The 248,772-nt window shown below is 38.0% G+C and overlaps 4 protein-coding genes and 1 long non-coding RNA gene across 10 annotated transcripts; 2 read left to right on the top strand and 3 right to left on the bottom strand.

Annotated features, from left to right (window-relative positions):
• Nucleotides 1–7,348: 7,348 nt before the first annotated feature.
• PRIMA1 (proline rich membrane anchor 1) lies at nt 7,349–88,993 on the bottom strand. Of its 2 annotated transcripts, none has more exons than XM_088145211.1 (5): nt 85,491–88,993; nt 84,781–84,918; nt 66,315–66,462; nt 48,316–48,442; nt 7,349–8,391 (listed from the first exon to the last, which is right to left on the bottom strand). In XM_088145211.1, exons 2-5 carry the CDS (start codon nt 84,874–84,876, stop codon nt 8,382–8,384), a joined length of 381 nt encoding a protein of 126 aa, XP_088001337.1. In that variant the 5' UTR covers nt 84,877–84,918; nt 85,491–88,993; the 3' UTR covers nt 7,349–8,381. The 2 variants fall into 2 exon arrangements, with proteins under 2 accessions (XP_088001337.1, XP_007428947.1); XM_007428885.4 differs by lacking the exon at nt 7,349–8,391 and adding an exon at nt 25,452–34,969 and having other exon boundaries at nt 85,491–88,992.
• On the top strand, nt 86,003–169,436 carry FAM181A (family with sequence similarity 181 member A). Its single transcript, XM_088145210.1, has 2 exons — nt 86,003–86,113; nt 167,616–169,436. Exon 2 carries the CDS (start codon nt 167,915–167,917, stop codon nt 168,836–168,838), a length of 924 nt encoding a protein of 307 aa, XP_088001336.1. The 5' UTR covers nt 86,003–86,113; nt 167,616–167,914; the 3' UTR covers nt 168,839–169,436.
• Nucleotides 169,437–171,198: 1,762 nt separating this feature from the next.
• On the bottom strand, nt 171,199–214,545 carry ASB2 (ankyrin repeat and SOCS box containing 2). 2 transcript variants are annotated; one of them, XM_088145205.1, is made up of 10 exons: nt 214,527–214,545; nt 195,808–196,068; nt 191,635–191,727; nt 188,381–188,547; nt 186,361–186,516; nt 185,602–185,847; nt 183,920–184,091; nt 178,088–178,649; nt 175,027–175,180; nt 171,199–174,484 (listed from the first exon to the last, which is right to left on the bottom strand). In XM_088145205.1, the coding sequence occupies exons 2-10, from the start codon at nt 196,023–196,025 to the stop codon at nt 174,348–174,350; spliced, it is 1,905 nt and encodes a 634-aa protein (XP_088001331.1). In that variant the 5' UTR covers nt 196,026–196,068; nt 214,527–214,545; the 3' UTR covers nt 171,199–174,347. The 2 variants fall into 2 exon arrangements, with proteins under 2 accessions (XP_088001331.1, XP_007437078.1); XM_007437016.3 differs by lacking the exon at nt 214,527–214,545 and adding an exon at nt 204,829–204,975.
• CCDC197 (coiled-coil domain containing 197) lies at nt 204,983–244,987 on the top strand. 4 transcript variants are annotated; one of them, XM_088145207.1, is made up of 8 exons: nt 204,983–205,027; nt 229,398–229,574; nt 231,776–231,933; nt 234,841–234,923; nt 235,837–236,009; nt 237,457–237,567; nt 240,537–240,653; nt 242,516–244,987. In XM_088145207.1, exons 2-8 carry the CDS (start codon nt 229,503–229,505, stop codon nt 242,630–242,632), a joined length of 831 nt encoding a protein of 276 aa, XP_088001333.1. In that variant the 5' UTR covers nt 204,983–205,027; nt 229,398–229,502; the 3' UTR covers nt 242,633–244,987. The 4 variants fall into 4 exon arrangements, with proteins under 4 accessions (XP_088001333.1, XP_088001332.1, XP_025028172.1 ...); XM_088145206.1 differs by lacking the exon at nt 204,983–205,027 and adding an exon at nt 222,897–225,458; XM_025172404.2 differs by lacking the exon at nt 204,983–205,027 and adding an exon at nt 222,897–227,462.
• Nucleotides 221,301–234,594, bottom strand: LOC148214897 (uncharacterized). Its single transcript, XR_015796928.1, has 3 exons — nt 233,957–234,594; nt 228,290–228,449; nt 221,301–222,890 (listed from the first exon to the last, which is right to left on the bottom strand). It is a non-coding gene; the product is annotated as an uncharacterized LOC148214897 (long non-coding RNA).
• Nucleotides 244,988–248,772: the final 3,785 nt, after the last annotated feature.

Raw genomic sequence — 248,772 nt, 5'->3', positions numbered from 1 at the left:
CCCAATTACAAGAGAGTGAGGACAGATAATCGTGAAGTAAGTCTACCTATGTGGTTGCTGAGAATTGACACTGACTTGATGACACTTAATCAGTGATTAGTGGATTACCTGAGTAAGAAAAATGTCAAGAAAGGCATGGAAAAATACTGGAAGATTACAGATGAAAGATGGACACACAAACCCAAATTTGATGAATAAGACAGTGATTGTACAATATACTTATGCAGCACAGCAGAGCATTTGGAGGAATGATAAAATTGTGCAAGGCACACCATCTAACCCTCTCCTTCTATGCTCTGCAAGATACTCAATTTTAAATTCTCAAGTATTATGCAGGGGAATATAAAAAGTATAGCCAAAATATCCTAACAACTAATCTGCATGCTAGTGGGAAAGGAAAACAGGGCACTCAATTCTGAAACAATATGCCAGCTATATGGGGAGTTCTCTACTTACACCAGGAAGAAGCATCTGATACCAACCTTATACAACATTTCCCTGTGCTCTGGAGTTTTCCTGTTCTTCCCTAACCCAATGTTCCCCAGATCTAACTGGAAACTCCTATTATCTCAAAAGCCATGTTAGTAAGAACTGAACATCTTTAGGAAGGCACCAGGTTATTTCTCCTATTTACTTTTATTATTTTTATAAAATAATTTCTAACATTCATACAACATCTTAATGTCTAAAAATATTAAACGAAACAACTCTAGTCAGTATAGAACAATAATTTCTCAGGAGCAAAAAATAGTTGTGAGCTGCCCAGACTCATTGAGAGTTGGGCAGCATACACACACAACTAATAAATAAATAAATAAAGCAGCAAAATATTGATTAAAAATTGTTTGCATCATAACAGTTACAATATTCAAACAGGGTAGTGATTTCTTCATCAGAACTCAATAATGTGAAATCCCCTATATATAATTATGTTTTGTAAATTGAAATGAAGTTACTACCCATTTACTCCCAGCAGTCATCTAAACTAAGCTTAAAGCTTAATATACAGCAATTCATAAGAGATTTACGCACAAAAAAGATCTGGAATTCAACATAAAATGTTGAATTTGTAGGCAATTTATACATAAGTATGTAGAAATGTATGTTTTAAAAAGATCTGGATGCAGAGATCAACTAACTTCTTCTGAATATATACAACCCTTTAGTTTATTCATTGGCCATGGCTTATAGAATCTCTTTATTACTCTGAAGTTTGAAAAGATTGAAAATAGAAGAAGCAAAGGATCCAAATGCCCACTATTTTAATATAAAATTATTTATAGCACAAAGCCCCACACATGTACTCACAACTAAGCCCAATAAGTAAAGACTTACTCTCAGATAAGTATGTCAAGAGCCTTACATTTATTATGTTCAGGATGAAATCCTAGTTTATTGCTTACATGGCTGCATGGTTTAACTTGCAAGTATAGTTTGCATAAGGTAAGCCAATTTGTGGTGAGGCCTACTGTGTGTCTGAAATAGAGCCACAATTTTAAACCAGGTTTTGTAAAAGAGTTACTTATCTTAATTTTAGGTCCCTTTGTTAATGTTTCCTTCCATTCTGACATGAAAACGGGACAGAGAGTGGCAAAGATTTCATACTAGAACCATGGTGTTTCTTCTGCTCCTGTTCCCTCCAGCAGGATTGCAGGTTTAAAACAGGGCAACAAAGGAAGTGGGGTGGAGGCTTTGCCTTAGAGCAGGCTACCATTTTATTTGTTTATGTGGGGGAACACTGTTTAAAAAAAAGTGTCACCCAGCCAGATACCATGAAGGAGACTGGGACAGCAGCCAAAATGGTTGTGTCATCAGCTGCCAGACTCATGGTGAGCATACTCATAGTGTTGTGTAAACACACTTTGCAATTTTCATGCATTCTTGTGCCTGGGTAAATTTTTAAGTTTGTTTTCCTTCTAGAATATTGTTGTGTGTGAGAGTTCCTGATGCTGACTACCTCCCCTGGCCAACATAGGAGCCATCTCACAAACAGAAAGGACAGTTGTGATCACCAAGCACCATGAAGCCATCCATTATGGCATAAGGTACAGGCAAGGAAATGTATACATAAGAACCAAAATTTTCAGAATCGTTGCAATTCGTTCACCTGCCAAAGAGTCCACAAGATCCAGTGAAATGTGTATCTTATCTTATGAATATATGTAAAAACATTGCAGACATCCTACTGAATGCTTTTGAATGGTAATAAAATATTTAAAAGCCCTAAATGATTTGTTTGTCCAGCTGCTGAATTATATATGGAAAGAGTTGACCTAGTGTTCCATTACATCAACCAAATTTGTTATCATAGTTTGTTTGCCAGCTTTGATAGGATCTAGCTAAATACAATTCCAGACTGCAATGTTATCCAGTACTGAGTATGCAAAAGTGTTTCTAGGGATCTTAGTGTCTAAATATGAATGTATTCCTTGGTTCCTGGTTATTTTAATAAAAATTAGAAATTGCTTTTCTATCTGAAAGTATCCGAAATAACACGAAAATCATAAAACAATAGTCAAAACATGCAGTACAACTCTACCATTAAGCAGAGCAATAGGCAACACATTTATAGTTAAAAATTCCCAGAACTACTCCAGTAAGTTTTGGGAGACAAACTTTCCCCGGTATCTCTCTAGGAAATTCCTAACCTATCATATTGATAACTTTCTCCTTCAGAAGGCTGTAGAACATATGACTGTTTTTGACCTAAGCCTAACCAACAGGGAAGAATTAGTGGCCAAATGGAGGTAGTGAGAACCTTGTTAGAAAGTTCCCATGTAAATGTTAGAATTCTCATTATTAAGCGAAACTGAAGTGGAGAGTTATGAAATGCATTTTTTGGGCTTTTTGGGCTTCAAGAAAACATACGTTCAGAGGAATAATTAGTAGCATGGCAGGAAGATCTTTTGGGAAAAGAAGCTCATTATAGCTGGATAATGTTTCTTCCCTTTCCCCAAAGGGGATACTGAAAGCATATCTAGATGATAGGGAACTAAATCATATGAGGCAAGAATGAGGGTCCTCAGATATTTAGCCTTAATAAATATGACCGAGAGGAATAGGAGAGTCCTTTTAAATGTCTGGAAGGATGTCACTTATAAGAAAGTCAAGATCAGTTCTCTAACATCCCAGAGTCCAAGCTATGGAATAATGGTCTTAAGGAAGAGGAAGGTAGTTTCTAGTTGACTCTGAATTGTGGCTTACTGAATTAACCCATTGTCTGGAATCTCACAACACTCTGAACCATAAGCTAACCACACAGGCTAAGTTCGCACACCATTTTTTTTCTTTGTTTATTGGGTTTAGGAGGCCACCCAACTGTGAATAGCAATTCTATTTCTTAGGTAGCCATCCCTTCCTCTGGCCATCCACTGAATTTATGACCTGTGCTGTCTGGAGCTGGAGATGGTTCAGTTGCCAATTTTGTATCAGAAGGGGAGCTCTCTGAAAACTATGGGAACCATCCTGAGGGATGCTTCAGAAAGAGATTAGAAATGGAAAATTTCAGTCTACTCTTTCTAGAAATATACCTTGCTGCTTGCTGTTTCCAATTTCTGAGATATTTACATTGTCCTTTAAAGAGTTCTTGAGATTAGCACATTATTAACACTTTTCAGAAAGAAAGCATACTAAAATAAAAATGCATCATTATATAATGTTCTAAACTAGACATGGAGAACTTTTTCATGATGGGAAAATCATACTTAAATTGGTGGTGGGGGTGGGATGGGAGCCACAGTGGAGAGTTTGGTGATGTAAATGGTAGGAACATCTCTCACTCTGAAGATTGAAATAGGATTTCTCTTTTCCCTGCACCCCATTTTCTTTCTTTCTTTCTTTCTTTCTTTCTTTCTTTCTTTCTTTCTTTCTTTCTTTCTTTCTTTCTTTCTTTCTTTCTTTCTTCTCCTCCTCCTCCTCCTCCTCCTCCTCCTCCTCCTCCTTTCTTTTTGCTGGTGGTGGTGGTAGAGTTGCTTGTTTGTATTCATTTCTGACTTCAGCAGGGTGAGGAATCATAATGCTGATTTTTGACAATCCTGCTACTAACACTTAGTGGTGATGCCAGAGTAAACTCAAGAAGATGAAGAGAAGAAGAAGAGGAGAATGGTAGCTCTTGTTTCCCTAAGACACCAAGTTATCCACCTCTGCTTTGAACAGTTACATCCCAACCATTTGCACAAGCAGAATCTGTGTTCAATGGTTAGAATAGTTGGTTTGCTGACTTTTTGTTCCTACAAGAGACAGTGCGCCCTTTAGCAGCATCAGAGGGCAGGGGATCAAAGATCCTAGCATTCCCCCGCAAGAATTTCTACCTATATGGCATCTGTCAAGGAGAAAGCAAATCTATCCAGAAGAATGGCAGTAGATCATTTGGATCGCTGTATTTCTGGAAGGGGCTGTTCTAAACTTTTGCATGCTGGCACAGCAAGCCACAGCATTAGGCAGCAAATTACTTAATCCAAACACTTGAAATGCTTCTTTATGGCTTTTATTGCCAGCTTGAAGGGGAGGCAATTTCCTTGCTGTGCCAACTGAATTTTGTAATGACACTCAAGGATTTCACAATAATATCCCTCCCTTTCCTTAGTGAGATGGGGGTGCAGGAGAAAGGGGATTTTTCATTGGATGATTGTTAGCACTTCTGACCCAACTTTCTCTTATTAAATGAAATCCTTTCTGGACTGAAATGTTTTAATTATGAATCCTGGAGTGTTGATATAATCATGGCTTTATTCCAAATCTCAGCAATCAATGCTATTGATTCAATTAGTAAGATCATAATGCCTTGTAACGTTCAATGAAATGAAATCCAGTTTCCGTAATGATCCCCACTTGTTAATTAACTGAGATTTATTTGCATATTTATAGCCCTTCATGTTCTAAGGTCTCAGGGTATGGGTTACAATCCATAAAAATCCATGTAACAAACAAGAACATGAAATAAATCTGCATAAAACCCTAAAAGACTAAAACATCAATGAGCACAATACAAAACAATAGTTAGAGAGGCACATATTTCCAATGGGTAAAAATATAATGAATATCTTATTGAATATCCCAAATACAGGGGGAAATATCTAGGTTTAACCTGGTCCTGAAAAGGAAATCATGTTGGCACCAGTATTTCTCTGTTATTCATATGATTCATCTAAATAGTCTGTCAGTGAGAACTTTGCTATTTCAGAAGAGCAATAAGGATTGGACCTGGTTGTTCCCTAAGCAATTAAAATAGTACAAAATATACTGGTCGTGTTCCCATGTCACATGAATCCTTAATGGTTTTGCTTGCCAAGATCCTGAACCAGCCACAGTTTAGCTTTCTGTGTTATGTGAACTCAGCTTACATGGTTAGTTTATGATTCAGCAGGTAGACCATTGAGTTGCATAAAATGGGGAATGAGACATAACTGAAGACTCACTGCTTTTAATATGCCAGATGCAGAAATGTATTTTAAGAAGTGCAGAATAATATATCATGGAAAATTAATGTATAGGACTGGCCAACCCTAAGTTCTTGGAGGACAGAAATCTTGTCTGGAGGGCATGGGGTGCTGCTTCCATCAGGATAAGTTAGGGTCCTCTCTGAAGCTCCATCACCCCTTTTAAGAAGTGATTTACCTGCCTTATTTTCATTAAATACATAAAAACAAATACGCCATTCTTGCTCACTTTTACTAAAGGCTGTGTTGCCTTTTTTTCCACTACAATTTCAAGAGGTTTCCCCTGGCTTTTTGAAGAGCAAAAAGCAATTTCATCTTCTGCTGGATTGCTTGTTATAGGTACAAATCAGAATGTAATCAAGGCTGAAGCACTAAAAAAAAATCACAGAGTTCTTAAGACAATCAAGACTTAATTCATCAGCAGGGAACCTCCAAATCACCTGCTTCTTAGTAGACAAAAACACTGGATGAATTGCTGAGTCAGTTCCTCTCTTGTATTGCTTTTTCTTTTATTCTGTTTTGCACCACTGAGTATTTCTGAAGGAGAGAAGAGTTGCTTCTGCCAGTACTGGCAAATGTGAGATGGATGTATCTGTCAAAACCTAAGCCAAATCCTAGATTGTTTTCCTCCGTCCCTCCCCCTCCCTCCTCCACCTGTCTCTCCCATTCTTTCAAATGAAATTAGAAAGAATTAGATTTTTGAAGCATGACTGTAGCCTTGCAAATTATTCAGGGAAGCTCAGTCCACCTTCCTGAATATCTTTTCCACTGTCCAAACTTATTTGTTCATCTTGTCTTTCATTAATTAGATTTCATGATTTAAACTTGATTTGCAGTTGATGGATTTGTTTTAAAAAATCATACAGACAGTTCATCAAGGTCAATCTTTTATATTGGGAATGGAATAGCCTTCAGTCTGCTTGTAGTCAACAGTTGCCTGGGAGAAATGAGCAATGACTTGTTTCATGGGAGACCAGCATTCTTATAAATGAAAAAAAAATTATGACCACAGTAAAAATGATGTAACTGAAACTAACGTTAACATCCGGGAAATAAGAAGCATTCTTGCTGCTTTTTAAATGTTCCAGTACAAGGAGAATCTGGATGTGATAGAAAGCCAAGGGGAAAATGACTGGAAATAAGGAAAGTTTGGGAAACATAAATTTGTTATACATAGTAAAACAACATATTCTTGGGGTTTTTGAACAATCTGATTTAATTAGTTAATTGCTTGTTTTTTAAACTGATGCATAAGTTCAAAAAGTGATTTATGACTAATAGCTAAGCATGCAGGTCTATTGAATTCTAATGGTTTCTAAGGACTGGTGGCTGCTAGTTAGAAGATCTGTTTGGGTTAACACTGAATAGATAATCAGGCAGTTGGAATAAATAAATAAATAAATAATAATTGAGCTAGAAAGCAAATTAATATGGAAAAACCCAGATTTAGGAAATCATTTTCAAAACAATGCAATGTTGCTTTGAGGAAGTGAGGCTGTTTTATAAACTAACACTACTACATCACAAAAAGTAATTAAAAATTTAAAAAGCAGCAGATGAAACATCAAAATATATAATTTCACACCTGATTTGAATTTTTTTTTTCAAAAGCCAGGAAATATAATTCCAGCAATGAACATATAAAATCCACAATTCATAATCATAAAAGAAATATTTGACCTATGAAACATTTTTACATCTATGGTTGAGGAAAAAAAATGGACAATATTTCTGGGCTTGTTAACTAATATGTAATACCAGATCTGTGTACACCATAGAAATGTTTTTATATATTATATATTTATTATAATCATTTATATATTACATATTTACTCAATTTATTTATGTTATGCATACATAATTAACAAAACAACCTTTAAAGTTAAAAAAATGTTAGTATCAATGCCATTCTTTATTGGGAAAGAATTAAATCTAGAATGTTATGTGTTGGGTCCCTGATATATTAGACAATCCTTTATAAATCAAATTTATGACAACACAGCTCAACTAAACTACAGTCCCTACTTAAGGACACATTGATCAAGGGAGCTAAGTTTCAATGTCACCAAGAGACAGAAATGTCAATACTGCAGGAGGACCTGTTAGTAATCTTGGCCATAATTTTTCTACAGGAAGCAATGAACTACTATTATTTATAGCGTACTGCAATTTGCCTAAAATGTGGCAGCCATTCAGACGTTGCAGATATCATCAATTTCCAGAGGCCAGATCTCAAAGGGAACTTCAGAATAATGCTCCAAGGTAGCATTTGTTTTATTATTCTGAAACATTTTATTGTGCACTATGAACCTGTAGGTGTCAAAACTAGGATTAAATTCTGCACAATTATAATGAATCAAGGCATCCTTAGGCCTGAGTTACAGTTTTGATTGATTACGTTCCCTCAAGTTGTTGTCAGTACTTAGTGACCACATAGATAGATTTTCTCCATGACAATCTGTCCCTAAGCTGTTTCTTCAGGTCTTCCAGCAGTATACCCATCGCCATTGTAACTGAGTCTATCCACCTCACTGCTGGTCCTCCTCTTCTTTTCTTTCCTTCCACCTTTCCCAGCATTAGAGCCTTTTCCAGAGAGCTGGGTCTCCACATAATGTGTCTGAAGTAAGATAATTTGAGCCTGGTCATTTGTACCTTGAGTGAGAACTCTGGGTTGATTTGTTCGATGATCCATTGGGTTTTTTTCTTGGCTGTCCATGGTATTCTCAAGAGGTTTCCCCAACACCAACTTTTGAAAGCGTCAATACTCTTCCTATCCTGCTTCTTCAAAGTCCTACTTTGATTTCCACAGAGTGTCACAGGGAATACCATGGTTTGCATGATTCTGATCTTTGTAGGCAGAGACACATCACAGCATTTTCCAAGGCCTTCATGGCTCCCAAGTGCTGGTCTGTGGTGTATTTCTTGACTGCTTGTTCCTTTAACTTAGATGACCCTAAAGAACAGAAAGCAACATCACTTTGATATTTTCATTGTTAGTTCTAAGGCTGCTTGTTGTACTTGTCATTTGTTTGGTGTTCTTTATATTTAATTAATTCCCATTTTTTCACTGTGCTCCTTGACTTTTATTACTAGAGCTTGCAGATACTTTCACACAAATTGGGAACAACTTATTTATTTATAGCAAGTGCCCATGTTGGAGACAGGAGGTAGCAGCTGTCTGACCTTGGCTTACCTAGAAAGCTAAGCAGTGTTGACTTGGTTAGTATTTGGAAGAGGGATTATCTGCAAAGTCCTGGGCTGTAGACTAGACTGGGAAATTGAAAAAAACATACCTGGAACTACTTCCATACATACTGAGAAAACAGAAGTGATCTATTCAGGGAGGTTAGTAGGACTCAAGCTCAACGTGAAAGAAATTTTGAGCCTTAGTACTGAGGGCTGCATGTTAATGTTACAATCACATGGGCAGTGTTAACTGTGTCTCTTTTATGAGATTCTTTTCCATGCAAGTTCATCAGTTATATGCAGCTTTCAGCATTAGGGAATTCTGCCACACGAAGGCTGTTTCTATGCTTCTCAGGGTTAATGGCAGGGTTTGCAAGTTGCATGAATCAAAATGGGTTTTGGTTTGGTTTTATACAAAGTGCAAACCCATCTGTTATATTTTGGAAGTCCACAATTTATGGTTTAGTCTCTTCTGCAAGCCCAACAATTTGTGGTATATTTCATAAACTTTAGTTAAACAAACCATGGTTTAGCATAATGCATAAACTAGGTCTTCATATGAAAGGGATTCTCCCAGACTAAACATAAAAAAAAGTTTGCAGGAGCTTTAAATCAAGGGATTTATTTGTCAATTCACAAATCACCATGCAGAATCTGGCTCCCTGATTGTCTTTCCTTTTGGAGGATTCCATCTGGAAGAGATAAGAGCATAATCTTATAGATTACAGTAGATTACAAACTTCTCCAGGATCTGGAAAAGTTTGAGCCTCACCTCTAAGCATAATCTGGAAAGACAGGTGAATATGATGGCGAATTATTTCATATGCCCAGAAAGGAAAATCCTCCTAGCAATAAATTAGCACTAGTTTGGTTAACTAAATGCCATATTAAATCTCCCAACCCCACCAGTACAACCCTTGTCTCCTTTCAGGCTATTATTTCCCTTTGACTTCCTGAACATTGCCTGAGATTTAAGAATGCAAAGCTGCTTTTGCTCACACTGGGACCCAGATCACTAATTTCAATCAGCCTCACATTTGTAACAATTTTGCTCACTGCAGAAGGTTGATTAGATTCATTGGGAATGACAGCGGCCAAATGTCCTGTGGCAGAAGGGAATGAGTCTTTGTAAAAGCACTAATTTTGATGGAAGAGATTAGGAGAGAGAAAACCAGCAGTTGGTAAAACAGAAAGTATTTTTCCCCCTCCAAATTAAAACCTGATTGCTAGTGGACCAATTAAAGCTTCCCTGGACGAAGTTTTATATACAGAGAAAGGATTTTAGTTCTCTGAAATGTTATTGATCATTTTTGGCAAAAATGAAAATGTAAATCAAATGCAGGGTTCTTCCCTCTTCTCTCCCTTGTTCTGATCAAGTAGAGATTTTGAAAACTTAAACGTATCATCAATCAAACAATTGACAATTTAATCTAGTTGAACCTTCTTTTACTGTGTTCAGGCAAACTGCCAATGCTTTTTTTTTAAAAAAAGTAAATAAATCTGAGCAATTCAGGGTGAGTTTCAGAATGATATGAATAGGGCTGTGCACCTGTTAAGCTTTGGTTCCAGATAGGTGATTTGAAGAAAGCAGGAGGATGAATATGGTTCCTATCTGCTGTTTCTTAAAGCAGCCATATCTTTTCCTGGGATTATGCAGCTGCCCTGGGATCCCTGGAAATGATGTGGCTCTTTTAAAGGGTTGCATATTTGCTGCAATGCCAGTTAGGAGATCTGTGTTAAAAAAAACAAAACCACCAGATACCACTAGATGGCAGCATAGGGTTTAGTTTATTATTGTGTTGCCATCTAGTGGTCATCTGAACTTTTGCAGCCTGGAACTGGTAGTCCTAGCCAATGCATACTCCAAAATACCTTTTGGGATTCAAATGCAAAGGGCAGAGATATAGTCCAATACCTGGAGATCAAATTGTTTTTCTTTCACCCATTCTACCTTTCAAGCCTAGAAGTGACTCCAAGCACACTTGCATAGCGTTACTGCCTCTCCAGTGCTTTAACCTGGCACTGGAAAAAACCCACAATAGTGGGGCCTTTTATATTTCAGGAGATGCCATTATGCTGTTCCTACAGCAAACCCAGCAGTTCCCATGTATGGGAGCTTTCTGATTTGGGGAACAGAATCCAAGGTTCCTTTTACCTCTGAGTAACTATAATAACAAGATTCAACACTTGTATAGCGAATGTTAATTAATGTCATTATTCTTTTGATGTAATCCATAATGTCAGTATTAATATCCACATTTGCTAATGGGTGTAACTGAAGCCAGTAGAGGATAGCCACTTAATAAAGTAAAAGCAGTTTGATCACTTAGCTACTCTGCTGCCACCGACCACATCTGGAGGAAACCTGGCCCTCAGTTTTTCAACAGATGAACAAATTGGTATGAAAGCATCTGTGGGGATTAGCAGCAATTTTTCCCTAAGGCTGAGCAAAATGTATAGGAATACTGAACAAGTATCTTCACCACATCCAAGTCAAATCAGCTAGTCCAGCCTCTCCCAACCCACTACTCTTTGGATATATTTGATTACAGTTCCAATCACCCCTAAATCAGCAATGTGTAGTGAGAATCTTGGGGGACTACTGAGTGGCAATTATGCTGCTTTGCCTTCTGTTCAGTACAGCAGCTATTCAGCGAATAGGTATGCCTATTGCATGGCAGCCATTTTCTTTGAGCACTCCCAGCATGGCTTCAATATGTCAGTGTGCTCATTGATCCCAAAAGAGAGAGAATGAAGAAGACGAAAGCTGCAGTCCAACACATTTGAAAGGTACCATCATGGGGATGGTTTGACCTAGCCTATGAAAGGCTTTTTACTGTGTCTGTCATTTCCTGAGCAATAACATGATGACTCCCTTAAAAGTAGAATATTGATACTTCAAGTTTCTGTATGTATAGAACTAGTAGAACTACAGGAGCGAGACTGTGGGGCAGGTATCCACGGCTCCACTCAGGGAGAAGAGCAGGAAGCTCTCCAAATACATAAATTGATTTAATAAATAAATAGCGGCTCCCTTATTTTTAACTTCTTTTTATTCTCTGTTTTATTTTATTTTATATATGTTTAATGTATTTTACTGTTTTTAGCTTTGTTGTATGCCTCCCAGAGTCGCCTGTGGTGAGATGGGCAGCTATATAAATTGATTAATTGATTGATTGATTGATTAAATAAATAAATAAATAAATAAACAAACTAAATGCTGCCAGCGTATCATCATCATCACACCACCACCACCATCAGTTCAAATGTAATTACATTTATATCCGCAGAATAGTATATGAATTGTTCCTTAAAATAAACACTGCTGTGAGGTAGATTGGGCTGAGCAAGCTACCATGTTTGATTTTAGATCTGAATTTGGGTCTGCTTAGTCCTAGTCCTAGTCCTTCACCCCATGTCATATTGCCCCTTACACTTTACAGCCCTTCCATCATAAAGCCATTAGGTCCCGGGCTTAATATTATTGAAGTGCATCACTCTTTAGGTGGAATTGAAGTCACATGTGCTCTCACATGTGGATATTCAGTTCCTCAGATCTATACCCCCCTCCCTGGCCACCTTGTCTCCAGTTTCTGTGTCCAACTCTGGCCAGAGCCTTAAGTAGCCATGCCCATATATAGGCCTGAATCATGTGGGAAAATGGAAGTCCTTTTAACTGGGATCCCCACTTGGTATCCTGGGGTACTCATGAGCTTTTGGACACTTTCTTTGGCATCTGACAGGTCCCCACTTCACTGTATTTCATTTAAATTTAAAATTATGTTTAATTTGACACAAAATAAAAAATGAAGCTGCAACATGGCCAAGAATGTCTTTGAATTCTACATATACTCCATAAGGGTGTTATGAGACATAAAACCTGCTTAGAAAAAAGACAAAGATAGCTGGGAACATTTTCATGGATTTTGCCTTCTGGTAAATTGGAACATTTGTGGTCATCCTCCTGACAGCCATTTTCTGACTACACTGTTCCCATGGCAGCCATTTTCTTGGGTACTTACAATGTGATCTTAAAATGTCAGTGTACTCCATTGGCCCCAAAGGATTGGGAACCCCTGAACAAGAATTATTACTATATACTTCTGATCAGGGAAGAATAGGAGGTCTTTTTTCTGCCATTTTTATGAGAAAATCTAGAGGCTACTTACCAGTTGAAACCACATCAACACTGTACGCCCATCAGTCTAGCAATAAAGAGCACTGTGAGGTTTGATCCCATTCTTTGGAATCAAGAGGCCTTTCTGTGCTCCTTCATAGCTGCCATGAAATTTGCTGATGGGAGAAATGGTGGGAGGAAATGAGGGATGCTACAGTAACTCTCTTTGGAAAAATTGGATTATCCAGAGCTCTTTCAAATGAGAATACCAGTTATAATTATAGCATCTGCATATCGAGTGTATGTGGCTCTTTGCTGCTGTTCTTCTATATTCTTCAATGGGAACATTCTGAGGGGCTAAGCATTTGATGCAATAGCTATAGTTACCATTCATTTCTATGAAACCCAGTTTGTTTTCAGACTGGCTAATTTATGATTTAGCCAGACCAAAAAACAAAAAACAAAAAGCAAAAAGTAAAAAACCAAACCCTGAATGGAATGAGAAATTGAAACAGTAAATAGGAAGAGCTGAGGCTTGGCTGAGAAGCCTTTTAGATTTAAACAAAATTAGATTATACATTACTGCCAATTTAAGAGTTAACTGATGTTAAATACGCCTTTCGCAATAGCATGAAGGGTTTGTAGGGGGGGAATGAAAACAAGCCTAATTTGGTTTCAAAGCAAATGGAGAATGTAGGTTTAAGCACTTGTCTGCCAAATGCAATTTTTGAGAGTGAAGGAGATCACCGTTTTGCTGCAAAATGCAATTTTAAAGCCTCAATTGATGCTAATGGGAGTTTTCACATCACTATATGAAGCTTGTGTGTGTAAGTGTGTGTTATTTTTATTCTACGGTTGTGATGTGGGAAAGAAATTTAAACCTCATCTTCCTGTATGCTGTAGTTCCAGCCTTGGTTAGGCAGCCACAAGATTCGTTTTAATTTTAAGTACTGTGACATATTTAAGCCCAATTCCCATAGTACAAATGATCCCCTCTCCTAACTTGTAGATTCACCACTGTACACCAATAACATAATACTGGGGATGGCTGGGTTGGTGCTACAGTGGCCTTTTTACAGTCCCTCAAACCACTGCTAAGAAGGCTGGGTGTCTTTCACTTCCTGCCCCACTGCTCTTTTCCTTTTTCCAAGACAAAGTGAAAAAATTAAGAAAAAACGTGTGGTAGTGCAATCGGAGTCACCGCTACTGTGGAGCAGTTGGGAGGGACTCTTATCCATCTTCCACCAATTTCTGTTCATTTGTAACCAGCCAAGGGGGAGAGGTAAAACTGAAACAGCCATAGAGATTAAGTGCCTAGAAAGACTTACTGTCATAGGGCCCCTCTGGGGCTTCATCTTGATCATAAGAGATATAAGGGTCATTAATCCCTCTATATCAGCTATTTCTAGAGCATGGCTGATTGAGGGAATTATGCAAGAATGGTCTGTCTAATGCTAAAGTCTTATTCCACTGGGCTTAGTAGACTGAATTAACCCCTGTCTGATGTACTTGTGATATATTATTCCCCACCATTGGTCTAATTAATTGTGTAATAAGAATGTGGCCTTAATGTCAAATATGCTTAGAGCCTTAGGAGATACACAAGGAGCTGACTTCCAGTTCACTCTCTTCTGAAGCCTACAAATGTATTCTTGAAGACAAATAGGCAGGGGAATAGGCGAGGGATGTGCATGCATAATGTATAGTGTCATCAGGATATCCAGCCTATCCAGGGACCTGCCATTTATTTGTTTATGAAACTTGCTATACTGTTACCTACCGAAGTCACTTGATAGATTACAGTAAAAACAGCCAACATATCTGGACAGCATCATCTGGGGGGAAGGCTGAGTTAGAATACTTGTAGGATATGAGTCCAGAAGTCCTTGTCATGTACAGACCAAATGGATAGATCAAAATAAACTATGTCACATTTGCAACCATTTGTACAGAGGAGACTACGTGGGTGTGTTGCAGCAAAAGTAATAATATTTTGGGTTATTTTTGCAGCACAATCCTATTTGATAGGGATCACATAGTCTCCTTGGGGCCAGGGCAATTGTTTTATTTTCTACACACAACAGACATTTACTATTTCAATTATAATCTATTTATTATATTATTATTATGTACAACAATAAACCAAATCACAATATCCCCAAAACAACAACAATACCCAATACTGAGAACAATCACACAATTGGGACTTAACTGCATATACAGTACTCCAGTTCCAGGATGAGGCACCCTAACATCCTGGCGCCAACAGATGAATGAACATCCAGGTTTTTAAAGCCTTCTTCAAGGCTAACATGGTCAGGGCCAGTTGAATCTTGAGGGGGAGATAATTCCATGGGGCAGGTGCCACAACTGAAAAGGCACACCTCCTAGATCCCGTGAGATGGCATTGTTTCAGGGAAGGGACCTGGAATGTGCCTGCTCTGTTAGAGCATGTGTGATGGGCAGAAACAATTGGAGACAGGTAGTCCTGGAAATATCCCAATCCTGTGCCATGAAAGGCTTTATAGGTGATAACCAGCACCTTGAATTTCACCTGGAAGCTTACTGTGCAGCTTACAAAGTACAGATGTTATAGAGGCATACTGAGGTGTACTCATAACTACTCACACCACTGCATTCTGGACCAATTGTAGCTTCTGCATGGTCTTCAAGGGCAGACTCTTGAACACTTCATTGCAGTAGTCCAACTGAGAGGTGATTAAAGCATGAGTGAGAATGAGCAGATCCTCCCAATCCAGGAATGGGTGAAACTGGTATACTAGATGGAGTTGTGCAAAGGACCTCTGGATTTAGGTCAGCATGCCTTCATATACAAATTGCAGAGGAACTGCAGTGGGAAAGAGGTATGTCTCTGTTTCCTTCTTGTGAGCATCCCAGTAGTATCTGGTTGGCCACTATGAGAAACAAAATGCTGGACTAAAAGAGACTTCTTGGCCTAATCCAGCAAGGCTGTGCAAATGTTCACTGTTTCATCATTCTACCCCAATGTTTTCTTGCAAGTATAGAACTAATTTAAGCTGGAAGATAAAGAGGTGAATATGAACTGCTGCGGAATCAATGATTGGTCACACAATATGCCAAATATGATGAGTTTGAGTCTCCCAGAGTGGGGTGGGTGGGACACAGAATATTTCATTGATGGAAGTTTGCACATTCTTACAATGGTGCAATGACAGCATGTTGTCTTCAGCTTAAACACTCTGACCCTGACTCTCTCTGTCTTCCAATGCTTATCACACAAATAACAGAGCAGCCCTTCTCCAGATGAGTTCTCGGGCGCCGGTTTATCAGCACTTACACAATAACAATCTTTATCCATAGGATCTTGCTTCTTCTTAAAACCAATCACTTGCTGAAGCCTGTACATAATGGAAGCTACATGAGGGAGCAGCAGATGTTCTTGTTTTGTGATGGGTACTGTGTGTTTCTCTCTCCTCCTCTTCTTCCTGAGGTCAAATTACTGTTGTTTTATTTAAATATCTACTATGGGAGCAAGACTGTAAGGGGCAGAGTTGTGAAAGTGGTGATAATATGAGAAATGATGGAATTGTATTTAGTATTTCAAAGATGTATGCTAGTTTCTCATTTCAGGATCCAAGCTGACTCTTGTTGTTGTCCAGAATAACATTGCCTTGGTAAGAGGAGAAAGACTGAAGGCAAGAGAGGGGGTAATACGTAAAGTCATGTCACAGGCAGAACATCCATACCTTCGCATGGAGGCAGGTCACACAGGGATGAAATTGGCACCAGGTGGCCTTGGACAGCTGTCAGGTTCCTAATGTCATGGCAGGACTGGGTTTACCAATGATGCTTCTCCTGAAGTCTAGTGTTATGTCTGCCTCTAGTACCGTGTTTCTCAACCTCAGCAATTGTGAGCTCACAACTGCTGAGGTTGAGAAACACTGCTTTAGTAAGTCATCTGACAAGGAGGATTTGGTACTGGATCAGGATCAGGTTCATTTATTTATTTTATACTACTTATAACTAGCCCCAGCCCCAAAGGACTCTGGGTGGCACACAACATTAAATATGAAGACAAAAATATGAATAAACTAAATGAAGAACACCACAGGAAGCAAAGATAAAACCCCAAATAAAAACCAAGACAGGCTTCCAGAGTCAACCAGCTGCACCTGAAAGCACACTGAAATAAAACATATAATCTGCAAATTTGCAGTAAGATAGGGGCTGCATGTACTTTTGGGGGGGGGAGCTTCCATGAGATGGCACTGTTACAAAGAAAGCCTGCCCTCTCGCTCACATCCGGCAAACTGCACTGGGAATGTGAGGTTGCAGTAGTCATCCCAATCAGCTCTCAGGGAAGAGCTTGAGAGGGCCACGTCTTCTAAGGAGGACACAGTTCATGTGTCCCAAACCACCTACCAGGGCTTTTAGATTGACCTGTGACCACCTTTCTACAGTTAACCCGTTGGAAAATACAGTTTGTTTGTTTGTTTGTTGCTTATAAATCAAATTTATATCACTGCCCAACTCCCCCAAAAGGAGGGACTCTGGGCGGTTCACAACCAAACAGTTAAAACCAATAAAAACATAAATAGTACAGCATAAATACAATGATTAAATATGATAAAATCCAAGCGATGGTGGTATTGTTGCAGCCTGGGACCAGATAATATTGGTCAGGTAGGACTAGGGAACCAGCCATCCCCAAAACTGACCATTCCCATCCCCACCCCATGCATAATAACAAAACCAAGTCTTCAGTTTCTTTCTGAAGTCTAAGAGGGAGGGGGCCAACCTCACTTCTGAGGGAAGAGTGTTCCAAAGGGCAGGGGCTGCTGCAGAGAAGGCTCGCCTCCTGGACCCGGTCAGATGAAATTCTCTTGCAGACGGGGTCCGTAGCATCCCCTCTCTGCATGACCAGGTGGGATGGGTTGATGTGACGGGGATGAGATGGTCCTTCAGGTACCCAGTTGCTACTAAACCCCAAGAATGACTTGGCTCTGGACCATGTTATCAGTATACAGCTATTTATCTCAGACACTCTACTTTATTTCCCTTGACTTTGCTTGGGATTAGACCTAAGAGTGAATTATAGCCACAGCAGCTATAAAACTGGACACCTAGTTTTTTGCCACATCAAACATTGCTAGAATAGCTAAGAGTTGGCAGTTCAATCTCTCATAAAGTCATTGGCATTGAGGGTAAATTAGATTGTGGCTTCTGGAAGGATTAGCCCAAGACATTTTGCAGCCTAAGGTCAAGGACATACAGTAGTAGTTCCTCTTTCTCATATTCATGTATAGGGGTAACCTGGACTGGCTGTTGTTGGGATGGCATCTTCCAGCTCAGACAGACTTGGAGAGCTCAAAGAGAGCTCAGAGCTCGGGAGTCTCTTTATCTCTCTTTCTCTGCCATACAAAAGGACCAACATCGGCTTACAAGTCACAGTGCTGGTTATGAGCCTACAGCTACTAACCAAGCAAACCCAACACTGGGATCTTCTGCTCTAGAAGGGTTCCTATGAGAGCACGATGTCAAGAGCCCTCTCAACGCTGGGCCTGGCATTATGGGCATCAGGTGTGGTCATTTATTGGTCAACTCTCATTAATAGTAATTGAAAAGCTGGCATATGTCTGAGCTAAAGGCCATGAAGTAAGTGGGGTACTGGCTAGAATGGAAGTGGAGGAATGCTGAATGGGATCAAATACAGCTTAGAGCCTGTTATTAGGCTTACATTGGTTAGGGCGAGGATGGTGAAGACATTTTTCTTCTCTGCCTGTAATGAATCTTCTTAGTATCGCTCAGCAGACTTTTCAGAGTGGTGAGGGGCTTATTGCCATGACTTAGTCTCTGCAGTTAACGGAACTCCAGAAATAGAAGTGTCCAAAGCACCAACCTGTCCTGTTTTATTGGGTGAGTTTCAGTTGTTGAGTCCTGAGGAGGTGGACAAAGCGCTTGGATGTGTTTGGTTTACCACTAGTATGCTTGTCCTTTGCCTGGGAAAATACAGGGCAAATGTGACTCTGTTAGTCCTCCTGGACCATTCAGTAGTTTTCAATATCATTGCCCATGGTATCCTTCTGGACATCAGAGTTGGGATATGGGGACATTGTACTTGGGTGGCTGTTTCCAAAAGGTGGTGCTGGGGGATTACTCTTCTGCCTCATGAGCTTGAGTCCCTCAGGGCTTCATTTTATCCTCTATGCTCTTTAACATCTACATGAAACCTGAAGCTGGAAGAAGTCATCCGGGGACATGGGCTGAGGGGCCATCAATAGGCAGATGACTCTGAGCTCTACCTCTCCTTTTCATCTAACACAAGTGAGGCAGTTGACATTCTTAACCAATGTTTGGGCAAAGGAATGTACTGGGTGAGGGCCAGTAAAGTGAAACCCAATCCAGACAGCATAGAGATATTGGTTGTGGGTGGTGCATCTGTCCAGTTGAGTAATTGGTGGCACGGTGGTGTTTATCACCTTTGTCTGATTTACCAGTTGAGACCTTACCTGGACAGAGAAGCCTTGCAACAGCATATTCTTGTAATTTCCTGGTTGGATTATTGCAATCTATTGTACACGGAGCTGCCTCTGAAAATGGTCTGGAAATTTCAATCTGTCCAAAATAGTGTCTAGACTGCCCACTGGGACTGGCCAATACGAACATATTATGTCAGTTTTTCTCCATTTACACTGGCTGCCAAACCCAATTCAAAGTCCTGTTTTTGACCTTTATAACCCTAAATGGCTGAAGGAGTGCCTTCTCTTGTATGTACCTTTCCTAAGGAGGCCATTCTTCAGGTCCTCTCACCAAAGGAACAGAGGTGAGCTTCTATAAGGGGGAGAGCTTTTTCTGTGGTGGCACCCCCATCTATGGAATTCCCTACCCAGAGAGTCATTTTAGCATCATTTTGGTGCCAGGTGAAGACCTTTCTATTTTCCCAGGCTTTTAATTGGCTTTAATTGTATTTAATTTATATTGTTGTAGTCTTTGAATGACTGTCATGCTGCTACCTAGTTTATATGGTCGTTTGATTTTGCATTTCATTGTATTTTTTTAAAATTGAAATTCTATTTTTAGTGTATTTTAGTGTAAATCACCTAGAGAGTTTTGACTATTGGGTGTTTCCAAACTTTTAATAAATAAATACATGTTTAAAAACCCTTCAGAACCTTAAACTGGCAATTACGTGGATGCTATGGACATTTAACTCTCAGTTAAGACTTTATGACACCTGGAGCAGCTAATAATGTTCCGTTCCACCCCTACATCAAGCTGTATAGTGTTTCCCTAAATTATTGGACCCTACATATTCCCCTAACTAGCAGTAAAAATCTGCTGTTTGGGGAGTCATTGCACAGACAGGCCCTGTCATTCAAGTAGTCTATTGGGCGTTGTCACTGTAATATGTAAATAGCACATACCTGAGTCAGCTCTTCCCTCTCTTGAATTTATGATGTTCAGCCTTTCCTTGAGGCTGATGGCAAGTAGCACATGCTGTTGTTAGACAGAGATGGAATGCTAGCTGTGATAATGGCAGGCCCCATTATGCAGGTCTGCCAAGTCAATGTTTCCAGGGGAGGGGCGGGGGTGGAGAGGGAGAGAAGCTGCTGTTGTGAAGATCACATTTAATTAGCAGAGAATCAAGTGAGTGTTGCATTGCACATCAGGCAGGAAACACTGCAGAAAAGGACGTAGGATTAATCTGCATGGGAATGCTGCTATAAATAATGATGGTTACAAATGACTGAAAGCAATAGAAATTCTTGTATTTGGTCTGCAGGTAGTTTCCACAATACGTATAAAAGCAGGGAAGACCCAAAGCAAGCGAAGTACTTTCTAAGCCAATTGACACATGTGTAAGGGACGATGCAGGCAAGAGGAGCTTGTGGAGATGTGAAGGAAGAGATTCATCTTCGTCTTTTTGAATGATGGTAGCAACCTCCTCTTTTTTTCCCCAAAGAGCAATGGAAGAAGATGCTATAGCAGTGATGAGAGAGATGTACGAAGATCATTAATTCTGTTTCAGCCATCTGGATGTTGTGGGATTCTAGCTCCTCTTGGGGCCCTTTCACAACATCTATTGGGCTATGTCAATTCAGCCTTGGAGCTGCCCTTGTTTGCTTCTGTAACACTGAAGGGTTTTGAAAGTTCAAGGAAAGCTGAGTCAGTTAATCCCAGAAGTTAATCAGCTCAGTTTTCAATCTAGAGGAAATGCTGCATTTACAGTATAATTGCACGAAGTGTCTCTAAGACAGGAATACGTTTAGGATTGTTCTGTTTTGATTTTACTTTCTTTTTTTCCAGAACAGGACACACTAACTTACTTAGAGGAGTGACTTCAAAAGAGAAATTAGTTGGCTAACTGGATTATCAGGAGAACCAGTGTAGCTTAGTATTTAAGTATTGGAGCAGGAAAATGTAGGCTCAGATCTCCCCTGGGTCATGCAGCTTACTGGGTGGCTCTGAGCCATTACTTATCAGCCCAGCCATCAGAGAATGGTTGTATAGCTAAAATTAGCTAAAAATAGAGGAAAGGTCAATTAAGCTGCCTTAAGCTCTCAGAGAAAAGGTAGGATGAAAATGCAATTAATAGAATTAAGAGAGGAACATCCACAATCTAGTATAGTTACTCCCAGCCTGGCTCTCACAGAAGTCTTGAATTCCCAGTCAGCATGAGTAGTTGAGACACATCTGGAGGGCTAAGAGAGAATGATGAACTTTTCTCTATGCAAGCCTACCAAGAAATAATTCCAGTTTAATTCAGTGCTTTTACGCCGAGAGAATAAACACAGAGTTACAGACAAGGCTGCCACCCCCTGCTCACACACAGGGAGGAAAGCTCATTGCATAAGAAGAATGCTGTGAATACAAACCACCTCAGTTTCAGCAAGGTTCCCCATGCCATTCTCATTGACAAGCTGCTAAAGTATGGTTTATGGGCAGAGGAGGAAGGCAAAGATGATGCAAGGACTTGAGGATATGCATTATGGGGATAGACTGAAGGAACTTGGGGTGTTCAGTCTGAAGGGAAAAAAGACTGAGGGGAGATATGATATTAGTGCTCAGAAACATAAAAGGCTGCCATATAGAAGATGATCAGGAACTTTTCTCCATTCTCACAGAAATTAGGACCAGAAATAATAGATATATGTTGCAACTGCCTCAATTTCATTTAAATATAAGAAAAAAGATGGTAAGATCTTTACAATAGTGGAGCAGTCTACTATGGTTCTCCATCTCTGGAGGTTTTTAAGCAGAGGCTGGATAGCTACCTCTTGAGGATTGCTGGTTTTCCTTCACACTGCAGAAGGTTAGACCAGATGATCCTTGGGGTCCCTTTTAACTCCACATTTCTATGATTCTCTATTTCTATAATTCTATAGAGAGGTATATTCTTTAATAGATGTCCAAATGGGTATGCTGTAAGTGCCCCCCCCCCCCATTTTAAACATGGGAATTTTAGCTTGCCAAGACTGTCAAATCTTGTTTGCTGCTGAATTGTTCATGCTTTGGCACTGGACAATACATAAATGTTCAAATTGCTTGATATGTCTAACTGAATTACCTTCATGTTGCAAATAAAAATGGGAAAGGCTGTCTCTAGCACATAAGCTTATTCACTTAGACATGTCTGCTGTGGTGCCCCTTTGTCTTTTCACTATTCCTTCCTCAGAGAGAAAGCAGAAAAAGAAATTTAAAATAACAAGAGGATGTCTTTTGCAGGAGAAATGAATTAGATTTTAAAGTGGACTTGTGTCCCATTCAGGGGCATCACTTCAGATTTTGGTGAGCAAAGAGAAGAGTTTTAGAGTGACTCATTACTTCCAGAATATGTCAGGAGCAGGTCCATGCATTCCAGGTAGGTTTGGGAGAAAATCCTTGAGATCTCCTATTACTATCGACAATGGAGGATCCAGGGTCAGTGATCTTCTTAGCAAAAGATCATTTCCTGTGTCCTTAGATGAGAGGTGCACAGTCCAAGAGACTCCAGGGTGACAGATGAAGACTTCCCCTAGTCGTCACCATATTGCAAATATTAGTAAGTCAGAAGTGGAAAATTATTGAATATCAGCATGGAGAATAATCATATTAACTATCTTTCATCTTTATTACATGTAAATCAGATTGAGCTTTTCTCCTGCCTTCTCCCACAACTTTTCAGTGTGCAGCTTCCTGGTAAGCTATTCATAAGCCAGATGCGGCCCAGAAAAAGTTGTGCAACTCTGTCCTCAATTACAGCTGGAAAAAATTATTCAGAAAGTCCAGAGAGCTGGTTGTGGATGTGTCACACTTTAAGTATGAAAAAAAAACCACCAAAAAACAAAACACATGTTAAAAATGTGATTATTTTCCAATTCATAGTTCGGCAGAATTAATACTAATACAAGGCCATTTTTTTTTCTCTGTCTTCTTGGAAGCCAAAAGTTGTATCCACTTTTCTGTTTTCTGGATCGCCACCACATGCACACTGTTTTTTTTAATGAGTTTAATGGAACTGTTGCATTTTAGTGAGCTTGTTTGGGAATTCTGGTTAAAAGGAAAAAATCACAGGAAATAGATGTATAAATAAGAGATTTTGCTATGAGTTGTTCACAAGGATCCCAATAATTTGATTCATGTAATCGATGATCCTATTCAACAATTATGCTAATCCACAATGTAGTTCATTTCATTTGGTCTCATAATGCAACTGATGTGATTTGTGTAATACTGGTTCAAGAATCATGGCCTAGTGCAATAATGTGAACCAGACAGAGCGTGGAGGTCAGCTATTTCAAGGAATGAAGTGGGCTCAACAACCTGCATTCCTTTTATCAGTAATGGTGCTAGGATGTGGGGGAGGGGGATAGGGAAATGGAAAGATAGCCGGGATATGGAAATGATTGGATATAACCTATAAAAATGGCAGATGGTGGGTGGATAGATTGCTGCCCATTCATTTTTTTGAAATCACAAACTGCTCAACCTCACCCTAAACCATCCAGTGGGTTGACCACATTCTTTTCGGAAGAGCTTCCTGAGCAAGCATTGGGGTGGACATGGATATAACCTGTACATTGTTTAATATCTGTTGCATGATCCTGTGTATTCCCAGAGCTACATCTAATAGAAATACATAGTTTTGCATGGATCCTCTTAAAATTCAAATAAGAGCCTCTACTGTCAAGGGCTCTATTTTAATGAAAAAAGACCATATTTTAACAAGGAACACATGCATTGTCACACATCGTAAATTCTCTGGCTCAAGCTCATTTTCAAGCAAGGTTGTCTGAAATCCAGAACAGTTATTGCTAGTCAGTGGCTCTAATTACATGACAAATCAAAGTATCATACTTGATTAGTGAGCATGCCCACAACATTTTACTCTTTGTCATAGGCTACACTTTAATCAAGCTTTGTTGTTTCCTTTGTTGGCTGAACCTAGAATGGTTGCCATCTTGGATTTGGATCACATGTAAGCTACGATGCATCATCAAAGTGCAGTGTGTGACAGAAGATAAAGATAGAGCATTGTGTAAACATAATCAGTGTCTCAGTACAGACTATATTGCCTAGAGCTCTGATTTGGCGTAAAACAGATTCTTGTGTTCCTATGACTGAGCTGTTATTCAATTGTAATTGCTCTAGACAGCTTAGGCATACATGAATTTGGGCATCTTCATGACGTATAACAAGAGAATGATTCTTAACTAACAAATAACAAAAACAGATAGGAAACTTTTAATAAGTATATTTTTATTTAAAATAAAAAGTAGTTATGGTCTTTTTAATAGGGTACTGCACAATCTCTATATGCAACACAGGTTTTTTTCTGGTACAGAATGTACGTATTGAGCAATATCCTTAAATGCTAAATATATGTTAATGGATTTGTCTTAGAAACATAACATTAATTCTAAAATTGGTTTTGGCCATGATCCAATGAACTCCATGAATACTAGGAGATTTCTGAGTTTCCTTTCCCAAAGCAGCCAGCCTGGTATGTGTGCAAGGTGCTTCTATGTGTTCCTAAAGGAATTCTTTGGATCGTGGCCATTCTCATCAGTTACTTAACCACTGGTACAGATTTTCAAAGAACAAGAGCTGTTTTAATCTGTAATGTGGTGTACACTCAAAAAGGCAGATCTTAAAGAGTATTTACATTCATGCATTAGCTTTTAACACACTACCCTTGCAGTTTAAAAATCATATACTTTAGTTGCAGAGATGCAGGAAAGGCTATAAAGAATATATAAAAATATATTTATAACAGTCACAATTCTCCATTGCCTTACACTATGAATTATTTTACATAATTGTGCAAAGCAAAGTGCAAAATAGGTACAAAGATATCATGTGAAGAGGATAGGTTTACACCCATTTTGCATGATAGAATCCAAGTTGCAAAGTGCGAGGCAATGGAAATTCAACTCCATACACATATTATATATGGCTATGTTCCAGCCAAAATGAAGCACTCTCAAGCCCCAGTAGGAGATTTTAAACACATGCTTTGATCTACTCTCTCACGAAAATGAATGGGACTCAACAAATCATAATTTTGGCGGGACCACACACCCTCTATGTATATCTTCTAACACAAATCTCTTGTAGTAACAAGATTGCAAGCTGAGAAAAATCTCAGCTCTTGTGTGATGTACAATCAGCTTAATATAAGTAGAGCAATATAAGATATAATAATAAACTGAAATGCTTGCTTGCTACATGGCCATTGGTACGTAAAGCCTTTCAATCTGATTTTTTTAAAAAGAATAAAAATAAACTTTTTAATCCCTGTAAATTGCTATACTGAATTATGTTTCAGCATGAGGTTCTCACTGTGAAACAGACACACGCACACCCTTTATCTGTAAAGACTTGTAAATTTCATTTGTATTTAATGAAATGCATTAGAGAGCACATTATTTTTATTTACCTTTTTTTGAATCAGCAGTTAGTTTCAAATAAAATATTGTTATAAAACACTTGAAGACATATTCCTGCCCCGTTTTGAAGGCTGGGAACCAAACTATACCTTCAGAAGAGTTAAATTGTTTGTAGGGGAAAAACAGATTGAATGCCTCTTAAATATAATTAATATTTTGGTTAGTTTTTAGTCAAAACCTGTATCACAATATTTAGAAAAGAGCAAAACTGAGAAATAACTAAGTCTAGATCTTCCCAAATCAATCTTCCCACAAAACATTTTGAAACTGCAATTTCCAAAGTTCTGAATCATTAAAGAGTCTCTTAAGATTCCTGGTGACTACATGGACATATCTATGTCTATGTAGTTTTTTTGTGGTTTGTCATTAACATTTGGGATATATCTCTCTATATTTCAACTTCTCACTCCATCATGTAACCTTGAGCTTTCCTTGAATCTAAATGTAAGCCAGGTCTGATTCAGCTTAACATTTTTAGATCGTTCGAGGTTGGCTAGGTGTTGCCATGTACTGTGAATCCAGTCATTTTGATGTATCTGAAAGGTGCCAAGCCAAAAAAGGTGGATGTAAGAATTCTAAAAAATCTAAAATTACCCTTACACTTAATCTTCAGCAACACCAGTTGTACAAACCACTCACAGGAATAATGTGATCATTCTCTTGCCTGTGTTAATGTGTCTGTGCAGTAGCATACACAGTGAAACTCCAATTTAATGGACTCTTATTTAGCAGGCTTTGGATGCAAAGCTCAGATTTCTATCTGGACATCCCCTTAAAATAACAGACAGGTCTGTTGCAACTGAAGTGATTCATATGAGGCAGTTAAATTGAACTTAATTTTAGATAATTCACAGTGATGTAATGGATATTCTGGAATTAACGAAAATCCCCTCCCCCAAGAACTCCATTAAGGTTTCACTGCAGTGTAAAATTAATTTTTCTATGGTACTGACAAGAGTAGCCAAAAATACCAGCAAAATATAAACTTCCTATACATCCCACCTCCTTTTTCCCACAGCCTTCTAGGTAAGATATGTATGCATGGTATGTTACAAATACCATAATCTCTCACTGAGATTCTTTGGAAAGAAGCAAAAATAAAATGAAAATATAATTTGTAATAATTTAAAGCTGCTCATTAACAAGTATAGAATTCATAATAAATATTCTGATGACTATAATAATGCAGTTTTGTATATTGAATCATATGATTAGAACTAATGACAACATCATATCATAGCAGCCCAGTTTAACTGCATATCTTTAGTAGTCCTCAAAGGCCATTATAAAAAAAATACCCCTGGAATTGAGATTACACCCCCTGTGAATTGGGACATATTGAAACAGTGTACTGTATCCTTTTTGAATGTGATTACTATAGAGATGTCAGAATATATTTTAGCCCCATTGGTCACTTCAGTCTCAGGAAGTCTGCACAGTTCTATCGCCTATATTGCTCTCAGGGTCAAAAAACAAAAAGAAGCAAACACCTCCCCCCCCCCAAGCAAAAAACATCCAGAGCAAGCAGCCAAAAATCTCTCTATTGCAATTAAAGTGAGAGCAGTTATTAGCAGCCAAGTTTTGAGTATTTCCACTTTTTTTTTTAAGTTGGATGTGCCTATTAGCTTTATGTCCAAAACAGTTTTCTTCTTTTTGTTTGAATATATTTACGTTAAACTTTACTGCGTATTATAAATTGTCCTTTGCTATTAACTAATAAAGTGTTATGGTTAAATTATTTTAAGTTGGATTTGTGAATCATGTACTTTTGTTAAAATAAATATAACATGTGCCTTTGAAATAATGTTTTCTCTGTTCCAATTTTACTTTGGATTTGTCAGTGACCATAATAAAGAGAGTGCGTCTTAAGATTTCTCTGAAAATACATTCTTACATGGAATTCAAAAGGCTTTCAGAGTAAAGGACTAATAAGACATTCACCCCAGAGGTATTCTGAGTTAAAATGACTTGCAGGGCATTTGGTAACTCCTGGTAGATGTAGTACATGCAACAGATTAAGGCTATTATCTGCTATGAAATTTCTGTTAACTTCAGTGGAGGCTTTACAGAAACTGCCTTTTAATGAATGAAAGTAACAATGCAGCACAATTGCAATGCAGCTGGGGACACATTGCAATCGCTCTCTCTTCCATCTTCACTGTATAGACAAAGAGTAACTCATGGGAGAGGAGGCCATGTGCTCCACCCTACTCTTTCCATTCTGAACTTTCCTCACTGACGTGGCGAGATAAGGTATGAGGGGAATTACCAGGGTGTTTTTCCTTCTCATACTGGACACTGTACTGTATGAAAAGAGATGAAGTTGTAGTCGATTTACATGTTAACATTTGACCCAGTAAGCCAGCTGTACCATTAACAGTCTGGTGATGGTCACTAGATTCAGTGTTTTGCATGCAGCATGATCCAGATTTAATTTCTTGGGGGGAAATGGCAAGGAACACGTCTAAGCAGAAGTTGCTGCTGTGGGTTAGAGAAAGAGTACGTGGACCAGCGGCCAAACTAGCACCACCTACTTCCCATGATCATGTAACAGGACTGCAGGCCACAGATCACCCTCTACTCAGCCTTTCCCTCATCTGACTATGGAGCAGGAGGGTTGCATTTTTTTCCAAAATAAGGGAGAGCATTATCATTTTTGAATCCTGCAGGAGAAATTACAGAGGAATTATTTTTGTTTTGTTTTTGCTGCTGCAGAACTATTAAATGATCCAATTCAGTTTTTGAGTTTAAACTACTGGTTCACTAAAATTCTGCTGATAGACCTAATCATTATAACCTGCATACATGTAAACTTTACGCTATAAAGCATGTCTATTCTCTTTTTTAAGAAAAGAGTATATACTTTCTAAAGATCATCTCGCTCTCTCTTTCTCCCTCCCCCCTCTCTTGCCAGGGGGGGGGGGAAGCAAACCTACTCATGAAACATTCTAACCAGGATTGTGGGGAAAGTAATATAAGTGACCATGGAGTATGGTTTTAAGAGCATTGTTTGAATTGGCAATTGATTCTGAATAATTCTGCCTCCAAGAATCCAAATTATGTTCCTTTTACTGGTGCAACTATAATACACCAAACTAACTGGAAGAGAAAGCTCTATATCCATAAAACTGAATATTGTACTTTGATTACTCCATTTTCACCAAGGCTTGATTTTTAAAAGGTTCTAACTATATTCCTTAGAAGGAAAGAAACTTAGATAGGTAATTAGGCTAACTTATTACTCTACAGATCTCTCCGTAAGAATGTTTTCCCTTTTAGACAGTGTACATATTTACATATGCTCTACCACTTAGTAACACTTCCACTGAAATGTAATGATTGACCAGGCCCTTGAGTCACTCATAGCTACCTGTGCTAACTATTAAACCCTTGGGGGACTCCGAGTAAGATCATGATGAGGGAAGTTGTTTCAATGAGCTAGATACAGTACAGCTTTTCTTATTTTTGTGTTTTTTTTTTCACCTACGTTTAGGGGCATTATAGCCTGCAGTCCTCTTCTGCAATTTTTTTTTTAAAACAGCAATTATAATCTCAGTGCTGCTATCTTGTTCATGGTTTTTTTCACAGCCATTTTAATGAAATAGGTAGAGGTCACAGTGTAAGACTACTTTATTGAGCCCTGGAGAAGTTGCTAAAAGCTAATCTACAGAGAAGCCTCTAAAAGTGATATCATTATGCAACTCACGCAACAGATTAATTAGGAGGAAAGAAGGGGCATCAAACTGGCAAGCAAGTATATTATTCTGCGAACATCTTTAAGATAAGCAAGAATGATCTCATGCCAACATTGATTGTCTTTGAAAGAAATAGTTTTATTCTAGTGCAGGCCTCTTATTGCTTTGTGGCATCTGCTTTTTCCTTCTGCGCTTCAACTTCTCATGGCTCTGCCTGAAATTGAATAGGATCTGGTTTGATACCAGCCCTTGAAGATACTGAAGAAAGGAAAGTTTCTTGTAAGGATAATAATTATAAGTATAAACCAGCTCCACCCTCGCTAACACTGATGTTACCTAGCTGGGTAATGAAACGTCTGCAAGTAAACAACCAAGCTCAGAGAGCACACCAAGGACTCCACAGTTCAACCCTGAGCTACAGATAGTCTCTTCTATTGAAATGCTGAATCAATCAGCAAATAGGCCCAGAAATAGAAGATACCAGTCCATACTATTTTATTCTCAATTCTAACACTAATAGTTGAGCACTCAAATATCTAGGTAACTGACCAATTAAAAAAAAAAATTAGTACTTTGTTCATTTTTATTTTACATTATTTTATGTTTCTTTGTTTGAAAATGGATTAATAAAACTATCTGGTAATTTAAAAAATATTTTAGTACTGTATTGGGAGGTTTCCTATTAATTTCTTTATATATTTTCTTATATTAATAACTCTGAATATAGTAAGGCAAAGAAGAAGATAAACTTAAAGAAACAGATGATTATTTTTGACTGAGAATGTAGGCCTAAAAAAGGCACGCAAAATCCCAGGAGAAACAATGGTGAAAGGACCAGCGACAAAAATCAAGATTCAATTCAGGAGCCAAGAATGGTACAAAAGGCAGGGACAGGGAAACTGAAATACACTTGGCCCGTCATGCCAGTCTTTAAATGATAGGAATAAAAACCCAAAAGTCATTATAGAGCCTTACCATGTTTCCTGCCAAATACAGTGCTTTTTGCCCTATAAAGGAGGTGAATAAATGTGTTTGATATTTACAATTTGTCACTAACAAGCTAGTTTTTTTTAAAAAAACATCATTTTAAAGCTATTTAACACAATTGGACTCCAAAGCTCTTTTTCTCCATCTTAGTCATTCTTTGTCCTCACTGGCAACTTGCTTCAAGGATATTGCTAGGGTTGAATATTTGCCTTGTAATCATAATTAAAACAGAGTGATAGCAATATTTTTTTCTCACAAAGTTGCTAAGGAAATCCTTAGCCAAACTTTGAAATTGCTCTCATGGAATATAGCTAGCTGGAATAGGAAGAAGAAGCATAGGGAGTTCTAAAATGTTATTCATCTATGAATATTCTACTATTTCAAGAAACATGGAGCCAAGAGATTAACATAAATGGTTTTGAAATATACACTATGCATGCCCACTCAGTTAACAATAAAGGTAGATACAAAGCAGGGTGGCTTTGAACGTATGAATAATTAGGTTACCTGATCTTCCCCCTTATGCCATGGCTATTTTGGTTCAGATCAGGAAAAGAACAAGTTTGTAACATCTATCTTTCACCCAGACAAATTGCCAGTGGAATCAGCTGTACTTGGGAACAATTAGACTCGTAAATAACTGATACTATGGCACATTTTCCCTGGGCCTGTCTTATTTTGCTAGGTGATTTTAACTTAAAATTGTGGATCTGATGATTTAATCTGGGTAGCATCCAGCCACTGGAAATGGATGGATAAGCATCCTTTTCTTCTGTATCATTCTAAGGATTGTGGTATAAATTGTTCAAGAGCCTACTTGATACAGCTTGTTGGGATGCTCACCCATATCATTTTGAAAGGTAGTTTGCCCCCAGACATCCCTGGAGAATCTATCTGTGGCTCCAGTGGCAACAGTGTATGGACTACATAATAGGATCAGAAAGCTTACTGTCTTCTTTCACTATTGGGAAACAAATGGGCAGTGATCACCTGCCCTGTTACTTTGTTTGAATTTGTTCAAAGGAAAGTGATATTTCATTTAGTTGAAAGCAAGCTCACTATAGTGAAACGGAAGGGAAGATGGCCTTTATTTTCAATTCCCTTGAAGGTATGGCTAAACAAAAAGGAGCTCATGTCAGCGACTGAGGCATCTGAGGTTACTTTTTTTATGGTAATCTGGCTAATTCTTTTATGAATATTTTGCTGGCTCACTGTGAAGTAAAATTTTCATATAACCCAGGCAGATGATGATGATGATTAATAGGTTGAAAGTGAACCTATGTAGGTTTCTAAATAACAAGTTTGTAACACTGACAAAGCTACAGAGCAGGCAATAAGAAGATTTCCCTAGCCATTTTTTGCTAGACAAAAAAAGAACATACAGTACAAAAAATGTTTAAAGCTCAACAAAGCCACTTGGAAAAGTCTTTTTGATGTTTCTAGAAGTAAAGACAAACAAATCTATTGGAGAATTGTTTCCAGGGCTATGGAAAGGTATTCTGAAAAATCCCATATGTAAAATCTCTGCTGGAACTTGAGACACCCATTTTTCTGCAATTTATAATGACAATTTCCTTGAGTCCACTGTGCTTCTTACTACCGAAACCCCCCCACTGAGGCTTCCTGTCCCCATAAAAGAAACTGAGGTTCTGATAAGGCATTTAAAAAACGGGAGAGTCCCCTGATCTTATACCTCCAGAATTTATTAAAATCAACTCAAAATGGTGGGCTCCAGTCTTTGCTAGTTTTATTTTTAAATTCCTATCAACAATAAAAGGGTAATCCCATAACTATGGAAAAATCCATTGTAATATTCATGTTTAAAAAGGATTCCTCAAACTATTGCCCCAAGTGTTTGTTATCAATGGTGGGCAAAGTTTATGCTATGCATCTCTTAAATGAGTTAGAGACATGGCTAGCAGATCCTAAAATCTTGAGGACTGAGCAGACTGGGTTCAGAGAAGGTTGCATTGAACTAGATCACTGTACGGTCTTGCACCATCCCACTGAGAAATATTTCTCAGGAACAATATGTAATCTTTTCATAGATTTCCTGACTTAAAGCAGCTTTCAATTCTATTTCTAGGAGACTACTATGGGAAACACTGAGGAAAACCTCAACTGACAGAAGGCATATATTCTAAATCCTTTTTGCAGATTATATATAATCCTAATGGCACTTTAACTAATTTAATTCCTTCTACATGTGGAGATAGACAAGGATGTGCCTTGGCTCCAACCTTGTTCAATTTTTATATGAATGACTTGGCAGCCTCATTGGAATCTGAAAACTTTGCTGCCCTATGCTGGCTGACACACATGTGCCTCTTTTATTATATGTTGATGACTCTGTTATGCTTTCCCAGAAGTGACTAGGTCCCCAGTGACTGATGAGAGTCTTCTTGCAATATTGCAGTAATAATAAATCAACTTTAAAGTGTTCTAAAACTAAGACACTAATCTTTTCCTGCTCCAGGAAATCATATAAAAAGATATTTGGATCACCAATCCATATTGAACAGGTATGTTTAGGATTTCTTTCACCACATTCTGTTTAAAAGAACTTCCCTTATCCATCCTAGAGATGAGATTTATAAGAAACCAATCCTCTAGTATACGTCCCTGCAACTCTAACTCTGGAGCCTTGGGAACATGCTTTTTTGTACTGCATCCTCTATTGGGATATAAGCAACATATATAACCACTACTTTTGAGATTCCCAAGAATAAATGATTTATGTTACTGCCTTGCAGATGCAAGCTCAGATACAACTAAAATAGTTGCAAAGGTATTTTATATTGCTATTAAGACAAGAGGCCAGTTATTGTTGCTGCAACAGCATTGACTATATTAAATTAATTTTATTTAAGTATTATTGTATTCTGTTGACTGGCCAAAGGCTGAAATAACCTTCCTTCCTTCCTTCCTTCCTTCCTTCCTTCCTTCCTTCCTTCCTTCCTTCCTTCCTTCCTTCCTTCCTTCCTTCCTTCCTTCCTTCCAAATATTTGATATTTAACTGGGACGCCATTATCCAGTGACTTTGTCTAGGTAAGGGAGCAGTAGAATCCAATGCACAGATGTGCTTCCACCCCTCACTTTTAAGAGTTTTTCAATTCTCATTGGAAAAACTGACTGTAAGTCAGAATGCACTGGAATTCTACACTGAGACAATCCTAGTCACAATCAGCCAGCATACCAGCTTCTTAGGACTGACACAATGCCATGATTCTAGGCAACAGCACTGCTACAGCTTCTTTTAGACTGCTTGAATATACAAAGACAGAATATCACTGAAGCTTGACAGCAAGACAAGAGCCAGATCGTAGCACATCTTTTTGTTTTGTTTTGCTGGTGCAGCTGTGACAAATGAAGGCATATGAAAGACAGAAACCATATTTTAACTTCTTTAACAAGGTATGGACAAATAACAGCATCAGACGTTCTTTTATAAATTAAAGTGACTGTGCCTAACGAGACACTGTGACAATAGAGAGTTGGATTATGCTTTTCAACTGTTTGTGGTTTCTTATCACAAAATGATACAACGCAGAACAATTTTGGCACTGTTGGTAGCCCCTTGTTAAAGAGGGGACTAAACTATCACAGCTTTTTCCCTACAGCAGAAAATTCTTTAGTCACTTGGAGGAGCTACTTAAGGAATAGGAAAGTCTGTAAGAAGTTGTTTCCATTGCAGCTTGTTGTCCTCCAGATTCAAACATTTTCATATCATTCTAGAGATCTTGTCTACAGATTAGTGTGGTGGATATACATGTGCTAAACAGTGCAAAATAACAATGGATTAACTCAAATATAGATTTTTTTTTTAACACCAAGGCCCAAAATGCTCCTGGATTGTGGATTAACAGTATTGAAAACACTTTAAAATGCTATTATGGATAATACTTTTCTTTTGATTAGTAAAGCTAATTGCTACAAGACATTCTGAGATCCCTTTTTGTCTGTAGTAGTGGCATCTATATCTAGTATCAGATTGTATGGGAAGGGATACATTCATGCAACTGGGCAGGGAGGGATGTTCCCTTTCAATGAATGGAAATTTTCCACTTTAACAATATAATCATGATAAAGGATGGGTCTTATGATGACTGTAAATAAACAGAAAAATGCAAAGCTTGAATTTGCAAGCCCAATTATGGTATTTTACTGTCTTGAATAGATCACCCTCTTAATCATCAAAGGATCACTGAAGCATTTTTAAAAAAATAAACAGTCAATCTAAGATGAGAAAGGAAGAAGGGGCACTGCAATGTTGCTTTCAACAGATCCAGCATGCAGTGAGTAGGCCTCTGTGAATCCTTTTTTCAGAGTAGCCCCAAGTACAATCCCACCTTTTGTGACACTCAGCAAGCCAAGGAGGAGTCACCTGCTTTTCTTTTCAGAATATCTGATGCGCACGCTATTTCTGAAATGAAGTCCTCGGCCATAAGTCTTCTCTTGATGCTGCATTTCACCCACCTTGCATATACCATGTGTGCTTTTAATGTTTACTATGTAAGAGGTGGTTTCGGAAATTACGCCACTGCATTGTTAGCATCAACTGTCCTGTTGTTTTGACAGGATGTCATTGCATACTCAGCTTGACTTGTTCCATTCTCTTCTGTTCTCATAGGTTTCCTTCGTTGAAGCCCAATAAAAGTAATATTTTAAAAAGAAAGGAGACAAAAACAAATTCATTAGCTATGTAAAATACTGAAAAACATTCTGTACAGATGATTAGATAAAAGGATTCCTGAAACTAAAAATACTCTATCTTATTCCCCATTGATTTTTTGTGCAATTCTATAAATCTTCAAATCTAGATTATTTATCTACAACATGTATTACTGTGTATTACTATTGTAAGAAAAGAAGGGCCAGGGATCCAGATGGCTTCCAGATGTTCAGTTCTCATCAATACCAGCAGGACAGCCAATTGCAGACTATCTAGAGGGTAGCAGGTTGCCTGTTCCTGAACAAGGAAAGTAGGGAAAAAAAGGTATGACAATAAACCCTTGATTTAATAGACCTTGTTTTGGGTACTTCGGATGCAATGAAGAAAATCTGTCTGGATACTGGATACTTTTATGCACACATAACATTTGCCACTTTACACATGCAAATGCATAAAATATGTGAAATACAAATGTATAAAATCCAGTGTCATTTTATGCATGAGGAAAATCCCATTTACATTTAACAGATATTCTGCTTTTACAGATGCCCATTACTCCCTATTAGTCCATTAAATCTAGTTTTTTTTATACCTTAAATTCTGGGTCAAGCCATCTTCTCTGTCCACTTCCCCCCCTAACTATTGTATTCAGAAGTATCTAGACATGAAGGCTAACTATTATCACTGCTAAAGTTAAACTGCCAATTTAAACAGGGCTTGTCTTGACACATGCACTTTGTTTGCAATCTTAACCTATTTTTTCTGAGATGCATAAAATTTAGAGTTGTGCAAAGATCAGTAGTAACCAATTAATGATATTCAAATTTATTTTATAAGCCATAGGTTTCAGAGCCCACTTCAAACTTTGGTTTTTAACTGTAGATACAAGATTGAAAGTGGAGTGGAGAATCCAAAAACACTGCATATCTTGTTTCAATAAGAACAAAATGAAGGATTTATGGTGACTGATTGTATGATGATAATAAATCAAACTTTTATTACGTACTTTGGGCCAGAAAGCACAACAATAAAATATATAGACCTATAATTATTATAAAACTTTAAAAAAAGCAATAAAATTACATAAAATACAGTATAATTGTAGTACAAATAGCAGTGGCAATCATAAAAATTTGTGCTAAACTTCAACCATAGGTAGGATGGATACAACAAATGGTAGCACAAAACCAGGCAACCTAGAAAGATATGTCAGGGGCCTGGTCAGACAGAAGCAGTAACAGATAGACATTGTGCTCTCTATCAAGGTAGGTCTTTAAAATGGAATAAATATATATCTTCCTTGATTCCCTATAGAGGGAGCAACAAAGGAGCATATGGCTGAGGGATTCCACAGAGCCATCTCCACATGGACATAAGCACTGCTGAAAAGGGAAGTTTTTAAACCGTCCCTATAGAACTGCAGAGGGTACTGCATCCAACCTGGTAAAGGTGAAAGCCGATGAAATTTTAAAATTAGAATCGAAGAGAGATAAGATAATGGCACATGCCCATTTGAGAAGAATCCATAACTGTAGGGCTGGACACTAGGCTTAAACTGGTTTGAAAATCAATATCCCAGATACATTATTTAAGATGACTCCTGGCATGATGATATTCAAACTCAGCTACAATATATTCAGCTTCACAAAATATTTTTTTGTTTCCTGGCAAATAAGAACTATGGTCTGCTAATGTTAATTGTGGCTTCAGTACTGGCAGAGGTAAATTATAAAACAAAGATAGCTTACAGGAATGATCAGTGATTAAGTATTATAATTATTAGGATACATTTCTGCTTAATCAGACATATTTAATTATACATTAATTTAATTAAAAGGATAAATCAGACATATTTTTTCTTCAGTATTATGCACTGTTTAAAATAGTCAAATATCTGAGTATCTGAAAAGTATGCATGTTTTAAAAACAATGTTCCTAATTTTTGACCGTTCTATTATAGGGCTTGCTTAAAATGTAATTTATACAAGTGCTATATATTCAGGAAACAAAACAAGGTAGACACATTGATCAGAAAAGAAAAAAAAATCCAAAATCCTTATTATTGTCCTATTGCAAATTTTCTTTAAAATCTCCAATTATTTGTTAACTGTGAAATATATATGCAAACCTAATTATATTGTTATTTTTTAAACATTCTTTTCTCAGTCTTCTTTTCATTACTCCAATTCTGTTCTACTTTTTCCCCTATTCCAGTCCATCTTTTTTAAATTGGCATTTGCTTTGCAATTTGTACTGGTGTATGTTAAATGCTCTTTAAATTCATAATATTCACTCCATGTAAATCCACTCCAAATTCATGCCAGAAGCAGTAGTAGCTCATTAAAATGTCTACTATGAAATTTTCTACATGCAGTTATTTTGCTAATTAGCAAATCACTGATTGAACTCTTTGTATAAATTGCTTTAAAATGAAAGGAGCACTTTCACACTAAACAAATGAAACGTTATGGTGCTGAGCAAAGGAATGAAATAGGACTTCAAATCTATAGCCTCTCCATCTTTCACATGCATTCATTTTCCTGCATCCTAAGACCAAGAAAATATCATTTAGAAAATGTTCAATTAAATACTTCCTAGTCTTATCAGTCTGTCCCATTCAGGAAGCAGAGCAATTATGACAGAGACAGACATGGAACACAACCACTGGAAAATATTGCAACTACTTCCATGGAAAGCAATACAGTAGAATAGGACCTAACAGAATCTAATTATTTCTGAATAATGCCCATTTTCTTTCACTCCTTGTTTTACATGCACTGTCTTACATCTGAAATCTGTCTGAAATCTAACAATTTATTTCATATTGCCTGACCCTGAGGATCTGGGCCCATATGACTGGGATGACTGATGGTAGGAGAGAAGCACTAGGAAATATTGGATGGGAGAGGGCAGAGATGCGTGTTTTCCTCACATGGAGTCAGCTCAGGTCCTATTTTAGACATTTATAAAGGACAGCCCAAACCTGGAAATACACCATAATGCTATGCAACTCTTTTCAGGCCAAGGGCTATACCTAGCCTTTAACTGGTATGGAGGACACATTCCAAAGAGCAAAATCTTAACATAACTTAAGTTTAAATTAAATTAAAAATACATGAAATTAATTAAACAGAAAGAGATGGTTGTGTCCCATGTATTTAATACTTCCTCACTTTTGTCACATTAATCATTGTAATTATAATTGAATTATATTCAACAGTCCTCTTCCTCTGCAACCCCATGGTAATTATATGTCCTTTCAGACCCTTCATTGGTCACCTGTATTTTCTACTGAGACATAATGTAAGTCTCCCAAAACCCTCTAAACACTTAAAGACTCATTTACTTTTAGCTTGATTTTTGGTGCTCTAAACTGATAGAATCACAGAATGTAAAGTCTGGAAGGGACTGATCTCACCTTGTAACCAGTACAGAAATCCATTACTACAACATCCCTGACGGCCTAAACACTTCTGAAACAGGAAAATCCACCACCTCCTGAGGCAGTCTTTTACCTGTTGAACAGCTCTTACCAGTAGGACTTTTTTTTTCCCCTGATGCCTAACTGAAATCTACTTTCTGGTAATTTATCTATTTATTAGCTTGGCTTATATGCTGTTACATTTCCAAAGACTCTAAGCGGCTACAAATAACAAAACATTAAAACATAAAAATGTAAGCAGCAGAATCTTCGTGGATCTCCAAATGCCTCTGTAAAACCTTGTTTTCATAGCTCTTTGAAAAAATAACAGGGAGTTGGATGTCCAGAAATGAGACTGTCCGGAAATGGAGGTTCAGAAGTGGGGGTCCATCACTGAGAAGACCTAAGCAAGGGTCTCTTACCTCAGATTTGGAAACCACAGCAAGCTCTCTCTACTAGATCTTACCAGATAGGCCAACTCAATTTAGAGAAGGCAGTCTCAGAGTTATGCAGGCCCTGAGCCATATAGGATTTTAAAGGTGATAATCAGCAATTTAAATTGCACCTCAGAGATCAAACAGGACCTGCCCCAGCCCCACCAGAGGTCATCAACAAGACTGAATGACATTGGTTCAGTTCCACATGCAGGCTTGAATCCTGAGTGATCAAGATAATCTAGTTCACTCATGATTCTCTGCAGCTGTCCCTAAAAAAGAAAGGGTAGATACTGGTCAACAGTTAATTATAGGTAGTCCTCATTTAGCAACTACAACTGGAACTGGCAACTTGGTTGTTAAGCAAAGTGGTTGCTAAGTTAAACTGTGACTGTGCTTATGATCTTACTTCAGCTTCCTTTTGCTTTACAGACCTGCGAAGGTCATAAATGCGAGGATTGGTCATAAAGTTACTTTTTCATCACCGCTGGAACAGTTGCTATACAAGGCAGTTGCTAAATGAGGACTATCTGTAATACAACTGGGTGATGGCTTCTTGAAGAGGAAGTAAGCAACACCTCATTCAAGTATCCATTTCCCACTGCCCACACCCAGCCTTACCTTACTTCCATGGCAACTTTCACCAGCCAGGTAGGATAGATGGCCAAGCTAACAGCACAGAGAACTTCCTCAGTACCCAGAGGCCCAAATCTATCCCACTACTTTGCAAGACAAGGCTTCCATCATTTCAGCTGGACCTGCCCCAGACGGCATGTGAGTGATTTTATCCTCTAGATGCTGTCTGAATTCATTGCAATAGCCCATCAAATTCATCTTCTGACCTGGCTTTCCATAATAGCGACCTAGTCAATTTAAATAATGCTTGGGGGTGACTATCTGCAGAAGCAGTAAGAACAGAGAAATAAGCACCCTTCACCATTCTTACCACCACTTGAACTTCAGCTCTTACCCATGTTTGGTCATATAAACTTTTCTTTTTATGCCAGCTTCACTCTAAACATTTCTTAAGCCATTTTATCTCCTGGAGAACCTGAGGAAATCACTTGAATCACTGGCCAAAATTAGGCTGCTCAGAAGCAATCCTGACAAAGGCTTCAGGGAACTCCCCATGTGGTCTATGGAAATGGAGATGATTTATTGGGCACTTGGAGTGGCTTTTCCTCCCTGCAGAGGTTTGTAGGGCCAGTAAATTCTATAATAACCAGTGATGTGACTGTGCCAAGTGACAGACAGAAATGCCCCCCTCCTTCAGATCATATCTCAGTTGCTCCAAGACAAAAGCCAAATCGAACATGCGGATGCCTACATGGGTCAGGCCCATGATCTCCTGAAATAAGTCCAGGGTTGTCATGATGGCCATGAACTGCATCCCTTCTCATGAATATGACAGATTAGCTTTACAAGAAGATAAATGAACAATAAAACTCTTCTGCTCTGAACAACCCTTACAGATGATAATAAGTTATTCAAGGAGTGTATATTCCAAGTAGAGTGAAGAAAGGAGAGAATTTTAAATAATTTTAGAATGTCAGCAAAACTCTTTTCCCCCTAAGTATTTGGGGAATTGCACTTAGTTTTCATTCATTTGCCAACTGACTTTATCAACACTTCAGATTGGCTTTGGACACACACAGAGAGCTAATGCAGCTGACAATACACTGGCATCATGCTATCATATTGATTAATCACAATTAGTTTCTTAGCAGCTCTACTTTGGCCTAACCAAAATATATGAACTCTTTTCCAAGGTTACCCCATATACAACACATTAAAGAAAGATAATGAAGAGGCCATCAGACCATATATAACTGACCCCAGGCAATTCCTGATCAGATACGGCTGCAGTTAGTATGTCAGCCCTATGTTAGTAAAAGGCACTTCTAACCTTTGAGGCCACATGTGCCTGCAGTGTCAATGATAGATCTAGGAATACTTCAAATAGTGTAACAAATTACTCACAGAGAGTACAACCCTCTGCAGAATGGGCTGTGCATCAGTCAACCAGGCAGATGAACCACTCACCAATAGCACTTCTGGTTTATTGTCCTGACAGTTCTGAATTGAATTCATCCAAGTCTTATTATCTGCCAATAAGGTATTTCTTTATAAGATGAAAATCTGAACCAATGGGATCCATGGTATGTTATATTGCCAAGTGGTTAGACTGGTCCTAACATCTGGAAAAATGTTAAGACACATGTTGGTCCTAATGTATGGGAATAATTATAAAGCACATGCTTTGCATGCTGGAAGTCCTAGATTCAATTTACAGCATCTCCAAATACAGCTGTGATAGATCTCTGTCATAAATCCTGGATAGCACAGGATAAACAGTACTAAGATAGATGGACTTGAAAGGCAACTACCTATATTCCTATTGGAAGTAATGGACTGTTCATTTGATTTGTATAAGGTACTTCCACAGAAGTCAGGAATTTTTGGTTTAAGTGAGCTTACTGTATGAAATCTATTATTTGTTTATTTGTATAGCATACCAATATCCCCCCTTTTTAAAAAAAAATAAAACAATTCTAGAGTTTTATATTATAGTTTTCTTTATAAGGTATTATACTGCCATATAACATAACAACATAACATAACATAACATAACATAACATAACATAACATAACATAACATAACATAACATAACATAACATAACATTCTAATATAATATAATATAATATAATATAATATAATATAATATAATATAATATAATATAATATAATACATAAACTATTATCTGGAGATAAAACCCGCTATTGATAATTTCCGTGCCAAAAGATACTTGAAGATATTCTGTAGCCCAGCAAAATATTAGAGTAATGAGGATATGACAACTTCCTGAGTAGTGCCAACAATGCCCGTCTTCTTCTAACTCAACAACCATGTGTTTTGTCAACAAATTCTTCAATCGACCATTAAAGGAGTACTTATTTATTTGACCACACATTCTGAAGGGTGACATTTTCCCAAGTAAAATTGGCTGCATATAAGTGATCCTTGATAAATGTGATCTGGGTTCTTATTACACTTTTCACTTACTGACAAAATTCCTCTCCTATCAGATCTACTAGTCACATGCAGGACTGCAGAAGATAAATACTCAAGTTACGCTCAGATCCACAGACTACATAGAGATGTCCATGTAATTTCCTTGGCAATAATGTGAAAGTAGTTACTTCTGGAATATTTGTTTGATTTTCTGGTCTCTTCTACAACCCAGGTTCTCACCATGTCTGACCCTGCTTAGCTACATGCTAAGTGACAATAAGATCTGGGAAGGATAACTATCTTATCCTTAACATAATTAAAGTTTAAATTAAATTAAAAATAAATGAAATCAATTAAACACAAAGAGATGGTTGTGTCCCATGCTATCTTTGCTATCCTTTTTGCATCTTTGGACAGCTATCATCTTTTAAGGTTACAAAACAAGGGTAAGGAATTAGTGTTTTTAAAGTATCTTATTACAATAAAATTCTGAGCAACTACCTTTTTTTTAAAATGGAGAATTACATTTCATGTAATGTAATAAGAATTACCATCTTCTCATACCATGATATTTTAATTACAATTGTTAACATTTTCCTTATATCTTTTTATCACAGTGGCAAATTGAATGCACGCAGCATCCATGCATACTTACACTACTAAAATGAAAGCACATTAAGCGAGAATAAAATAACCTGCTGATCTAATTGGTCTCAGTGTTGGCTAAATAGCAGTGTTTGGAATATGATGAATTTACAGTTTATTGTTTTATCTTTAACGAACACTCTCTCCCAATTGGTTTGGAGACCGCTTTCTAACACAAGAATATGCCACTCTTAACCAAAATCAATGAAGGACTTTCTCCGTATTCTTTTGCTTTCAGGCACACAGTTGGGAGTCCAACCTGGCAGAAGGCTACCTGGGGTAGCAAAGCTATGGAATGCCTTTGTTTTTGAAGTCTTTAGGGAAATGTTTCCTTTGGTAGGCTTTCTGCTTTTTTACAACTCTGCCTTCTGCCACTTCAAAATCCATACTGCTTCCAAAGAAACACATAGGTCTCTGTCATAACTATCTTCCAAATGGGCTGGAACAGGCCTCGAGGCTTCTTGTAACTCCCAATCCCCTTTTCTGCAACTTCTGCAGCGGCCCCATCACCAGTATTGCCACAGATTCCCATCAGTTTGAAAGTGGAAACACACAGAAAGCTAGGGCAGACCCTAAAATAGATATACATAGTTTAAAAAACAAAGGGGAAATCCAAGCATGGGAAAATTCTGATCCCACCCATGTGAGTGATAAGGGTCTGCCCACTGTGACCCTTCCCCTCCCCCCAAATTTTAAATTTAGTTCTGGCCACCAAAAAGCTGCCTTTCCCTGGGCTAAAGGAGCACTGGGGTTCTATTTTTAAAGTATGTACCTCTGAAGGAAAAGGAGCTCTATGTCTCATAGAGTTCATAAGAAGAAGCCTGCTAATACACTGCCCACAGACCCTTTTTGGGGTATGAAAACAAGCTGAACACTTCAGAGTTTTTATTCTCCAGTCTATATGTTCCCAAGAGAATAAAAAGTCACCAAAGGTTGAGCTACCACAATTTGTACAGATATCAAATAAAGATTTGACAGCATATTGATGCCTAATATAGAATGATAAGCTTCACTACGGAGCAAGGTCAATCTTCCCTGTTGTACAGTAGCTCTTTCCAAATATGTGGGACCATAACACCCACCATTCTTAGCCAGCTTTGAGGGCAACAAATGGTGAAATTAGGCTGATAACTATATCATCTTGCTCAGATGTCTGCGCTTATATGAAAATATCCTATTACAAGCTTGCCTTTCCTTTTACATAGTCCTTTTTAAAAAAATCATGTTTAATAAGATTACAACTAGCAAAGAATCTCCACAATTTTAGAGAGCTATTTTCTGCCTGGCATGTGTAATTCTTTTGATCATATAATTTGTGTGCTGTTCTTTTTTAGACATAAATTGATTCTGTTCCTAAGCATTAACACTGATTGATGTTAATTTAATGGATGAAAACAAGAGGTTTGATTCTGAATTTCAGTAATTCTAATGTTGTGCAATGAGAAACTGATATACAGATTGCCAGGTCACAACTGAAAGATTTTCTCTGGTCTTTGCAGTGATTGATTATGCAGAAGACACCACATTCATAATGATTAGTACCCATTATTGAGCTTTCTACTGTGTGGTATACCTGGAATTCTGTTTGTAGAAAGGAGAAAAAAAACAAAGAAAACTGTATGGACACATCCATGTAGTCTTCTTGGCAGCAATACAGAAGTGGTTTGCCATTGCTTTCTAGCCTATAGCCCTGGAATTCTAAGTACCAACCAAGCCATGTTTCAGCTTTTCAAGAACAGCCAAGGTTGGCAATAGAAGATAGGTGAAAGGACAAGGTGAAGGGAAGGATGAGGGGAAAAGAAATGCTGCTTTAAAGGAGCAGAGTGACTCTCCATTTGTAAGCTGACAAGCCCACTAAGAATCACAGAATTACGAAGGACCAAAAGGTCATCTTGTCTACCAAATAGGGTTTGCCTCTGAGTAAACAGGGAAATGATAAATCAACTGCCAACTTTTTACTTCATTTCATATGGCAAACAGATCAGCTGCACAGTTACAGAAAGACATTAAATTGTAACAAATTTGAAAAAGGCTGTCGCATGTGTTGTATTAACTTCATCTGACCCCAAATTATGAAAAGCTAGAACAGTCATCAGTATTTTCAACATAGGTTTGCACTATATGCAACCACCAGGCACAAAAACGTTTTCTGCATCAGTCACTGTCTTCTTAGAATATAAGGACACTCATTTGTTCTGCAGATATCAGATTACACCATTTAAAATATGAATCTTCTTAATTACTTTTGCATGTATACATGAACCAATTTTAGATCATTTTACTTAGATGCATCTTCCATAACATAAAGGCAAGGTGGAAGAGAACAACCAAGAAGTATGGATAAATTTCTCAGACAAGAGAAAACTGGTTCTTGCTAGGTTTAAAATCATCTGAAACAGGGTATATTAACTAAACCCTAAATTTAAAATAAGGTGAAAATATCTGATGTGGTTCCAATGCCATAGCAAGGCACCTAAGCCTAATCTTATGATGTATTGTATAAAAAACTGACTCACAAAATGAGCTCCAAACTTAATTATTCATAGGAATTTTCATTGTAATTTTTTTTTAAATCATGCATTCTTTTTTTTTTTTTTTTTAATAAAAAACACCATTCATTTTGCTTTCAGATTGCAACAGCAAGCAGGGATCATTAGACATATAAGCTTAAACCCTACCTATGGGCCTTTCCAAAGATAGTCCTTTATCCAACTTTAGCATATCAGCTCAACATACAACATTCCAGTTCATCCCAAAGCAATCAGCTGGCACCTAGATAAACTACAGCTTATCAACCTACTAACTGAAACACAACTAGAATTTAATGACAGGAAAAGAATAGCACCCTCCCAATGAGCTATTCCCTCACATAGCTATCAATACTACTGATCACACAGGAAGGAATCAACACATAGATGAAAGACAGAACTACCATCTTCTCAGTCAAATAAATAATCTATTACCAACAAGGCATCAGTCACTTGCAAAAAAATATATCTACCCATAGGACTTTTCCATCCAAGCACAGGCAAAGTAGGCAAGGCAGTAAGAATATATAATCCCACCAAACAATGAATCTCACTTCTATAAAATTCTTGTACTGATGATGTTATCTAGTAGGGTAATGAAATGTCTGTGTCCCAAAAACCAACTGCAAGAATGCCAACCCTGAGCTACACATATTCACTTCCTCATAATGTTGATTTAAACCGGACCTGGTTCCTGCATTCCGTACTGTCCCACGCACTCCAAGATTTATTTATTTAGGCTTATATACCACTTTAGTCATAAAACTGACTCTGAGTGGCTTACTGACCGGAATACAATATTAAAAACATAAATTATTTAAACAACACAACAAATACACAAGCACTAGGGAACAGTCCAATTATATACAACACTTCCCTGCAGGAAGAACAAATTCAACACATCAGACCGCATTGACTTGCTGGAAAAAAAGGTCTTAATTGCTTTATAAAAACCCAAGTAAGTCAATATTCTGAGATAATGTTATTCCAGAAAAGAGCTGCACAACTGAAGGCAGATTATACCACTAAAATTGGCTACAAAATGGTTGAACTGCAGTGGTATCTCTCCCTTCTCCAAATAATCTAATGTCTCCAACTCAAAGCCCACCGAACATTTTCCTAATCTTGACTGGGTCAAATCTCTGGCTTTGTCCCAGACAAAGTGCTACAAGAAAAGGAAGGAATTGGATCTGCAGTAGACTGAATACTGCTAAACAGTATGAATATCTAATACTATTTTGGCAGAATAAGATGTGGTCTATACTAGTGTGAAAAGAAGGTAGGTAAGAATGTAGACTAGTATAGACCTCTGGGTGACCTGAAGAAGATTAGTAATTGTTTAATGATACTAGCAACATTTCATATTTTTCATCTAAAAACAGTCTGCTAAAGCACAGAAAGCTTCATGTGAGCAAGAATTTTACAAAGAAAACTGAGTTCAGTTCAGTTCAGTTCAGTTCAGTTCAGTTCAGTTCAGTTCAGTTCAGTTCAGTTCAGTTCTAATACTGAAGGTTCCCAAGCTCAAAATGTGCTCAGAGACATTCTGAACTTTAATTTTATATATGTATGTCTTTTGAACTAGGCTTTGCTTAGAGGATATTGGGGTTCCAGCAGAAAAAATGTAGACTCTGAAGCTTAACATCTATTTATAGCTGATCTATGTAACAGCAGAATGAGATGAAAGAATCTTGAAGTGGGAAAGCATTCAATATGATTTCAGACTGTAAGGCAATAGTGCTGAACCATATATTTATTTGCTTGTTTAAAGAAGACCTAAAATCAGAAGTTTCTTTGCATTTGGTAAATAGAAAAGAGTTTTTTTTATTTAAAGGAATATTGATACATTTAATTCTAGATCTGCAAGATGAAGGATTATAATCCATTCTATCGCTTCCAATTTTTACAACTTAATCCTTTATCTGATTCTGTTGCACAGGAAGATCAAACTGGAGAAAATGTTACTGCCCTAAAAATCACAAATGAACTATATAATTGCCATGGTCCACACTTTTTTTAAAAAAATCATTTTTGCTTTGCCTTCTAAACATTGATAAAGGAAAAAAAAATGAAAGGGAAGTTTCTCATGTAATTCAAGCTGTTTACTAATATCATATTTTTTGTTGAATGGAAAAGGCAACTTAACTTCAGAGTAAAATTACTTTAAAGGTTAATAGAACCTACTGAAGCTATTGCCAATGGCCTGAGGGAACTGCTTAACAGAGCATTTATTGGAAGAATTTAGTGGAACAGTGAAATGCTCTATTTACTCAGGGCAAACACAAAACTACAACCTGACTTCTCTCAGCAAGCTTTGAATTTATAGACATACATCCTTAACCTACATTTTTCCAAAAATAAACGTAATATACCAGTACGTTCTCTTATCCAAGCTCCAACAATACAAACGGGAGCTGTGCAATAGTCTCTGCAATATCACCCAAAGCCATGACTTGCATTGACTATAGTTTAGGCACAAAGTCACAATGTGTGTGTTAACTATAGAAAGAATTATTTCTATGGTTTCTCTGTTGTTTCTAACCCTGCCTTCTCTAAGAATTCCTGACTGCTATATAAACAGAGATCAATAACTCAAATTATGCTTCATTTGTAACATCACAGACATGCTAATTTTGTGTGCAAGTGGGAAAAATAAATGCATACAAAGTTCTAATGTATGATTTCCTAGCTACAGGGTACAGATAGAATTTCATAATTCAATGAAGGGCTTTTTGTCTAAGCCTGGTTCTTATACAACTTCAGTGGCATTGGGGCTTTTGTGACATAGCACCTGCTCCACTATTCTGTAAGAAAGTCCAGGCTGCATGGAGCAGTCCATGATGTGGCTTTCCTCCTTCTACCAGTATCAACCACTCAGAGGGTTGATGCTGGCATAGGAAAAACCCAAACTGTACATCCCTCCCAAATAGTCCAGAAATCAAGCTTGCCGCTTCTTCCCTCAGGACTAGGTCTGGCCAAATCAGTAGCTCTGTGTTTGTTTTTTGGTTATTCTGATTTTTCAATTAATGAAAACAAGACAGTTTTTATGAGCTAGGAAAGGGAAAGGATGGGAGGGGAAATTGTTGAAGAAGTAATGGCACAGCCAATGGAGGATTTCTGTGGGCAATGAGTAAATTCAGAAATTGTAACTACTGTATCTCTAAAAAGAGAATTGCAGAATCTGCAACAATCCAGTATCCACATGTTGGTATATTCAGGAAACAGCTCATCTTGTAGCATCAAGCTTGAATATGCTAACAAAGTCTTACCTTTTTATGGCTTTGTAGCAAATGATGAACACTAGAAAGAGAAACACTGGTATGGCACAGCATGCTGCAATAATTATAGCCAGACTTGGCCAGGGTGCTCCAGCAGGACAAATAGGAACGGTGGGAGCTGTAAAAGATAACACACTCAGTTGAGTCCTACAAAGTTTATGATCTGAGGAGCTCTTTTAACCCAGAACGAGGAGGAAATTACCAAGATAGTCAGTTTATATCATAGGACCTTCTCCACTACTTCAGGTGATAAACTCTGCTGTACTTTCCCACTAAGTACTATAATTCAGCAGTAGCCAACAGACTCATATAAAGCTGCCTTAAATTCTCACTGGTCCATGCAACTCAGTGTTATTAACATTTAGTTTGAGTGTTGTATGAATCCAGCCACTGTGGTTTATAAATTTTGTTTTTTGGCTTAACATGCTGAGTATATCCAGCTAACTGGCTTACATCTGTTAACCAAGTCAGGCTTAACATGATATGTGAACTCACTTTCAGTAGCTCTGCTGAGTTTTAGGCAAGGGCCTTTCCAAGATCTACCTGGATACTCCAATGCTTTCTGCAAACAAAGCAGATGCTCTGCCACTGAGCTAAAAGCTTGTCTCTAATTCTTAAGACACTTGAGATGAAAATCAGGAATTAAAATGTCTTAACATGGATGGAAGACACCATCTCTTGGCAGCTGCCAATCAATCAATCTTTGTTTTACCAAATAAAATACATGCTGCTATGTCACACATATTAAACTCAATTAAGGAAAATGCATCAAATATAAACGTCAAACCCTGTAATCACTGGGTTGCTATAATAACCTTGTGTGAAGACTTCTTCACAGTAGTTCTAGGGATTGCCCCTCCCACTCCAAATCCCAAAATGCCTTTTAGTTCATAAGGATTTTCCTTTTCTTTTCTCACTTTCTAACCACCTGGAAATTAGGTTTTAAAAACCATATATACAATGAAGAGGTTTTAGCCATAAAAAAATACATTTGTACTGATAATAATTAAAAACTAGATTATTTGTATTCCATCCTATCATGGAGCTCAAAGTGGCATAAACATGGCTATTGAATTTAGTCCTTACCAATTTATGATAATTAATGTAGTTAATTAGACAGCCAGTTGCCTAAAGCACATTATAGGCCTTTATAACTAATATGAGATTTGAATCTAAGACTTCCAAATTCAAACCCAATTCATGAACCTGAGTTCAGTGGGGAGTATTTTCAGGTAAGTGTGTATAGTAAGTCTTTATGCAGTATATAGAATTTGCTGCCCAAAGAGGATTTAATTTATTGTGATTAGGCTATAACAATTTATATTATGTTAAATACTAATCAGAAGTGATATTTTCTGGATATTTATTCAATTACTAGAGAGGGCAATAGTCATTTTGTTCTGTCTGTGGGCTTCCTTTTTTTCATTTTTATTAAAGATTTTAGTTACAACAGTCTGTCTGTGGGCTTCCAAGAGGCATCCGTTTAAGACTGTAATCCTATAAGATCAGGCATTAGACAGGCATTTGGCCTGATCTTAAAGGATTACAGTCTTAAATGGAATACAAGAAAACATCTCACTCACTATTCTATCTAGAGAAAGATTGTTATACAGGCATAAGAGAATAAAAGCAATTGATCAAGTTTTTAGAAGGACCCTGGATTACACTTATATAAATATAGTTTACAGTTTAAGGCACTGTAAAAATGTAAAATTTCCACAAATTTTGAAGCAGTGGGGGAAAAATATCTTACAAGTTAAAAAAAAAAAAGTCAGGAAAGTTAAACATGCACTGCTTACTTTTAAGTATTCTTTAGTCACATATTTTATGAAATGCATTATGTAAACTTGGTTTGCTTATCAAAGTATGTGCATAGATATTAAAATTATAGCTTACTTAGGTAATTTATTGCTTGAATTTACTTTGAAATGTTTTAATTTAAGGAATGTAGCTTTATTTTTGCCTCTTTAAGAGAAGCTAACAAACAAAAAAATAACATTGCAGATGTAAGAAATGATCGGCATTGTACTTAAAGGAAGGAAGATGCCTGATAGATACAGAAAGCATTCATTTTCAGGGGGGAAAAGTGTTAAATTAGGCTTAGATATATATTTTGCCACATGTACAGCTGTCTGAGCAATTTCATTTTTGAAATTAAAGTACAGCAGTTTCTTTCAATCATTTATATTATCTTAATGACCTATAGAAATGAAACATTTGCCTTTATTGAAACAAACTTTTGACTCCTTGACTTGTAAGTTTGTTTCTTGATCTGGTATATTTCCAAAGGTGTACTCATTTCTTTCACGACTTAATTCTTTTTTGCATCATTTAATTAGAACATATTCATATTTCAATTTTTCTAAAATATAATCAGACGTTCCAATTTATGTGCAGATTACCCCAAACTGTTTCCATAACAATTGTTTGAAAAAGGCTTGAAAGATATTAAATGCAGCAAAGCAACGGTGTGAATATCCCTGGACCAGTTTTTATCCATTTACCTAATCCAAATTATTTTACTTGCAGCTATCCCAGTATGCTGTGGGCTGAATCAGACCAGGTAACACTCACACAATTATGTGAGTAGCAGTTTATGATGTGAATGATGTAAATAACAGATGGTATAGTACCCATGGACTCAAGTGTGTATCATCATTTGGTAGAGACTGAGGAAATAAAATGCACTTTTTGAAAAATTCATCCATGAAGTAATGAGCGTGTTGCTGCTAAATGTGATATTGTTTTACTTTTTCACAGCATACATGAAAAAGTCGTGTTTTTCCTAAACAAGTGAATCCATTTTCCATTTATTTTTACTACCTGATCAGACCAGAGGCAAATAAATTCTTCAGGAACTCAGGTATACATAGTCCATTAAGACCAAAAGGTCAGTGAAAGACCGTGGCAGCTTCCACAACATTACCGGGTGCTGCTGTGGCATAAAGAAGGTTGCATAGTGATTGGCACAGCACCAAATCATTATTGTCTATGACAAACAATGGTATTATTGTCTGGCCCTGTTCAAGGCAAAGATAATACCTTATTTGTAACATTATGCATACACAATAAAAACTTTGTTTTAAAACAGCACAAATCATATATTTGGACAACTTTCAAGCAAAAGTTTTTTTGGGGGGGAATATTATAATTGGCATATTTTTATTACAACCGCTGTTGTTGTCTAAATATTCTATAAGCCGAATAAAAAGACAAAGCCCCATCTGAACATCCACTATCTAAGAAATTAATTCAGCATTAAAGAAAGAATGGATTTTTAACATTGGTATTAGCAACACATTTTAAGTATATGTGTCTTATGCAATATTCATGAATGCACTTCAGTGACTCTTTGGCATATCCAGAATGTCATCACATCAGCTTCGCTTCATTGTTCCTGACCCTTAGAAGCGCAGCTGGTAACACCTGAGCAGTCATGAAAGACATGGAGAATTGAATCAAATTTTATAGCAAGTAGAAAGACTGATAACAGCATTCAGATTTTAGACACGCGGGTCACAATCGACAATCCTTCACAAGACACTGGATTGGAACGATTATTTGTGAAAACACAGATCACTGTTAGGCACTCAGAAAAGCTTGCTTCTCTGCTAGCCAGAGGCCTGTATGGAAAATAACAGGTTCTCAAATCAAACAGTTCTGTAGAGGGAATTACAAACTGTGCAGTCAATTTTGTGTATTTTGCAAAAAGGTAAAGGTAAATCATTCCTCAAGCTGAGCTTTATTCCTAGTGACCATGTGGGCATGTAGATGTAGTTTTCTCAGCAAAAACAGTACAGCTATGCCAGCTGCTTTCTTCCCATATTCCTAAAGATTTCCCAATTTAGTCCATGGCCTGGGATTCTTAATGGAATTCTATCCAAAAGCTAAACAGGACTAGATTATGTTACCATCTGTTGTGACAATACTTTATACACAATTTAAATGTAATGGGAATAAATATTTATAGTGCTAACATTTTGTTTTCTCTTATTAGAGAAATCCCTCTTTCACAAGGATTGCAATCTTTCTTCTAAAGTAATTATAGAGATACATTGTGCAGAACCATCACACATCCAAACTTCTCTTTCATAAAGTTCATATTCATAATCCCTAAACCTGATTTTTAGCATAGAAGGAGAACTGAAATTGGTAAAACTGTTGATTTTATATACTGTAAAATTTTAAAATTACTGTTTTAATTTTTTCTGAGAGATTTCCATGGAACTTAGACAATGTAAATTCATAGTAACCACCCAGAGTCATTGGGAGTCAGGCAACATATAATGATTATAATAACAATAATAATAATAAGCCTTCAGTTCAGTACAATAATTTTTTAAAAGTCTATATGCAGTTGGAAAACATACTGTGAGAGACCTGACAAGCTAAATCTAATCTATTTAAATCTGGAGATTGTAGTCAGTTAAAACAAATCTCTCCCTATCTCTTTAGTGTTCATGTATATCCATTTGTCATACATTATCCCATCTTTTGCTACATACTTTTGGCTTCATCTTCATCTCCATCTCCACTCTATGGAGTCCATCTTTTCCTAATATCTATTCCCTCACAGATATTTAGTAAGTGCGCAAATGGATGTATGCTTTGCTTAAGAAGAGATTAAAGTCTTGCTTGCTAATTGAAAACTTCCCCCTAGGAGTGCATTCAAGATCCACTTTCCACAGAAATTTACACAGATGCACTCAACCATATATAAACATTTTATGTACAATTTACATTCTTCAAAAATAGATTACATAAAAGAAGTGTACATGTTTGGAGATTATGCATATCCAAATATAAATATAAACTATATGAAAACAAGACTTTAGATATATGGTTGTGAGGGCTACCAGTTAAAATCCCAGTCTCATCCCTCCACATACACATCATGTACACATGTGCACCAAGGGGATTCTAATCCCACACAACCAGACCAACTCATGTAATGCGAGTTTCCTTGTTCTCCTTTCTTCCACACTGCCTATGTTCTTACAAATTTGCTCTGGCGGCTCCCTGAATCTTCCAGTACATATTTAAGAAAATTGCAAGACAGCTACAGGGGTGAAGGAGTCCAATCTGCCTGCAATGTTATTTCTCCTGATGGAGGAACATACTTTGATTCAGCCTTCATCTTTATTCAGTCACCATTTTTCCTTGGTTCTTTTTCTTAATTTATTGATTTGGGGGTTTTCTTCACATTTATTCAGATAAAAAGGTTAAATGCTGCTTGAAATAGAGAAAACATTTATCTAAATCAATACTTTTCTACTTGTACCCTGCTTTGTGTAATTCAGCTCAGAATATAATCAAGCAAACAAAAATAAAATAACAATAAAGCACAAGATAATCCAAGAGGCAAAGCTCTTTTATAACCAATAAATCCACAAAATTTGGATCAGTAGCCAGCTCTTAATTTGGCAGGAAAATAAAACCAATGACAGATGAGCCTCCACGGAAGGGGGATTCCATAATTCAATAATCTCTTGGTACGAAAAAGAATGAGGAAAAGGAAAAACTTTACCCTTGTCTCTATCCCAAGATGGGAGGAAACAGGGAGAAAGGACATGTTTTGCATGAAGAATAGCCTCTTACTTCTCAGAGTAAAAACAAACAAACAATCCAAAATCTTGTCTGAAAGCCTGGAGGGTCATTTTCAATCACAGTAGACAATACACAACCAGACAGATTAAGTCCTAAGACTCTGAGTGATTTACAAATCACACCATAAAAGCTTTGATGTGTCACAATTCGGGCAACACATGTACAACTGCTTAATGGCACCCACTGCCTGAAAAGCTGCTTACCGCTGACATACATCCTTTGGTTCAGAACTGCAACCCTGTGCAGATTCTCCTAAGCAAATTATGAACTGAACATTCACCACCACCATTAACTGAGCTGCCATAAGGGGAAATTACTTTCACATGTCAAATATGCAAAAAAACAAAACAACAACAACAACAAAAAACATGAATTTTCTAAAATCCAATTTTCAGTAACAGCCAACTTCTTCTTCCATTACCTGTAATCATTCCAAACTCCAATGATTGGTTTCCCAAAATTTGCTGAATCACTGTGATCCTACAGGACAGGTAGGCAACATAGTTTAAATGACAAATTGAGGTTTAGCATTGGTCTCCTCAGGTTTTATACTGATTACTGATTACCTATACATTTTTGCTTGAACCTTAAGAATTTATAACTACTACATATAAATATTACCAAGTAAATACAGCTGGAAGGCTTGAAAGAGTATCATACTGAGTTAGTTTTCAAAAAGATGTTTACTGTTTTACTTATTTATTTGCTTCTTTGGGTGGACCACCTAATGAGAACAATTAGATAAAGTAAATATGGATTTCAATTAAGGCAAGCCTTAGGGTTATTTATTGATATTTCTTCAGATCTTGCAAATGATCAAATAATTTGAATTGTGAGCAAATATACTGCAGATAGGTGTTTCCCGATGTTTGGGTGCTTTTTTAAACTAGTCCTACTGAACACAGAAGGGCTGTTATCCAAGGAGGCATATTTAGAACTGCTCAGTAAAATATTATGGATTGCTGATCCGTCTGCTAGAGCAGTACCAGCCAGTTCACTGCATATAAATGAAAACTATATTAGCATAGACTGGGAACCCCACTGGCTACAGATATTCCCTCATAACTGTGAATCAATACACAGTATTATTCTACAGGATCGTTAGAAAATTATACATATCATGCATTCTGAATATCAAGAAGAACCAACCAGGAAAGCCATAAACCAATTCCCAGCCTGTTGCCCTCCATGTGTAGTATTGGACTACTATCCCAATAATCCTAGCCAGCATGACCCTATTGATTGAATTTAAGGAACTGCAGCTCAATACATCTGGATGGACCCTGAAAGGGAGGGCTGAATTAAACTACATATTCTGTCAAGTAACCACGACATTAATTTTGGCAGTTCTACTTCCAAACGTGTAGCAGTATAGAACTACAATCTTCCTACAAATCTGAAGTCATTTATTAAAAGTATATTTTTGACATCCCTTGATTCCATTTTTGTCAGCGCAAGTCCCTGTGGCAGGATCTAAAAATAAATATAATGAATGATACGTGGAATTTCACTCTGTCTTTTTAAAGGATAAATGTTATGCTATCTAAAGGTGCCAGACTGACAATCTCAGAGAAAGAAGCTCACGGTTCAGAAAAGAGACATTGCCTGGATAGTAGGGGTGGAAGGCAGGCAGGCAGGCAGGCAGGCAGGCAGGCAGGCAATATAATGCAAACATATCCCCAAACTACTGAATATAGTATTTCTTAAAATTTGATATAATGACTAATGATTTATCTAATAAATGAGGCCCCAAAATTTTCAGATAGTTTACAAATAATTTATGACCTCTCTTCTGATATTGCCTGAGTGATGTCACAGAATACTTATAACCATTCTCAAATAATTAATTTCTCAAAGATGTCTCAGCTCATAGAAAATTTTAAAATGCGGGTATTCTACTCTTAAAGGTTTATGAAACTCAAGGATTTCCAACAGCCATCAAGGACGTTCCAGCTGTATAACTAGCTATGCGTTCTTCTTAAAGCTTTAGTGTAATTTCTTTGTGGAATACAAAGAAAACTTGTGCAACACACTAAAACAACTGCACCCTCTTTCACTCTTCTGAGCCTGATCTGCTGAGTGTGAACTATGAACCAGACTGGGAGATAACTAAAAGGCAAGTAACTGAAGTTCTGAAACTAAATCCAACACAAGTTCTGAAACAAATCCAACACAAATCCAAATCCTAGGCTCAGGGCCTATTTTAATTTGGCCTGTACTATGATGCTGGGGCCCAGTCTGGCACATTTCCTAAATACTTTTAGGCAAAAGATTTTCATACTCTTATTTGTTGAGCAGTTCAGTCTAGGGATGTGTTTAAATATGTTTAAATATCTTGATTCTACCAGTTTGGGAAAATTTGCTTAAAGCAACATCAAGGCTGGGGAATGAATTACATTTTTTATTTTTACTGTTGCTTCTATTGTTGCCTCCATTTTTATTTTCCAGTATTTTCCAGTAGGATTCTAATTATGCTGGAAGCAATCTCAAAAACTGAGGTAAAGCATGAGTCACACATATTTTAAAATAAACGAATACACTTTAGTTCCATGGTACAATTTATGAAGAAGTTTCTTCTCCCTTTCAATGTAGTTGTCCTAGGCATCTTTTCACTAATTATTTAGAAATGCATTGAATGATACTGAGGCTGAAAAGCTGAAGGCAATTAACATGCTGAAACAAGTTCATGTTGTTCAGTTTAAGAGACAGGGAAGATATGAACCTGCCATCCTTCTTTTTCCTGTTTGGATAATGCTGGCTTGGTCTGGTCTGGAATAGGGTAAATTCTTAAATTATTCACAGTTATAGCCATATTTACAGAAAACCCTCTTATTAAAGGCCTACTATGTGCTATGCAGCATACAGGGAATGTTCTTTAAGTTCAGAGATGAACAAACAGGGAAGAAGGGTTAACATCTAATTCCCTCAAATAAACTGTTTTCCTCTGTCTTTAAAGGAATGGCATCTACAAACATACAGAGACAAAAATATGTGTACTGTTTAAACTGCAGGGATCCAGAAGCAATCATAATACAAATGCTTCCTCCCCAAAACTGTATCAGGCAGAATACAAACTGTTTTCAGAAAGGCAACCATGTTAATCTGGTGCAAAACAAACAACAGAGACTTTTGGTACTTTGAAGACATATTTTTCTGCAACAATAAATCTTAATTTATTTATAAATTTATTTATCAATTTATAAATCTTAAATCTTCAAGATGCTGCTAGTCTTCATCCTTTTATTGATCTAATGAGCCAGTATTCTGCTAATAACATTATTCTGAACAACTCAAAAGGTACTTTATTCACTAACTGTATTTTTATCCAACTTTAGAGAAGAATACATAGTTCTTCCAGCACAGTCATCTACCCTAGAGGTGGAGGAAAGTGGTATCATTCACACCATGACACTGTGCAAAATATTTGAATTATGTTATTTGCATTGAACATGTTATGATGCAACTGATGCAAATTTCATAATTAACATCATTACATTATGTTTGGGTGATGGCATCATGGCTTCTCATGGCCACCTACGTCTTCCATTGTATTCTTATCTATTCAGAAGCATATTCCACTGAATTCAAGAGGACTTTGCTCCCAGGAGATTGTGTATGGGGCCATATTCTAAAGTAGGAAAAGCCCAGATTATATTTCTGGGCTCTCAGATCTAATAGGAGAAATAAATGCAATATTCTTTTCCATTCTACATGCAAAACCTGGAATAATACTGAGCACACATGCATTAAAATAAGTTGAAAATACTCATCTCTGTCTGCTTTCTTAGGCCTAGACTGATAGGTTCACTAATAAATGAAATATTCTTTTCTGAGCAACATTTTTGAGAAAAATCATGGTGGTCATGGCAAACTTCCCTGTAAACAGTTTACATATAAAAATGGCCTCTCGCAGCAGCATCTTCATGAAAATATCCAATCTCTACGAAGTATTTTAATAGCAGGGCTGGAAAAAGACTCATAAGAAGCAAACTTTTAACATGGGTTAAACTGACATGTGTCAGCTTGTGTGCACATGTTTTAATGGAACTACTAACTTCTAATGTCAACAGTTTTGTTTTTTTTTTAACAGTGACAATAGCAGATTCAAAGGAGCAATTTTTGTCAGTATGAGAAAATAGGGGTTAATCTTGCCACCTACTGCAATTGGTGAGATTAACCTGTTTTTCCTCCTGCTATGGCTCTGTCAGACTTTATTCTTCTTTCTGCTGTTATTTACATTTTTTAAAAGTACATTTTAACTACAAGGTGATATTTAATGTCATATTTAGACTAGACCAGATTCCTTGCTGAATCACGCTGCCAGTCCAAATTAGAGAAAATCAGACAATGTGGATCGATTGTTCAATTTGATGGAATAGGAGGCATGTTTTCTCTTACTCCTGCTAAGAATAGAATACCTTTCCCAGAAATATCCATCAGGTGCCTGCCTACTCTTTTATCTTTTTCACACAAGGGAAAAAAAAGATCAATTTTATTTTGTTAAGCCTTTGACAATCAATCATATAATGTTTCTATTATTGTTGTTGTTACTTTCGAGTCAGTGTTGATTCCTGGTGACTGCCTGGACTAGTCCCTCCAGTTTTCCAGTAAGCCCCTTTGAAGGCCTTAATATAAGAAGAGCACTCAAAAGTCTACAAAGGCAATTCTCTGTGCAGACTGCTGGGCACTGGACATTTTCCAAGCAGCAGGACACCAGTCTTGATTGGGCTTGTGTGATTTTGCTTTCTACCCAACAATCCTGATTCAGCCAAGATGACAGGAAAGAGAAGTTTTTGTTTCCACAATAGTCCCAAACAGGAAGACTTTAAGAGCCAGGACTGGGCTGGTTGTTTCCTGAGAAATGTTTTATTTTATTTTATCTATGATTTGATCTGATTTGCCTAATCACAAATGACTCAAGCAGCAAAAATAGGTTTAAAAAACATAATAAAAAACTAAATAACAAAATTTCAGCTGTCCAAGGATTTTACTCTCCCTGCTGTGATGATGAGGGATCTACTATTCCTTCCTCCCTTCTTCAAACCGTCTCAACTCACCATCCAGTTCTGTAGGCAATCTTCCAAAGTAAAAAGGATTGACTGGGCAGAAACATGGGACATCACGGTTTTAAATTAATTAAATGGGACAAATCTGTACAACCTTTAAATTCCCATAAAACTCCCCAAGAAAAAGGGCCAACATTCACTTTGATTTACATTTTTGGTAAATTTTTAGCATCACCTCTTACACTTTGACGATTAAAGGATTCCTATCATAGGTCTATTTGATGAATTTGAATATGGCTTTTTTTCACATATTTTTTTAATGCTTGAAACAATAATGAATCTCTGCCAGAACAGTCTGTTCAGGTAGGGGACAATCAGGACAAAAGCTTGGATCTTGCTTCTAAGGGGTTAGGCTTATGCCAATTAAGGTCCATTTATTGAGTAGCTGGACTGAGGCTATGCTTTGTTGAGGCTGCCAGGAGAGTCTAAAGATTACTTTGGATGGAAATCAGCAGCATCTGACTCATCAATACTTTTCTCTGAAGAATCTGAGCAAAGCAAACAGGCTAACCATTTTTTTAATTGAAACATTTTAAACCAAAATGGAATAGTATTGCAAAAAAAGAGAAAAGAACTCAAAGCAAGCTAATTGAGGAATTCTATATAACTATTTAAACAGAGATTGAAAGAACAGAGAAAAATTCATTCCACTCAAGGAACAGTATAACAAACCCCCATTTATTTGATCTATCTATATCCATCCGTCCCTCCATATATCCACACACCCACTTGTGTGTGGCTTCCTTTTAGATAATCTGCACACATATTTCAAAAGTCACAAACCAAACAGTATGTTTTGTGGTGCAATAGCTACCTATACATCAGGAATTCACAATACACAGATACTGAAAGAGGAGGTAGCAATGAACTCATGATGAGAACTACTAAAGTTTGTGAAATCCAGGGCATCTTCAAAAAATGAGGAAATAATGAGGGTGCGTACACGCTGGTAGGCTATATTGTAATATCCCATGGGGTCAGTGATACTATGAGTCAGGGTACAGTGGAGTGCAATAACAAAAAGAAAAGGCAAATCCTTATCCTGAGATTTAGTAACTCACATATACAGTGACCATATATCCTTTATTATAAAGACAGTCCTTTATTTCAGAAATCTGTCCTTTAGATTTATTTTCAAAAACTCACTTTTGTCCTTTATTTTGGTCATGTAACTTTTACCGTACAAGTGATATCACTTAGTGCACAGTCTTTCACATTCATGTGAAAAATATGGAAATGGAATTGTTTTTTTAAAATAAATTTACATACACTGTTTGATTTTAGCTATTTTTATTAGAGTATGTGTTTTTGTACTGTTTTTCTTGGTTTGCTCTCGAATTTTTCTTTGTAAAGCAAAGTTATAGACATAAACAATTAATTTTTTTTATCCTTATGTACCTCTTTCAGATTTGCCCCTTTTTCAGGCTTGCCCTTTATTTTTTCCAAGAAAATATGGTCACCATACTCGTATAATATAGATCCAATCAGACTTTTGTTCATTTATGTAACAAGAAGTTCTTATACTCTCTTACTGTAGCTACTTTTGCCATATATCATAACATTCTGTGTCATAACTGAATCTTTGATTTCTGTTATAACAATTAAATCTTGAGATAGGGAAAGCTAGAGATTTGTATATCTAACTCTTAAGAGCTCTGGTTTTTGCGTAAGAGGAAGTGTAAAGGAAAGACAATCAGAATGAAGGCTAGAACATTTCTAAAAGCTAAATGTGCTAATGCCAGGAAGTTGAGAGTTCAGACAGCTAGCTGGAAAAGGAACAATGGAGTTGATGTGGAACAGTATAACTAAGTCCAAGATCAGGATAGTGAACAGGAAAGGTTTGGAAGAGGAGAACTACACAAGAAATGAGGGGGAAAACATGGAAAGACAGTGATTAGCACTATGTTTGGAGGCATTAAGTTGATAAAAAAAAGAGGAGAAAATAGCGCTTAGATGGGAAGCCTAGTGACACCAGAAGCTATGAGCAGATGTCCATGCAACAAATAGTTGGGTAATAAATGCTGGAGTGAGACTTCCTGTAAAGTTAAGATTGGCATAGAATGAATAAATTTTTCTAGTGTATACAATTCTCATTGCTATCACAGTATCACAGAAGCTATCCCGTTCCACTACCATCATCTGATATTTTCTCTTTTCCGGAAATTTTCTCTTCTCTGGAAATGGAATTCCAAGAAGTAAGAGAGCTGAGAAGAGGAAGAAAATTCTTTAAAAATCCCAAGGAAGCAAGGTGGCTTGCAATATTTGCACCTGGTTCAAAAACAACATGAGCTGCAAGAATTATTCTCTATCTTGTTTTCTCTTTATCTCTATTGTATTTTTTAATCCTGTTTTGTTTTATTGTGAACCCCCCAAATCAGTTTGGAGGTTGGTGGTGCCTAAATCGAATAAAACTGAACAGCACTGAATTGAACTGAATTGAATTAGGCCAACCCTTTATCCATCAAAGTTACTACTCTTAGGCCTTTATAAAATGGACCTCTTGCAATGGTCAACAATTTAAGTTTTCTTTTAAATCATCTGCGCACATATTTCAAGGTAAACACACCAAACAATACACTTTGTGCTGGAATAGCTGCCAATGCCTTTTTTTTTTTTATGTTGGCATTTCTACAAGTACAAATAACTAACAATTTAAGTCCTTTATACTGGTTGAACTAGTGGTTGGTCTAGTGGTTAAAGCTCCAGGATAGAAACCAGGTAACTATGAGTTCTAGTCCCGCCTTAGGCATGAAAGCTGGCTGGGTGACTTTGGGCTGATCACTCTCTCTCAGCCCACCACTTCAGGCTCAGGTGCAAGCCAGTTGGTCAATTCCTGTCACAACCAATGGATCAATATTTGGTTGATCTGGGGGGGGGGGGGGAGCAAACCCTGCACCTGCAGGAAAAATGCTAGGAAGAAAAAATATATATTGGCTGAAACTGAAGACTTTGAATTCTAAATTCTAAAGACAAAAATGAATTCCTTCTGTAAAAACAAAACCAGGGGAAAATAGTTCAATTATAGTTTGTGGATGAGGAATCCTAGTCAATTATCTGATTTCTTTTGGACTGTAATGACTTCATTAATTAACCAAGAGAACATAACAGGCCCTTTCAGAATTCATAGCGCTGTAAAGAACTAAAAATGTATATATAGAAAGGAAAAGGCATCCAACAAATAAGTAAATGGTTTGTCTCCATGTACACATTAGCAATTTTTTTCAGCTATGTTTGCCCACTTGTTAAGTTCTATAGATCTTATTACATATATTATTCTTAATATAAGAATGCTTATTTAAGGAAAAAAAATTGATTATTTTCACTGTAAAACCACAGATAACTCCTCCAAGTTGAATCACAAGCTGCTTTTGAATTCCCCAATGTCCAGATTTTTATAATAGGTCTTGGTACAATGTATTATTAAAATAGTACTTGATGGAATATGTACAGTCCCTATTTCCTTAAAAAAAAATAAAAAAAGTTTTAAAATATTTCATGCTAATCCAAATGTATGCAAATACAACCAATGAAAACACAATATGTATAATTAACTAAGTTCTCTCTCTCTTTTTTCTTTAAGTGGGAGATAATTTAATACGCAGCATGAGTAAGGACTGCTCTAGACATTTTATTGCCAGGAAAAGCTCCATGAGCAAGTTGCTATTGCATATGATACCAAAGTGGACATAAGCAGTTTCTCTTTTCTCTCTAGCCAAACTGATTAGGAACCAAAGAGGCAGAAGTGGGCAGATCCACCCTTGGTGTTGTCAGTTATTTTCCATATTGTGTAAAGAAAAGTCTTCATAGCTGTTGGCACTTGTCACCCTTGAAATGAAGTTGATTGGCATAATTTTTTAAAACTGTCAATATATAAAATCCTTATCAAGACACTAATTTTCTTCATAATTGAACATCCTGTGGTATGGCATATGCATGGATAATTAACTACTAGTAAATAGGCTTTACAGCAGAAAAAAAGGAGTAAGGTGCAGATAATGCAAGTAAATGGAAACCAAATTTAGACTATAGGTAGAAAGTCAAAAGCCAGAGCTTCTGGATAGCTTTCTTTGCAATACCACACAGCCCATGTACATGGGTAATTATAGACAGGAAAATGAGGGGTCTCCATGTTCAGAAAATATATGGGCCCAGGGAGATGTTATTCAGGCAATAGGGATCACTGGATGCAAACTTGCCCAGAAACCCAAGAAGATAGCAAGGGATGCGGGGGGGGGGGGGGAGATTTAATTGGGTTTGTGAGAAATTAAGACAGGCAGTCCATTTCAACTCAGCAAAACAAAGAAGAGTCCAATAACAAATGCATTGTGAGAAAAAATGCTCTAGATGCCTGAAATTGTATTAATGTTGCTCATTCTCACACATAAACACAAATATGTATTAAGGTAGTTTGTAAACATAAGATACAGTTTTGTGCCTGTGACAGCTATATGCAGAAGCAAATGTAGCAATCAATGACAATAATAATGTCTTTCTTACTATGCTAATCTGATGCCAAAAAGAGGACAACCATTTTCCATAGTAGGAAAGATAATTCCCACCAAATAAATTCTGGTTTAGCTCTTTTGCACTGCAGCCTCCCTTTAGAACCTTTTTGCTGAAGTACAGTGACTTTGAGTTGAACAAAGAAATATCCTGGGAGCCTGAGATTGCCTCCCACTGATTTCTCAATGTTGCTATTTTGATATTAGATTTATGCACATCTCTTCTTCTGTACAGTGACTGTTGGAGTGAACAGTCTAGTAAACAGAAACTCAGGTTTCTAAAGACTTCAAACACTTTTTCTTTTATGTTTATGTATAATTTAAATACTTAGATTTTCCACTTCTGACAATTGGCAATGCTATATCTCGTAGACAGGAAAAACATGTAAACAATATTTTAAAGACGATTTTATTAGAATTTCACAATAAAATATTGTGGTTTCCATAAAGCTCTGTAGGTCAGTTAAGATCTGTGCAAGGAAAGGCATTCTTCTGCAGGATCCTGGGGATGGAATTCTCTCTCAGGATTTCACAGAATTCTTAAAAACTGGTGATTGAGCAAGCTCTTCTTAAACAATACAAAGGCTTGTAATAGTCGGTATACAGAGGATATCATGGTATACTATCACTGTATACTTTCACTAGCTATACTAGGAAAAGGGATATAACACAAAACCAAGGAGCAAATCATGGCTCAAGTTAAAAGTAAGTAAGGATATCATTAAATTTAGACACTGGGGCACAGGTCCAGGGCCTTGCAGTACTGAAGAGCCTGAATGAGTCCCAGAGGCAGGCAGCAAAAATGTACTGAAGAAAAGGCTGAACCAGCCACATATATTAAATCCCAAACTCTCCCAAATGTGAATGACCATCATCTGAACCCTTCAGAGGTTTCCTGGAATACAATGGGACTTTTTGCTTTTTTTTTTTTTAAAGAGACCAGTTCATTGTTCCTGAGGCTAATAAGCAGCTGCATATTACATTAGCTATTGACCTAGAATTTGCCTAGGAAGATGACACTATTTACACAAAAATAAAATTAATGGGTCACCTCATACCATAAGACTTGGTTAGAAGTCCCAAATAGTTTATTTATTTATTAGGGTTTATATGCAGTTTTAATCCAGAAAGACTCTGAGCAGCTTCCATTCCCCTCTTACAGTATGAAAGTTAAAAATCAGAACAAACAACATAATAAATTGCACTTGCAATTATAAAACCTTCAGCACTGAGGAACAATTAAGCATCAAACAAACATACAAACAAAAAGTGCTACACATAATAGTTCCACTCCAGAGCTCTCTTAAAAAGCCAAGTATTAATGGGGGTTTGTCTGATTTTGGGAGATACGCTGTTCCACAGAAGAGGTGGTCCAAATTGAGAAGGCTGTACTCCATGGCCCCTGGAGATGACCATCCCTAAGAGAAGAGAACCAGAGAGCCTACGCTTCCTGATCGTACCACATGGGCAGAAACCACTGGAAGAATGTGGTCCTGTGGATATCCAGGTCCTTTAAACGTGAAAACCAGCATTTTGAATCACACCCAGAAGCCAACTAATAACCAGTGGGGCTCTTGAAGTAGAGAAGTTATATAGATACTTTATATATAGAGAGAGAGATTTTATCTTTATCTCTCTCTATAGAGAGAGAGAAGTTATATAGATACTTCCATCACTATTTGAGTAGCTGTATTCTAGAACATTTGGAGCTTCTGGAAGATCTTCAAGAACAGTTCAATGTAAAGCTAATTGCAATAATCCAAATGGATGGTGACTAAGATATGAGTGACTGTAAGCAGATCCTCCCAATTCAAGAACTGCCATAACTGTACAAAAGACCTCTTGGACACAGTTGCTACCCACACTTTGAGTAGGAGCTGTGAGTCCAAGAGGACTGCCAGGTTACAAACCAGTTCTGCCCAACTGCAAACCCATCCAGAACCAAATAAGGAATATCCCTAGAAAAAGATGGTTTCCTTACTCACAATCTCCTGGTCTTGCTGGAATTAAGCCTGAGCCTATTCTGCTTCATCCAAACCCTAACAGTCTAGAAATCAGGATAGGATCCCTACCACATCTCCTATTTGGCTCAAAGTCATGATATATAACTGAGTATCATTTACATACTGATGATACCTTACTGCAGGTCAACAGATGGCCTCCCATGGCAGCTTCATGTCAATGTTGAATAAGAGAGGTAGGAGTGCTGGGCCCTGTTGCATCTTACAACAGAGGACTGAAAGTCATAGTCTATCTACCTCACTACCACTGGCTGGAACTTCTTTCTCAGGAAGGAGAGGGCCTCTGTAAAGTAGTGTCTTCCACTCCCAATGCTTCGAAGCAGTCCAGGAGAATAACAATCTCAAAAGCCACTGTGAGATTCAGTAGGACCAGGAGAGCTGAATTAATCCTATCTGGGTAATGCCACAAATCATCCAGGGCTGAAATCTGACTTGGAACGGTTTAGCTAATTTATTTCCTCCAGGTGTCTCAGGTGGATGCAGGTGCATTCACACACAGAGTATGTATAAAATTAAACAGAACATAAATTGGGGAAACTATAAATTTCTTTACATGCTAGATCATGACACACTCATTACACAGAAATCTTACCATATGGTAATATTCAATGACTTGCATGTTAATCAGTTGCTTTAAGGAAACAACCTTAAACAATATGAATTTGTCTGAGTCATAACTATTTTCTCATTCTCTATTAGAAAAATAATACCTCCTACAATCAATGATTTCATATTTTTTCAGATGCCCCTATGCTTTCTGGACATAAAGAGAAATAGCGGTAACTTCTACTTACATGAAACCCCAAGCAACCTTGGTGGTGGAGGAGGAGGAGGTGGTGGTGGTAATGGAGGTGGTCTACATTGGCAGATATGTTGGCAACTATCTATAGTTTTCTCTAGTAGAGGCTTAGAGCATGATTTCTGGAGTTCACCCTGAGTAATCTGCAAAGAAAGAACAACAATTATTCAACTGATTTTCTCTCTTCAACACTTCAGAACTTAAACCACCAGTTCTAAAATGTCTAGTACCTCAGTTAGCAATTCATTCCTTATTTTTGCATACACAGTGTCCGCAAACACACTATGTGAACCTTCTATCCTCTAAATTCAAACAGTGGTTTCCTATTTGCAGGGAAGCAGAACAGCCTCCTTTTCATTTCTTTTTAAAGTCTTCATAGTGTTCCCCAATGTCTCTCCTTGCTTTTATTTCTTAGCATTCAAGAAGTCATTTATACAGTTAGCAACTGGGTAAATGGCAGGCATAGTCCTCTGAACTGAATCAGGATGGGGTTTGGGGTGGGGAATAGATTCTAACTCTTTATGTCCCCTGCTGCCCCAGTCTGGATCAAGCTGTTTGCATTTGCCACTGGGGAAAAAAAAAAAAGAGATCTATTTGCTGCATGGCTTCATATCCAGTTTGGCCCTACATTTTCTGTTGCCCTAACTTTTGGTCTAAAAGTTTTCCCCAATTTTCTTTGCTGTCATTTTATTCTCAGGTTTGCCACCCTAAGTATCTGATGTGATCTACTATCTTTTGAATCTTTCTTTAAAGACCATTCTGTTTTTGTTTAATTCCATACCCCTCATCCTGAAATACAGCCATTTGTGACCTAACCCTAACTCACTGGATTCAAATGCAATACAAATCAGTGCTTTATGTAAACAACTAATAAGAACAACTCTTAAGAGTAAGAACCTGGCTGGTCTAGACTCTAGCAGGGTGTTATGGAAGGCTGAGATCATCCCAGCAATGCCTGCTAGGGATTTCATAGTCCCCATGTCTTAAGATGTCACTGGATCAAACACAAAGAACAGGATATTTTCTTGATCTATTTTTTGCCTTTAAAAAACATGTTTAGATTTTTTTCATAATACAAATTACAAAAAGATTGAAATAACACCTAAATACACCAAAAAAGCACAATTAAATTAAAACCTTATTATCTTTAAACAACAATAATAGAAACAAACAAACAAACAAAAAAAGGTAAAGATTAAAAAGAAAAACCCAAAGTAAAAATAGTTTTGTCTTGCATCATGCAATAGAGGTCTGGTAATGGGGAGGGGGATTTAAAGTTACCCCATTATCATAGTCAGAGCATCATCTGGTGAAATTTTTGTTTCACAGCATTCATTCCTCCTGTGAAAAAGGGAATCCATTAGCAGTGTGGAATACAAATTAATTCTTGCATGGAGGATCAGGGAAATGAGGTGGTGAGATATGGAATGTTGAACCATGGTGAGTAATCACCGATTCATAGAATCATGGCACTGGATTGGGTCATTAGGCCATCAAATCTAACCTTCTGATCAATGGAGGAATTCACATTAAAGCTTCTCAGACAGAGGGCTTGAATACATCCAGTGAAATGTATCTTATTCTTGGTCTGGAAGTTGCAACTAATGAGAAATGTGTATGGAGGTTGTTAAGTGGGGTACCTGGCTATGTACATATTACAAGAGTGTTGAAACTATTATAGTGGCTTCCTATTAGCTATTGAACAAGTGCTCCTGCTTATGGCATACACAGTCCTAAACAGCCAAGACCAGGATAGCTGACATATGACCTTCCCTGTTATATACAGGTAGTGCTCAGGTTATGATGGCAGTTGGGACCAGGGTTGTCATTACTAAGTGATGCAGTTATAAAGTGCAATGTCACATGACTGCATTACTTAGTGACGCCAATCCCGGCAGTCCCGGTTGCCATCATAACCTCAAGACATGTGGGTCATTAAGTGGTAAGAGGGGGCAGTCCCAGGTAAGGAGCATGGGGGTGCTGCCTCAGGAGGATGGGGCAGGCTGGGAGAGGCCCTGGGAGAGCTGGTGTAGGCTGCGTGCTAGCCAGGGGAGTCCAGCGTGGGCTGTGTGTAGGTGGGGGGTGGGGTGCTGCAGGCAGGAGAAAAAGCAGGAGTGACTTACTGGAGCAACTTACAACCTTCCCTGCTGGCTTCCCCATTGACTTTGGTTGCGGGAAGCTGATAGGAAGGTCACAAATGGCGACCATGTGACCGTGGCTCTCTACAATATTGTAATCGTAAGCTGGGCACCCAAGTGCCTGGATTGCAATCACATGACTGTGGGGGTGCTGTGATAGCCAGAACTTTGAGGGCTGGTTGTACGTCCATTTTTTCAGTGCCGCTGTTAATTTTGAATGGTTGCTGAACAAATGGATGTAAGCTGAGGACTACCTGTACCTAGATGATACCTAAAATAATCAGCAGTGGTTCTGGTACTTGAACTACAGCTTGCATGTTACCATGTTATGGTTACTTATAAGCAGGCCTTCTCTGCAGTGGTGCTTACTCTCTGAAATATTCCCTTTTGATACTATTATATTTTTTAGATATATATTGAAGACTTCCCTCTATTCCTTTCCTGTATAAATATTATAGATTCATTCTTTCTTTTTTCCAGCCTGTTTAATATTTTTGTTTTTATGTAAACTATTTTAATGTCAATTATTTTTAACTTGTTATGATTGTATTTGTACTTTATATATTTTTCTTATTTATGCACTGCTTTGGTGTTTATATATATACAGAGAGAGAGAGAACACATAAAAACATACTAATAAAATATATATTGTTATTAAAATGTACCATATATACTCACGTATAAGCCCATTTATGGATAAGCCAACTCTTGAATTTTTAACCAAAATACCATGAAAAATGCACCACCCATGGATACGCCGACCTGCATTTTTCATGGTATCTTGATTAAAAATTGGAGGGTCTGCTTATCCATGGATGGGCTTATCCCTGAGTATATACAGGATATAGGGGTACTTTTAAAAAGTATATTAGTGAATAACCCCATCTGTGGATAAGCCAAACCCAATTTTTGGGGTGTATTTTGGCACCTAAAATTCTTGGCTTATCCACAAGTATATATGATAAATAAAAAGTACATTTTAATAAAAGTACATACCAAAAGTTAATAGGCCCTATTTTAAAGGGTCTTTAAAGGTTACTTTAGGGTTACTAAAGGGTTACTGTAGGGTTACTTCTCAGTCAACAATATTTCACCTAAACAATGCTTGTTGTAACACATTCATATATCACCTAAAAAGGAATGAAAAATGCTTTCCCCCATACTATTCTATGAGTATACGTTCTTAGCAATAATTTAACCAAAATTCACACCATAAATCAACTGACATTTTGTAAGTCAGATGGCAAATTTATGGCAGAACTCCAGAATCTAGTCCTATACACTCCTAAGATTATTTTGCTTGTTTGTATGCATTTGCATATATAAATAACTTTTTTAGAAGATGTACAATTGATTAGTATTGATTTCATTGCCAAGAGGATTACTTGGCCATTCCAGATACAGAGCCTACTCCAAACTCCCAGCCAATGACAATTTGAAGGATACCACTCTGGGGAAGGCTTTTGTCAATCATCACTCTTTTGGGAAAAGAGGCAATGGCAACACAAAGAAAGCCACAATGGGTATACAACTTTCAGCAGGCAGGGCTTCCTGAAAGTAGGACAAGAAGCACAAGGCACATTCATAAAATCTCCGATAACAACGGATCTTAACTTCATGCAGGGTCAATCAAGCCTGCATACCTATATCCACTTCCCTGGGAGTAAAACTCATTAAATTTAAATGAAATACTTTGAATCAACATGTTTAGGAACATAATGTAAAGATCACATGATAATGGGCTTAAGGCTCATCTAACTTTCTATAGTTTACAATCGATAGCTAAAGTAGTTTATGCATGTGCTGCTAAAGTTTATGCTATACCAATTACCAAGCATTTGTATGTTAGTAAACTGAAGTATGAAACTAATCTCAATAGGAGATAGACACACACATACATATCAATTTAAACCAAAATTAGTAGAAAACATGAAGAATATTAGCAGTCACTCCTGTGGTCATTTTAGTTAGCTGGTTATATAATTATTATATAATGTTAATCTGCTGAAGAGGAACCATTGTGATTTCTTTGACTTCACTGCTAACAGTAACAAAATTATATATACAGCAGTACATTCGTCTATTCACGAAGGAGAAAAAAGAAAGAACACCTAACAAATCCACTAGTACAATGCAAATCATCACATGGCCAGATGCAAGAATTTAAAGCTTTCTTTCTTTGATCCCTTGGAGGTAGCATTTTGTATCTTAAGTACCTGAGGGAAAATAGGCATTTTTTTTAATGGCCATGCTTAGCTGAACTACAAAGAATCTCAAAACCCCACATGTAAAAATCTTCAGTGCTTTAAATAGCATATTAAGGCCTATTACTAAACACAGGGAAACCAAATTTATTCATAAAGAGTGTGCCAGCCCTTCTCTTAAGGTAAATAAAAAAGTCATTTCATTAGGGAGCCCTCAAGAACTCTGAAGGACTGTTTGAATATTGTCAGTATACTATTGTTCATCTCTTAATCAGGATAAAAAAAAAATAGGAAAAGCCACACACTCATCTCAGGTATTTTACTGTTAATTTTAACCATACTTCAGGGGTATACCTACACAATGCTCATTTACAGCAATAATCCCACCATACTTAAGGAATTTGTAGGGTGGCAGAGACTCTTGAAAACAGAGAGGTGGCAAGCTAAGTAGCAGATACCCAAAAGCAAATGCTGAGCTCTCCAAAGGTATAGATCAGTGTTTCTCAACTTCAGCAACTTTAAGATGTGTGGACTTGTAGGTGTGGCTGGGTAATTCTGGGAGTTGAAGTCCACACATCTTAAAGCTGCTGAGGTTGAGAAACAATGGTGTAGAGAACCTGGTGGTGTTTCTTCTCCCCAGTCCCTCAAGCACTCAGGGACGTGGTTGAAAAGAACGACAGACTCAGTGGCTTAACTAAGGAGGTAAACCATGCCAGAAGCAGCAGCTTAAGTCTTTTACTGCTGCTCTCTCACCAAAATCTCAAAAGGCTCTCCAGCTTCAGCTATAGCTATGGAGGCTACACCTTACTTGTGCAGATTCTGGCTCCCTTTCCTCCCCCTTGACATTCCAGCTTGAGGAACCACCTCTATTTTCTGCCTCGGCAATACATTAATTCAAGGCCAGGTAGCAGAGAAGGCTAGTGGAGTTTCTTAGTACAAGCCTGATAAGGATAGCCCAGCAGCACTTTTCTTGTCTTTTTGCCCTAACACCTACTATCTCCCTCATACTCCTTCTCTAACACCCACCCTTTCTCCTTCACATCAAAGTAGCCTTTAAGCTCAGCAGGCACTGGGTCTGCAAACATACATTCCCTGTAGCTTATTCACAAGAAGGCCAGAGTTTTTCCTTCACTACAGTAGGAGACACCTTTTACAGTGGATGGTCCTCTCTAAAAACATGCAAGAGTAAATACCACATAAATAGTTTTCTAGCTTCTGCTTGGAAACATGCAATGAAAGGATATTACTCCCAACCTTGGGAGTAACCTGTTAAGTGGCAACATTCAATTGGAAACTGCTTTCTGCAATTTAAATCTATTATTTTGTGCTCTACAGTACACTCTGAAACAAAAGAGAACAGATTTATCTGTGTATCTGTGATACACAAAGTATCAGTGACATACTTTCAGATAGTTGACAGTACTCTTACACTATTTTGTTTTTAGATCTTCTCTAAAAATTTTGCATAGCCACACTGGCTGCTGTTTCCTTCATTTTTCCATTATTGGGATTGTGCTTTTGGCATTCCTTTCTTTAGGAGGAACTCCTGAACTCTTTTTCCCATTAGGTTCTTTTGCCATGGAAGTCTACTTATCATTGTTTTGAGTTTATTAAAATTTACATTTTTTTAAGCCCAAGATACACAGGCTCTAAATTAAACCTGGAAAATACTGAAAAAATCTGATTAGCCTTAATTTTTGTTTTTTTGTTTTTTAGTAACAATGACTCCTTTGAGCTGAGCCTGACTGCTGACGATTTAATGGACATGCTCATGCTAAAAAAACAAAACAAAACAGCATAGTCCTAGAAGATTTATGTAGAAGTTACATTATGTTCAGTGAGGTTTAGCTCCCAAGTTATGGAATGTATAATATTTGATTAATCAATACATTACTGTGAAGCTCAAATCTTATTAATTTTCTCAAGCTTTTTTAGACTGGACTATTGAAATTATGATTTTTCCGGGGAGGGGGGGGCGGGTGTTAAAAAAAGGCTGAAATTCAGCTAGACTTTTTTGCCCTATCCCTTATCCAGATTCCTATAAATACGAAAATAAATGAATTAAAAACCTTAGTCCTACCTCTTTGGTGATGCCATCACTTCACTATCATGTCCCCTACAAATACTGCAGACTGAAAAAAATACAAAAAGTTTACTTCCAGATGCAAAAAGGTTCTTTACTCTTGATGCAGGAAGTGGGGAGCAGAAATCCAAGGTCTGATTTCCCTCCCTAAGAGTGAGCTTCTCTTCCTATCTTGGTGGGGAAGATCCACATGATCCTACACCCCATGCTGCACAAGATATAAAATGTAGCCTCAGTGATAGAATACGTTAAAAATATAACTATGTTAAATATTTTCAGTGGTGAAGCAGCTGATAAATATTTTAAAGTAAATGAGGAATTCCTAATCAGCATACTTAATGTCATTCAAGTAGGAAAAATGAAGAAAACAAAACCACATATTACCCTTTTATAAATAAAGGCATTTTTTTAAAGGTCAGAGCACTACAATCCATTATAATCCTCTATGACAAGCAGAGATATTCCAGCATTTGGACAGAGACCAGATTGTCTGAGATGTTTTTAGATGAGAGTTGCCAGGGAATGAACACTCTAGAGAGAGCTTGGTTAATAAAGGCAAATATAGCAAGCAGGTTATGCAGACAGTAAGAAGGATTAGATAGCTGTGAAGAAAGCTCCTGAAGTAAACTGCAGTTATAAAGTGGCACAACCACTTTAGTCTAAGCTGGTCAGAACTTGTCCTTATCTACAGATAATGAGAGAATGTCTATAAAGAATGTAGGTGCTATGAATCTTCCAAAACAGCAACGTGCATGTGACATAATATAACCTTGCCTGGTTATTCATAATTAATTATATGAATATTAAATGAATATGTATACAGTATTGGAAAGATACATTCTGCTTTGGTTTCTATCCAAGGGCAGTTTCCCTTTCTGGAGAAATGCCTGACAATCATCATCCTCCCCCCCCCCCCGCTTTTTTCAAAAAATAAAGGTGCACCTTGTTAACTCCAGCTGGTTGCTTCTTTCACTTGGGATATTCCCTAAAAGCATCACATAGATGAATATGCTCTGCCACTGGCTATGGATACTTGATAAGCAGATTAGAAGAAGGGGTGAAATACTGGCCTGGTTGACAAATAATACTGAGCCATTAAAAATAAATCATACAGGGCTATTTTGTATCATGCTAAGCCATTGTGAGTGGATCCACTCATACTAAGCAAAAACAACATACAAGACACATGATCAATAGACAAATGTCTTATAGCATAGATGTTAGAAATGATGGAAAATGCAAGGTTTATAGTGAGATGAAATGTAGAGCTTGCGTAAAAGCCACTAAACCAATCTGTGCATAACTATTACACGTAGTCCTTGGTTAATGATAGTAATTAAGACTGGAATTTTCATCGCTAGTGATGCAGTTGTAAAGCACTATGTCATGTGACTGCATCCCAGCAGTCTCAGTTGCTGTCGTTAACCAAATCCCACCTGGTCAGTAAGTGAGTACCGACCCTGATCGAAGCCATTCCTGGCTTGGTCCCTCAGTCATTAAAGTAAGGGACTGCCTCCTTTTCAATTCCCTCCACTAGCCTATCTCCCCCGCTCATCTCTTCCCTTTTGGCTGCCCTGCACTCGGCCAGCTCTGCTGCCCTGCACTCCACTGGCCCTGCCGCCCTGCTGGCCCAGTGCTCCACTGGTTCTGCCGGCCCTGCACTCCGCTGGCCCTGCCACCCCCACCTGACTTTCACTGTCTTCTTCCTCCTGCTGCTGACAAGGCACACCCACCCTGGCCCTTCATGAGGCAGCTGCTGGCTGCACCAGGCCTTGCTCCTGAGGCTGCATGCTCCCTTGTCCAAATCACACATGGCCTTGTCTGTATTGCGTGCGGCCTTCCAAAGCCTCACGAAGGGCCAGGCCGGGCATGCCTCATCAGCAGTGGGAGGAAGAAGCCTTCCAAAGCCACACAAGAAGGCTGCACATGATTTGGACAAGGGCACACATGGCCTTGGGAAGAAGGCCTGGCATGGCCAGCAGCTGCCTCGTGAAGGGCCAGGCTGGGTATGCCTTGTCAGCAGCAGGAGGAAAAAGACGGTGAAGGTCAGCTGGGGGTGGCAGGGCCAGCATGGCCAGCAAAGCGCAGGGCATTAGGGCCGGCAGAGTGCAGGGCAGCCAAAAGGGCAGAGGTGGGGGGGAGATAGGTGGTGGGGGGAGTTGAAGCACCCTTGTGGTCGTAAGTGCGGGTGGGCTGCCAGGCACCTGAATTTTGATCATGCGACTGCAGCGGCACTACAACAGCTGTAACTTTGGTGACTGGGTGTAACGCACATTCTTTCAGGGCTGCCATGATTTCAAATGGTCGCTAAAAGAATGGTTGTTAACCAAAGACTATCTGTAGGTGAGATTAGTGATAAGATTTCAAAATAAAGAACACAGAAGTTAGTAGCAGACCAAGTTACCTCAAATACTGGCAAATATCACCTCACACAGAAGGTCAAGGTTTGTTCTCTCTTGTTCCAGAATGCAGGAAAGTGAACGATCATTTTACATTAAAAAAAGGCAGATGCTGACTGAATGTTAGAAAAAACTACCTACCATTGGGAAGAATTCAGCAATTAAGTCAGTTACCCTAAGAGGTAGTACAATCCCCTTCACCTGTGTTTAAGGAGAGGCTAAACAGCCATCTGCCGGGATGCTTTAACATGGGTTGTGGAGTCCTTGGGGTTCTCTGAGCATGGTTGTTTTCTTGCAAACATTTCGTTACTTGGCTAGGTAACATCTTCAGTGCTAGAATGGGATGGGGTTTGCTCTCTGTTTATATACTGTGGCATGCCCTGCCAGTGCTGGTGGGGGAGTGGGTTTTGTTTTATTTTATTTTTTCCTTCTGGTAGTTCCTTGATTAGGGTATTGTTTACTGCTGATTGTATGTCTGGTGATAATCTTGGTGTTAATCTCTGCTTATCTGGGAGATGATTGCTGGTGAGGAGATGTTCTGGTCTTTTCCTTTTTATTGTCTCTTTTGAATAGTGTGTAGATGCTGTTTATCTCTATGTGCCTGTTGATGGCTGCCTTGTCTGAATACCAAGCTTCCAAGAATTCCCTTGCATTTTTGGATTTAGCTTGGTCTAAGATGCTGACAGTTTCCCAGTTGAAACTATGATTAAGTCTGTCCATGTGTTGTGAGAAAACAACAAAACAAAACCCACCCACCCACCCCCACCAACACTGGCAGGGCATGCCACAGTATATAAACAGAGAGCAAACCCCATCCCATTCTAGCAGTGAAGATGTTACCTAGCCGGGCAACAAAATGTTTGGAAAAAAACAGCCACGCTCAGAGAACCCCAAGGTCTTCACAGTTCAACCCTGAGCTAGACATATTCTTTTAATATGGGTTCCTGCATTGAGCAGGTGGTTGGACTTGATGGCCTACCTGACTGTTTCCACCTCTACAATCTTATGTACAGTATAGGCAAAATCCGTTTCTGCTAATTTTTAAAGAGTGAAAAAAATTGTGTGGGCTTCTTTATTCAAAACTGAATATACAATATTACTAGAAAATCTGACGAACCATGATGACTCATAGGATATATCTTTGCTCGTTTCTTTCTCTCATGCCCACACAAGATGTCTCCAATTTTGCCAGATTAGAAGGCCACAGAGCATTGCCATCTAATTAAAGATTTTACTAAATATAGGTGTGTTCCAAATCATATAGTTCATTTTGACTTTTAATGTCCAACAGCCAATATCTGACTAGTATACATTTAGCTTACTGCTAAAACAAAAATTATTTTGCATGAAGTCACAATTGTGTGTTTAGCTGCTGACTAGAATTTGCTCCCTAGATGTTTTTGTGACATTTCTTGTCAGAGGAAACAATATTGAACTTGTTCCATTGTTCTGTCCTGACAGAAATCCTTTATTTTGAATCTCATGGCCCTCCATAATATATTAATGTTACCAACTGATGACAGTATAGATTGCGATGATCTGTAAACACTTTAATTTATTGCAATATTTTAAATGAAAGTGCTTTGTGAAGTGACCAGGAACCATATGATATCAATCAAGGCCAATGCCACATTCTTTCAAGAACTCTGCTTAAAATGAAGCTGAAAGTAAGTGTATAAAATAAACTAATCACAGTCTGGCTTTTAAGGAGGTTTAATTGTCTACAATATGGTAAATTAGCAGATGTATTAAAAAAAAAAAAAAGGGAAGGGGGAGTTAGAAACCCAATAGTTTTTCCCCCTTTTTTCTTTTTCTTCATTAATTTTTCGTATTTATACTTCAATAAATTTGTTTTGTTGTTCTTAGTATTTTTCCTTTTATTAACATTATATAGGGTTAATTATATCTGGTTATTGTACTATTGCCAGTGCAGATTAGCTGAAGGAGTGACAGTCAGAGAAAATCAAGTGGTGATTCCAACCTGAACTGAAACTCCAAAATAAAGTGGTGTTTTGAACCATGTAAAAATGCCCTAGATTTCAGGAACAGAAATTTTGATTCTAGAAAGAACAAATATTTCAAGAAGTTTAAAAAGCAGTCACTGTTTATTAACTGATGAGTGCAAATGACAAGAAGCAATGCAGGGTGGGGTCAAAAAAAGTCAAGATGGCATCCATGACTGAGCAATTGTGGCAGCCATGTTGACTTTTCTCACTCCCCCAACGCTTCTTCCTCAACATTCTGATTCTTTTGCCTCAGGGCTAAATTGTGCCATGAAACTAACTTGAACTCATGGAGAAGAGAACAGTGCCTCCAAAACAATTTTCTTCATTCCCAGGTCACTGTTTTCTGCTTGTGTACACAATCTGAAGTAGTTACAAAATTAAATATGTTTTGTATCTACTTCTTACAAAACATAAATATCAGCTGCTGCAGTCTTGAGGAAAATTGCTAAAATAAAGCAGCTCTTTCGCATTAACAGAGGATTTTCTTTCAGTGCGGTAACAGGTCCCAGGAGCCATTTTTGTAAGGGGAGGTAGGGTTAAACTCATTCATTGTTAGTTTTTCCTCTCTGTCTGCTACAATCCTAACAATTATCTCAGCCTGCAGCTATGATTTGCATTTAAAATGCAAAGACACATTTAAAGCCATGTCCAATATAGCCCTGAAAAGTGGAATAAAGAGAGTTATTGGACAATAAAGATTACTTCCACTTGCACATCTGTATCATGCATGAATATGTCATAAATAGTCAGGAGGAGTCGAACCCAACTCACAGGAAACTCTGGCTTTTTCCTTGCTAGTGATTTATAATATCTTATAGCATCATACAACCATCACTTCACTATTATAATTGTAATGAGACCAGCCTTTATATTCTCTCAGTGTTTGCTTGGTGACACTAGACGATGCTATAAATAATTAGTGAGGAAATGACCTTTACTTTTAATGCTATAACCCCCTTCCCCCAATTTCCTCAATGTTACTATCCTCTTTATTTTTGGGGTGTCAATTCCTGAGCATTCAGATTAACAGCATGCTTTCCTTTATAATGGATGATTGGCAACATGTGGTAGTCCACACGTTAATGACAGCAACTATCAGAAATAGCATAGTGGTAAAGATGCATTGTAAATAGAGATTATTATGGATGGAAATGACTCACATGGTGTTTTAAGAGTAGAATGGAAGTGGGATGGTTTGTGGAGGCAAACAATTGCTATTTCCACTTTAACCCCCTCCTAACTAGCCTAAATTACCTTTGTTTTTTTCCCAAGAAAGAATTCAGGCTATTGTCAGAGTCTTAAGGGTGGAAATTTGCCTCCAGACTTCCATTCTGTTGGAGAATATCCCAAGCAACAAACTTAAGAGAGTTAACAAGAAGATGATCATCAAAAAGAAAGATGATCTCCAGAAAGGGAAAAGACTCTTGGATAGAAACACAAGCAGAATACACACACACACATACATACACACACACACAGAGAGAGTCATATATATATACATACATTTATATACACACACACACACACACACACACACACTTAACTAATTATATTATGTTAAACTAAAGTGGTTGTGCCAACTTATAACATTATTACAGTTTACTTCAGGATCTTTCTTCAAGGCTATCTAGTTCTTCCTATTATCTGCATAATCTGCTTGTTTCATATATGTTCCCTTATTAATAAAGGTCCCCCCATAATTTCTACTCTTAAACCAAAAAGCCCTTCAGGAAGGCCAAAACCAGCCTGAAAACAGTTATTTGGGCTCTTTCAGGAGGTGGGATAAGAACAGAGATGGGAGCAGGTAGGATAAGAGTGGAGATGGAAGCAATATGCCTCACAGAGCCTCTTGCTTCCACTTGTACACTTAATTTTGTGTTATATCAGATATATACAGAAACAGACTGACAAATAGAAAGGGACTGAAATCTGTCCTTTTAGCAATCAAACTTGAGCAGCATGATTTTTGGGTGCTGGGAAATGCATTTAGCCAACAAACTGCTGTCTCTTGCTCATAATTAAACAATTTTTAGTCATGCTACCCCATTCTAGAAACTATTGGTTGTTCACAATAGGGCCAACAAATAAAAATTAACCCTAACACATAAACTCCAAAGAGGAGTTTATAAACAAATATCAGTTGTAAAGACTCTCATCAAGGCAGTCCAAGGCAGTCCAGGTCAAGTTGGCCTTTAGAGATTTACACACACCACCAAGGGGAAAGGCATTCCTCAGAAGAAGAGTGTTCCAAAATACTGGGGCTGCCACCAAGAAGAAGCACATCCAGGTCCCCACCTCTTCGTGCCATGAAAGAATACAGAAGACATATTTAGCCAAGAGAGACAGTCTGGAGTCAGTTGATATATTATGGTTATTAAACATGAAAATGAAAGTTTCCACTCTACTTCTTGTGGCTATGTGAAAGAAGGAGAAAGAAGGGGAAATTTGACAAGCTCAACACAGATCAAGGTAACAAGAAGTTTTCTGAAAATGTATGTGGATACTTTCAGTCTCTCTACAGCAGCACAGGTGCAGTGCACGATCCCAGGTTCATTTGTGTAATTTTATGACATAGTTTAATGATGGGTAGGGAAGATGAACTGGTGCTTTCTGTACCTTTTGAATTATTGTTCCCAGTCCCCAGAATTGATGGCTGGGACAATTTTGGGAAAGTATTGAGTTGCTTATCCCAGTTCAGCCATCTATAAAATTGAAATGATAATAGCATCACAGAATTGGTGCTTAGGCAAATAAATTTGAATTATAGAATACAGCCATAATATAATGTATTAAGACTGCAGCCACAATTAATTAGTGTCAGGTGCCTTAAACTCTGAGTTCTGATGGGAGTGAACTGGGAGCGGAGGTCAAACTGAGTTCCCTGCTTGCCATTCTGGTCCTTTTTGTAGATTTCCACGATCATCCTTTCCATGACTACTTATCACTACTTATTTCTATCTGCACTGTTAGGCTTTGCAATGAAGCACTGGGAAGTCTACCAATGCACCTTGTCCAAGGCCTCATCAAACTTAGCGCTGGTACTAGTTCTTAGTTATCCCTCCTTACCAGCCCAAGGCAGTGATGTTACATTTTACTATAAAATGAAGCGTGAAAGCCATTCTCTGCCCCTGTTGTTGTTTTTCTATTATTATATCTATATCAGAAATTATATATGGGAGGTTTTCCCTGCTGGTAGACTTAAATGAATTTTCAACTGATATGAATGAACTGAAATTACCATATTTATTTGTCACTAACTGTAAGGATATCATATTTCAAAGTGTGCAATATTTCTTATGTTTTTAATTTGCCTAATAACAAATATGTTCTTGACTGAATATGATGTTTGCATTGAAAGGTATTTGTATACAGCAGCAAACAAGGGAAGAGAAGCAGCAAATACTCAAATTTTATGTTAATTCTTTAAAAGGCAGTAGTATCCACATCCCTAATACTGTACTGTTTCAAGCAACTGTTTTATCTCAACTGATTGCATTAACAGATGCAAGAAGGAAATCAAGCAGATGACATGCATTTTAACGTTCCAAAGGTCTTCAAATTTTATATGAAGTATGAATATTATTTCATATTCTATAAAGCATGGTGGCTCCTAGCACTCAGCTGAAGGCAACAGGAACCCCTTGCAGATTCATCATAGAAAGGCTAGAGCTGGCATTCACAGCCTTGACCCTCTTTTTAATCAAAGTGAACCCTATTCAAGTGAAACATCTAGAAAATTACACAATTGTATGTGGTACTGATCTGAAAGATAGTATTATTTTGTTACCTCTGGTGGGATGATCTATCATTTAAAATCTATAGAAATCTAGTTAACATACTCATGTTGTACTGGTGGTTAATTTTATTTTGATAGTCCAACATGAACAAAAAATGATTATGTTGATAAAATCACAGCACTCCACACATCTAATACAAACACTTTTCTCCCATGCATAATCCAACGGCAAGCCCAGGTGTACATTCCATTAAGATTATTCTATAATATTATCTTTCCATAAAAGTAACGGGTCCTGTGAGCTGAGCTAGCTTGATGCCTGTTGAGTATGGACCTTTCAACATAATTTTCTTGATAACAAGAAGTACATTGCTTAAAAGCAAATAAAAATAAATATTGTCCCATATTTTGTACTTTAAAATGCTTTGATTCAACCACCTAATTCAATATATCATTTTGTATAATGTGTGTTACCTACAAAGCTTATATAACAATTGCTTATGTAAGTTATAGTGATTGATTGAAGAGTAGTTGGTTTAAAAAAGCAGTTATTTTCTTATAATTATATTTGCCTTGTAAACATGCCCAGTTTTCAATTGTGCAAGCTAATTTAGCCACCCAGATTCTAAAGCATCGCAGGCAGCAAAGTGAGAGTCTTATTTAGCAGTTAGACAGCTGATAGATCTAAAGATCAAGAGAGAAAAAGTTAAGCCAAATAATTTAAATACTAAAATGTACAGTCTGCCAATTTTACAAGTGAAGGAAAACTGTTTTCTATGTCCCCTGAGTACTCAGGTTATCAGTGACCCCATCAAGACCAAGCCATATTATAAGCAAGGAATTAACTCTAATTAATTGAGCTACACTGCTGTTGCCTAAAATAGATGATTAGTATCCGGCTTATTGACAGATACATTTCTGAACAGCTAGCTATTTTAATATTACTGATGTTATTAAGAAGTAAACACCATCAGCATAACTGCAGCCTTCGCCATTATCCTATATTTATAATGATCACTAGTCATCACCATTTATAAATATCAAGGTCAAACCACATGGCAAATCCAAACCAGAGAGCTGACAAAGCTGATTCAGTCTGCATTCAGTTCACAGTCACATCAGATCTTGTGCCAACCTGCTAATAAAATTAGGCTATTTGGAGAAACCTTGTTTTGTACACACTGCCACTACTGTCATGAATTTTGGAAAGCCCTCTTCCTGTCAACACAATCAAGGATGAAGTCCTACTCCAAATGAACAAACTGCATTTTGTAGGCACTAAGCTCCATAGTGCTAAGTATTTATATATGCTGGAAAAGGCTTGGACCCCTTGCATACTGTAACTTGCATCCTTTTCTATGAGCCAACTACTGCTGTAGCTTTTGAGGCTTGGATTTTGTTTAGAAAATTATTTTGGATGATGCAAGGAAAAGGATAGTACTAGGGGGAATTAATAGTGAATATTTACCATAAAAACGTGAAGGACATGTAGGAATATAATTAAGCACAAATATAGAAGCACAGCCGTTCATAAATACAGTCAATACAGTACTATCTATGTATGGATTCATGCATCATATGATACTAGAGTTGAATTACATTTCTACAGCCTAAAAACAATGACAGAATGCCAGAGATGGCATTATAGATAAATGAATACATATTTGGAAAGAGCATCATTGGAGTGCAAAAGATGTATGATACAGTTAGATTGTTAAACTTTTCCTGTTATGGGAATTTCCCTAAATAATACCACCCACAAGATTAATATAATTTTTTTTTAAAAAAAAAACATTTTATCTTAGTTCATATATTAAGTATTTTTCCATTAAATATACAGATCAGTTAGGAAAGACAGAGCCAAAATGATTAGATAAGAGATTCATATTATTTATCCAGAGCTTAAACTTCTAACCATACTCTCCTTTTGATCATTATAAACTTTAAAATATTTAGAACTTTCTGGGCCAAATAAAACATAACTTGAATTACTTAATTTATCTATCTGTGACACAGAGATTTTCCAGACTTAAACTGTTTTCAGAAACACTTCCCTATCAAAGAAAACAACACCATTTCACTGAGAACTTTGTTTTACAAGTGCAAATGTTAGGAAATCTTTTCTGATAGCAATTGTAGATCTGATTTGCTTTATCTTATTTCCACTTCTTCTTGACCCCTCTTTCCTTCACTTTATCTCTTGTTTATTTGCAAAATTTATTTACAAATTTTGCAAAAATTATTTGCAAATAAGTCTAATCCAGTTTAGTTTGTCATTTACAGACAAGCATGCATAGAATCACAGCTGGTAAGTTCTTTGAACTTTAACACTATATAGGCAGCAAGCCTAATCACATTTACTTGAAAGTGTCACTGCGTTCAATGACAATTACGTCTGGATAAACCTAATTAGGACTCATACTACTGATTACTTTTTTCCTTAAATTAAAGCCAACATTACCTTGGCCTAAAAGAGAGCCAGTGTAACCAGGAAAGTAGTTAGGTTGTTGGACTAGGAATGGGAAGACACAGGTTGTAACCAATCTCAGCCATAGAAGTTCACTAGACATCTTTGTGCCAGACACACTCTCTGAACCCAACCTACCTCACAGTGTTGCTGTTGTGGGAAAAATAGGAGGAAGGAACACTATGCATGTTCCCTTGAACTACTGTAAAATAGGTGGAATATAAATCTGCATTCCTAATTGCTTTTTATCTCAAAAGGAGTTGAACTATAATCAACAGAGCCAAATTATATGTGACTGTGGCAGACCTGAATCTTTAACATGGGTCTTCCCCATTCAAATGCAAAGCAACAAATAGTAGGGCAGTTTAAAAAGCCAAGGAACAAGTTAGCAGAGAGAAAATACAGCTGTCTTCACTGCCAAGAACACACACCAGACTGATTTCCAATGCCTCTACTACCAATATCACAGCCCAGCAACAGTGGGATTATGGGGCCAAATGCTAGAATAGGAATATGTGTGAGTAGGTTCAGGACACCTCTCCTCACCTGCTCCTTTAGCCTGCTCAGGCACATCACCCAAACTTGCTGCTATACATGGAACTACAGCAGATCCTCCTTTGAAAGTACAAGACTGATCGTGTTGTTTGTAGCATAAGAACTGGTACTCAACATCCTACTTTCTCTGATACATTAAGTAGGATTTCTACACAAAGCTTTAAGTACACTGATGGAAGAGATGTGGAATAAATCACCTGGGAACTAGCAAACTAATAAAAATATACCTTAACCATCAAGCACTTAAAATCTAGACAATTATCAAATATTCTCAACCCAATCTATGATGATTTTGCAAGAGGAAGTGCATCTCCTCCTTTATTTACAGCTGTCTCCAAAACCTATGGCTTTTAAAGTAATACCACATTCAACTGTACTGACAAACATGAAGCTTGTGGCACCTCTAAAACTAACAGACTGATCAAGACTTAAGCGTCCATAAGCTCGAGTCCACTCTATTAGGTGTGCAAAGATATGCCACTGGTGAAAATTTCAAAGAAGTGTTTAATAGCAATGAAATCCCAAAAGGGTCTTCTGAGACCTGAAAGCAAAGTATCCATGGACAACAGAGACTATAATAACACAACATTGCTAAGGTCATAAAACAGCTGCTCTGGAGGTCTCTCAACCCTTATTAGTCTGATCTACAGAGTGCAAATAAACTGCACTTATGCTTATTAACTATCAGTACAGGTGTTTACACCTGTCCTCTGAAACAAGTGTGCTTTGCTGCCAAAGTAACTTCATCAGGTCTTCATGAGCAGTTTGCAAAGTACTTTTCTGCAGAAGTTGATGCTCCTTTGAGAACCCAGTCATGAACTAGGCCTGAGAAATGCACTCTGGCAAGGGAAGAAAAAATGGCTCTTCTATTACCTGAATGAAGCCCCACATGGGGTGGAGTGTCCAATGTAGCAGCAAAGGAGGCCAGCAGCACTGAAGGAAGAGCAGGACTTCTCGGATTAGCATCATGGCTCTGGAGGAAATGGGAGTTCCTTCTCACAAACTGGGTAACTGGAGAAAGAAATCAGATAGCAATGGTGCTTTACTGCACTCCATTCCCACCATACATGGTGCCTCTGCCTGCCTCCTTCCCCCCACATTGCAAACTGAAATTGATATGGTCAGTGGAAGAGGGGGTAAGTAGCCTGTTTCTCCAAAGAAAGTAATGGTGAGAGCACGCCTCTAACTTCATAGGTTTTGGAGAGGATAAAATATTTAAAAGAAACGGGATAAACATACATGGTTTTGGTGGTACACTTGTTCTGTGATGGGAAAGCCTTCATTCAAAATGAAACTTCCCATTAAGCAGCACGCTTCCTCTTCCACCACCTGTATATTATTCAGCAAAACTGCTACCCAGTAGAACTATGTATTACGCAAACAGGAGCTTCCTTCCACCTAGCCCCAGTTTAGGATCGTTGGCAACTGACGCGATCCTCAAGGAGTCAGAAGAGAGTTGATGGTGCAGGAGGAGGAACGCCAGCTATTCAGCCAAGACGGAACCCAGTTTTCTGCTTCTACTGCGGCGGCTGCAGTTTAAGCGTTCTCAAATTAATAAATGACATTTTAAAAAATCCCCTTACCCTGGAGAGCGGAATGGTCCGCGTCGCGATAGAGAGAGGCCGTCGCTGCGCTTCCTTTTACATAGTGGAGCACATCTGCGGCCGGTGGGAGGAGAGGGAAAGACAGCTTTTAACAAAGTTTGCAAGGAAAGCTGATCTTTTCAACACAGCAGATCCGACCGAAGTTCCCCTTTTGCTGCTCCACCACCACCTAGCGCCGACAGAGTCCGTTCACAGGGGGGGGAGGGGAAAACTCTTTCCTTGGAAGAGAGGTGTCCCCCTCGCACGAAACGCGTGGCTCTGATATTGATGGAAAGCCAGTCTTCTTGTACGTATCCGAGACGGGGCAGGTGAGGGGGCAGAAAAGCTGGATCAGGAGAGAAATCCAAGGTTCAACCGCTTGCGAACGAGCCCCCACCCCCCGCTCCTGGCGGCTGGAGGCAGGACAACACGCGAGATCCAAGTCCCGACTCCTCTTGGCTCGCTGTTTTTTTTTTCCTTTTTCCTTTCTCTTTGCAACGACTACAGAGAAACGGATATCTGGAGGGAAAAAGTGTCACGGAAGGCGCCTTGCGAAAATCAACTCCTCCCCGGCCGCGAAAAGGGAGAAAGAGAGAAGAAGCGCTCCAGATCTCCTTCCTCTCGTAAGTAGTAGGATTGTTTGCTCCACTCTAGTAGCACAGATCGCTGTTTCGGATCCTCAGCTGTCCATCATCCTGCAGCGCCTGGAAGCAGCGGCCGGAGAGAGGGAACTCACGGGATGGACCGGGGGAGGAGGACCCCTCGGCTGGAGAGGAGCAGAGGCGTTGGACATGCAGATGGGCGGGCGGAGGAGGAGCGGGAAGAGGCTGCCAGTGAAGCCGGAGGCTTCCCTTCTCCCCTGCCTGCGAATGTAATCTCTCCCGTGCCTGGTGCGCTGCCGTTTCTGCAGCGATTTTTCATACCCATCTAGCAAGTCCGTTATGGATTTGGCACTTGGCTCCGTCGAGCGTGTTGCTGCTGAATTTGTGTGGGTATTTTGCTTTCCTCCGTGAACGAAAAGAAACCCCAGAGCTCGGATAGAAAACTAAAGCGCTTTCATGCTGCTTCTTAGGGAGCTCTCCAGACACACGATACACACACCCCTTTTCTTGCATGCTGCTGGAGGCAAATCATAGCTACTACAGTCAGAGGCTAGGCGGCACTCTGGAAGGGAAAGCTGCACTTGGATGGTAGGTAGTTGGGCGTCTGGCTCAGAATTGAGTGGCATTAACTCTCAGGGTCTGGGATATCGTTTTTCGCTTCAACTGCTCTCTTATCCTAAACCAATCAACCAACCAACCTTGTGACAGAGGTCAAAGCTACCCTTTAGCTATGGCTCTTCCAAAGTTGAAATAGGTTCACCAATAGCCTTGTGCTTCTAAAAGTGGAGAAACAATAACCTTAGAGTGCTACCCTATCCCTAAACCTATGTCTTTGCATCCTCCTGTGATGGTACACTGCACTTGTTCCTGGAGGTTCTGTATAGCTATTAGGATTGTATGACCTTTGTTCTCTATAATCTAATATTTTATTCTATTTTTTTGCCATTGCACCCTCTCATTTCTTACTGCAATAATCATTTTGGTAGGGGGGAGAGAGGATGCATTTGGGATAGAAAAGCCAGCTGTGATTCTACAGAGAAGAAAGGAGGCAAGTTGGGCAACAGATAAGGTGCCAGAGACAGGCTATGAAACACAATTTGTCAAAGCTGTATTTATCATCCAACCTTTTCCCTTTCTGGAAAAAAAGCTGAACCTTTGTTTTCAATCAAGACATTTGAGAAAATATTCCAATAATTTCTATTTTTACCACTTTTTAATTGTTTACATTTTATTTTAGACTGTTGGCTATTTTAAATGCCCCTGGTAGAAATAATAAGATAATGATACACAGTCTGCACATCATTGAAGACTGCTCCAACAGATGGAGCACCTGTCTGGCCTTGGAAGCTAGTCTGGTTAACAGTTTGACAGGAGTCTGGGTCTGTAGGATGGCCCAGGAAGTGAAAAAAAACAAAACAAAACAGGGAGAAGCTAAATGGCAAACCACAACCATACTCTTATCAAAATAACAGCATGGCCATGAAGCCATTAGAAGTCAGGCTCACCTTGATATTGCCTATAACGGAGGACTTCTGAGCAACTTGCAGTCAAATAGCTAGAATGTCTGATTCCCAGCTGGGGGTAGCCCAAGACATTTTTACTGCCAGAAGCAAAACAAAATGTAGCACTCTTTGCCCTTCATGAACAGAATCTGACCAGCCTGCCAATTCTCTGACTTCCAGCACTGGCAACACAATGCCATAATGTCCTCCATGACATGTGGGGGCAGCAAGCTCTCATAGATAGCTCTGCCTTCCTTCGTTTCACCAATGTTCTTTACCCTTCAACATCAGTCTCACTCTGTTCAATGGCTGGGCCTTTCCTAACCAATTAATTAACAAAAACAACACTACTATGACTATTGTTCTCGATTATGCTAAAGAAATGCTCTATCTCCTTACTAAATTAAAAATGAAGCTTCTGATTGCCCCAATTCCCTCCACCACTCCCCACCATCTGTTGCAGCTGTCTTTGTTTCTATTAATCACTTATTTTATAGGGATATTGTTATAGAGATTGTCTGCCTGAGACATTATAGAAATTTACTGTTGTTAAAAATGTGTTTTCCATGCAGCATGGATGGGGATTGGTAGATTTAGACTAGAGGCTGGCATTAGACAGTCTCATCAACCCACTTGTAATACTAATTGGCAATGGAGGCAGGCAAGTCATGAGGGGATAGGAGCAGTGGACCCAGCTTGTATTGGCTTGTAACAGTCGATTGTTAAATTTTGGGGAATTTTGCGAGCTGGCTGACAGCAGAGTTAAGCTACCAAACTTGGGGCACTGATCAGTTATTCTGTGGCTGCTAGTGTGTCGACAATGGTGCCAGTTCTTAAACATTTACCAGCACACCGCTGGATTGGAGGGTCATGAGTAAGGAGGACTACAGCTTGCCCATCCTTGACATACATTCTATGTACAAGGATGGTATAAAGGACTCCCACACTCCTTTAGCTGAGAGAATTGAGTCCAAGATAGCTAAAGAAGAGATATTTTTTCCTCTGGAGCACAAAGCAAGTGATATAGATTGCAAATCTCTTGAATTTGCCACCTGTACCGCCATTGCAAAATATTTCATTTCTGATGAAAACACAGTAAAATGGAGCCATAGCAGACCTCGCATTAATCACTTATTAACCCTGAAGCTTATTTTTCCTTCATTGTTTCATTACAACATCAAAAAGATTGAAAATCTCAGAGCTTTATCACAGGGCACTGAATTAACCGTCATGGAAACAATTTGAAAAGCACAATGGCTTTTAATCACAATATTATGTGATTTTCCCATAATGTAATTCAGTTTTACCCCACCAGTTGCCTTCCAGAAACTTTGGACCATAGCTTCCATCTTCTCTAGCCAGCATGGTAATTGGCAAAGGATTATGAGATGTGTAGTGAAACATTGTAAAAAAAACATGCTGGGAAATGCTGATAGAAATAATTAGCAGCCAACCTGCAACTTCCACTCTGCGGTCCAGAAACCAACCACAGGCAATAGAACTTTGGGACATCCAAGAATAAGAGGGCCTATTGTGCCTAGTTGTGAATTATATTGCCTGCCTCTCTGGGGTGAGTAAAATGCAGTAAATCCTGGCTCAGCTGTCTAGCGAACAACTCACTCCAAGCTGTCCAACATGCTCCCTTTTCCTCCTTTCTAGGGATGGTGGGGAGTGGGATCATGGTTCCTTCACTTCTTGGGTGAAAAAAAAAGGTTTTCTTTGATATTTGAATAAAGCATTAGCCTCAGGCAGCTATTTGTAGGCATTATGAAACAGCAGCATATTTTTGGTTACCCAATTTATTATTGCCATTTGACTGGGATGGGAGAAAGTTGCTCATAGACAAAGTGGCTTTGGGGAGGAGGGACCTTGTAGAGGTGAGTTCTTTGCTACTTCACTTCAGGCAGCAGGTAGCCTTGCTTTGCTCTCAGCTGGCTCAGCCAGTCAATAGTTCACTCAGTTACCAACACCTAAGGAATGAAACAGAGAGCAAATAGTACCCTAATGAGAGTTAGACATTTCAGATGGCAGGGATTATGCCATAACTAAGCTATTGTTGGAACACTTGCAAAGAGCACTTCGTTATTCTGTAAGACTCAAGGTAAGAAAGCATATCAACTGCTCTGGGCTTTTTGAAAATATTACAGTATAAAAAATGAATAAAGCTTGTGGATCTTTCTGGTTCAAAAGAAGTAAAAACCATATAAAAATACTGAACACAACAAAACAAGAACAGCTTATATAGGTAGTGGATACACACTAGATTGGCGCTATCTGATGCTCTGGATGTGGCGTGGGCTATTTGCCAAAGTTTTTTTCTTCTTCCTTTCCTTTTCTCTGTCTGTATTCTGAAAAGATACTTTGTGATTTTCATCTGTACTGCAGTTTTGTAATAATGAAAACACTGGGAGCCTTTAACAGAGCTTGCAAGAAAGCAAACAGAAGTCTTCTATTGTTAAAGGGTTACCACAGTCATACTCATTAAGAACATAGAAGCAAAGCAATTGGAGAAAATGAAAACAAACTGAGTTTTTAGCCAGCAGAGTAATGAGCAAATTGCAAAGACAATTGCCTTGTGAGAATGGGAGCTAAGGTTATGTAAGTCACATTTATCTCATGGTATATATTACTAACAAACAATGAGTCACAATTTCATGTCATTTGCTCTGTACATATTAAACATAAGGACTTGAAAGTAAGTCCCACTGTATTAATAGGATTTAATCCTTGCAATCTGTGTAGGAGTGCAGCTTCAGTCAAATCATCTCAAATTTAAAACTGATATGAGGTTGATTTAGCTTCCCAGAACTATCTGGCTGGTTAATGTATTATATGAAATCCTTGGTTGACCAAAACCATGAGGTGATGAAGGTCATTGTTTATGGCCTCATGTCTGGTGAAAACATGGTACATGGAAGATTATGAGTTGGAATATAAGAGGAGTAAGTAAATGGTACAGAGAATGAAATGAAATGAAGAAAAGAGGTGCTAATAGAAAGGGGAAAAATATAAGATATCTGAATAAAGTGGTCCAAACTTGTGGAGTAGATATACAGAAATTAAGGAATACATTTAATTATGAATAAAAGAGCTAAAATGTATTGATAATGCTTGCATGTTGCACACTAGGGAATGTTGATAATAAAAGAATCAGATTTGACTTTGGTGTGTGTTGGGGGGAGGTGAGATTGTGCAATATTCTGAATGAATGTGATCTGGAGAAAGACTACTCTGTTAGGTGATAATGAATGAATGGTGGGAATAAGACGAGGGTACGGAAAAAGTGATATTTGGAGCACCAAGAATGAATCAGCATGGAGATTCTTTGTTGACAATCTGCTTTTAAAAAATCTGTTTCAAATCCATGGTTTAAGCATACATCTATTCATACATATACATAGAAAACATATAATAAAAATAATGATTATTTATGATGAAAGATTGAGAGAAGTAGCAAAGGATACAAGGTTGATGAGAAGTTCTCAGTGTGTACAACTTTTGGTAGTGCCAAAAGTGGATCTTGGAAAAAGGGGCATGGAAGAAAAGAAAAATAGCAAAATAAATTAAAAGTAGAATAACTGCAAGGAGGGCGACTATGAGTTCTGTATGAAACAGTATTAAAAAAACAATCTTCCAACTAAATGGAAAGTTAATATATGGAGCAATGATATAAAAGATGCATATAATAATTTAAAAGAATGTTACGAAGTGCCACAGAAGTATGGAGTTATACTAATGGAAAGTATGATGAAGGATCCTTGATGTAATGATGTAATGGAAGTGGTTGTTAATGAAAAAAAATACATTAGAGAATATGATTGCTGCAAAAGAATATGAAAGGATATTGTATAACGTGTATACAGAGAAGAAGAATGTAGTCAAAGAAAGCAAGGAGTGGTAAAATCAAAAGTAGCAGAGAAAATCAATATGATTCTTGATAGGAATAAAGTTAAATGTTTGGGAAGTGTGAATATACAGTAGGTCTAAACAAGGAACATCCAGTGGAGTGAATAAATTAACCATAAAAGAAATTAAATAAAATTGGGATGAAACTGAAATGTGGGAATACTGGAACAAGTATTTTTATAGGAATGACTGATAGCTGAAAAGCGGAATTGCAATGAATGCTATAAATGTTAGTGTCCAAGAAAAAATGATGAAAAAGAAGTTGTAAAAGTTGCAAAAAATTTTTTTTAGAAGGCTGCAGGCATTGTTGGGGAAACTGGTGAGATGTTATGTGTTTGCTTATGAAACGGCTGTAGAACATTTTTAATATATATCTGCCTGCTGATTGGAAAAATGCCATTTTTATTCCCATGTACCAAAGGAAAGGTAACAGAGAAAAAGTTACAGAATTGATTGAAAAAATATTAGGGGATCCATTCATTTTGTGGCAGAGTAGAACCAGTAAACACATTTGGATGTCTGCTGACCAGGAAAGAACTGTAGCCGTTGCTGGACTCCGAGAGACGCAGAAGAAGAGGATTGCTGGCAAGTCAGACTGGATTCAAGCAGTTTTAGCTGCTGAAAATCTGTAGGTTCCAGAATGGATTGAAGGCTGCTGAAAAGGGTTCCTGGGTGAAAAGAAGATCACTGAAAAAAAAAGAGAAGGAGGGATAAGAGTCCACATTCTGTACCTCTATATGCAATCATTCTTTGTTCTTGGGAGAATAAGAAACAAAGCTTTAGGTAGTATAGGTTAAAAATATCATCAGCATAGGGGGACGTGGTGGCGCAGCGGCTTAATGACGCTGAAAGTTGCTGGCCAGAAATGGTCGACGCTTCAGCGGTTCGAGTCCAGCCTTCGTATTAACAGGGTGAGCTCCTGTTTCCTCCCCAGTTCCTGTCAACCCAACAGTTCAAAAACTCACGTGAGTAGATAAATGGGTACTCTCACTCCTGTGGGAGGAAAAATGCTGGCGGCGCCTTGCAAAAAGGAGTCGGGAGCAGTTGCCGGTAAGCGCGAAAAACCGCGCGCACCCGAAAAGCGCGCGAAGCAACGGAAACCCCGCGTCCTGCGCTCGCCAGCTGGGCTCTGCTCTAGGAAGGAGGCACTGGCAAACCACTTCTGAAACACCTGGCCTTGAAAACTGCAAGGACTTGTCCAAGCAGTCACTGCAGAGTCAGTAACGACTGAGCGCAGATTAAAAAAAAAAAAAAAGTACAGGTCAAAAATTACAGCACTGATTTTTCTCATTTTTCTTCCACCATTTACAGAACTTTAGAGTACAAGTCTCTGTCTTCAGAGATGCAAGGCTCATTGAACTGCTAAGTAAGTGGAGGTAAAATAGCAACCTCAGTGTCAAAGAGGTGTGAGTCATCCTGCCTTTAGCAGTTATCTAGATCATGTTTAAGTTTATTTCTGTGCATCTGAGAAGCAACATCAAGGAACTGAAGAAGTAGCATCTATATGCAGAAAATCAGTCAGCAAAACTATATTAGAAGGATGAAACTTGACAAATGTGATGTGCTTTATATCTGTCAAGACACTGTATCTATTAACTACAATTCCTCTAGACTTAAAAACAGGGGGAAAAAAAGATTTACAATCTGGGGTTGAAATCAAATGTTTTTAAAAATTCATTTTTCCTTCCATTTCCAGTTCTGAGAATGTCTAGGATGGTACTGGAGAAAAGTGATTTCCCTTCCATGGAACCATCTCAGGGAAAATGGTTTTGTTCCCTTTGAAAGTGGTAGTCCTAAGATAGAAATTTCTTTTCGCTATTAGCACAGATCCCACACCAGTTTTCCAACAAAGGGAAATATAGGCAAAATATCATGTAAATACATTGTGTGCCTTGAAAACTGAGCATTGAAATGTAACAGCGTATTCAGGATAGCAATCTTTTTAATTTTAAATTTGTTTCATAGAGAAAATGCTTTTTCAATACCCAGTATAAAAATCCATCAACCAGAACATGTGTGCACCATTCTGTTTTTTGTTGCCAAGACTTCAACTGCAGTTCATACCCTCTTTCTACAGATACTGGGAGTAATGTCAAAGTTACTCTCCTTTGAGAACTGGGAAACAAACTTGTACTCATTTGATGTTTTGAACACTCCATAACCATCTAAGGGCAGGAAGGGGAGGGAAAAAAAGAAAATAGTTTTTAAAAAAGCAATCAGAACTGTAGTTTCTCAAAGAATGAGACATTATTGTCACCTTTGTTGCAATATAAGTGATCACAATAAAAATGTCCTGTCCAAATGTTTTTGTAGCTAGTTTTAGAAATGTGGCTCTTCAGTCACACTTTATACATTACAGTACAAGTGCATAATTATAATTTAATTAATGCTGTTTAGATTTCTTTTTAATTTATCTCCCAGAAATTAATACACATAATAAAGTCTGGGGCCATAAATAAACTATTGTTGTTTTTATAATACCACATGACTTGTAATACATGTCTTCCCAGAAATAAGTCTCAATGAATTTAGGAAAAAAAAAAACCTCTCTAGCAAATACAGGATTGCAGCTACAATCAGAATATAATACCACTGAACATTGTAACAACTACATAATAGGAACCTCAGTTTTACATAGTAAAAGTGGATTAGAATTAGAGATGTCCTTCTGTGATCAGAAGGGTTTTCAGTTTTAGTGCAGATTCTTGTACAAGGAAATGCTTTCCATAAAAGACTGCACAATATGCTTTGATTTGTGCAAGGCTCTGTGCAATCTTTTATGGAAGGTCTTGGATAACATGGTGCTGGCACCATTGCACAAGGTCTCAAGATGTGTGTCAACAGAAGATATCATACATTCTCTTGCACAAAATCTTCACAGCATCAGAATGTTTTCCATTAGAACATCTCTATAACCAGTGCAAGCCCTATAGAACAATAATGAGCCACACACTTTTCATAAGAACCTTTCCAAGTGAAACTAAAGTAAGGAGAGTTCAGGATGAAATCTATCCCATTTATAAATAGAAGCTGTGATTCTATGTTACGCTAACCAGGCCAGGCACTTATTAATATCAAGGAAGGCACAAGGGAGACCATTTATGTCCACTGTTCTGTTTCAAGGTAGCAGACACAGTTGCCAAGGAGCAGTAGCAGGTAACAGCAGACAAGTTGCAAAACAAAGACTTATCAAAGTAAAGTACCATCTGTAGTCCGAGAAGCAAAAGAGTAGTCAAATCACAATACCAAAAGTCACAAAGCTAAACTGGATAGTCAGCCAGTCCAGAAGTTGGGAAATCAAGATATACACAAGACACAAGCTAGGTTTTCAAATGGTTTTCCAACAGAGAGTAAAGGCAAAGCAAGCTACATAAACCTCTCTGCTGCCAGCTGACTGCAGTTATTCAAGGCTAAACCTTTGCCTTGCAAGGAATCTCCTTGATTGACGCTGCTCTGCTTGCATCTGGATATAGGGCTTGGGGGGGGGGTTGCACCTCATCATCTGACTGCTCCAGCTGATCAGATGTCTGTGGCTGATCAGCTGGAGCAATACTGTCAGAATCAGATTCAGATTCAAATTCTGAATTGTGGCTCATGACATCCACTCTACATTACAGAATAGATGCATGCTTGGGATATTTAATTGGTTATAGTTACATTTTAGTTTTGTTATTTGGTTTAACTGGCTTACAGTATTAATAAACTTGGTATTTTATTTATTTCATTGTAAATTTCTTATCTCACTTTTTCAGTAGTAAAAACCATTTCAAAACAAAGTGTCTGAATCCATACCTTAATATAATTACCAAAATATCCTGGATTGTCAACCCAGTTCACAATCTGGTTAAGACAAATAGATTTAAGTAGATGTGTTTCTTTGTAGATGATATAAGCTACTGACATTGGTGTTTCTAAGTAGATTGTAAAAAATAAAATTCTTCTGACTTTTGGAGAGACTAATAGGTTTCTCTTATGAAAATTGGTGTTTGATGGGGGATTGGAATGGAGTGATCTCCCCACAACTGGATAGAACTTCTGAGAAAAAATATTAAAATCCCTCAAGGCAAATTACCAAAAGTTTTCCTTGATTTGATGGATAATTTAGTTTATATATGGAGACAGGAAAAACGGCAATTCAAGAGAGTACACCTACTTTTCTAAAAGACTTAGATCGTTTTCAAGAATAGACATGATTTGGATTTCAAAGAATTTGGCTACTAAGGTTTTCAGAGTAGAGATATCACCAAATACTTTTGTGGATCATAATCCTCTGTGTTTTATAAAAGGAAATCTAGTTATTTTAGATGAAGACTAAATGAAATGTTGCTACAGAAAGAAGCAATAGTGGAAGATTGTAAAAAGAAAAGAATTTTTTGAAAATAACCTAGATAAAGGTACTGGTTTAAGAATGGTTTGGGATACAAGTAAAGCTTTCATTAGAGGTTATTTTATACAATATAATAGTGAACTCAAAAAGAAAAGTCAAGAGAAAATGCAAGCTATTTTGGATGAGATAAAGAGAAAAGGAGATGAATTGAAGAAATTTCCAGACAAGATAAGTATTTCTCAACAAATTAAGCTGTTACAATGACAGTTATCTATGTTAACAGTAAGAGAAATGAAAATAAAAATGAACTATGTAAAGCAAAAAAAAAAAACATTGAGTTTGCAAACAAACCAGGGAAGTGGCTAGCATATAAATTACAAAAAGAAAAGAAAAAGAAAATGATACTGAAATTACAAGAGGGAGATACTGTATTAATGGATAACAGGGCCATACAAAAAGGATTTCATCAATATTATTCCAACTTATATAACGAAAGTGACATCTCTCTAAAGAAAATAGATGAATATCTAAAGAACAAAATTGTAATCTTTTTTATAGCTTCAGAAACTTCCCTTATTGTTATAGGTCCATTCATAATCTGTCTCTGTTCCTCTGTAATCCTTGGTAGAGGAGCAAAGACAGATTATGAATGGACCTATAACAATAAGGGAAGTTTCTAAAGCTATAAAAAAGATTAAATCAGGAAAGGTGCTTTGGCCAGATGGATTATCAGGTTTTTATTATAAACGTTTTGAGGATGAACTTTTACAACCTTTTCAAAACACGATAAACTCTATTTTACAGGGAGGAAAGATGCCAGAGTTGGAATGAGGCCAATACAGCACTAATACCTAAAGAGGGACAAGATTTTAACAAGAAATTATAGGCCAATATCATTTTTGAATAATGAGTACAAGTTGTTCACAATGATTTTAGCTGATATGAAAATAATTTTGCAAGAATTTATCCATGAGGATCAATGTGGGTTTTAACCTAAAAGACAGTTAAAGGACAATGTTAGAAATGTGTTGGACATTTTAGAATATTTGGAGCAACATAATGAAAAACAAGCCACATTGATTTTCTTAGATGCAGGCTTTTGACAATTTGAACTGGGCTTTCTTGTTCAAGGTTTTGGTAATATGAATTTTGGAGAGAACTTTATAAAATAGGTAAGATTGATTTACACTTCCCAGAAAGCACAAATAATTGTTAATGGTGATCTAACAAAGCCTTGTGAGATACAAAAAGGAACAAGACAGGGATGTCCACAGTCTCCTCTCTTGTTTATTTTGGTTCTTGAAATACTGAATAGAAATATAAGACAAGATGAGAGGATTGTGGGAGTAAAGCTTAAAAAAAGAAACTTATGTTAAGTGCTTTTGCAGATGATTTGGTGTTGGTTTTGGAAGATCCTTTAACGGGAATTGAAACATTAATGGGCAAATTAAAAGATTTTGACGCATTAGCAGTTTTCAAGATTAATAAACAGAAGACAAAGATGTTAACAAAAAATATGAAAATAGAAGATCAGACAGAATTGATGAATAAAACAGGTTTTAAGATTAAGAAGAAGGTAAAATATTTGGGTATCACTATGATAAATATGAACTGTATGTTATTTCAAAATAACTGTTAAGACATGGAATTAAGTTAAAAAAGATGTTAAGATAGGAGAAATTACAACTGTCATTGCTGGGGAGAATTTCTGTGATAAAAATGAATGTCTTGCCTAGAACAATGTTTTTGTTTCAGACAATAGTTGTTTTGACAACTAGTGCACCATTTAAACAGTGGCAGAAGGATATGTCTAAATTTGTGTGGTGGGGGAAAAAACCATGAGTTAAATATAAGGTGTTACAAGATGCAAAGGAAAGTGGAGGATTGGGTCTGCCTGATTTGAAACTGCAAATCAGCTTGCAGCTTGCTGTTTGGTTTGGATGAAATAGTGGGTGCTGCTGAGAAATAGTAGGCTCTTGGAGTTAGAAGGACATGGCCTGAGATTTGGGTCAAGGTTAATGTGGATTTTAAAAATCATTATATTAAAAGTGCCATATTGAGAATACGGAATACATACAAACCCAGGTTGTGCCCGAAAACACCTTTATGGCTCCCAGCACAAGAAGCATTTTATAGATGAGAAACAATAGGTAAACACAAATGGCTAACTTATTGTGAGATACTAGACTTTTGTCAAGGAGAATGTAAAATAAAATCAAGAGAAGAACTGGTGGCAGAAGGATATAGTTGCCAATGGTTTTCTTATTTTACAGTTATTAGAAAGATATAAAGAAGACAAAAGAGTTTATGGTTTTGATCATTTTAAGACTGACTTTATAATAGAATTTTGTACAAATGATGAACATATACTTGCTAAAATGTATAGGCTTTTATTGAAATTTGAAACAGAAGAACAAGTGAAAGAATGTATGATAAAGTAGGCAAAAAAAATTGGTTATAATATTCAGATGGAACAATGAGAAAATATGTGGTTGAAAGGATTGAAATTTATACTATGTTATAATCTTAAAGAGAATTTTTATAAAATGATGTATTGTTGGTATATGTTACCAGAGAAATTGTCTAGAATGTATAAAGACACTTCAAATTCATGTTGGAAATGTGAACAACAAGAAGGGACATTTTATCATGCTTGGTGGATGTGTAAAAAAGCTAGAAAAATTTGGATTCAAATACACATACTGATTAAGAAGATTTTAAAGATTAATATACAATTGAGACCAGAGGCTTTTCTTTTGGGATTGCTGGATAAACATTTGGAAAAAAATCATGGAACTTTGTTTTTGTATATGATAACTGCAGTGAGATTATTGTCTGCACAAAGATGAAAAGACTCGGCATTACCTGCAATGGAAGAATGGTTGGTGAAGATGATGGAACTTGCTGAGATGGCTAAATCGACTTCTTTGATCAGAAAAAAAGACAATAACTACATTTATTGCTGACTGGAAACCCTTGTGGATTTTTTGTGTGAAACAGAAAAAAATGAACTTATGATTTATGGTTTTGATGTTTAGACAGGATAGATTATAGGAAAAAGAGAGTTATGTTGTAACCACAGAGTAAGAGGTAAATTTATAATTGTACTTAAAACTGCTGTAAAGAAGATTGGAAGCCACTTCTTTGCATCTTTTTTCTTTCTTTTCCTTTCTATTTTCCTTTTCCTTTTTTTCCTTTCTTGCACTTTTAGCTTTCTCTTTGATTTCTTTCTTTCTTTTTTCTTTTCTTTTTCTTACTTTATATTAGTTAGTTTTTATCTTTCCTTTTAAAAATCTTTAATAAAATTATATATTCTTATTATATAGTTAAATATATTATATTTTTATAATACATTTACATTATATAAATTATATAAAATTTAAATTATACAAATATATAAAATATATTTTAATTAATTTAATAAAATTATATATATATATATATATATATATATATGAATATTCTTCACAGTCAAAGCATGTTCCTTTTTTAAAAAAATATAATTTTTATTGAATAAATTTTTAGTAAGATAAAAACAATACATATATTAGAAAAGAAACAAAGAAAATAAGAAACAATAGTGAATAAGTAAGAAAGGAAATAGAAAAAGAAATAGAAATAGAAATAGAAAAGAAGAAAAAAAGATTATAAAGAAGTGGCTTCCAATCTTTTTGACAGCAGTTATAAATGCATTTATATTTTACCCTCTTCACTCTCTCTCATCCCTCCCCAGCAAGAAACAAGTCACTTTAAACAGGGGTGTCAGTTGAGTATCATCAGATGCAATAAGGGTGGAGAAGTAATTTTTCTCTGCCCTCATCACCATGATATAGTCCCAGATATGGGGTGTTACTCAAATTCAGTTGCACTTACTCTTTGTCTTTCTCCAATGGTGTTCCAGAACTAAGGTGCAGACTAGGATTGGCACACAGGTAAAGTTTGTATAGAAGCAATTCAGGACCCCAGCCACCTGCTCATTCCAGGCAGTGACTAAGACCTTGGCAGAACTGCCCAGTAAATCCTCAGGGAAGACCCCAAGCTCCCTCTGAAACCTATTTGAGTGGCCATACTCCTCTGTGTGGGGAAGAGCTCCAACAAGCTGACCACTGTAATGGATTAATGGAAATATCCTCCAAAACCAGATCATGTTGCAACTGCCCTAGACAAAAAACAGATCTAGAGTATATCCCAGTACACACTGGGTCTTCCCTTCAATAACTAGGGACGGGTCCATGGTTGCCATGAACTCTTGAGATAGCCTAGACTCAATATTGCCAGGTGGTAAATTGAAATCCCCAAAGACCAGCAGCCTCGGTGTCTCCAAAACCAGCCTGGAATAGCAAATCACAGGCTATCACCGTGCACAGAGAGAATGGTGCACCAGCAACAATCCCAATTGTTCCTCAAGGCCCAACTTCAACCAGAACCATATCTGGTTACCTGCAGGGCAAAGCCTCTGAGAGCCCATAACAACTCACAGATGATGGTAGCCACCTCCCATTCCTCCACTGGTGCCAAACCCAAAACCCAGGAGGGTATATTTCAGAGAGGGGAACCCCTCCCTCCCCATGGTAATACCATGGCCTTGGTAATACATGTCAGTCAGCCATATCCTCCAGGTCACGTCATGGATGAGAGCAGATTACAAACCAACCCAATGTTTAAAAGCAGCAGTAAGAGTTCAGAGCTACCAAGGATCTGATAACCTGGCATTGTGGATGAATCCTGAAGGCCAGACATCAGGACCATTCTCAGATAGTGATCCCAATGTCTCCAAGTGTGACCTGCCCTTGTCTTAGAATTTATCTTATTATTATTTCTTATTATTTAAAATTGATTTAAAGATATTTTTCTTCTTCTTTTATACTGTAACTGTCATTTTCTTTGAACATTGCTTTGGAAAACTGAAGTCATAAGCTTCCATATCTAATCATGATGAGACCAGAACATTGAAACATGCATTGTCATGATGCAAGTTCCACCCTCTTATACTTGAATCTATTGCACCTTTTCCTGGAAGATTTGCATGGGGGCTGAGTAGTCAAGTAAATGCAAGAGAAACCAGATACTTGATTCCAAAACTGTATACCATAAGAGAAGTGGAAGTGAATTTGCTGTAATTAAGTCCCTCTCTTGAATATGTTAGCTGTGGAGTCTTCTTCTCTGCCTTAACATCATTTGAAGACCAATATTCTGCCAAGGGAGAAAGGGAAGAAGGATTAAGCTGGATTCTTGTCATCCATAGTCCAACTGATAGACATGAAAGAATCACAGAAGCATCACCACAGTAGGGTTCAAGAAAGAAACATTAATTGGATTATTGCACAGTTTTTAAGTCACAAAACAAACAAACAAAAAATCCATGTCCTCAATAATAAAAAGATAAGAAACAGATTTTTTTTTTTAAAAAAAAGGGCACACAAATTCCTATGTTCAAAGCACACTCTTTTTATCATTGTTTTTATCAATCAGCTATGTTCAAAGCACATTGTTTTTATCAGTGTGGTAGCTTTCACAGCTTAGAGTTTTATGATAGTTTAAATAGCAAGTAAAGCTTGAATAATTCAATAATTAATAACAGTCATTAGAAACTCTTGACTCATTATAAACATGCCATAGCATGGACATTTTTAATTTTTGTATCTATTTGTGTGTCCTTTAAAGATGTTATAAAAGAAAAAGTTGGAATGCATCGTGTGCTTCTCTCTCAAAAAGCTGGAACCTGAGGTCATTCACAGAAATCTATATTTAGCAAGTATAGACCCAAAACAGATACAAATATAATAACAATAGTAATAGTAATAGTAATAGTAATAGTAATAATACCACCTCTATAACATCATCATCATCATCATACCTCAACAACAACAACAATAATAATAATACCACCTCTATAATGGAAGATTACTGTAAAAATTATAATCTCCTTCATGTCAAGCTTGAACAATCCCTGAAGATTTTTTTTGACAATAATACAGAAATGGTTTGCCACCACTTTTTTCTAGGATGATTTTGGACTCACCAGTTAGGGAACAAAAAGAATTATACTAGCCCTCCCCATCTTCAAGTATTGTATGTCTGGAGAGTCAGATTTTGCTTATATCTTTGAAATAGCTCTCATTATATTTTTTTTACCTCCAAATGAAGAGTTGCATCACTGCTGATTTGTAGTGATAGGATACCAAGACTTTACCTTTTGACATTACAGGTACTTGCAAAAGGAAAGCCTGATTCAGAATCCAAAGTAGGTGCTTAGTAAATGAGTATGTTATAGATATATTGATCCTTAGATAAAAGTTTAGTCCAGTTTCAGTAATAACACCCAACACACTCGATGAGCATGGCTACAAAGAGCTGATCGGAAGCTTGTCCTTCCAGGTTCAGTTAACCACAGTTTCATGTTATGTCAAATTCCTAAACATGGAGTTAATCATAAATATGATTTAGTCAAAACAAGCCAATGCCATGAATTATTTGAAATTGGCTTGTTTCAACTGTTTCTAGCTAAGACTAGGCTAACCATACCTTTTACAGGTTCAGTATAACCGGTTACTCTAAATGAAAGTGAAAGTTTCCAAACCCTCATATATTCCAGTGGTACCAGGGGGAAGGGAAGAATGCAAACCTCACTTCCTTAACCACTGAATTTGAACAAGACCCCTAAGAGAATGATGAGGTCACACAGCTCATTACAGGTAGTCCTCTCTTAACAATGATAATTGGGACTGGAATTTCTATTGCTAAGCAATGCGATTGTAAAGTGTGATGTCACATGACTGCATTGCTTAGTGACAGCAATCCTGGCAGTCCTTGTAGCTGTTATTAAGCAAGGATCGTGGGTCATTAAGTGAGGACCTCATGTGACTGTAACTTGCAACTTCCTGCTGGCTTCCAACAATCAAAGTCAATGGGGAAGCCAGCAGGAAGTTGCAAGTCCCGGTCACGACAAGCCTTTCCTTAGGCAGCTTGAAAGCAGATTGGCGGGTGGGTGAATGCTATGGAATGTGGAGAGGTGTGGAGGTGGGTGCTGCATTGTGGCACAAGCATGAGTGGGTGAGTGGGGTGGGTGTTGCAGCCCAGTGCGAGTGCAGCAAGGTGAGGGGTGGGTGCTATAGAGTGCAGGCAGGCAGGGGTTGAGTGCTATGGCCCAGTGTGAGTGTGGCTGGGTGGGGGGTGGGTGCTGCTGGATGGCATGAGTGCAGGTGAGTGGGGGGATGCTGCAGCATGGCACAAGCACAGGCAGGCAGGAGTGGGCGCTACAGTTTGGTGTGTGGCCCAGTGGGGGCTGCTCACCTACCCAGGGCCTGCACTCGCCCTGCTTCTTGAGAGAAAAAAGTGGCAGGAGCAGGAACGACTAACCAGAGTGACTTTCAACCTCCTGCTGGCTTCCCCATGGGAAGCCAGCAGGGAAGGTCACAAATGGCAATCGTGACTGTGGGATGCTAAAACTATTGTAAGCGTGAGCCTGTTGCTGAGCACCTGAATCACACTCACATGACCATGACCATGGTACTCTGTGATGGCCACAACTTTGAGGACTAGTCATAAGTCCCCTTTATTCAGCATTGTCGTAACATTGAATGGTCGCTGAACAAGTGGTTGTAACCTGAGGACTACCTGTATAAAACTAAAAGATTGTTCATCCTTTATTATTCCACCTCTGACTCTGATTCTCTGATTCTAAGCCAAATACTGCAATCAAACAAAATATTGAGGATCAAACCTAAATAAACCTTTTCCTCAGACTAGACCTCTATTGACTACTATGGGAAAGCACCAATGTACCAGTCTTACCTCTGTGCGTGTGTGTCTGTATGTATGTGTGGGAGAGCATGAAATGAAATAACTATTTGTGGGAATACAAGAGACTATAGAATAAATGGCAGATATATTTTGACATTTTCATTCCTAGGATTAATAAGAACTAGAATAATCATTTTTCCATTAAAAAAATACCATAGGCATTAGTTTATGTTTGCGTGCATTGTTAAATAATTAAATAATTATTCCTTTATAGGAGGCAAATCTGAGACAGTAAGTTTTGCATTAGAAATAAATCAAAATTAAGAAAATGTACCAACCTGGCCACATGCAACCATGTTTCCTCATCCAATTGTAAAATACCTTCTTCCCCCAGATTTCACTGCTACTCTTTGCAGAATACTCACTAATATTGTGACAGAGAAGGAAAGGTCTGAAGTTCAGAAACAGAGACTCTACTTTGCGTACAAAACTCAGGCTAGTTTACTGTGCCAGCACTGCTGGCTGCCAGCCAGCAAGATAGCAAACCAGATGCCCGCCACAGTCCAGTGCTAGGCAAAGCTCAGGCAGTACTTTTTGAGGAAGAGTACATTTTTACCAGTATCTTCAGATGGCAACTGTAAACACAGTCACAGGCTTAGCCCAGATCAAGACCAGGAATGCAATAGAGATGAATCCAAAGAAAAGTCAGGAGACACGGTAAGGCAGAATTCAGTTTTAAGCATAGCACAGCAAGATCTACACAACAGAGCTGAGGCCTGAAAAGTTATTTTCGGCATTTTCTCTCAGGGAATGTGGCCAGTAAATAAGCCAGGCCAAGCCTCCACCAAATACACAGCGCAGGCTCATTACTCATTGGAGTCTATTCTCCTGTTAGCCTGCTTTTTGGCCAGTCTGTATGACCTGCAGAGATCAGCCCTCTGTTGTTGTATGCAGATCTATATCCTGAGCGGTTCAATACTGAACAGAGGGTGGACAAGATATGTGGTGTCCCCTCAGGTGTTTAATGTATTTATGGATAAGTGTCTTGTGGTGATGTTAGAGATGCTACAATGTTGTTGGTTGAGAACCCAAAAGATTGGTTGTGAAAATGATTACATACAGATTAAGTTTCTGCTCATGTTGTTATATGGAAGCAACAGCTGTGTATCTGAAGAGAAATCTAAAAGTAAGTTGACCGCACTAAAAATAGGTTACTCAAGAAATGTGAATGACTAGTATAAAAGAAGTATGTAGAGGCGGTTTGGTTATATAAAGAGAATGAATGAGGACTGAGCTGTTAAAAAATGATGAAGGAAGAATGAATGGATTGAGAGGAATGGGAAGACTGAGAAAGTTGTGCTTGGATGGAATTGATAAGATCCTGGAAAAGAGAAAGGTAGGAAGTTTAAAGAACAAAAGGCAATATGGTGTATGGATGTGATGGCTAGGTTATTTTGTAAGCATAGGAAGTTATACTAAAGGTGTTGGTGCAAATAAATTTTCTTTTATCTCCTGCCTTGAATTTCCTTTGTTCACAATTTCTTATTTTTTGTGCTTTGCATGATGTTTCCTATTCCTGAAAGGAAATAGCATGATGGGAAGGTATTAGGTGTGGTCTTCATTGCTAATAAAAGTTCTGCAGGCAACATACCAATTTGAGCAAGAAACAGGGAATCCATCCAATGTATATTTAGTTAAAATCCACCATTTTAATTCCTGTGCTTTTTTTACAGGACTCTTTAAAGTCATCACTAACAGTGTTCCAAGTGAAGTCCTCATGAGCAATGGCATCCATTTGCCCCAGCCAGTGTCAGTTTGGAACTGAGACTTAGCATTCCATCATAATCATTGTTGCTATTGTGCCTCTGAAATATTAAGACCTTCTGTTTCATTCAGAAAATATATGGCTGTTCTATCTGTTGCCCAGAAAAAAGATCCATCTGTTTTGAAATTGTTAGTAATGCCTCCAGAAGATGTTATTTCTCCAAAATCACTGGGTGATATATGCTTAAAGATACCAGCGCTCACACAAAACTCTATATTGCAATTTAGTTGGCCATGGTCACCACTTCAAGGGTATATTTTGTCAGATGGTTTGTGCTTGTCTTTAATATTAAGGAAAGAAAACACCCAGACAAGCGGCTCTTTTATGTAACATGCACCAGACTGTATTACTATACGCTCTTTTGTCTTGAGTGGATTATTATGATTATGACTATTCATTACAATTTTGAAGGCTCACGTTCCCACTCAGGGATGAAGTCCAGTGGGTAATCTTGGACAAATGACTCTTGCTGTCTTTGCTCAAAGTATTTTGGAGGGTAATTGTGAGGATAAATAGGGGTTGGGAAAGAGTGGAAGAATCATATGCACTGTTTTGAGCTGCTTTGAGGAAAAGCAGGATATCAACTCAGATAAAAAATTATAAAATAAGAACTTGACATTCCTCATGACAGTTCTAAAATCCTCCAAACTTTTGATGGATTTCATGGATGTTTTAAGTTGACAAGGCACATTTCTCAACCATTCCAGCCACTGTGAAATAGGGTGTTTGACTATATTTCAGAAGGTGAGCTTGACATTTATAATGGGAAAGGTCCTCAAACAGGTGATCAAGCAGCATGCTTGTGAGCACTTTGATACGCATGCTACCCATGAACGGGAGTTAGTGTGGGTTTTTATCACAAGCAAATTGTGCCAGATGAAACTTATCTCCTTCTTTAATAGGAGTTATTAGCTGAGTAGAACAAGGGAATGTCATAGTATTTCTGGACCTCAGCAAAGCCTTTAAAAGAGCCCCTCATGATATGCTTCTTCATATAATGGCAAAATATGGGCTAGATGATACTGTTAAATGGACTCATAGTTAGCTGAATCACCACACCCACAGAGTGCTCATTAATGGCCCCACTTTAGCTTGGAGGAGTATTGACTGGAATGCCACAAGGCTTGAACGAGGGAGTTGAAGGGACACTTATTATTTGCAGATGGCACATAGCTGGGAGGCACATAGCTAATATTTTAGTGAGAGAAAATTCAAAAAGACTAGACAGGGACTAATGTAGATTTGAACATATATATAATGTACAAACGAACTAGATGGAACTTAATAAGGACAAATATAAAGTTCTGAGCATGGCAAGAAAAAATGAAAGGCACAAGAAGAGGATGGTGAAAACCAGGCTTGGTACTGGTACATGTGAAAGGGATCTTGGTGTCTTTGTCAGCCACAAGTTAAACATGAGCCAGTACAGCTGCTAAAAAGGTAAACACTATCTTGGGGCATATTAACAGAATCATAAAGTACAGGTCACAGGAAATAATCCATTCTACTTTGCCCTGTTCAGACTCTACTTGGAATACTGTGTTCAGTTCTGGGTTCTATAGTTCAAAAAGCAAGTTCTGAGGAGGGCTCCTGGAGAAAATCTAACTATAGTGGTACCTCTAGTTACGAACTTAATCCGTTCCGTGACTCTGGTTGCAACTCGAGTTGGTTGCAACTCGAGGTAAATTTTCCCATAAGGTTCAATGTAAATATGGTTAATCCGTTCCGCCCTCTGAATTTGGTCACACCACGAGGCAAATTTCCCCATAAGGTTCAATGTAAATACGGCTAATCCGCTCTCCGAATTTGGTCGCACCACGAGGCAAATTTCCCCCATAAGGTTCAATGTAAATACATATGGTTAAACAGTTCTGAAACATATGCATTTTATTTTTAAACCATAAAAACATGAAAATAGTCGAGATGGTCAACTTCGCCATCTTGTACTCCGAGGTCAGATCAGTCACACGAATACCACGATCGTGCTTTTCTATAATGTCCTTCTTCAGTTCGATCGTCACTTTTTTCTTCAAAGCCTTATTCTTGCCAAGCCTGCTCTGCATTTTCTTTGGAGCCATGCTGACAAGCACACCAAACACCTTCCAAATGCCACAAAACACACCACAAGCCTCACCAAACGTCTCCTTGCTACCATGATCTCCCCCACAGGAAGCCACGACCGCGTGGCAGCAGGGAAAATGGCCGCGGATCCGGTTCGTAACTCGAGGCAGAGTTCGCAAGTCGAGGTAAATTTTTTGGGCCGGAGCTGGTCGTATCTCGAAAAATTCGTAAGGAGGGGCATTCGTAACTCGAGGTACCACTGTATGTGGTTGTTAAGAGTTGACACTGATTTGATGGCACATAATCCATTATCATCAGAGGAGGGCTAGCAGGAAGTGAGGGTACTGAAAACCAAGTATTATGAAGGCTTAAAGGAACCGGATAAGTTTAGCCCACAGAAGAGAAGACTGTTGAGAGATCTGATAGCAGACTTCAAATTATCTGATGGACTGTCATTACAGAAGAGGAAGTGGGCTTATTTTTTATTGCCCCAGAAGGTAGGACCAGAACCAATGGATTAAAATGGCAAGGAACCAGTTTCAGGTTAGATGTCAGAAGGAACTTCCTGACTGTATGAGCTGTCACCTACTAGAACAAGCTGCTACATGAAGTGGTGAGTTCTTCACTGGAGATCTTCAAATTGGGACTGAGTAGTCAACTGTCAGAGATTCAGTAGTGGATCCTGCACTAAGCAGGGTTTGGACAATGAATTAATTTCTTCTTATGAGACAACTGGAATGTCTGCTGTTTTCTTTTCTCCCCAAAGCCTTGTTCTCAGGTGCTTTTGAATTTGGGAAATTTAAAACAGTTGACTGCCTAGTTGTTTTCTTTCAAACTTACTGGGAGTAGGAAATTATAATGGCCAACAACTGAATGTTTTACAAAATAGATGAACTGTTCCCCTCAAAATCTCATTTTATTTTACAATCCCAGTGTGACATTCTATGCAATCCTGTTTTTAAGATTCACTATCCATGGATTTCAGATTGGGATACAATGAGAAACAATGGCACCACTGTAACACCTAAACTACTTAAATCAAATCAGATAAGAAAACCAAATTTTGATCAGACAAAAGCTTGGCTGAATAGCCAAATCTATCTGACCGTTCTATTTATGGGGTACCATAGCCAAGAGTGCTCTCTCTTATCCTCCATATCATACACTGCTTTGAAATATGAGATAAAAAACAGCCTCCTTGGCAGATTTTAATAAACACATGAGCATAAGGAAAGCTTCTTAGACTACTAGGGTCTCAAATCAGTAACAATAATAAACATTATCACAAATACCTTGTGTTTGGGCTAAAAGTGAATTAGCAGTCAGAGCCTTCAAATCTAATAAACTATGATATCTATTGTGTATTTGACCATTTGCTGCATCTCACAGTTACTGTGGCTTCTATGTCACCTTCAAGGACAACAGGAAGATTTTTAAATATACTTTTTAGTATTTATTAACTAACAGAAACATTAAGATAAGGATAACACAATGCTTTCTTTGTGATTTTGTGTTTAGATTGTTACACATTTATAGTTTATAGTTGTGAGAGGTCTGACTCCTGCTATTAGGAATCTTTTTATGCAACACTAGAGTAAATTCAGGGAAGAGCACCCCAAAATGCTAGAAGTCTACCAGTATATTTTCAAGCTTTTTTTTTTTTTTTTAGCAATATAAGCATCTCACACTCACCCTCTCAAATCATACAAATCATTTCACAAAACTTCAGACTTCCCCTCTCTTTGGCTTTCTTTCTATAAGCAGTGTTGAATGATGTTAGTGTACTAGCTTGATTTGTAGCTGATTGATGATTTTCCATCAATCTGCAAAAATCAATTTTATGGGCATCATAAAATATTTCTGGTTATGCCTGTACTATAACTGTACCATAACCCCTGGGACTACAAGAAACTTGTTGAAACAATAGATTCAAGAATTTTATATCCCTTTGCAGCCTGATACATCTTGGGATGTTTCTGAACATCTTGGGCTTAAGTATGTACAATCATATGTCACTTTCATTGAGTGCAGCTCTTGCACCCTTTAATGTCTGTCCCTTATCTCATCCTATAACAAGATGAAAGGGTTTAAAAGGCATTCCATGCTATCTATGCAGGCAGGAGGATTATAAGTCAGTGGTTCATCATGGCATTCAATGAAGCATAATCTCAAACCAATCTCCAAAGAACCAGAAAAAAATGTAATAGGAGTTCATTTCACAGAATGTGTTTCTCCTCAAATCATTGACTCAGGCTCACACATTTTAATTAAAATTGGAATTTTCCTTAGTACATATCTATTGCAAATGTTTAGCTAGGAGGAAGGATCTAGACAGCCTTGGATGATTTTGAAAAGCTCAACAGGTTATACGCATGGTAAATATTTGGATGGAAGGCTACCAAGAAATTCCATGGCTGTAGGCTAGATTGGGAAATGGGAAAAACATCCTACAAGGGGGTAACTGCAAACCTTTTCTGGATTCTTGCTAAGAAAACCACATGGGTAAGCATGAAGCTAACAGCTCTACTCAAAGACTACCACTTCATCCTAGGAGGACTGTAAACCTTTTAAAAATGTGTTGTTTGATCCTAATACATCTGGGGAATGCCAGGTCTGAGATTGCACAATACCTGTGATTTTATTTAGGGCTCTCTTTGCCTAAATAAATTATAGAGACTCCAGAAATAGAACTATCATAATGATTGTTACATATTTTTTTTAAAAGATCATTTCTTTTCAGAGAAGGACTCTGAATGATAATTTACTTATACCTTGGTGACAGCGTATATTCAGATAGTACCTTTCTTATCCCTAAATTTATCATTTCCTTAGCTGCATGTTTGAGTATGAAGTATTTGTAAATTGATGTTAATAGCAAAAGATCTCTACCTTAGAACTGCAAAACTCTATCTGGTATTGGTATTTATGTCAGGATTTCCTAAAGATTTTGTAGGCTTCTGATGATAAGCATTTTGTATTTGCAAAGTACCATAATATGAAACCTGTAAATCACTGCAAATGATCAAGTTTGGAATTTCAGTAGGTACTTTTTTAGTGCAGTCCTTAATAATAATCATATAATATTTCTTCTCAGTGTCCTCAATTAGAAATGTAAGCCTTTTACCATAACTAAACTTGCTGTTGTGACAATTTCTCAAGCTTGATAATATCAGTGAGGCAAGTGGAGAAAATGGAGAAACATTTCTATGCATTTACAGGTCAAACATTTTCCATTAGTAAGCAAAATGGTTTCAGATATTATCATCTAATTTGTGGCTACAACTGAATACGTCCAATTGCTTTCTCTATATCCGTGGCATATATGTTTGTCCTTCAGTTTGTTTTCTAATGCTCCAGAGGGCAAAAGTAGAATTCATATATTGAAATTGCAAAGAAGATTTTGGTTACTTGAAACAATAGGCTGAGGTTGCCAATCTTTTCAGGTACCTCATGCCATTATGCTAGATTGCTCAGTGGAGTGGGAACCTCTACCCTCCCCCCCAATTTTTTTTTTTTTAAATCAAATGCCTTTCATCTCACAAAATTGTCAAAGCCTGCACGATTTCAATGATTGTACAAATCCAAAAATAATGGCCAAAGTATTGTGATATGTCAGCATCCTTGTATACAATCTGATATAAAATAATATAAAATGATATGATGAAAGTAAGCACAACATTCATGGAACATGGGGATTTTGAGATTTCAACTATTAAAAAATTACTTGGGATGTATGATATTTTACTATTTTGAAATCTACAAGATTCAACCTCAACCAACAAGATATCTACAAGGTATCAACCTCTGCATGGCAAGAATTATTCAACAACATCTAACTGCTTTCTGAACAGAGGTGTCCATAGGGGGAGGCCCCAAAGGTCAAGATGGTGGCTGTGACCATGCAATCAAAGCCCTGCTCTTTTTACATGCATTGCATGCATACCACATATTAAAAAGAAGTAGGGCTTTGTGTGGTTGTGGTTGCCATATTGACTTATTTTTATCACCCCTATTGACACCCCTATTTTGTGACTAAAAGCTGCAAAGTAGGTGGGGTCTTATATATTTGTGGCCCACAAGTGTGATAAGGACTCATTTATTTGGCAGTTCTTAGCCCCAGAAAAAATGTTACATAGCTCTTGGCCACCAAGAGGCTGTCCAGCTCTGAAATAATGGGAAAGACCCATTCCCAGTTTGTATAGGATTGCTGAATAGATAGGTGATCAGTTATGATTCACTGTAAGGTTTCCTATGCTGAAAAAAAGTGTACAAAATATTAGACAGTATTAAAAATGAACGGCCCACTGCAAAATATCAAACTAGTTTTTATACTATCTAAGTTACTTTAGTGATACTATATGTGAGAAGCTTAATCCTATCCAAATTCTGGGTTTCCCCCCTCTGCATCCCTACCAGGGCAAATATTATTATTAAGTGGGGCTTTGAAATGGGAACCCTGCTTTTCTTCAGCCAAACTTTTCCACTTTTGAAAATTTTCCTTTATACAGAAACAATATGTAATCACCACTTATCATTTGTAATGCAGAAAAATGCTAGCAATGTGCAGAGAAATGAAGTTGGTGAAAGGGGAGAATGAAAACCAATGTTCTTTCAGTTAGTAGTATTGCTTTATGCAATGCTTGTTTATGTTAACGCTAATTAGTTGCTTCTAGATCTTTCAACTGGCAGTAATAATATAGGAAGTCTGACTTTGGAAGACAAAAATACTTAATTCAGAGGAACATCCTCTTGCATAAAGTTGAGTTTTCACTGCTCCTTAAGCATGCAAATAATTAAGTTAGGGCTACAAAATTAAATCTAGGCTGCAAATATCTATATGACCAAAGGATGGCAGCAAAAAGAAAGGTAACTATGATTTTTTGGTGGCATCTAGTAGTCATCCAGATTGTTGCAACCTAGAACTGCTACCCATAATTAAATATAAATAAATAAATAACCAATGCTATTTTAATAAATATTTCAAAAATGTCACTTCTTCAATATTGCTATATTTATTAGACTCACTTGCTTTTCATCTCTTCTTCGTTTGCCTATAACTTTGGCTTTATATGATTCTGAATCAAATGATTGCTGTTGTTATTTCAGGATCACAGAGCTAAAAACAAAAATCCAGATTCAAATTTCATCCAAGTTGTTTCCTTGTATTGCTGGTTATTAAAGCTAAGTTGAAAATTCTGCTTGACAAGAACATTATTGACTTCTTACCCAACAAAGGCAATTTAGTGTTGGTTATTTATAGAAGACTTAAATAATGTAATTCTCCCAAAGGCTGACTTCACAGAGATAAAGCAAGCATAACTCAGATACATCAATCTTATATGGACCTATGACTCATGTGCATCAAAGTAAGTGGATTCATTGGGGTTTAGTGACCTGTCAGGACCCCTAGCTATCTTTTGTTAAAATTTAAAGCCACTGTTCCATTTTCCTTGTCTCACTCATCTTCCTGGAATGTCTTATTTTTTTGCCCTGGGATGACAAAAAAAGCTTATGGTTCACTACAAATCTCATAGCAAATGATATTAATAAAAATAAAACTACAAAAAATACTAATTTGTATTCATCACTTAATCAAATGCTGCTGCAGAAGAGTCTTGAAATATGCTTCTCAAGTCAAATATGATACTAAAACACAGTCCCTTGGGCCCTGAATCAATTTTTGACCAGGCACATGTAATCTGTGATATCGTTGTTGTAACTTGAATTTGATTTGTAATAGTTTTATAAATTTACAATTTATGTTATTTTTATTTTTATGCATGAATAAAAAATTCTCAGAGACATATTATTTCTACCCTTTCAAACTAAAATATCCAATTACTAGCTATCTGTTGAACTTGCACTGACGCTTTTAAAAATCTCATTGTTAAACAATGCTTTAAATCATTTAATCTAGACATTTTTTTAAAAAAGTGTTCACATAATAAGGGTATATTACGATACTGAAGATTCAGGGCATATCCACAACATTTTGCTTCACCTGTCACCAGTATGGGTCACCCACCTCTTTCAGAGTGCAGGAGCAGATATCGTGCCTCTCCCACTCCTAGCCCATCACAAAAACACACATGCTCAAGTTGTTCTCAAGTTGTGATTCTGCCCAAGCCATCTTAAGCCCTTCCGAGTGAATCATTTCAAGTGCTGTGTTCTGATTTAGTTAACAGCCACAGCTGGGATTGGCTGGAACACTTGCCATGCCCCCCCCCCCCGCCTTAACCAGGCAATAAGGCATGCCTTTCTATTTTACATATATATAATTCATGAGAGCCATTTTAGGCTAGAAACTGGGAGACTGTGAGTTCTAGTCCTGCCTAGGCCCAAAACCAGCTGGGTGACCTTGGGCCAGTCACTCACTCTCTCTCAGCCCTAGGAAGAAGGCAAAGGCAAGCCACCACCAAAAATCCTGCCAAGTAAACTGCAGGAACATGTCCAGGCAGTCACCAGGAATCACCAGTGACTTGAAGGAGAAAGAAAGAAAGAAAGAAAGAAAGAAAGAAAGAAAGAAAGAAAGAAAGAAAGAAAGAAAGAAAGAAAGAAAGAAAGAAAGAAAGAGTATTTACAATGGCTAGAGGTCAGTAATCACTTACACTTTTGTCATTGTAATACTAACCAGTTAGAAGATCTCCAACATTATCTCATTTGTTGTCCACATACTAAAAAAATCAAACATAGTCTCAAGTCCTGTATAAATTGGCTTATACTCCAGAAAATGTGTATACTTTTTATCCAGCGAAGTTCCTAGAATTATTAACACAGTGATTACATTTTTTGCCCACTCTAATTCCCTTCTAAAACCTTTAATAAACATTATTTGATTTTGTATTATATACAGTACTTTACTATTTGTTGTATGGCCTTAATAATAGTTAATTACATTCTATGTAAAGATACAAGAGATACTCTTTTTCTGAAAGCTTATGGCTAACATAAGCTTAGCTTGACTTAGCTTTTTCAGGTTGGGTGTTTTCTGGTGGTTTCCCATCTAAGCACTAAGCAGGTCTGACCTTTAGTTTTTTAACAAGGATGTCTAGGGGCTCCCACTTGCTGGGCTAAAGCCTTTCTGAGTTGAGCTTCATGGACTTCACGGTGACTTCATGTACATATTATATACTTTTCTTTGCAACAGTATCAAAGTTATTTACACATTCTTGTCTTCTTCCAGGATGTTTTTTCAACTTCCCAGTTTAATCCTCCTTCTCCATCCCCCAGTTCTTGGTATTTCCTGGTTAGCTTAAGAAAGTGCCTTATATCAGATACCCAGCACTGTTGATCCATTCTGAGTGGTATCAGCCTTCAGATCACCTACTCAGGACTTGATGCAAATCACAGATCTCCTGGCACTTAGACACTATGCTCAAGTCCTAGCTAGCCTTGGCAGATGTTTCATGGTCATAGCTCAGCTAGATACAAATCCTTACTGTCCACAAGAATGTACCCACACAAAGCAGTTGATTGTCCACTGCCAGTGAAAAAGTGCAAATGATTCTCATATCCACAGTGGTTCATACCCATAGACTTTTCTTCCCCCTGTTTCCACAAAACAATAGCCTGTTTACATGGTACTTGGTAGCAAGTTGAAAGAGAAGTTTAATATCACATCCCGAGGAGGAGAATAATTTGATTTCAGCCAATCATATATCTAAAATATCACAGTTAATTTAGATTGATTCACTATTGCTACAAGGCAATATGATAATACTATGAAACTTTATGGACTTAAAAGTATAGTAGCCAGTTATTTTCAGTATAGAAAATATAAAACATGGCAAAGGTATCATTTTGAAGATTAAATCTGGAAACACATCATGCGGGAACTAAAATGATAAATGACAGAAGATGTTTTGTGGAAGTATCAAATCGATCTCTCCAAATATTTTAAGCACATTTTTTTTCATTCAGCAGCTCAACAGGATTTCCTTTTCTGTCACCATACCTACCCTTTGGATCACAATTCCCCCCAAGATTAGATTGGCCCTGACTTGCTGATTTTTGCAAAGCCTTTAAAACCTGGCTGTTCTCCCAGTCATGGGGACCAGGAAGTTAAGTGAGCCTATTTCTACTTGGGCCTGGGAAAGTGTCCTCCTTCAATGCTTAGAAAGCCACAGCTAGGGAAGGACATGGTCAGCTACTTGAGAAGATGGCATGCTGAGCCAACTGCTCTCCTCCCAACCCAGATTTCTGATGATTTTTGCAGCTAATTTTTAATTAACTGACCAACTGGCATGATTAACAATAAAAAGATATCTAAGGACAATCCTCAAAATGCCAGAGGATGAATAAAGGATGGCTGGGACAGTGTCCCACTCCAGCAGAGAAGAAGTGGCGAAGGAGGAAAAGGCCCCATCAGGGGGCATGAAAGGTGAGAGCCACCTGAAAAAAAGCTTGACTCAGTAGAAAATCTGATTAAACAACTTAAACATGCATTAGAATAGAATTGTAAGAATCTGCAGAAGTATCAGAGGTAACAGGTACATTTTCAAAAGTCACAACTGCTTTTCTTCTACACATCTCATAAAATACAAAGAGAGATAACTAGTATTTTAAATACACTGGTGGAAAGAAAGCCTTCAAATATCACATTAACAATTTTAATAATAATTTTATCCTAATGTGGAAAACAATTAAAAAGAAGTAAAAATCTAGAATAAGAAATATTTAAATATTCTGGGTTGAATTTTGGCAGTTAAAATGATGGCTCTTCAAAATTCCTATGTTTTATTTGAAACACTACCAGTAGAAATAAAATATTAACATTATGGCAAAGAAAAATTGAACTTTAGTTTAAATACTAAAAAATTAAGAATTAGTAGAACTATCATATATATAGAAACAAGTAGCGTGAGGAGTCCCATTTGGGACATATTATACCTTTCACATTGGAAGAACCAACAAACAATTGGTTCTAGAAGCTAGAAAATATACTGTAGGCAAATAAATCCATAAGGCTAGATATTTTTTCTTTGAAAAGACTTTATGAAAATAGGTAATTTTCATAATATGCTAAACACTACCATGCAGGTTTGGAAAAAAGAATATGCAGCTTTATTTATTTATTTTTCAAATTTGTCACCCCTCATCTCACTGCAGAGTGACTCTCCCCTCTAACACCTTTGCTGGTATACCCAGGATTCTATACTGTACAGTAATTAAGATGGGTCAACACAACTGAAGCCTTGCAGAGATTTACAGATAAAGTGTAAATACATACCAACAGATTGAATTACAGATGGTTTTTTGAATAAAAGGTATATAAAGGAATCAGCATCTTGTTTTGAAAAATTAATTATTAATTACCTTTCCCAACCCAAAGGAACAATCTAAATATATATATAATTAGATTAGAATTGGAGTGGGGGAGCAACCCCCCCCCCAGGTGATTGGTTTAAAAGCTTGAGATGCAGATTTAAAAAAAACAAATGGAGGAAAAGGTAGCAAATACTTTGGAAATCACTGATGATGTTACCCACAGTAGTTGGGCAATGAAATGTCTGGAAGCAAACAATGAAGCTCAGAGACCACCAAGAACTTCATAGTTCAACCCTGAGCTACAGATATTCTCTTCTGCTGGAACTTTGGAAATCGATAGTTTTGTATCAGCTTCCATACAAGAGATGCAGTGGGAGATACTGTATCACTGGCACTTATTCCAACTTTTTTTTATTTTTTATCTGCACTCAGTCATTATCGACTCTGCAGTGACTGCTTTTGGATGAGTCCTTTGCAGTTTTCAAGGCAAGGTGTTTCGGAAGTGGTTTGCCAGTGCCTCCTTCCTAGAGCAGAGCCCAGACTAGCACAAATATCTCAGAATTATTCATCGAAATATAGGAGGGGTTGCAATCAGAAGGGAACATTTTTTCATAGGTTGTGGACTTGTGAAAAGGTGGTACCTTATTGGAAAGCAATATCCCCAAAAGTTAGAATAATAGCTGAACAAAAAGTAGAAGTGTTCCAGAGTTGGGATTCTTACACATTTTTGAGGGAGATAACTCAGAACTAAACAAAAAAGAAGTTTATTATATTCTTACCCAGGTATTTTATATGTTCTCGTTTATTGAAGAGAGAGTTCTTATTTATGGACTTCCTTGATTTTATAGACGGCATGGCAGAATTTCATTTAAGTGCTGCTAATGAGTTTTTAGCATTGGACATTTGGTACCGATACCCTATCTGGGCTGCAAACATCCAGATAACCACTAGATGGCAAGGGAAGTTGCAGAGACCTCTAATTCTTTGTTGCCATCAACTGGACCTCCAGACCTTTGCAGCCAGGATGTTGGCTGTAGCCAGGATGTTGGCTGTAGCATTCCATCTTATTTTCCATATACATTCATCACCATTTTTTCGGTGTGCGCAAATAGATGAGACTGCAGCAGAAGATTCATGCCGAGATTTTAAGAAGGCAAGTGTGTTTCTGTATGTGTGTGTGTGAAAGAGAGGGAGAGGGAGAAGGAGAAAGAGAGAATAATCTTTATCAGCATTAGTATTTCTAATCTGCCCCAAATCAAAGTTCTTTGTAATGAATTGCAGCATTCAAGTAGTTAACTTCTTGTTTTTTGTACAATATTCCTGATAGGAATTGCCTCTATTCCAAATGTTTTCTATACAGGACAAATAATAGCAGTTGTGGTGGGAACTGGATTGGAAAGAAAGCATAAGAAAAACAATTTATCCCCCTCTCCCTTGAGACTCATGTACAAGGCTCATTTACCATTTAACAGCATTTGCACATCTGTACAATTTAATCATGGATACCCCACAATTTTTATAGTTGAAAGAGCTGAGTATATTTAGGCGATTGAAGAGAAGATTAAAAGAAGGCATTACAGTGGTGGTGGTGGTGGTGGTGGTGATTATTATTAGATTTTTAACCTGCCTTTATCTCTCTCTCTCTCTCTCTCTCTCAAGTCTTCAAATTCACGAAGGACTGTCAAACAGAAGATGGAACATACATGTTGTGGAGGTGGTTGGTGGGCTTCCAAGCCAATTCATATAAAGTTATTCCAATTTATTTTTATGTTTCTCCTGACATACCCAATTCTTATTTTCATATAGCAAAGTAGACAGAAGCATGCTTCTTTTGACAAATATTCATTCCTTGTAGCAAACCACATACTACTTACTGTTTTTCCACCAAGATTTGCATGACTTAACATTGTCCCATTTCCCCATCTTGGTAAAATTATACCAAGGTGCACAAAGAACATCTCCAGTTCTATAATTATAGGTTACTTGTTTGCTATTCAAATGTAGATGATCATGTGATTTGTAACATATTGTCAAGCATAATAAGGCCTTTTCATTTTCATGCAAGTTTTCAAGCCTATAAAACTTTGGACAATTATGTTCTCAGCACTTTTGAAACATTAAATTCTGATTGATAAACATTTCACTTGTAATCACAAGAAGAAGCAACAAGAATAGGATACTGTCAGTGTAGTACATGAAATGTTGTATGCAAACACACATCTCCATCCTAAACCACTACACCTGTCTGGAGTGAGAGGAGAGAAGGGGAGGCATAGGAAAAATGCCTAGGAAACTTCTTGTGAAGTTGTGGCTGTCACTACTACAACTCTTAGTATTATTCACTACTTCATGACAGCCCTAGTCATGCTTTCTTTCAAAGTTTTGATCAACCAGGATATATTATGTGGGAGCAAGAAGTCATGCTTTCCCTCTCCCTATCCTTTTTCAATGTCCTTCTGGCTGAATTCTTTCCAAATGCACAGTTTCTTATCCACTTGTGTGTGATCTTTAGGCTGGTGATGAAGGAAGTCTTCTCTAGAAGGATTTGGTATTAAACCATGATTGATACTAGCTTTTTGGCTAACTCAATCTTATGGTTTCTACTGATATTGACCAAATATAAAAATTCAGTGGTAATAAAGAAGAATCTAGAAGATGAAATGGTTGGGCACTCACATGTGTCATACTCTAGGCCTCCAACAACTCACATGGATCATGGGTCAGAAGTTGCTCACAAACTGTAGGTAATAGCATTGATAAGTTTCCTTCCCTCCCCGTCCTCTGTTCTACAATAAAATATTTCAAAGCACTGGATGCCTTGAAATATTTTATTAGAGAACGGAGGACAGAGGGAAGGAAGGAAACTCAACATTCAGGAACACTTGATCTTGAAGCATAAGTTCATTGGTTTCAGAATGATAAAGGATTTGTAGGTGTTCTATTTTCCCTTTCCCCTGTTGGATATTTTTTGTTGTTGCTGTTCTTAGTTGCCTATAGGAGGTTTGTATTTTGCAATATGTTAGTCATTACTGACTTTACTGAATTGTCATCCAGTAGTATCTCATTTGTTTTTACTCCATCATCCTTTGCTTTGCAACCATGAGATAAAATTCATATAAGCATTTGTCAAAATGTAAGGTAACTCCTGTGATTTTATTGGAGTCTAAAAGATCACCTGATATGAAGCAGGACTGGCTGAATGTCCTGTCACTGTTGAAAGCACTGGAGTTTCCACAGAAAGAAGAGTCCGCCTCATCTCTTCATGCATTAATTGCATTCAGAAGTTCCATGCATCAAAAAGCCCAGTGGAGGAACTTCTTCACCTTTAACTGAACATCCATATGTTGATTTTAGATATCTACAGGTGTATTTCCAACTGAGTTAGACGTCTATGCATATTGCAATCTATACATGTACAGGTAGTCCTTGGGTTACGATGGCAATTGGGACCAGGTTTGCCATTGCTAAGCAATGTGGTCATAAAGTGAGACATCATGTGATTGCATTGGTTAGCAATGGCGATTCCAGAAGTCCCAGTTGCCATCATAAACCCAGGACATATGAGCTGTTAAGTGGGAAGAGGTGGGAGTCCCAGGTAAGAAGTGCAGGGGTGCCACGGGGGGTGGGAACTGCTGTGGGGGGCATGGGGGAGGCCGGAGGACGCCTTGGGAGGGCTGGTGCAGGCTGCGTGCAAGTCAGGGTAGGCTGGGGGAACCTGGGAGGGCTGACGCAGGCCACACACAAGTCAGTGGGGGGCAGGGTAGGTCCTGGGAGGGCCAATGCAGGCTGCATGCAAGTTGGGCGAAGCCAGGGGAAGGGCCAGCGCAGGCCGCACACAAGTTGGGGGAGGCTGGGGTAACTTGGGAGAGCCAGTACAGCCTGCATGCAAATCAGAGAGGTCTTAGGAGGCCCTAGGCTGCGTGTGGGTGGGTGGAGTGCTGCGAGTGGGATAAAAAGCAGTAGCAATTTATCAGAGCAACTTGCGACCTTCCCTGCTGGCTTCCCTATTGACTTTGCTTGCGGGAAGCCGCCAGGGAAGGTTGTGAATAGTGATCAGGGACCGCGGCTCTGTGATGTCATAATTGCAAGCCAGGGACCTGAGCGCCCAGATTGCAATCACATGACTGCAGGGGCAATGTGACATCTGGAACTTCGAGGACCAGTTGTATGTCCATTTTTTCAGCACCAACATAACTTTGTACGGTTGCTGAACAAATGGATATAAGCCGAGGACTAGCTGTACTCTTTTCCTTTTCAGAGATTATGCCAGCATGTGGGCAAAGGACACCACATGACTACAGTGGGCAACAACGTATCATGAATAATTAATGAATGAAGGTGGTTATCTTACATTATTGAAATAATAGCAGCTCTGGAAGGTTCTGTTCTGCCTGTCTTCGAAAGCCACTGCCATGTTGGACTGACTAGATAGATAAAAGCCTAATAAAGTATCAGGTAGCTTTCTATGTGCCACAGAGTTTAGTAAAATGGTGGTATCATTTGACTTCTAGGCCCGGTTAAAAAGAGAGAAGGAAAATATAGATTATTTAGCTAGCATTATCAACAAATGCAAAAATAAAATTAGGCTCTTTGGAGGTTGAGTCTTTGATCAACAGCAGTCTTCCTTTAACTTGTGACAGCAGTCTTCCTTTAACTTGTGAGAGATACTTCACTGAGAATGGAGACGGAAAAAGTTCTACTGCCATCAGCAATTCTTCCGACTGAGCAGGGGTTTGGGGTGAGATATCATCAATATGCTGATGATACCCAGCTTTATATCTCTACCCCAGGCTGAGTGATGCCATGCATGTTCTATCCAGGGTATGGAGGCTGTGGGGGCTTGGATGGGGTGCAACAGGCTTCGGCTCAACTCAAGCAAGACTGATTGGCTTTGGGTGTTTGGACCTTCTGGTACCGGGAACCTTCCATCGTTGGTCTTGGACTGGGTGGCAGTGCCTCAGACCCAGTGTGTAATCTGGGGATCCTCCTGGATTCATGGCTACTAGGGCAGCTGGTAGCTGTGACTAGGAGGACCTTTGCACACATTCATGTTCTGCACCCATTCCTGGACTGGGAAGCCCTGCTCACTGTCACTAATGCCCTTGTGACCTCTTGTCTGGATTACTGCAATGCACTCTACATGGGGCTGCCCTTGAAGGGCATTCGAAAGTTTCAGCTGGTGCAGAATGGAGCAGCATAGCTAGTAAATGGCACCAGTTACTCAGTGCATGTAACATCACTACTCCTTGAGCTGCATTGGTTGCCAGTGTGCTTCCAGATGTAATTCAAGGTGTTGGTTATCACTTTTAAAGCCCTTCATGGCTTAGGACCAGGTTACTTGAGGGACATCTCTTCCCAGCTGTTTCTACCCATCCGATCCTGTCCAGCAGGATGGGCATGCTTTGGGTCCCTTCAGCCAAAGAATGCCAATTGGCAGGGCCTAGAAGATGTGCCTTTTCTGCCGTAGTGCTTACCTTATGAAATGTTCTCCCTCTGAAGATCAGGATGGCCCCAACCCTGCTGGCCTTTCATAAGGCCCTAAAGATCTGGTTCTATGCCCAGGCCTTGGGCCCCAAGTGTGTGCAAAACCTGCTTTTTGGTTAGGGTTAGTGATTTGGGTTGTTGTTTCTCAGCTGCTTTGTATTTTAACTTTTGTAATGTTTGAAATTGTTTTTTATTTTAATTCTGTTCGTTGCCCAGAGTGACTCATTGAGATGGATAAATAAGTTAACAACATCAACCCCTTGGATCACATTGGAGAACCCTGGACTAGATGGAAACTTTTATAATCTTACATCATCTATTATTTGACTGATATCTGACAAAAAATAAGCAAAATGCAGTCAAAATCACCTTTAGTTAGGTCCAACATATTCATCTGAAGCTACTTTATTATCTAGCACAGTCTTGTCTTTGAATGGTTCTTCTTTCTGAAGGACTTCAAGTCCTAGACTTATTTAAACTTAAAAGAGCTAGGAGAAATTTGGTGCCTTGAAGTTAACCATCAGCAGAGTCAACAGCCTTCTAGATTGTCTGGCTGTAGTTTTCTTCACAATGATGAAATGTGTTTTATTCCTATATAAGTTATGTGTATAAATCACAGCGAGCTGTGGACACATGATCATGATTTCTGATGTTCCCTACCAGCTTCCCACAAGCAAAGTCAATGGGGAAGTTGGCAGGAAGTCAGAAGTCGCAATCATGCGAGGTCCTTGCTTAACAACCCACATGGTTGTCTCTTAACAATGGCAACCAGGACTGCTAGAATTGCTGTCGCTTAAATGATGCAGTCGCATGACATTGCGCTTTACCACTGCATTGCTTAGCAAAGGAAATTCTGGTCCCAATTGCTGTTGTAACCCGAGGACTACCTGTAAAGGTTTTAGAAATTATTTGGGGAAAATAAAGAGAATATATAAATATTTTTATTCAGCATTCTAAGTAAAATTTAAAAATAAAAGATTGAGAAATATTTCATTTTTTCCAATTTTTCAGAAAAGAAATATCAAAAAAACACGCATCCTGGAAATAAATTGGGAGAAGCCATTTTTCTTGATTTCTTTCAGTTTTTCTCCATGTTTTGACATTTGTAGTGTGATGCCCAGCAGCCTTAGCTGGTATCACCAAAGCTAATGGTAGCAGTAAAGTAATGGCTGTATACATTTTTGAAGTACAAATGAATGGTCAAATTAAACAAATAATTTATGTATGAGTATTTCATCTTCATCCCTGGGCTGAAGTTGAGTATATATTATTCTTGATGGGCTATAAAACATATTTCTGTAGATGTGTATTGTTAATGGAGCAAGACTTCATACTTTCAAATATATGCCTACTGTGGTTGTAATCACACTCCATAAGAATCAAGCCCACAGTCTGTGAGTCCTCTCAGAACCAGCATTGATGCTGGAAGCCATGTAACATCTGTTCCCAGGGAGGCAGCTTTCATCAGGTTCAAATAATGAACTAGATATGCTTCTATCTGAAGGAAAGGGACTTGGCATTAGTGATACATTCACAGATAAACTCAAGATTGGATTACTGTATTGCTCTTCCTGGAGAAGCCCTTGAAGAGGAGCTGGAAGCAGTAGCTGGCTTAGAATGAGGTACCACTTTAACCTTATGCTCAAACTTCTACATGAGTTGCCTGTGGTTTTTCCAAGCCCAACTGAAGGTGCTACTTTGAAGTAGAGAACCTTATATAGCTTAAGCCAAAGTAACAAGTTCCTACTCCCATAAAGTCCACTTTGTACTCTTAAAGTCTTCAATAGAACTCTTCTGAAGATCCCACTCTGGATATGTCTAACATGGAGTGTTATTTTGCTTTCTACATGATGGGGCTTTCATTAGAGAATAAGGTAGGCCCATCCTTTTCCATTTAGAAGGGGTTTAAAATCTATCTTTTTATGAAATCCTTTCAGAGTTTAAATATTTTATGCTGCTGATTTTTACATGTGTGTGTATGTATACTTTTAAAAAATGTTTATATATTTATACTGTGTGTAAGAGTCATTTAGGAGTAGGCAGCATATTTGATTGATTTATAGATTTACTGATTAACTGATTATGTGTCATCAAGTTGGCGTTGACTCTTATTGACCATATAGATTGATTTTCTCCAGGAGGATCTGTCCCCAACTTTGTTCTTCAGGACTTCCAATGGTGCATCCATTGCCAGTGTAACTGAGTCCATCCACCTTGCTGTTGGTCATCCTCTTCTCTTTCCTTCCATCTTTCCCAGCTTTATAGACCTCTCCAGAGAGCTAGGTCTTTGCATAGTGTGTCCAAAGTATGATAATTTGAGCCTGGTCATTTGTTCCTTGAGTGTGAACTCTGGATTGATTTGTTCTATGATGCACTTGTTTCCTTGGCTATTCATGGTATTCTCCGGAGTCTTCTCCAACACCAAAGTTCAAAAGTGTCAATACTTTCTATCCTGCTTCTTCAAAGTCCAACTTTCACTTAAATAGAGCGTCATAGGGAAAACTATTTCCCAATTCTGTTCTTTGTAGGTATAGACATATCCCAGGATCTGAATATCTTTTCCAAGGCTTTCACAGCTACTCAAGTGCTATTCTGAAGCATATTTCTTGTTTGCTTGTTCCTTTACTGTTCATAATTGTTCCTGAAGGGCAGAAGCTATCTACCATTCAATATCTTCACTGTCAATTCTAAGGCTGGTTACAGTACCTGTTGCCATTAATTTGATCTTTTTTATATTTAATCTTAGTCCCATTTTTTTATTGTGGTCCTTGACTTTGATTACCAGGGCTTGAAGATCATTTGCATTTTCCACTATCAGAATAGCATTATCAGCATAGTTCAGGTTATTAAAGTTTCGTCCTCCAATTTTAAAATGACACTCATCTTCCAATCCAGCTTCCCTCAATATGTATTCCAGACATAGGTTGAATAAATAAGGAAAGAGTATACAGCTTTGCCCCCACTCCTTTATCAGCCAGTCTGTTTTGCCCTATTCTGTCTGGAAGGTAGCTTCCTAACCCATGTATAGGTTTTGCTTGAGGAAAACGAGATGTTCTGGGATTCCCATTTTTAAAGCACATTCCAAAGCTTGACATTATCAACAAAATCAAAGCCTTCTATAATCAATAAAGCACATGCTGAGTTCTTTGAGGTATTCTTTGGCTTTCTCAATTATCCAGCATGCATCATCAATAATCTCTCATGTTCCTCATCCTTTTCTAAAGCCAGCTTGAACATCTGACATTTCCCTCACCATGTAGGGTTCTAATCTGCATTGGATGATCCTAAACATTAATTTGCTAGCATGTGAAATTAAGGATACTGTACAAAATGTGCATATTTTGTTAAGTCTCTTTTCTTTGGTATTGGTTTGTAGACTGATCTCTTCCAATCCGTTGGCACTGTGTTGTTTTCCAAATTTGCTGGCATAGTTTGGTTAGATCCTTTACCAATTCTTCTGTTGCTAACCCTATTTCTGTAGATATTCCATCAGTTACTGTAGCTTTCTGACTTGGTAATGATCGGAATGCTGAACTAATGTCAACTTCTAGTACTGGAGGTTCTTGTAAGTAGGGTATATTTTCTAAAGTATCTTGGATGTTCACATCTCTACTGTACACAGTTTCAGTATATTCCTTTCATTTTTGTTTGATCTTCTTGGAATCAGTTACTGTCTGTCCATTGGTGTCCTTTAGCATACCAATTTGAGATTGGAACCCCCTTTTGAGTTTGCAAATCTTTTGGAAGACTTACCTTGTTTTTCCATGCCTGTTAGTGTCTTATTTACAGTTGCTTTTGTAATACTGCTTCTTGTCTCTTCTAACAGCTCTCTGAAATTCTTTGTTAAGTTTCTTCCCGAGATCTTTGTCTTGGCGTGTGCTTATCTTCTCTTTTGAGGTTAACTTGGAACTTAGTATATGATTCAGACATCATTGAAACTGGTTTTCTTTCATTTGAGGTTAACTTGGAACTTGAAAACAAGCCATTTGTGATCTGTTCCACAGTCAGCCCTTGGCCATGTCTTTGTTATTGTAACTGAGCTCTTCCACTTCCTTCTACCAATAATATAGTCAATTTGATTTCTCTATACGCCATCTGATGATGTCCATTATATAGGCATCATTTTGGTTGGAAGACTGTGTTAGTAATGAAGAAATCATTGGATTGGTAGAAATTGATAAGTTGTTCTCCTTCTTTATTTGGGTTACCTAGACCATAAATCCAGCTATATTTTCCTCCTTAATATCTCCAACTTTGGCATTCCAGTCTCCAACCACCAGCAGCACACCTTGCTTACATGTGCTGTCAATTTCAATTTGAACTTGATCATAAAACTCATTAATCTCTTCTTCTGCATTAGTGTTTGGAGCATAAACATGGATAATCATAATAAAAGGCTTGCACATGAAGTCTAATTGCTATTATTTGGTCATTGATTGTATAGTCACTAAGTACTGTTTTTGCTATATCCTTCCTATGAAAGCAACACTGTTCTGTCTTTGTTTTTTGTATCCTGAGTGTGCACTTCTGACTGAAAGTGTCCAATTCCAGTTCATCTCAATTTGCTGATGCCTAACATGACAATGAGTAGTCAATTCACTTCATCTTTCATTGTGTTGAGCTTGTTCATGTTTCTTTCGTTCCATGTTTTTATTGTAATTCTGCCTTTGCAGCTTTGCATTTTCTTTTTCTGGGTGGCAACATCAGCAACTAGATGTTCCAAAGGCTTTAATCTATCCATGTTATAAACACAATTAGATCCAAAAGAACTTCAACTCTCCTCAGTAGCAAGTTGAGTGCCTTCTGCCCTGAAAGGCCCATCACCCAGCACTGTATCAGCAATCATTTTATATTTTCTATCCATGTGGTTTTGTTGATAAAATATGGGAATGTTTTACCATTGCCTTTTCTTGCACAGTATGAAACAATGCCCTTGTTGTTACTAAAGTGATAATTTGCTTCCAGCATCTATGTATATCACTCTCATGATATACTGTAGGTGCCTACTTGCTTTCACTGGGCAGCTGGGATGACCTTCACATCTTGGGTTACTGTGATGGTATTATATACTCTTGCCTTTCACTCCAGAGTTTTTTGCTCATCCCTCCCAGGAACACCCTCCTGCCACTATGAGGCAGAACACCTGGACTGGGGGCGGGACGTATTATTCCATACATTTGTTAAATAATGGGAGAGAGAGAGATGGAAATAAAACTGAGTGAATTTGACATAATTCTGAGTTTTTTTTTAATCCGTTCAATAGTGTCCGATTCTCAGAGACTGCCTGGACAAGTCCCTGAAGTTTTCTTGGCAAGGTTTTTCAGAAGTGGTTTGCCATTGCCTCCTTCCCAGGGCTGAGAGAAAGTGACTGGCCCAAGATCACCTAGCTGGCTTTGTGCCTAGGTGCGATTAGAACTCCCGGTCTCCCGGTCTCTAGCCTGATGGCTTAACCACCACACCAAACTGGCTCTCTAATTCTGAACAGACATGGTCAAACATGGACAGTAGTGTTCTTCACATACCACCCATTTGCTCTTTTCTATGCTCATAGCAAATTGCTAGCAGGAGAGTTCAGTTCCACTTAGAGATGTCAGGAATTTAACCTGGGTCCATCTGCAAGAACTATGGCATATTTCTCTTTCTACCTTTGCTGGTGGATTGTTTTTGTTTTTGTTTTGTTTTGTAGTCTGATAATAAATATTTGGGGGGATGTAAGGAAAGTGTGATGCATTTTAAATTTAAACTCTGGAGTCAGATGCTTACAATAATTCAGTTTCAATATGTCATTGCAAGACTGTAAAGAATGTCTAGGAAATTCTTATTTGCCCATTAAAGACTTGGCAACCCTCAATGGCACAAAGTATTTTTTCTCTCAGTCTCTTAAGTTTCTTCATCTGTATTAAATCTGCAAACGTTTGTGTTGTCAAAGTCAAAAGTGCCGTGCAGCAGCTTACTCTTGCCTGACTCTTACTTACTCAGCACAACTGAGTTCAATTAGTCTTTTTGACCATAGCAATGCTACCAGAAATGGATGAACAGCTTTAGAACAATTTATCCTCCCATAAAAAATAAAGGCAACTACTTTTGATATGATGCATAAACTCCATGCTTTCCCTGCTCCTCCATACATAGGCCTAGGTTATATAGCTGAAAGAATCTGCAAAAGCCTTACATTAGAAAATAAGATAGGTTCAGCACCATAAATAAACTTGCCAATGCATTGCGATCTGGATGCTGCTGAATGAGATAGGAGAATGAGTAGTTTGGATATTTGGAAAGGTACTATTTGGAACCAAAGATGAGATACCACATCTCTGAATGCTTCCTTATACAAAAAGTCCCTTCAAACAGAAAGCAGACTAAGAAGTTAACTGCATATAACCTATCTTCTTGATATACTAGTTTTCACTTAGTAGATTTTTTAAATGTATCAAAACATTTGAAAATGCAATCTGAATTAGCCCATGCTAATTCCGCAGAATTCGATCACATTGTGTGAGTACTGATGTCAACCAGTTATCTGGTTGATCACCTAGGAAGAACTGAGCAAAAATTATGACTCTTTTCAGAAGTTCTCTTTCATGCATAAGGTAAATGAATGGGAAGCAAACAGCATCCTTCCTGGTCCCAACACCACATGTCCCACTCTTACTGCCAATGGTTTGCCCAGGAAGGAGTCTCTTCAAGTTCATCTGAATATGCACTAGCACTTTACGCAAGTAAGAGCATTTGACAATCAAAAGTCCAGATTGTGTGGAATGTCTGCATTGCATTTACATTTTGCAAATGACCACTTTTAATACATTTGCTCAAAGTACAGTGGGCACTTTCAAAAGGACACTGGGTTTGCATACTTCCTTTTCTAACCATTTTCAGAAACTGTTTGTTAACTGCTTTTCAGCTATTAGGAACCTTCATATCATCATGTTTTACAGCACCGGGCAAGCTTCCTTTAATCCTTAGTGAAAGAAGTTTTAAATACAAGTTTATGGACTTAAAAAAATTTCCTTTTGGAATTAACAGCAAAAGAATGATATGGAAAGAGATGCTAAACTGGACATACAAATGAAACTGGGTGATGTCTTAATAATTAAAAGGGATATACAAATAATAAACCAAAAGAGTGGCCTAGATAACTTTCCTATAATAGATTTACAAAAGAAACTTGTTAAAGCTTTGAAGAATTTTGTGAGAAAGGACAAAGGAAAAATGAAAATAAATCAAGTTCTAGAACATTATTTGAAGGGACTAAAGATCAACATTGTTAAAAGTAAAAGGAAGGAATGTAAAGTTGGTTTATTTGATCAAGATTAAAATTATATGTGTTATCTCTGGTAATCCTTAATGGACTGATCAGGACTGAATGATGAGGCTTTAAGGATTTGTTTATAGATTGTTGTTTAGTCTTTAAGTCATGTCCGACTCTTCGTGACCCCATGAACCATATTGCGCCAGGCCTTCCTGTCCTTCACTGCCTTCCTGAGTTGGCTCAGTTTCATGCTCATTGCTTCAGTGATGCTATCTAACCATCTCATCCTCTGCCGTCCTCTTCTTCTTTTGCCTTCAATCTTTCCCAGCATCAGGGTCTTCTCCAAAGAGATCTCTCTTCGCATTAGGTGACCAAAGTATCTGAGCTTGAGCTTCATTATCGATCCTTCCAATGAGCAATCAGGGTTGATTTCCTTTAAGATTGACTGGTTTGACCTCCTAGCAGTCCAGGGGACCCTCAAGAGTCTTCTCCAGCACCACAGTTCAAAGGCATCAATTCTTCGGCACTCAGCCTTCTTTATGGTCCAGCTCTCACAGCCATACATTACTACCGGAAAAACCATAGCTTTGACTATGCGGATCTTTGTCGGCAAGGTGACGTCTCTGCTTTTTAATATGCTATCTAGGCTTGCCATAGCTTTCCTCCCAAGGAGCAAGCGTCTTTTAATTTCATGGCTGCAGTCTCCATCTGCAGTGATCTTGGAGCCCAAATAAATGAAGTCTGTTACTGCTTCCATTTCTACCCCTTCTATTTGCCAGGAATTGATGGGGCCAGATGCCATGATCTTAGTTTTTTTAATGTTGAGTTTCAAGCCAGCTTTCGCACTCTCCTCTTTCACCCTCATCAAGAGGCTCCTTAGTTCTTCTTCACTTTCTGCCATTAGGGTGGTATCGTCTGCATATCTGAGGTTGTTGATGATTCTCCCTGCAATCTTAATTCCGGCTTGTGATTCTTCCAGCCTGGCATTTCTCATGATGTACTCTGCATATAGGTTAAATAAGCAGGGTGACAGTATACAGCCTTGTTGTACACCTTTCCCTATTTTGAACCAATCGGTTGTTCCATGACCAGTTCTAACTGTTGCTTCTTGGCCCGCATACAGATTTCTCAGGAGACAGGTAAGGTGGTCTGGTACTCCCATCTCTTTAAGAATTTGCCACAGTTTGTTGTGATCCACACAATCAAAGACTTTTGCATAGTCAATGAAGCAGAAGTAGATATTTTTCTGGAACTCTCGTGCTTTCTCCATGATCCAGCGAATGTTGGCGATTTGATCTCTAGTTCCTCTGCCTCTTCAAAACCCAGCTTGTACATCTGGTAGTTCTCGGTTCATGTATTGCTGAAGCCTAGCTTGTAGGATTTTGAGCATAACCTTGCTAGCATGTGAAATGAGTGCAATTGTGTGATAGTTTGAGCATTCTTTGGCATTGCCCTTCTTTGGAATTGGAACATAAACTGACCTTTTCCAATCCTGTGGCCACTGTTGCATTTTCCAAACTTGCTGGCATATTGAGTGCAGCACTTTAACACCATCGTCTTTTAGTATTTTAAATAACTTAGCTGGAATACTGTCATCTCCACTAGCTTTGTTGTTAGCAATGCTTCCTAAGGCCCACTTGACTTCACTCTCTAGGATGTCTGGCTCAAGGTCAGTGATCACACCAGCGTGGACATCAGGGACATTAAGATCTTTCTTATATAGTTCTTCTGTGTATTCTTGCCACCTCTTCTTAATCTCTTCTGCTTCTGTTAGGTCCCTGCCTTTTTTGTCCTTTATCATGCCCATCTTTGCACTAAATGTTCCTTTCATATCTCCAATTTTCTTGTAGAGATCTCTAGTCTTCCTCATTCTATTGTTTTCCTCGATTTCTTTGCATTGTTCATTTAAGAAAGCCTTCTTATCTCTCCTTGCTATTCTCTGGAAATCTGCATTCAGTTGCTTATATCTTTCCCTTTCACCCTTGCTTTTCGCATTCCTTCTTTCCACAGCTATTTGTAAAGCCTCATCAGACAGCCATTTTGCTTTCTTGCATTTCTTTTTCTTTGGGATGGTTTTAGTTGCTGCCTCCTGTACAATATTACGGACCTCCGTCCATAGTTCTTCAGGCACTCTGTCTACCAAATCTAATCCTCTAAATCTATTCATCACCTTCACTGTGTACTCACAAGGAATATGATCTAAGTCATACCTGAGTGGTCTAGTGGTTTTCCCTATATTCTTCAATTTAAGCCTAAATTTTGCAGTAAGAAGCTCATGATCTGAGCCACAGTCAGCTCCTGGTCTTGTTTTTGTTGTCTGTATAGAGCTTCTCCATCTTTGGCTGCAAAGTATATAATCAATCTGGTTTCGGTATTGACCATCTGATGATGTCCATGTGTAGAGTCGTTGTGTTGCTGGAAAAGAGTGTTTGCTATGACTAGCTTGTTCTCTTGACAGAACTCTATTAGCCTTTGCCCTGCTTCATTTTGTACTCCAAGGCCAAACTTGCCTGTTATTCCGATTACTCCTTGACTTCCTACTTTAGCATTCCAATCCCCTATGATGAAAAGGACATCTTTTTTTGGTGCTAGTTCTAGAAGGTGTTGTAAGTCTTCATAGAAGCGGTCAACTTCAGCTTCTTCAGCATCAGTGGTTGGGGCATTGACTTGGATGACTGTGATATTGAATGGTTTGCCTTGGATACGCACTGAGATCATTCTGTCGTTTTTGAGGTTGTACCCCATTACTGCCTTTCCCACTCTCTTATTGACTATGAGTGCAACTCCATTTCTTCTAAGGGTTTCTTGCACACAGTAGTAGATATAATGGTCACCCGAATTAAATTCACCCATTCCCGTCCATTTCAGTTCGCTGATTCCCAAGATGTCGATGTTCAATCTTGTCATCTCATGTTTGACCACATCCAGCTTGCCTTGGTTCATAGATCTTACATACCAGGTACCTATACAATATTGTTCTTTACAGCATCGGACCTTCTTTTCGCTTCCAGATACATCCACAGCTGAACGTCCTTTCGGCTTTGGCCCAGCCGCTTCACTCTTTCTGGAGCTACTTGGAATTGCCCTCCGCTCTTCCCCAGTAGCATACTGGACACCTTCCAACCTGAGGGGCTCATCTTCCGGCGTCATATCTTTTAGCCTTTTAACATTGTCCATGGGTTTTCTTGGCAAGGATATTGGAGTGGGTTGCCATTTCCTTCTCCAGTGGTCCACATTTTGTCAGAACTCTCTGTCATGGCCTGTCCGTCTTGGGTGGCCCTGCATGGTATAGCTCATGGCTTCACTGAGTTACGCAAGCCCCTTTGCCACGACAAGGCAGTGATCCATGAAGGGGTGTTTATAGATAAGAGATGGGATATGGGAAGAAGAGATCAATTGTTGTATTTTAAGAGAAGGTGATAAGTTACTAAAATTGTTTATACTTGTGATGAAGGAAAAAGTCATTTCTTTATATATTTTTTTCTTCACTATATTCTTATTTTTGCTTTCTTTTCTGTTTTTCTATTTTTTTCTTATCTGGACTTTCTATTTTCTTTTTATTCTTTTCTTTTTTTAGTTTGTATTAGTTTTTATGGATGCCAGACTTGGCAACACATGCAGTATTAGGATGTGAAGATGTCAGGGGCAGAGCTAGTAAGCATGGCCTTCTTCCCCCTTCAGTGTTATATTTGGAGGATAATTTCTGAATTCATTATGTGTTAATTAGATTGAAAACAGTCTGTTATAAGCTCAGAACAACTACATTATTTTCTGTAAAGGGCATTTTTTCATCTTTAATCTAAGTAGCTGCTGAAGTTGGCAATCAACAATTAGCACATGAACAGCAGATTGAGTCGGTACACAGATAATTTGGCCATGGTCTTCCCTGTCCTGGTGAGATGCATTGCATTCCTTTTTAAATTATATCAATTATTTCTAAATGTGGATTTATACATATACATTAGTATATGCCCAGTTGCTTTCTCTTCTGTTGTCTGTTTTTTTATTCTACGTTTTCTTTTTTGTAAGTTGAACTTAACAGGTGTGAATACCTAACTAGAAACTATACTTGCAGCTCTATGCACATGGGGCCCATGGAAGATAAGGAGAGGATCTATAGGTGAGATTCTACTGCCTTTTCCAAGTCCCTATTTATACATGAATGAACAGAGTATACTCAGAACTATAGCCAGGTTGAACTATACTCTTGGCTAGAACACATCTGACACAGAACATCTTCCATTAACATATTCTGTTTTCCATCAATATCTGTAAAGTTGCCCAAAGGTTGAAGTATAGTGTCTCTTCCCTCATTACTTCTATTATTCAGGCCAGTAAAGACACTGCAGATTAAGATATAATTGAAAAATGAACCTGTTTTTAAGAAATGAAATGTAACCAATACTCCAGGTCTGCTGACTTAATAGAGAAGCTTAACGTAATTATATACATATTAATAATGAAATCAGCCAGCCATTAGCAAGATATATTCATTCATTGCCTCTCTTTGATTGTTTCCAGCCTGTTTTCCTCTCTTAGCAAATGGATTTTGTTTGGGCCCATCTTCCATTCAGTTAATTCCCATTAATAGAATAAACAAATGAGTGGAGGATCCTACTTTCACTCCTTACAAATGATTCCCACAAACTGGATAACAATGTAAAGTAATGCTATATGTTGCTATATTGGGAACAAAGAACAGAAATTGAAAGGCACCTTACAGAAATGTCCAGGCTGAGATTACCTAAACAGTCTTACTTAGCATTCACTGCTTGAAGCCCTCTAGATGTGTGGTTGTGCTAACTGGGAATTACAAGAATTGCAATCTAACTCTTATAAAGCCATGGAGATGGCTGATTCAAAAATCTGTATCTGTAATTACAGATGGAAGAGGAGGTTAGTAGAAATCTTTAGAGTATCTGCTACAATTACTTATGCAGGGTTTCTTATTAGAAAACAGTATTTTTCATCTTATATTCTGGGGTAGCCTGTCTTCTTCACATAGAACTTGAAAATTAATAGGTCTTTGCAAAGCATATGAAATATGCGCCTCCCAAGTGGCACAAGTGAAGCACCCCTAATTGAAGCATTAAAATAACAGTGTCCTTTGGAAGATGCACATCACTACTTCAAAATTGGTCCCTGGTTGTCTGTATGTGCATGTGCATCCACAGATAACCCTTTAATGTTTAACAGTGCTGTAATGTTGCTTTAACTCTGTATCGAGAAATGTCTAGCTTGCGCTAATATGCTTTTCAGTTCTTTTCAGGTGGACAAACTTTTTTTTTTCCCTTTTAGGAATATAATGTGCCAGGAACCACATGCTGGTTATAGAAAGGAATAAAGCCCACCCCCTAGCTTTCTCTGATACCCGTACTCTCTTTCCTTTTTCTGACTTTCTCCTCTCTCTCTTTTTCCCTATCCTATCATGGAATACATGATTCTTCCTACAAGAGTGAACTGATAACTATTAAAATTAGGTCAAGGACACATGTAGCACTATGGCCGGAAGTTTCTCACCCCTGCTTTTGCCAGATGATTTATTCAATTTTCTAGAGTTCAGGGTATAATTTTGTATATTGTGCAGCCTAAATTTGGTTTGTTTGTTTGTGGTTCTGAGCATGAACCCAGCCCCTATATCCTGCATAAACTTAGACAATTGTGGTTTATTCAGTAAAACATAATTAGCACAATGTTAATCCCCTAAACTACCAGTGTGCTGAAAGGGAGGGAGGGAGGGAGGAAGAGAGGGTTCCCTATGTTGGTGGGAGAACCCCCCAAATGGCTCTATGAAAACTGATCTGGGGATGCAGAATGATGGAGATAATCAAACACTGAACACCAGCATTTCCTGCTACAATATTTGGGAACCTCTCTACATAAATAGCCCATCAGGTGCTAAACTATTCTGAATTGTATTACTTTAAACAGGTATTGGGCCACAGGTCTATGTGCTTCCCCCTGACAATTTAAAAATATAAATAAATCCTTAGAGTGAATAGAAACATAGATTTCAGGGATAATGATTCAAATTTAGCTTTGTTAACCAGTTTCTATGAATTCCACAGCCTCTTGGAAGAATATATAAAGCTAGTTCCATCTGTCATTTGGGATACAGCTCAAAAATACTTTTAATACACGAGAAATGGTCCATGTTTTGACATTAGCATTTTTATTTATTTAACTATGGTTCCCAAGTTCAATCTGTTATGTTTTCAGTTAAAAAGGATCAAGTTGCAGAAGAGGATGGGAAAGAGATAGCAAATTAGAATAAATAATGTCAGACTTCATGGACAAATATAAGGAAACTCTACAGCAGTATTTCTCCGAAAGGTGCCATAACTAGGTATGTTTTATGCCAAATATGTTTAGGACTGAATGACATTACTCTTCCATATTCCTTCATTCAAACACTTAAACATTTTATGAAATGGGCAAGCTTTACAGGTGTACCAAACAGGATAATCATACAGACTAAAATCATACTCAACTACTATATTTAGCAAGTATAAACTATCAACTGGTATAAACAGATTTGACTTAAAAGGCTTGAGTAGAATTTTGCTAATCTAGACCAATCTTCCCTTTTGCAGGAGACAGACTGTGCCAGAATAAACTGGAAATCAAAGAGTTAAAAGGATGAAGTTCAGTATATTTAACATAAACATATGTAGTAAAAGCACACTTTTCTTATGCATATGAAGGACACAGTATGATTACTATAAGATGCTTCCTATATAAACTTGGGAAGAAATGGATTGCCAAAATATTCCAAAGCAATATTCAAGCTGAAATGAGTAAACAAATAATCAGATAATCAGAATAGCGTTTTTCTCAACTGTTCTATAAACTCTGGAAAAGTCTTTTTTTTTAAATGTTGCATTCTCTAAATATATGTTTCCCTATTATGGGAGAGTAAGTTGCTGGACAGATATGGGATAATGCAATGGTCTCAAGATTAAGGGTTTTTTCCCCCCCTGTGGGCCAAAATCAGGCTTGTCGTCACATGTAAACCAAGAAGCCTTGTGCCTGATTAAAACATCTGGATGCAGGTACATTTCCTTTCTAGCTGCAAAAATGGTAGAAGCATTAAGTAATGAAGGAGGAAGTTGTTGGGCATTCCTGGAGTTGTTATTGTATGGTGTGGACTAACGATACTGCGTGTATCAAAGAAGAGGAATCTGCAACTGGAGACCCAGCTGGAACAAGCAGAAGCAAGAGAGAGAGGTCTGATGAGTGAACTGGCTGGTGGAAAACACTGCAGTTTTCAGAGAGCAAACCAGATGTCATAAAGGATAGCTTGACAAAAGTGCTGGAACCCAAGAAGTCCAGAAAAGAGTTATTTTTCCCTCTTCCCATTCTCCTGGAGGTAAGTATGCAGTGCAGAACTTTAGGGTTCTGTCCTGGGGACAGTACTCTCCAATGTTCACAGTTACTGTTCATAAATGACTTAGATGAGGGAAAAGAAGGGATACTCATAAAATGTGCAGATGACACAAAGTTGGCGGTGGGGGGAGGGGAATTGCTAACACTCCAGAAGACAAGCTTAAGATTCAAAAGGATCTTGGCAGATTTGTACACTACGCCCTATCCAGAAAATTCTGTTCAGTGGTGAGAACTGTACGATTCTGCACTTAGGCAGATGCACAGATACAAGATAAGTGGTACCTGGCTTAGTACTTGTGAAAAGGATCTGGGAGTCTTGGTAGACCACAGATTAAACATGAGCCAGCAATTTGCTCAGCTGCCAAAAGAGCCAATACAGTTTTGGGCTGCATCGATAGAGATATAGTGTCAATATCACAGGAAGTGATAGTATTGCTCTATGCTGCACTGGTTAGACTATGCCTGGAATACTGCGTCCAGTTCTGGTTACCACAATACATAGAAAATGCTAAGGAACTAGAAACAGTGCAGAGAAGAGTGACAAAGATGGTAATGGGCTTGGTGGCTAAATTCTATGAAAAGTAGTTAAAAGGAACTCTGTATGTTCAGCCTAAAAAAAAAAAAGGCTAAGGGGAGACATGATAGCAAACTTCCAACAGATGAAGGGATATTACAGCGCAAAGGGTCTGGATTTATTCTCTATAGCACCTGAGGGTAAGACCAGAATTAATAGGTGGAAGTTTAACAAAGATCCAAACTTGAAATAAAAGGGAATTTTCTGACTGTGAGAGTTATCACGCAGTGGAACAGGCTGCCTCCTCAAGTTGTGGGTGCTCCATCACTGAAAGTTTTCAAGAAAAGATTAGATAGCCATTTGTCTGGAATGATATGAGGATCTTACACTGGCTAGAGGGCTGGGCTATTTGACCTCCAAGATCCCTTCCAATCCCATGATTCTATGATTCTTCCTTTGAATAGAAGCAAGCGCAGAAGGGGAAAGCACAGAAAGAAGCTGAGGGTGGGAGGGAGGGAGGGACTGAAATAAGACACTGTAAAAAGATCCATTTGAAATTGTCTATTTAGAACTGCACATATATATGGCTGGTGTGGGTCTTCCGGGCTGTGTGGCCGTGGTCTTGAAGTTTTGTTTCCTAACGTTTCGCCAGCACCTGTGACCGGCATCTTCAGAGTGCAGGAGCACAGACAGAAGATGCCGGTCACAGGTGCTGGCGAATTGTTAGGAAACAAAACTTCAAGACCACGGCCACACAGCCCGGAAGACCCACACCAGCCATCGTATGCCGGCCGTGAAAGCCTTCGACAATACATTGCACATATATAGATTGCCAAGCTAAAGCTATTGTATATAGGAAATATCACTGTAAATAGAGAACTGTGTATGTGTGTGCTTGGAAAATTCCTGTCCCCTTTTCTCACCCTCCAACACCCACTGAATATTACTGCAGTAATTAAAAGTGGGAAGGAGTTCTACTTTTTATCTTAATAGGTTTCCTGGAAGTGTTTAGCTAACCACTGTGAAAATGAGCAGATTGAATAGGGCAATGTGATACTTTCCAGACCACTCCCATCATCCCCAACTAGCATTAAAAGGGTTGGATTCAATGGACATTTGTGTGATGCTACAAGTTCTTCATAATACTATGCTGAAGTTGCCCCTGCAATTTCTCAAATGCTTTCTTCCCCTGATAAAAGGGCTTCTATTTTTTACTTTATATTCAAAATGCTTGATAATTTCAAAAATGTTATTGGTGGTGTTTTTCAGCTTGAGGACTAACTGGAAATGGAAGGGATTGTTATGACTTGTGTTGCTGTTTTCTGTTACTCAACTTTCCATCATGCTGATATCTGTACTGGCTACACTTAGGGTTTATCCATACTGCCCAGCTGCTCCATCACCAGAATGGGCAGCAACAGTTTCTGGAGGGCAGAAATAGACAATACTGCCTTCTACTGACACCCCCCCCCCCGCACTATCAAAGTAGCCTCAGGACATGTTTATCTGTTCCACTTCTGAAGTTATATCACCTCAAGCTCTCCTGCCATTTCAGATAATGCACTTCAGTTTGATACAGGCTAATCCCAGCAGTTCCTTGGCTACTTTGGAGAAGAAAGAACGCCCCCTGAAATGAACCAGTGTTTACCATGTTCTCTAATACCTTTTAAAGCTATCTTTTAACATGAATGCTGTAATAGCGCAATGGCTATAATTGTTGCCTTGCAAATAGAAGATTGCTAGTTGAAAACCCACCAGAAATGTTTTTTTAATTACTATTTTTGTTTCCCTGAGCTGCATACTTTTCACTATACTTTTTAAAAAAATAAATAAATCCAGCGTTACACCTTTTTATATTTTTTCCAGTGATCTGAAGTAGGCTCTCAACTCTCCAAAAGCCCAAATTATTTAAAAGACAAAAGGTACAGGTACTACCCTATTATAGCACTTATGCTAAGTACAGGTCTAGAAGATATTAGAAAGAAACAGGACAATAAGGACTATTTATGTAAAAAAAACCCTGCTTGTTGTCCTTGAATGTGTGTGTGATGTGTGTGTGTGTGTTTACTTATCCAATTTATGGTTGCCCAACTCAACGAGTGACTCTGGGCAGCAAACAGAATTAAAATAAAATAAAAAAAGCAACAAACATGATAAAAGTAAAATATAAGCAGCCGAGAAACAACAACCCAAATCACTAACTCAACCAAGAAGGGAGTCCCTACACACACTCAGGGCCCCAGGCCAGGGCACAGAACCAGGTCTTTAGGGCCTTACAAAAGGCCAGCAGGGTTGGGGACATCCTGATCTCCAGAGGGAGAATGTTCCATAAGGTGGGCGCTAGGGCAGAAAAGGCACGTCTTCTGGGCCCTGCCAACTGTCATTCTTTGGCTGATGGGACCCAAGACATGCCCATTCTGCCTGACCAGATCAGACAGGTAGAAACAACTATATATGTGCTTTAACTTTAAATACATAAATTCTGCCCATAAACAAACATAAAATCCTTCCTTGGTATTTAATTGACACATGGGAAGCAGGAGGCTGCAGGCCACTAGAGAGATGACTTACAATGAAAGATAAGCCATTTACACATACTGCTTGGCCAACTGGTAACTAAGTAAGTGCAAGAACACAGCACCATACTCCACCCATGAGATTGTCACCAAAACTTCTTTGAAAATTTTTTTTTAATCAATCCATCTTTAATCAGATTGAATGACAACTAGTCAGAGACATACAGATTTCTTTTCCTGACAGGTCTAGTTATCATCACAAATTATATTTAATTAAAAGCCATCTCTCTTTAAGAGAGAAATGATTACTCATTTGGATGTATCACTTCATTTGCATAAATGCAAATAAAACACCATGAAAAGGTCTAACCTGAGAGTATGAACAAGGAGGATAAAAAATGACAGGCAGATAGTAAAAATAAACCAAGAGGATCTATACCCAATATGCTCAAACCTAGAATTCTGCAATGGACTACAGTATTCACCTTCTTGTAAAGAATTCTGAAATAATGTACATTATTCATCTGGAATTTAATTAGTTATTTTTGCATACTGAAACAAAGAGTTCTAGAACCTTAATTCATGACATTCTTCTTTACAGGTTTTCCAAAATCTTTGCAGAAAATCAGAGCATCAGAACTGAATTCTGTGAAGAGAGGGAAAAAAATCCTATTTGAAAACCTGGAAATGAAATGGAACCTTAACTATTATTTATTCAAACTACATATGAGAAAAGTAGAAATAAATGGATATTGGACTAGAAATTTAGGGTTCATAGGATATTTGCTGACATTAATATAAGTAACATTGGAGCTAAATAACCTTAGCATATTTAACTGTCCCAATTTACAGAGACGAGAAGGATTTTTTCATGACTAAGCTTAACTCTTGAACTCCTAGTGGAACTTCCTGCCTGAAGTCACTAGGCTGGCATCTTCTTTAATAGTCTTCTCCTATTCATAAAGATCTTCTTATTGAGGATGGTGCTTTACAGGAAATACAAAACATGACTCAGCAGCTGGCAGCATCTAAGAAATCTTGTCTGAACTCAAAAGCTAAGGGTTTGTTTATCATTGGGATGGGAGATCACAGTGAATTCCAGGACTGTAGGCTAAAATCAGAAGTCAAAATAACATCCCAGAATAAGGCAAAGGAATCACTTCTGCTCTGTTGCCAAAAAAATTAACATGGATGTTACCATTAAATCAGAAATCAAGCTTGATTTGAAGGATACTTTACTTTTTAAAAATCTGACATTTCCCTTTAACTTCTATATTTACCTGCTTTTATATTTTCCTTTTCTCTTTTCGTTCAAAATGGCTATTCTTTTATTGATGTTAAAATGTTATTAGCTGCTTCATAGTGTTTAAGCACTAGGGATGCAGATAAAAATTAATCAGGTGTACTGGTTGTACCTCATGGAAGCTTATGCTATAATGTGTTATGTTATTCAATATGTGTCATTGTTTTTGCTGCAATTGATTAACATAGCTATCCCTCTGGATTTTTTTAATGGCACAATCATATTTTAGTAAAGGAAAGATATTTAGTCATACTCAAGTTTTGGACGAAGAGTTTCAGGGAATCTTCTGAAGCGAATTGTGTGAGTGGATAAACATAAAAAGGAGGAGGGAAGCCATCTCTACATGAACGGTTATATTGAATTTAATCCAAACAGCCTTAAAATAAAATTTAAAAAATAAATGGGTATTATTCATGCCACATCTGGAAGAAAGAGTTTGAGATACATGTAAATATGAATGTACTGATATTTCAGCATATACATTCTTCATATTTATATCATTTTAATAGAGACACAATGATATAAAAGTAAACCAAAGCATTAATATCACTACTTCTATGTTGAAACCTTTTATTTTTATTGTTTAAGCTTAACTTTATTAAGTTAAATATAAGCTAACTCCTCATATCATGCTTACTTCCTCTCCTTTGGGAATGGGGGACAAAATACAGGAATAGAAAAAGCACATTGGTGCTGATGTCACTGGTTTGTATTGTTGCAAAAGCATGTATTCTTCAACAATATAAGAGATAATATGCCATACAGTACTTGAATTCTCCCTACAGCTCTTGCAAGAAAAGCTTATCATGACAAAGCTTGTAACCTCATCTTTTCCTCCTTATACATTAATTTCCTGTATGCAAAAACGTGTGTGTCTGCAGAATTCGCTGTTTTCATCAAAATGACAAAAGTAGCTACATGCTGCACCTTTTGTTTCACATCCCAAAGCAGGTACAAAAGGAATGGAGTTTGTATCACAACAGCACATTCCTTGCTTTCATCATTCCTTTCACTCCCCTTGTCCCCTCTCTTGCTGGACAAGAAACTGTATTTGTGTAGTATTCAAACATGTAAACCACCACTAACTGGATTATGTCAAAGGCAGCATCTAGGGAGAAATTTATTCAGTTCTTATTTTAATGCAGAGTTACCTAACGCTTCCAAACAAACTGAATTTTGCAATGCCATTCTCCAATCCATAAAAAGCCGTGCATAATAAGGGAAATACTAGAGTAAAGATACAAACAAAAATACATTAGGGACAATTTCTTACAAAAGATTGTACATTTGGAAAAGGTGCGCAAAAAGGTATACACTTAAAAAAATCTGCAAATAATTTGCACATTAAAAGAAATCCACATGGACATGGGTATTAGTTTTCATGTTAGTGTTTTAAAAATATAACAAATTGGTATAGAAAACAGTCCAAAATTGTTGAAAAAATAAGTTGAACAAAACTGAAACTAACAGATATAGCTTTATATTGTTGAGCTCCCTTATAGCGCAACTCTTCACTTTGCCAGGACAGTTTAAGCCAAAACCTTGCTATGTATTCCTTTGGACTATTCAAAAACAGCCATTGCATTCTGCACCTGTATTTACTTGCGTTTTATTCAAGGAAATAAGACTCTGGATTGCCATTTTACATTATACCGTTCTCCTTGATGAATAAATTAATTAAAACATGTATGAAAATAGATTTATGCACCCAATAAAACAGCTGATTGGGGCTCCCCTGTTTTTTTTCCCCCCTGACAGTTCCATTTATATTTATTTATTACGAATCTTACCTTTCACTCTGAACTCCATTCGGATGGCTTACATCAATAATCAGATAATAACATAAAAAATACAATATTAAGTCAATATATAGTAAAAGTAAAGGTGGCAGGTCAGCATTTAAAAATAGCATCTATTAAAGATTCCCAGTTCCCTTAAAAGCTTGAGAAAACTGAAAAGACTTTTCCTGGCATGTAAAACATGAAAAGGAGCCAGGTGAAGATGCATCACAAAAAAACCCTCCCTCTAGTCTTCCCATTCTCACCTGATAATGTGAATGGAGTGGAAAGTAGACTTAAGGAGAAAGGAAGCCTTGAGGAAGTTTTTGGTAGTTGTTTCTATTGCATCTGTCTAGGAGTTTAGAAATTAATATTTCTATATATATCAGGTTTTCCGCTTTTTATAGTCACAAATCTATGTTTTAAAAAAAGGATAGCAGTTTAGTGGCCAAGAACATGTTTTGCTTGCAGAAAGTCAGATTCTGATACTGCCAGTGAAAAGAAAGAGTAAAGAGCAGAAAATATAAACTATTTTCTGGAACTCTGGCAAACTGCTACAATTAAAAGGAGACAGTACCAAATTAGACTGACAAATAGCTCAAAATCATAAAGTTGGAAGGAGAATCTTGTACATCATATAGCCCAAATTTCCCTGTTTGATGCAAGAAACTCAGAACTTTGTTGTTCTATCTTATTTTGCCATTCTTTGAATTCTTGTAAGCTTACACTTATGCTATTACTGGTAGCATCTAGCCCTCTTGTTATTTGCTGGCCTCTTTCTTTCTTTTCATTTTTTTAATAATAATTTTATTAAGCATTACAGTTATACAGATAAAAAACTAATATAAACTACAAAAAAGAAAAAATAGAAAGTGCAGAGAAAAAAAGAAAAATGTAAAAAGGAAAATAGAAAGGAAAGAAGGAAAATAAGAATATAGCAAAGAAAGGAAAAAAAGGAAACATATAACGTAACTTCCCCCTTCATCACAAGTATAAACAGTTTCAACAATTTATCACCTTCTCTTAAAATACAACAAACAATCTCTTCATCCCATATCTCATCTTTTATCTATAACAGATTCTTAAAATCTCATCATTCTTTCCTGATCAGCAAAAGCCCATTAAGGGTTACCAGAGATAACAACATTATCTATTTTAACCTTGATCAAATAAATCCGCTTTATATTCCTTCCTTTTACTTTTAACAATGTTAATTTTTAATCTCTTCAAATAATGTCCTAGAACTTGTAAAATCTCATCATTCTTTCCTGGTCAGCAAAAGTTCATTAAGGCTTACCAAAAATAACAGCATATCTATGTTAACCTTGATTAAATTAACCCACTTTATATTCCTTTCTTTTACTTTTAACAATCTTAATTCTTTAATCCCTTCAAATAATGTCCTCAAATTTGTTTTCTTTTCATTTTTTCTTTGTCACTTCTCACAAAGTCCTTTGGAAGTCTAACAGGTTTCTTTTGTAAATCCAATATAAGAAAGTTATCTAAGTTGTTCTTTTGGTTTACTATTTGTATGTCCCTTTTAATTGTTAAAATATCTGCCAGTTACATTTGTATATCTAGTGTAACATCTTTTTCCATATCGTTCTGGTAGCTTGTCATTTTTAAATCCACTTTCAGATCAGTCTCAGTCTTATGTAGTAAAACTTGTTCCTCTTCCTTAATACCTGAACACAGTCTGTCTATATCTTCTAAGATTAACTTCTGGGTCCACTGTTCAAAAATATCCTTCAATGCATCTAATGTTAAGGTATTTTGCTCCATTATGTGCTAGTATGCCAAAGTTAAGCTTTCTTATCCTTTAATTGTAATCTTTAACTATTTAAAAGTTTATAATATCCAGATTATTAATTTTAATTTATTTTTCTTGCTACATATGTGTAGCCTGAGCAAGCCCTTTAGCATATTTTGACTTAATACTGTCTTTTAGTCAAATTAGCTATCTGTATGTACTTTTCCTAATTATCCTGATATTGTCAACTTAGTTCTGGATATTTTGGATATTTGAGTGCCAATTTCCTTGCTGGTTGATGACTACAATAAAATTTGAATGAATATATTCTCTAATTCTCTGGTTCCCCCTAGTGTCCAACATTCAAATTCCCATCTTATCATGTGTTCTTTAAAGAATTCAAAACAACAGCATTTCCCACACGATGGATTCTTATAATTAATTTCAAAATCTTATTTCAAATCCATCTGGACCATTTATAACTTTCCAAAATCAATGTTCTAATCACCCTTTTGCTGTTTATTCCAAAAAATATATTTTTTTTTAATGTCCTTACACTTATCTTTAAAACTTCTCTCACTAAGGATTAAAGGGAACTCAGCCAGCGTGTATTATAATACTTGTTGATTGAAAGGTTCTTAATAATTAAAAAGCAGTTAAGAAGCAATTTCTAAAAGTGATTCAGCAATAAGGCTCAGCAGAATTTTGTGTCCATAATATAGGTTACAATGCAGCTGTGAGCTTGGTGGAAATCCCTTGACACCCAGCCGCTCAATTCAGGAGCTGACTGCAGAAACCTCAGTTACTACAGTTTATTCATGAGGAGCAGCTGTCCAGAATACAACTGGGCAATCTCAAAATATCTCCTTTTCCTGGAGAGATTTTGCCAGTCAGAATTCACCTTTTAGCCACTGATCTCATCACAATGCCATCTCTGCTCCTTTGGAGATGTCTAGTTCGCCATTAATCCTCACTGGAAGTCCATTTGCTGGCTTCTTTCTTGATTGCCTTTGAATTTTTCAAGCCCCTGAGTCTTCTCTAATGACACTTGCCTTAACGTTATATGTCCAAATATTTCAGCTTTTTTTGGAATATAGACTGCACACCAGACTAGACTACAGATACAGTAATCTGCAAATTGCACAGAGTCAGATACTCCAGCCCTTCCCTCTGCTTGATACAGAAAAGATTTGATCTTTTTAAAACAAAGAAATCCATGGAAAGAGAGTAGGCAAGATTTCCATCTTCCAATTGCCTCTAATGAATGGTTAGAATCTCCAAGAAGCTAGAGAAACCCAGATTATCAAAGCATTTGCTTCAAGTATCTTCTATTTCTGTATAAATAGGTAGATAGAAATTTATGCTAGTTTTTTTATTTCTGTTTGCTGTGGTCTATTAAGACTCACGTTCTTCATCTCTATAGAAGTTATGAAATAGGTTGTTTAATTTCAGCCCTCATCTCTATTTCAGGATATATACATGAAACTATATTTTTTTCTTTAGAATCTTCATGTGATCTGTAATATTTTCAGCATAAAGCTCTTCATTTGTAGCATCTTGTGATTTGTCTGGAACACTGAATTTTCTCTTGGTTTGTTTCTTTCTAAATAAATTTTCAAGCTGCTGTATTACCATGATCTGGTCAACCATACAAGTATCTTCTTCTACACTGAATCTGTGCATTTGGATACATAAAAAGGCTTCCCAGACTGATGAAGATTCAAGAGGTCATTATGTAAAAAGCCAGATGCAACTTACCCATTATGAGTGAAGAGATCCATCTCCTCACTGGATCATAAGAAGGCAGCTATAAAGAAAACCAGAAAGTCTCTATTCTAATGTATACAGGGGTGTATTGGTCCTAAGACTAAATATAAATATATATATATATCAGGTACTGGAATTCTTGTATTCCATCCAATTTATCCCAATAATTCTTCCTAAAGAGAATTTTGTGAGAAACATGTTGTGGAAAAGAATCAGTTTCAGTTTTAGGCAGCTAAGAAAGAGATTGACACATTTTATATTTCTTTTTAATCAAGTTTAATTTTATTTATCATCTATGACATTGATTTATCACCTATTTGAGGAAGGGGGAAAGGAAGGGCCCAATCATCTAGTCACCACACCTCTATCCTACATGGCCAGGAGGTGGCACTACAAAAATTATTTCAACCTTTTGCATTTTGACTTTTTTAATCACTGGAAAGGCATAGCAGAATGCGAGAGCCTTACCTCTCTTGTACACTGGGTTTAAGAGGTGAACACAATTTTAAAATATATTAAACATATAAATTAGTTACTTTCAGTACCTATTTGTTGCTGCATGTCTTTTATTCACACAAACATCTCTTTCCACATTTAAGAAAAGATTGTCATACCATAAGCACATTTTCAATGCCTTCCCTGTTTGTAAAGGTCCAACTGCAGAAAGAGGAGTTTTTTTAAGTCTTGGAGACTACTTCTTGCAGAAAGGTCCTTGATAGTCTGCAAGTTATTGGTATATGAAAAGCTGATTTTTTAAAAAAATATTTTCAGTGGACTTAGAGCCAGTTTCATTGCTAAATAACTCTTAGAAAATGTATATGGGAGATGAACAGTTCTTCTCATAGACAATATTCCATCCTCTTTCCCATTTTTTTTATTAGTTATATTGCCCCTTTTTACTGTATTGTATTTATTGTACAAGAAAGTTTGGGCAATGCAGACTTTTGTCTGTATCTTTAAAATTAAGACTTTGGGACAAAAACTAGTTTGCACCTTAATTTATGTACTCATTAGGTGTTTGAAGTTTAAAGGCTATGGACAAAGTTAATATGTATAGCTAACTACACATTTACCTAAGCTTTCTATGATTTTAGTTGCCCATGGTATGCACAAATGTCTTTGGAAAACTGTTATTAGTTAAGTTGTGGATTACAACTGAATGAGGCAGTGGAAGTTCTGTGACTGGATTGGGTCATATATCTGAAATCCTCCATTTCTGTCTGTATATGTGTCCCACAGGGTCCTCAAAGTTTGGAGGAAACTTTTAGCCTGGGAGTGAAACATAGTGAATCAAATCATCTGGCTCCCTGTTGCATGACCTCAGATTCAAAAGGGAGAGATATTGCATAGAGCAATCAGTAACAAGTTGAGTTATACTTCAACTATTTCAATCAACTGCCAATATGCACAGCAGATCCTATATCCAATTTTTAACAAAGCAATTAATCCTCTTTTCTTCAGCATGTAAGTACTTGGGTACTGAACCTTTTGATTTCTCTAGAATTACATATAGTTTAATTGTCTCAAGACTAAAGTTTTTAAAAACTGCTTTTTGGGTGCCATTTTGAGATAACAAAAATTTAAAAAGATGTTATTTGCCAGCTAATCAATTCTATGCTTTTTAAAAATTTATTAAATTGTACTGTATAAATTAAACTTATTAAATTGTACTGTATAAATGTTATGTTTTTGTACAGCAGTTTGATAGAGAAGCAGCATTTACTGGATAAACTCTTTAGACTTAAGATTTGGGGAGAACTAAAGCCAAACCTGGATTATACCATCTAGATAAAGATACCTTTAAAAGTGAAAAAAATAATATAAACAAATACAGTAATACACATATAAATAAATAGATAAACTCAATCCACATATTTGAAACAGGCTTTTTTCTGAGTAGATACTCACCTAACACCATTCTCATTCATTCTTGGGTCTCTACGTGTACCAGTTGCTTTTCTGTATTCTCTTATCTCATTCTCATCCATCCATCCATATCACCCAAAAGAATATTCCCCATCCCCAGATCCTATTCATTGTGAATACTGCACAATTTTCTTAAGGCTCACCCTTGATTCTTTCATTATCACCATTCATTGGACCATAACATCCTACTATCACTGACCTCTTCATTCCTACTTTTATACTCACCCACAACAAACTATGTAACACCAATTTATATTTTATGACATACATTTTAGCCTTTTAATTCATAATTAAACATATACCTTCATTTCTATTACTGTATTCATCAATTCTACTCCATAAAATCAGACCACTTTCATTAGATATATTATATCCTTCTTTTTCATTCAGTTTTACAAATCCACATCATATCCATTTTTCTTTGATTTCCTTCATTAATTCATGCTTTTTATCATTTACTCATTTTATATCCAAGGCACCATCTTCTATATGACATGGTTTTACCAGATGAGCCCATGGATATTGACTTCCATGGCCCATCATGAATATGGTTGAGTGAAGCTTTCATATTATACTTTTTTTATTAACACGTAGAGTACATTCCTAATTTGAGTCATACTCATGTGTCATACAGCATTCTCCACTAATGGTAAGGAGATGATAGTGATCAATTTTCACACATGCCACAAGTGCAACCAAATCCTAGTTTTACCCCAAGCATACTCACTTTTGTATGCGAATTAGGGTCTCTAAACTAGAAGCTACCTTGTAGGCTGATATACTATTGTCTATCTACAGTTCACTAACTAGGAGGTACATGCATTGTAATGATAGGTATTCAGAATACATGCTCAATGTAAATGTAGTAAATATGCAGTGCTCTGACTCAAAATAGTGTTTTTTGGGGGATCCTACTTTGCTCTTTTGCAGAAAAAATGTGAAAATTTAATTTTTATGCCATCCCATCTCTGTTTCTCATAAGATTGTTGCTTTTCTCTATTTCATTATTGATAACTGAGCTTATTCATTGATAGTGCAGATATCATTTTCACTGTATTCTCTATGTGAATAGAGATGCAATTTGAGCCCAATAACCATTTATAAAATAGGACACAATGAAAAATATTAATGGGCATTCTTTTAATTACAGGGTAATGCATCTATATTGTACTTGGATATCTATATTTATGGACAAAATAATTTCAAGAAAAGTATAACCCACCTCATCCCAAAAGACTCCATTCATTGTTCCCCTGAATTTGAGGTGAATGTATATTAGGTTTCATTATTAGCCATAGGATTTAGAATTAAGCATAATTTGGGAATTTCAAGAACTCTAATTAAAAATATAATTTTCTATATCCTTACAAGGTGGTGCTGAAAAAACCAAAAACAAAGGAGAAAGCTCCTCCTGGTGGCTAAAGATGTGATGCAAGTTCTGTTGCATTTTATAGTATTTTACATGCTACTTTACTGTCATATCAATCCCAAATTCAGAACTAGGTTTAATGGCATTCTGTTCCATATTGGCTCTTTGAAAACTGTAAGACTAGAGAGAATAACAGAATCCTGACAAGATTACTATTCCAAGAATTCTTGGGGAATGATAGTATCATACTGGTGTGGAAACATAGGATTAGAATGTAGATTACATCCCCAAACTTATAATATAAACTGTGTGTGTGCGTTCATGTGTGTGTGTTCATCTCTGTGTCTCTATATGTATGTATGTGAAAGAGAGAGAGAGGTTATATAAGAGAGAAGGAGTCAGAAATCTAAATTGGTGGGGAAATTCAAGAAAGGCAAAAGTGAATAGCTAAAGTATGGGATTTACTACTGCAGGCTATAGCAGTAGCAGCCAATTTAGACTACACCAAAACAGCTGCCATTAGAGGAAAGGCAGCCCTAAAACAGGAGGCAACATTCAAGAGAGGAGATTTGCAATTTTGTCAGTAGTGAGATAAACAGCCTGGAAGTGGAGAAGATTCCTTCCAACCCTTACATTCTTTGATTATATATAGTAGATTCCTTCAGAGGGCTGGCCTAGATGATCTCCAAGATCCCTTCCAATCTTTAGAATAGATGATTCCAAGTTCTGTCAGACTGATAGCCATTCAGCTAATAACAATGGGATTTTTACCATACTGGCTATTGAAATAAGGTCCAACTACCTTTACAGTTGTTATATTTACTTCCCACATATTTAATAAATTTGCTTTTTTATCATTTATAATATTATAATTTGGCTACAACTTTTACAAGAGATCTGCAGGCTCACCTAAGATTTCCAGGAGCCATATCTGGCCCCGGACTCAGGAGAAGTTTGATTGCTGGTGACACTGATGAGCCACAAGGTTGAGTATTGATAGATTTGGAAAATAATAACACTAAAACAGCTTATTGTTGTTGGTTGCACAGTCAGCCAGATGTTTAGACTGGATATGACATTTTTATCAACTTATTAAGTTCTTCCCAAGGAACTGGGATAGGCAGATGTTGTTGTTTGATGGTGTTAAAGGTATTGTCACAGGATGTAAGCTGTTCCAAGTAAAGCTGCCTTTTGCAATTGACTGATGGTGATTTTGTCAATGCCAATGGTGTTCAAGTGGTGCTCCAGATGTTTTGGGATTGCACCTAAGGCACCTATAACTATTGGTACTATCTTTGCTTTCTTTTGCCATAGATGTTCTACTTCTATTTGCATGTCTTTATATTTTGTGATTTTCTCCAGTTCTTTTCCCTTCTATTCTGCTGTCTCAAGGTGTTGCAATGCCCAGTATCAAGACTTTTTTGTCTTTCTTTATCAACAATTGTTAAATCTGGGGTTTTGAGTGGCAAGTGCTTGTCTGCTTGAATTCTAAAGGTCCAGAGTACTTTAGCTTCTTCATTTTCTATTACTTGGTCTGTTTTGTGGTCCCACCAGTTCTTGCTTGCATGCAAATGATATTTCTTGTAGATATTCCAATGTACCAATGTTGCTACTTTGTCATGCCGTTGTTTGTAGTCAGTCTGTGCAATCTTCTTGCAGCAGCTAACTAGGTGGTCCACTGTTTCTTCAGCTTCTTTGCGGAGGCGGCATTTGTTGTCTGTTACTGTCTTCTCAATTCTGGCTCTGTATGCTGTATGCTCAATTCTGGCTCTGTATTTGTTTTTAAGGCTTAGTCTTCTACAGCCAGTATTAGTCCCTCTGTCTCTTTCTTCAACTTTCCTGTTCTTAGCCATTGCCAGGTCTTGTTGTTATCTGCTTTGCCTGCTAGTTTTTTTGTGTATTGGCCATGTAATACTTTGCCTTGCCTTGCCTTGCCTTGCCATGTCTCATTTCTGTTCTTCATTTGGTCTTTCTTATAGGCCAGTTTGGTTTCTTTGGTGTTCAGTAAACCTTTATGGTGTATCAGCTTCAGTGCATCTTCTTGAACTGCACACTACAGGCAGAATCTCCAATTTCAGTCGAATCAGAAATGTTTCTACCAATCTATCAATGGAGAGATTGCAATGAACCAGTCAACACCTGACAAAGAAAAAACAGTGCAGTTCTGGGTGCAGCTATGGGAGAACCCAAAGAAATACAACAAGAATGAAGCCTGGATAAAGGAGGTAGATAAGAATAAAAAATAAGCTGAAATGAAACAACTTGTAATAACAGCAGAAGTGGTGGAGAAATGGCAGGGAAGATCAAGAATTGGTAAGCACCAGGTGAAGATGAACTGCATGGTTTCTGGTTGAAACGTCTGACTGCTCTGCACCCACTCATTGCCAAGCAGTTTAACAACATACTGCAAGGAGGTGAAATTGAAAATTAGTTAACATCTGGTTAAAGATTAGTTAAAAACTACCTGATAATGAAAGATCCCGCAAAAGGAGCACACCAGGCAACTACAGGCCAATTACCTGCTGGCCAACAACTTTCAAATTATTAACTGGTGTGGTAGCTGATTCAGTCCAACAGCACCTAGTTGAAAACAAGCTCTTTCCATCTGAGCAGAAAGGAAACTGTCCAAACAGCAGAGAGACAAAAGATCAGCTCCTAATTGACAAGATGATTTTGGAAAACTGTAAGAGAAGGAAGAGTGACTTGAATGTAGCTTGGACTGATTACAAGAAGGCATTCGACTCCCTGCCACATGACTGGATAATCAAGTGCCTAGAAATAACAAGAGTCGGTAGAAACATCAGAAGCTTTGTGCAAAAATCAATGGCACAATGGAAGACACAGTTGCTGGTCAATGGCGATAGACTGGGAGAGGTTAACATCAAGAGAGGAATCTTTCAAGGAGACTCACTATCGCCACTACTGTTTGTCATTGCATTGATTCCTCTGTCAACAATACTGAACAACTCAGGACACAGCGATCAAACATCAAAAACATCTCCCAGGCTATCCCACCTCTTTTACATGGATGATCTGAGGCTGTAGGGAAAAACAGCATCTGAAATGGAATCACTGCTCGACACTGTCCAAATATACAGCCAAGATATTGCAATGAAGTTTGGACTGGACAAATGTGCCACCCTTACCATCAACAGGGGAAAAATAGTGAAAACTGAAGGAATCTGGATGCCCAATGGAAATAACATCAAGAGTCTGGATGAAGAAGATCACTACAAATACCTGGGCATCCTTCAGGCTGACAACATCAAGCACACTGAAGTCAAGAAGAAGGTTAGTAGTGAATATGTCAGAAGAGTGAAGAAGATCTTAAAGTCCAAACTCAGTGGCAGAAATACCATCAAGGTGATTAACACATGGGCAATTCCAGTCATTAGATATACAGCTGGAATAGTGGACTGGATTCAAGCTGAACTAAAAGCCCTGGATAGGAAGACCAGAAAAATAATGACAATGAATCATGCCCTTCATCCATGCAGTGACGTTGTCAGACTCTACTTGTCAAGGAGCATAGGTGGGCATGGAATGTTACAAGTACACCAGACAGTTGAAGAAAAAAAAAAGGGCGTTAAAAGAATATCTGAAAAGAATGCACTGTTGTTATTGTTGTTGTTGTTGTTGTTATTTAAACTTGTATGCCATCCAACTCTCAACAACTCTGGGCGGCTCACAACAATCAAACGAAGAAATTACAATAAAATCAATAAAAGACAAAAGATAAAGATAAAAGATGGCAAGTGCAATGAAGCAATGTGTCTCACTCTCCCTTACCAAAGGCCTCACTCTCCCTTACCATCTTCATGGCTCTTCTAAATACCAGCAGAGTGGAGACCATCCAGATCTTAGGGGAACCTCATTCCAGAGGACAGGCGCTGCTACAAAGAAGATGTGCTTCTGGTGTCCTAACAGATGACATTGTTTAATTGAAGGAACCTGGAGCACGTCAACCCTGCAAGATCAAATTGGCCAGGCAGACACTAGGAGAGACAGGCCTCAAGTAACCAGGGCTTATGACATGCAGGGCTTTATAGGTAACAACTAGCACCTTGAATTGCACCCAGAAGCAAACAGGCAACCAGTGCAGTTCACAAAGCAGAGGTGTTACATGGTCATACCGAGGCATACTCATTACTGCTTGTGCCACCTCATTCTGGACCAGCTGAAGCTTCTGGGTGGTTTTCAAGGGCAGCTACATGTAGAGCCCATTGCAATAGCCAAGCTGTGACATGACTAGTACATGTCTGAATAGTAGCAATAATAATAACTGACTGTTAAATAACAGTATTTCAGAATAAGAGGAAAAGAACATTAAGTACTTTATTTTCTGATTGATCAGGGATGCTTGGAGAAAAGACAGTTTTCCAACTTTCGCAGAACAAGAATTTAAAATGGAGACCCTTAAATAGGTTTTTCCTTAGTCCCTGACTATAATGAAGAAGTAAATAGCGTTGGGGAAAGTAATCAAATAAAAGAGGTTAGGTAAAGAATTTCCCCAAAGGGTTAAATGCTTTGATATAGTTCACATAGACTCAGGCTTTGCCAGATTCAGTAAATGGAGGAAGATGAATATCTATCATTTGAAGACAAGATCTTACTCTTGTACCTTCTACTATTAGATAACTCTTTCCAATTTGATTTCTATTGGCTGTTTAAAAATGTAGTGCATCATCCACAACTGATCTCCAATTTGCTTTTTATAAAAATGGCTATGTGACTCTTTACATTGTTCTCTCACAAAGTGGCTGCAGATCTGTGACAGAACTGAATTTCATTATATCCAAAAACATCTAAAAGCAGCATTACATAATTCTTCATCTCAACAATCCTCTAACATGAAAGATAGTATAGATATACTATATAAAGCCTAACATGGTTCTTTCTGTGCCTCTTCCTATATTCCATTTTAAGGATGACCATATGATAATTTAATTACTACAACATTATACATTTCTACCCCTCCCCAATTTTTGGAACTGAGAAAAATTGGTCATAATTTGCTTGCTAATGAAGGGACTATCTGTAGATTTCAGAGTTCTTGTTATAGATCAACATATATAAATTATTACATATTTTAAAAAGTGATTGCACAGTCCATTCCAGTATTCTAGTATCTCATTCTGTATAATGCACAGAAATTACTGTGCATTATACAGAAGGATGCCACCGTAATTTACTAGCAATTTATTTTTTAAAGTAAGAACCATTTACTTGGAATTTTCTCATTTCTTTTTGAAAGTATACTTTATATAAATCCTTCCTACATTATGGTTGCCAGCAAGGTACTGCATTTCAAAAAACACACTTTGGAGTTAAACATCTTAATGTTTAAAAAAACTATTCTACTCACATTTCATTAAGAATCAGATAATTAAGGTACAGGAAGGACAGTATCTGACTTGGAACCAAATTCATTTTTATTTTTATTTATATCATTATCATTATTTTCCTTTCTTTTTTCTTTTACTTTTAGATATTTTAACTTTTGTTAATTTGCTTCATCTTTCATATATATATATATATATAGGTACCTCAGGATACGAACGCCTCTGCTTATGAATTTTTCGAGATACGACCAGCTCAGGCCCCAAAAATTTACGGGTTGCGAACTCCGCCTCGAGTTACGAACCGGATCCGTGGCCATTTTCTCTGCTGCCACACGGTCGCGGCTTCCTGTGGGCGAGATCGCGGTAGCAAGGAGACGTTCGGTGAGGCTTGTGGTGTGTTTTGTGGCGTTTGGAAGGTGTTTGGTGTGCTTGTCAGCATGGCTCCAAAGAAAATGCAGAGCAGGCTTGGCAAGAATAAGGCTTTGAAGAAAAAAGTGACGATCGAACTGAAGAAGGACATTATAGAAAAGCACGATCGTGGTATTCGTGTGACTGATCTGACCTCAGAGTACAAGATGGCGAAGTTGACCATCTCGACTATTTTGAAGAATAAAGATGCCATCAGAGGAGCTGATGTGGCAAAAGGAGTGACAATCTTAACGAGGAAGAGGACACAAGTGCTGGAAGAGGTGGAAAAGCTGTTGTTAGTGTGGCTGAATGAGAAACAGCTGGCAGGTGATAGCGCGAGTGAAGCTATCATCTGTGAAAAAGCCTACAAGGAAGAATTTGAGGACTTCATGAAGGCGGAAGGATACGTCGCTCAGTAAGTGTTCAACTGCGACGAATCAGGGCTGTTCTGGAAGAAGATGCCAAACAGAACCTACATCACGCGGGAGGAAAAGGCACTGCCAGGGCACAAGCCATGAAGGACAGATTGACCCTTTTGCTGACTTTAGACAGGTTTTTCCCCAGAACTGAACCTGCAGCTAAGAGGCAAAGAAGAGAGGAAACCCCTGAAGGAGATCTCCTTGATGTCCCTTTGGAGGGGGACTCTCCCTCCAAACAATAACTGCCTCCCCACCCCATTCTCCCTCTTCATACTGTGCTGTACTGTACTTTTTTTCATGTTTTTGAGGTTTAAAAATAAAATGCATATGTTTCAGAACTGTTTAGCCGTACTTACATTGAACCTTATGGGGGAAATTTACCTCGGGGTGCAACCAAATTCGGAGGGTGGATTAGCCGTATTTATATTGAACCTTATGGGGAAATTTACCTTGGGGTGCGACCAAATTCGGAGGGCGGAATGGATTAACCGTATTTACATTGAACCTTAAGGGAAACTTTACCTCAACTTGCAACCAAATCGAGTTGCGACTAGAGTCATGGAACAGATTAAATTCGTAACCTGAGGTAGCACTGTATATGTGTGTGTGTGTGTGTGTGTGTGTGTGTGTGTGTGTGTGTATATATATATGAAACAAATTTTATATATATAAAGCGGCTGGACGGCGTAGTGGTTAGAACACCGCCTTTGATGCAGGAGACCAGGGTTCAAATCCCGGTTGGTACCTACCTTACCAGTAGGGGTCCTTGGGCAAAAACCCCCTAACGCTTTACCTGCCTACCTCAAATATGAGAGTGACACGAACTAAGAGAGTCATGCCAGCTCGGATGTCGCCCGGATTAACAAGGTCCGCGTCAGATGTTGGGGAACCAGGACAATCTGATGTTAAGTGGGCTACTGGAATAAACCATACATGGACGAGACAAGAGAACTTGGAATTGATGGAATGCTACTACAACAGCAGACCTAATGAGAGGGGATATATGAAACGTATGAGGGAACTATGGATAGACAAAAGGCCTACATCCACACTAACTGAGAAGCAACTAGTTACCCAGCGCTTCAACATAGTGTAGAGGAAGCTGCTCTCACAACTTGAGATAGACCGGATAACAACCCGGACTCAAGCACACCTGGAAGAACAAGCGGATGTGCAGCCAACACCTGAAGCTGGAATGTCACTGCCACCCCTTCCATTACAGAGCACAGCAGCTGATATGAGGCATAAGATCATGGATAAACTAGCTACAGTCAACCCTCAAGTCCAATTACCAAGGCTCAGAGGAGAAGTACCATCAGATAGTATGCTAGAAGATGCCAACAGAGCTTCCAGACAATCCCTACTACCACCATAACTGAAACCAATGAATTGGTATATGCTACAGCTGCTGTAATCCTGGAAATGCTTGGCTACACAATCAAGAAGAACAGCAGTACATACCCACCCTGGAAAATGAGATTGGAGGCTAGGATCAAGGCAACTCAGAGAGAAGTCAGTCAGCTGGTGGAACTACAGAAGGGTGTGGAGATTAAGGATAAGACTTGGCTACTGAAAAAATATATGGGCCTGACTCCATCTGAAGCCCTAGAGACTGCTAAACAAAGGCTCACAGCACTGGCTGCCAGGCTAAGGAGATACACTAGAGAAGATACATGCCCTGTTCTCCAAAGAACCATCCAAAGTGTACTCCCATCTGCAGTGCAACCACAGAGTAACAGCTGAGCTACCAGCAGTGGAAACTGAACAGTACTGGAAGAACATATGGGAGAAAGAGAAGACGCATAGCACCAGTGCAAAGTGGCTGCAGGACCTGAAAGCAGACCACAGCAATCTCCCAGAACAGGAACCAGTCAGCATCACAGTAGCAGACATCCAACAGCGGGTCAAAAACATGAAAAGCTGGACATCACCTGGCCCGGACATGATCCACACCTACTGGCTAAAGAAACTAACAGCAGTGCATGTACACCTAGCAGCACAGATGAACCAACTGCTAGCAACAGGCTCCCACCCAGACTGTCTAACACAAGGAAGGACAGTGCTGATCATGAAAGACCCTCACAAGGGAACAGCACCATCCACCTACCGGCCAATAACCTGCCTCCCCACAACATGGAAAGTTCTATCAGGCATCCTAGCTGCCAAGCTACAAGACCATATGGGCCAGTACATGAGCACAGCTCAGAAGGACATTGGGAACAACACCAGAGGCTCAAAGCACCAGTTACTCATAGATAGAGCAGTCGCCCAAGACTCAAGGTCTAGGCAGACCAATCTGAGCACAGCCTGGATTGACTACAGGAAAGCCTATGACTCAATGCCGCACACATGGATCTGTGAATGCCTGGAGCTATACAAAGTCAACAGGACACTAAGGACCTTCCTCAAGAACTCAATGGGACTGTGGAAGACAACACTGGAAGTCAACTCAAGACAGCTCGCACAAGTGGCCATCAAGTGCGGCATATATCAAGGTGATGCACTGTCCCCACTGCTGTTCTGCATAAGCTTAAACCCCCTCAGCCAGATAATCACAAGGTCTGGATATCGGTACAAGTTCAAGAGTGGAATCAACATCAGCCACCTCCTCTACATAGATGACATCAAGCTGTATGCTAAGAGTGAACGAGACATCAACTCACTGATCCACCTGACATGGATCTACAGCGAGGACACTGGGATGTCATTCGGACTGGAGAAGTGTGGCAGGATGATAGTAAAGAGAGGGAAGGTAGTTAAGACTGAGGGAGTGGAACTACCAGTGGGCCACATAGCAGACATAGAGACCAGCTATAAATGCCTTGCTGCCCCACAGTCACATGGGAACCATGATGAGGAGGCAAGGAAGACAGCAACATCCAAGTACCACCGAAGGATAAGACAGGTCCTGAAGAGCCAGCTCAATGGGAAGAACAAGGTCCATGCCATCAACATGTACGCCCTGCCAGTCATCAGATTTTCTGCCGGTATAGTGAGCTGGCCAAAGGAAGATATGGAGGCTGCCAATGTGAAGACCCGGAAGCTCCTCACAATGTACGGAGGTTTCCACCCCAAGTCCAACACCCAGAGATTATACACCAGCCGCAAAGAGGGCTGGCGGGGTCTGATGAGCGTCAAAGCCACTGTCCTGGACGAAACCCGGAGCATCCAGGAGTACATCACTAAGATGGCACCCAAAGATGAGCTGCTGAGAGAATGCCTCAGGCAGCAGCAGACATGGGAGGAAGTTCAAGTGGAAGAAGTACCATGGCAAGACAAGCTCCTGCATGGGATGTACCATTGACAGATAGCTGAGGTGGCTGACACTGGGAAATCCTATCAGTGGCTGGAAAGGGCCCGACTAAGAGACAGCACTGAGGCACTGATCATAGCAGCACAAGGACAGGCACTAAGCACCAGATCCATAGAAGCAGGGGTCTACCACACTAGACAGGACCCAAGGTGCAGATTGTGCAAAAAGGCCTCAGAGACAGTCCAGCACATAGTGGCAGGGTGTAAGATGCAGGCAGGAACAGCATATACTGAGTGGCACAACCAAGTAGCTGGCATAGTGTACAGGAACATCTGCACAGTGTATGGGCTAGACCCCCCCCCCCCAAGTTCAGATGGGAGATTCCACAGAAGGTCGGGGAAAATAACAGAGCTAAGATCCTGTGGGACTTCCATATCCAGATGGACAGGCAGGTACTGGCCAATCAACCAGACATCGTGGTAGTAGACAAAGACCAGAAGACAATGGTAGTGATAGATGTAGCAGTGCCAAGTGACAGCAACATCAGGAAGAAGGAGCATGAGAAGCTGGAGAAGTACCAGGGCTTGAAGGAGGAAATAGGGAGGATGTGGAAAGTAAAGGCCAAAGTGGTTCCAGTGGTGGTGGGAGCACTTGGGGCCGTGACTCCTAAGCTGGGAGAATGGCTCCAACAGATCCCAGGAACAACATCAGAGCTCTCTGTCCAGAAGAGTGCAGTGCTAGGAACAGCTAAGATACTGCACAGAACCCTCAAACTCCCAGGACTCTGGTAGAGGACCCGAGATTGAGGAAGACACGTACCACCCATAGGGGTGAGAGGGGATTTTTTTTTTTAAATAACAACAGACTGGATATTTTATTATTAAGTAATTAGATCAAAACTATTAACATATAATCAGTATTTTGATGTGAGTTGTAACAGGTTTTTTTAATGTTATATTTAACTTTGAATGGAAAGGCCAAATAATTCTATGCTTGTAATACTGACATCCTAAATGGTAATTAATATTGATAGATTCTTTTTCTTTCCTTTTTCTATTTTTAATGCTTTAAGCTAGTTAAATAATAGAATGTTAATAATCTCTAATCCTATCATATAAACTTCACTGTATTGAAACAATACAATGTATCAAGATTTATAACAATATAATAAAAAGAGGAAAAGGGGAAGGTGAAAAAAAAAGAATCAGGTAAGTTAGATGATTGAAGCAGCATAAAAACATTCATAATAATTTTTTTAAAAATGCAAAAGTATGATTCTTTGATACAAGATCAATATATGCACCTATTTTATATAGAGATTGCTAAACTTGAGGAATAATTTAAATAATTATTCTTCCTTTGAGGTAAATGAGAAATTGAAAGAAATGAAAAACCCTTGCTAACATTTTTTAAAATGCTAAATGGATTTAGTCTTGTAAAAAAAAATTTCCCTCTTCCAATCTTTGCATACCAAAATGCCCAGGAGGCCAGTTTTCAGAGGAATGACATGTCAGATATGAAATGACTTTACAGCTGGTCCCTGTCTGCATGCTGGGAAGGCATGTGGAGACATTTTTTCAACTGCTGTATGACTTTGACAGTCTCACAGTTAAAATGATGTATCATTCTTATGGCTTTCCCCAGTGGATGCTTCAAAGTGCACTAGACACTCCAAGAGGAGTGCCCTATTGTTAATTGTTTCTTTCAGATGTACATTGTGATGAACATGGCCAAAGCAGAGAGGAACAAAGGGGTTCCAGTGGCCTCTTTGGGAAGACCCTGTGCAGCTCAACCTGAGTCTGACCCTGAAAGAGTTTCCTTTATTCAGAATATAGTGCTCTTGACTTCAGTGCCTTATTATCAATCAGCTACAGGGGAACTGGAACTCTAAAGGAAGAAATGTTGAAAAAGGATACAAAATGGCTCTCTGCAGCACTATGACATACTTTAATGGAACAGGGGTAGGTGGGGGCTTATAATTATAAGTACATTAAATCCTAGGTAAAAATACACTAGGATTAGTATATGTTTATTTTGTTTTCATATACTCTGCTGCTAATACTCACTCAAGAACTTAATACAGAAAATAATCTGCAATGATCAGTTTAGGATTGTAGCTAAATGATAGCAAGACTATTCAACAAAATTAGTTCTTCTCCCTTTTATTTATTGCAGAGTATGTGGGGAAAATTTCTGCCACCTGGGCCAATTTTTAATAGGTAAATACTTTTTTTTTTTTCCTGCCTGAAGTGACCAGCTAAGACCGCACTGAATATAAAAGCTGGGCAGCCATGAATCAGAAATAAATGGAAAAACATGCATGCTGATGTTCTGGTACTATGTCTTCCTACCACCCCAAGTACAATCTCATCCTCACAGTCAGGCGTAAACTGGCATAGTGAACTGTCCTTGTAGTTTTTTCTTACTGCTTTGTATCCCACTTATATAATTACAAATAATTTTACTAAGGTCAGCGTTGTGAAGGAATTGAATCTTGGGGTTGACTTGTGTGAGTCAGAATTGTTAGACATCATTGATATGATGACTTCAAATATGGCACTCTAGAAGATGTTCAACTACAACTAGCAGTATCGCTCACAATCCTCACAGATGGCATGTTTCCTATCAATGCCAAGAGCTGTAGTTCAGTAATATTTGGAATATCACAGGTTGCCTACCATGCCTAGATGATATTTTACTCTATTCCTCAATTCTCATGTACTCATGTTGTATATTACCCTTGAAATATATTAAAATTGAGACATTCAATTCTAATCAACTTTCTAATAAAGATTACTTGGAAACTCATTAAATTTGCAATTATTGTAAATAGTTGGTCTAATAAAGGTATTGCATCTATGGATTTTTTTTCTCATGGCCATGATTACTATTGTTTGTTTTTTTAAATCATAAATTCAGTAACTGAGTTACTTATTCTTTAAATACGTTTTCTGCTCTTCAGTCAGTGTGAGTTTGTATTTTTATTTCTATAAAATCCCTTAAGAAATATGAATTACTGTGTATGAGTTCTTGGTATACCCAAGTGATTTCAGTTAAGAAACAGAGAAATAATACTGGAATAAGGAGGTCTTAAAATGCATATTAAGATCTGAAATAATGAGAATACAGAAGCATAGCCAAGTGATGCTGGACAGGGAAATACTGAGTACTACTGTGCTCCTTCACAGTTTCCAGGTTGCAGGTTTTCCAAAGGAAGCTACAAAGACAATAATGATGGTTGATTTAAATATTTGTTTTACTGATCATGAGTGTTTTAATGCTACTTCAGTCATCTGACTCTAAGTGGCATATGCTGTAGCACTGGGCCAATAGATTCTCAGATGCAGAGTATAATAGTACTAGGTAAAGATGGCTAAAAATTATAATATCTCTGGAGGGCAGTAGACAAAATGCATCAACAATAATCCTACTGAATGGTTAACTAGACAGATAGAGCTGTGGGGTTTCAGTGTTTGGCAGACATGCTGTTTTTAGTATAATAGTTAAGATTTATTAAGCACTGGAGAACTTTGGGAGAGAAACAAAGCATATACGAAAGAAGTAAGCTCCAGTTGAGCCAATGGAATCAGACTGAAGGTTTTATCAAAAAGGTTGCAACATAGTTTTTAACATTCCAGAGTGAGTACTTTGGCACTGTCAATCTCTCTTTATTCCTTTCTGGATTACTGTAACATGAAGTACATGGGGCTACTTTTCAAAAAAGTCCAGAAACTAAAACTGGTATGTAAAATGGCAGTGAGAGTTTTAAGTGAAACCAAGTGGTGTAAATTTATTATGCTAATACCTGCAAAGATCCTTGTCTAAGTATCTCTTGCATGAAGTCTGGAGGGAGGCTCTTAGAGAGAAGTCTATGAGACTGGTGACTCCTTGAGAGAATGGTCCTTGTTTCAGGACATTCGCTTGGCTCCAGTATTATTTGTCTTCCATGATCCACAATTTTTTTTCTGCTGTCCCATGGCTTCTGAATCTGTTTTAATTTTTTGTACTTTTTCAATCTATTTTTTTTTTTTAAAAATGAACCCAATAAGAGTCAGATTGAAATAATATAAAAATTAAAGTAAGAAAACAAACAACTAAGCAAACAAATAAAATTTTCTATATCCTTTTTAGTTACTAATTTATTGTATTTTATTAGGCTGACTTGGTGTTTTCTGTTTTCTTTGTTTCTGGTATATTTCAATCATTGCTATATTTTAAGATTTCCTATTGTTATTATTATTTTTATGTCTATAATACTTGGAAACTTGTTTATATCAGCTTGTTATATATGTAAATAGTAAATAATTTAATATAACAAAATTTAACCAGCATTTGGAAAAAAAAGTCTGACGGGATCTAAGGATGGGTAACTAGAGACCTGAGACTAAAACTAGCCTCAAAAAAATTTACAAAACCCCTACAGTTCATAGTTTTTACACACATGTACACATAGTTATGTATCTCAGTCACTTTCTCCAAAGGGCTTGTTGTCTCTCTGTTTGCAATATGAACGGTAAAAGAGGCCCTCCACTATTAAAATACTTAGTTTCCTGCATCTGCCAAGGCAAAAGCAAGTAGCCAAGACATGTCTATTGATGCTCTCTCTGGGAGAGAAAGGACAAATAAATCTATTGCCTATATTTTTGCAGTAGCTAGATAAGCTTCTGGGCAAATTTGAGAAAGACTGCTTTGAAGCAAGTCTGCAAAAATAAGCATCTGTTTGACTGAACTACATCTTCCATCTGGGGGTCACTGGTGGTGAAAAAAATGCTGAAAAGATTGCAGAAAATCTGATTTTAAGAATGGATTTTTCCTTATTTAAAGTCCTTTAAAACTTGTTAGCTTTCTTCCACCACATTCAGATTAACAACAACTACTACTACTACAACCACCACCAATATCTGGTTTACGCTGCAGAAATAGAAAAGTTCTTGTAATTAATGAATGAAACTACTGGCAATTTGTTTCCAGCATAGTTTGGTGCAATCTGTATTTATTCAAGTTACTGTGACTTCCAAAATCTATTCTACCAGCTGCTATGTTGGCAGCTGCCTGATTGCAGAAATGTTCCAGTCATATAGCTTTTACACAACTTTCAATCAGCACTAAAAGAAATAACCTGTTATTTTTGTGTAGAGTTTTCCTGAGTTTCACAGAAATCAGATTATTTACCAGAGAGTTTTATTATCACAGAGATTCTGTTGCAAAGAATGTACAGCCAGCAATCACCAACCCTTATCTGATGATCTTCATTAGTATTATTTTAATTATCTGCAAAGACACTACAAAGGATCTTAAGGACTTTGATTTTTTTCTCATAAAACATCTGATTGAAACAGCATTCACAGATACATTATGTAACTTTTAAAATTCTTTTGGGATATGTTTTTACAAAAATAAAGGGATCTGAGAAAAATTTTTAAAACATTCAAATAACAACTGAAGTTGTTTGAAATTATTCAGGTTATTTTTCTTCCTGGTAAGCAGAGAAATGAAATGTATTTTTAGTGCCAATCTTAGATCAGCATGTCAATGCACAGTTTCTTAACATTTCAAAATTATTTTGTCTGTTGATTCTTAATTTACTTTAGACTATTCAAATTGCAAGCTATTTTACAGTAAGACAGTCTTCTAAGGAGGAATATATAAATCAGTGAAATACTTGTACTTACAGAATTACGATAGATTTTAAACATCCAAAATTATACATACCCTAAGGGTCACTTTATTTGCTTAGCTGTTTACAAAATCTAGTATTGCAATTCAGTGTCTGATTCTTTAGAAATAAGTCCCACATATGTCAGTGAGATTTACTTGTCAATAAATAAGGATAGGATCTTGCTGCTGTTCTTGTTGTTGTTGTGTCAGTGTTCTTCCAAGATATCATTTCAATATTCAGTCTAGTTTTTTTCCTGTAGAAATATGAACTGACAAGTGATTGCCTTGAAAGGGATGACCTTTCTAGAACTAGAATTTAACTATATTTATGCAGAAGTTCCAGTGTTTGTGCTAAAATTGGCAACAACTGGACTTGTATCTGCTCCAACCTTGGTTGTGACTGGATATACTGCATTGCTAGTTGGCTTTATTCCTGAATGTCTAGCATTTCTGAAATTCACTCAGGGCAATTCTCCCTCTCCTTTCCTATTCTTAAAGACCTCTGTGGGGATAACCCACAGTGTGGGACTCAACGCTTTAGCATGCTATTAAGTTATTGCCACCCCTAAGGACAACTCTGCAAGGAGGATGAGGACTCACATAACTCTGAATCAATAAAGGAAGCAGCTCAATTAGCATTTCACATGCTTTTCTTCCCTCTCTTCTTACCTTCCCTGCAGTGGGCATGCTTTCCCCTTAAAGGATTGTCCTGTTTCTGCTCATTGCCAGCGTTGGCAGGGTGACAGTAGTCGAGTGTGCAAACTTGTGCTATTGTCCCCAGGCCAGGGGGAGTCATGGAGACCCACTAATATGACACAGGAAAATGTTTGCTGATGGCAATTCTATGGGCTTTGTCTAACTCTTTCTCCATCATGACGACTCGATTTAAGTCTCTAACTGTTTGACTACAGATGCAAGAGTACTATCCAACTCCATCCTTTTGTCAGGGTAGTTTGAATGGGTAATTCAGCTTTTGTGTGGCTCAATTGAGGGGGCAAACATAAAGACAAGATTCTTGAGCGCTCAAGCTCCTTTTCCATGGATATCTGCACATCTCTTTAGAGATTTGTTCTTTTCTTACCTTTTTCTGACATCACCCTCCCTTTAAGTGGGGAAAAAGGCCTGATCAAGAACAGTTTAAAAAGTAGGCTAGCCAGGTCTTCCAAACTAGCATTGTCCAGTGTTACTCAAGCATGGTTACTGCCAGTCTTCAGACAGCTTTGGAGTAGTTTAGAGAAAAGAGCCTCAACAAGCTTTCTTTACTCATCCTCAGCATATCATGTTTGATTGTGTTTAAAAAAAAAAGGGGGAGGGGGCTGGAACAGAAAGAATGGTAGGAATCACAGGGAAATGATCGTATTTATTAGCTGTCTTTCTGTGGCTGTCCCCATGGTGACAATTTGTGATGGCAAAGAATGTGAGAACAGGGAGCCTAATGCCTGATTGGGATGCTTTGTATTTGTCAAAGTGGCTTCTGATTGGCCTGAGAAAGCCTCCTAACTAGAAGGGCTTGATATTCATTCAGCTTACTCAAGTGCTGCAAAACACTCACAGGGTCCGGCTGCTTCTCTAAAGGTTGGTAGTATCTAACCTATGTAACAAGATTAGCTGGTGAGCTGCTTCTTCTCTACCACAGAGTTACAGTAACACTCAATGTTTAAGAGATAATCTTGCTGGGAAGGGTGTAATTTAACTTGGAGTGCCATGAAAGTGATGCATAGATATCTACTCAAAGGTTAAATGCTACCTGTCTAGTAAGATTAAGTAGTGGGGCCACAGTCATAGCAAATATAAGACTGGAATAAGGGAAACAGAATATACTGAGGTATTGATATATTAATGACTGTACATATGATATAATTGCATTGTTAAGCTGTAAATTTGTAGGATAACTGTAAAGAAATATGCATACAGTACTGCAAGATCTTTGGAGAGATCATGATCCTGCAGGAGAGGAAAGCATTTGAGACAATGTCTATACTGAATACATTAATTATTTGAACCAAATGTTTGTCTCACTTCTGCAGGTTTGCCTTTGTGACCAGTATATTTTCGAGTGTATGTGTGTGTATATTGAATGTGTGAGAGAAAGACAGAGTAAGAGAATGAGAATATTTAGGCATCTAAAGACTGAAATCCTAGACATGCTTACCTGGATCCACTGAATACATAATAGTTTATACAATTGCACTACTAAGTTAGAAGAGTTTTGAGGGTATATGTGAAACTGTAATTGATGGTGTTAAAATTGTGTATGTTTGTGCAGAGCTGAGTATTATATGGATATGATCATTACAGATGTGTGAAAAGAAATGTGTTATTTCTTCAGGTATTGTCATGTGTGACAGTAAAAATGCATTTTGGTCTTTGTTGCCCTATTTATCTAAACATGTGGAATGTCAATAATGAGAGGATAGAGTGTGGAAGGGGCTTTTTTTATACTGCATTTACACTGTGGTTAAACTGAATGTAACACTGTGTGAACAATAAAAAAAAACTTTTTAAGGACTTTAAAATGTACTATACTATAACTTTTATAAGATCAAAAGCACAGAGTTAGCCACTTCAGCATTACTGGAGGCAAACACATGCACCGAAAGATTCAAAAAGGCATTTGCATCCCTAACAATAGATACTTCTAGACAAGGTCTTTATCAGGCATTCACTCTGCCTCATCCTCTCATTTCATGGGAAGTCCAGCCATGACTATTTTTTATCTGTACCCTTCCAATGATTCCTGATTGCTTTTCCCATTTTTTTTCCTTACCAGAGAAAATCAAGCTGGGGAAGATGCAGCGCATTTTGATCTTTTGGAGGCATTCAGTATGGTGTGAAAGCACAATCTGAGTGAAATGCACGTGCGTGCCTACCTACCTGTCTTTGTCACCCATTTTCCGCCTGGGAAAAACGGCACGATGTTTCTGCCAAGGATAAACCTTCCCCGTCGTCCAATTTAGCCTACACGAACCGACCGTCGCTCGGGTTAGCCTGGCCCAGGCGCGTGCCGGCTCTCAGGGAGCCAACTCTTTCATGGACGGGCCCTTTTCGTATTCGTGGCCGGGGTGAGCGATGGCTTCCGCAGATAGCGAGGTGAAAACCCTCCTCAACTTCGTCAACTTGGCCTCGAGCGATATCAAGGCCGCCCTGGACAAGTCAGCCCCCTGCCGCCGATCCGTGGACCATAGGAAATACCTGCAGAAGCAGCTGAAGCGCTTCTCCCAGAAATATTCCCGCCTGCCTCGCTGCCACCACCACCTGCAGCCGCAACTGCCTCCCGCCCGGGAGCGGAGAGCGCCTGAAGGGAGGGCGCGAGGCCTGAGCGTCGCCGACGGCCCCGAGAGCTCTGTAGGCCGAGGCCACGCCGCCCCCGGGACGGCCAAGGGCGACAAGGCCTCCAGGGCCCCAGAGCGCCTCGGCGATGAGGAGCAGCAGCAAGAGACCCCGGAGGCAGGCGCCAGGCCCGACCAAGTGCCCATGAGGAAAAGGCAACTGCCCGCCTCCTTTTGGGAAGAACCCCGGCCCGCTCCGGGCTCCCCGGGTGTTGTAAGTGGCGTGATCTTTCCAGTGGGGGTTTCCTCGTCGCCCTCTTCTTCCTCCTCGCCCTCGTCCTCCTCCAAAGACCTGCCTCCTTACGAGGGAAAGAAAAACAAAACAGGCCTCGACAGCGGCGGGACTGGCACGGTCCTCGAGAGCCCCCCGCGCAGGCCAGAGGCCGAGGCCGCCAAGGGGCTGAGGGCCTGGAGCTGCTGTCCATTTCAGTACCACGGGCTCCAGGCTTCCCCCGGCGTCTACCCACCCCCACGCCCTGCCGCCCTGCCCCCCGCGGCCCCCTTCCCGGCTTTGGGGTTGTGGCGGAAAGATGCGCCTTCCCCGACGGAGGGCGAGGCCTTCTGCCAGGCAGGGCAGAAAGTGTATCGGCCTGTAGTGTGGAAGCCCATCCCCACCAAGCCCGCCGCACCGCCCCTCATCTTTAGTGTCTTCGGATACCTTTAGGCTTGGCAGCCTCCCCTCAACTTCCAAGGGCATCACCTCTCAATCGTTGCCCTGCCCAGGTCACTGGCAGTGCTGATTCTGAAAGAAAGCCGAGTGCCTTAGGCTACTTCCAGAGCTTGAAAAAATAGCTGATCTGCTCTTTAATCTCAGGTCCCCTGGCTCTGGAGGTACATCAGGGAACACAAAAAGCTAGGAAAGTGTGAAAGAGCATACTGAACCCAGTGATGACTTTTCCAAACTCCTGCTAAGATATGTTCTCTAGGTGACCTTGGGCCAATTATCATCTCCAAATCTGATCTACCTGGCAAGTGTGTTGTGAAGGCAAAGTGTGCATGTGTGGAATTTAAACTGTACACCACTCCGAGTTGCTTGAAAGAAGGGCAGGATAAATTGAGTGGCATAATAATAATAACAATAAAAATAAACCACATTTTAGAATGGTAGTAGAATCTACCTGCCTGGGTTAGTAAAGGAAGAATTAATAACAATTGTGAATATGAAATTATTTGGGGGGGGTCCTCTTTTCTGCACCTGCTAAAAAGGTCATGTAAGAAAATGCAATGCACACTTTTGTAAATAAGGATGCTGTGGTGTTTTTTTTTCGTGGCATGTAAGTACTAAGACTGTTACAACAAACAAAAATAAATCCCATACAATTTTTCCTTTGAGTCTCCACTGTTAAAATGCATTCAGGTAGAAAAGTGTCTTCTTTTCAGGAAGAAAGAAAATAATTGTTTTACTCCTTCTGTGAAAATGCATCAATTGTTTTTCATCTATAACCCATCTGTTGTTAATTCTGGATAGAAGGCCCTGTTAGCAAAAATGGCCTTGGTTGTTTTCAGCTGAATGATTCTATAAAATTTGGTCATTTAAAAGCAAGGAGCCTGGCACTGCTCTCATCCCATGTATGATGCAATCATTTATAGTAGTGCTGAAGATCATGACATTATTATTTATACATTTTAGTGGTACGGAATAAACAATTAGGGATTTTAGCCTTACCCTTTCAAGGAACTATTTGAGAATACCTACACTTTAGTTTATTATCTTCTGGAGATTGTGGCAAAACCAAATATGAATCAGACCATATACAGGTAGTGCTTATTTAACAACTACAATTGGGGCTGGCATCTCAGTTGTTAAGTGAAGCGATCGCTAAGTGAAACCATGACTATCCTTATGATCTTACTTCAACTTTCCTTTGCTTTACAGACCTGCAAAGGTCGTAAATGTAGGATTGGCTGCAAAGTTACTTTTCCATCACTGTTGTAACTGCACACAGTCGCTGTATGAGGCAGTCGCTAAATGAGGACTACCAGTGTGCATGTATATTTCATGAACACAAATCTAAGGCATACAGAAATTAACAAGAGCTGCATATACTGTACTTACAGAATAAGATCAGCTGTGCTGTGGCTTTAACCAGTTATTTCATCATTAGATATTTTGTTTACAAGAAATTTGTTCTGTTCTATTTGCAAACAATTATACATTCCATAGTCTCCCTCTATGACTACACAGATATCAAATAATATGCCTTCAAAAAACATTTAAAATGAAAACAATTGTAAAGATACTAATCTTTTAAATTTTTCTTTGTGCCCTTTTTATGCAAGCAAATGTATGCTTTAAACAGTCTCTTTTAGTCATTTGTGATGAGTCAAAATAACCCTATGGGACTAGACAATGAAGTTTTAATAAACTAGAAAAAAAGATCACTTTCTTTCAGGCTTTCAACATGGGCATATATGCTGGTAAAAATGGAACTTATTGTAAGGTTCTAGAGTTCATGAGGGCTTGCATTTCAGTGCCGTGCATGTGTTGGGTGTGGGAAAAATAAAAGATAGGTTGGGAGACATGTTCCATACTATGTCACTGATTGGGATTCTGGCTTTTGATGTCTGCTTAAATTTACCACATTATCTGTAACAATATACTTTTGGTCCATCAAGCATTAGTGAGCAGAGGGGTGTCAGTATACACATAAATGTGTCCTTATTTCAACATCCTTATTTACTTAAGGAATTTTCCTACTCACTGTAATAAAAGAAGCAGTTCTGCAAGCACATTGCTTTATAAAATCACTGGAGAAGGCAACCCATGTAGCACTCTATGAACTCATGAAATTTACACAATATCAGATAAATATATGTAATTGAACTTATGTTTATACATTAGAGTTAGACAAATATGGTAGCCAAATGTATCTAGAAATGCAGTTTCCATTGCAGGGATCTCATAGATTATGCTGCCTTAAACTTTATCTAGGCCTTCCCGCTCCTTCTACATGTACTTCACTTAACAAGTATGTGGGTGTGTTTATTTTTGTCTGTATTATAAATAAGACTTAAAAATAGAAATACAGCACCATTAATTTTACTCAGATTTAATGCAAACAATAACACCTAAAAATGCAGTGCTTTAAAAATATTGGCACACTGATCTCTCCCCCATTAATCTCCAGTTTATTAAAAAAAAACTCTATTGTTAACAAAACAAAAATCTCAAAAGTACATTGTGACATAGTTTAAACACACATTTATAAAATAATAGATCAAACAGGTAATAGTAATAGAATATTTTGCAAAAATCCTAAAATTTTCCTTGTAATATGTAATAACAGGATCTTTCTGTCATTAACACCATCAGTTAAAGCATGCCACCATGCTACATACTGGAGCTATGAGGTTTATTTAAAAGTCCTAAATATTCTTATCTTTAAGATTTACAATCATGTCTTTATAGCTTCTCAGACTTGTATAAAACAGCAGAATTTGTACAGATTTGATATAACTGGTGAATTTTTTAAAAAATCAGGATATCACTGGAGCAGTAGAAAGCGACTTACCCACTGTTATACTTGTATTTCCCTGGAGCAGACTACTGTACAGAGAGTTGAGCAGAGTAATTCATATTGTTTTACCTACGTTAACCCATTGTTAAGGCATTACTCAGCTAACAGCCCTTTGCAAACCCAGCCCAACATTTTGTGCTTTGTGCATGAAAATTTTTCTGTACAGATAATTATTGCTGGATTGGGTGAAATGATTAAGAGAGGTAGTGTGCAGAATGTGCAAATAAATGTAAACCGAGTATTTTTTTTAAAAAATGGCAAAAAATAATGAAGTGAAAAGACAACTCTCAAGAGGACTTTTGAGTGGATAATTTCCCCTTCATTCTATGTCCACAGCTATCCTTGAATCTGCTAAGTTTTTGCTTATTTTGCAGATCTAATCATCCATTGGAGTTAATTCTGGTTATGTGAGTGAGGAATTCAGATTAACAAGTTATCTGTGTATGAGAAAAACTAGAAAGCCTTTTTTTAATGCTTCTTTTTCTTCAATATACTGGACAAGTGAACATTTCCCTAAAAATAGTGAGTCAACTAGATTTCTCAGCTTGTAGAAAATGTGAAACTGTATAGGTCAACCAAGTCATATTAAAACAATTCAAACATTTTTTAAAAAGTTATTCATAGAACTGCAATCTTATTTATATCAAGACAGTTATATCTCCAAGGTGTCCTACAGTTTATTTCAGACATTTCTGCAAAACACTCTTGAAATGCATATAATGAACTCTGCTTAAATCTGTTTGAGTTAACTTGGCTGCAGTGTCCTTAGGTTCTTGTTATCACACTTCTAAAACAAACATGAATTATACCAATGGAAGCTCTTTTTATATACTTCAGAGACCCATTTAGGTGATCTGAATTAGAAAGATGAATACTTTCTCATGGAATTATTAAGTGTGAAGAGGATGCCAATTTAAGGTATCTACAATAAACATCCATGAGGATAAAATTTTCTTCTAATAATTTAATGTCACTAAGTTACCTCCTTTAAATTATACAATCCCACCAAACCAGAGTTTCATTAAAAAAAAAAAAAATACTGCTGCTACATCACTGCTTATATATAGGTCATTGGTCATTAAGACTATTCTAATGAAAGCATAGGTTGTTTAGACATCATCTAGTTAAGCAATAGGATTCTCAATTCATAACCCTGTTAAGCCAAATTATTTATTCTGAAGTAAACCCAGTGTTTTTGCAATGATGCAACTCACTATCGTTGTTTTTCATCAATAGCAGGTCAAGAATTTTCTTCTGAAGTCTTTCTGAAGCAACACAGGATTTGAATCTACTCTCCCCTTCATTGCTGCTAAAATAAGGTTAAATACCATGGGCCTCAGTGACATTAATCCTCATAACTAATATATGTACGTATACTTATGTAATATGATACAGATCTATACTTCTGAGTTAAATCTTGTGTACTTATTTCCTGTAAGTTAAATTCTTTGGTATCTTTCAATTCTTGAAGTCCAGTATTTACAAAATTTCTTAACTGGGATCAAAAAATAGTGTTAAAAGCTTTTATATAAGAATAAAAGGCAAATGCATGTTAAATTAGATGGAAAAACATGAATCTATGTGGTATAGAATAGAACACCCAAATACTGGGTAAGTCCAGCAAACTGAAGTAAAATAAAACACAACCAAAAGACTGAAATTTTATGCTGATATTTAACCATTACTGGACTTCTTTTGATCTTTGCATTGCATCAAGATGGTTTTGCTACATGACCATTAACAAAATTTGAATATGAATGAGTAAACCTGCTAATGCCTGTTAACATGATGACCAGTTATGTCAACAAATACGTAATCCAGCATATTATACAGTTGGCAGCAATATCTATAATTGCTACAACCAGAAAGAACTGGTTGATGTCACTATAATAATGATTACAGTGTGATCATCTGCATAATTCATTACATTTACCTATGTGAATGTATATGGAGAGATATAACTTTTGCTACCTCTTCCTTATATCTGGTTAAGAATAATTTAGTTTTACAATATGTGTGTTTATTTTTCACTAGAAATGTGAGGTCCATCAACCAGAATCAAGTACAAAATAAGAGATTAAGAAGGCAGGTTTAGAACTGCTGGACACATGCCCAGACCAGGAATTTCTTTTTGGTAGTAGAACTGGAGTTTGTGCATATGGTCTTTCACATCAAAAAACCTCCTATTTTCTTCCAAGCTTTTAAACATTTATTTTAGCAGTTTAATTAAGGAGGAAAAGTTTTTTGTCACCATTGCTAAACCAGTGAGAGTTGGAACCTCTTGGTGACATGCAGATCACCTGGAGATTTATTGGTAGATCACGATCTACTTTCTGCCCACCCTGCATTTTGTAAAGAGTTGTATTAAAATGTTGAGCTATTAAGAGTGTTTTTCCTTGCAAGATAGTATAATATCCCTTTCACTATTTGCTCCGTGTGCTTTATTCTCATCTTTTCAGCTTTTTCCCATACTCTAAATGCTGTTGCATTAGTTCATTCTAAGATTTAACTTGCAGGAATCCTTATTTTTTCTTCTTACATACCAAAACAAGTTTTCTCTTCCATCATATCAGTCTGTTTCCATCATGTCACCTTGCTCTATCATACATATAATTATCACTCCATGTAATGTTTGATTGTCAGGTTCGCCTGAGATCACTGGGTATAATCATATTGTAAATAGCGAATCAGTCTTCTTGGCAGAGGTAAAGTTTCAATAAGTGAAAGACGGTTCTTTCCAATCACAATTCGAATTTTGATTCGACAAAGGTGTGCAAGTGGCCTTGGTGGTTCTGGAAATAAGAAAATATTGTCAGGTATATAAGTAAAAAATAAGTAAGCAAACAAGTAGCATATTATTTTTATACTGCTTTTGGCCTAAAATAATTCTTTACAAGCTAACATTTTTTTCATTAAAACTTGTGTATTTATTTCAAAGGTACTGTACCACAAATATGCTTTAAAAAACTAGGGATTTTTAAATAGAAATATGGATCGTTAAAACTTATGCTTATCTCAACTTAGTAAGACAATATTCAAAACTGAATATGACCCATGTATTAATAAAGTAATCTGAACAGACAACTATTATGTGGTATCTGCTGACAATCAGAATGTATCTTATCCAACGGCATTCTTGTGAGTCACTGAGCTAACACTCAACACATTTTAGAGGCTTGAACATTTCTTCCTATATAATAATAACTTTTATGAGTTGGCTGTTATTCATATGTAAGAGTGCCACTGCATTTTAGTGATAAGAGTTGCACTACAAAATATTACTGGTTTATTTGATTCTTGAATAATAGAGGTGCAAGCCCATATAGTAACTAACCTGCTTTGATTTTAATGTTGAACCAATCTTCATAACTGTCAAGGTGTTCCTTCAGCCGGGAACAAAGTTGCACATTGCCCACATAATCCAAAAGGACATCGATAATTGGGCCTGCCCAACGACTCATCTCTGGGGTTGAAACCATTTCACAAAACTGGTGTGGGTAGGGAAGAATAAATTATATATAATCAGTGCTATAGATGATCAAAAGGCATAAGAAAATACAACACAGTATAAAACACAGTTTCAAGTGTAATTATTTCACAGAAATGTAATTTATTTTCTCAATATATGTGTAAGTAGATAGAATGAACTATATTTATACCATACATACATACAGTATATATTCATTCATTCATTCATTCATTCATTCATTCATTCATTCATTCATTCATTCATTCATTCCAGTAGTGGGGAAAGCATTTGCTATCTCATGTCAGCTGCGGGATTACCACATTTCTAGTATGTTATACATCATAAAAGTCTAAAAAAAATGTAACATTTATTTATGTAATCAATTTATATGGCTGCCCATCTCGCAACAGCAACTCTGGGTAGCTAATCAAATTAAAACTCAATAGAAACAAAGCAATATCAATAACAAAAAAAAAGCCAATAATGGTAACAATAAAAATACAGAGAATATACACAGGATGGCCACCAAGGGCAACAACAAGCACTACAACAATACTTATCTCACCAGCTACCTTAACCTAACCCCCACACCCAGAAGCAGCCATGTTTTTAAGGCTTTCTAGAATGCTAGCAGAATCAGGGCCAGCTGGATCTCAGGGGTATGATAATACTAGGTTCTTCTAACTTCAGTGTAAATGTGCACTAGTTCTATCTAAATATAGATACACACTTTTGTTTTCCTCCAAAATTCTCTAAAATGGTTTAGTTGAGTGGATCCAGTGAAAGAACATGGGTCATGTTTTTTAGATAACATTCCAAATGGAAGAGCCTCAGGCTATTCCATATATATTTATATCTCTTTTTGTTCAGAAAATATTAGAATGAAATATATTTGTGACTGAAGTAAGAACAGTTCTCTGGATAAATCAGAGGATTATTAAGTATAATATGTGCCTGAATTCACATCTGCAGTCTGTTTATTGTCCTTGAAGGTCATTTCTTTATTATTACTTTGGAAAAGATAACATTAGTCACTGATTTATTTCATGGCAACAGAAAGGTGGGAGATTTTCAAAAACCTCAGATGAAGAAATGTTACAACATTCATGACCATTCTGCAGGAAAAGCTAAAATCTACTGATTCCTATATAAATCAGCATAGGAACACCAAGCTACATTTACAAAAGGAAATGGAGAGAGTAGAATATTTAATGTTACCATTTAGGATTGGACACTGTGTTTTGGATGCTTTCTTGAATAAAAATCCTTTCTTACATACAGAAAATTAATATATTAAATTAATATATCAGAAAGAAAGGATTAATTTAATTCTACCCCTATCTACTTGTTTATTATATGTGGGAAGAAATGTTTATACACAGCATTCAAAGATGAATGCTGCCTGCAATCTGGAAGCTATTCAGCACAGAATTCTGCTACCTTGGTCTGGAGTTGTATAGATCAAATTTCAGACATAGTCCTTATTGGGCTTTTTGCAGATGGTTAAAGTTTTTTTTCTTAAAGTCTACTCCCCCTAAAATAATATTGAACAGCATCTTTTTTTTTGGCTGCACTGTATATTATTTTAGCTGTATATTCATGCCTACATGTGTCCATAATAGCACCCAATGCAAGTCTGTAAAGGATCAATTTTTGTGCAGTATGACTGTTAACATGCCAATATGATATGCCTTCTAACATGCCAGCATCATCCAGATACATTTTTCTAGCTATCAAAAGAAATGTTTGTTTCCATATTAACAAAAACTTCAACCAGTTTGCACTGAAAGTAAAATAAATATTTTGTAGTTGTGTCAAGTGTTACTAGCTTAAAGGAGAACAATAATGCAAGAACATGCTGTTGAAATAATTCTTACTTTCTGTAAAATAGTTTAAATGCCCTCTAGTGGCAAATAAAATACCTCTAAAAGTCATAACCTATGCACTAAATATAGTGTATGAACATGTTCATTCTCTGACTTTCTGCAACAAAATGTCCACCAAAATTAGATATCATAAGACTTGGAGGAACCCCAGAATTTGCAGAAGAATAAAAGAAACAAGACGTTAAGATGAAAAACCTTAAAACAACCATGTACATGTCAATAAAATTAATTAATATGCTGGGTACCTAGCGGTAGTAATTGACTATTTCTTTCTGATTTTGCTCTGTGTGAGATACTGTGAGATTTCACTGAGTTAAGTTGATAATTTTTTATTATGGAGACGATACTAAGTTTATCCATCTGCCATATGAGAAGGGAGGGCAAGTCCTCTATTTTTTTTTTAATCATAGTAAGGGGTCTTTTGGACCATAGTACTGTATCTGGGATGATAGTAACCACTATTTTTCTCTGCTAAGCAAAGACATGTTTGTAGGAAGTAGAATATGTATAAAAGGAAGCTTGGAAACACAAAATACAGAAGCTAAAAGTAACAGCATGTGTCTGAAGAGAACATGGGAAAAAAGTTTTAGCTCAGCCTATACAAGCTATCCTGGAGTCCCCACACTCTGAATGCTTGTTCAGTTCCAGTTCGAGAAATTCCAACTCTAGTCTCCTGTCTTGTTTTTGCAGCTACCTTCTCTGCAAATAAAGTATTCTTTCCCCTTGATGGTCTTCAAAGCTTCATTATACAATGCTGTCCTCCCTGCTGTCCTCGCTTAATGTTGTGATTAATTCAGCTGCCCAGCAGCTACCTAGAAGCTTGGTGCCTGGGGGCTGGATGACATCGCCAAAGGCAAAGTACCTGATATTCCTGTGGGCTGGGTAGTAAGGTTGGTTGATTTTGTTTAAACTGGAGAAGCCAGAATTTGAACTTGTAGCCATTCTAAGAAAAAATATGTTCCATACCTGTGAGTTACTTTTTCTCCCCATATATCCCTGTAAATGCCAAAGGAAATATGAGATAATAAAAGTAATTTTACCTGTACAATTTTGCGTTCGTTATTCACCTCAGGATCATTATACCCGTGCCTCCTAATATCAATAGGAGGATGTGGGCCACACCCATAACAACACACAAAGCAGGATTTGGCATCACAGCCCAGATCCATCAAAAATTTCAGCAGAACAAGATACTTCATTGAAAACATTATGGTAGCAGGGAAAGTTGTAGGGTGAGAGGCAACATAGGTATTAATGTTAGCTCCATAATCAAGAAGTAATTTCATTGTCTTCAAACAGCCGTGGCGGATGGAAATGAGCAATGGATTGATAAGGTCAACGTTGGGATTAGCTCCAGCCTCAAGCAGCAACTCAGTGGCATATACATTGTTGTTGATGACTGCAAAATAGAGGACACTGGTGCGCCTATCTTCATAGAGTCGGGAACGCTCAAAAGAGAGGGTGGCATTTACATCAAAGCCAGCATCAATCAGCTCTTCCAAGACATCATCATGGTTGCGCTCAGCTGCCAAATGCAGAGGGCTGATGCCACTACGCTTGATGCGAGTACGACTTGTTACTGGGAGTAGCATTTTCACAATCCTGGCAGAAATGAAATTAAAACAGACATAATCAAAGTTACTGATTATGGACCAGCATGATAGATAAAGTTCAAGGAAGGGCCCTTTATCCTGCAGTGGATTGATTTGGGCTGATTGTCTGTCTGTCTGTCTGTCTGTCTGTCTGTCCGTCCATCCACCCACCCACCCATCCATCCATCCATCCATCCATCCATCCATCCATCCATCCATCCACCTACCTACCTACCTACCTACCTACCTACCTACCTACCTACCTATCTAGATGTCACATACACCAAATAACATATATTCATATATTCATATTCAGGGTTTATAATGTATTTATATAGTAACTTGCAAATAATTGCACAGACTTTAGTTGCTTCAAACAATGACATCATTTTGTTGAATAAAACTACAGTACACAGTCCCAGCCACATTTCCAAGTCCCTGTTCATTAGTTTTCCAGCCCTTATGTCCTGTACTTTCTTAAAGGGACAGAACAGGATTTTTAAATGATTCTCCTCTGGCAGGGGTACATTACCTGTGGCCATTTATTTGTGGGTGTGAACTCCTGTCAGTATTATGCAGTGTGGCCAATATTTAGGAATGATGGGAGTTGTGGTTTGGTGATACCTGAAAGGTGCAGTTCCTCTCCCCAGTTATGTGGGGTATTTGGGGAAAATAGATAGTAATCTCTTTCTGTCATTCTCCTTGGACTGCATGAACATGGTTGTAGTGAAGAGTAGGTATGAGCAGGTGTTTTCAGTATGTGAACTGCAAAAATCAATGTTCTTGGAGCACATCTGATCTACAGATATACAGAGCTCACTAATGGAAAAGATAGGTAGATATTCTGAATGGTTTTATCTGAAACTTCCTTGAACAATGCAATTTCAGATAGGCCTTTGATATGAAATGGGTCAGCATGAACAGTTAAAGGAATATTTAAATAGCTGATACAAGATCACTACTGAAAAAGTTTTAGGAATAACAGATGTCAGATCGCTTGTCATTATTTATCTTCTTAAAATAACATGGCTTCATCAAAAGAAGATTCAAGAGGACATTCATGCATTCAGAGCAGAGACTGATCTCACACAGAAGGAATGCTCCCTAGAAGATGGGAAACCTGTGTGCTATTTAACTGGCAACTGTCTACCATTACTAAATTTCATTAGTTTAAAACTGCAAAGTCACAGCTAAAAAGATTTAGATGTGAAGTATCAGCATTAGTCATTTTACAATCTAGTGGGATTTATTAAAATGTTATGGTTTGAGATTATTCTATTTAAACAGCTTAATTAAAGAGACACTGCAGTCTTTGTTTCCAGTTAGTTGGGTATGTATTTATTTGTTTTAGAAGTCTATGTATTTTTTTCAAATGTGTAAACCAGGACTACTGCATCAGGGCGTTCTGTTCATTTTGTTAAGTAAGGCCCAGACTTCTGCCCAAAGGCCTACCCTGAGAATACCACTTGAATTATGCAACACTGAAAAAGCACAATCCTGATGTGTGTTTGAGACCTCTAATAAAACTCATTTCTAAAAGGGGTTCTTGTAATAAACAGACAATGCTACGGTCTTTTGGATGTAAATATAAACTACAATTTGGCAAACACTGAAATGAGTTAGGATGGAGGGGTGAACACCATAAAAAGATTTTGTGGAAAGGCCAACACGATAAAACTATGATTCTCTCCATCTACTTTTCAGTTTGTTTCTGAAAGCGGATTGACCAGGCGCAAGACAAAATGCTCAGCCAACTGTCAGAAAATTCTGTAAGAGACTTTTTGAAACCCTTGATTCATTTGGTGCCTGGACCAATCATTCTAACTGGTCTTCTGCTCTTGTGGAGAGCCAGAGCATCTAAGATTCACAGCTTAACAAGGATGTGATCTGATCACAGCAAATAACTGGTGTTAATATCCTCCATTCATAACACATCTAATCTGCACAGAAGTAAAGACCAGATCTAGTTTGTGCTTTTGACTAAAGATTGTCACCTAGCAGCACCCAGACAGTGGGTGTTTTCAGTCACAGCACCTGCCCTTTGGAACACTATACCACCTGAGATCAGCTTGGCCCCAACCTTGCGGGCCTTTTGGAAAGCTTTCAAGACCGGGATGTGTTCCCGGGCATGGGGGTAGAGAGGTTAGCTGAGCCCATGAGGTTTTATTAATTTATCAGCCAATTTGTTGCTTGGTTGCCCTAGGTTGCCATTGTATGCTTCTTTACTGTGTGTTTTTTCTTTTATACTTGGAGTCTTTTAAGCTGTGTTAGCTGCCCAGAGGCAGTACTGTATTGTGAGGTGGGCAGCCTTATAAATCAAATCAAATCAATAAATGAGTTGGAACCACAATTACCTATGACAAGCCCATGGTCACCACAGAGACCGTGAACCATGAAGCTGCACCAGACCATTCTCCCAGGGTATTAAGGTTGAAATCACCCAAAAGAAGAATTCTCAGGAGCTCCACCACCAGCCCTGAGGTGAGAACCAGCTGCAGTCAGCATACAGTCAGCAGCCTTAGCTTATCAATGTTGCCCAGCTCTGTGCACAAGCACTTGCGATCTGTCATCACTGGGACAGCATCTCATTACTTCAAGAGCCTCCCACGTGATCACAGCATGGTACAGTAGGTTACTGTTATTTTAAAGTGTTAAATATTGGGGTCTTTTAACATTTTAGGATACTGTTTTATCTTATGCATTTTATGGATTGTATCCTTCAGATCCTTAGATTTGTGCATGGGCTACAAATATTTAAATACTAAATAAACAAAACTGTGTAGCGTAGTACAGACTTAGCAATAATATGAATTGTTGGTAAAATTATTAGGTATGATTGCATGACTCCTCTTTTTAACTTTGACCATGTTGATTCTCAGCTTAGTTGTTAGTCGTCTTTTCTCCTTTCCATAATGATCAGTTCGTGACATCACTTATAAGGCCCCACACTTCTAAAACCTGTATTATTCTAACACATTTGAATTAATGCACTGCAATAATAACCACTTCTAAGCTATTAATATTTATGACTTTATGAATTAAACACACTATTGCTAAGGTCATAGAGTTGACAACTTATAGTACTAACACATGGTTTATAGTGGTAGCATCATTTACATTAAACAAAAGCCAAGCAAATTGAGGTTAAAAAAATATTTTTTTTGTTTTTGTTTTTGAGGGTTTTGTTGTTGTTATGGATATTTCATCACCTGGCAGTGATTCTAAGCATGAAATTCCTGCAGAATTATATACTAAATTTCCATGCTTACAAAGAAAGTTCACTGTGAAGGGTATTGTTATTCAGAATGCCAATGAGATTGTAAGCCTTCCCATAAGGACATATGGGGGCAAAGCTTGTCATTTGGATGAATATTTTGTCCAAGCAGCTACAGAAGGAAAGCTCCTTAATACTTTCATTTCATGGGTTTTTGACACATGCTTGCTTTTTAAATATTAAAAATGTCAGATTTCAACCTAATTCTGAACTTGTATATTGATCTTAATCAGCACTAAGCTAACCAGACAAAAATTCTGGGCCACTTCATTTTGTTTTTTGTTTTGAAGTAGAGTAGATCAATGTCCTAATTCTAATAATAATCTTTCAATAATTTTACTTAATGGATAGCATTGCCATTATTTCATATAATTTCATCAAGTGAAATCCATTGCATCCTGTTCAGTATTTTCAAGTAATCTATTAATAACATACCTATAGATGATTTACCTCTTTTGCTGGAGTTGTTTAAGCAAAAGTCAGAATATTGTATTGAAAAAATGTCTTACTGCTAGATGATTATGAAGGGTCCTTCCACTTCTAAAATTCAGTGATTCTAAATTTTCTTTATGATGCCCCTTTTGCTATTTCCTTGCGGCTACCAGACCAGTGAATTATTTTATTTAACTTCAGTTGGAAGTAATGGGATTCAGTTCCAAGTGAACATTTAAATTTGTCTTCCTGCTTTACCCTGGGCTGCATCTGAGTTAAGGTGGGAATGAATTGGTGGAATGGACTTGTACCATTTTGGACTTTAGGTATGGTTCATATTTTAAATTGCTTCTTCATAGAATACAGTAGTATTCTGTAAATGGAAGTCTACCACAACAGGAAGAAACATTCTACTTCACCTGTTTAGTTTAGTAACTGTGGCTAGAGCTCTTAAATTGAGGAAACACACCAAAATATGCACCCTTACTGACATATACATTATTAGGATTGTAGTGTGGTTCAGATTTGATCCCCAAAAGATTCAATGTTAAATCCTTTCTGAAATCAAATTCATAGCATTATACAACCCTAACAGTTACTATGAGCAATTAAAACTTCTCTGTACCGTGAATGTGACTTGTAACTTGCTTTGAAAATCAGCATGGCCGAAAATAAATTAAAAATATGGACTCCACAATGCTGATTTGTCCAAGACCACTCTGGTTAGATGACTTCCTAATATGACCTGAAGTGGGCTTTGAATCATAGTGCATGAATTTGCAAAATACTGTTAAAGCAGTGTAATCACTAGGATTTTTAAAAAATAAATCATTGACTTGGAAAGGGCCAAACATATAGCTAATTCAGTAAACTATCCACCCAGCTATCAAACACCAAGAAATCTTTCCGTGTAATCAAGTCTACCACCTGCCAGAATTGACAAATATAAGTTGAAAGATTACCATCAGAAGAACAGCTCCAAATATTTTTATAAACCACATGTCTCAAATGGGGAAGTTGATCTAGACAACTGAGCTGCACCCATATAACCTGGTTACCAAACTATAACCGAGCATCCTAAAAACCCATTTTTCCCATGATCCTAATCTAACCAACTGTTAGAACATCTAGGCAACTGCATTTGCTCACATTAATCTTTTGTTAGTCTTACTTCTTTCTCTTCCTTGTCTTGTACCTTAACAAGGAAACTTTGGCTTTTAAGAACCTTGGAGACAGAAACTTTTCTTGTGCTTATGTTTTATATTACCAATTTACAATAAATAACCATAATAACTCTGCAGCCACAGTTTCATGCATAAGAGTGTATATATGGGATAGAGAAAGTTATGTCACACTCTGAATATCTTTTTCTCTCTTGCTATTTTGGGTATCCTAAGTTGTATATGGTCTATCACATCCTGATTAATTGTGATTTGGATGGTTACTGAATTCATTTGTGTCAGCTTCTGAGGTGAAAATAATCGGACTTTTCATTTGAACCTACTGTATACGCATAATTAATTTTCATATGTTTAAACAGACGAACATACTGAAAAATAAAGCAAGCAACTTACTCATAATAACCCTTTTTGGAGGCCACATGAATTGGTAAGAACCCATCCTTATTGGTTTTGTTAGCATCAGCACCTTGAGACAAGAGAAACTCCACAATCTTCTCATGTCCATTTTTAGAAGCTTCATAGAGAGCAGAAGCTTTGTCACTAGCTTGTGTATTGATATCAGCACCTGGGAATGAAAGACATGTAAAGCATAGTTTCAAAAGATCTGGAATTAATCAGAGCACACATTTCTACACCAGAAATTTCTACCCCCCCCCAAAAAACATAAAGATTTCCAACAACTGCTTTATGCTTGTGAAGTGGTAGAAATCATATGAGAACTTGGTTCAATGCACACAAAATAAATAAATCTGCATTGTAGAACACAATCTTCTCATATTTTCCAACAGTGTATCTTCCTTTTTCATCTTAGCAGAAAAATCAGTTATGACAACAGAGATGGTGTGGCTACATGATATCTTTTGCTTAGTGTTTCTAGAAGTCCTCTTTCTAGAAGCATGTCCATGGGGCCTATGGAATGCCAGGGGCAAGTGTGGGGCAGATGGAGCAGACAAAGGGTGACTGTGACAGTTTTGTTCTTTGCAGATAAAGTTACTTGGGTGAGACTTAGTTTGATCAATATTAGATTAGGTAAAGAGGATATGGTCCTGGAAGCTCTGTTTGTGGTTGTTTTCAGCTTGTAGATCTAAAGGACCTCTTGAGGGCAAAAGCTACTCCTTTTTATTAAGCCCGTCAACTTCCTAGCCCCATGGTTAAGAGAAATAATTAACGCCTCCTTAAAGTTAGGATGTTACTAACTCTGAATAAAGATTTTTATTGAAAAACATGCCTTTTGACTTGGAATACTTAAAAAGTATTGGCATATTTTAAACCCTATTTCTTAAAGTGATTTAGTGGTTTGGAGGCTATTGTTAGTGGATTTCGCTATTTCGATGTTTTATCTTACAAGTTATTACTTTTGAATGCTTATGTACAGACTTAACGGTTTTTGCAAAGGTGGCAATTAAATACCCTAAAGAAACAAATATGTCAGTCTGCTGCTTGATCTCAGTGCTCTGAAATCCTTCACACAAACACACACTTTGAGAATAAGCCTTTTTGAACAGGGTGGTGGTTTAATTTAAATAAATATGCCTAAAATTCAGCTGCACAAATCTCTGCCGAAGAGAATCTGTTTCCCCTGCAAACAACAGAAAACTCTCTGTTGTGTTTGGGAGATTTAACAAAACTGTAACTAGAAACACAATCACAAAGCCCAACACTGGACTTCTCAATAAGAAAAAATGGAATATTCAATTTATGCAAATATTGTGCATTGTATAAGCAGAATAAAATTATTTTAGGATGCTCAGAGGGGCTTTAAAGCTTGGAATAATTACAGAGGTGTAATGGTGTTTCCTGATGTGTTCCTGTTGTTTGCTTTTGCTATCCATAAATGAACTAACAGTAAATCTCAAACAATTAATCTGGTTGGAAAATTGTCTTATTTATGAAAATGCAGTTTATTAAAAACAAACTTTAACTGAAGGGATTTCCAGACTAAACCAGTAACCAGTAAATCCCAAATCATAGGCTGATTAATGAAAAGCACAAATGAAAAATGAATGAATGATCACTGATGATCACAACTGATCCATCAATGTGGCACTTCCTCCGTTTGGCAAGAAGGTACTTACCACATTTTGCCAGGTATCTCACGGCTTCTAAGTGGCCACTTTCAGCCGCTACAAATAAAGAGGTAATTCCATAGCAGTTTGCAGATTCAACCTTGGCACCTCCCTGAAGTAAAAGTTCTGTTATTTCTAAATCGTTTCGAGCAACAGCTTCATGAAGAGCCGTCCATCCACGATTGCAGCGATGGTTTACATCAGCATTGTACTGCAGTAACACCTGCACAGCTTCAGAATTTTTGCGTTCACAGGCTGTCATGTCAAAAAAAAGAAAATCTGCATGTTGAGAGCATTTATTTGATTAATTATGACACTGGCTACAGCATGGGCCATGTATTCAAATAAACCTATTTTATTTCTCTGGGGAAATTTTAGGGAAAAAAACAATTTGAAATCTATGAATTTATTTTAATTTGTTTTTAAAAAAAAAGAAGCAAAAGTATTTCTTGGGCCCAGAACTGTATGATAGCTAGAAAGGGTAAGAACCAGAAATGGAAATTCCAAGGGCATATTGGGGGAATATTGGGGAAAACAAAGGATGGCAGCCTCCTTATTTCTCTGGCATATCCTGCTTTTAAGACAAGTTAAGAACATTCAGCACTCATGACATGTGTGAAGCTTCCAGGAGAGAAAGTATTTCCAGGTCTAAAGACACCAATACATTCTGGCTCAAAACCCAAAATAAACATATCTCCCATACAGATACCAAACAAACGTATAGTTTACTGGTATATGTTCAAGATCTATGCAAATGAAGTTACGTACCTTTATAAAGTGGAGTCTCCCTGGCTTTGTTTGCAATATCAGGTTCTGCTCCAGCTTGGAGCAATGAACGCATACAATCAATATTCCCTCTATTTGTTGCTAAATAGAGTGCCGTTTCTTCCTGAAGTGTACGTTGATCAATTGTCCCAGGGAAAGCTATTGAGAAAGAATTGAACCATATTAAGCAAGGGTTGCAATGCACCTAGATAATGTTAATAGTGAGCATTATTTAGACTTCCCCAAACTGGTGCATCCAAGATGTGTCAAACTACAACTCTCACTGTTTTTGACAGCACAGCCAAGCAGATAAAGTTGTAATGTAATACACCTGAATGCCCAAGGTTGGGAAAGGCTGACCCACGGCAATTACTATTAGGACCTTTATGAGATAGTAAACTACTATCTCATAGTGCATAATGCATATTAATAGTTTCACATCTTCAGGGCTTAAATGGTATGTGTTTTATTGATCTGCTTTTGTAGGAAGACATTATCACTTTGGGGTAGCTTTGGAAAGTCCCACTGCCTGAGTTCATCATCATCATCATCATCATCATCATCATCATCATCATCATCATCATCACACTGCTTGTACTGGTGTAACCAGAGAAGATTTTCATACACTGAGGTCACAACTTTCTTGTGAAAAAGTATTACAGACTTTTTAAAATTATGAACTAAGCTGGGTTTAAATCAAGGAAATATGAAAGGTGCTTGCACATAAATTCCTTCAATAGATGCCATGAAAACTTGGAAGAAATGATAGGTATTCCAAATTTCTCCCTATAAGGACTACTTGAAGTATTATCCTGGAGTATTATTCTTGCTTTATTATTGGAACAAGCAAGCAAAGTAGTGCTGAAATCTGACGAGTAGTAAAAATATTAGACTAGGATTCAAGGAGTATTCTACTGCCTTACTCAGCAATGAGGCATACTGGATAACCTCAGGGGAGTCCCATTGTGAATACATAATTTGCAGGACCACTTCTTCCTGAAGGTATCTGCCCATTCCACCAGTTCAGATAGGGTGGGCACACTCCAGGTCCCTTCCCTTGAATGTTGTTATCTGGTGGGACTTTGGAGACATCCCTTTGCTGTGGCTGCCCTGACCTTTTGGAATAGACTCCACTCTGAGATTCTGAGTGGGCCCCTCAGGGACTCTGAGTGGGCCCCCATTCTATTAGCCTTTCAGAGGACTGTGAAGATCTGACTCTTCAGCCAGGCTTTGGACTAGGATGGAAGTGAGCCCAGCAAATGTAAGTAAGAGCATGGGGAATCTATGTGACGTTGAAGTGCTGTGCTGTGCTTGGGATATACAGGTAGTCCTCCCTTAACTATGACAATAGGAACTGGAAAATAATCATTAAGTGGGGCAGTCATTAAGCAAAACATTACATGACTGCACCCAACTTTATGACTGTTTTGTGGCAGTTGTTAAGCAAATCACCACAGTCATTAAGTGAATCACATGGTTTTTAAGTGACTCACATGGTTCCCCATTGATTGTGTGCTGGAAGCTGGCTGGGAAGGTTGCAAATGGCAATCACATGACCCCAGGACAGTGCAACCATCGTAAGTGCAAGCTGGTTGCCAAGTGCCTGGATCGTGATCATGTGATTGTGGGGGCACTGTGATGGTTGTGAGTGCGAGGACTGGTCATACGTACTTTTTTTTAGCATCATAGTAACTTGGTGTCGTCATGGGGTGGGTTGTTTTATTTATTCTGTTTTTATTTAATATTATTGTGAACTACCCAGGATTATTTTGTATAAGATAGGTGGCCATATAGGTTTCTAAGTAAAAAATAAATAATGAAAATATGAACACTTTATTTGTAGATTACAGACTCATTGTGTTCAAATTTGGGGAATCGTTTAAATAAAATTTGCATGTGTAAAAATAGGTTGCATATGTAAGCTACTGTTCTATGTTATAATACAACCTAATAGGTTCCTTTGTATCCTGAAATGGCTTTGTCTTTCATCCTATCTCCAATCAGCCCTTTTCCTGATACTTGCATCTATGCAGCAGTTTCAAGCAGCCCTCTTGTCCATAATAAGCAGCTTCATGGAGTGGCAACCATCCATCTTTGTTAGGCTGTGCAAGGTCTTTTCCTGCCTGTATCATGTTGTGCAGTCCCTTTTCATCTCCTTCCTTGATCACCGATACTACAGGATCCAGGACTCTTTAAAACAAAATTGAGAACTGATCACTTTCTCTAGAATTGTTTCTGATACAGTATTTGCAATGTTTGTTTATTTATTAACTACCATTTGATTTGATCACAATTCACAAGGACTCACAGAGGTGCACAATAAATGCAAAAATCAACACCAAATATTACATCAAAAGCAAAAGACAGTTCAAAATATTCATTCTGATAGCCTTGACTGTTGTGCTATCCAGTTCATCCCAAAGATTCAGCTTATTGATCTATTTTTTATTGATGAGTAAGTGATCACTAACACGACCTTCTTAGTGCTTGCCTTCAAACTCCAACTTAAAGTAAGCCAAACTTTCATGAAGTAGACAATACAAATATTGCGACATTTGGGGGCAAGAAATGGAGAGAAGCAGGAAATGGCAGAAATCTCACTGAGTAGGGAAAGTGATTCAGGAAACCAACTGAAACAAAATATTATATAGATGAAAATATAAAAGGAAATGTTACTAGTGTGAAACATATGTGTTAAAAAATAGTCACCTTCAACTCAAACTCAATTCCTGATAACTTCAGTGATATGTCCACATAGTTTTCTTGGCAACAGTGCAAAAATGGGTTGCCATTACATTCTTTTGGGAACATTTTGACTTCCCAGTCTAGTGTACATCTCTGAGATTCCCTGATGATCTACATCCAAGTACTAACCAGGCCAGATCTTGCTTAGGCAAGATTGGCCAGGACAAAACTGCTGTTGTCAGATCTGTTTTCTAAACATACCTTATCATACTGAACACTGTAGTTAACTTGACTATTAGACGACATGTATTTGTTATGACCATAGTAGGGCCCTAATCAGATAGCTGACATCCTGTGCAACATGCAATAATATACAAAAGTAACATTACTTCCTGCAAGCACTATAAAGAATTGATTGCTGCTAGTTATTCTGTATTGGGGTAAAATGCATTGTTGCATTCCTATAGAAACGATCCTATCTTTGGGCTATGCAAAGCATTTAAAACAAAGTGCTTCTTTTTGGAGGGTTAAGCTAGCTAGGTCCTTTGCAGGGCTTGCACTGCCACTTTGAAAGTTGTCCCCCACTGTTTTCACATGTGCATTTTTGCACAACTTTGCTTTGATGTTGGTCTCAGAAGAAGCATAGTTATTCTGCTTTCATACACATGCTCAGACAACCAAGGACAGCTTTTGAAGTAAGTATATGACCCTTACAAAGGAAGCAGCTGCTTTAATGCTTCAAAGTGAGATGCTGTTTTTCACTCTAACATACTTTGGAAACCACTTCTTTCAAATGCTGTGCACAGCCCTATATCCTATACGTACTTGGAACTCAGTTCTGAGCAAATGTTCATCAAATCAGTTATTGTCACTACATCTGCCTTTTTAAAAAATCTAACCATTTCTTCTGCTGCTTTGACTATAAAGTCATCTATTTTTACTGTCTTTGATAATTTGCATGTACTGTAGTATTAAGTTTAAACATTCATCTTCAGGAAAAGATATTATGCAGCAAACTGGGGGAAAAACTTTATTCAGAGAGCTGCTGCTGGTCGAATTTTCCAGTATCGAGCTTGAAAAACCCAGTGGTTGGGCACTATTTGAACTTTGCTCATGGGTACTCTGATTGCTCATCATGGATACTAGGGAGTGCAATCTAATGGTCCCGTACCATGTGCAGCCCCACCCCAAAGCCTTGGGTGCTGTTCCTCAGGTCTTCTCCAAAAGTTGCTGTCATATATATATGGCACTTACACATACAATATATAATGACAGAAGGTAAAATTATTAAATATCTGGGGAGTAATCATACTAATGGGATACTCTGGCAAAATATGGATCATGCTAAAGCATAGGTTTCTAAAGATATTAAATTCAAGGAAGAGAATTGAAAATGTGAGCGCTATGCTTTGTTCACATAATGCAGATGTTTACATGTACTTAACTATATGTACTGACAGAAGTGTATACCGTACTCTACATTATGGTTCCAAATGCTCTGTGGCCTTCTACACTATTGGCTGAGGCAAGAGCACAACTCAGAGTGAGAAAAAGCCTAGAGTTTGAAAGAAAAAAGAGTGAAGCAGGACAGGAGTGGAATCTAATAAGCATGCTGACAACAGGAACTACAGCTCACACTTTAGAAAAAGAGAAATAATAATGTACAATATCTATAATTTCTGTGCAAGAAAGGTTTGGGAGTTATCTTTGCAGAAAATAGACTCCCAGGCTATGAAATGTACTGCCTTGGAAGTTGTATTGGGTTTCTACTTTCTCCACTGTTAGATACTGTAAGCAGTGAGGAAGCCTGGCCTTTAAAAGGGAATTATTTTATTTATGTTTCCATTTATCTTTTTAAAATTAATTTTATTTTTATGTTGCATTATTGTGTTATTTTTGTTATGAAATGCCTTGAATGGTCTTTTAGAACAGCAAGGTAGCATATAAATCTAACAAAATAAACATTTTAGAAAGGATTACAAAATTATTAAGGTTTATTGAATTAATCACATCTTTAGATTGAACTGATTAGCCATTGACTGACATTCATTTATGCATTTCGGGTTTGACTGATGGGGTGGTTGGCTGGAAAATGCATATCATGTGGGCTCAGAGACCCCAGCCAACCAACCAGATTCCTTTTATGCTGCCAGAAAACCAAACAATATTTTAAGTGTTACTAGAGAGCAGATACTTCCTCTCGCCCTCATTGTTTTGATGCCCCTTAACATGATTGTTCTCCCCATTTTCCACTGTTCAAATGTTGCTTTTGGGGCAATGCAGCTAAGGAAAAAAAAAACCCTGGATAAATGGCAGTCAAAATTAATCACTAGAGAAACCAAGCAATCAGTGCACTGGAAAGTCCTACAAGTGACACTAAAACTTACATGGAGTTAACTATTCGGCTTTCAGGAGAGAGAAGCTCAAGAGAAGTAGAAACAAAGAAGGAGGGCAGGCAGTCCACAGGAGTAAAGTTTCCTTCTGTTAGTTTTGTAAATTCTTCACAAACTGCTTAATGTCATTCCAGCTGCCTAAACAAGCCTAGCTCATAAAAACAACATTTTTAACAGGAAAGGGAGAGGAAGGACTTACTCAGCTTGGGGCAAGATGAAGAAGCTGCCATCGTACCTCCTCCTGACTCCTGAACCGGATGCTGAAGTCTGGGCTCCGGACTGTGCAGCACGCCTGAAGTGATGACAGCATGAATAAAATAGCGAAAAATACTCCGAGTAAGAAAAGCAAATCATATCTGAGTCTTGTAAAGATCATCGAAAAAAAGAGTCCGAAAGGGAGACAGAAAGAACCTGTAGACTTTCTGAGGGTTAAACAAAAGCAGATGGTCTCAGCTTTTGCAGGCCTTGGTCTCAGCTGCTCTTTCACTTCTGGATTATTTTTGGCCCTAAGAGGAAGTGTCATGGGATTTAAATGACCATATAAGACTGCAGCGAGATTAATCCCACTACCAAACAGCCGGCAGAGAAAGGGCTTGAAGGCATTCTTCACTTCAGGGGGAAGAAAGGCCTGAGAGTGTTGTTCAGAAACAACAGAGAGAAGAAGACAGCTTAGAGATTGGTTCTGAATGACAAGGCTGTGCAAAGCCTTTCGAAGCCTGTATCTTCAAGCCTCAAGCCACATCCTTAGCAATGCTTGGGCAACCGCTCTGAAGGTTGCCTCTGCTATCTGCATGCGTGCATGCAGGACTTCAGATCTGGAGGCAGAAGGTGCGTTGGGGCCTATGGACTCATACACTGGCCTGCAACTCTATAAACCCAACATAGCTTTTCCCAAGATCATGTGACAGGAATGGGAGGTAGCCACACAACTCCAGGAAAAGGTGCAGCTTCTTTAAAAAGTTGCAGAAAGGTATTAGGTTTATTTTTTTTCCACACGTACACTCCAAAGCAGTTTCTCTCTTCCCATTGGAAGCACTGTCCAGCCCTACTACGTAAGCATAGTTATTTTGCGTTGGTGCCAGGGGCAGAACGGGCTGTGTGTGCACATGAACAGAGACGCTTTGGAAGTAGCAGTGTGAGTCTTGCTTTAATATTCAATATTCAATATTCCATATTTAATATGGAATAATATTTAATATTCCATATTTAAGATGTGGTTGCTTTAATATTCTGAAGAGGAATGCTGTCTCTGAAAGCTTTGCACAGCTAACTGAACCAGGCCAGGAGGAGATTGTCAGGTCCAAATTTCATAAGGTTCCAACATCTTTTCAAGTTTCCCTGAAGATAGATTTTTATCAGATGCAGCTTTTCTGATCATCAGAGATTTGCAGTGATGGGCCAAGGCACACATGGACACACTCTCTTTTCTAGGTATCTGCTTTAGCAAGTACTTTAATTACCTTTTAAAAATATTTTGAAAAGTAATATGCAGTCAATACAGGTACATGAACATTAAGTCAAAAATAGCCTTAGTGATTTTGTCCCCCTGTCCCTATGACACAAAGGTTTCCATTTGCTCTTAAATCTTTTTAAAGGGGGAAACAAAAGAGCAATACAACTGAATTGTGAAAAGCCATCATTTTGGGCAAGTCAGAGAAGGGGGTACTCATTCATTGAACCTAAGGACGTCTGTCTCACCAGCACATTAACTGGATGCAGCTTCATTTTTACACCTTTCTAGCACTCCTCTCCCCACATCCTTTAGCATGGAGGTACACAATTTATCTGGGGCTGAGTAACCCAACTGGCCTTTGAATGTCATCTTGGTGGCTGCAGCACAAAAAGTGAGGTGGGGCAGGACAAAAGAAGCTTTTTTCCATTGTGGCACCTATATCCTTCCCCCAGTGAGAGTAAGAAAGAGCCAGTTTGGTGTAGTGGTTAAGGCACCAGGCTAGAAACTGGGAGACTGAGTTCTACTGCCACCTTAGGCACAAAGCCAAGTGGGTGACCTTGGGCCAGTCACTCTCTCTCTCTCTCAGCCCTTGGAAGGAGGCAAAGGCAAACCAATTCTGAAATCTTGCAGGGATTAGTCCAAGCGGTTGGCAGGAGTCAACACTGACTCAAAGGCACATACACAAGTGAGAGTACAGTAAAGCACTCACATCCAGGACTTAGTGACCATAACACTGTTTTTGTTCCTTAAGTACTGTCTGACAGTGCTACTTACTTAATTGTCTGTATGTTTCTTAACTAATCTATTATTTATGTGTATAATTTAGCTTGTTTTATGGTGCGGCTTATGGAAAATACTCCTCAAGGAATTATGTTTGACCCCACTCTCCTAATATTTAGGAAAGTGGCAAACTGCAACTCTTTTGCCAAAAATTGTTTTAATTACACAATTTTGATTTTAATTGTATTTATTTTACTGTTATGCTTTATGCTTTATATTTTATATTTTATTACTGTTGACTATCTTCATTGCTATAGGAATAGAAAGGTAGGATATATTTTTAAAAATAAGGTAAAAAGTACAGGTATCTTTCTGGCAAATTGTAGTTTCTAAAATATGTCTTTTAGGGCTACTAGAGTAGAGATTTTGCCTGGGATTGACCTATTTTACCCATTCAGAGTTGTTAGGCATGGAATATTTATCTCCTTATCTGCAAAAATATCCCTTTGGGCAAGGGATTAGGGACAATTGCTATCCCTTTCCCATAGTACAGGATACATAAACCTAATTTTCCTATTGAGAAGTAGACAAGAAAAATTAGAAGGTTAATAGTGCTGTATTGGCCTGTTTGCTATGATGGCCCAAGACAGCTGGATAAAGGCTGCTAGAGTTGAGTCAAATATAAATTCTGACAGAGTAAACAACCTGTGTGGAGGGTCAACATTACCTCTCGATCGCTTTGGGAGACCCCAGCTGTTCCCTCTGCTGAAAGACAGAACTATCTAAGCCACACGGTTTACCCTCAGTCTACTAAACCAGCCTGCTGTTTCAGGTGTGCTGGATCACATTTTATAGTTGATAGTCCTGCATTCATCTAGTCCAGCCTGGATAAGGTGGGAAAACCATCCTGCTCTGCCAGCCACAAAAGTTCATAAACTGCCTACATGTGTTGTGATCAACCATTTTAAATGATATTGGTACTTATAACTTAGCTGATCCCAAATGCTGAGGGGCCAGACTATAGACGAGGACAGTTATGAAGAGCATTGGAATCTTGCCCATATCTGGCTACTACTCAGAACAGCCAATTTGGAAAACTACCTTATCCTCTTTGTCCCTCAGCTTGAGAGACATATTTGCTGTGAATATGAAAGAGACCTACTTGATAGCTGCTCTCTAAGCTTTGGAACTGTTTGTCAAGAGGAACTAAGTTAGTCTTACCTCTTCCTCCATCTACTAGTAGGAAAAAATGTTAAACTCATTTGCTGCTGAATTAGATTTAATCTGATGGCTTTAGATTTTTTTAAGTGATGTTTTTAACTGTTGTATTTGAATGCCAGAACATACCTTTTACTTTTAGCCACCTAGAGTATTATGTTGGTGGAAAGACAGGATATGTTTTTATTTCAAAGATCTGGGTGGAAAAATTATTCTAAAAATGGATGAATTACGATTAATTAAGAGTGCAAACCTGGCAAGTAAAGGTTTCAGGGATAGGGAAAGTGTGACCCTCCATATGCTGTTGATTTATACCTACCAGCAGCTCCAGTCAGCATGACCAATGGGAGGTCTACTGGGTGTTATAATTCAACAGAATCTGAAGGTTGTAGGCCCCCACACCTGGGTCAGAGAATAATTTAACTTTTCTTATCACAAAGGAAATCCAAACAGATTCAAACAGAGTGACTATGGAAGAATCCCCAGATTTTAATTAGGGGAGTGGGAGAGAATACTTGCATGAGAAAGACACATGCATTCTTAGCTGTCTTATGGAACCCAGCTCAGGGCTGAGCTGCACATTATACTGAACATCCTTGGATCAACTCTGATAATGTTCCAGTCAGTACAGAACTGGTTGGGGAAAATATTCTTGAAGTCACAGGTGGCCCAGGAAGACATGCCCTTAAAGCAGAATGAGCAAGTCTCACACTAGCAAAGGAACAGTGTCCTCCACCATATCAGAAACTGGCTAGTTTAGAAGGAGCATGGCCATATGTCTTTCCTCTAGCACTTTGCTGCCATTTCTCCATAACTGCTGCCTGGGGCAATTGCTTAATTCTGCCTAATACTTATCAGGGAAGTTCTACAAAGCTTCAAGCAAATTATATCAGAAAAAGATGTAGCACTGAGGTGTAGCCATACGGCAGAATTTTGTTCTGAAGTTTTCTCTCATTTGTGCTTTCTCACTCGCATGCTTACCTTTCCCAAGGATAAAGGTAGAAATTTTGACAGTAAGGTTCACTGGGAGGTGGTGCTGCGGTAACTGTCTTCTGTGCAGCTATTTGCTCAGCAGGATCTTCTGTCAAACTCTGCTCAATGGCCATCTGAATAAGTTCATCCTCACTCATGCTGCTGTACAGGCTATATTCCTCATGTCCAATTGTACCCGTTCTTGCTACGGTAACTTGTGTTGTCATCTCCCACTTTCTTTTAAGTCAGAAGGGATGGTTAAAAATAACTCTGGAAATAAATACAGGTCACATATCTTATCATGAGTGGATCACATGGACTCTGCTGTCACTCAAGCACTTACTTCACTCCCCAGGCACTGAGAAATATGGAAAGGTGATAGCAGATGAAGGCTGACTTCTTGCCTGATTTTCAACCTAAAACTTGTGGGCATCTCAGGGAAGAGAACATCAGTTGTGACTCCCAAAGACAGTTGCCACTGAATGGTAACTTTTAACATAAAGAAGGGCAGAAATTATTAAATGGTTTAAATGTTTATCTCATCCTAGTAATTCTATTTAATAAATTTAAATTCAATTTATTGTAATTTAAGTACAATTAGTTTCAATCCTGTCCCCATTTTTTATCATGACCAGACTTTTTTTGGGGGGGAATGGCTCCTTGATATGTCATTTAAAGGACAAGTGCCACAGGATTTTTCCATCTGCTCATCCTGGATCATCTTAAATTCACAGTCATCTTCTTTTGGATAAATATGGCTTTCTCTTTTACTTCTTTTAATTTTTAAATTAAACTTATACAACTTATAAAATAGTTAAAAATGATTGTCCAGTTGCTTCATGGCCTTTATTGTTGTTGTTAATTTTCTTATTCATTTGATTTATAGCCCATCTTTCTTCCAGCTCAATACAATGTGTATTATATGCCTCCAATTTCAAGCCTAAAGCAGGGTGCTGTGGGATAACTACGTTACTAATCTAAAAACATCTCATTAGTCTGATGGAATGTTTGATTAGGTTTAGGGACACCCAGTTTCAACTCTGTATTTAGCCTTAAAAATTCACTAAATGACTTTGGGCCAATTCCTGATAATCTACTTTTGTCAAAACATATTTCTTGGAATAATGAAAGAGTAACACGAAGAATTATATATATTTGCAAAGTTGGACTACTATTTAGCTCTTTCTCCCAGTGCCTGCAAAATGTCAGGTTTGTTGCTGTTTGAATTGTTGTTCAGGCATTCAGTCCATGTGTTGGTTCTGGTTAAACCTTACCCCCACTGACATCACTCAAATGACATCTTTCTCTTGCAGAAATTTTTGCATTCTCATGCTCTGGTGTTTTGAATGCCTGAACCGAGCTTGAGGAAAAACAGAATGACTGTGGGAAAAATCACTGGGTGAGACCAAATAGATGACAGTGTTGCATAGATGGCTCATATAAAAAGTGGCAATTCTACACTGTATTTCTAGTGCAGAAGCACCCTAGTATGTCCTTTAGGATATGGAAGTGTCCTTAATGGAAGCAATGCATTCAGAGCAGTTTCTTCTGGGTTTTTCATGCATATTTTCTGACTGGCAACAACTAGAAACAGAATGCTAGGTAGGTAGTCAGTCTCTGATTCAGATAGGGAGTCCTTCTGTTCTTAATGACTCTGCTGCATCAGTATGTCCTTGCTAAAGAAGAAATTAGCATTTTTGATTTGGAGCAAGTTCATTCTTGATTGAGGGCTTTTCCCCATTTGCATTTAACCACAGGACAGATATGTCCTGGAAACCTCATTTACTGTAACTATGTGTTCCCAGGAGGTTGCCTTCATCTTATCCCCAGCTTGTATCTGGGACACCTCTGAATTGTCCTTAACAGTTCCAGTGATAAAGTAATGTTTTCTCCCATGGCAGTTTTAATGTGGGTACAATCTGATATGCATACCATGCTCCCTCCTTCTGGTTCCACAGCGCTGTCCTCCAGGACATTTCTGGATTGGGCAGAGGGAAAGTCAGGTGTTTTCAAACCAGGCTCTTCTTAACCACTACCTCTCTGAACTGATGAATCCGCAGATCCCTGGGATTAAAAGCTGGCTCTCCCCATTTACTTGCCTTCTCCCCCAACCCAGGCAGCTGATTCCCATGCTGGAAGAGGTGGAAGGTAAGGGAGGAAAGCCAGATCTTTAAAGCTCCCAGGTTGGCCAGGATTGGTGTCCTGGCAGTAAGGGGCTGGCTCTTTTTCCTCAGCTGCCTCCTTTCTCAGCACTGGCAGCTGTTCCCCAGGCAGGGAAAAGTGGCAAGTGAAGGGATGGAATTGCTTCTTTCTAATCATGCCAAGCTGACTGGCACTACACCAGTCAGCTGTTAGATGGGTTTCTTTTGAATGTGGGTTTAGTTCTCTTGTTTCACCATTCTGCTTCACTGCACAGCCACTCCAGTTCCAGTCAGCTGTTAGCCAGGTTTCATTTGGACCTATCCATGCAAATTCAGAACACTTTTTGCTGGTCTAGCTAACGATCAAGACTTGCCTCCTCATTGGCCCTCCTCCCATTTCACATTAAGGAAGTGGTTGGTGGAAGTTTTTCAGCTGGTGACGTTTGCTGGGAGGGAAGTGAAACAAAGTCAGGAGGATCTACCTCAACTTTCTCTGAACAACGTATAAGGAGATACCACCATTGGGTAACGAACCCAGAACAGTGGCTGCAGAAGCAAGATAGGGATTGGCAGTGGAAATAGCAAATATTGTGCTGGTATAGTTTTCTGCCAATTCAAAGAGTGGTGGATAGTACTTGCAGCTAGATAAATTTGTTCAATCTATCAATCAATCAGCAGGGTTAAAGAAAAGGCCCTTAGTGCCAAGTTAGAAGTGACATGATAGCCATATATATTTTATGCACTCACTGTCCCAGTAGATATAATGCAGAGACAGTTTTCCTATTCAGAGGGCATATAGTGTATATTATACTGGGATTATACTCACTTTCCTTCACCATTCACTCCTTTTTAAATAAATAGTAATTTCCCTGCTTTTTATGTGAATGGGTCAGGCATATGGTCAATTTTACCATCATATACATTTTGTTATGAACTCTGTAAATTAGGTGACTGTTTCTCCCAAATGTTGAAAAGCTTCTGGGGATCTGAAAAGAAGCTTCTTGGAGGATGTCATCACATAAGCTTTCTTCCCCAGGCACAGAAATAGGGAGAAAAACAACTGTACCTAGGAAACTTTCATCAACTGTACTTTGATGAAGAAAGAAGTATTAAAAGATTGGTGGAATTAAAAAAAAAAGTAAAACAGATTATTCCCATTAGTTGACATAAACTTCAGAGCATTGTATGCTTTCTACAGAATCAAAAGGGGCCTCTTGTTAATGCTATCACATGCCAACTTTCCCTTTTTCCTTCCCACTCATCCTCTCCAGGGTCACTTTTATAAATACTCTGCTTGGGTCAGGTTGCAACTGGCATTTGCCGAGTATTTCATATGACACATAAGGCAAAATAAACAGCTTGCAGCAGGTCACAGTGTGAAAAGCATTGCAAAGCAAAACATTCCTTTTAGTAGGTATAGTCTGACTTGCTGTTTTGTAACAGCAGTAAAACAATTGCCTGGATACCCTGGAAAAGTTGTCCACTAAATAGTATAATGACTTCTAAATCCAAATCAGTAATGTATTCTAAATCCAAACAATATGACTTAGAGACAAAGCTGAGTTTGCCAGCAAAACTAGTCTTTGGGGGAGTGGGAAAGGGACACATAGTCCCTAGATGTCATTGCACTACAATTCCCAGCATCCCCAGCTGATTTTGCTAGTGAAGAAGGATGATGGGAGCTGTAATTGATGATTGTTCTATCATATCAGTGTGTAGAAATTCTGGCCCATCCCTTTGTGGTAAGCTCCATCAACTTAATAACTGCTTGTTTCTGGTCCTGCACAATTCTATAGGGTTTAGATCTGAACTTTGACTGGGCCATTCAAAATACTTGAATTCTTTCTTCTTCTTCTATTCTCTTGTAGACTTGCTGGCTTGTATGTTGTCTTGCTGAATGGCCCACTTACACTTCAGCTTAAGCTAACAGAGATGGGCTGATATTGTTCTGTAGAATAATCCTTTTATATAAAGCAGAATCCATGGTTTGTTCAATGATGGTAAGTTATCTAACTCTTGAGACAGAAAAATGTCACCAACCATGATACTACAACCTCAAAATTTGACAGCTGATATGAGGTTCTAATTGTGGAATGTGGTATTTGGCTTCCACCACATATAACTACACCCATGTAGCCCCCGCAGTACAACTTTTGACTCATCTGTTCTTACAGCATTTCTCCAGAAATCTGAAAGGTCCGAGTGCCTTTTGGGAAACCTGAGACAAGCATCAATGGTCTGCTTAGTAAGCAAGGGATTCCACCTAGCCATTTTTCCAAGAATCCCATTTTCACCCAGTGTTTTCAGTTGGTGGAGTCATGAAAATTGACCTTAGCTAAAGTGAAGGAGGCTTCCAGATCACCAGCTGTTCTTCTGGGATTCCCTGTGACTTCCTGGATTATTATAATTGATGGAACTAAGAGATCAATTGATTTTTTTACACTGGCATGATAGGTAACTTTGTTTATGAAATAAAAGGAGCTCATACTTAATTTATCTGTTAGTAGGATCCGCATGACACTCTAATAATATTCAGTGGCAAATATTCTATAATTCTGAACTCAAAAATTCAGAAAATCTTAGTGGAGGCATTTTTTTTTCCATGGAATTGTGTAACTGTACAGCCTCCTTGTATGATTAGGATCCTGAGCTTTGAATTGCAAATTTAAAAAACCTCTGTGTTGTGTATTTTGTGCACATTTTCTAATATACATATTTTATGTGTGTTGTTCATATTATATGCACCTTTTTTCCTGCCATTTATTTCTTTGTATAATGTAATTATGGATATATTTTCACCTGTTACATGCATTTCTATGTACACTTTTCTTTAATAAGTATAGGTATCAAATAAATATATTCAGAAACGTAATTCTGAAATGTAGATAAATGCATTCTGCTCTGCATGTATGTCTGTAAATCCAAGATGTTTGCATAACAACGAACTGAATGAATTTCTACATCATACTATTTACGCACTGAGTCTATTATCAGCTTCTGCCAAGGAAAGGCGTACAGGCCTATCTGGTTTGCCTTTTAACATTCCTGGTCCTGCTAAAGAATCATTCCAAGGCTTGCTGATGTACATTCTGCTGTAGTGATGCCCACCTTGTGATGCGACATCCATTACAGATTACATTATACCGATTTCAGCTCTCATTGTGGAGGGATTTTGCCAGAAACTGAAAACACACCAAGCCTTTCCTTCATTGTTTCATTTGTCTCTGATTACTGATTTTTAGTTGTTGGTTTTATAAGTTTACTATTTCTGTTCCAACATATTCATTTTTATTATAACTATGGTAAACTGCTTTCTCTTTTTAAAATAAAAAGAACAATACTGCTTAATAAAAGCAGTATTAAAATACTGTAAATAAATACATGCATGGAGTTTAGATACAAATCAAGAGGTACGTCTTGGACAAGAGTTGATTGGACCAAAACATTGTTTTATAGGTAAAGGTTTTTATTTTTGGTAAAACAAGCACAGCAACGTTTGCATTTTTTGTGCTGGATGAGGAAAGTACATCTCTCATCTTCCATTCTCCTTACTTTCTATAGAGGCACTATAGAGAGTGTACTCACTAATTGTATTTCCATCTGGTATGGAGGCTGTAGTGCCTCAGACAGAAAGTCTGTGCAGAGGGTAGTAAGGGCAGCAGAGAAGATAATTGGGATCTCTCTGCCTCTCATCCAAGACCTAGCATATGCACGCTGTTTGTCTAGAGCTCGAAAGATCATCAGTGACGCCTCCCATCTTCATTGTGGCCTGTTTTCTTTGTTACCCTCTGGGAAGAGGTTCTGCTGTATCCGATGTAGAACAGTCAGAATGGGAAATAGCTTTGCCCCCCAGGCTATTAGATGTTTGAATGTTTAATGTCAAATGTGTACAGAATGTACATTTTATAGTAACTATGGTATCTTGGTTGTATTTTAGTGTATGATTATAATTACGAGCCAACTGCAACAGAATTTCATTTTATTATGCACTTGGTGTATAGTGTATAGTGGAATGACAATAAAGCTATTCTATTCTATTCTATTCTATTCTATTCTATTCTATTCTATTCTATTCTATTCTATTCTATTCTATTCTATTCTATTCTATTCTATTCTATTCTATTCTATTCTATTCTATTCTATTCTATTCCATTCCATTCCATTCCATTCCATTCCATTCCATTGTCATTTAACATAACAGAAGTGCAACCTTGAAAGAAGGTGATATCTGTGGCATCTGACAACATGATGTGAATCAATCCTATACTTCAATAGTGTGGATGATGGCTTCCCCTTTATTAACCTAGATGCTCAGTTCAATGTGTACAATGTTTTTTGTGCCGGGGACATACTCCACAAAGTAGGTGGAGCAGCCTAGAAAAATATACTTCGGTGGCAATGTTTGGAGGGATTCTGGGGCTATAGGCAAAGTTTGCAAGAGTTCTAGTCTGGAGCCTTGGGTTATATACCCCTGCTGAAGACAGGCATTTCCAAACATTATCAGCTTTATGTAAATGACCTTTACTGTTAGGTCTGTCCCTTGTTTTCCTTTTACATTTCCTTTTACAAGAAGGAAATAACCAAGAAATTGTTACTGTAAAACAGAAGTAAGCAATTTGATGTTCTCCATATTTTTTTTATTAAATTGTAATTCTTACAATCTCTTGCCATTAGCTAATCTGTATCAATGGGTTTGACTGACCTGCCCACAATACAAGCTTCAGGCAGGAATCACCTGAAGTATGAATGATGCATTAATGGCCACATTTGACTGGTCCCTTTGAAATCTCATTCTCTGTAGGAGTTCCTGCCCTTGCAGGAAAAAAATCAGTTGTGAAATCTTGCCTTCTCTTTGAGCACTGTTACCCTTTCCAGGACCCAGGCGGTTTCCTCACTTCCAAGCTGCTTTCCTAAAGTTTTCTAAGACTTCCTAGTATCCATAAGAAAATGTTAGTTACCAATTGTGTATTTTATTTGATTAAAGATGTAACTGAAATGGTTCTTAAATAATTTTATTCTGTTAAATTAAGGATTTTGACAAAGCCTGGATTAATCTATGAGATCATAGCCCTTCGTACTCTGGATTCAGTGGCCTATTCATTGCTATGAATATATACTATAAACCTAGGTTATCCATACTTTCAGACTAAGTTATTAATCACATGGAACTAACAGTGATAATCCTGGTATATACAATAAAGAATGTCTTGCAGTCTGTCCTGCCTCTCATATTGCTACATGTCATAGCAAACATAATGAACAAGCTTGCATTGAATATTATCCTTGACAGTGGTGTAATTAGGTAGTTTTAGCTTTTGGATTTAATGGTCTTACAGGAAGCTCCTTCCTTATATAATAAAGGAAGGTTAAATTACTTTAAAATGTGGTAAGCCAACCCTCTTGTTCATTTAGCTAGTTAGAGCCTTGAACATTTGCATAGAGGTTTTACCCAGAAGTTATGGCATCCTTGGTCTGGCTCACCTGCTGAAGAGTTTTTTTGGGGGGGCACATCTGGGAGTTGCTAGAGGCCATCATCCCATGCATTTAATATCCTTCCCAACTCTTTTTCTGCAAAAGCTTAACTTGCAATTCTGTTTTCTATGAAATACATGTGTCTCTCTTTGATAACAATGGAACTTCTGTCTGCTTACTTGAATATAGGATTCCATCTTGATATACACTGATTGAACAATTCTTTAGGTTGTGGGAACTGTAATGCTCCCAAAGAGCTACTACTATTGAAAGAGCTTCTATATATTTCAGAGAGGTATTCACTGTGTCTGCATGTACATCAGAATGAAATGCACTGCTTTTTGACCTCAGATTGGCCAAGGGAGGGTTGGAGAACATTCCATAAGTACAAGATGTGTGTGTTTCTATCTCACTCATTTCTTTACTTAGATGTAAGTTCTTGTGGTGTTTTAAAATCACCACTGTAAAACTGCCCTTCAATTCTATTTTCCTATCTTTTCTTACATTCTTCCTGGGTCAACTTATTGTTGTTGCTGTTACTGCCTTGCTTTATACATTGCACAAAGCCATACTTTGCTTAACTCTAGTTATAATTGGCTGGGTTTTCATAATATATTAAGCCACAGCAGAAGTTTGCAAAGTGCAATGACTGGGCTTGTATATGCTAAATCAAACCAAATAAACCAAAGTTTGATTTAGTGTGCCATATGAACCAGACTACTGTGTAAGAGAAGCTGTTGTTTATTGTCCAAGACCCACTGTATGATCCATAAATTTCCAGGCATTTGATTTCCAAACACAGGCATTAACTTGCAGATTTCCCAATCTAATATTTTTAGATGAACTGAATAACATGTAGATCAAGAACTGCCAAAGATATTTACAAGCTGGTTCAGCACAGAGCAGGAAGGTTCCTGATGATGAAACATTTCTGAGTAAATAAATCCCATCCATCCTCAGCTGTCTAAACAGCTGTTTATGAAGTAAATTTGGCACATCAGTTGGTGCAACAGATTTTTTGCTCTATTTTACCACTTATCACTACATTCATCTACACCATGGCTATAAAGAGCTAAAAACCAGCTGAATAAAATAAACTGTAACTTAAAAGTGGCTTTTCCCCTTGTCTGCAAGATAGATTTAGTGACTGGAAGCCACAGATGTTCATATTCCCATAATGTATTTCAGGAGTAGTTCCTAGAGAAATGCATATACATATGTACCTTGCAGAAAGCAATTTAAGCCCCAAATGATGTCTATTTTTAAAAGTATGATGTTTGTCCTGCTATTGCATGTGTAAATTCTTTCCCATAGCTAATTCAATACATTTCAGCATTTGGAGAGAAGAATAATTATGCAAATTGCAAGCAATGTTAATATTGGACTAAAACAATACATTTAAACCATGCATGATTACCTTGTAATTTTTGTAGAAAACAGTTTACTCCAGAATTATTTTTTTCATGGACTATGAAATCAGAATATTCCCTTTTGGATGCATTGCTCTCCTGTCTCCCTGTGTTGATAAAATGCAGAGCAGCTCTGAACTTTCTCCTGCTTTGAAGTCTGGAGTTTATTTCTGGATCACCCCATGATCAACATTTACAAGCCAAAATGTAAGTTGTTCTGCATATCAAATTTCCTGTCTGAAGTTTGAAGCAAAATGACTTGCTACTTCTTTCTAGGGTTCTTTCTGTAGCATTATAATTTGTAGAACTTCATTTTGCCCAACTTCCTTTCACTAAATGACACAAAGCCAGCCCTTTTATTCTATCATTATTTATTTACTGTCCTAGACAAGTAGGCCATATATGGCCATGTTGCTGATGCTGAAGGGAGGAAAAATTCTCTTTAGCACATCTACTTCATTTATATCCCCTGCTTTCTGTAAGATTGTCTCCCTCCTGATATTTTTAAGGCTCCAAGTTCCATCAATGAGAAATGCCTGCTACGGAAAGCAAATATTAAATTAAACTAAGAGTTTGGGGGGGGGGGGTTGGTTTTTTTACTGCCATATAAATTGACCAAAATTGACCATTTGTTAATTCGTAATTTGTGGGTAAGGAAGCCTGCTTTAAAAATGGCAGGCTTGTTGAAGGGTGTCAAAGTACAGCCCTCCAGTTTAAGGGCCAGGCCTTTTTCCTACTGGCAACCATATTTTTTCTTCTTTTTTTCAGCTGCTAAGGGCAATAGATGATGTGCCAGTGATTTGGAGGTTTTCCCAGTTGGGACAAAAAATGAGCTCTTTTGGAATTTTTAAAATTTGGAGAGGATTAGGATTTTTATGCTTATTTTCTATATTATTAATGGGTTAGGGGAAAGAGTGCAAATGATAATAAATAAATCGTGCAACCACAACATATTTTTTTAAAAAATGGGTTGTTCCTGGAGACTGTAAAAAAAGTGGGTGTAGTTTTGTGAGTTGCCACCCAGTTCAATTAATGACTCCATATTTGATGAATTATGTAATCTAAGCCCAATTTAAAGATAAAGGACAGTCTTTAAGAAGGTACAGCAGGATGTTTGTCCTTTGAATTAATCCCTGGAATGCAGACTGAGAAGGCCTATAAATCATCTGTTCATAACTCTTCCTGCTGTTGTGAGATGTATTACACTTACCTTTACACAAGCATAGGTTCTTAAAATACAGTGCCTGGGTTTCCCCAAATGCCTATTCAAAAAGTAAACAACAAAGATAAGTAGCTTTGTGGCATTATTTGTATGCCTTGGTATTACTACTAGTTTTAGGAACTCTGGGTAGGTTTCTGATGCTGTTTTTTTTCCTTGTGTACCACCATTGAAAATTATGGGAATGAAAATGTATTCACTCTCCCAAACCCAGTGAAATTACACATTTTCAGTTTGCTCCAGAAGAGAAGCAACATTTTGAAATATGTCATTGACCGTCCCGTCTTCCTAATGTATTATGGAGGAAGCAAGAGTATAAGGGGTGCTTCCTGTACTGCTTTTTTTCTTCCCAGCCTGCACTGTCATGCTATGAATTTCATTGGAGAGGTAAACAGTTATAGCAGACGGAGGAGCAAGATCTGACATCCAACTCAGGACTGAATCTTTTCCTTTTCTTTTCTTGAAAAGATTACTTTTGAAGGAGAATTGTTGCCATTTCAGGAAAACAGAAACTAATATTATCTGGAAGGGAATTAAAATAAAAAAGCTCTGGCTATGCTCTACTGTCTCTTTCTGTCTGATGAAAAGATAAGTAAGTCACTCATCTGAATTTCTGATCTGAATCTCTCCAGCCTACAGTGAAATGTGCAGAAGGTGACTCACTACCTATGGATCCTGAGAAAGGTCAGGGAATGGCTACTTTCCAACCAGCCCTATAATCCATAACTAGGCAATTCCAGAACTTTTAATCAGGTTGGATATTTAATAAAGGAAGTGGAGGAAAAAAAATGGCTTAGTGTTGAAGATTTGGTTCACATATTGGGCTAAGCCAAGATTTATTAGTTATCCACAATTAGTTCATACATTACTAAGCCACAACCATGGTCTATAATTCACAGTTGTAGAATGTGCTAACCCAAAACTTAACAAAGCACTTACAGCTTAGTGTGATGTGTAAACCAACCTATTTTTTGGTCACAGACTTAAAATGGAAACAGGAAGAGAGTGCAGGCCAAAACCGTCATCCTGTACCCAATTCCCTGGGAGTTCAATTGTAACAGTCCTCTAAAGGATTATTTTAATGAAAAAGGGGCCTTATTTTAATAAATAAATAAAATAAATCTTCAGAGGGATAATCATGTTAATTTGATGCAACAAAACTACTGCATTCCATCTTAAAAAATACTGCTACTACGACTAATAATAATTTATTAAACTTGTATGCTCCCCAACTCTCAACAACTCTGGGTGACGCACAAAATCAAGCAAATTACAATAAAATCAATAAAACATAAAAAGTAAAGATAAAAGGTGGCAAGCTTGATGATGTGAGGGCCTGGGGAAGATCTTATATGTTATATGTAATATGTTAGTTTCCAAGATTTTGTTGCCCCTTCCTCAGAATAAACCTGATCAAACAGTGCAGCTTCCCTTTAAGCAGAGATGAATGCATTCTTCTTGAACTGAGTTTTTTTTTTTTTTTACCTTAAAATCAGGATCATATATATTTAAAATACTCTTCATTGGATTTAGTTTTATTTGGTCGGTAGTAGAGTGCACCTAGAATGAAGACAAACAATTGTTTCTCTGTCTCAATAATCTACATCTATTCCCATTTTGCTTAAAATCCAGCTTGATAAAAGTTCTACAACGTTTTTCTATATTGCTAAAAGAATTCAGTAACATTTGGAATACATTAATGATGGGAAAAGGGAAATTGTTAATATTCTTCTTTGAATTAACACGCCTTCCTGTTTGTTTTCTGAAAACCTTGTGCAATACACTGTCTTAGATGTGATATTTCATACTATTACTAGAACAAAATGTAGACCATCATTTCTGCATTCAAGGCATGCATCTATCAAGGAAAGCATCTGTCTGTGCTATTCTTTGAACTCTGCTGGCTGCACAGACATCATTGGTTGAATCAAGGAACTCAGAGGCATTATTTTCCTTAGTTATATCAAATCCAGCTGACCATCAGTGGTGAAACTTCAGACTATGGGAACTATTTGTTTGTGCTAAGACAGGACCTTCCAAAAATGATAAAGGACATTCTTGAGATTGTACTAGACCACTGAGCGTTAGAAAAATCTGGCCTCTGTTCCTGCCTCTCAAGGCTGCACCACAGACAACAATCTGAGGTGAGCCGTAAGCAAAACAGACATTGAAAACAGAAGGCAAATCAGGAAGTGGCATTCAGAAACAAGCCAAAAGTTCAAAGGGATGATGAACTAGGGACGCAGAAACACAAGCCCTCTAATACACTTTCCTGTCCTTGAGCAGTCAGTGGCCAGTCTGAGTGGTCATTCAGATATTTTACTGAGAAGGTGAGCCCCTTTACTGAGTAACACCATGATGGCAGTACCTGCGCTTGCACCTATACACACACCTAGGCCAAGCATTAAGACGGTGTCCCATTTATTTCCATGACCAAGTCATTTATCACTGCCCATTCCATAACTGCAGAGTGTGGGTGATTTAGGCTTTCCCCCTTGACTCAAAGATTCAATTCCTTGCTCTCTGCTGCTTGAGTTTACTACTTGACTAGATGCAAGTCAAGAAGATGAGGTAATGAAACAGAAAATATTAAATATGACTTACTTTTCCAGCAACTGAGTAGCTTTTGTTTTTTAAATAATCAAAGAGTTCTTTCACCATTACTGAAAATCATTGAAGCTTTGGCAATATGCAAGGTTAAGGGATTAATAAATCAGTTTAATTATTAAACAGCTAAAATTCGTCAATCAGTTGACAAATCTACTTTTTAAAGTAAATGCACTTAGACTTATATTGAAAACCTCACAATGTTAATCTATGCATATCTATTTAAAGTCAGTTCCATTATGTTTGATGGACTCACTCCCAGAAAAATGATTATAGGATTGCACGCTTACTTTTATATTTCAGAGCATAAAGTTTAGCACTATTTCATATATATATATATTCACACACACACACACACACACATAAATGCCATTCAAATTTATATTGTGTAGAAATAGCTTTTTAAAAATCATTTTATTTATTTATTTAGTTTATGCATGCACAATTAACAAGACAATCTTTAATATTAAAAAAAATACAAACTAAGAAAGAAGAAAAAAATCTACCATATATTTTATGCTTATCAATAGTCACTGGCTTACTAATGAACTCACTATTATAATATGAACAGTACAATATTATTGTAAGATATCATAAAATCTCTGCTAAAGTAACATATATTGCTGCATCCTTTCATTAGCAGAAAATATTGCCTTTTCCAAAACAGATAAATCATACATATCCAACAACCATTCCTTGACATCTGGAATAATATCACATTTCCAATTTCTCCATATAATTATTTTAGCCACCCCCCATGCTCAGTACAACAATAATTCCTGATAAACAGTCAAATTCCAAAGCTTGTATAGAAATAGCTTTGCCTTTTGCATGCTGAAATTGAACGGATGCCAGAAAGCAACTCAGAGTTTTAGTTAAGCAGATTAAGAATGCCAGATAAAAATAATTAGTCTTTATTAGCCCTGTGGAGCCTGCAGGAGAAATTTCTCCATGTCCACTTGATGTTCTCAACTTAATATTTAATCTCACAGCATTTATAAAAGGTCACTGCATGTCACCTACAGAAGTAAATCCTTAAATTCTCGTCTTTGGAGAATTAGGTGCTATATTTTGGTGTCAGCCTATTGTCTGTCTAAATAGAATTGTCATGTCATCATCAAGCAAAGGAGAGCTGCCAGCAGAAAGGAATAGTCAAGTGGAAGACAGGCTTGCAAAAGCAGAAGACCAGAGGGGAACTGAAAGCAGCAGAATTAAATGAGAAGTGCAGGTTCTCAGAAAAGATTTCTCCTTCTGGCGCAGGAAAGCCGGGGTGGTTTCTGAAACCAAAATTAATCTTCATTTCAACTCTGCACTAATACTGAAGTTGTTTTGAATAAGTTGAGCAATTACATCCATTATGATCTGACTATTTATATATGTTTTAATATGCATCTCATCCTACAATTCTAGATGGCTTACAATGAACAAAAACATACACAGAATATCCTGGTAAAGCATGCACACAAACATATATGGCCTCCAGACTAGATACCATAATTCTACTCTGATGTGGTTGCCTCATTTATGGTACACCTCTTCTCCAAAGGTCCATTGGAAAAGCATATCTTTACTGCTTTTTGAAGTGACAGTAGGAAAGGGGCCATCTTATGCCCAGGAGGGCAAGCTATTTCAGTGAGGGAGCTACTACCAAGAAGGCCTATTGTAAGACTCAGGGGGTTGTGCTTTGGGTTTGTGGATGGCTTAGCTCTAATTGTATTGAAAATACAAGGGTTTAAGTACCTAATGAAGAATTAATGAGCATAATTGGGATTTATGAAATAAATGTTATCCCATAATTTTATGTGTACATATACCTACTTTGTTAGTAGGACTCAGGGCACAAACTTGTATTATATCAATTCAATTCTAAGAAAGAGTGTGGCAAGTGGGCTTAGATTTGCGCCTAATCAGTCTTGACCAGACAGTCAGTCACAAAACACTCATTTACAAGAGCTATGTGAATGATATACTGTATATATACACTTTCTCTTAAGCTCTCAGAGGAGAGACATACAGATGTTGTATTATGTCATGCTCCCATGTATGGGGTTTTACTGTACTTATTGTGGTTACTGTAACTGAAAAAATTCATTTACAGGATGTGAACAAGCCTTCCTCCATCATCATCATCATCTCCACCTCCTCCTTCTATATCTGTCAGATGTGACAGAGTCTAATGAGTATTATGTTGCCTAACCCTGTTTGAACATACCTCAAGAATACCAGTATGGGAAAACTGGTATACAGAAGCAGTATAATTATCTGAGCTTCTCAACATCATTTTAGCTGTCTGCTGACTTAGGCTGACAAGTCAAACCTTTGGAGAACTCACTGTTATTACAGTCTTAGATTCACTTTGTGTAAATATCAAGAGAAGGTCATGCACACAGCTTCAGAATGGAGGTAAAGTTAGAGTGGAGCATAGAGTTATAAATATAGAAGGAATTTAAACTAAAATAAGGGGAATGTATACAAATACACAGTCCCTTGGTGAATAAACATGACTGTCTATCTGGTCTTTGCTTAGCAAATATCATTTGTTTTGAGATGTAGTTAAGAGAAAATTTTAATTAAAGCTTTGTTGTTGAATTTTAAGAAATATGGGGAAAGCTTTTCTAGTTAGCAGTAGTTCGAGCAGAGCAAGGGAAGCAACACACGTAATTATATGTCAAACACTGTTACTAAAAGTGTATAATTGAAGTTCTACTCATTAAAAAAGGATTACACTACCAAACTGGTTTTAAGAGCTAAGATTCAGTCCTGACATGACTTTGACTTGTAAAAACGGCCTGTATCTTGGCACTCTGAAAACTTGGCTGAAGAGAAATGTTCAAGGGAAATTTGCTACAAACTGATGATTTTTCATTTATAAAGTTTAAGCAATAGCGCAGGGGAAACAGAGATCCAAAACAACTGTTTCTAAATTACAGGCACATCATCATCTATTTATATCTCACCTTAATTACTATCATGTTTCATAAAGCAAGGTTTCAGGAGATAGTTTATAATAAAAAGAAAAAAGAAAACTACTGATTAAAATGTTGTAATAAAACAATTCCAGATTAAGAACACATATAGGGGTTTAGTAACAAAAATAAATGTTGATTTGGTAAAACAAAATAAAGTACGATTTTGGGTTCACTTCTAAGGGTTCAAGAGAAATGGTGAAGAAAAATGTTTAAGACAGTGTTGTCCAAACTTGGCCACTTTAAGATGAGTGGAGTTCAACTCCCAGAATTCCCCAACCAGCATGGGGGATTCTGGGAGTTGAAGTCCACTCATCTTAAAGTGGCCAAGTTTGGACAACACTGGTTTAAGAGAAGGAACTCCACAGGTGTGGGGCACAACCTGACTGACCTCATGTAGTCCTTTGTCATTTTTCTGAAGAGGTAAACCTTTGTGTGAAGAAAATCTGGCCCAAATCTGGTTTGAAGGAAAATAACTGTAAAAAAATACATTGGACCCTTGCAGTTGCTTTGAGTACCAGGCATTTAACACACCTGGTCACAGCCTTCTTCACATTGGTGAGATATATTGCATTTCTCTTTAAGATAAAGAGTAATTATTTCCAAATGTACATCTGTGTTTTATTTATTTATTTATTTACTTATTTGCAATTATTTAGCAGTAGTGTACTGGCATCATCCTAGAGAAGGTCCATCTATGTCAGTGTTGTCCAAACTTGGCCACTTTAAGATGGCTGGCTGGGGAATTCTGGGAGTTGAAGTCCACTCAACTTAAAGTTTGGACAACACTGATCTATGTGGTTGCTAAAAGTCAACACTGCTGATGGCACATAATCAAGTCAGTCAATGCACTAAAAAACTGCAGATCAATGTTAGGCAAAATAAAGAATAGAAGTCATTTTAGTCAGGAAAATTGTGTGTGGGGAGGGGGCTTATCCACTCCAATCCCACAATCTCAGTCTGATTTGCTCCATACCCATCCTTCCTCCAATGGCTGGCTTAAATTCTTTAAAATAACATGGCACCACATAATTGTAAATGTCCCCACATTACTAAGTCTGGTCCTTAAACTAGTTAACTGCATACAGAATTTCAGGCCTAGGCCTAAAACCAGCCCAAATATGTGTAAAAACATCCCCAACAATTTTATTTCATTACAAAAGAGTGTGGAAATCTTTTAGTGGCCAAAGCCTTAACAAGGTGGTTGGTATTTGTTTTTTGGGTTTTTTTTTTTTTTTTGGTATATTAAGACTTAAATGAAAGCATCACACATTTTAATTTCCCCCCATGGAAAATCAGAAAAAGATTCTTTCTTTCTTTGTTCTCTCTATTTTGTATCATTTTGTGTTAGTTTTTATGTTCTCTTTAAAACTTTTAATAAAATTTATTTAAAAAAAAGAAAATCAGAAAGAGAATGTACCTCCTTCTTAGTAGCTTTCTAAAGATATTGGATAGTGCCATTTCCAAACCACAGAACAAGGGTTCAGACAGGTGCGGCATCACTGCATGTGCCTGCAGGCCACAGATCACCCGGCACAGAAAAAGTAAAAGTGAATACCTGTAACTTTTTCTCCTGTTTTCTAGAATGACTCTGAGGTATTTCTTGCTGCAGCTTAGGATGTTAGGGGAGCCTCACTGGAAAAAGACCACAAAGTCTTATCTTTACCCCTTCGATTCCATTGTCTTTTATCTCTGTCTACAACAGTGTTGTCCAAACTTGGCCACTTTAAGATGAGTGGACTTCAACTCCCAGAATTCCCCAGCCAGCATGGCTGGCTGGGGAATTCTGGGAGTTGAAGTCCACTCATCTTAAAGTGGCCAAGTTTGGACAACACTGGTCTACAACAACCCAGCGTTGAGTGTGGACATCTGCAGATAAAAGCTTACATGTGCAGCCCACAGTTGCTTTCCATATGTTTGAGAATTCTGATTCTCCAGGTTTAAGCACCTAGGCTTTTCCCATATATATTCATACTTAACATTTTGGCCTAGGGAATGGGCCTAAAAATCAGACAGTCTTGGGAGTAGAACAGAGTCACAGCCCTACAGAGCCTTTCCATGGGTATTATTATTAACCTTTTTCCTCTCTATCTCTTTTCCATTCTAAAATACCACTTTCTAACACTGCATATCACCGACATTTATATGCAATTGTAAAATTTGCTCTAAGCACATTCTTAATTGCCTCAATCACTGGCTATTAAAATCATTGCGAAGGAATCAGAACTTCGTATCACCATCTTGTTTTGAAAAAGTGACATTTATTTGTTTGCCCTATTTCTACCCTGCGAAGTTAAAATTAGCACAAGTGTCTGCATGAACTGTCAGATGACGCTAAAAAATATCTGTTGCACAACATACCATCAAATGTGTAGCATTTAAATCAGTTAAAAATAACACCACACTTAACAAACATGGCAGGTTCCTGGATTATATCTAATGGCGTGATAAACAAACTGTACACAGCAATAACAGAAATCAAATTAAAGTGGAAAGACTGATCACAAAAATCAGTAACAAACAAACATATTAATAAGACAAATTCTCATCTGGCTGATGATTTTTTAAACAGTTCTTCTAGCAACAAGTACATATAATTTAAAGCAATTTTAAATAAAGAGAAAAAAAAATCTACTGCCAAATAATACTAACAGAAGGAAAATAATAACCACCCTAAAATGAGTGGGAGAGAAGGTAAATTGAAGCTTTGAATCAGAAGCTGTTATACAACAATGATCAATTCTATACAACATTTAAATAGTTTCCAAGCAGCAAAGCACACCCAGAATTTTGAACAACTGAAGTTCTAAAATCATCAATAAAATAAAATATTGAAGATAGAACTTTCCATTTATTTCAGCTAATGCAATAATAGGAATAAATTCTCAAAATAAACATCTCTGAATTTCTTTACCTTCAAAAGTTAAGTGGCCAATGCTCTGGGATAAGGCTTTCACAGCAGTGGCATCTTTGATGACTTGAGCCTGTCACATAAAGAATTTCAAATCAGAGCGCCTTCTCTGAGCTGGATTCCTAGGGGAAGGGCTATAAAACAGGGGGCTGAGTGTCTAATGCTTTCCAACCGTCAAGAAATTGGAGGACAGGAAATGGGGAAGTTTGGGTGGAAGGCTGTATCAGTCTGAAACTTTTGCTTTTCTGCCCAAGGATACCTTCAGCATTTAGAATAACTGGTTTAAATAACTGTAACTTAAGCTAAAGAATATTAGAGCTAGGAACTGAAGAATAACCTGGAGTGGTGCAAAGTAGGTTGTTTGGTTAGGAGAATCTTAACAAATACTCACAGAGCCATGCCTGGGCATCTTCTCTTTCAAAATTTTTGTTCAAGAAAAGGGAAAATAGTATAGTATAGGTTACTCATCAGTCATTTTGAGGAGAAAAATTATTCCTTAAGAATAACTGTGACAGTAGGCCACCAAACTATAATTGATATGGCAGATGCAGGCAATGATATGTCCCCAGTAAAGGCTGGTCTAGAGCAGTGTTTCTCAACCTCAGCAACTTTAAGATGGGTAGACTCCAACTCCCAGAACTCCTCAGCCAATTCCAAACAGCTATGCCAGTGTAACAAGCTTTGGGTTCAAAAGTTCTTCCAAAAGACCCATGGCCAGATGATCTGTAGAATGGAGAAGAGAGTTAGAGAGGTTGGTGTCATAGGGTAATCATTTGTACCTCTGTTGTAGGAAGAAATATAATGATATAAAAGTATGAGCTTTGACCAAAGCTCAAAGTAAAAGAAATACAGGATAGAAAAGATGGGACTCCCTGCCACCATGACTTCTTCTGCATACTGTTTGGCCAGCCAGATGGAAAACAAAGACAGAGAGGGGGAAGGGTGAAACAGAAACCTCTTCCACTTACCATGACATGTTAGCAATGGTAACCAGTTCAGTACCATGACAGTCAGATGAATTAAAACAGGAGTTGCGAAGTGAAAATTCCACAGAGAAGGTCAGAGTAGAAATGAATCTAGAGATTCAAAATGAAGCCAAGGAAACAATTGTGTTGGGAGAATAAACTCTTATACAAGTAGTCTTTGTTTAGCAACTACAATTGGGACTGGCAACTCAGTCATTAAGCAAAGCAGTTGGTAAGTGAAACCACAACAGTGCTTATGATCTTACTTCAGCTTTCCTTTGCTTTACAAACCTGCGAAGGTCGTAAATGCAAGGACTGCTCGTAAATTTACTTTTTCATCACCATAACTGCAAATGGTCATTAAACCAGGCAGTTGCTAAACAAGGACTACCTGTATAGGAAATGGTGACCACAAGTTGAGGTATGGGGCATGAACCACAGGTCCTCATGCTGAAGAAATATCATACAATTTACTCATATTACACCCTGTGCCGAACATCTGGACATAAGGAAAACTAAATGGAGGCTCCACAAGCATTTTTATTGGCCATGAAGTAAGAGCTCAGTGCTCAGCATGTCAGAAGTTGGAAAAGGGTGGATATTCTTTCTTCAGGATAAATTTTTTTCTTTTCTGCTTAGCTTGGAAAAATGGTTACCCTCCAAAATAATTTTCCAATTACAGGTAATGGTTTGAGAAGGGGCTTTTACTTTATGCTTCAGTTGTGCAGATGTGGCTACCATCTTGACTTTTTTGACACTCCAGGGATGCTTCTGCCCAGCCCCATGCCTGCTAGATGTACAAAACATAGTTCATCTATTTAATAATTTTCCCCTTTTGTTACATTAAAAATTACAATTTGGTGACAACTTTTGAGGGATTTTGGGTGCCGTGCTCAAGGAGTTGAAAGGCAAGTTGTGTCCTGTGTTATGGATTCAGAATACATGCACATGCTTGCTGAGTGGGGCTGAGCCATTTTGGTCTCTAATATTAAGACATTTGAATTTAAATATCAAGCACAAAACATTTCAGTTGAGAACCAGTTGCATCAAGTCTGAAATGGTTTGTTCCAATGATCCTGCAAATAAACCAAATAAGCAGAATGTTTCATGGTCACATTATTTCACATTCAAAATGTTTTGCACCCTACCTACTATCCCAATAGAGAAATCTTATTTTAACACTGGTGACCGGATGATGTATTTTACAAGTGCTGTAGAAAATGTTACCGAGACTCCAGGGTTGAGTGGATGACGTTCTGTAACCTTTGGCTGGTGTTCTCCATGCTGTGTCTCCTGAAGGAGCCTTTTCATTCTGTCTAATGATAGGGCTCGACCTGAGAATCAAGGGGTACTGTTTCCCAAGTTATTTCCCAAGTTACTTTAAGACAACCCTTTAAGAAACTGCCTAGGATGACAGCTGTGTGTTTTGCCAAGTGCTGCATGTACAGATTGGAAATGGCCTCTGTGTAGTCCTTTGAAATACTAGTGATGAATCTGGAACCTTCTGAAAACAATCCATACGCTCTAACTATTGGGCTGTGATACTTTCCCTATTTCTATTGAAAGATTAAACACAAACTGGCATGGAATAGAGATCTTCTTTTGAGTGATCTAATAGCTGGCTGTTATATCTGCTTAAATTGTGTCTAGATGTGGTGCAGAATTTTTTTTTTCAGAGAACAGAGCATAGTGTCCCCTGGGTATTTGAGGACTTCACCCACAATGTGTGTTGGGGTTGTTAGGTGAACATGGAAAACAGCTGAGTGCATGTAGGATGACCAGAACTGGGCTGCTAAAATCCTTATGACTACTAGATGGCAGCAAAGTGATATAGAACAGGGTTCCTCAACCTCAGCAACTTTAAGATGCTGGCTGGGAAATTCTGGGAGTTGGAGTCCACCCATCTTAAAGTTGCTGAGGTTGAGGAACCCTGATATAGAAAACTAACTTGTGGTTGCTGGGATTTTTCCAGGCCATATCTGATACTGCTAAGCTGTAGCAACCCAGAAAGTACACCTCTCTACTAAACTCTATTCTTCAAATTTTGCAACATGAGTTTGTTGTTCATGCTTATAACTCTCTTTCTTTATTTTGAAAGGAAAAACTGTTCTAATGATAACAAGGGATAATGTTCCCACATATATTCTGCAAATAGAAAGAAAAAGGAGAAATGGTGGGTTGGTTTTTTGTTTTTATTTTGTTTTTTTTGGGGGGGGTATTTGTTTCTGTTTTTGACCCAGCTAGGGAAATACAGGTAAAGATTGATTGATTTATGTGATTTATTTGCAGCCTGAATCCAAACAGACTCTAAGCTTCTATGGTGTATCCTTTAGAGAATGCTGAATGCCAAAAGAAGAAATAAGGTGGAAAACCTATGCCAATGAAATATCTAGTCATCATCCTCACAAGTATTGATGGATAGCAGCTTGTATAGCTTTAAACAGGATTATAGTTTCCTAGAGGACAATTCTGTTAACTGATATCTTTAAAGTGGCATGCTGACTGCAGAATCATTTCCCAGAGAAGCTTGACTGGTACTAATTTTAGCACTAGCTAAAGACTTTTTTGAAAAAGGCATCAAGGCATTTAAATCACCACTGATTTATGCATATAGAATTTGGTTCTCAGTCCATAAGCTATGCTTTATTTTCACAGTAGAGTCTTTGTCAAGTAACCTTTTTGATGCTAAATGTTAATGGCTTTGATTTTTTAAGTTATTACTGTATCTTGACTTTTAATATTGTATTTCATTTCTTGTATTGTAAGCTGTCCAAGAAATGTGTTGATAAGCAGCATATCATATATTAGCAGAAGTAATGGCATAGCTGTGACAACTAAATGGACCATTTTTAGTATATTGTAGTAACATTATGTTTTTTCCTAGTGTGTTTGAATTAAATAAATGCATAAACACCTACTTTTGTTGGAAACAGGGCAGACTCCCAGTGGATCTATCACCACTAGGCAAGAGACGGTGCTAGATGGATTCTGCAGGGGGCAGAGCAGATAGTTCTGGCAGGTTTGAAGAACTATTGTGCCTCGCTTGAAGGAGATGTGCAAGGGAATTGGACTGAAAGTAGAAGGGAAGCCTTGCTAAATATTAAAAAAAAAGCACACTGGACAGAAATAGTATTAAAAATACAAAACTGCTATTTGTTATTGATTCACCATGGCAAGTTATTGCTTCATTTTGAAATGGAAAAATAAAGAACTCTGTTCAGACAGGTAAGAAGGGCTTTGCCATTATACTTACTTTAATATATAGAAGCCTATAAAGTGGAGAATAATATAACAGTAAAAGTCATGCATTATTTTAATAAAATTGTGCTTTAGAATGTCACTTTTATGTAAGTCTCATCTGAAAGCACTGCCATTTTCTTTCAGAGAGGCTGCATTTTTATTGTCTGGCAAATCTTCCTGAGGGAACTTGATAATTTCAGAGTTAGCACACCCAAACCTTTCCAACGTGACATAACATACATTCTTATATAGATTAAATCGCTTGAACTTGGTTACAAATAGATTTCATCAAAATATCCAGAATTGCAGCCAGGGGTTATGCTTCTGCTGCTACTGGCATTTTCCCCAGTGTAAAGATTTAGATCAGCATTTCTCAATCTCAGCAACTTTAAGATGTATGGACTTCAACTCCCAGAATTCCCCAGCCAGCATTCTGGGAATTGAAGTCCATATATCTTAAAGTTGCTGAGATTGAGAAACGCTGATTTAGATTAATAATGTGTCACTGAAACCAGTTCCTGTACACTAGGATAACATCTTTTAGCCTGGAAGATTGTGCTTTCTGTGGTACTGGTGTGGATGGCAAGGGCATTGTGGATATCACTGGAGGAGGCAGGGCTGAAGTTGTAGCATCTTTGAGGGAGGGGGGTGCTTAAGGGATACTATGAAAAGATAAATCTAAACATTTCAGCCCTGCCCCCTCTGAGGGTTGCTAATGGGATGCCAGGGGGCTGCAGGTGGCCCACAGATCACATATTGTCCCTGCTGCATATTTGCTTAAGTTTGGCTTGTAGGTTTTCTTTAAAAGTGAATGGGGGAAAGCCTCTTTAAAGAAATACATGATTATATATCCATTTAATTAAGTAACAGCCCTAATACTCTGTGATCAAATACAGAATAATGCCCTCCTCTATCGGGCCTTATTCTGCATCTCTTCCTACCGCACTGAGCACCTACTAATAATAATGGATGGGTAGTAGGACTGTGTAGATCAGTGTTTCTCAACCCATGGGGGATGACTGGCTGGAGAATTCTGGGAGTTGAGGTCCACTCATCTTCAAGTTGCTGAGGTTGAGAAACACTGGTGTAGAGAAAGAAGCATGTGATGTTCCCTTGGTTCCTGCTACCTCAGGAGAGATCAAGATGCAGCCCTGTTTTTTGCTTGTATTCTTGCAGCCCCATGCCATTAGTAATACAACCATTCAGAAAAGAATCATGCAATTACTTTACTTAATGGTGAATGAGTTTAAGCAGGGAGAGTCTAGTGTAGAGAGGTATTGCCAATAGAAGAGAATAGAAGAGAATGTATGAGAGGTATTGATTTTCCCTGTAGCTAAGGTTGTTCAAGAATGAAGCAAAGAGATGTCATGGAGATGGAGATGCCATTGTGATGCTTCATGCTATCTCCACACACTGCTGAAGTGGATCATTACCATTGCTGTCAATGTCCCCAATTTTTTTTCAGAGCTTTCAATCTTTGGATGTGAAAGAAACATGCGGTAATTATGCTTCCCCCCACCCCAAAAAAACAGTGTGAGGTATCATTTGTAAAGTTTAGTTAACTTAGATAGTTAGGCCAGCTGCATGAGAATTATATAAACAGAATATCACATATGGAGAGCATTAAGATAGGGAAAATTGGTTTAGATCCTCCATGATCTATGAATTATATTCTTTTTTAAAATTATTTTCTTGTAAAGAATACCAACCAAAGTTTGGATCTTGGAACAAAGGAAGTTTTGATCAGCAAAGCCATTCATTACTACCACAATGCCTAGTAACTAGACTTTTCCAGCGCTAAGTCAGTGTGATAGCTTGGATTCTCTGCATGTTCAGTAGCAAAGTTGAGAAGACAACAGCAGTGCTTAAAAAGGCAGCAGATATGGTCAGCCAGGAATGTTGCTGACACTCAAATTAGCAAATGGCAGACAATTGACATTCTCTCTCTTACATAGAGCTGTCAGGCACAAAATGAGGAATTATAGCTTTGGTGATACAGTTTCTACCCCAAGCAACTTGTCCAAATCTCTCCCATACACAAATGTTAATCTAGGCACTTTTTGGATGGGTGGAGTTTACTTTCCCAAATCCTTAGCACTAACTATTCTGTCTAGGGAATTCTGGGAGTCAAAGTCCATACTTCTGGAGGGCACCCAGGTTGTGGAAGGCTGACCTAGGGATACAGCAAGAAAGTCATAGTGCTGTCAGGTGTAATACCTGGAAAAGGAAAGTAAATGGTCCACTCAGGGATAGATAGGAGATGACAGGGCCTGGGCTGCATAGCCACACTTGGATTCCATTTCTAGGTCAAACAAGAATGACAGAATGTTGAGAGTTGCCTTTTACATAGAGAGAACTGCTTCTAGAAGTTAAGAAGAGCCCATGACAATAATTCTGCCTTTACACTTTACAGGAAAGAAGAAAGTGAACATGTCACTCATGTTCCCATCCATGAGGTTTGTCACTATTCTTGAAATTCTGTATCTGCAATAAGATTGCCAGGTTAAATACAGAGCAAAAAGGCAGAATACCTTTTCGAGGTTGTCCAGACAAGAAGCACAAAGCATGAGTACTAACACTACCTTTATTGTAAGGTTACAGCAACAATCTTGCAAGTCCTTTTTGCATTCACATTCCAGAAAACTAGGGGGAAAAAAAAGAAAGAAAACCCTTCTGAAATGCTTCCCACATCCCTTTTGTTTCTGTAGGCTGAGATACCTCCTGCATGATGGTTGTCTAGTCTGCAGCTCTTCCTCCTATCTCCCAAGGTCATTCCCGCATACCATTACAGTACCTCTATTTCTTTTTAGGCATGTGGAGAATAGAATTTTGGCAGAAGCTGCATGACGCCAGTTCACTCAGTATTACAGATGGTCCTCGTTTAACAACCACTTACAATGTTGCTGAATGAGTAGTAGTTATGACCAGACCTTGTATTTACAGCTGTCGCACTGTCCCCATGGTCACATGACCTTCTCTGCCAGCTTCCCACAAGCAACATCAATAAGGAAGTTGGCAGGAAGTCAGAAATCATGATCACTTGAGGTCCTCACTTAACGACCCACATGGTCCTCGTTTAATGATGGCCACCGGCACTGCTGGAACTGATGTTGCTAAGTGGTGCAGTCATGTGGTTTTCAACTTATGACCACATCACTTCACAATGGAATTTCTGGTCCCAATTAGCGTTGTTAAATGAGGACTACCTGTAATGGCTTCTACGTGTGAGTGAAATGGATCGGTCAATCCCGATAGATTATTTCCACCTTGACATTTTGCTTTATTGGAATGGAGGAACATGTCTCTGTGAGATGATGCATGTTATCTAGGCAAATTGTCCATGGTCCACAGCCCCTGCTAAAATTAGTTTGGGTTCACCTTACTTTTCCAAAGGTGAAAAATTCCAGAGACAAAGAGTGACCTAAGTTTGGCTCCTTTGATAATATTTCCATGTATTTACAATGATACAGACTGCACTAAGACTTAATTTAAGTAAACCTTTCCCACACTAATGCCTTCCAAGTATATTAGGACTTCAAGTTGGAAAATTTCCAGCCTACAGTTCAAACATATCTAGTAGCTACTGGGCTGGGGAAGGGTGTCTCTCTATCAGATCTCTAGCCAGCCAGCACCCTAAGAGTTTATGCAACCCAAATGCAGCTCTGTTTAGCTCTTTGATTGTATTCATATATAAACAACACCAAGATTTTAAAACAGAGCTTGTTGTACAAGTTATAGGATTCTGATTAATTTTGTTTGTTTGTTTGTTTGTTCGTTCATTCATTCATTTTCTTTAATTTATAAAGCTGCCCACCTCACATACGTGACCCTGGGCAGCTCACAACAGCTAAAAAACAACATCAAGCACAATAAACAAAATACAAATAAAAACAACAAACATACACTTTACTAAAACCATTATTGAAAACTGTACTAAAAAAATGCACAAACATCTTCAGCGACAGAGTGCAATCTATTCTTCACATTCAGTACAGCTACTGAGCAGGCTTCACACGACCCCACACCTTTGAGCCTGATCCCATCTTCAGAGCCTTCTGAAAGGCCAGTAGGGTCGGGGCCAACCTAAGCTCCAGGGGGTTGATGTTCCAAAGGGCAGGCCCCACAGCAGAAAAGGTTTTCTTCCTGGGTCCTGTCAGATGACCTGTGTGCAGTAAAAGTTTGGTTTTGGCTTTTTAAAAATATTATCTATCCATTCAAGTCTAACAATTATTTAGCAAGAAAACATTACTGGGCTATCAATATGCTATTGTCAAGTCCAGGTATTTTACCTTCCAAGATGTTTGGCAGGGAAAAAGGAGTGACCAATTGCAAGTTATACATAAAGGGCAAAATATTAGCACAAGTAGATGAATGTGTACCCTTTGGTAGAATGCTTACTAAAGATGGAAAGTGGATAGATAAATGTTCAGTTATGCAAATGCTAGTTCTCAGTTCAGTTCAACTTTATTGATTTAGTCTATTGACCATATCAAGTATAAAGGGAATAAGATAAAATAAATGCCATTATAAACATACAAGTAAGAATTAATAAAAGTATAAATATAACTAAAACTGTAATACAAGTTCATGTCAAGCCATCACTCCTGCAGTCAATACCAATCTGCTCTAAATAATCTGCCCTCTTTATAACTACCTTTGATATAAAGAGTGCAGTCTTACTGGTGATACGGAAGTTCTTGCCCTGTAAAAAATAGGAAAGTTTCTGCTGGCCGCTCCAGTATTTTTAATTTTTTAAATATAATTCTAAATGGTCAGTCCTCTCTACTGAATATAATCTACAATCAAACAGGATGTGTGCAGTATCTGCAATAGCTGGGGCGCCACAAATACATAGTCTTTCTTCATATGGGACTCCTTGAAATCTCCCACATCTTACCATAGAGTCTAACTGGTTGAAACGAGCTCTGGTGAAAGCTCTTCTAAGATATTGGGGTAAAGGAGTTGTTAGATACTTTTCTAATTGGAAGACTGATTTGTGTTGGGCCAGCCACTTCAAGGACTTGAGATGTTTAAGGTGTGCTATATCCTCTTGGGCAGCCACATCCAAAACCCTTTGTTTAAAACTTTTTTTGGCCTTCAGGTCTGATTGTACTGGGAAACGGGTTGAAAAACCATTTTGGGAAATTGTATTGGTAAGTCAGGCTGCCCAAGCACGAGGAGGCCTATTGTGCAACTGTTCTTCAAAACAAAGCTTTGGTAATCTTTCTGAATCCATAGATAGGATCTTCAGCCAGTAATTGAATACATTTGTTACCAAATGACTTTGAATGGGGGGAATGCCTAACTCTGCTCTTATAGCTCGGGTTGGGGTGGACTTATCCACCCGCAAAGTACATTTCAGAAATGAAGACTGTATCTGTTCAAACAAAGGGACATTTGAGCTTTCCCACAATTCTGCCCCATAGGTAAGCATTGGGATGATTTTACTGTTATAAACCTTTATAATTGGTGTTAATGATCCTTGGTAGCTGTGGTTAGTTAACTGCCTTAAGGCATTGGTGCAGGCTGTAGCTTTTATGGAACTTCTCTTGTAGTGGGGGAGCCATGAACCTGTTTCAGTAAAGACGAGCCCTAGGTATAGATGGGACTTAACCTGTCCTATATGTTCCCTGTCCAGGGTCAAATTGTATCTGATCCTCCTTTTCCCAAAGATGACTACCTTGGTCTTAGATTTGTTAATAGACAGGTAGTTACATGTACAATATGCACTAATCTTACGTAGCAGCCTTCTCATTCCTACTTGGGTGTGTGACATCAATACCATATCGTCTACGTAGAGCAGTATATTTACATGTTTGTTTTTAATTTTGGGCATGTGTGTGTCTGTTGAATATAAAAACTTTGGGATGTCACTTATATAGAGATTAAACAAAATGGGGGCCAATATGCATCCTTGTCTGACCCCTTTGTAGGTATTAATGGTCCCTGTTAGGGCACCATTTGCTCCAGTACATACCCTTAGGCAGGAGTTTGAATATAATGCCTTGATTAATAGAAGGAGTCTGGGTTCCATGTTCATATCCGTTAGTTTCTTCCAAAGGAGGTCCCTATTTATTGAGTCAAATGCTGCCCCTAAGATCGATGAAGGTAGTATACAGTTGATTCCCATTAGCTGAATATTTGTCTATTAGGTGACATAGAGTAAAACAGTTGTCAATGGTTGAGCGTCCAGGTCTAAAACCAGATTGCTGTTCAGGTAGCAGGTCTTTTTCATTCACCCAATCCTCAGTCTTATATAGGAGATATTTAGCATACAGTTTGGCTACTATGTCTATTAAACTAATTGGTCAGTAATTTGAAGGGTCACCCTTGTCCCCCTTTTTATAGATGGGGATCACAATAGAAAGCTCCCAACCATCTAGAATTTGGCAGGAGTTATTTATGTGGGTGAATAAGCCTGCAAGTAGGGGTGCCCACCAATTAGTGTGTCCTTTAAATAATTCAGGTGGCAAGAGATCTTCACCAGGGGCCTAGTTAGGCTTCAGAGTCTGTATAAATCCTCTAATCTCCTGTTTGGACACTGGGGGCCAGAGTGAAGGAGAGCTACAATCCTTCTGTGCTGCATTTTGTGTATCTACCATTCTGTTATCACTTGGGATTGTGAAAAGTTGGCTATAATATTCCTCCTAAGTGGTGGTGGATATTGGCATATCCAGGGCAACCTGCGTTCCTTCAGTATTCCTGTGACTGAATGCCAGAAAAAGACTGGGTTTGTATTTTTAGCAGCTAATTCTAGATTTAACCAAAGTGAGGCTAGATAGAGAGATTTTTTGCACTTAATAGTTTTCTTGTAGTTTTGTCTAAGCGCCAGCATGACAGTATGATTATTCTTTGAGGGTTGAGTCCGTGCAATCCGCATTGCTTGCCTTAATCTTTTTCTCTGTGCATAACACTCTGTATCAAACCAGTGAGGACCTTTTCTTGGGGGCCTTTTGGGACAGGCCTCATCAGTTAAGAATGTTCTTAAACCTTCACTTATATTTTGATAAGCTGCAAAAGTGGCGACAGTCTCAGAGTCTGTTGCAGCAACAGTGTCTACAAATGACTGTGCTTGAGTGGAATTCAAATAATCAGTCAGGGTCTTTGCATCAACTCAGGCCCACTTTATTCTTCTGGCCTGATGGACCTCTAGATGCTGTAAAATCCATCTGTCTTTTTCAGTGAAGGGTCTAAGGTCTGTATTCCCACAAACCTTTACAGCGACTGGTTGGTGATCACATACCAGATTGTATACCTGAATTTCTGAGAAAAAGGACACTGCTTTTGAGACGCATATATAATCTAATGTGCTGCTTGATTTCACTTGATGATAGGTGTAGGGGTAAACAAAGCTATGGTCCTTACCCCCTAACACTTGCAAATTACCTTTAAATAGCAGCTTTAGCAACCATACACCGGCGGCATTGCTTTTCTGGTCCCTAAAGGACCATGCGGGAAATAGCGGGAGTAATTCTTTGGGGATATTCATATTGGTAATGTGCTCTTGTATGTTGGGCCCAAGCCTTGCATTAAAATCTCCCAGAACAATTAAAACCACTTTGGGAGATTTTATGGTTAGTTCTATCAGGGATTGCTCTAGGGTCACCCATATATCTGCTGGGTAGTATATGGAGGACTGTGGAGGTATGTAAATATTTAACATCATGCACTCAAGTGCATTATATTGAAAGTTGACAGCTAAACAAAAAGGAGAAGAGACATCCAAAGGAGTTTCAGAACCCTTCCATCCTAGGTCTTCCTTAATCAAAATGGCCAAACCCCCTATTGCCCGGCCTTTCTCTTTTATTTTCTGCGCTGGAGTAAACCAGGATTTGAAACCAGGGATCGAGATCTGCTCATCATCAGCTGTTAACCAGGTCTCTTGGGCTGCAATCAAATCAAAAGTGGACAGAAAATCAGAACACTCATGTAGTTTGTTTTTCCATCCAGCAAGGTTCCACAATAATATGTGAATTGCTTGATCCTTAACAATACCTGTAAGGGGTGGGTGGAAAAGCTGGTTAAGGGAGGGTTATGGTGCGCCATATTCAGTCATTTCTTGACAGATGCAGAATCGGGGGAGCCAGATGTACTCACGTCTGATTTTTGTGAGATATGATTAGGGCAATCCACAGATTGTGGAGACAAGCCATCACATGGAGGGGATCTGGTATCTGTGAGGCGTTGGTCAGCATCTGTCTGTGGTCTAAGGGAATCTGCCTCCTCGGTAGTTTGCATATACTGGTGCTCTCCAGGGAAAACCCCATTCATCTCATGAAGGCTAGAACGGTTGTTATTTGGGTATTGATTTTCCTCCAGATCAATATCCACCAGTTGATAGTATTTTGGGTCAATAGTTGGGGACACTAAGTCAATCAGGGGTTCTGCAATAGCAATAGAGTCCAGTAAAGTTTTCTTTAGATTTTCTAGCTTAAATATGATGTTATCGTGTTCCTTCCTGGGCAGGGAGCCAAAGGCACAGATAAGGTCTGTTTCAGCTGGATCGGGCATAATGTCTGGTTGAGGAAGAAATTGACTCCCACTGCCTTGCTTTTTCAAGGTCTTGTGAGGGGGGGAAGGCTTGTTAGCTTCTGTTGCAATTTTGGTGTAGGAATGGCATCTGGGTACAGCAAAGCCGCATAAGGGATTAAATATTACCACACGGAACACTCTGGTAGGAAGAATCTGAAAGGTTGCTAAATATGGTCTCATCTTGAATATCATGGATGGAATGGTAGGCTGTTTGAACAATAGCAAAATCCATTTTCGATTTTGCACTATAGGAAGCCATTCAATAATATCCAAATCAATCGATCTATGGTGACAGTGCAAGAGTTGCCCTAGTGAGGTTTTGATTGCTCTCCTGGTGTCCCAGCGTCCTGTGTTGATTTTATTCAGGGAGATACAGAGAGCAACCTGCTGTGTTTGTAGTATGCGGTTTTGCTTACAGAGAGGTTTCTCCACTAAACCCTGAGAAGAGATAGTATGTATGTTGTCTCCTTTTATCTTATCAGAGGGTTGGGATTTGTTGGTATCATCATAAGGCATTGCTTGCTTTTATCAGTTGGTTTTCCATTAACAACTTGCTCTTTAACCAAACACGTTAAGAGAGTCTTGCTTTGTCATAGCTTCTGCCTTTGATTTGGTGAGGCAGGGATCATGTTTAGAAACAAAAGTCTCAAAGTCTTTTTTCAACAAATCTATATTGTGTTTTATATCAGACAGTTGCTCAAACAGTGAAATGACCGTTTGGGCTGTAAGAAGACATTGCTTTGCCATGTATTCTGTTGTGTTGTCCCAGGGACGTCTCTCCCAGTTCTGGTTTTGTATCTTGTTTTTAGGCTTGTTTTTGTTTCCCTTGCGGTTTTTAGGTGAGCTAGCTAATTGTGTAGGAGACCCATGGTGTGAGTCCTGGATGGAAACCCAATTTTCATTTAGCTCTTCCCTAAGGGATAATGAGATATCTAACAACTGTTGCTTTTCGAGTTCGGTTTGGAAATCCCACTCGAATGATTCATGGTCTGCTGTGAGGGGGTTAGGAAAAGGCTTTGTTTTACTTACAGTTTCCTTTTGTTTAAGTAGTTCTTCTATTTTTGGTTGTTTAGCAGACATTGAAGAAGAAGAAAGAGAGCTTGGACTGTTTCCATGTCGAATCTTCCTTTTTCCCATAATGTTAGATCCACGCTGGGGGTTTTGCTAACGATTTTTACTCCACATTCGTCTCTCCGTAGGAAAATATGAATGAGTTTGAACAAGGAAAAAAAGTAGTATAAAAATCCAGTTTAAAGACTACAATGTTGTAAAAAGCTTATTATAACTATAACTATAAAGAAAAAAGAAAAAACAAGGTTATGAAAAGCTTTTTTAAAAGTAATAATCAAATGCTAGTAGTAAGTGGATAATATGTGGTCTGTTCTGGGAATGAATGTTAGTTTTTTAAAAAAGCAAAAATGTCTGTTTATAAAACTGTGGTTCTGCCCACCTAGTTGAGTGAGGTATGTCAAGAGAAACATAAAAGTAAATGACAGGAAGAGGGAATAGATTATGTTATGCACCAAATTGTTATGTGTAAAATTAAGGGACAATTATGTTGTGACTTTCCTCCCTTGTCCCCTCCCCTTCCCATACAATGGCCAGTCCAGCACTGCATGATCATTAGAAGGGGATATTGAACAATGCAAGCACGAGGCCAACTCTTAAGCATAGTACAACTCAAGTGAATTAGAGAGATTATTTATCAGTAATATTCTTTTTTGATCCATATGCTCCTCATGCAGCAGAGGAAGTCTTCTCCCAGGGTATGGTGCATTTCTTCAGCATCAGAGCCTTGCAGTGCGTGGATAACCTCAGCATCCTTTCTTGGTGTCAGTCAGCTAAGCTACCTCTTGGGATGCATCCAGCTGCTGCTAACATCACAGTCTTCTGTATCTTTTACAAATTCTTTTGTTTACAGACAACAAACCATTCTCTTAGAGAGTTTGATAATCTTGTTATATCCTTATTGGCTTCAGAATAGTGTCTTTATTACATTTAATGATTTTCAGCTCATCCCAGCCACCATTAGAAGTGCTTGTGGGAAATACTCATATCTGGGCTAAAGCTTGCTCTTCTCCACCTTTCTTGTTTGGCGTGTCCTTTTAGCAACATAAAATTACAATTAATTTTCTAGACTTCTGGAGAGGTTCTGCAACCTAACAGGAAAGCCCTGCAACAGTTCCGTCTCCTGAAGAAAGGAGCTGAAAATGACTGTCTTACGGCCGAGCTGAGTACAAAGATGCAAGAGTTCAAAGAGAGGATGGAAACAGTGGCCCAGCGCAGAGAGAAACTTTATCAAAAAGATCAGAATGCAAGTATTATTTTGCAGCTGTGATGAGGGTATTCAGAGTCTGAGCTTAGTCTACGGTCTATTTTACACAAAGTGCGGCATCACATGAGAATGAGTACTCCTCCTCTTGTCATGTGGAGGAGACTCAAAACACCTGCTCCTACTTTTAAGCTGGGATATGATATTGAAACAACTTAAATGGATGCCCTACATTGGAAATTTTTTTGGTGGATGCTAGTTTTCTTGGTTTTTTGTACAGTAACCCAATTTCCTTCTATGCTTCCTGTTGATTAGAATCTTGGCTTTTCTTCCTGTCCTCTTTTTTCTTTCCAGATGTTTTTCAGATGAATATTGATCTTAGGCATCAATACCCGTTTTTCCATACATTTTTAAACCTATTTTTATATTGACATGCCATGAGATTGATATTCCTATGGAAAATCTTCAAAAAAGAGTGAGAGAAAGAAAAACAGTAACAGAAAATACCCTGCTGAAGCCTGTTTCTGCCCACCCCCTACAACACTGTTTACTTGGTAATTTAGTGAGAGAGTCTGAGTGAGCAAAGCTCAGCTTCCAGAAAGTGACAGCCTACAAGAAGAACCTCAACCACCAAGCCCAAGTAGCTGCTGCTGGTCCAAATGGGGAAGATCTCCAGGCAATAGATGGAGAGTAAAAGACAGTGAGGAGACCACCAATCCCCCCTCACCTATGCAAGGTCTCTTTTCCCCTTCCTTTGAGGAAAGAGGATGAACAAAACCAACTGCATTGCTTGTCTTGAGTATATTGGCTGCAGGGAGATGCCAGATTGCTCCTAGGGATTAGGTGGGCTTTCATGGGTCTTTAGGGCCTAAGGCATGGCTCCCCGGGAGAGCATCTCACAAGGTAGTTTGCTACAGTGTGGTTTTTGCTGGTGGAAAGGTTGTGCACCCTGGCATTGGGAAGTCAGAAGGCAGCATGTTTGCTCATCAACTCTCCAGAGAATAGATCTTGGCTATTTATTTGGTTTTCCTGCACATTGCAGAGGTTTGGACCAGATGATCTTTATGGTTCCTTCCAATTCTACACTTCTATGCTTATTTGAAATCACTGTGTCAGCTCCTCTGCCTTTGGCTATTAAGATGAAGCACATTTCTAACACATGATAGCATTTTCAAAAACCAGAAGGGCTGTCACACAATTTAATGAACTTCAACTGTAAGAGAACAGATTTTGGCTGAACATTAGGAGATACAGTAAGAGGAGTGTGCTTAATAGTCCTGTGTCAAACAAACCAAGAACAATATATTCCAGTTGACAAATCTACTCTGTGTAAGCCAGATGCCCAATCTCTTTTCTAGCCCAAACCAAAATGCATGTAGAGGGTCCTGCCCAACTACCAGATGGAGAATGGTGTGCCCACAATAGATGTAATTGATCAGTGGGAGCTGGGCATATCTCTGCTCCACCTGTCATCACTGGCACTATCACTGAAGAAACATAAAATATTTATATGCCAAAATTTGTGAAGGGGAACAATATTACTTTTACAGTGGAATGTGTAACATGGACTCTAGGCTGCCTTTGCAGTGGGCTGGGATGAGACAGAGGCTACATCCCCTTAAAAATGCTTGCTGAAGCAAGATGCGAGGATGGGCCTTATGTCTACTTATTCTTAGGTAAATGTGTAAACGGTTCCACAGAACCGTGGAATGGATACATTGGAACGGATCTTATATGACATCTAGTCTGATTTCTTACTTAGTGACAAATCTGCTAATCCATCCCTATCAGGTGGTATTCCAAACCCTCTTATGAAGTTCCACCATAGAAGTCCAGTTATATTCTAGGCAGCTTTTAGCAGCTTTTGCTACCAAGAAATTCCTCCTAATACCCAGTAAGAATCTCCTTATAATTTCAGCCATCACTTCTTGTCTTAGCCTCTGTTTCATTGGAGAACAAATGTGCCATCTTTTGCATGTGCAGCCTTTCACATACAGTATTTGTAAATTGCTCTCAGATCTCCCCTCGGTCTACTTTTCATTTTTTTCCACTTCAACAGAATTTGGGAAGAAATTATGTAAAGGTCAGGACTCTGTCTGTCTGTCTGTCTGTCTGTCTGCCAGCACAATAACCTTCCAAGAACTGAACAGAACAGAGCCCAGTTCAATGTAGGGGGAAAAGGTCTTTTGAATAGTAAAACTAATGCAAAATTCAGTAAACTTTTTCTCTCCTTCCTTGATCAGAACAGGACTCAGGCTTATGGATTCCAAGTATATCTTGAAGAACATGATCTCAAAAAGAAACGTGCTCTTGAAAAATACAAGTCTGAACAAGAATACAATGCTGTAAAGAAGCAAGAGATACATAATTTGAAAAGAGAGCTTAAAAAACTGAAAATTAGGTATGTGATAGATTGAGAAGAAACCATGAACTTGGATATGTGATTATATAACCAACCTATATGGTTGGAGTTCCAAATCTGGTGGTACTTTGCCACAGCAAGATAAAATTATCTTGGGCTCATCATATGCATGGCATGTGTAATTATCTTTATAATTTAAAGCATAAAATCCAATCTAAAAATCATTTTAATTCTGTTAAAATAACATTTTACCCAAGTAGTTCAGCATCTGGAATAGAATAGGTTCGTGATTTCAGGCTTGGCCTTCTAGAGCAGTGTTTCTCAACCTTGGCAGCTTGAAGATGTGTGGACTTCAACTCCCATGCTGGCTGGGGAATTCTGGGAGTTGAAGCCCACACATCTTCAAGCTGCCAAGGTTGAGAAACACTGTTCTAGAGGGTTCAGGGAGATTCAGTCTATTATCTACCTGTACTTGCATATGTCTGTTTTCCCAAAGCAACCAGCAGGGCTATTTGTACCATTAAGCAAAATGAGGTGACTGCCACAGGCACTAAATATTTAGGGTGTCCTGGAAGTGGGACTGAGATGTTGGAGACCCAGACACAGCTACTTGTGCTTATAGGATGTCCTGCATCTCCTCAACAAGTCCTTTCACAAGTGCTGAAGAAGTATTTGACAACCAATTCAGTTAGCTTTTATCAATAAAATGGGGGCAAAGGACTGCTTTGCCAGTCATGGTGACCAGAGCTGGGAAGAGTGAGACTGACTTGCATCTTCCCTGGGCAGTTTCTCCAAATAAGTCCCATAATTGGATAATTTATCTGTAATTGGATAAAGGTATGACATACTAGCACATACATCCCACTCCTGTATATACTAGTTTATGTATGATATGCTAGTATATACTTCTTACTCTCTGAACAGCACAAATGTTAAGAAACACAGCATTTACTCATGCTTTATTTCCTTTAGAATGAGATCACTAAAAGCTTCTGGCAAGCTGTAATATTTGCATTCATTTTTAAAAGATATTGGCTAGGTATAGAAATAAAAGGTGCAGGTCAACACTGGGGCAGGCAGTCAACATTTCTAACTCTGAGATAGATCTTTAGGAAATGCCCAGCACATTATTTTCATTTGCTTTGGTTATGCTAATTCAGATATCACACTTAAAATATTTCCTGATCATATGGAAGGGTATTTAAAAAAGTCACCCAGCTATTTAGTACCTATGATATTTCCAGTATACAACAGAAATACTTGCCAAGCTTGACCAGGATATTTAATGATATGCTGTTCAAGTCCCAGCCTTAGAATCACAGTGACCAAGGATCCAGTCTAATTCCTCAAAATATACAGCAGTACTTTATAATATTTTCTATAGCCAGAGATGTAGAATAATACCTTGGGACCAGAGATTACATTTAAGGGATGAACAGGGAGAGATAATCATCATAGAGAAACATGTTTTCATGTAGAAGTTTTAGTCTTGGATATTTCTAGTTAATAGATCTCAGGGAATAGGTTGTGTTCCTAAAGGAGACAGTGGACAATACTGGACTAGATTAATACATACTTTGATCTGATATAAAACTGCTTTAAAATGAATTTGAAGTGAAAGACTGTGGTTAAACTTCTATTGCACACTTTCTTAAAGTCCCATTTGGGTAGCTGTGTTTTATACACGGTGGCTAGTCCTGAGTTTGAGATGCTGTCCCCAAGGGGAACTCCAAATTGTGGGATCCCTATCAGTCTCATTTCTGCCAACTCTCCAACCAGCAGGGTGCCCCATGGCATTTCCCTTCTCCTCCCACACAACCGCTAAGAGTGAAGAAACATTGCTAGTCATGAACAAACTCTTTACTTCTTTACCTGAATTCAGAACCAAAGTTAAGAACAGCTTAACTTACTATGTGCACAGAACAATAAGAAAATGCAGTCCCTCTCTGAAAATGGAGACTCTCTTTCTCCCCTCACCCAAGAAGACTCTAAAAAAATCCAGCACAATTTAAAAGCATAAGCATACTCAAACAATCCAATCTTCCCCCTCTCTGCTTACAACCTTGGCTGCCTTGCAAAAGTCTCATGGGGCAGTTTCCATTCTCCTCATTCTGGCTCTGCCTGATTCTTCTTGCTGTCCCTTCTGCTCCTGGTACAAATCTAGGTTTGGCTGCTCTTTGTTTCTGCCAGTCCCAGTCCATTTCCAACTGACCCTCATTGGATGCTTCTCAATCTCTTGGCCTCAGTCCTCTCCCCAGCCAGTATCCTGGGGAATTCTTTTCAGAGAAGGAATTTTCCAGCCAGTCTACCTCTCTCATACTCAAATGCCACCAGGGTACAGTGCTGCAGGCAGAAAAACCCTTTACCTTTTACTCACAAGCAACCTTTCTGTCACTTGCTCTCTTAACTAGAACACTTTCTCTCTTAATCCCCTTTGGGTTTCCTAAGCTGCCTGACTCAGAAGTAATCTTTCTCTTTAAAGTTTTGCCAGACAATAAAGCAAACACACACGGTTTCACTATGGTGATGGGGATAGTAATTTTTGATAAATGGCACATTTGTCACCATATACAATGATGTCTGATTTAGTGATTCTAGGTAAGTAATATAAGTTGGCACTTGGACATCATAAAAAAAAAATAGGAAGAATATGATTAAAACAAAGGAGATACCAATTAGGATACAATTTACATATTATCATTTGTGAGTGTAGATAATGTAAGTAGAAATACAGGACGTCTCACTATAAAGGAAAAACTGGTCTAATAACCCGTTTGCCTGCTCCATCTCGAGTGTAAGTGCTGTTTGTGGGTAATTTTAGGACCCTTTTTGCTTTGCTATAGTGGCATGACAATCCTTCTACTAGATGATTGATAATATATAGCTACCTCCTGGCAAGATATTTTTGATAAAACACCAATAAATATCTTTGATCTGTTTCTTCAGACAAAAGGAACTACAGAAGAAGCTAGACAAATATAAAAGTTATGAACATTTTGTGAAAAAAATTGTCAACATGTTACCACCAGGTGTGTACCATCATTAAATCATTTCTTGAGAACTATTTGCTTGGAATTGTGCCATACCCTTACAAAGGCCACATAACAGCTTGCAAAACTGTTAAAACCTGTAAATTGGGTCTTAATGACCCTTAATCATTAACACCATCTCTTAAATAATAAAGTAACTTATAAAATGATGCGTATATTCAAAGAGACTGCAAATAAGATTCTAAGACTTAAGTAGCAATTATGGACAATATCAATCAGCCACTCCCCGCTTCACAAACACAAGACTTTTGAAATAAAGCAATTTTATTTTCCTCAGAAACTAATGCAAGACAAGTAAAGATTTGTTAGACATGGAAGTTTATATGAAAAAGTGGGCAAAGGAAGGGCTTGGGGCTTTCCTGTCAGACCCCACACGTTGACAGCTCATTCTTTCACCTATCATCTAAAATCCTTTCTTTGCATTATACAACATTAATTATACATTCTTACCTGGCAGTAAGCCACAGTGAACTGAATGACTTTTCTTCAGAGGCATGTACAGTATGCAGTAGGACTGCAATGCTATTTTATTCTTTGTTCATTTCTGAAAGGAAAAGCCAACATGCCTCTTAGTCATGATCAGTATCTGCCTTTTTTATGTTCTGCAAGTGTTTTCTTCAAGCCTGGAGAGCAGGACAGAAGGGCAGGTCTGAAAACTAAGCTGTTCTGGTCTTGGAGAAATTGGATCATCTCTCTAATGCAGATGAATGATTTTCATGGCATATTCTCATATAAGCAGTCTCCCAGTCTGAAGCTGTAATAGAATACACATGTAGTGATTGGCCCTTCTGGTTTACTCAGGTGGGGGTCCCTAAGCCCTTCTCCCACATGCAACCATTGCCTAATGTGTGTTCTTCATGAATAACATGACCTCCCCTCTTTCCTATTACAGAATTTTGGGGATATCAGGAAGATTCTGTGATTAAAACCATCACACAAAGGCATAAGACCCTGTTCTCTGCAAATCAGAGCCTGAAGAAGCATTTGTTCACCCAACAAGAAAACATTGAGAAAATCCATCATGAACATGCTGCCGTACAAGACGAACACAGCACCATGAGATTTGTAATGTTACCTGACCATGTAGTTTTGTGATGCTTGATCCATGACTGCCCATTTACTTCACAGGCCTGCTTATCCATGCTACACAGCGTGCACATTCTCTGCTGATTCCTTCATATGGGATCAATCCTGCTTTCTGAAAAGGATAAAGCTTTAAAAATGATTAACAATGCAAAGCACGCTGTGAATCCTGTGCTTCCTTCTCTAAGTATCGGTCCACATATTTTCTGATAATTAGGGTCTAATTACGGCCATGCCACAAAGACATAGAAATGTTTTGAATTTCTCTTTTATAAACGGGATATAAGTGGATAATCTGTCAGGGGAAAAAAGGCTATAGCCTCCCTTTTGAGTGTATACCATTCTATATATTTCAGTATGACCTTATTAAAGTAAGCAAGATATTTATTAGCTGAATTATGCTATTCATTATGGCCAATGGATGGGTTGTGTAGGCAGATTCTCCCAATAGCACAGAGGTGAGAACACAGTGCTTCTTTAGATGTTGCTATACTACAGCTAGTAGCAATCCTAGCCAGCACAGCCATTCCCAGAGATGCTGGGAATTTTGGTTTAGCAATGTGTGGAGGGTCATAATTTCTTTTTTGTGGAAGTACAGGATGACCTGTCTGCACATTTTTGATGCAAGATAGTTTGTTGGGAATAGAAACTAAGTAGCTGGTCTAACTAATAGGCAGAATCCAGGGTACCATTAAAAAATCAGCAATACAGTATGTTGAAGCAGACTTATTTTGCAATTTGCTGCAACTCAGTCAGAGAACTTAGAAGATTCTGATCTACGTTCTGTGATTCTTTAAGTCTTAAAGATTTTTCCTATCACCTGCTGTATGAACTTTTTAATGGAAGGTATCAGGGACTGAACTGGGATGTTTGGCAAGCAAAGCAGTTGTTCTGCCTCCTAGACCTTGTCCAGCCCAGATGTGTGTTAAACTGGAGCAAAGAAAAAACACACTCAAAATAAGGACCTCTTTTTATTGACCCAGATTCTAGTGCACCCTCAGCCATGGAAACTCAATGGGTGATCTTCAGACAGTCTCCCTAACCCAATCTACCTCACAGGATTGTTGTGGGGTTATGTACACTCCTAAATGACCAGCAGGTTATAAATCTGTTGAACAAATATTGTCACTGACTATTGCTGTTGTTGAAGCAGCCCAAGTCTTATTCTTAGGACAACTATGCAGCAGTTTTTAGATGGGGAGGCAAAACAGTCCTGATTTTTCTACTAAATATTCCCAAGGGCCAAAACAATTGTAGTGCAATCTAGCCAGTCTACTGACTGAGTAGCCAAATTGTATTACCGTAAATCCACCAGCATGGCACATTTATGTGCAAATGTAACCGTGTAGATGACAGGAATCAGATGCACAGATTTTTTTTTTGGCAAAGGTTAGCACATCCTTTTTTTCCATTGTATGGTTTAACCTAGGTGTTGATTGGCAAAGTTTCTGAGCTCCAGTCAAAGTACAACAAACTGAAGGAAAGAAACACACAGCTGATATATTACATTGATAATAAAGAAGGCCTCACAGATCATCAGGTAAGTTTTATGCACTTCTTTTTCTCAAAGCCTCCACCCACCCTTTTCTTCCAGCATAGCTGCATTCAGGCTAGAGTGGCAATGGAGAAAGATTATTTTCACTTGAAGATGCCACTGTTGCAGCCGAACAAGGGCAACATTCCTTGCACCAATGTGTAGGTAGGACCCACTGGTAGTTCTGTCTTTATTTTCTTGTTACTGTCACTGATTGTTGGGAAGGAAACAAAAATGGAAAAACCAAGGCCTCCCGAAGGCAAAGTGGAGAGGATGTTCAGTTGTAGCTGTTGGTGTACAGAAGCAGATTGTGCACAAATCATGGTTAGGGTCCCTGAGAAAGGATGCAGAAGAGTCAGAAAAATATGGAAAGAGGAAATAATCCAATCATTTGTTGAAAGGTGGGATGATAAACAAATACCAAGTGTAGCTTAGTTGACAACTGTTGGTAGCTCCAATCATATTGATCTCAGGAACAATTACACAGTTCCTGAAGGAAAGGCAGGATGTAAATTTAACAAATAAATAAAAACTAGCTTCCTAGGACAGTGAACAGATGAGAGAAACAGGTTAGGCTGAGTAAGAATCAGGTGGAGAAAGACTTCAGAGGCTATGAGAAGAGGCAGACCAGCCCAGTGTGGAGACTGTGAGAAGGAAACATTTCAAAGAGACTCTGCCTTAATTGGCTTGCTATAATCTGACTGGGAATTTCTTTTTACAATTTTCAGCATTATGTTTTTACCCTGACTAGCTTTAAAAATGCTTTCCTGAAATCCATCTGGTTCTTGCTTCTTGAGTTTGCCACCTATGTAGGGCTTGAAAAGCTGCCAGCATTTCCGAGGACCAAGAAAGATAGACAGTCACCTATAGCTTCTCTTAAGAAGTAGCATAATTTAGGGCAAATCCGCATAGCCTCCTTGGTCCTCCGTGACCATGGCACTCTGTTTCCAGACAGGATGTCTACAGGCCATCCTTAGTACCTCATTGTCCACCCACAGTTGAAGCAGCTGAAAGATGGCTAAAGATGGCTTTCCTTTAGCCATGGTGTTTTCCTTCTTTAGTATTCCTCCAGACACTTACTTACTTACAGTACTTACTTTATTTATTTATTTATTTATTTATCAGATTTATATAGCTGCCCATCACACAAAACCTGACTCTGGGCAGCTTACAAAAGATAATAACAATAAAAACCATAAAACACTCAAACATAAATGAAAAAGAAAACAGAAAAACAGGAATATAGGGCACATTGACACTTGGTGGGGAGGCAGCCTGGAATGACATGTTGTAATGGGAATGACCGTGGGAGACAGGGGAAGAACCACAGCCAGGACAACGGTTGGATAAGAGGCAGCTTAACCAGCAGCAGGAATGGGGCATGGCAAACATCTCAGAAGGGACCTTCCCTAGTTTCTTGGGCTGTAAAGGCAATGGGGGAGAAATGTACTTTCAGACTTGCAAGATTCTGTTAATGTAACCTTGCAAAGTAGAGCTAGTTTTTCTGGGTGTGCTTCTTGTCTGGACTTCCTTGCAAGGCTGACATACATTCTGTGACAGCAAATTTGTGGCTCCAATTGGTTTTGCCAATTTCCTATTGGGCTACCCCTTTCCATCCAGTGCTGGCTGGGGAATTCTGGGAGTTGGAGTCCACCCATCTGAAAGCTGCCAAGATTGAGAAACACTGCTCTAGAGAGTGGAAATCTCTGAAACTAACTGGCCTATCTGGGCTTCATGCAGTTAATGGGAAGTGTAACCGAAAGGTCTGTCTTTTGTACTTCTGTAGCCTACCTGGCAAGCAATTCCCTTCCCAATGGTTGCTGTTCCCAGGAGACCTGCCTCCTTATTTCCTCTCCTCACATAACGTTCTTAGGGTAATTTATAGCTCCTATGCTAATCCCCACACCTAAACCTCTTTCTCAAACTACTTATCCAGATGCAGCACAGATCTGGATAAACAGTAGAGGGTAGCCAAGAGATGTACAAACTCTCTGTACTGCCACCTAGTAGTCGATAGTCAGATTGTTGATTGGTGAACCCATAGTTTTAAAGAATACATGTAAAAGGTTTCACTCAATCAATGGTATAATGAAAAAGAAAAGAAAAGAATTAAGTGCCTGCCAATTGGAGGAGACCCTTTCATGTGGTGGATATGGGACAGGCCTGGCATTTCAGCAAAGGGAGCCAACCAATCATGGCCTTTAGAATGCTGTGCATTGAATCTGTATGGACAATAGCCCAGCCCAAAACCATTCCAGGTGTGTGCTAAGGGTGCACTGGGGGCAGAAAGATTTAGAGCTGTATGATTTTCTATTGGCATGAGGACAGGAGATTAGCACAGCAAAGCTGTTCTGTGAAAGCACATTTAGTTCTTGAAGTTACAGGCAGTAACAAGTGCAGTTGGTTGGAAAGCAGGCTGGACAGAAAAAGAAATGATCAGTTGGGATAAAACTTCTAAAAGAAGACAGAACTAAGCAGCATGATCACATATTTGTGAAAGGACTTGAATTTTAATTGAGATTACTGTATCTTGCCACATTTGCATTGGAGTAAAGTCTGGCTAACAAATACCAAATATACCTTTTCCCTTTCCAGGATTTAAGTTTCGGGTGAGGGTGGGGGGATGATTCTGCATCTTGTATTATTAGAAAGGTTTTGATTCATTGCAAGAAACAATTACCATACAAGGTGCCTTGAAAAGAATTTTGATCAGACAGGAAGGCTACTTGAACAATAGCAGAAGAATAATATCTGATTGATTGGAATATTCATAATAATGTTAAGGAAGATGTTGCTGTATGATTTTTCCTTTTAACTTTCCTTTTATTGTTGATAAGTAGCCACCTGTAACTTCTCCAAATGTGAGTTAATACATTGAATTCAAGGCAACTCATTTTTTAATACATATCCGTAAGGTTTGCACTGTCGGTAATATAATAAGATCTAATCTATCCACTTCTTTATACTTCTTGCAGACCCGAGAATTAAGCAGGATGCTGGTAGGAATCTCCAACATGGCAGAGCACTGCTATAAGAAGCATTATGGTCCTTTGGAGGAAATGACTTTCCAGTCTAAGCTGAACATGATCCAAGTAGGTAAAACTGTTAGTGCTTCCAAATCAAACTTGCTCAATACAGAGAACATCTTATCTATGACTATTGAATGAAGCATAAACCTAAAGTGAAGGAACATTTATCTATAAATAGTAATCACTGGTATCATTCTGCTACCTCAAAGCTTCTGTTGTTTTTTCATCCTTGCACCGGTATCAGATTCAATGCTTTGGTCCCTCTGCACAAGCTGTTGCCCAGGCCATTCCACAATTCATCATGAGTTCATTAAGGGTTGCTCATGATAACTATGTTAGTCATTATCTCTAGTTTATGTATAGTCAGTAGTAGAATAATGCACCTCTTACTTTTTTCATTAACCATGCTTACAATCCAGTAAATATTTCTCATAACTGCTAACATCCACAATCGATCAAGCTCAACATTAGAGGCAGTGCATCTCAAATTACCAGATACTGAGATACTGGGAAATACTATCTCAATCATCTCTCTTTTGTTCAGACTTTTTCCCCATGATTAGCTGCTGATGAGGCAAAATGTTAGTCCAGATTAACTCTTGCTGTGAGTTTGCAAGACAATTTATAAATCCTTTAGATTTTATGTCTCCCATTAAAAAATATTAGAGCCTTCAATAGATTTATTACTTAAAGAGAGCCTGTAATCAAGGCTTCAATCCAATTTAAGAAGGCCACAGCAAGAGAAGCCACCCCTTTATCACTAAAATTCAAGGCAAGACATGTCTCAAGCAATGTCTGTGAGTTTCTGCAAGTACCTTTGTAGGGTCTTTTGTCTTCTTTTAATGCTTCTACTTTTCTCTGTTAAGACTTCAAGTAAGGTCTATGCTGACCTGAATGTTCCTAATTAAGACAAAGGGAAGGAGAAGTTATAATGTATCACAAATGATACTTCTACACTTATTTCTGTGATGTTGGATTTGAAAGAAATAGATTAAACCTGGAGACCCTGGAATCATAGGCATCCATTCTTAGTCAAAATGATGAAACAAATGTATCATGATATCAGAATGCAAGCTCTGTCCTTTTATACTTGCATTGTGACATCACAGACAAGCATTTTAGAGGCAGGGTTTGGATTGTGACATTGTGACACACTTTTCATCCCTTGCCTCATCTCCTCCACCCCCTTCCCCCCCCCCCATGATATTGGATATACCTATGATTGGAATCCACTGGGTTTCGAGTTGAGGTTGTTCTGCATGTCAGGAAATGTTATAAGCACAATGCTACTGGAACATCATTGGTAATAGTAGGTGCAGCAGACATTAAAGACCTGCTGGGCAGTGACCGTTGATCCAGATGAGGGGTGATCCTGCCACTGCATGTACTACGGAAATGCAAGGATTTGCCTAGAAGAGAGTAAAGTGTGGCAGATAAAGTGGCCAGCACAAGTTTGAAAATACTGTTTTCAACCCTGAGCAAGAGAACGCAAGTGGAGGCTACATTCACAGTGGACTGAGAACAAGTAGAGAACAACATCATCCATTCTTGCCTTCCAGAAGTGGTTGATGGTCCATACTTGTGATGGGTAAACCTGGCAGTGCAGATATGATCTTAGTAATATTCTCAATATAAGTTTGATTCTAATTCCTCACTTGTGTGTTTTCAACCTGTATTAGTTCTTCTGCAATAAACAAATGACTGCTTTTCAAAGCTTTGTCTCTGTTTTTAAAGACATCAAATTTCCCAAAGCATCTCCAATTTATATGCCACAAAATCCTGCATGTGGGTATACAATTTGCATATATGTAATGTTCATGCATTTATATAAATGAGTATACTTGGTAATATTAAGCCCTTCATGTTGTTTAGGTAATGTTATCTATAATTATACTCAATTCATTTTTTTCTCTTAACATGACCAGGAATTCATTTGTGAAAAAAATGAGATCAAAGAAGAAATAATGAAGCCAGAAGACTATGAAAGTTCATCCAGACTTTTTAAGAGATTACTTCAAAACCAAAGAAGTGATAACAAATGAGGACAATATATGAAATAAAAGTCTTGCAAGAAGACATGGAATAAAGTACTACATTGCATGGGTACATGGAATGCTTTATGTTGTATGTAAGTCACACATGGATGCTATTACTGGGGGCACATGCACATGGGTTCAGGATCAGATTGTTACAGGCAAGAACACAGAAATACCACTTTTATTCTTGTTTATTAAGAAAATAATAAACAAAATAACAAAAATAAGCAGTTTAGATATCAGCCAAGCCTTCCCAGAAGCTGACAAGTACTTTTCAACTTCAGTTTTGCTGATTGTTCTGCATTCTTTTGTGAGTGAATCTCCTCCGCCTTTCTCTAGGCAAGCAAAGCATCTCAGCCTTGCATTCTTAAAACATTTTACTAGACTTGTGTCTGTTCTCAACAACATTCCAATGACGCACATCTTTCCAGCATATACTGTGTGCTTAATAAATGGGTGTTCCTAACCTATTTGTATCTCCCTCCAGCCCCTGATGACTATTGTTCTACTCCTGTTTAATAATCTAGATGTAAGGAAAGCACTTAAGTAATTAATTGGCACTGTACGATCCACTCCCAGACTGAAGTGATGACTGGCTGGTTATTCTTTGACAGGTAAATCGTTGATCTTCTTAACTTCTGCCATCTGCAACCCCAGCCAGACTCTGGGATCATCTATCTGCTTGTTCCCATGACACTGTTCCTCTTCTCCCAGGGGGTGCCCTCGAATGCTTCAGTAAGTCTTGTCCCAGTCTAAGCCACTGTCCCATACATCCTAGTTAGTGGAAAGTGCTCCGTTCAGTTAAGATTTCCCGGCCAACTTTATTCTGGATAGAAACCCACAGACCAGAGTCCATTTTCAACAGCCCTTTTAACCACTGTAAGGCCACTAGCTGCCTGCCGGCTCCTCTATTACACTGTTCAGTTCTCAACATTTTTAAGTGAATTCTATAATGCGTAGAAAATTATTTTATGAGATTTAAAAATGGGATAAATGAAATAAATGGTCCACAGTGAAGCTATTTATTTATGTTCAAACATGCTGCCTATAAATAATCTGAATGAAGGAATTCTCTTTCTTCAGTGCACCTTTAGGTTTTGCACTATTTCAGTAAGGGTACATTAACAGCATGGTCTTTACTTAATGTAAAGGTTTATTTTTATGTAGATTAAATAATAATATATCTTGTAATGCTGTTAGCTGGCAAAGACCTTGTTACTGGATGGTATGATATGAATATTAATAAAATCATCTCAAAGAAATAATTTTTAAAAATCAGATATTTTTCCTTCCTTGTGTACTACAGTAATGCTTGCTCCTGCTATTGTGTTTTGTGTAGAAAATGTCTGTAGGAATACCATGTACAGTTGCAAATGCTGATAGAATTGCTATACCTTTAACAATTAGGAAGAAGAGCATATGTCAGGAGGTGCATCTTGCACGACCAGTTCTAACTGCTAGAATTCTTTATTTTTATTTATTTATTTATCATATTTATATAGCCACCCATCTCACATAAAAGTGAGATTCTGGGCAGCATACAACAATTAAAAAGAATGAATACATAAAAAACAATTACAGGTAAAAATAACTATAAAACACACACATTTTAACCAACTATCAAAGCTGCAGAAATCTATTGCATCTGGGCACCCTACATATGGATGGCGTTACCACTCTGAAGTGAGCTCTGACTGATTAAACACAAATTTAAAACTTAGAGGTAAGTAACCTAAGCATTAGATTATACATGGAATGAAATTATAATCCATGGCCATTTAGAATGCTCAGAGCTTTTATTCTTGCACACAACCCTTCACACCATGTCTGATTATGAGAAACGTCTGGATTGTTTTTAAATCATAAATACTAACTTGTGACTTTTTATGATACCAACTTTTTAATACCAACTTAAAATTAATGGAACAACGTTGCTAATGGAAACATCTATATTGTTTCTCAGTAGTGAAATGAAAGAATATCTCAGTGAGATGTTCAGGATCAATGGCCCAAATGTCACAGAGAAATATCACAACAAGATAGCTGATTACTCCATGCCTTCAGAAATGGCCTCGCATTTGCCCCAAGGTGGCAAATTTAATAAATGTAGTCAATTATGTTGCAGGAAGTGGTGAATGAAGAGCAAATCTAATGAACAGCAAGAGTAATGCCAAGTAAGTAAAGCAGTGAGGTCAAATGATATATTTGAGGAGTGCTTTTAAAAATCCATGTTTATAGGCTTGCAGCAAACTGGTAAGATTAATGTTCTATATTTATTGCATGACATACATATTGCTTTTTACCCTTAGTGCATTGCAAATATATATGTATGGTAACTTCTCTGCAAAAAGATAATTCCCACCTAGGGATAGCCTTGAATAAATGTCTGTTTTATTATAAATATGCATTGAGTTCTGTCTTCCCAGAAGAATGACTTGAAACGGTCAACCTTGAAGGGCAGGCTTCTCCCAAATGGAATGGACAGTGTGAATGTATGGGCTAATAGCTCTATCTGCCCATTTTTCATATACAGACACACAGAGATATATAGATTTCTCAGTCTTCCTGTCATTAGAGGACATCAAATGTGTTACTGCTCCTCTTTTCACCATAAATTTAACTGGATCAATTAAAGGTTTAATATATTGTAGGAACATCAAAAAGGGGTTGATTCATCCAATTAACTAATCCCAATGGGGTTGAATTGAACCCTAAATATACTCAGTCATGCACAAGGTTAAATTAATGCTACTCAGTTCTACTGTGGAAACACTTAAACCAGGAGTTTCAAACTCAAATTATCGTGAAGACTAATTTATTAACCAGAAGGCTGCAACATTGAAGCCTTCTTCATATACTGATACAAAAGTCTATAGTAAGTCAAAAATGAAGAGTATCATGGTATTTCAATCAACATAAAATTTAATTAAATAAAATAATTTTGTTAAAGACTAAAAAATTATTAAATAAATACAGTCTGTTTACACAGAAAAAAGCTGACTGCTATTTGATGTTTTCCACTTATAAATCAACAAGGAAACATGAAGGTTTCAGATCAAGTTTAAAATTTGAGTCTAAGCCTCGCTTATCTTGTAGGGCTATCATGAGTAGAAAGCAGTCAGTCTGATGCAGGACCTGGGATTAGCAGCTTTGTGATGCATGAGGGCTGAGCAGGAGGTAATTCAGTGCAAGAGGACAGGCAGTCCTGTCTGGACACAGTTTCTGGGTGACAGATGAAGGAGAGCCATGGAGGATCAGCAGATTCATAATCTTGGCCCTCATCTGGCAAAGTTGGATAGTTGGGGTTGTGCCAGAAAAGCACCTTGTTCCTGCCATTTGAGTTGAGATGACCTTCATCCACCACAGCTGAGGGGAAGGCAGCCGGGTAGGGCTGGTGTCACTCAGGGCCTCCTTGCATTCTGCAGCTATTAGTTGGGTGCCTGAGTAGGAAGCAGCAGTGGTGTGGCCCCTCTCAGCAATTTAGCTGGCAGAGAAGTGTGCCTCTTGGTACAATGGGGGGGGGGGACAGAACACTGTCCCTGCCCAAACAGTAGGAATAAGGATGTGTTCCTGCTCCGTCCTCTGCAAGCTGTGGCTCCAGTGAGTTGATAGCCCTTGAGCTGAGCTGTGACAGCATCTTGATGCAGGTATGGACTGTGAAAAGCAACCTAGGAGGCTTCATGTACCCTGTAGGCCACAAGTTTGAGACTCCTGATCTATACCCTGCCTTTCCAAATAAATTATGAAGTCAGAGGCTCTGTTTTCGTCTTCCTCTAACTAAACAAAATGACTTGTTGAAGACTTGTTGAATATTCTAGTTGTAAAGGAACAAATTTATATGGGTGTGCAAATCACTAAAACCAGTAATAGGTTGTAGTTGGCCATTTACATAACTTATGGTTGAAAATCAAGCAGGTTTTTAAAAATGGACTAAGTTTTATCTTACATTATCAGGCAGCATAGCAGCAATGAAACCCCTGGCATTTCCAAAATTCATGTATTTGTTTTCTACTTTACTTTGCTGGTTTACTCTTACCATTACAGTTTGAGGACTCGCGAACAATCCTGAGATCATTTATTTTTGAAAAAAATTAGGTAATATCTAAAAGCTTCTTTCTTATATAAATAACACAATATGGAAGGATGGGTATATCCAACCTCCATCTTCATATTAGGCATCTTAGTTGAGACATCACGATTTATTAATAGCCAATGGTAAGGATACCCTATGAATAGAAGTAGGAAATAAAGAAATAAATAATACAATGTTAGCTATTCTATTTCTAATAAACAATTTTCAACAAAAGCTACCACAAATTGTTCTTTTTAAATCCATTTAGAATTTGGAAATATATCTCCTTTTGGAAATAAAACAACTTGTTCCAGCTAAGAGATCTTTATAAAATATGGATCATTTTCCAATGCAAGACTTGAAATTTAAAATGCAATTAACCTCATTATTATGGCTGTTTTAGTATCAATTGTCACATTTCTTAACAAATGAAGAAATTATTTGTTTGGGTTGATGGAAAATTAGCCAAATTTGAACAGACAGACAGAATTTATTTAACATGTCCCAATGCTATAAAAGATGGTGCAAGTTGTAGAAGGTTGAGACCCTCTTTTTGCTGGAGATATGTCTTTCTTCCTGGGTCCTTCCATAGACACAGGAAAGTTGTTGTTGTTTAACTGAGTGTCAATTACTTATTTCAATCACTCTTTTACATACTTATATACTGAGTTACAGAGATGTTTCAGTGCTGAAAATAAAGCACAGGCAGACAATAAGCATTTGAAAAAGATTCCAATGAAGTCAGCTCATCCCAATGCTAAAAGAAACTTTCTAAAAATATTTAAGCTTTTGTCTGACTCAGGAGTTTTAAAAATCAGTAGCTTTAAATTATTTGTTTGTTGTTTATAGAACTTATATGGCCCCCTATCTTTTATAATGATCCTAGGTGGCTCACAATAACTGATAAAAGCAAGAATAAAAACAAAACCACCCTTCCCACCAAGTGCCAGACCAGTCAGCCTCCTGATTCAACCCCCAACCTAGGCACAATGCTTGGGGGAAGATCCAGGTCTTCATGGCCTTCCAGAAGGCTAAAAGGGTAGGGATCCCTTGAATCTCAGGTGGGAGGCTATTCCAAAGGGCTGGGGTGGCTACAGAGAAGGTGTACCTCTGAGGCCCCATCAGATGACAACATTTAAGGGATGAGACCTGTAATGGGAAGAAGGAATAACCTTGAGGAACAGGAGGAAGAGCCACAACCAAGACAATGGTCAGATAAAAGAAATTTGAATCCGGGGAGACGTAATCTGAGAAAGCATCTTAGGCTTGACCCTCCCTAGTTCTCACAATGATAAAGGGAGGGAAGGGGAAGCTTACAATTCTGTTACTGTAACCTTGTAATAAAAGTAGTGGGTATAGCACAGACCACATCTGGTTTCACTTCCTTTTTAATTAAATGAAAATCAGGATAAATAATAAATGTAATTATACCTATGTATTTGAAGCATAATACACAATTTTTAAACCTGCTTTCTCTCATATTCATGGTATGGGGCAAATTTTGAAGGGTCTCTGGAAGATGAACTTAAGGTTTTTGGTGGCTTGGGGACTCATAGTTGTGGATCTCTGATTTTAGCTGTGATTTTAGCAGCTTTGCTCCAGTTGGATTTGTAATTAAACACAAATGCTACAGAATGTCAACCAGTCCTGAGTGATCTCTTTCCAAATAAAATCGAATCTGAGTAGATGTTGCACCCGTAGAACTAGTCACTAGTGGGATATGAATAATGGTATATTTGTTCTCCTTTTTCTCCCTTACTTATGTAAATGTTCAAGCCCTCAAATACTTCATTTGTCTCTACATTTGTGTGAGTCTTTATAGCCCTGGATTTGGTTTGGATTATTCTGATGCTTTGTCCTCCACAATTCTGTATCCCAAAATTATACGCTATGGGTCTTTCCTCACTACTGAGCTGAAGTGCTCTCCACCCCTCGAGCTGAAAAAAATTATACCAGCATAATATTTGCTGTTCCCATTGCCAATCCACCTCTTGGCTTCATTGCCTCAGTTTCAACTCACTGCAGTCTCCTGATATTCATTTAAGACAGTGTTTCTCAACCTCAGCAACTTTAA

The sequence above is a fragment of the Python bivittatus genome, unplaced genomic scaffold (assembly GCF_059951505.1).
Source record: "Python bivittatus isolate LINGU-HERP-01145 unplaced genomic scaffold, Pbiv_v1 ctg000480_np1212, whole genome shotgun sequence".
NCBI classification, from domain to species: domain Eukaryota; kingdom Metazoa; phylum Chordata; class Lepidosauria; order Squamata; family Pythonidae; genus Python; species Python bivittatus.
Note: the sequence above shows the minus strand (reverse complement) of the source record. Positions and strands in the feature narration are given on the sequence as shown.

Bases quoted from the DNA above. Each gene is read 5' to 3' on its own strand.
- CCDC197 (XM_088145206.1), top strand. The intron at 231,934-234,840 runs GTATGTGATAGA...CTGTTTCTTCAG, and splicing joins CTTAAAAAACTGAAAATTAG to ACAAAAGGAACTACAGAAGA. The intron at 236,010-237,456 runs GTAATGTTACCT...GGTTTAACCTAG, and splicing joins AACACAGCACCATGAGATTT to GTGTTGATTGGCAAAGTTTC.
- PRIMA1 (XM_007428885.4), bottom strand. From the start codon at position 84,876: ATGATGCTAATCCGAGAAGTCCTGCTCTTCCTTCAGTGCTGCTGGCCT. The intron at 66,463-84,780 runs GTAATAGAAGAG...CTTTCTTTGCAG, and splicing joins CCATGTGGGGCTTCATTCAG to ATTACTCAGGGTGAACTCCA. The intron at 48,443-66,314 runs GTAAGTAGAAGT...TATCTTTTACAG, and splicing joins AAGGTTGCTTGGGGTTTCAT to CTCCCACCGTTCCTATTTGT.
- FAM181A (XM_088145210.1), top strand. From the start codon at position 167,915: ATGGCTTCCGCAGATAGCGAGGTGAAAACCCTCCTCAACTTCGTCAAC.
- ASB2 (XM_088145205.1), bottom strand. From the start codon at position 196,025: ATGACAACACAAGTTACCGTAGCAAGAACGGGTACAATTGGACATGAG. The intron at 188,548-191,634 runs GTAAGTCCTTCC...TTTGTTTTAAAG, and splicing joins TTCATCTTGCCCCAAGCTGA to AGTCCTGGATCCTGTAGTAT. The intron at 175,181-178,087 runs GTAAAATTACTT...TACCCACACCAG, and splicing joins ACGAACGCAAAATTGTACAG to TTTTGTGAAATGGTTTCAAC.